Source organism: Rhea pennata, chromosome Z, assembly GCF_028389875.1.
Source record: "Rhea pennata isolate bPtePen1 chromosome Z, bPtePen1.pri, whole genome shotgun sequence".
NCBI classification, from domain to species: domain Eukaryota; kingdom Metazoa; phylum Chordata; class Aves; order Rheiformes; family Rheidae; genus Rhea; species Rhea pennata.
The window spans coordinates 78,936,453-79,224,810 of NC_084702.1; the positions used below are offsets into that span (position 1 = coordinate 78,936,453).

A 288,358-nucleotide genomic window follows, 5' to 3' on the forward strand; every position below is an offset into this window, starting at 1 on the left:
GTTGCACATAGCTATCAGTTGCACGGCTGTTATGGACCACGATGGAAATGTTAGTAGAGTCTATTGAAAAATCAACTCCCCCCATCCAACGAAACAACAACAAATCAAACACATAAAGTAATTACAGGGCTGGGACCCCGGGATTTGCAGCATTATGCATCTATGCAAGATCGCTTGAGATACTTGGGTACTCATGGTACAAATTTTTAAGGCTAGCTAGCTAAGGCAGCTGAGGACCTGCTAACGGGCGAAGACTAGAAAGGATTTGCAGTGGCCAGGCAACTACGGAAGTGAAGTCATGGAAAAATGTCTGGTCTTCAAGTATATAGGCAGGGGTTTTCTCAATGGAGACCAGCTGATCAGGAGACAGTGTGGAGTTAACTTCAGCGTGGCCAGTCCTAATCCCTTAGATAGCTGGATCGTACAATACAGGGAAGAGTAAAACTCAACTTCTCAGCAGAAGAGCTTGTACCCAAAACTTCAGAGTTTGCAGAAAGGCGAGGGGTGGGGGGATATTTGCTGCTGCCTTTCCCATTTAACTTGTCAATCAACAATCTACGTTGACAACAGTGTGTTCTGTTCCTATAGTTTGTCTAAAATCCTCTTCTCTTTTAGACTAGTAGGATCTCCCCCCACCCACCATATCCTCAAATCTGGAAGAGTTTTGGACTGCTTTTACCCAAGTTGAGGACACCTGACTCGTCTGTAAGAAAGCAAGGGGGGAAAAAAAGTCACAGCTTGCAACCAACTGCTTCATTTTAAGGGGAAGACGGGAGCGTCTCTCAGCTCACGGAGCAAGGACAACCTCTCCCTCCTCAGGAACCAAGAGGTTTCTCATGTCCAAAAGCAGGTCTCCACTTTATCAGTTTACGTGGTAACTTGGCTTCCCGCCCGCTCTCCGCCTGGATGTTTCAGCCCCACAGAAGCGACGGTCCTCCGCACTACCACAGGGCAGACCTGGCTTTCCCTCCCTACCCCACAGCAATAGATTTTCTTTTCTAACGTGGCTCAGGAAGCCTGAGCAGAGGTATCGCAGCTCTAGGAGCAGGAATACGGGGACAATTCGGCTATTGCGATGGTGGAAGCTGCGGCGCGAGCTGGCAAGAGCCCTCCGTTAGGTGGGAACTAGCACACTGCTGCGGCATGACGCATCCCTCCTTTCACCGCGCGCGGATTTAAACTGCTTGGTAAATCGAACGCGGGTTCTCCTTGCCGCAGAGCCCTGCGAAGGCGCACAGCCTCACGCACGCTGGGTCCGACAAGCGCCGAGACCGGCTGGCCAAACGTCACCGCGCAGCGGCCATCACGCGACACCACCACCACCACTACAGCCTGCAGTTACTGGTTGAATTTTTTTTTTTCCTTTTTATTAGGCATAATAAATCTTTCACATAAAGTAATGAAAAGGATCCCTAAGGTGATACTTTACAGATCTGAAGGAAAACAGAGTATCTGTGAACATGCCAGACTGCAGACTTCAGGACACGGCCAGACCTATATAACGCTCAGACTCCTCCAAGAGCCAATCAGACCGGCACGGCTTCGCGCATAAATCTTGGTCTGGCTCTGCTGCTGCAACTTTGGCTTGCAGCTCCAGCTGTTCCAAGCCAGCCGGGCTCCGTAAGCATTGCATATTAATTAAACGCACGAGGAAATTATGCAATTGCAACAAACCTGTTCCTCTGCGCTTCAGTGTCATTGGAACGAGAGAACGGCCAGAAATGACTCACTGTGCGACTCCTGCCCTGATCCAGCAGCCGGTTTGACCTATCTTTTCAGACTGCTGCTTCACATACCCTTTTCACTAGAAAAAGCCTTTTTGGAGAAAGTCAGGTTCGCTCCAGTTTGGCACCCTGATGCTCTAAGCATCTGCTCCATCCGAGCCCTCTTTTACCAAGGCTTCTCCTGAAGCCCGCGGGATGGAGGGTGGTCGTTACGGGGCAGAGGGTGGTCGTTACGGGGTGGGCAGGCCCGATGGAAATGCAGCTGACCCAGGAGCCTCGGACTCCACAGTACGAAAGTGCATCTTCAGAGCGACCTTCTCAAAGCTCTGCTGACTCACAAACGCTCTGAAGTCTTTTATTAAAAGAGAAAATTACAAATCACTGCAGTAACCAGGAAGAGTCATTCCCCTCTGACGTTTGCTTGGAGCCAAAGGAAAAAAAAAAAGAAAGAAAGAAAAATCCTAAACAGAGCACAAACATATGTGCAGCTCAGGCACGGTCAATCATTTCTTGTGTTTTACTAAGAAAAAACTGCAGCTCCAGTTACTATTGCCTCTTCTCAAAAGCTTGTGCCATTTTAAAGTCCTAAATGCTCCTGTGCTGTTCATGTCTCTTTGTAGTTACATTTAAATAAATATGGAAAGCTTCTTTTTTTTTTCCCTAAGTCAGCATTTCCATGGACTTCCACCTTTAAATTAGCAGATAAAAGTAATATCTAGTGTATCCTTCAGGGAAAAAGAATGCAAATAATTCTATTTAAAGCCACCCAGAGGACTGTCTGGAAGCGAGTGCACCCTATTCTTCAGCTCAGCAAGCACGACACGCTGGGGTAGGCAGCCAGCAGAGGGGTTCGCCAGGTCGCTCTAGGAACCGACTCCCTGCTCTTCATGCTTTTGGCATGCAATGCCCTGGTGACAGTCCTGCACACAGCAGCGCCGGGATTACAACAGCGTCTGCGTCCACGTGCGAGTGAGCACTGCCAGGAGCCTCCCCAGAGACGGGAAAAAAGGAAAAAAAAAAAAAAATAAAAGCCATTTTGAAAAATGAGATGTTCCTTCAAAATCAGGTCAGTCCATTTCCATTTCTTTTGTTTGTCCAGCCGCAGAGGCAGGTTTTGGATTATTTGTATTAAGCCAGGTATATCAGGAAAGGACACTTCCAAAAACAAAATAAGTTTTCTACATTCAGATAAATTTATACTTCTGCCATAAACCCTGCAATAGCAAACAGGGGATTTTCAATACAGAATTTTGCCAGGGGATCCCTGCTACACACTGCCACCACTACACACATTTTCACAGGACATTGGTCTATTTTACAATCTTCTATCTATTTTCTTTGGACATTCGTTCACACATTCAATTTCCCAAAGTACAGCAAAGCAGGTCTGTAAGGGGCTTCCCTCGGAAAGCTGGTGTTTCTAGCTCTCTAAAGAATGTTTGTTGAACCAGAAAAGACTTGCTATTGAAAATCCTCCCACCGACATTTTCAGACTAAAATCAAGTGTTTCGGATGTGTCTGTAGAGCCAATTTAATATGCTGCTTGCTAGCTCACTTGCATGACAAGGGAGACACCGATTTAGAGACCGCAGCTGTGACAGTGCCATCAAAATAAAAGGGCAGTGAGGGAAAGTGTGGTACCGAGGCTGGAGCAACCCACCACAGAACCCAGCAGACCACGGAAAGCTTGACCCCAAGAAGCTGCCTTGCTTTCAAGAAAGGAAAATACAAATGCTACTTCCAAATCACAGCCCATCTCCTTTCTCATTTACCCCGGTGAAGTTAAAGGAACAATCAGTTTCGTGGTCGGTAGTAACATCACACCCCATGTGTAAGGCCTCATTTTCATCAAACAAGCTCTAGGTTATAGGACTATAAATACAAGGTTGCCTACAAGGTGCCAGTTCCTCGCACCGCAGGCCGTTGCCAGAGCATCCACGGTGACGGGCTTCCAAGGTGCCGAAGTTGGACTGTACACGAGCGGCGAGCTTGGCTCTCTGTAAGCTTTGGGGTTGGAGGGGGCACACTGGAAGGGGCCAGGTACTAACACGCAGTGCAGAGTTGGGTTTTCCGCAGCAAGACAGAGTCGAGCTGGCGTGGCTGCGGCACCCGCTCCTTCAGCCTGAGTCCATGGTGAAGAGCTGGATGTCGCGTGGGTTCCAGTACAGGGCCACCGCCGAATTGTAAACTAAGGACCAAACGTACGGGATGAAGAACTCCTCTGGCTGCTCCTCCTCCACGTACTTGAACTTCAGCTCAGGAAACTTCTGCAACAAGAAACAAAAGCCCATTGAGGGAAGGTTTGCAAACACGCAGCCCACACAGACACTGAAGAAAGAGATCTGGTGAAAAGAAAAATAATGCAAGGAACTAAACTATTAGACTTCAGGAAAATATTTACCACAAAGGATAAAGAGATGATTTATAATTCTGCCTTTGAGCTGAACACACACTGCATTTCACCCTTTTGCTGCTAATCATACTTCTTACCACCGGAATTGTACTCAATTTGTCTGTGAACAAAGACTAAAAACACGAATCCTTTGCACAATACAAAGGTCTTAAAGAAAACTTATTTACAGCAGCCCCACCACGGCCTTCTCACTTGTTTATGTACAAACCTGCTTATTTTCAGTCTTCTCTAAAAAGGATTCTGCTATTAATTGTACTCAGCTTCCTAGGAGGAGACTCCTTTGGAAAGGTCCTAAACATACATGCAGTTTGTGATGTGTTTTCAGGAACACAGAACATTATAGTAAACTGAATGTTTTCTCCTAATTGATAGATTTTCTCAATATAGAAGTTTCCAGGACAGAAATGCTCTTTTCCCAGGAAGCCCAGTGGGAGGGAGGAAGCGTGGCTAGACTCCGTGGGCAGATCCCTGCAGTCCTAGATGCTATTTCCAGTTTTGCTTACAGGTTCCTCTCTAGTCTCGGGTAAGTCATTACTTGCTGTGTCTGGGCTTTCCCACTGCTGAAGAGCGTGCAAAACGACTCTAGTGGCACTGCTACGACAATTACACTACACGGAAAATCGTGCAAGCTCCTCAGCTGAGATGCATTATGCATCTATTCCACTTCTCCACCTCAGCTTCTCAAGCTGAAGCCACACTAAGCCACAGGCCTTACTGGCATCCACGCAGATACCTCCACCTCCTGGAAACTGCAGGCTAGACAATACCGTTTCCACAAAGGCTGCTGTTTTCCAGGGCCAGCTTTGAGCAAAGGACTTGCAGAATCAACACACGTCGGCTGGGCCAGCCCAGGTGGTCCCGACGGGATAGGCACGCCGCACCCTCAGCTCTCCAGCCCCTTCTCCTTTCTTCCCTCCCACAGCGGTGCGGACACTGAGGCAGTTCACTGCAACCCCACCGTGTTCGTGCATGTGCTTTGGGGCAGAGCTGAGCCTATTTTTATATCGTGCTATTCAATCGTATTGTCTGCTTCTAAATGTTGCCTGTGTCAAGGGCTTGGCAGAGTCTCAGAGAAAAGCCGCATTACAATGATCACTGGGGTAAGATAAAACATGACCCATTTTATTATTTATAAGGCTGTGGCTAAGACTAAGAATAAACTCGATGGTGTGACATGATCAGAACAAGCACGGCAATGGCTGGGAAGCCTCTTTGCCCATTAATAATGGAGGGATACCCTATCATCTTTCCTGAGCTCACAGGGTACTGTTTCCTTGTGCTGGGGTACCAGACTCTTCTGGCTGGAACACTCTCCTTTGAAGGGGCATTTCTTGGCCACTTGGCTTTCAGGGTTATTCATTTAACTTTTACACATCCAGCCTATTTGTATTCTTGGGAGTCACAAAACATGGAAAGTATTCCACTCTTTCCTTATATACTGCTGTTATTACAGCAGTTTGGTGCAAACACGGAGCATCTGCAATTACACCCAGCCTCAAAGCTTCCTCCTGCATTACGCTTTATGAGGAACACATCTTGACGGGCAGCTTTTTTAGCTTTGGCTTACAGCATCTCTTCTCCTACGTCCACAGGGACGCTGGTGGCACCCTGTAGCATGCTCCAACCAACAGTGTGGAGTTGTGGTGGCTCAGTTTATGTTGAGGTCAGGCCACTCACCCCAACTCTAGTTAGTTTGATGCCAATACTAGCATAGAAAGGATCGTTCGGAGCCATTATTGCACTTGACTTCAGAAGCTGTGGGGAGCTCATCCTTATAACAACTCAGGGAGGGAGGAAGGACAGTATTTTCTCCAATGCTATCATCTCCGTTAAGGATCTGAAGCAGTAGGACACGACTAAGGCACTTAGGCATTCAACTCCTGTTGAGTTCAAAGTGTAGAACCTCAAAGGTACGTCAGCAAGTTTCATTTCCCCAGTGTGACATACAAAGTTTGCAGCACAGAAGTTCTCCCATAACCCTTTTGTGTCCCCAAGCAATTCTCCTCTACCACCTCTCTCCTTTGGGCTGTTCTGACCATCCTGTTTAACTTTCCACATCGTTTTGTTTCCTCAGTCCTAGTCCACACTGCCAAATCCACCCCCAATTCTAATTTCCTGTCTCCTAGTCTACTCCCTTCCCCAACGCTACCCCTCTATCTCCATGGTCTCTCTTTATCACATCTTCTATTTTGCACTCACTCACATTTTCTTTTTCTCATCCTCTACATGCAAAATTCTTCCCAGTTCCTCCCCTTCCATTTCACCTTTCTTTTCTCAGTGTTAAACACCCTCTCTTTTACCCATTATGTCTCCGTTGTCATTGCCCTTGCTCACCCCATGCTGCGTTTGTTCTTAAGCCATCCTCCTGGGGAAACCACTTTGAAGATCCACACAGGTATTTTGCCACTTACTTCAGCTCTCCTCACCATCTCATCTTGAGGTTTCTGCTAGGACTCCTCTGACCACCGGCACCTCACGTTCCCCTAGAAACTCTGCTGTGCTCTGTCACCATCAGTGTCATCTTTCCAATCCTTTCCAGAACAGCATGGCTTTTCAGCCTTGTGAGATCCTCTTTACTAGTATCCTCTGTTCCTTTCCCTTTTGGCTTCCCTATCCTCAAGCCTGTCCTGCCTTAGTCCTTTGCCACCCCACTCCTCCTCTCAGGACACTGGGATTCCTTTGGCAAGTTCAGCCTCACCCAGTCAAGGCCTTGTGCATTTTTTTTTAACTGATATCCTACCTTGCTTATCCGCAATGTAATCTTCCCCGCTTCCCTCCTAAACGCTTCCTGCCTTGTGGTCAGTGTAGACAGGAACGTGTTCCGTTTAGCATTGCATCAGCAGAATGAATGGTTAAACCTCATGATTAAACCACCATAACATTTCCTAGCAGAGAAAAGCCCTTACACAGCTGTCACTCTTTGCCCCAAAGGTGGCTGCACGCCAGTGATGCAGCATGTAGTAGTCCCTCTCGGACAGAAGGGAAAGAAGTGATTAAAGATGCTAATTTCAGAGGAATTGGACATAGATAACTGTTTTTCCATCTTCACAGCCACAGATTATAACTACGGGTTTTGCAGGCACTCATGGCACTAGTCTGGAGCCATTTTGGACTCTTACACAGCTCGATGTGCTCTTCAGCTTTAAAACATAAGTAAAATTGTTGTATTAGAGATTCCAGTAGCTACATCTGAGATGCTCAGCTCTTACTATGCCATCATCTCTCTGCTAGAAGGACTGCATAAAATAAACTATATAGCTGTAGTATTTTCAGGCAATGACTGTCTTGTATTGATTTTGTTATTACGGCTTTCTTCAGGCTGATCGATGTTGCTATCTACTGTGATCGTACTGTAGCAATTTAATAATCAACTTCCAATTAAAGACTGTAACTCCACCGCAACCACCTTGGATTCTATCACACTCAACATATGTCTTGAACATTCTGCAGGTTGGAAATGTACATAAGGATAATGAGATTTTAAGGAGAGAGATAACATTTTGCGTCAGTGACTATATATGTTGCCATTGCATATACTTTATTTCAAGTATATCTTTATAAAAAGAAGATAAATGATGACAGAAATGATTGGTTTTTTGCTGTCCACCTGGACGCAGAATAGCTCCATGTGTTGTTAAGGAGACACGGAGCTTTTGACTTCCATGTCAGTAATTCAAATCCAACTTTGTTAGGTCACTGCCATGATCCATGGCCATGTGGTGGCCTATGTCAAACCAGCTGGTTTGTTCATTGAAAACAAAACCTCTTAACATTAAAATCATCACATTCAAATCACCTCAAAATGTTTCTGACTTACAAGACTGACTTTGAAACACTTTAGACCAGCAAGCATTAAATACCATGCGAAAAGTTTGACCAATGACATAAAGCTTTAAGATTTTTGACATATGGTAGGTCAAGGAAAGTTCAAATCCAGCTCTGTGCCATTTATCTTTTGCATGTACTGCTTCCAAATGAATGAACTGAAGCCTTTGCCTGTGCTGCAGACATACAGGAGATGACACTACATGAATGTTTCAGCAGAGCTGTGAAACAACCAGGTCACAGAACTCTTACAGCATTCCTGCAAACACAAAAGACAGTGCTGGTGAAGTTTTTTTTCCCCCCTTGCTAAATACCACAGCTAACAAAATTCCCCAAATTGCAAGTCAAAGCAGCAATAAATGGGTCCAGTGGAGCCATTATTTGCATTTTGATTCAGTCACTACCAGAGCAGAGATACCTCCGGCTAGTTTTAAACAAACCTACCGGAGACATTTGCTCGCTTTAAATTTCAGAGCCCAAGGTAACACTAAGATTGAGCGGCAGACTTTAAATAGACAACACTTATCAGCGCTGGTGCATCAATCTACCACAGCAACCTATCTTGTTTTCTTCCGCCAGACAAAGCAGAAGTCAGATTTAGTGGTTGGGATGGGGGTATAAAACTAGACAGACCAAAACCTTTGCAGACTGTCTGAGCTGTCAATCATATGATTCGATGAAAAACCACAGGAAGTCCGATGAACAGATGTAGAACTGAGCTGCAATAACTCTGCTACCACAAAAGTTCAACAACAACATTTTTTTTTCCTTTTTTTTTGCAGTTAATGATTAGGAAGATAGCATCACGACCAGCCAACAACACCTGGCACGACTCCAGGCAGCCCGGTGGCATTGAAGCTAGACTACTTTAGCCAAACATTGAAAAAAAAAAAAACCCTTTCCCTTCACAAATTAAACATCGGAGCTGCTGGGAGGCTGCAATGTCATGTCAATGGACGATCTCCAGTCCATGAGAACACATAAGCAATGGAGATGGAGTTGCTTTAAGAGACATGGAGTTCATCTACGTCTTTGCTTTTCAGTGACCTAGATACTTTAGTGGATGGAAACAGGCCTAATTAAAGAAAGGGGACAGTCAGTGTGGAAATTAAAGAAACCAAGTGATTGGATTAACAAGAAACTGGAGAATCCTCTTTTCCTCAAGTACTCTGTAAGAAATTCTTGTTTCTGAAACAGCAAGCCAATGTAAGGTAATATGAATCGTTGAGGAGAAAAGTACCACTTCCAAAAGAGTCTTACGCATTTCAGAGTCAAATTCTCATTAACTTGCCATGAACTGAAAGCATCAAAGTCTTCCTGAAAATGTGATTTGTGTGCATTTGAAAACCTTACCATGAGCCTTATTTGATACCCTAATGACTCACTGACAAATTATGTATTTCATACATCTTTAGCTAAATAGTAGTAGTGCCTAGGGAGAATCTGCAGGTTTGGACCTCATTAGGAATATACATACATTGGCCAAAAAAAAAAAAAAACCAAAAAAAAAAACACCGACAAAAGACCCCCCAAAACAGGGCTAAGATTCAGCACAGTAACAAGTCTTTGGTATAGGTGCCCTAAGCAGTATTTATCCTCGAGCTGGCAATTATCGTACAGGAAGGCTTAGTTCTGCAACCTGCCCGAGTATACCAGCCTGTAAGGAGTTTGGGCAGAGAACAAACATCTACATTTGTGTGCAAAATCCACAGTGCCACTTTCAGATTTTGTACCCCACATCCTAATCTGTGTCAGATTAATGGCCAACAGCCTTGGAAACAATTCAGCCTCAGATCTTGTACCTTGCTCCTGACACATACACGTACCTATGGAAACATTTACATATATATGTTCATACCTATATATATAGAGATAGATAAGCATACATAAGCATTTAAGTGCTCTGACAGCGTCCAGTTTCCCACAATTTCTGGAAGAACATTTGTGACTACTTGTTCCAAGATACGGACAGATTAAAATTTTGCAATTATTTAATTCTGGGTTTTTTTGCAATTATTCAATGCTTTTTCATCTTTCTCTGGTTCTATCTGCATTTACGCTGCTTCTCTTGGACTTGTGACAGAAAGTCGATACAATTTTGGTGAAGCATGTGTATGAGCTACACTACACCTGCCTGATACCATCTTCGTATCTCTTTTAGGCTTAAAGACTAGACAGCGCGGTGGAAGATTACACTGGGGAGACAAAGGAAGCAAACAGGAAATCTTCTAGACTAAGCAAGAGCTGCAAACTGTACTCAAAGCGTTGCATAAGGGATAGGTTCAAATTTTGAAAGACTGAGAGCAACAACCTGGAGCAAGTCAGGAGATTTTGAAGAAAAAATAGAAAACTCAAGAAGGTAAAAAGACACTCAAAAATGTATGCACAGGCTGAACGTCCTGCACAGTTTAAGCAATTACACAGGCTGTAGCAGAAGGGGATGTTCTTCCCAGGGAGTAAAATTCAGTAAACAGATAACCCATACTCATCTAATGAGATACGACCTACTTTTTCTGCAGAGACACAAATGTTTCAGCAAGTTTGGATCATTGATGTGCTGCTTCCATTTCCAGACCACGAGGAGTAAAGGTTTGCACAACCACAGCAGCACCAAAACAAATGCGCACGGCGTGAGCAGTGAATTTACACCCTAGGGCTTGAAAGGGCAGAGAAGCAAGCACGTCTCTGCTGAGAGTTCAGCAATTTGTTACCGAATACCGAGAAGCCAGGTCAGATTGGGAAAATCAATGCAGCAGCTGTGCCCAGATGCTTATTGGTAAAGGCATAGCAATTTAAGAAAGTGAAATATTTGCAGCAACCTTGCAAGACAGCAAAGCTTTCTGGAGCATCAAATTGCTAAAAAGAAAAGAATGCATTTATTTCCAGGATAGATTTGCAAACACTGACAGCTTGAAAGTCCATCTAGAGAGTCAGGGATGCACACAAATACAGGCTTGCTTCTTATTTTCTTCTTACAGCTAGGAAATATTGCTGATAAACTTTCGTGAATCTCAATCACGTTGCAGAAATTGTTTTGCCTTCACATCGCATCTTTAATCTGTAAGCTCTCCAACAGCTCTGCACGAACGCACGTGACAGCACGCGGCACTGGCACCCCCTGCTTTCTACAAGGAAAGGCTCAAAGTGAGGGTGACCTTGGTTCAAAGGAGGGGAACCCAGCGCTGACTTGCATGGCATTACAAAAGCACAGGAGAGGTTGGAAACCGCACGTGGGTGCTTACAAACCGTACACACAGCGTCCCGCTGCAGGCACAGGGCTCCAAGACTCTCAGGAGGAGCCAGCTCCCCAGTTCAGGCTGCCCTGCGCCCATCTCAGCAAGACGCAATTCTGGGTTGCTTCTCGACAGGGTATTAGAGAAATTGGAGCCTTGGTCAGAAGCTTGTTCAGCAAACCCAGCTGGACTACCCCGACTTGTACCATGCGAACGGCTGCTGATGCACAGAAAATCCCTAAATGGTTTATTGGAGGGAACAGGGTGATCCCTACTCGTCTTTGGAGATACTCTGTCCACCCGGAGAAATTTCAGAGCGAGGAGAAAAGTTTCAGAAGAGATGGAATTGCACATTACGCACTGCTGATTTCTGCCTAACACTGCATGTGTCACGGGAATATAGTCACAGCCGTATGGGAAGATTTCTATACAGTCACAACCATACGGGACTACTTCTAGCATAAGGAATCCATGAGTGGCTTATACTTGTGGGAACTGACAAGATTATTGTTATAATTATGATTTTCTCACCAGAGTAGGCTTGTGCTGTACACCATGTTGTCTAGCTGGATACCCATCTCTAGAGACCATTTCCAAGGTGACAGCTCAAAAGAACTGCAACAGGAACACTACACAGCTGTTTGCAACACTGCAGGAAATAAAACATAAGTTGGCTTTGCCACAAAGTACAAAAAAAAAAAAAAAAAAAAAAAAAAAAAAAAAAGCCTAGAAACTGATATACACAATTCCACCTTGAATTGGAAGGCATGATGTGTAGATGAAGCACTATAAAAAAAGGGGGCGGGGGGGAAGGCAACTTTCCTCCACTTCAGGACTAGTCTAAGACAACAAAAATTCCTTGGAAATACAGAAAGGTCTTTTGGAGGAAGGACCCCAGGCATGGTATCTGAGTCAAAAAAAAAATAAAATAATCTCAAAATTATTCAAATTTGAAAAAAAAAAACACTAAAAAAAAAGATTAAACACATGTAATGAAGAAAGCCTATGGCAAAAATGGTTCTAGTGCCTGATTTTGCTGGAGCACTGTGATCCCGTTATGCAAGCAAAGCAGCTACTCAGATAAATAAGTGAAAATCTTTGTGTGCTTTTGAATTTAGGGAATTAAAGTCTGGAAACCAGTGTAACCCCTGGAATTCTCACCAGCCTTCAAAGGCCCCACTGCAAACTCTCAGTCCTGCTCGTGCACAGAGGGAGAGGAGCCCGTCGGCTGCGAGAAGACACTTCCACGCTTCCTGCTTTTCACCCACAACCCGGCCTCCTCCGAAACACGGCGCAAAGCTTTACGCGGCGGTGCAAACCAGCACGCTTGCGGCAAATGTTCTCATTAAAGCCTGATTTCATTTTGAAATCCCACGTTTGCTGCCAGCCGCATATAGAAGGTTTGAATAGTTGCTAAGCAAAGACGGCTTCTAGGTTACAAAATCAGAGTAGATTTGGGGCAGTTTATTCAGATGCACCTGACAATTAAGCGAACAAAACCTTATCAGCTCACTCAAAGAAGGGCTCTTGGCTACCCACTAATTCCGTAAGCCTCAAACCCACAGCTCGCAAGCTTAAAAAGACTCCAGAATAAACAACCCCCTAAAATAAACAAAACCCCAGTCTCCTGCAAACAAAACAGATCCAAGGCTGAATTACATCTTTCCAGCATTTTATGAATGAGACACTTGAAAATCTGCCACCTTCCAAGTATGCTACATGTCAACTTTAACCAACACAATTCACTCTGGTAACGCAGTTGGGAACTTTGCACTTTCGCAGTCGTGTAAAAGGAGAGAGAGAGAGAGAGAGAAAAACAACTCTTTGAAGGCCTTGAATAGGGCAAAAATTTAAGTGCTCCTAAATCTGTATGTGCAATGTTCAGATCTCTCTGCCAAAAGCAGAAAATATTAAGTTTGGCAAGCAAGTGCAAGGCAGGAGAGAGGGACTGTGCACAGCCAAGAGAAGCAGGAGGAGCCGAGATGTTTGGCTCCACGGGAAAAGGCCACGTGCCTCTGGGGTCCCAGCTCCACCTGGGCAGCAGGAAATCCTAATGGGTAGCTAATGGGCTTGTATAAAACAAAAAAAAGGCCTTTTACGGTTCAGGCCCTGCCAAAGATCTGCTGAAGATATTGCAGCTGACAAGGGAAGCCTGCTAGGTGAAGACATTGCAGAAAAGAATTAACTCGTGTATCCAGGTTACAAAGTCTGTTCAGGCTGCCGGATAAAATTACAGCTCTGTGTTCCCTTTATCAGCCTTTTCCTAAAGCAAGAACAACACTATAAACGTCAACCAATATTCCAGCTGTCACATCGGAGACAACTATATTCTAATTATTTTCAGGAAAGGGAATTGCACGCTTTTAGTCTAGTTGATATGATTTACAAAGCTTTCACAATGAAACAAAACTCGCTGGAATGAAGTTTTAAAAGGGCATACAAATATGAACACGGAAAGGTTTGGAGAAAAAAAATCCAGCTGGATGAGAGTCTCTCCCCAGCAGTTGTGCAGACAACGTTCTGCCTTGCTCTGCACCAGTGATGGGCAACCAAGAATGCAAAAAGCCTGCTATTTACGACAGTTGTAGCCATCAAGGAAAGAACTAAGCTTCAAGACCATGACCCACCATTTCATGTTTTGGTGATACAGCCGAACGAGCACTTGGCTTCGCTGCAAGAGGCACTACTTGCCCCCGGCGTCCCGTCTGGAAGACGTGCAAGTTCTGACCCAGCTTTCTACAGCCAGTGCGATGCCGCGGCATCATCCTGCCAAGCCCGGGAGAACATTTCTTTGGACAACTGGGACCAAGCGTCTCTCCGCTATCACTGCGCAGGGGTTCAAAGCGGCACGTGGAGTTGGGATTTGAAACCAAGCCCGGACACAGAGCCCCGTCTGCCCTCGCCTGCGCGGTTTAACACGCCGCTTTCATTTCTCTCGTTGCTGCTTTCTCGCTAAGATCTGCTTATGCAACGGGCTCCTCGCAGCTCGCCTTGCAAAGTCGCGCTTTTACGTAGCAGCGGCCGCAAAGCCGGCGCCGCCGTCCTCCGGTCCCTCCCCCGAGGATGTGGCTCCGCGCGGCGCCCCAAGCCCACCACATCCTCGCTCGCATCCAGCTCGCAGCTGAGCGGCGGCCGCCCGGGCAGCGCTGCAGGGAGACGGCCCTTTGATCCAGTTCGTTTGAATCTGCGAGCGTCGGACCTGTAAATCTTACGGACCAGCAGTGATGACTTTAGCTCAGAGAGGGACTTGCTAATGAGCAAGAGCTGAAAACGGGCCCCAAGTGAACTGCTCTTTCCTTCTTGCAATAACGCAGGAAAATCTCACGAGTTTTCTGTTTTACCATAATTTAGAAGGAATATCTCCGTATCTGCTTGTTTTCAGTGAATTTACAATATTAAGACCTCCTGCTCTGTTCAAGATGGTCTTTAAAACATGAAGAAAACAGTTCTAGAATTTTTAAATTCATTTATCTGTAAATACTGTTACGTCCCTCCGGTGTTCAACATCTCTGCCCCCTTTCTCAGGTCTGGAGCGTTCACCCTGGCGGTAACACATGGTCTTTGCTGGTCTCGGCTCAGAAGAACCGAGCTTGGCCAAACATGGTGGAAAAGATAAGCCAGAGGAATTCAAAGGCAGTTTTGCTGTCTGATCTACGCTCAGAGTTGGAGGTGCTGCTTGAACACCGCAGCAAAGGAAGGGAAATGCTCTTCCTGAAGCTGCTGGAGGAGGTCACGGCGTTACTGAGCTGCAAGCCACCCAGGGAAGTATTCTCCCCATCTTCCAGACTGTAGGAGCCTACGGTGGCTGGAAACGCCTGCCCGGAGAGCTAGTACGGTCAGGAAGTGTGACAAGAAAAGCTCCACCATCTGCCTTGTAAACTCCAACAGCAGAGACCTCCTTAAGGACGCTGCTCGCCGAGACGGCGATCTCCCACCCGGCTCCCTGCAGCGGCAATCGCTCGGCAGATCGACTCCATAAAAGCGCTGCAACTTGCACCAAGGGTCGCGACCAAACTTCCGCGCGGCGCCGCGGCTGAAAGAGCCCTCAGCTGACGGATTGCGCGTCCTCCTCGCTCTCGCTGCTCGGGGCCGTTACTGCAAACGTCTCAGACGTAGCTCTGATTTACGCATTTTTAATTAAAAGGTATCTGTAAGATTCACGCTGTTTACATTTAACCCAACGCTGCAAGGAAAGCTGTAACTGTGTCTGGGATTTACACGCTGTACTTAAATTTATTTTGACTCCTTAAACATAGAAGTGAAAACGTCTCAAAGCACAAAAGTGGGAAAGATTATATTCCATTACCTAGTTCACCTGTCAACCAATGTTCTGAAGAATATTTTTCTCTATCCACCACATGTCAAGGAAGCTTAATTTAAATGACTAATTCAGAGAAGAGACCTAAACCTTAAAAGTGGAAGAGCAAAAGGACCAGCATAATCGAAACTTGGCTGCACCACGTTTTCTTTCCTTACCTTCTTTTCAGTGGCTTATAACTCTCCAAATCTTGCACCTTCTGGGATTAAATTTTTAGAATTTGACCTCAGTCATTATCTTACATTGGAGGGGGGAAAAAAAGGAATGAGGAAAAATTCATATTAAAAATAGTATTAAATTAATAAATCCATTTTAAAATGGATTGTTTTTTCTTTTTAGCTGCCTTGCCTGCTCTGCAGGTTTGAAGTAGCAAACACATGAGTTGGAAATAGCTCTCAACTGAGGAGGAAAAACTGTCAGAGCATCCCAGTGTAATTTTACTTTGCTTTGACCAAAGTTGCAAGATATTTGGAAACAACACGTCATACACATGCAGTGCATTTGGCACCGGCCTTTTCATTATACTAACAACATATGCAGCTAAGTAAGGAAGGCTGCACAACACATGCAAAGCAGATAGAGACACAGTGAAAAATGTCGTAAAAATACAGAGTACGTAGGGTGGCTTTCTACAGGATGGAGGAGGAAGGCAACTGGGGAAATGGTGCTGTGCTTGAGCAAATGAGGAGCTCCTGAAGTTGCCTGCCTTATATATTTTCTCCTTCTTTTAGTAGCTTCCTTAAAGCAATGTCTCATGAAATCACCCAGTTCAATGTGGCTGGTGACAAACAACTAGATACCCAGAAATGGACTGTTTCATGCTACATTTTGTCCGTGTAAAGTTTAAACTTTTCTGCTCAAAGTCTCTACACATGCCCTTCATTCCCATATTCATGAAGTAAGAGAATGACCCTGGCTCTGTATGTGCCACTGAAGAAATTAAATCTAACGAATATGGTGTATATCTATATGGTATATATATATTTAAGGAATGACATACATTTTTTTTTAAATTCCACAGCCAAATGAATGCCAGGTAACGTAAGTGCCTTTGCATGGTATGCAGCATCTCAAGAACTTCCACATAAAAATCAGATTTGGCTGCTATATTCATTTTCAACTTTGTTGGATATTTCACAGTGCAATGAAGGGTCGAGACTAGATGTCAGACTCTGTGTGAAGAAATATTTGATTCTTCTCTTTTAGTAGTTCATGCTGCTGTCAGTGATTGGAGTTTGTATGTCATCTCCTGAGTCTTCCCTCCACCACGTTTGCAGAGCACCAGGCCCTGCATTTCTCAGTACAGGTCCAGCCGTGGCTTTGGCAAGGACCTTCTGCCACCATGGGAGCAGCAGCAAGGAAAACATCCTTCATCCTGGAGGACATCAGGAAAATGCCACCACTTACCTCTTTTCCTCCCTCCAAACCATGCTGCTAACTCATTGCTTTTGTTTGCAATTGCAACTATTGCTGATTGCTGCTCATCACTGCTGCAAAACCTCCTTCTGGATGACAACTGCTTGGGGCATCTTTTACAGCCTGCCCAGGACCTGACGTGCAAGACACCACACAAGCACACATCTGATTCAACGATGGAGGAAACCCTTGCAACGGACTTCCCTTATGACAGGATACAGAAATATTTTTCTGCTCCCTACAGGATACACAAAGAACTGCACATTCAATTTTCTAAAACCCACATTTTGATATCTGGATATTTCCGTACAACACCAATATTGTATTTTGCACGTTGGCTGTTCTGTTCTGTTGCAGGAGAAAAGTCAAGTGTTAACTATGAATTAAGAGGCAACCAGCCTCCATGAGGCTACCACTGCTGCTTGCTCATTCTGGTTTATTATACTTTTTTATTATACTGTTCGCTAAACTATTCTTAGTTTTTATTACTGGTTGAGAAAAGATGCTAACTATACTATTAGCATTTGCTGAACAGCAAATCCTATGTTCCTATCAGTGCTTGTCTTTCCTAGGCTACCTGTTGAACAGCTCTTTCACCCAAATTTTTATGTAGTTATGAATTTCAGTCACAAACTTGAACAAACAACTTTCTTATTTCCTAGCCAACCGATGCATTTGGAAAACCCGATAACTGACCCTCCACCTTCTCCCTGTTCTGCTCAGAGCCCAGCTTTGCTCCTATTCAGGTTCAAAGGAATTCTTAAGTTTACAACATCCATAGTTTCTTGATGGTCTAATCCTGGGTCAGCAAGAAAAAAAAAACTTTAATAACTGTTGTTACAGGACACTATTCCACCTTCTAAAACCTCTGCATGTAACTGCACGAATTCTCATCTGTTGCTTTAATGGGAAGCAGTTAATTATAATCCACAAGCTGCCACAGGCAAGGCTGAAGCATTAATCAGCTCTGCTGGTTCCAGGACTCTAACTGGAGTTAAAGTTCTGCATTGCAGTCAGTGGACTAAAACCAGGTGACTGCAGAGCTGAGACCATCGCAGCAGAAACACGTGGGGGAAGAGCTGCACATGGCAAAAAAAGCTCTTGCACTGCTGCGGATTTTATTCCTCCTAGAGTGGTTTATTTTGCTTTTTACATTTTTCTTGGTTTGAAGAATTAGCCCAAGAACCCGCATTTCTCCTGACTGAGTAGAGTGTACCTTGTCATCTGAACGTTTTAGCTTTTTCCTCAAAACTGGTTTTGGATAACCACAACACTGTGCAGTCTTCTGTGGAAAGCTGACCTGCGTAGCTGTATCGTTGAATATCTCTTCTGAAGTAGCTATTGTAACTGCAGGAGAAGGTGATTTCATTCCAGCATAATTATGCTGTTTTGTGAAGAAGGCAATTACTCTGGAATGAAGTGACTGAACCCAGAAAGCAGTTTCCAGAAGGGAACTGGAAGATTTTCGAGGGGCGGTGGGGGCAGATATTAAGCCTCCACGTATGTATTAGTCTCCATGTCAAAGAGCAGCTTGGGAATAGGAGTGTCCTGTGCTAGCCCACCCTTCGTCTTCCTCTTGGCCAATGCAGCTCATTCCTGAGCTGCAGGATCACTGTTACTGAAGTCACTCACCCGACGCGCAGCCCTCCCGAGCAGCCTCGGCCGGTTGTGCAATACCCCGTTTTGTTCCATGCCTTCACTGTTGGACGAAAGCCGCTTCTCTGGATTCCAGAAAGATGTGCAAAGTCCTATGTACGAGCAGCAAGCATATTCCCTGGAAGCAGATTCCCTAGAGAACTTGGATCGAATTACTGGTAGGATGTAAAGGAGACAATCATAAGATATAAAACTCCAGATTTTCAGAAAAAACACCAGCATAGCACTGAAGTCAATGAAAGCCTTATCAGTGCTTCTGAAAACCCTACATGTAAGGCTTGCACACACCATATTTGTAGTTATACAATTAAATTATTATCAGATGTTTCCTCAATTTAGTCCATCGTCAGCCAGTTGTTTATCTTCTAGGCATTAAGGGATACGAAGATCTTGTGCAAGGCCTGAAGGGAGAAACAGGATGAAACCGTACAGAGCTTCACCTGACAGTAGTAATGGTCTTCTGGAGACCATGACAGGCTCACTGTTTTGTCCACGTGTAAAGCAAGTTTGAATTTGAACGCTGATACCTATAGGTGGCACTTCTTGGGCCCTGATCATCAGTAGCTTCTCATTTATAGACGTGAAGGATCTCGCGCTCAAGCACGCCCAGCCTTTATCAGCTTACTGACTTCTCGAGTTCACAGAGAAAGGAACCATGTCCTACCGGAGGTTCGCAGCAGGATACATGGTATGCTAGTTAGGAATGCCTGTTTTTTTAAGGAACATCATGCTTATATTATGCAAAATTTTAAAAAGCGAGGAATACTAAATCTGTAATATTTTAAAATTTACGCTAGCTCCAGTCACAACTTGGAAAGCCTCTGATTTTTATGATTCTCAGCTATGTCAGCATGGAGGCCAAGTCATCTATTTATCTTCTTTTGAAATGGCTTCGCCTCGCAGGATCCGCGCTATGAACAGGGTCCCAAGGTGGCATCAGCCCTGGGCTGCTCTGGGGACCGCAGGCGAGTCTCACGGAGGGGCAGGCGAGCCTGGCATGCCTCTTCCATAGGTTGCAGACTATCTGTTTTCAGTAACTTCTTGTTAAGGGACAAAGGATCCAAAATGATAACGAAGTTAAGTGAGCTCGGGGGCTCTAAACATTTTTATAGTGATTCATTTTTCATAAAAAGGAGAAAGAGCTCTGATAATAAGAGTGCAAAAATTCTATTTACAGGATCTTCATATAAGAAACAGTGAAATCAAGGCTGCAACTTGCTACTGCTATCAATTAACACAGCAGCCACTTCCAGACGTAATAATTGCCATATGTGCACAGAGCTTTACCCCTGGGTTTATTAATTTTATACGCAGGAGGATACAATTATCGATTGCGATAAAACATATCGATATGTTACAACAGAAAAGCTCCCACCGCAACGTGTTGTTGCACAAACCGAAGTGACCGGAGTGGTGCAGAAACAGCGGTCTGCACCCATCATCAGGCAACCGGCTACCGGTCATTTCTCCATCCGCGCTTAAGCGCACAACTGCAGTATTGCAACAGGAGAATGACAGCAGCTAGCTCTAGCTGGCGAGGGGCAAAACAGGTGCAAAATCATTAGAAAAATGCAAAATCACCCTATGCATATATATATATATATATATATGTATATATGCATATGTATAACAATTTTTTTTAATACATGGCTCTTCTTTCTCACTAGCATCTGCCACACTGAGAATTTGCTCCTGGCAGGAATGACTCGCATCCAGAACTACTCTGCAAACTTCAGAGCAATCAATCTGAAGTTCAGCGCATCTCTGAAAAATATGCATTTGAACTCCTGTCATTCATTTTCAGGATTTTTAAAAGTGCGTTTGACTTTTGACGTTTGCTGAAAACTAAATACATACTGAAAAATAATAGCGTCTATATACTAACTAAAAGAAATAGTGGCTGTTTTGCTCCCGCTCCAGTGTGGCATAGGAAGATTGGGTTTCTAAGTTCTTGCAAACACAATAATATATTCAGAAAAAAATTGCACCCTATTTGCACCTTGGCTTTGTTGTCAGCTCATCTGCAAACTTAAAAATACACATCTCTCTCTTTGATTCTGGTTAAGGTTCTGCAAGTTGAACAATCTACTTGAAAACCTCCCTGTAAACAACAAAGCATTATTTCTACCTTTAAATAAATCTTAATTTTCCCTCTTCTAGTTTAGCCAATGCATTTCAAATAAGAAGTTATTAAATCCTTGTAACATAGGAATGTTTATAGGGATACTTAGGAATCATTTAAACCGTGCTTGCAACAGCGGTGCAAAGAAACACCTCGAACAAACTTATCGTGCTCACTGCATTAGGAATGCCACAGCGAGAGCGCGCTTGTGATCTGGGGAGAAGTCAGAAAAGGCACGGGTGCTTTCCAGAGCACAGCCGCGGCGCGACGACCGAGCCGAAACAGTTAATCCGTCCTTCCTCCTCCCGCGACGAGCGGCGCGGCACATTTCGTCAGCGAGGTTTGGCAACGCGAGAGATCCTGTAACCAATTTCATTTCCCGATAAGCGAGCGCTCCGCGGGGGAAAAGTCAGCCAGAGGCTGCCGGAGCCGTCAAGCGCCCCGGCGGGCCGGCGAGGCTCCCGCGAGGAGCCAGCCTGTCTCCAGCTTATCGCCGCCGCGCCGGGCGGCACCAGGCGAGCGCCGGCGCTGCCGGGCTCCTCCGAGGCCAGAGCATCCCCCCAAAACCCCGCCAGCTCCAGCACCCTGCTCCGTGCTGTGCTTTAAGCGACCGAGCTGCAAGCGCACGAACACGAAGGACTCTCCTGGATATGCAACTTTGAACTGTCTTTATGCGTTTTAAAGCCAAGGGCTAAGGGAGACTTTGTATTGAGGCGTTTAAAATCTCCTCCCGCTCCCACCGTCCTTTCAACAGAGAAAATCCAAATACAGAAGAACGAACCATTTGTGTATGGGTATGCTTTGGCAAGAGCGAGACGAGGAGGGACGTATGTTCACGAGGACCCGGAGGCTGCCCTGCTTGCAAAGTTGAACACCATAATTCGAAGATTTCTGCTTTTAAACTAAGAGATTTTTAAGAAAGTTATCTTCATAAACACATTTGCTAATTTTACTGAATGGTAACAGCCAATATCAGGTCTAATTGCAAAATGGTAGATATGCCTCAGTGCAGGTTCAGCTGCTATTTCCTCGTGCATTTAAATGCCATCTTTTAATACAGAATTAATCTGTTTGTTCCCTTTTGTATCATTACAAATTGATTCACAACTCAAATGTTTTCACAGGAAATTCAAGTAGCTTGACACACAGAGATTTGAACTTTTAAAAGTCTAAAGTTTGAGCTTGTCAAAAAAAAAAAAAAAAAAATACTGCCAGTCTGATGACCCCTGCAGGGAAGATAAAAGGAGAAAATAGCTCAAATAATAACTTTAGGCCCCTCATTACAAAAATCCTGGGTAACTTTTCAAGTGGCTTGCAGGCTTATAATAGCAATGGCACCTGCAGTTGATTAGCTACACCCGCACGCCCAGATGTCACACTGCTGGTTTGAGACTTTACGGGAAAACAGAACATAACTGCACCGAAAAACAAAATTGCAAAAAATGAAGTTGGGGAAGCTGAAGAAATATTAAGCTTGTCCTCCACCTGAGTGGCTGAATTCATTTTTAGGGCATCTTCTGCTTTGCTGGCAAGCCTGGGCATCTTAAGCATTTTCTTAAGGAAAATGCTGCTCACTTGACTCACTGTCCTGTACCACAGTACAACCACTCATGGCTTTGACAGGATCTTACAGGCATCATGCTCAGGACTTAAACTGTGGCAAACACAAGCTAGGAACATCAAAAAAAAAGTTCTTTATGTTAACTATTTACCTAGATTTGCAAACAAGAACCGCAGCCTTGGAGGACTACACCAGAGCTCCATTTGAGACATGGTCTAAACTTAGAATACACAAATTCTAGGAGCCCAAGCCCAGTTGCTCCATCTATGCTTCACACATGCTATTTAATGAACACTTTAGACCTCCAAATTATACAACATGAGAAATAACGAGAATACCTGAACTGGACATGGAGAGGGATCAGTTATACTTCCAGAGTTTTTCCATATTAACAATGCTGCTATCTTTGAAAGTATCATTCATATTTCTGAGCTACTGCTATGTATTTACCAACTTCTGTGATGATTCCTCACATACAATCGCAGAGCAAGCAAGAAACACTATGGCAGAAAAACAAGAAATCTATTTTCTTCTCTCTTCAGGGCACAGCATTAAAATGAAGAGCGATACTGCAGGGTTATGGTATACCACCAACTGGTTGACATAAGTGAAAACCAGCTCAGCTGCATTAATTCTTATGTACTACGTCTAAGATGAGAACCTACATGAGCTGAATAGAAGAGGATGTGGGTAATTAAGACTCGTTGCTCCTTGAGACCAAGAGTTCATCAATTAAAGGGCATTAACTCCATCTCTTCTGCTCCTTCAGCTGCTTGCTGTCAAGCCATGGTACTCTACTGAGCACCTAGAAGTGAAAACAAGCTGTCTGTAGCTTCAGAGTTCACCCCAGAGCACTGGGTTTAAAAAGAGTTGGCCATACCTCAGAGCTGCATGTGAATAACTAGGTTGAATGGGCTGGGACACCTTTGAACTTCGGTACCAAACAACAGCATTTCAGTTGCAAGGAGGCATAAAGCCAGAGCAGACCAATGAACATCGTCAACAAGGAATCTCAACCAGCCAGCTGACCACTGAGGGCATGACTGTCCTGCAAAGGCATGGACAGCTTAGACTGGCAGCCCATCAAACCCCTGCAGATTCAGGGGATTAGACTGGTCTCCTCACACCTTCAAAGACACAATGCAAAGGCCAATCCTATGCCGGCTTATAAAGCAACAAAAAGGAGACACAACATCCGTCTTTCTAACTTCCTGGGCTACTGCTAAATCAATTTCACTTCCATAAAACAGAAGTAAAGAGGAACGATGGAGGAAGGAAATGGAGAAAAGTGGAGCGTAGACGCTCTCCATCCCTAATTGGTACTCATCAATATGAGCCACATATTCCCCAGCATGAGATATGCAAAGTTCTAGGCAGCTAATGAGCCTCCTGCTCAGATCAGGTCTGGTATCATCTCCGAAGCATGAAGATATGTCTGGAAATCTTTAGTCTATTAAGGCCAACAGCAAAACTCTCAAATTCCGGGGAAACGTGGATTTTTCCCACGGATCTCTGAAATGCTAGGATATAGCAATGAATGTTTCAGGGACGAGGAAGAAAACAAGGTTAAGTGCTCCATTCAGTCTTGGTCTACAAAGGAAAATTCTATGGAGTGCTCTTTCCAAGTTGAAAGCACGATTATTAATTTCTGCTGGAAAGGATTTTGGCTCATTTACAGTAAGAAACTGATACTACATGAGAAATAGTTTAAAGATCAGGCATTCAAGAGCTTGCTAATGCATATTTTCCTATGATGCTGCTGCAATGATGTTTATATTAGTTCTCGATAGGGAGGTGTCAGAAAAGTATTAGTGTATTTTTAACTGTGTGCCAGGAAGACAAGTAAAATAAAATAGCTGTTTCTTTCTCATCCTAGTCAACAATGCCAAAAGTTGCTGTTTATTTTTTTCCACTCCCATGGAAGAATTTATAACCACTGAAGTAAACTAAAGTTAAAATACTGTTTTAATTACAAAATTGACTGACAGCTGCTATGTCAAAGCAAACCTAAGTTGTCTGGGTTCTCAGGAGCATTTCACCTTGGAAAAAGGAGTTTCCTGGAGCTGCTTGAGGTGTCCCCCCCCCCCCATAATGCTATTAAAACAATTAAATAAAAATGTGGTCCTGTAGAAGTTTCATATCCAGAAGACACCTGGCAAGAGGTGGAGAGCACATCCCCTTTTCAAATCGCCTTGGGAACAGCATATAAGTACTGTATCAGTTACATCAGCTAACTCTCTTTGGGAGCTCCAAGAGACGGCTGCGGACATCATGGTAAACACCACTGCCGTCAGACCTGGCCCTGTGCAAACACACGATATACTCAACTCAGACCCTATGGGCAAAAGGACTTGTCCATACGGACAAAGAAATCCAAATCTTGACAGGTACAACTTTCAAAATGCACGCAAACATTTACTGGAAAGACAACAATATCAAGAGTTTTGGTTCCTTTTTAGTTAAGGATTTTAAAACATATCCTTAATAAATAAATAAATATGCCTCATAAGTGACTCACCAGACCATGTCGACATTTTTGAAGTCTTGCGTTCAGCAATATGAACTTTCATGGTTTTTCATTAACTTTAAGTTTCAAGTTAAACTTTGTTCTAAAGGGCTACGGAATAAATTTATTTTGCTTTCCCAAAAGTTTCCAAGTTGCATGATTTCTGCTGCTTTTATTAGGGATACTTCTGAAAATGGAGTTCTGTTAGTATTTAATCCAGCTCATCAGCAGTATTTGCATTATACGTAGCTACAAACAAGTTTCTCTGAAGACTGATGAAATACATTTTCACGTATGGAAATTCCCCCAAAAGAGTCAACAAATTTCAAAGATTCTGAATGCACAGATGTTAAAACTAATTTACTTTGGCACTTGGCTTCTGCAGCATTAAAAAGAGAAAGTAATCAAGCATATAAATAAAAGTTTAAACAAGTTTAAGGGTTGCAATTTTGTTAATAAGTATACGTGGACCTTATTGCAAAACTTTTTTACTATGCTCTGTTTAGTTAATGTATTCTTACTAGCTACTCAAGTCCTACTAAGGTAGCATTTCTGTGGATTATCATATTTATGTTTAAAAATGACTGTCCGTGGCATTTTTCTCTGAACTACACCCAAGATGGTCTGTGCTTTGGTCCTCAAGATTCTTATTTCTGGGATTATGGAATTAAGAGTGGCTGCTGTGTTATCTTTCTTGATATAAACCTCCAAAATACAACACAAATCAAGAGCATCAATATGATGAAGCCTTTTGGAACTTTAAGCATGTTAATAGTCACATTTTCTCAGTAACATTATTCATATATTTAAGTTAGATCTTGTCTACGCACAAGTTTGCACCATTTAACTACACAGATTAAAACAATATAAATGTGTAAAGTAGTGTCATTTGGTTTAGTTTAAACTCCTTGTCAACAACTCAAGCAGCTGGGCTTGTACTAAAATAAGAGCACCTGCATAAGGCTTTGCCCTGGTTCAGACAGACAAGTTTATAATCCCTGTTGAAGATTAACTAGTGTCATCTGAGTGCAGACGTCTTTGCCTGCCTGCTCACGGCTCCACGAGTTCTTTACTGAGCACGAGGCCCAAAACAACTTCCTAGATTGTTTTTCCTGGAATCGTGATTACCTGCAATCATATTTCTCAAGGGATGGGGAGTATATTCTTCTCTACCCAAGGTTTCTGAGAAGCTGATTTCTAAAAGCAACGCCTTCAAGTGCAATGTAAGTCATTACTCATCCCTTGTTGGGCAGCTCACGGAAGCAGGCAAGTTTGACATCCCAGTTCAGGATATAAGTTGCCAGAAGGAAACACACAATCTGTAAATATTATTCTTAGCAAAGGTTTGGGGTTGTGGAAAGGCCCACAAAGCACTTTGTTTAAAACGTTTCCTACACTTCTATTAATCTGGTTGTCTTCATGTGAAGGCTTAATGGCAGCTGAGGGTCAGTGAAGGGAAGCCTACACCATAGATGCCTGCCTCATGGCAGCCCCGAGGACATATTAGACGCAATCAGCTCCCACTAGAACAAGATCCTTGACCCTTCAGTCAGAAAAAACATAAATATCAGGAAGAACATTGATGAAGAATTTACTTTTAGGAAGTTTTCTGTCTCTCTTGCTTAACTGTACACCCCAGAGCACTGTAGCGGAGCTCATTCCCCCGCACACCTTTATGTCACGCAGAGTTGTGAGTTCCTCTCTCTGCCTAAAGTCCAGGCGAGTGAAGCAGTGCTATAACAGTTAAACAAGTGCAAGAAAGATCTGTACGTAGCTGAAAAGCTACAGATCTGCCATGATGTTTTATTTAGATTATTGAAGACCGCTATTTTGGATTCTGAAGCCTGCCAGCTCCGGCCAAACAATCACGGGGAACCAGTAACAAAATTGCTGCTACTGCAATCAGGAGCAATTGTAACAGAAGACGGGGCAAAGGACGATCTCTCAGGAAACTGTGTTTCATGGTATGAAATGCTTTTGATATCTTAATCACCACTGAACTGGACCTGAAACACAGGTGACCAGTATGGAGTAAAGGCATAATATACCTAGAAGTGTGACTCTGGACCAGGAGTTAAATTCTTTAAAGCAGTAAACCTGGAATGTCTCAGCTGTGTACTGCAGTGACAATTTGCAGGTAGGAAGGACAACTACGACACCAGCAGCATCCAAAGCGAGGGTGAAACACCTTTAACCAAGCCTAGACCAAAAAATGTTTCATGCGCTATTCCAGTCTCGGAGAACACCAGTGTGGTGATGGGCAATGTTCCTATCAAAAACACATCCCAAGAGACACAGTTTTGAGGAGCACCACCACATTAGGTAGTACACGTGCATATAAAATACTAGTGGTTTTCTTTGCAGTCTGGAGTACTGCTCCGAATGCTACCCCCTCACCTGCCACCGCACAGGCCATGACAAAGGAGTCAGGAGCAGCACGGGCTGCAGAGCAGGCCCGTATTTCTGCTGAGGAGAAGCCTAGCCGTGTTGTGGCCAAGTCTCTATTTCTGCACCACCAACTCAAGGGAAAAGCACAACAGCATTTAAAGCTGGGGGGTTTATCTATGGCCAGGAGGTGGTTAGGAGCAACGCTCAACTTTGCAGCGAAGAGCAGCCATACAAATCAGCAGCCAGGACCTGGACACACAACTTTGTTGCCACCTCAGCTGACAACCATGTGATTTTTATGGCATTTTGGGGAGCAGAACTCTGGTTGCTGGTGCTGCTCCCCCAGGAGCTGGGTGACGTGCCCAAGACACAAGGCTCTCCTGGACCAGCTGGCAGGCGGTACCTAACAGCAGTCACCGGGACAATTTACTGTTTTCCCCTGCTTGCTGGTGCCTTGACGAGCAGGGGCTTCTTTCCTGCAAAATACATGGAAGCTGAATAAGTTGGAAGTACCTCATTAATAAAAGGGAAATCTCCGAGAACTGCTTTTCAATCTCCAGGAAAGCTTTTTTGCGTCAAGAGACTGAAGGCTTTTATCCCTGCTGCTTTTACATATTCTGTAAAATTTTAATGCTCATGAAACTAGAATGCACTTGGATAAATATTAAATTTAGTACTATAGCAAAGAGGTACAAGCTGATAGCATAATGGCATGTCTGCCTAACACAAGAACATATGACAAAATGCACCCAGATGACAAAATCCTAATTGACAGAGAGAAAGAAAAAAAAACAGGAAAAGACTAAATGTAGTTCCAAATATGTTCATGGAAATGAAATATTTTTGCATTAAGTGGCTTAGCTGATGGAATGTTTTCTTCTGAAACATTAAATGTGGCCTCTTAAGCCTGATCAGTCCATGAACCCAAATGTCAGCTTCCAGTCAATAGCTGGTATTCAAAACAAGTTTTCCCACTTCTTGTAAAAGAGCAGTTATCTGCTGGCTAACTCCTCTTGGAAGTCCCAGATAACTCTCAGGCTCCAGACGCAGTCTCACTTCTCTCATGCTCCTAATCCCAACAGCACAGATAGTTCACCAAAGGGAACAAGGACAGCTTGTGAATTTTTAAAAAATAAAAATAAGGAAAGAATGAGGCCAATTTTCACCTATCACTACAATCTCTAAATTGCTTTTAATAAGCTTCTGCAATAAAAAAGGGAGCCTGGATCGCGGGCTGCTTGTCTGCAACAGAGACAGCTCTATCTCCAAATTGTGGCTTCTGCCTCCATCCCAGGCATATTAACTTCATTTATCTCCTCCCACAGACTGCAGGAGCAATCAGCAGCTCTCGATTTCAGCACCTGCCCTTTATCTCGCTGTTTATGCAGAAGTCTTCTAAAAGCCTCATTACTCAGCTCGGACTCTTCCTGCCTTCCACGGCACATGGTTAAAAGCATAGGGTTAAAATAACGTTAATTATGTTGTTCATCTTGGATGGCAACAGGCTGCTTCAGGACTCTAAGGAAAATATGAATTAGAGCTTGTGTTTCCCAACATTTATTCGCTAAGTGGATGCAGGATCTCTTTCCTCGCAGGTATGATAATTTCAAGAGAGCTGCTCCCAGCACCCGTGCTCGCTCTCAGCTGCGCGGCGCTTCCCACACCGAAAGGGAGCAGAAGTACCAGGGAGCGCTACCAAACTGATAAGCCGCGCTATGCAGATCAGGATCGTGGCGCTAAGTGCTGTTATTTTTAGTTTACGTGTATTCACATTTGAACCATGGTCTGAGCGACAGGCTCGAGATCTGAATAAATGCAATGCCTCTTGAATGCTCACTTCCTCCGCAAAGGCCAAGATAAGTAACTTGAAAACATTCCCTGTATTTAGCTGTGCATACATTACGTACTTACACATAAGGAAGAAAACCCACTTGTCTGGGTTGTGTGGAGGCAAGAGAGTAAAAGCACTGCTTCAGTTCTCATTCTTCCCACATCGTAACCTCTTTATGTTTCAACCATCTCCTTCAAGGTGCTTAAGTTGAAGATGGCAATTTTTAGGAGGTGGGAGCAGTTTCTCTGCATGGTTTATCATACTTTGGGGCTCTGCAGCATGCAGAAATGAATTAACAATTAATTGTAAAGCCAATCTATACATGCTCAGAATTAAACTTCACAGATTTTCATGTTTTAATTACAAATAGGTCATGTCAATCCAGATGCAACAGACTCGTGATTCTGCCACACATTCTCCAGGCTGCTCAGGCACAACCCAACTGCTATCCAAAAGTCACGTATCCGAATTGGCTGTGCCCAAGCTAATATGTATTTAAAATTTGTCCTTTCAGTAGGATATATGAGTTGGTCTATGCAGCTAGAGGGCTTCCAGCTCAGAGGTTTGAGCTTAGTGATGTGAACATCCTCCGACCTTATCGTGCAGGCAAAGCGAACGTGAGTAGGGCTGCTCCCACCCATCCAGACATGCCCAAGAGAGTGTGCATTAAAGCATTTTCCTTTATTTAGCTGCTGAAATTGCTTGCTATTGCAACATACTGCGTTAACTGTATCTTCCATCTGACCTTAATATGATTTTTTTTCAAACTTTAGAATAGCTTTCACTGAAAACTTCAGAGACTGAAGTGGCAAGACCTGAGAAACAGTAAGAATTGCGAGACTTGGACTCTGAGACAAGTGCAAGGACAGAGGGCCAGAAGACTTGCAGGGAAATTTCTTCTGAAGAGAATCACTTGTGCTACTCATTGTCACTGTCTTTGCAAAGAAAGGGAGTTATGAGCATTTACAAATTAATATGTGACATTACAGATACCTAGGTCAGTGTCACCAACTTTCTGCCATGCAGGAGAGTAACCTGCTCTGACCAAACTGTGGTTCAGCAAAAAGGTTTTGAAAAAATGATAAAATCCAGTAGGTGAAAGTGGGTAATATAAAGGAATTACATGCCAGAATGTCCATATTCACTAGGTAACCCTGCCCCTAAACTCATGTATTTTGGAGGAAAAGTAAGTGCCCCTAGTCACACCTTCAGCCTCCTTAAACTGGAAAGTACTCTACTGCTTGGTAAGGACTTAGAGAGCTTAACACTTTTCAAAACATCTTGATCTGCTGACTTAAGCTGCAATATAAACATGTCGTTTTGAACACCATATATCATTAATGCACGAAAAGTAAACCTGATGAGATTTCACTCTAGAAACAAGATTTCTTTAAATTGTGGTCCAACAGGTAAGTCAGCCTGGCACACTAAGTACGAGATAAATATTCATTTTTTGTAAGAAACACTTTTTTTTCCCCCTCTCCTTTTTTTTTTTTTTTTTTTAACTGATGGCTCTATGTAAGGAAGGAACTACTGCCGTCTCTCAGCATAAAGAGTTTTTAGCCATCTGCATTCATGAATGAACTGTCACAGAAAAAACAGCCTCTGAGAAGGAAATGCAGACTATACGGTGTTTGTCTGTACCCTGGTTTTGCACACATTCCTACTGACTATTCACAACAGCGTCACATAGCAAGAACACAAGCTGAAGGGCTGAGTGCAGGATTTGGATCCAACAACTCCTCTGTTATTATTTGGGTTATTTTTGTACTGCTGTTCAGAACTCAGGCTCTAGAGCAATCTGTTCCCAAGTACTTAAGTCTGATTGACTTGCTACATGTACTAGCTCCGACAGGGAGGATAGAGGGAACAGTAGGAAAGACATTAGTATATGCAGCCGGCTAGACAGCACCCACTGGGTGTTTCAAAATTGCCATGGTATAAATAAATCACCAGCTGTCACCACCACCACCAATGGCCACGTTTATCCAGTATGCCTTATCAGATGGCAATTTCCTAAAGTTACAGCAAAAGAAAAGGGTCTTGAGAAGAAGCTCCCTCTCACCAAGGAGAAGAACAAAAATGATTCTGCAGAAAGCAGATGATATTTAAAATACACTTGGCATAGTGGAGAAAGGAAAATGGGGGAGTGCTTAAAAAATCCCATGCAACTCCCATGTATTTACTTAGGTACTTGCACAGCATTCAGTATTGAAACATCACATAGCCATTAATGAATTTTGGCTTCATAAAACCTGTCAAGTTGGTAAATGCCTCATGAGATTTGAGACATTCTCCAAAGAGAACAGAGGGCTCTGCTGAGGATTAGCTAGAAAGCTCACGGGCATGCTGACTAGACTTACAGGTCCTGGATTAATTTTCACTATGTTGGTTTATTCTTAACTCAGGACCAAAGCCACAAAAAAATTTATCTTTGTAGCATTTTATATAGACCTAGATGGAGGTCTGGAACACCACAGAAAGAATATGATAATTCAAAAAAAGGGAGTGATGAAAGCCAGTACCTTAACTGTATGAAAAATGCAAACAGAGATGAGACTTCATCTTAGAGACATGATAAAAAAAAAGCCTCAGCCTCAGCTAATTTTATTTCCTCCAACATGCTGCAACTTAACAAGTAAAGAAAACTCACCCAAATGTTTAGTACAAATTAGGAATTTAAATTAAAATACACCCACATTGCAATCCACATTTCAATCCCTTATCACCTGCTATTGATGAGGAAACAATTTTTTCACATTATATATGTAAAGGGCACGTATGTAACTGATTGAACACTACGCTCTGAGTAGGTCTCGCCACACTTACTCTCAGCCTGTCTTTGGGCAAAGCAACGGCTCCTTGTTTGATGATTTCCAGAACTCGCTCCACTGACAACTCAGCTCCAGCTTGCTCTAATCGTGAACTGAAGAAGCTGATCACCTGGAATGAAAAAAAAAAAAAAAAAAATCACAGCACATAAGCAAATAGAAAGAAAAGAAATCTTTTCATCAATTTACGTATGAAGCTGTCATCGTCTTCCCCTGGATCAATATAGCTGCGCTTCTCAAAGAATAATCACGTTATTGCTTGTGCTGCAATCAGGACGACTTTGTTAGTGACAAGTTATACTCACAGTTGTAACTATTAATAATATATAAAAAAAATGCCTCTCCTACTAAAATGCTTCAAAAACTAGGTCGGGAAGAGCACTAGAAAATTCTAAATTTTTTTATCTTTAATTCTATAATTTGCATACTGATTTCAGCGAAAAAATAGATTAATATTACAATCAGTTGGACAACACAAAAATATATCAAAAAGCCTGGTCACAACAATCAGCGATCAAATTAAACATTTAGAAAAGTTGGCAGCAATCTTGTCATAATCTGTCGCCAGATTTAGACACAATTGCTCTAGTCAGATTCAGATCTTGTCCACGCAACTGTGGTGCTGCTAATCTTGGCAAAATTGGGACCGGCAGAGAAGAATCAGTGTATATGCACCCACCCTAGCTGAATGAGATCCAAAGAGAGGGATTTTACTGACGTAAAAGAAAATAAATAGATCCAAACCAAGGAACGTTCAAAGGCAAAGGTTTGAGTCTGTTTTAAAAAGGGAGGGTTGAACAGTGTGGGACACATGGACCAGGGACTACTGCTCACATCACGACTCCTGGTAATAGCATCAAATTCAAGTCTCAAACACATTTGCACTTCTTATCTCATGCTTTGAGATTCTTGAGCCTGTCAGGTCTGCCTTTTGTAGCTTGGTCCTGAATTTACTTTTGTTTTCAAGAATTAAACTGATCCTTATATTGTTAGTGATGCCGGGACAGAGGGCTTTAAGATGACCACAACATACTGTGATGCAGTTAACATCAGTTGGCTGGGGTAAAAAGGCACAGCAATTTAAAAAATGAGCAAAGTTCCTTTTCTCCTCAAATTAACCACCCACCCCAACCCTCCCACGGACCGTGCCCACCATAGGTTCCAAGCACAGGAGCCTGTACATTCTCTCTCAATACTCTTATTCTCCATGCATCTCCCTGGTGAGGCCAGGCTGATTTTCACCATATTTTTCCCCTTCTCTCTTTTGTGGCCCACTGGGCCTTGTTAGCTAGCACACAGTTAGGACAGGCTTCAATTTTCATCCCTCTCTAAGCTCAATAGGTCACAACAGAAGCAGACATCCCAGTATCAGTTCTCCACGTGGGACATCAGATAATCTCTTCTGTGGCTCCTCTCATCCCCTTAAAGAACACATTTTGCAAATGACAACCCCTGTCCCAGAGGAACTTAGCACACAGGGAATCGAAAATTTCGGAGAAGGGCATATGAAGAGTATGGGACAAAATTTCAAGGCCCACTTAGTGTCCTTTGGATGATCAGAGCCCTCTTCCCAGAGTGAGGCCTGCAGAGATACCTGAGCTATTCACTGTGCACACTTCTGGCTTCCCAGACTTCTCATGTGCTTTGGACATGCTCTTCTTTGAAAAGTGAAAATGCCCACTTGTATCTGAGTCACAAACTCCAGCACACTGAGTAATCTTTGTTAATTCTCCCCAAGCAGAAGGGGAGAAAGTGTATTGCATTATAAAATCTCTGCAGAGCACTCTTCATTCTGGAGGGAGACACAGCTGGAGCCAGAAACCATTAGCCTAATTACACCTCACAGATCAGCTGCTGTTAATAAAACAAAGATAGCTGATGGCTTGATTACCCTGGGATTCAAATTTGTTGCTCCTCTCTTGTGATCCTAGAAACTCAGGCCCTTGTTTCGAGCAGGTAGATCTACCAGATTGCAGAGCAATTTTCTCTAGAAACTAGGAAGCACCAGACAAGTGAGATACAGACAAATTACAGTTGCTAGAAACTGCTTCTAGGGTTTGGGGGCTTATTTTTTTTTTCTTCAAACAAAAGTGTGGAAACTGGTCAAGTGAGAATTCAGGTTTAGCTTTCCATAAAGTCCTTACAATAACCTCCCAACTAGAATGAGAGAAGAGGACTTGACCGCCTCTGTGGACATCGCTGGTAAGTCTCACGCTCTTACGGATAAGGACACTGCAGTGCTATGATCTCTGACCCATGAAAGAAAGGAGGAGAAAGATGAGCTGAGATCATCAGCCAAGGTGCTGGAGAAAGAAACCAGAAACTACACAGCAAAGGGGCAAGAAACAGCTTGAGCAAAGTGCATGAGGCACTCGGCAGGAGACTGCCACAGATTTGGCACAGGGTCTGGGACAAAATGCTGGTAGAGGATATGCAATTCGTAAAGGGACGAGAGAGTTGCCCACAGACTTAGAAAGAAAAAGGAGTTTCCCGTGTTTCAACATTCCTCTGTTGTCAGTAATCACCAGCAAAACCTACCCTCAGCCAGGCAGGCTGGTACAGAGACTGCATCCCACTGGTGTTCCCTTCCTAGCTCAAGTTCTGCTAAAGCACAACAAAAACAAAATTTAATATTAGGCTTTTAATCAGAAGGATAAAATACTATCATAACGCATAATGTAATATTAGGCCTTTAATCCAAAGGATACAATGCTGTCATATAATGCAAGCATAAAAACCGAAAGAAGCTTGCAGATACTACCTGAATTCTGGCATTTCCTACTTTGTAAAGTCAAACCCCCCAATCTTAACCTGCTTTTGAAAGCTTTTTCTATAAAACAAACATGTTTTTTGTGGTAAGCCAATCTTTGTTGGGTTGTATTTCAGATACAATAGAAGCGAGATACCCTGAAAATATTGGCAGCCTATGTCAGTGGTTTGCAGAGATTTGAACGGGTATTTTTGGTATGCAGGTGAAAACTGAAATTAAAAAAAAATCTACTGAAATAACAATATGTATCTCTAAGTGTTATCTGTCTTCCTGTGTCAGACAAAATGGGACTGGAGTAATTCTCATCCTAACCCAATCAGTACAGCATCTCAGTAAGGTACTCATCATACAAAGAAAAAGAGAGGAGTTATACAGAGGATGCACTAGAAAGAGGTATTTGCTTTTTACCATTCTCTCAGTAAAAAAACTGAAAAGCACATAGCATTTACTCCCCACTGCCCCAGTTCCCTTCTCCTCTGTAGCCAAAGGACAAACATTTTACCTAGTTATCTGCCCAAAAATAAAAGATGCAAATGAAAGCTTAACGATATCTTAAGAATAGCTCTTTCCTTTGAAAGTGCTTTAAGTGTTTTCACTAAAGAAGTAACAGAGCTACATTTAGAACGAGCAGATTTCAACTCCTTGCCCACTTAAAAGGAAAATAATGCAGAAAAGGCAAACTGGCTGGATAATATTAAATGAGTTTCAAGTTTTAGCAGCTGCTTTAAAATGCAACACTGAGCACACTACCGTAACGTATAGAAAAAAGCAGATCTCGGGGCAAAGAAAAAGCAGGCCGAGAGATGGACACATCATTGGTTTCTTGTGGTATCTTTTTGGGGTATTCTGAAAGTTGTTATTTTCACTAATGGTTTGGGCAGCTGATGTAAGAAAACAGAAAAAACCCTGCGAAGTTTGCAGCAAGCAGCTTGACCAGTCTCTGCGAATCACCCGCACCCAGGTCACGGTGTGCGTCCAAAGGCCCTCTCTGCAAAAGCAACCTTAAAAAGTTCTCTCCACTGCGGCTTCCGTTTTAACAGAGATTGAAAGGCAATGTTAATGTTGGACCAGACAGCCCCTCATCAGGAATACCTTACCAGTATATAGAGAAAACGGAGTATTGACAGCGCACAGTGCCTTGCCCTGTTTTGAGGGACCACCGCCGGCTGCGAGAGCTACGTAACCGCACGGCGCTACACGTGCGCAGCTACCGAGGTGGCTTGGCTGCCACAAACTCGGTCATCTCCACGCTCTGTTGCACAGCGTAGACACGCCGCACGGTTTTGTGCCATTCATACACTGAAGACCTCTTAATGAAACCTGTTCTCCGTAGTGATTTCCAAAATTGTTCCTCATAATGCATTTCCACTTAGGAAGTCAAGTTTCATAACCAATAAATTTAGATAATATTTCCAAAGATGAAAAATGTTACAAGGAAGCTAGAGTGATGTAGATGGATTTTAAAAGAGGCATTTTAGGTATCTCTTTTTTTTTTTTTTTTTTTTTTTTTTTAGTTTCTGAGGGAATATCCACAGCATCTATTATTTTGCCCATCTATTGTTTCCAATAGTGACACTCTGAAGTAAAGAAACATTCATTTGTATTTACCACAGCATCCACCGAGCAGCAGAGCTATCAAGGACAAGATGTTTTCTCCACTTGGATCCTTTCAGTGTAAACTGAAGTGCTTGGGAGTCCCAACCCATGCACAGTGCCGTACCGCTGCCTAACTGGCACTACAGCTCTTAACTCTCTCTTGTCGCTAAAAATAACAGTACAATTCACTGCTGTCTCTTCTGCCCACAGTTTTCAAGGCTAACTCTGCAGAAAGAGAAGAATAACTTGGCAGCAAATGAAAAAGTTTGGATTCCTTTGTCTGTCTGTCTTCTTTGTAAAGCGATGAAAAGAGAAAGACGCTTACATATTTTGACGTACGCTATTTTACATTTCCAGCCTTGTCCACCACTGATAGAGTAACATGCTGTATTCAGTGAAAGGAGGGGGAAGGAGGGGAAAAAAAAAAGAGACAGAGAGAAAACAAACCTCTTGTCATAAAGTACTACAGGATTAGCACTTCATCTAAGCAGATTCCTTAGGAAACCATAAATCACAGCAAGGATCGGTGGCCAGCAGTCACACCCACTGTCTCTGAGCAAAAGCGAGGCAAAGATGACCCTCGCTGGAGCTTCAGAGGGAAAGAAACTGCTCCGGGTGGGTCAATAACAAGAGAAATGCAAATTGTCAGCAAACTGAAAGTACTTGGGGGGTGGGGGAAACCATAGGTTCATCTCAAAACAAGAATATGTTCAAAGACCTGTCAAACTTTCAAGCTCCTCCACTGCCATGCTCCCATTTTCAAGCAGTATCTTTTCAGAAGGGAGTTGGTAGAGTTTGGGGGTGGGTGGGGAAATCACTAAAAGGGCTTAAGCCAGGCTCTAGCAATTAGTAGGATCAAGGCTCTTCTATCAGCATTTTAAAGAAAGTCAGGAAAGATTAGTTATAATGTTCACTGCAAGTCCTGCAGGGCTCGAAACAAAAGTTGCTATAGTAGAGCCAAGCCAGCTCCACTGATCTTAAAATCTAGCAAGGAAATACCTTTGGAGACTTAAATTCCTTGTGGGAAACTGCATCAATCTGATCCTTTAAATCATTAAACTATCGCTTGCAACCTCCTGATTTCTATCAGACTATTTTGCCAACAAAATTCCAGCAGCTCCTCGCTAAGCCTCTTTAACGACACTGTATCTACCACTAGCTCCTAGAGGTCTTAGGAAATATGAAAGTAATGAAAGCCAATGAGTTCTCATCATGGTCACGAAACATGTTCATCTCTAGTAATTACCAGCGAGGAGTTTCTGCCAAATTCCTGACTCATCTGAGATTGGTGACCAAATTACAGACCACCTCTGAAACAGAGGCATATAGATAGTTTACAGCTGAGACATTTCTGCAGTAGATCAGCACAGGAACGATAGCGTTCCTTTTTGTTCATCATGCAGGGGAAGCACATCCCATTTAGCTAAACAAGATGCCCAGTATCCTATTAAGATGACTTTCTAAAATGAAAAGTAAATTAATAGGAAACAGAAGGCATTTTGATTTCAGTTTCTTCTGCACAGCATTAACTGCACCCATATGTTCTCAATCAGCTGGCGATGGTGATTTTTAGCTTATTTATAAAAACCTAGAGGCAGATGAAAAAAGTAGTTTTCAGTGGAAGTAATATTCTAGCTAGTGATGACCTGTAAACATTCATCAGTTTTTCCTCTACTATGAAGCGCACAGAGGTTACGTGTAATCTCCAATATTACCTCTGTAAAGCTGCCTGAACAGTGGAAACCCTGACAGTGCTTCACTATTATTAACATGAGAAAGGCTTTTATTAAACCCACCTGCAAATCTTCCTCACCACATTTTACACCAGTCATGTCCTATATGCCACAAGCATGAAGAACAGGTTATTCCCCTTCCCTTTACAGGGGTCTTTTATTGGAATACCACCACACTGCTCTTAGTCTTCCTTTGTTTGGCTAATCAGCACCGGTTCTATTCTTTTCCTTAGAGGTCACGTTTTCTATGGCTCTTGATTCTCCCCAGAATTTCTGCTGTTGGCCCACATCTTTCTGCATGGTGCCTAAAACCAGACAGAGTAAGCTGGCCACCACATCACTAGCAGGAGTAGGCTGAAAGGACACCTCTAGACTATGCTTCTTTTCTGTACCCACGTGGGATCACGGCAGATGCATCTTTCCATTTGCACAGTTAACTACTAGTTACTATTTTCTCCCTACATTTTTCAACCAATTTTACATCCACCTTTTAGTATTTTTACTTCTTCTATGCTTCCCTATTTGGTTTATGAGAACACTGTATGCAACAGAGTTAAAAAAAATATTACTGAAGTCAAGATATGTCATATCTACTTTATACATTCCTGACAAAGCAACTGGCAAGTTTTTTTATGTTGCAGAATCATTAGAGATTGCACAAATCCTCCATTTCAGTCAGCTATCTCCAAAAGAGAACATTAACATACTATATGGCAGCATTTCTATATGAAATACAAATCTGGACTACAGTTCAGGGTAAGAAATTTTTATGCCCAGTGTTAAGAAGGCTTTTGCTGAAGGCTTCCCACCTCCAAGGCTTGATTCTGCCAGAGCACTAGAAGGGGGCACAGTAGAGCACAGAGGGATGCACAATGTTTCTGCAGCTAGGGATGCCTAGCAGCATCTGATGATGAAATCATGCTCACATTTCTACTCAAGGGTGGAGGCAATCCAAATGCTCTTTAGCTGTGCAGCGACCAGAAAAAGTAACAAGGGATGAGATCCACATGCACCACAACCGAGCACAGGTGCTTTGGGGCTTCAGAAAGGTGGCTTCTCCTCTCCCCTTCCCACCCATTACCCAAGGCAGCAACCTTTTACACCTACTAGCTGCAAGCTTTGGGATCATCCCTGGGCAAGAGAGGCAACTTCACAGCTTTACGTTGACTGCAATGACCTGAAACCCAACAGAGCTCCCTGATGCATGGGAAACTGGCTAATCCATTCCCTTTTGAGCAGCCAGCCTTGGTCAGACCAAAAGCCTGGTTAGCTTCCTATTCCATCGCTGACCATAGGCTGGGGTGAATGTTTAAAGAAGAATGTAAGAAGAGGTCAAGAATAGCAAAATCTTCTCCAGGAGTAAGTATAACCTCGCACCTTCCACCAACATACAATTTAGGAACTTCTTGAGCCAGAGAGCATAGGCACATTTTTGCACTTTAGTCTTTAAAAGACTTTATTTTTTTTCCCTCTATGAGTTGCTGACCCCTCCCGGAGCACACTTACGCTTTAGACGTTCACAATATCGTGGGTGGCCATGAGGGTGGAACTTGCATGCCATCATTGTAGAGAAAAGCTTGAGCAAAGTTTGGAAAACAGGAACTCTTTTTGGTTCTTTTCAGACATTTACTGCTCACGTGGTCCTAGACAAGTCCCCCTCCACCCCATGCAGAGCAAGGCTAACATGATTTGTCACTCTTTCGGGTGGGAGGAAGACCAGGTAAAATGCTACGGCTTTACCACATACAAGAAAATGGCTGGCTCTGTACAGGATGGTGGTAGTGCTGATAGCACGTAAGAACTAGGGGACGTGACAAGGTAGAAGAGGAATCAGCTGAATCTCATCTTTTATTCAGCTCTGCAAGCCTGACAGCTCTCACCACTTGCCAGCTGGTGACAGGTACATTTTTAAGATTTTTTTTTGACATCCTCACTTCTCAAACAAAGGAGCTATTTAAAAATTCAAAATGCTCCCTTAGAAAGCTTTAAATAGTTTCAGAATGTAACTGGCATTATGCTGTAACCCAATATTAAGCAGCTTTGGGGAGGAACTGTTTAAATTGTCAAGGAAAACCTCCATTTAACTGTTACAAAGAAAAGGACACATTGCCTTCTGTGGGAGGCGTGGGACTGTCAGGCAGAAGTACCTGGCCACCACCAGTTTTCCTCATTTTGGCCAAGGAAAGTTGAAAATTTCCCCGTCTCAGACAGGAATGAAGAACATTGTCATCTTGACTGCAGCATGTTCCCTCTTTACACAACTTGAAGATAACTCGTCCCAGTCATCCAGGCAGTGTCGTACTGCCTGTGCTCTGCAGCTGCCAAAAGCTTGAGAGCTTTGAGCTGGAATCCTCCTTGCTTCAAGCTCTTGCAGGACCAGAAAAGATGAAGTGAGAACAGAAGAGGAAGGGATAGGGATGAAGAGGATTGCAGTCAAACATTTTTGTGAGGAGTACAAATTATTTCCTTTTATGGAGCATCAGAAATCTGTCAATTTTCTGTAATATTTTTACATGAAAGCCCATAAAAACAGAGAACCTCTGCAGATTTGTATTCACGTGGAAGAGATGAGCTATTCACTGCAGCAAGATATTTAGCACCCTGTTCAGCTTGCACTTCCAATATCTTGCATCCAGTGGTCAAGACACGACCTCAAGGGTTGCTCAGCTCTGCAAATACTGATTAGAGGACTGAGAAATATTTGTTGCACTTAAGATCTCTTATTTTCTGAGTTTCTTAAAATGAATATTAAAGCCAGTATTAGATGGAGCAGAAATTACTTAGGAACTGTTTTCAAAAGTCACGCTCCAATATGCTGTTGGTTGAGAGCCACATGGATCGCAGGTTCTGACCCACAGTTATTTCCTTTTGTTTTCTGCTAAAATGTTTACCTACCAAAGGGATTGCAGACTGCTGTACACAGATACTTTGGAGGTGAAAGTAACTTAAAATTCAGATACAACCCAGAGAATGAGGCAGTTGCGTGCCTGCTCTTAGCTCTTTAAGCAAATCCCCTATAATTGTTCATAGTCTGGTGAAAGGAGTAAGAAAAAAGATTATTTGATGACGATGCCCTGCTTCTTCTGTCCAGAGAGGGAAGCTTTCACAAAGAGACGTTAAGAGAAGCTGACACCGTCCTTCCTTAGGGGCATGAAAGTTTTGACACGGGGCAGGAACTCCTTACCAAAATCCTTACCTCGAACAAGTCCCGGGTCTGCTCAGTAAAGATGTTGCCCAGATTAAGTCACAGATGGCCCAGAAAACAGGAGAGGGAAACTCAACATTTTAATAAATTCTAAAAGAAAATGCTAAGAGCTGATGAACATCTTCCACCTCTTGAAAGGATAAAGTGATCAAATAACAAAGTGTAAGCACCCTTTAAATAACGTATTACTTACCAGATCTACGTTTTGCATTATGTCCTGGAAGGAAGGGTGAGTTCGAAATTGCTCAAACAGATCCCGCTTGTAAAGCAGCGCGTACACCAAGTTGGGGTTGTGGTGTAGGGAATTTGTCAAGCAGGAGTTGATGATCTCCAGCATCATTCGGATCACTTCCTCGATGACGTTCAGGTCCTGTGCCTTTAAGAAAGGAATAAAAGGTTAGCGTGCCCTTTTCTGTTGTAAAATATATTAGGTAATAAAGACGGTGCACAGGTAATTATTACTAATGGAGCTATTAGCTGGCTAATGTCTCAGTGGTGAACAAATCTGGCATTCCTGAATGTCTGGGAGGAGTTGTGTTTGCTCCTGTACCAACCAGACTTGAAACCAGAATGCAATGCATCCATTTACCTCTTAGCTTGATTCTCTCAACAGGAGCCATCTTGTCCAAAAGAGCATTAACATACTGTAGGCAGCCAAATTCACTAAAGGTTATGGGAATTTAGTCTTTTCAGCCCTTCCTATGCTAAGTAAAAGCAGTTCAGCCTATGTTTAATTTACCACATTTTCAGCTTGGCCCTTTCGGAGGGCCTCGATAGAGGTCCTCCCCTAGGCACAGGAAAAAAAGTCAGATCTACTTTGTTCATATTGCTAGATACCTCAGACGTGCCAAATGCTGGATTGTGAGAACAAGAAGAATCCTACCAAAAGCTTTTCAGGTTAGTATGAACTGAAAGCAGTGGTGCTTCCTTTTGCCTACTGCCTACAAAGCAGTTCTGCATTCTCGTAGGGCACTTAAGTACTTCGTGACGAGGCTCATGCTTGCAACACAATTTTGTTGGCCTGTCATCCAGTCCATACATAGTGGAGTCTGAAACGTCTAACCAACAAAATCCTTTTCTGCCATTTTGCTCTCTCTCGGCGCGGGGCAGGTGATGCCAGTCCTGCTCACAGTGCTGCCGAAATGCAGCAGCGCTGTCACCCTCCCGGTTACCCCGACAGCCTGTCTTCGGCGTGCACGCTGGAGACGGGAGTGATGAAAGCCTCCTGATGTGCTCGCTTCAAGAAGAATATTCTGTAAGCACATCTTATTCTTCAGCGACGATGTCTGACTGACTGTGGAGGTTCGGGATTTTTTTCTGAATGTGAGGATCTCCTCCTCTTTTTAATTTTTTTTATTTTTCTTAAATGACCACCTCAACCATCTGAATTACCTTTACAGTGCAGCTAACAGTGTTGGCAGAAACCCTTGCAAAATGGATCACTGCAGCTGTTTAATCTGCTGATGGCAGAAGGCGCAATCCTTACATTCAAAACGCTGGTGGATCCTCTACCTGGAGCCTCCCAGTTGGCATGGCACAAAATAACATGCCAGCTAGACACAGTGAAATGCAAACAATACAAAAATACAAGACAAAATACAAGACAAAACTGGAAATAATTGCTTCATCTGGAATCTAAGGAAAAATTCAGACCTGGCTAATGCATTTGCAGAGTGATACTGGCCTACCAGCTTGGATTGATTTTCAAATGTGGCATAATAAGGTGGCTTTTAAAAGGTCTTCAGCTACTTAGGCACCATGTAAGCATTTGAAAAGAGATGCGCTTCCTGTTCTCTACAACTTTATTCTGGGAAGGTAACTACCACAACTGCAAGGAACCAGTGAAGTGCCATCCACATGGGCTAAGCAGGCGACGCAGGAGGGCAAAGGCAATCACCAAACCGGCAGCTCCTCCGGCATCCCAAACAGCCGACAGAGTGCAAGGACGGGGTCTGCCAACCTCCAGGCAAAAGCAGTTCTTCTATCCTAAAGCCTGCTCAGAAACACTGGGAACCCGACTCAGATGAGATCGGCCCAGTTACCAGAAACACAGTGACCCACACGATGGCTTTTCAAATATTAATTGCTTTTTAATAAAGTACGTTTGCCTTAAGATAGGGGAATACAGCTAGTTCAGGCAGAGCACCTTGCTAACCATATTAGCATCTGTAAACACATTCTTTCAAGGGGAGTCAGACCCTGCTATCGGTCACCTTCAAACAGTTCAAACTTAACTAGAGGCTATTTTTCAGAAAATAAAGTTAGTTTATAACCTGGTGGCCGGAATGAACCGCCTGGTTTTGCCTTCCAGCGGCAGCTCCTGGTGAAGAGTCTGGAATCCCAGTGAAGAAATTAGGTGGCTACGCTGCAGATTTTCACCTGCAGCTGAGTACGCTAAAAACAGCGTTTAAATGAAGAATGAACTCTATGAAAGCAAGCGATGTGGGAATCCTGGCATTGCGTGCATATAATCTGGAGAGCTGTATGCGCCTATAGTCAGCTATTGAAAGCATTTGTAAAAGCTTAAAAAAACTTTTCAAAACAGGAACAAACAAACGGAAAGCCAAGGACAAGGTTTGGATGGGCCAACGGAGAAATGCCGTAAGTGCTGATAAACCGCTGTGCGCTTTGGTTGCTCTATGTCACCAGTATCCAGCTACAGCACCTCCGCATCGAGGCACGGCGTCAAGGCAGATATAAGTAAGGTTACAAAAACATTCACAGCTAAGGCAAAGGGGTTTATCACCCTGTGTAATAACTTCCAGACCGGCTGAACGCAGTTGCAACCCAGAGCACGTACGACCAAGACGGCAACACCAACCATGGCAGCGTTGTAAAAATATTTTCTGGACTGGATTGGCTCTGGAAGGGGATGGGAGGGTGGCAAGACATTGATTTTAGGGGACAGGTAGAACTAAACAGTACTTTCAGATGAGATTTTTAGCCAGAAGCAACGACATTTTCCTCTTGCCTAAGACTGATGAGCTCCACATGCTTTGCCCCTTTTAATTTGTTACAATATTCCTTTACAAAATATTGCCCATATAATGCCAATCCTGATGAACACCATTCAAGGTCAGGCAGAGCACTAACATTACTGTAGGTAACCGTACATGCCTCACGTTTCCTCGTCAGGATAGGAATTAAATGTGCTAAGTGTTTGAAAATATTTTCATTTTTAAACAGAAAGAGCCGGGCAATGGGCCAGATGCCTGGTGACGTTCTGGTCACCCAAGGACCAAACCAGGCAAGGACACATGCAGAAGACCCAGGTATCATCCAGGGGAGTCTGTGCCCCTTTTGTCAAAAGCAAAAGGGGCAGACAAGTGGCAACACCACAGAAAAGAGAACGAAAAGAAGCTGAGTGGCTGCGTAGGAAAACATGGCGAGCGCAGAAATGGGAACGTTCGCCACAGGAAAATAATTCAAGTTTGATAAATGCAAACACGTGATTTGGAGGTGCAAAAGCATAGGCAAACCGGGGGCAGAGCTGCATGCGCTGGTCTCCGGCCTTCACGAAGGCCGGCTGGTTGTTTTTTCTTTCTTTTTTAAACTGAAATATAATTAATAATTAGCATGACACCCTGCTGGGCACAGCATTTCAGAGCCTTCAATAACGACGTGCTGCTAAAAGACCACAACGCACTGCTGTGCAAAACCAGGTCGGAGCACGCGGCACCAGGGAGGTAAAGCAGCCTGAACCCCGGGACGCAGCTGGGGGCCTGCCGCTGGCGCCTCTCCCCCAAGGGCAGGGGATCGCTCCCTGCCGGGGGGGCTGCAAGAACTCAGCGTCACTGAAAACCCACCCAATTCATGGTACCCTTCGGTTCTCACCACTTCAACGTCGTGAGCGCTCTTCCTCTTAATTTGACGTTAAATTCAGTTTGATTTTTATAACAACGGAGAGCTGGTTTTAAAAGCCGTATCATGAATGAATGCAAATCTCCAGCCTCTAAACAGTAACAATTCCCAAGAGAATAAAAGGCTTCTCCAAGCGCGTTCTGCGGTTTTGACCGTTTACCCAGGAAGGTGGAAAAGCTCCGTTGCAGCTCTCGGAGGAAGCGGTCACGGCGTATCGCAGGGTGCCGCTCTGCGACAGAACGCGACCACATGGATAAAAATTTTACATAAAACCAAGGTGAGAGTGCAAGCTGCAGAGGCAGCCTTAATTATGGCCTTTCCTAAGTTCTGAGCACTCATCTGTGATACCTCCCGGCAATTCTTCACGTGCCAAAATTCACTGAGATTTGTTTCCTCTCCCAAAATAAGGATTTGTAAACATATTATATAAAAATGCATAATCACAATCAACTGCTTTGTCCGTGAAATAGAGACAGCTTGAAAGGCAGTTCTGTGAACACTGGAAAGCACAAGGATACCCATAGCATGTACTTAACGCACCTCAGAAAGACCCAGCCAGCCGAGTTAACCCCAAACACAGAGCCATCTCCATTCTCCTTTTCACGAGGGATGAGTAAGGAGGAAAGATGGGGTAAACTGCTGCTCCAGATCCACCAGCTGCATCCCCAGAAAGTCCAGAGGAACGGACAGCCTCACTTAATTTTCCACAACCTTTTTTTTCAGCTAGTTGCACAGATACTAAGGACTACTATTTTTGGATGTTCAGTGGTTCCCTCTTCCATGCCTGCTTGTAAAGCAGCTCTTATGAACTCCCGTGTAATGCAGTATTTACTGCGGAACAGACAAGTTGGCACTCCAGGGAATTTCACCTTGATAACATAATTTAACAGCATCCAAACTTACAATTATGTAAACTTCCCTTTCCCCTTTAGAGGGGAATTTCTACAGTTAAATAGTTTCAAATAATTTACTTTATTTTTAGTTACTTTAAGAGAAGCATATGCATCTTGTTTGTATTAGCTTTGGGGAGCTTCCAAGAGAGCTGTCTGAATTTCCTGCATTTTCAGCAGAAAATAAAACCTTCAACAAAATAAACTTGCTTTGCCAACGGGGTGGAAAAACAGAGGGTGGGGGGAAAGAAGGAAACGCACAAGAAAGCTGTTCTTATACTTAATGCGCAAATGAACTTCAAAGCCAATCATTTGGTGACAGAAATCTTATCGCTGTACAGCTATTTTACTGGCATACATGCAGCATAATACACTCTGGCTGTCGTATGTCCAACTCAGTTAACTTTTGGCCATGATGTTAAATTGTGGGGAAGTAGGTATTAAGTGAAAAATTGCAGGGCTTACATTGACTATAACCTCAGAACTAACCCAGTCATCTCTGATTACTGCTTAGGACCAAAAGTAGAGCTGTCACATTGGGGCAAAGTTTGTTGCTAGACATTTTGTTAAATAAACCTACCGTCATGACACCCACTGCCATTGCCTTCCTGAAGAACTGAGCAAGTAGACAGCACTCTCAGGATCTTCTCACACCAGCCCTACCTGGTAATCGAACGTTCCCCAAGAGAAACGCGTGATTTTATCCTGAATCACAGTGAAAAACTCCTCCTTTGCAACAAGGCTGCACTAGAGGCAATATCACAGAGTCACGGAGGGGCTGAGGCTGGAAGGGACCTCTGGGGACCATCTAGTCCAACCCCCCTGCTCAAGCAGGTTCATCTAAAGCAGGTTCATCTAAAGCAGGTTGCCCAGTACCCTGTCCAGATGGCTTTGAGTATCTCCAAGGATGGAGAGCCCTCAGCCTCTCTGGGCAGTGGCGGTGCATCCTCTGCCAGTGGAAACAGCCTGGGAGCACTCTGGTCCAAGGAAAACAAGCAGCACAGCACCTGCTCAGGCAACAAGCCCAACTACTTTCACACTCTGAGGACCTGTTTGCCACAGAGTTTGACTTCAATAGCCCCCGACAAAGAAAAGAGAAGAGCTGTTTATGAGGACGTGTACATTTGAGTGAAAGTACAATTCTACGAACATAGTCAAATGCTTTTACCTTTACTTCTCAGGTAATTTTACTGTACCATGTTTACTATGTGGCCAATCTAAAAAGTTAATCCACAAGGAAAGAATGACCAGTCGTTCAGATCCCACAGGATGACCACGGTGCCTATGTGCAGGACAGAGATTCAGACTTTGGCATTTTTCTGAGATGCAGATTTGGTACCATGGCTGCAGAAGGTGCTCAATTCCAGAGAACAGGATTTCAGATAGTTCCGCCGCTTCTGCATTTCATCCAGCTCAGAGCTCTGTTTTTTCCAACTCTGTTCTTGGGAGCCTCTTCCCTTGTTCTGTACCATAAATTTAGGCATCTAATTCATGTATGGAATTCCACTTTGGAAGGGAAATGGGTGACAAGTCTCTTCCCCCAATAATTTCCAAAAGCAGCAAAATGACAAATCAAACATAAACATCAAACAAAGCATAAATGATTTTCATCCCTGTGGGCTTAGGAAAAGTAAATGACTAGGGAAGGCATTTACCCAAGGTCAAGCTTAAGAGGCTGGTCTAAGCACATCAGAAGTTCCCGCGTGAGGGGACCCACCACAATGCTCAGAAAACCCGACAGGCACCAGCTATGGACTCAGCGCTAGGCAAACTATTCAAGAACACGGTATTTCCAAGCCACAAGCAACTTTACAACAAAAAGCAAGCACTATGTAGTAGAACTAGACTAGTCATCTTACAGGGTATCACAAAACCTGGGAGGCAACTGTTGCTAGGGAAAATGTTAATGATATTATTCGTCCTCAGAAAGTTGAAGCTGAAACTTTGCGAATCTGTATTTTTCTCAAATCATGTGTGAAATATTAATGGAGGTTTCTTGATGCCGACAGGAGACTCTCTACAGACTCACTATTTCTCACTGAAATTAAGCAGTATTCCCTAAAGGTATGTGAAGTTTTTTTTTTTTTTTTTAGTTTGACTGGTTTAACAGGAAAGGACAAGTTTCACATTCAACCTTAACTTTACCATATAAAGATAAATAGATCATTACGATATAGTTTTTAATTAACAGAACCTGTCTACCTATACTAGACTTCGAGAACTTTAGAGATGCTACTCAAGCAAAAACATTTCTGATTCAAGCACAACACATATAACTTAGCTGTAAAAGGTCACCAGCAAAATTGTTAGGTGGTGTTATGTAATAGTTACTGCTACATGAACTGAAACTTCTACCTTTCCTAATTCATTTTTTAAAATTACATAGCAGGTCTTACATAACTTTCACATAGGGTTTCACATTTTTTGCATTGAATATGTAAGCGCTACTTAATGAAATCTCTTAAGCAAATGAGTCTCCAAACAGGAATACCGGACATCTTTTGAAGGCAGCTACAGCTGATAACAAAACTTCAGATGTTTGTGTTTAGTATGTATTAGAAGTCCAGATTTAAGAGCCATTATCATATCAATCCTTATTATATCATACCCATTTACAGAGGATTGTCATTCTTCTTACCCCATGTGATATCTGAGTATAGGAGCCCATATTTCCATCAGGAAGAAGAAATAAGCCTAGCGTGATTGCTCAAAAATATTATGTTGTGCAAAAAGAAAGCAAAAAGACCATTTAAACCAAACAGCATCAATCAAAGTAACAACAGTACCAAGGGTGGCACTCTCAGGTTCCCCTGAGAAACTAGCTGTCTAAGAAACGAGCTGAGAAAGTATCAAAACCAACCGAATAAATGCCTCTCTCTAACTAAAGCTGTCAGCTGCCCCAAATCAGGATTCAGAAATTCTGTGCTGGTGCCTCACTGGTTATACAAAGCTGTTCAGCATCTTTGCCGTGACGTCCAAAAACTTCACTGGCTTGACCCTGCTTGTGTCCTACTGAAAATACCATTATTATCCATTTGAGCTGTATTGAGGGAAAGGAACATCCTGACTGAGACTATGGAATCCAAGTCCTCAATAATAAACATGGACCGCACCAAAATTTCCATTATTTCTGTACTAATCTAATCAGAGAAATACTTATTTCTTTGCCTATTTTTTCCTGAAATGAGCCACTTGGAGCACACAGAAGTCACTTCTCCTCACCCCTCTCGCAAAGCCTTTCTTCTAAGCTTTTATGCTTCTGCCCTTAGGGCAAAAACTGCTTTTGCAATTTCTGTGTGAGGTACAAGAAAGCGAGGAGGAGTTTGTCGAGCAGACATTTCAAGTCATTACAAATTGGGAAAATGTCAAAAAAGAAAAAAAACTAAACCCAAGCAAAGTGGTGTTACTGCAGAGGCCATCTAGCACTCCCCTGACGAGCTGTCAGTGCAAGAACACTGATTTGCTCAAACACGAAAAAGTTCCTGCAAAAGTAAACTAAGTGGAATAAGACATTAATAGAAAGTCACCATGAAATACAAGGAAGAAAACTGGAAAGGCTTGGTCTCGCATTTTTTTTCACAAGCAATTAAAAAAAACTGTAATACAGTATGCAGGAGAAAGCAATTATTTGCTCTTGAGCTTTGTTCCTGAGGATTAATTTGGTAAATTATTAGGTAACTGGTGGCATAAAACCCCCCACAGGTGCCGTCTCACCAGTCTCTCTCTTTTCTTCTTCCCCACTACAAAGCTGCAAGGGATAAAATGAAGTGCTAGAAATCAATGAAGTGACATTACCCAGTGATAAACAACCTCCGGACAATATTAGACGAGATTAAAAACAAACAAATGAATACAGTTGTTTTGGCTGGCTGCTACTCACGCAGAAGGGAAAAGCGTGTACGCAGACAACTCTTGATGCACTCCTTAAATACCAGCTGTGCAGGATAAGAGCTTCAGGCTTCAGACAATAAGACACTTGATAGGGATGATGATACAAGATTCCCAAACTGTTAAGAGCAGGAATATGCTACTTCACAGCCATTATTTTACACGTTTTAATTCTTCTGATAACCTAGCGCATGACAGCATGGTTAGAAAACTAACTCAGACACGCAACTCTCTCTGAGACCAGATGGCATACATACTACACCTATCTGAATTCTTTAAAGGCTATTAAATATTTTGAAAATTCAGGAGGATAGACAAACAAGGATGTCAGAAAGCTATCATAGTCAAACGAAAAATGAGATTATTGGTCTTCTGAAGTCACTTACATCTAAAAGACCCCTAAGAAAACCCTTTCGAAAGGCGTAATGATGTGTTTTTATTTGTTTTCTCTTACCTTACCACCTCTTCAGAACTGATCACTGCTACTAGTACTATCTTTTATTCTACTAAGCCTAGGACTGGTCTGAAAAATCACCAGCACTGAATTTCAAGACCCATTCTCCGAGGTTAAAGAAAAAGCAAATAGGAAGGAGATGAGCAGCAGACTTTTCAGAGCTGGCTGCAGGCAAAGCACATGAATGGAGAAACTTTGAGATTAAATGTTGTCTTTACTACATTCCAGTTATTTTTAAAGTGCATTCCCCAGGATACTGATAAGGGTCCTGCATCTATTCTGATAAACACTGAAGCTGATGACACTGCTCAACTTCCTGTCTAATGGTTGGGAAGGACACAGCCATAGCATTAAATAATGCCAAAAAATGAAGATTTAACTGAGATTAAAAAAATAGAGAGAGATTCTTAAAGTCTCTGTACATAGGTACACAGCCCAAAATGAAAAAAAGAGATATTTATAATCAATCCTTTTATAATAAAGACTTCAATAGATGTTTCACATATTAAAGCAAAACACTCTTCATAGAAAGATGGATAAAAACTGCATTGCTAACTAAATGTAGTAAAATTTCCTGAAACTTTTATGAAGATTCACCTACTTTGGGACTAAGCTTATTTTGCATAGCTGGTTCACAAAGCGTAGCAGTGACACTCGCAGGCAAGGTGTCAGACCACGGCGCTCGAAGAGAAAAGCACTTGTGCATCTCCGTTGTACATCCAGCATGGAGTCGGACAACTCTTCTGTAGCAAAATCCTGTCAGTGCTTATGATTATTTACCTACAAACTAGGCTAAGTTTTCTAATTAATTCTAATTAAGAGTCAAAGGTGAAGTGAGATGGCTAATTTATTGCAAAAAATACTGTTATGTTTTAGGAAAACTTAATAAAACTTCTTCCCAGGGCAATGTGAAAAGAGCCTTCCTATGGTTTTGATATATCAAAATCTAAAAGATTAGCGTGGGAACAGGAAAACTTGGAATTATTTGTTCAGGCAACAATTTGCCTTTTTCCTTCGGGTTGAGTAAGCACCTGATTTCTTCTTAAGTGCTGTGGATAAATTGCTAGTAAGGAGCTTAAAGACTTGCCCTTAGGAACTGCAGCATGCATTTACTCTTTCACTTTTAGCAAGAGTGAACACACATAATTATTAAGACTTTATGTTGCAATTAAAAATATATATATAACTTGCAATGTTGCAATTCATCCTTTTTTTTTTTTAAGAGAATAGGATGGGTTTTTTTGTTATTCGTGAAGAGTTTGAAGGGTTTCTTTAAGACCTCGTGCATGGGTTAAGCAGCACACAATTGCTCAAGCAGAGCAGGCTCTGTACACACCGCACCAACTTCGTATCCCGAAAAATGCAGCAGAATACAGAGTCCTTGAAACAGTCACAGGCTTCAGGAGCAGGCTGCAGCTCACACCATCAGCTACACTGACTGCAGCCAGCCCGTCAACCCCATCCGTCTCCCAGCTGCACAGGAGGTAATAACAGAGCAGGATTAAGTAAAGGTAGCAGATCACAGCCTTTTTCTTTAAGAAGGCTTTAAAAGATAGTTCCCTGAATTGGGATATTTGGTATTTTACTGGCAGAAATCTAGTGCAGAGAATGACCAAAACACTTATTTATTTCCTCTGTTAAAAAGTAAGATGATATTATGTTGGCTTTTACATAAATCTCAAGGAAAAAAAAAAAGAGAGAGAATTTGTGTGTTAATGTAAACCCCTCTCTTGCTTTTCTTTAAAACTAAAGTTGTAGGTTAAACCCTCAAAAGCCAGACACCATCTTAAAGATTGAAAACATCCCCCTATCCTAATGGGCGTATGTGTTTTAAGATACAATTTAATTACAAGTTCACATAAATGACTATGTGATGACAGTTAACTGTCATGTCTTCATCTCATTCATAACATGTTAACAGGTGTTACTTTTTGTCCAATTTTGGGGTTATTGATCCTGGAGCTAATTAACTCTGCAAAAGAATTCATATTTACAAAACCTGCTATGAAAGCAATGTCTTCCTCTACCTCTTTTAGCTCCTAAACCACAAAGAAAGGAGAAACCTAAAAGAAATCACTAATTACATGAAAGGGAAATAGAAGTTTCTCTTTCCAATTATGTCTGTGAAAAACCTTAGGGTGACTTTACGGAATTCAACACATGTGAAAAATAGAGACTCTTCCTAAAGTTCTCCTCCTGCACACTCCAAATTTTGACAGGTTTCCCCCCAAAGCTGGTCCACAAAGGACAAGAATCCATCGCTTTCCATAGGGATCAATAAAATAAAAATTATCTAGTCTCCATTTCTTTAATACTTCTCTTTAGGCTAGGTGATTTGATCATCCACTAGAGGAAATTTAAGTGTCTTATTTTCCTTCGTGTGATGTTCTCCATGAGCAGCAGGAGAGGAACCAGCCCTTGCAGGGTATTTTGGGCTTTGAATTCCTGCCTGTTTCAATTATTCTGCTTAGTGAAACCTTTTTATTCCTCACTTCATTGACAGACAGTCTTTCAAACTTATTTGACTCATCTTTTTAAAGACTTCTACTTTCCTCCATCCCATCAGCGGGTCCCTCGGCCACCCACACTCCCAATTAACAGCAGTTAGCTTGCCTGATAGCGTAGGTGGACATCCATTAACGATGGACATTAGTGCAAGAACTGCCCTCGCCTTGATGAGACACTGAAGTATGCTGTTCAGAGGGCTAATATCTCCAAGATAACAAATTGTAAGTCGAGGTGCCTGCGTTTCTGTAAACCGGACACAGCTGGAATACATGTAGCTCTGCACAGGTCAAAAACGGTCACTTTTTCCACTTTGGTCTGTTCCAGATCAGACAGATTTGAGCAGAAATTTGACAGGTGAATGCTTTTATACTGATTCATCCACAGCCTGAAGCACGCTACCTTCCTCATATTCTTTTTTTTAAAGTCACTAACTCTTGTTTTACCTGCAGTTCTCTCATTTTCCTCTTCTAGCTGTCTTTTTAAAGATGGATTTCTCAAATTCCAAGTGATTGATCCCTGAAAAGGTCTGTAATGCTATTTTTTTATACCTATATAGTGCCTTTTGATATAAATGGGTTTTTTTTTTAAGACAACATCTGAATGAAAGATTTCCAAAACCTCACTGCTTAGTCCTTGCTGTAAAATATGAAGAGAAGTAGTCTGAAATAAAAGGCAACACAGCAAAATTTTTAATGTTTCACAAACAGCTCATGCAGGAAAAGTAACAGGAAAACTAAATATTTGGTATAAAGCACAGCCTAAAATGGGTTGAACACATTTTCTTCTGTGTCCATTTCCTTTTCTTTACATGGCTCTACGTTTAAAGAAAAGACCTACTGAGATGTTTATAACATATGGTAACATACTTCTGGTTCTCAAGCGTTATAATTCTCCATCGAAGCCTTGCTTTAGGAACACTAAAAAGTTGCTTTACCACCTCGTCAAAATACACAGAAAAGTACAAAAATAAATCTCACTCTTTTCACAAATGCTCCATGCTGGAGAGCTATTGTATTGAATTTTTGTGTTTGTCTGGAGGTTTGACAAACGCCAACCACATGCAATTAGGAACTTTTCCTGAAAAGTTAACTGAACAACCCACCCACAGGAAGGAAGACGATGCACACACATGCAAAGCCTGCTAAAGACAAACCCAAAAAGGAAAGACGCTTTTGAAGATCAATCCTGTCACTTTTTTCATCCAGACACTTCAAAATTCTCCATTAATCAAACGTTGTTGGCTTACAAGGTAATAATAAATAGTATTTATGGAGAGGACTCTTGATGGTGATATGCTCTGTCTACAGTTTATGCTGAACCACACTTCAGGTTCTTCCAAAATCAATACCTTGCATCAATTTTCTCAAATGCAAGACAAGCAGACGCACAGTATTAAATCAATGCACAAAATTCCATCATTACATCTGGGGATAAGTCTCATTCATTTTAAAGCAAACTCTCACAACTTGTTTACTTGTAATCACCTTCCCTTTCTAACTCCTATCAGAAGTCTTATCCAAAACACTTCTTCTGTGTATAAAGATGCAAACAAGTGCCAATTATACTCTATTCAGCAAATTATTGATAACACGTCCTATAACTATGTAACTATTAGAAAAAGAAAATAAGAAAATAAAATAAAATAAACCCTTGAAGTTAACATTTAGTTTTCTTCAGCTGTGCAGAATGACCAAAATAATTGGCTTTTTACAAGATGTTAGTAGCCGTTTGTATTGTGCAGGGATGGCACATTCTCATGTACTGATCTCCCTGTTAATGTCAGAGGTTTTTCCACTTCTAGAAATTTATTTCCATGCATTGTTAATTTAAAGAATCAAAATTTTTAAAGCAAATTGCCCTAAAATCATCTGCTGCAACACTGAATATTCTAAAATAAACTGCAGATAGTAAACGTGGTACTTTCCCAAGCAAAGAGAATTTATAAGAGAAATAAGGTTTAATACAATTTGTACAATGTAACACACAAGACAGGAGACCAACGAGACTTTTGTGGAACTTCTGTACGGTAAATAAAGAACATTTTTGTGGATTTGCAAACTACAACATATTTGTCCAAAAATCCTTTGACCACAAGCATATTAGCATAGAGACAACAACTCAAAGACCAACTGCAAAAATCATTAGTCCTCCATACTAATATTCAAGAGTTTAAACAGACCGAACTCCACCAGTATCTTTGCTGCAGAATTTTAGGATAGTTTGTTCTTTCTGTTCAAGGATAATTTATGCAGACTCTTCTCAGGAAAGTTCCCAACTGATTTCAAGGGAAGAACTGATTAAAAATTTAGACAGAACTGAAAAATTTTGCTATTACTAAATAAAAGCGCTTGCTTTAGATTTGGGTTAGATTGGTTATTTGAGTCTATTCTGAAAATACCATCTTTTGATAATATAAAAATAGGGGGATTAGGTAGGAGTAATATTCTGTGAACTAAAATATAATTCATCTGGAGGTGGGAATGACTAATACTTAGCAAATGTATTTATAGGCCTCTGGCTCAATACTGGAGTAGAGATAGACATACCCAAGAATAACCTGATACTGAAAATACCATTTCTGCTCAAAAGTCATCAACTCAGGGTAATCAGAAAGATGGGAAGTTAGCACAAAACAAGGCAACCTTCTTATTGAGTGCAACCTAAATTGCCAGAATCCACACACCTTAAGAAAACCATTACAAATATCACCATACACCACCTCCCAACAAAAAACATCCTAAAAAAGCATTTTCTTTATAATTGTATTTGAAGAAGTTTGTTAAAGTAGCCAACAAAAGGATCTAAAAATGTGGAAAAATGTGGAACCTCTAAGTCAGCCTGCTAACTGTGCAAGGCTAATACAATCAAAAAACCCCATCCCTAATTTCTTAGTTACATACAAAAATGGAAGAAAAGGTACAGAAAAGTAAGATTGAAATGCTTTTTTAAAGACTACGTGGCTTGTGAATTTTGAAGAAACGTTATGATAAAATAAATGACCTCAGCTTTTCTTGTCAGTATTTGTCAAATACGGACATCTGTCAATAAGGAGTCTTAATGCAATTTGGTAAAAGTTCCTCGTTCTGCCAATGGTCTATTCAACTGCAGCAAAAGATCTCACACACACTTAGTATGCTCAGCACAACTACTGATAAGCAGTATTTTTTACAGACTACCAGCTAAACAATATTAATGACGTCCCACTAACTCACTCAATGTCTAACCAGTTTATTTGGAAGTTCATTTAATTTTATTTCTGCATCATTAGTACAGTTGTTGGATGACCCTGGAGAAGACTATTTCTGAACATTATAACTATAGCACACATTTAACATTATCATTGGAAAATTAATTAACATTAAAAAACATTAACATTAGGAAAACTTTATCTTTGGTGGCAGAGGTCTGCATCTGCATTTCTTCAGACAATTAAAAAAAATAAGGTAGAGCTGCAGCATATCTATGTAAACACATAATGTGTTTTAGGACACCAAAACACTACACAGCTCTTATTTACTGTTTGAATATTGTTCATATTGATGGTGAATGAAATACTTGTTTGTTACATGCTGCATAGGCTAAAATCATTAACTCTTGGCACGTATGCCATCCATCCTCTGTGAAAATATGTCCGCATCAGAAGACCCCATAACCTTGCCTGAAAGATCAAACTATTACATGGAAAAAGACGACTCAGTGCCCTGAAGGGGACAGAAGAGGATTTATATATTTACAATTTATATATTTAGAATGCAATGGTAGACAAATATCATGGGTAGATGATTTTAGTACAATGTTGTTAATATTAGACGTTTCCAGAACATTAACTTTGCTTTAGTCGTTTAGCAAAGCCATGACTAATTGCACATACTGAAAATAAGGCTTACTTCATTCTTTTGGATGTATGGTACTGTCATCTTTCATCTACTGTATTATAACTGAATGCCCCAAATTTATAGGTTTTAGATTTGTTTCATCATGTTTAAAAGATGCCTAATATTCCAGTTCACAGATATTTCAACTACTCTATAGCAATCCCAAATTTACAAGATAAATACGTAGACCTTACTTACAAAAGATATTACTTTCTAGAGAATAAATGAAATATGAGAACCATTCAACATCTACCCACGTATAGCAGAGGTTAGTTTGGTTCTGTGTTGGAGAAACTGGAATGAAGAACCATTTATGAAAATACTTGCAGCTTTGAATATAATCAACTGTAATAACAAGATAAAAGTTACAAAAAAAAAAGAAAAATCTGTTTTTTGAAATCACTTTTGTAATACTGCTTTTTAATAACCCTCATAATGGCCGAATTAGAAGGACCCCAACTGAAGTCATTCATCCCACATAAAACAAACATTGCTTTTTCTTCTTAGCTTTGTTTTACAAGCTACATTATTTCCAGATGACGCTTGAGGGGCCTCAAAAGTTTCAAGAATTAGATGCTTAAACAGACAGCTGCTTTCTATTTGCCATATAAATCAAGGATAAAAATCAAAGAAGAATCTAAATATTGGACTTCATTTAGCCCACTATGGAGCACTAAACTGCGAAAGAAAAGAGAGGAAGAAGAAACGCGGAAGTCCGATCGCACAAATACAAAATGCAGTTCCGTGTATTAATACGAGAGACGAATTCATTGCTGCCTGTTGAACCCCAGGCCTTCCCGGAGCGTTAGCCCCGCGCAGCAGGTACGCTTGGCAGGATCGGGAAGGAGGCAGGAAAAGAGGAGCTGGCTCTGATCAGCAGCGCTCAAACCCCACCCCGCTCCGCTGCTGCAGACTTCTACACTCAGCTCCCTGCATCCACCAGCCCTTAACATCTCCCTTCAAATCACCAGCGGGCACTCATTTCTAGCTCTCGAGTAACCCAGAAAGAGCCGATTCTGGACAGCAGTTTAAAAGATGGCTCTTCATATATTCAAAGGAGAAGCGTTTTCTAAACAAAAAGCGTGCCTATGCTGCGTTGTTTCCACCACTGACAAAGTTCCTCCATCGTTCAAGTGCTCAGGTGACAGTCCTGTATAGGAAGTAATTGTAGGTCTCAGCACTAAATGGGATTTTATTTAAAATCTTTCTTGTTTAAGCCGTATTTGGAATGAAAACTACATTTGATTTTTATAGCCAGTATTTAGGAAGCAAAACAAAAAGTTAAACAGAAATGAATTTGACAAATTTTCCTATGTGGCTAGCAATCAAGCTTATCTAAGCTATTTTCAATCCATACTATTTCATTAACCAACAACGAGCTGCAGGTAAAATCCCAATGAACGTTAGTTAGCTAACCTAAAATAAAGACCTAGGATTTGGGATCTCTCAGCAGACAGCAGCGCCTGGGTGCTCCAAACTGTGAACCTTATCGTGGGTGGTGAATGAGTCTGCAAGTATGCTCCCAAGAGTCTTCATTCAACAAAGTCCTCAAGTCTACTGCCAAGAAAACAAGGTCGAGCTCCTACTGCCATAAAATCCCCTGTCCGTATTGCATGAAATTATGTTGAAATAAATTCAGAAAACAAATCTGAGTTACGTAGCCAAATATATATTGAAGACCCAGGTGATAACGCTTGTCAAATCATTAGAATACAAAACCATTCCTACATTTGATTTTTTTCCTCAAGTTTTACATAAAAGAAATTTCTACATTAAACCTGGGAGAGAATTCTGAACCCTTGCCATAAGCTTGCTAAAATACAAAATACCTCCCTCCCTCCCTCCCAAGAAATAGTTAAGGAGGATTCCTTTCGCCAGCTGTGGTACACCAAGTGCTGAAGTGCTCGAAACTCATATCCAATGCTATGAAATTCTTAAAAAGAAATAGTTTGGGCATATTGCAACTCCAAAAACAGGTCTATGTACTGCTTTCTGCGGGAAGTCAGCGTGCCTCTGGTTATGTTGCTACATACTTACAATTTCACAAATTACATTAGGATGTAAGAAAAATATCAAAGATTTGATATATTTACTTCAGTATTTTTTTTTATTTGGACTGAAAAACTCACAATTCTCAATTATTTTAATTACAGGCTATCTTGCTCATTAAAAGCTTCAGCAAATGTGCTTTCACCGAACGTAAGAAAGCTATAAACAATCTAATTAGATTTTTCACATTTCTTCAAGTCTGGAGATACTTGTGGCCGGGGACAATCTGCCAGAAGTGTGCTATTTCAAAACAGGTAATTGCTCCCACGAAAATATTGCCTATTAAGAAACTTATTAAACGACTAGTAAGCAAAGTTCCGGCACGACGTAGACTGAGAAGTAGTCTAACCAAGTAGCCTGTGTCTCAGGATGGGATTTATTTGATGACGCAGCTTTTTGGCAGCAACACCAGCATGTGGGATTCCCCTCGCCTCCCCTCTTGCTGCCTCTGAGTGCATCTTCCTACGCCTGTGTCGTGTCCCCGTCCCCATCAGGCCACCTCCCTTCACTACCTTCTATTGACTACACTGTCGAGGCTTTGCTGTGCACTGGACAAGGGACCCGATCTAGCTTCAATAAGCAGGAACACCCCATGTCCATTACCCTTTTCTTTTTTTGAAGTCCCCAAAACGTGCACAGGCGCACTGTATCGCAGTATATTAACCCACTGGACCTCTGCCTCACATGATGTGCAAAATGCACAGGGCTCAGTTAAAGAATACACACGTTGATTTTTCCCTCCCATTTCCTTCATGGCCCTATGAAAGGACATATGCTATTTACCACAACTAATTTTCAAAGCCTAGTACTCACAAATGAGTAGAAAGATATGCAAAGGAAGATGAGAACATAAGCAACATATAAAACAGTTTCACGTACGATTTACTCCTGTGTGTGCTTTGTACCATGCAAATTCACTTTCGGATTAGAGAACACAGCAAGAAAAAGTCCTGTATGAAAGTGAATTAAAAATAATGAGAATTGCATATTTAAAACGTATGTAGGACTGGTCTGATTTAAACCTCTGGATATAAATCTAGGGTAGAGAAAGCAGTCACAGCATCATCTTTTTTTTTTTTTTTTTATTTCCATGCTGGTAGACAGTGGTGGAACAGAGAGATGGAAAATGAAAATCCTTCTTCACTCATTACAAGTTTATGGACTTCAGATTTGGTTGTTTCTGTATCTCTGTTTCTAGAATCTTCAATCCTTAAACTTCCTGGGGCATTCTTGCACCGATCTAACACACTTTCAGATAACATACAGTATGAAGGTGGATTTTCAAAAGCAGACTACGCTTGTGATACTTGAGCTAAGTAAATAAAACCTTGCCTCAACTTTTATCAATTGAGTATGCCTCAGACTGAGTTGGAACCTGAGTAACTGTGGAATAAAAGCCATGCAGAAAAGTACATATTCTTCTTTCAAAATACAGGCAATGAACTTCAGCTATTCTATTCTTCCCTAAAAATAGCTGCTGTCCTTCTCCTGACAAATGTCATCCTAACAATAAAAAGCAATAAATTCAGCGAAGTATCTAACTATCTAACCATCGACCCAAGAACGCTTCACAATCTTCAGTTCTCAGTGGCCACCACCTGTAAGGAGATGCCTCCATGCCTGCTCCCCACAGCACCCTGGCTTCTCTCCTTGGTTGCACTGTTGGCATCCAAGTATGCAAAAGAGTCCAAGATCTATTATAAAATATAGTTTTCAAAGACTAAATTTTTATATGCAAACAAATACGTATTTGTATACACAAACATATATGCACACACACCTGCAAATATATATGCACATGCATGTATGCATTTGTGTGTGTGCACATACATGAATATATTATGTACACATCATGCTGTTTTCTTTCCTCTGAACTTTGGGATGGTAACTTGTTTCCTTAGGTGAGCAAATCTAAGGGTCTCTTTTCATAAAACCAATATCCTCCCTCAGGCAATGGGCCACATATAACTAGTCCCTGCATCGGGAATAGAAATCAGTGTTAAAAATATTGGCCCTACTGTCTGACTTAGGCCCCACAACGTCTCAGCATACATTGAAGCATCATCACTTTGGCATGGAAGTCAACTGAAACACCATGACTGTCCAAGACAGATCAATGAAGGACCAGGAGATCAAAGGAGGAAGGTGAATATGTAGCGATGCCAATGCCTGAGTCAGGACGTGACGTGACATTGCGCTTAATCACCGCTAAGAAATACAGCCCAAGTGCCTTACCAATCAAAACAGTCAGAAATGCTTAACGCAGCCAGAATATGGGAGTCCTCACAAGAGCGCTGCTACATCATCAGGGTATACTGAAGGAGAACTGAACCCAAGGAGAAGGGCCATTTGCCACGTCAAATGCTCTGCAAGGTATCCGAAGGCTACGGGCCATGGGGTAGTTCATGTCCATGCCAGTGAAAGAGCTTAAAGACAGCTTGGGTATCACCTCACAAGCCAAACAGAAGCAGTACCTCTCCTCCTCCTCTTTAAATAGAGGCAACTGTGAGGAGCATCTTTCTGGAACATCTGGGATTTCCAAAGCAGCTAAGAAATTAAAGGTGAGATAGCACCTTCTGAGAGACATATCAGAGGCCCTAAAATCACAGGTGTTGTAAGGAACTTACTATGATTTAAGACATGGTAAGGTAGCAAGGATATATAGGAAAAAGCTGCAAGCAATTTATAAATCAGCCTGTCTCTGAACTGCAGAATGCCTCTAGTTTCTATGGTGCGTGCCAACAATAATAACTAAGAGATGCAGGTTAAGAAACCCTGTTAGATGAATTAAATTAATGTTATTAAACTATTATATAAAATTAATCTTTTTTTTTTTTTCAGAACTTCTATACTTAATGCTAGAGTATTATAATATGTAAAGTCTCAGACAGGTGTGTCCAGGAACATGTATTAACTCCCAAAATAGGGGTTACATTTTTATCCTCAAAAATTCAGAGCAACCAAAAAAAAAAAAAAAAAAATCAAGATAACTTTTTTACACAATAGTATATGAAAGTTCAAATGAGTATAAACCAAAGACACTTAAGTAGTACAAAGATGTTATTTAAGTCCTTATAAGTCTCTGCCTTGTAATGAAGCTAGAGATTTTCCAACAACCATGCAATTAAATTACAAAATCATGGACTATGTGTGGGTAGTGGCTTAGCAGACTAGTGTTAAGAGCTGTTTGTACATAAAAATGTTCAGAATATGCCAATTTGATCTATGACTGCAGTGCTCCTTCAAAGCCTCACTGGGAATTGTTTTCAGTCATAAGTAGGCATTTTAACATACTGCAAATGCCTGCAAAGTCCTGTTCTTAAAAATACTGTTTTTAACTGCATAGTACAAATATCTTGAAATGCAAATGTCTTGGAAACTGCAAGTTTACAGCGTACAGTAAGTTTCTTAGCTATGAATAGTTGCAGTTTTGCCATTTGTAAATGTAATTTTTTTTTTAAACAAAGTTTCAGACATGATGGCATTCATAGACGTTCCTGTATTTTGGTGCTGGTTGTTGCTTAGTTGTCACACATCTGATAAATCTTTGCAGATTTAGGGATGTATCACTTCCTGAAGTATCACCTTCTGAAGCACCTACTAGAACATTTAAGCTCAATACTCACGTAATCGGGAAGTGGAGAGTCACTCGAACTGAGGGATCCTCTTAAAGATTGTGTGGCTTGCTCCAAAACTTTGTTGTGTTTTTTGGATAACAAAGAAAACAAACTGTGGAAAAAAAAACAGAAAAATATTCACAGTTATACTTTCAGATAGACAACCCAGTCAGAAAAGGTACTTCATTATATACGTAAACTTAAATAAAGAGATTTTTAGAAATGCAATGCAATGTACAACAGTTACGTAGTTTTTATTTTATTTTATTTTTAACACCTGGGATAAACAATAGCTGAATTTGAATTATAGAGATACTCTATACAATAAATGATGAGAAGGATATCATATTTTCATAGCTAAGTACTTAAAAGTCAAACTATAACAGAATTAATGGTATGCATGCATTTTTAATTCATAACCAATATATATTCATTAAAGTGCAATTGTTAAGTTCAGAGCTCATACAATATAGTTATTTTCCTTCCTTATCATTAGTAATTTTTGCTTCGGTGACCTCACTGCTTAGTATAGAAAGAATCAAAGTATAAGACACAATGTTTGGGTATTTGGGGGTTGAGTTTACGCATTTTACTATAATGCGTGCTTCTCAAATTTATTTTTGACCCTGCTTGAGCAGGGAGGTTGGACTAGATGATCTCCAGAGGTCCCTTCCAACCTTACCCATTCTGGGATTCTGAGATTTTAGCTCAGGTCAACAAAGTATCATGTTAGTTTTACAAATAATCTGTAAAGTCAGAGATCCACACATATATAAAGAAAAAAACATTTTTTCATGCATTATGAAAAGACCATCTCAATGACTTTCTTTCTTAATTCCACTAATTTGAGGAAATCAGCAATCCTCCATCATTAAAAAATCCTACCGTAATTCTTCTGTGTCAGTCATTCAGATAACAGCATCACCAGATGCTGCACGTAAGAGCTGTAACTGTAGACTTCACAAGATCGTACCAAATATTCAAACCCAAAGATGTGCAGGGCTTCACAAATACAACCAAAGACAGACCTTTTTTGCAATAATTTTAGGATTTAAAGTGAGCTTGGGAGAGATGATAGTTGTATTTGGAAAACAATAGAGCTGAGCAGAGCCTATAATATTCCCAGCACAGGAAAACTGGTGGAAGTTATGGGGCTTGATGGATAGATTTGCAGGAGGACAGACAGCAGCATGATGTGGAATCAAGGATGTCACTCCTTGCAGAGCCACACACATGAAGGATGGTATCACTTGATACATAAGGAGTATGTACCTTGAGTGCAAAGGCACAAGGGAAGACCTGAAGCAAATAGTAGCAGTGGCTAAAGGACTATTGCTAGTGCTTGGTAGTTTCCAATGACCAGATGTTTCCATAAAGCTCCTGGATACAAAAATCAGGGATTTCAGTCAGCAGATAACACATAGAGATAGTCACTGAAGCAGAGGGAACTGACTGGTACCTTCAGAAAGGGGAAGGGTACAAGCAGGACATTTAAATACTACATAGAGAGGTACAATAGAATAAGCCAAGTAAAATGCAGAGAACAATTTGCATGAAATCATATTAAATCTGAAATCTGCTTTCTCCAAAATGGTCCACAATTCCAGAGCATGGATTTGTGAAGTTTCCCGATGTTCCTTCTTCTGGCTTCTTCTGAGACTTTGGATCAAGTGGATACTACTGGCTGGCTGAATAGCCCAGGCTGGTTTCCAGCCTAATTTGTACGCTTGATTACAAAATTCTTTTTCATGTGTTTAGAGATCCAGATATAGTATTTGCAAAAATACTCCCCCCAACCTTGGTATAAGGTTGTTGCTTTAAGGCTTTCTCCATTTAAAATATTCTTCTGGCTTCTTTTTGGAGCCAGAGATTCCTAGCATAACTGGAATGGTCCTTAAAGGGTAAGAAGGTTGTCTTGACAAATAAACACCAACAAAATCCACTATTGCTTAAGTGTGTCGCTCTTTGGATTCAGTTATGCATGCTGTGGGGACAAGGAGCCACTGCAGGCTCCTCATTCGTCAGACTCAGTTAGAAAAGATTGACGCCAGTTTAATAATTGAAAAAATAAGTGGCAGTATTATATTATAGATAGCCTATATTTCTTGGAATTGGGACAAATTTAGTACTCTGAGGAATGTGCTTGGAAAGCTTTTCTGCCTAAAGAAATGTTGCTCAGAATTTGAGGAAGTTGCCTTTATTTTTTTACTTCCTTAAAACGTAACATTGCTATCATAGCCTTCGCAGCACGTAGGAGTAGGTTCCTCAGAGCAGCAGGGATTTGTCCCCTTATTGTTAGTCAAGAGTCTCAGGAAAAGGCAACAGCTTTTCCAACACGTTTCGCAACTAAGAAAATAGTTATGTTTCTTAAGACCAAATCTTAGCTCTCAAGAGCCAAGTCAAGAAATTCTATCATTCTCCAGCACCTCTTCAGTTGGATTTCTCTTAGATTAGCAGCTTACGTTTGAGGACAACCTTTGCTGTACTGAAGTCATCCAATTAACCCACACAAAAGCCCACTGAGGTATGCTGCACCATCCTCAAGTTTCAGCTGGAGAATTCAAATTTGACAGACCCAGCAACGCGCTCAAGCCCAGGCAGCCAAACCGAGGATGATAGCTTGGTTGCCAGCGTCCCAGCCACACGAGGATGCCGTCAGCAAGGTGGTGATCATCTCGGTTGGGCTAATGTGGCCCAGACATCAGGGAAAACTCCAAAATGATTATTCTCTCTGATGGTTTTAAGAGCTGAGAAACATTCAGGGTTTTCAGGATTACACAACATGCCTGACAATGTTATGAACACCTTTTGCTTAAAAGAGTAAGCAAGACCAGAGGAAATCTGCTTTGTCCCAGCATCGGGAATCTTCTGTTTTTCTTTGTGTTATCAGATAGAACCACGCACAGCCTTGACACAATATAATTCCTGGGAACAAATGTCAACCTCCCACTAATTCACAGCTATTCATCAAAAAAACTGAGAACATTCCCTGTTAAAAGGGGAAGAGGTAACAAAGAAATAAAATATATTAATAGACTTTCCATCCTTTTCCTTCCCATAATCAGCTATTGTATTTGCAGAGTGAAATTTTTTGTACAAATCAAAATTTTGATTTGAAAACTGGTCATTCACCTGAAATAGCAGCACTACTTTTAGAAGCACTGGTATTTTTGAAGACTCGCAGTTCGGAGATGCTGCCATCAGCACCATCTAGTGCTGCGGAGACAGAATAATCAGCTAGCACCGACCTAGTGATGTCTACAGTGGGGCAGAAGCAACAGGTTACACGTAGCATCAGTCTGCTCCAGAAAATACAGTTTATTTCATGAAGAGGAAAAAGACCAAAAAAGGACTTCGAACCTTTTTTTCCAAAACACATAGTGTTTTGGCTATAAAGGAAATTTAAGTATAAAACAAAAGAATTGGGGATAGGATTTTGAAATATGCACTTACTCAATACATGTGAAGAGGAAAATGCACATATATTACTATTCTTGCATGGAATTGGAATACCATAGAGCAAATTATTTTCTCTGGCAAAAATGGAGAGAATGGGGAAAAAGAAGGAGAAAGGAAATGGAAGGAAGAACATTCCTTCTTTATATCTCATTTTTGCTTCCTTAGAGTAATTTAGAAGTGTAATGTAACCAAACTAGAGCGCTTGAATATGGCATAACCAAGCTCTTCGTGGTTGATTTCCATTTCTAAAGTGGCAACGAGGAGGTAAGTCTTACTATACGTTGACTTTGGCACTGCTGCTTTCCGCTGCAAAGTTTTGCTTTCCTGCCACAGTTCATCGACTTTGCACCTGTGCTAGAACACTCGTTTGTGGGACCGTAGCCCAGAACACCAATATTCAGGTTAAAAAAGCCCCAATCCTCTCCTTCCCCTATCAGTTATCCTTTCCAGACAGCAGTCCCTGAGATCAGTCACACTGACACAGCAGGATGAGGGCAGCAACATGCAGCCAGGAACTTTTCACACCAAGAATGAAAACAGCTCATGGAATTACAGCCAGAAAGCAAGAGAAAAATCTCCCAAAGGAAACGGTTTAAACTTCTCCACCAAATAATTCATTTATTATGTCCTCTATCTCTAGCTCTGAAAACCACCTTGTGAAATACCTGTTTCACTTGTAGAATATTAGAATGGATTTAGTTACAATCCTCAAAAGGCATTTCATGAAATTTAATTCATACAGCTCTTTCATCATCAATAAACACTGCCTGCTAAAGGACATACTAGATTTTACAGTAGTCACATCTCCACTGTCTGCCAGGGATATATATATATATATATATATATACATATGTATATATGTGTATATATATATATATATATATAAAAAAAATTTTATATATATAAAATATATATATTTTATATTTATATAAAATTTTATATAAAATTTTTTATATATATATATATATATATAAAATAAAAATATAAGTGTGCACACACACATATATATACATACACACACACACCCCTGGTAAGATCAGATATGCATATGTGTGTATACATATACATATATAGGGAGAGAGAGAGAGAGAGAATATAAAATATAATAGAAGTCACACTTTTACTTTTGCCCTGCTAAAACTGGGCTGAAAATATCAAATTGAAAATTAAATATTTGACATGGTCATGGAGGACAGCCCGCTCAGGTTGACAATAACATGGGGTTTTCTACCAGTATACTTGTCCTTTTCTAAGCTTTTTTCTATTGACAGCCATCAGACAGGGTATGGAGCTACATGACCCTTTGATCTTACTGATTATGGACAGTCTATAATAATAACAAATTATGTTCAGAACAATTAAAATGTATTAGTACATCAATCCAGCCCTCAGTCACAGAATTACTTATGGATCAATGTTTAGCAAGCAAAATAACAGGCTGGAATAACAGCTAGATGAAATAACAGCTGGCATCTATTATGGCTCATCAAATCACGCTATGGATGCACTAAACTGACAAGGAAGACACAAGTCTGAATGATAAACTCAAAGTCTCATATTTCTGATTTTTAGAAAATATGAAGGCACTGGCTTCTTAACTCCCTCAATACAGAGGAAACTTTATTTTATTTTTTTTAATTTAACACCAGGCTGAACCCCGATCAATAAAGCAATGATTACAGACTAAAGAGCAATGGTTGCTTAAGTGATTTGATTATATAGTTTAGGGACACAAAATAAAATTCTAACCAGGAACGTACAAACTTAATGCTTTCAAAAAGCCGAGTCTGCAAAGCCTGGGGTGAGGGAAGTGAAAATGCCCATAATGGGAAGTCATTTAACTACTTTCTTCCTGATCCACCAAAAATGACAACTGAGGGAAAAAAACAAAAATGTGCTATTCTGCAGAAGGTCTAGTTTACAGCAGAGATTAAAAGTTCGTAAAGCACCACTCTCCCATACAAGAAATAAATCCAATAAATGGAAATTTCTAAAAAAAAAAAAAATAAATAAATAAAAGATGAAGGAATTAAAATTAGAAGGTAAAAGTAAAACCATAATTTAGAAAATTAGAAATTGCTGTAAATTACCAAGAGGAAAAAAAAGGAAAAACATGAAAAAAATTGTGGCCAGACTTAAAGATGCAGTGAGAAGGAAAGGCATTGTTGTACCTTATTTTAAGAAAGTAAATGCAATGACCCAGGATAATCACACGTCAGTTAGTCTGAGGCAAACCTGAGCATAATAATGCAACCTGTATTCCGAGATTCATTCAAAGGAGGCCACCATCAGAATAGAAAAACAGACCTTATCAAGCTCAAACCATTTTTTTAAATGAGACTACAAAGAAAATCAGGCAAGCGAGTATCACTCTTGTAACAGACTTCTGCATGTCATTTATATATTTGTTCCATGCAGAATTTTTTTTATTAAGAAACCAGAATGATAAAAAGCAACATGACGTGTTAAATGGATTGAAGAATGGGCATCTGACCAGTTCAAAAAAATCTACCTGTAACCACACAATTTTCAGATCAGTCTTTCTAGCAGGGTCCAACAGGAAGATATTCTTGGCCCTTCTAAAGGGCAACAGCTATTTAACTGAAGCTACTGAAATACCTTCAATGATATAGAAATGACATGGAAGATGATATACATCACTGATACACATCAATGATACACAACAAAGTAGAACTGTTACGGTTGAGGTTCGCAAATGGCACATTCATTATTTCTCATAAACAGAAAAGGACAATCTTGTTAATGTTGTCTTTATCTTTCAAGAAATAAGGCAAAAAGTAAACCTGTGATTTAATGCAGTCAAAATCTTAGGCATAAAATTAGCAACAAAGAACCCAAGCTGTTGTCAAGCCTGATGGATCTTGTCCTTGGGCAGCAACTAAAAAAGACTAGATCAACCAGACAGAGACTTTTCCTAAGCACATCCAGGTTATACGCCAAAAGACAACTGGGAATTACCAAGAACGTACATTCAGGCCGAGTTCGGGTAACAAGAGGGACTCCTAGGTCTTGGGGACGACCCTTGACTTCCTGCTGCTCCTGGTGTCATCTAGCTCAAGTAAGAACAGACATGTCCATTCACAGTACAATATGGCTTTAACAGGGAAGGTAGATAACTGCTGGAATAACTTGGCAAAGGTTGTGACAGTAACAACTTCCATCAAAGATTGGAGGTTTTAAACATTCTAGTTCAACCACAGAAATTTCAGCCTGGAGGAAGGAACTGATTGAGCGAAGTCCCTATGGTCCAGGTTATGTTGGAGATCATATGATCTCCAATGGAAAGATCTCCAGCATAAGATCATATGATCAAAGTGGTCTATTCCAGTCCTAAAAACACATGCATTTAGGTAACGCTCGACGCATACTGCATCAAAAGACATGGCAGGAATTTTGCAGCATAACTTGCACAAATTTGTACTTGTTTTTATTTTCCTTTATAATACATAATCTGAAGAAAGATACAGACAACAAAATCCTCCTGAGAGACTTCTCAGTTCACAGCAATTGTGGGTTTAGTTGCTTTAAGGAAACCACTGTCATTAGGATTGGTAAAATTGGAAAGGTATCTTCAAAGTGAAATTCTTTAATTAATAGGCTGGCACATCTCTCAATGGCTTTTGTAATTAAGACAGTAATGATTCAATAAAATACTAAATTTCATAGGCCTTTATGAAGATTTGGAGAGGTTTAGCTGTCTATTCAGATAGAAGGAAAGTGATATTTGTTTGAAAATGAAGTTAATGAAACAGGAAGATTTGTGTCAGAGACACTCCAAATGTCCCTTTTTCCAGAAATGTCAGATCTCTATCTGAACCAAAACCAAGGAAGGTCTAAAAGCCACACCATGTCAAAGGATTATTTCAAACACAATATTTTAAATATCTTGTAAAGAAATAATTTGGAAGAGCTGAAGACTAAAAACAGGTGGAAATGCTCAACTGAGGAAAGACACAACTTTTTAAGATGTAAAAATCAAAAGGAATCAGTCACTAGGCTGGGGATGCAGGGGATGAAGAGGGACAGAGGAGAACCACAAAAGAATCTGGAGATTGCCTAGATACATAAAGCATAAAAAGAAAAAAAAAACTGCAATAAACTTGAATAGGACATTGACATTAGCAGCAATTACAAAGAATAGCAGGAGAGAGATCTGGGAGAAAAGAAGCAAATCTTGGTATTCTCTCTGCGTATGAAGTTAAGCTTAGTCTAATGCTAAGATGTAAAGAAAGAGATGGAAAACTGAAAGAAAAGGACACTTCCAGGGCGTGGAAGGTGACTCAGCAGACAGTTACATGATGTTTTATGATGGAGTTATATGACAGAGAAAAGGAATAAGGATTGCATCCTTCCCAATTCTGACTCACTATTGAGATTCTCAAGGAGAAAAATTTTCAGTTATCTGAGTGTTTAAAAATATTCTACATGCTCTGAATACAAGACTAATGGAGATCTAAAGCCCTGTTCAAAGTAATTTATGCAAAGCCTGAAGATTCAAACGATCTCAATCTTTCCTGCTCACTCTCCCAGCTCAGAAGCACACTGTAGCAAAATGAACGGCAGATAAAGCACAAACACTATTTGTTGATGGAAAAACAGTTTCAAGGATCAAAAATCTGATGATGAAAATTCTCAAACATTTCAGCCATACTCTGGGTCGTTCCTACTCTCCACACTCATACACATGCCATATGTATTATTGTTCTAAATTTTAAAGAATTAAATGTAAGCCATAAACACTAAAACCCCATGTTACACAAAAGTTCCTTATACAACAGGATTTTACAGCTCACATGTGAACATTGCAATTGTATTACAAGACAACCCCTTCATAGAGGCCAGATCTGAAAATACCTTACGTTCAAAACCTGAAGTCTTAAAGTTTAAACTATACCTTAATTCCTCTATATTTTAGCAACACTTCCTTGTTTTGACCTATTGCTTAAGTTATTACAGCAAAAAAAAAAGTGTGTTATGGAAGGAGAATTCTACTCGCATCCTCACACAGACAACTCCACATAGAAGCTCTCTGAACTGCTCATAGGCTTTAATAATAGTTTCTAGTCTCTTCAGAAAGTTGGTAACGCACAAGAGGTCACACCAGAATAAATGCACAGGGCTGCTTCATACGCAATTTAATAAGTAAAGTCCTTCACGCCTGGAATGGTGCCGAGTAAGCACAAAGCAGCCAGTTCACCAGGCTTTTTACGGACAACACAGAAGCTATCCCTAAGCACCTAAGGAACAAGGCCATGGGAAAAAAAAAAGCCATTTAGGACAAAGAGTGGAGAAAAACCTCAAAGTCCATGAAAGCCCAGTCCATTGAAGAGCTCTTGTGACATTTTACAACTTGCAAAATAAAAATGTAATGTCACATAAATGGAAATAATGTGAGAGAGAAGCTGCTTCGGACTCTGAAAGCTCTCCAGTGCAGGATAGGTGCTAAGAGAGGAAATGGACTCAGAAGTGGACGAAGCAATCGAAAGAAGAGGGAAGAACTGCTCTCCACTGCCTGGGAGACATTCAGGCTCCCAGGTAAGAGGAGTGAACCAATTAGGATATCAAACCACTAAGCAGAAAATAACAACATACTTTGTATCTTTCTTTCTAATCTCGTAAAGAGAAGACATTAATTTCTGCTGAATAAATCTTTGTTACATTTACCATTAGGACCATCCAGTTTGTGGAGATAACGTGAAACCAAAAAACCTAGGGTGTGCAATCTCCACAAAGGTAACGTATGCAAATAAAACGGTTTGTCCAAGCATCCCTGATGGATTTATTCATTAAGTAGTACTTAAAGGACTAGGGAATGAAAATGGCTTCTCCCAGGAGGCGAAGGGCTTGGTATTGCTAGGTTCTTTTCCTGTCAGTGACCAGACATATTCTTCTGATTTTTCTTCGCTGGTACCTTCTCCAAAATGTAAGTTTGTGTCCCCTTGGAAATAGCAAGCAGCTGAGACACACAATCTATTCCTGGGCAAACCCCAAAGCATCACAAAAGACTACAATATGATGCTGGGTAGCTAAGTGATTTCTATCCCATCTTCCTGTTGAACAACAGGTATTAAAGACCATTCTTTTAATTCTACAGTCCTGAACTTTGTCATAATACACTGAAACATAGAAAATTCTGCTTGAACATAAGAAAACTCTTCTTTACTGTAAGGGTGGTTGGACACTGGAACAGGCTGCCCAGAGAGGTGGTGGAGTCTCCATTGCTGGAGATATTCAAAGCCTGACTGGACAGGGTCCTGGGAAACCTGCTCTAGGTGACCCTGCTTGATCTCCAGAGGTGTCTCCCAACTCCAGTTGTTCTGTGATTCTGCGGTTCAAGACATCTTCATTTTGTTACAGAAATTCATGATTTATTTTAAAGAGTATTCTTCTGTCTTATTACATGTGAACTGAGATCAACAACCAATGTGCTATGAAAGACATTCTATAGTATAGCCTCCCATCAAAGAAATTGTTATTAATAATTAAAAAATACCTGTTCACCATATATCTGTGGTATAAAGCATACAAGCAAATTCAGAAGCAACTTATAAAAATTAACGGAGGCTTTGCATTAGCAAACAGGATTTCCTGTTAAAATGGAATGAAGGAGACAAAGAGACTAGAAAAAATATGGAAATAAGGAATCTGATCTGGTGAGGCAAAAGTAAATATTTACACAAGTTAGTCTAGAGTTTAATTTGCAGAGAGTGGGAAATGTATTCTTCATCTGAAGGCATAAATTGTTGTGTAGCTTCTGGACAGTTTCCAGTGAATGTTGGAAAACTGATGCTCCTATTGCTAGCAAAGTAAAAACAACAAAAAAGCAGTAAAATCCTTCCCCTGTATATTGCTACAGATAATCTCATTCCTCTTTTGTCCTGCATGCCAAATAAGATCCTTGTAACTCTACTTAGAGGATACAGTCAGGCAAGGATAAGAAATACTACACAGAAACAACAACTTCATAGCTCCAAGTTACATTAAAGTATGAACTCAATAACCAGAGTGCAAACTGCTACAGAGGAAAATCCCCCAGGGAAACCCCCCAGAAGCAGCAGATTCGGACAAAGCACTTAGCGCTATTTCTCTGCTGTATTCCTCTGTATTTTTGCAAGCGGCAAACTCCATTAGGAAGGCTTAAAGCTATGGGGAAAAACGTATGCAGTTCAGTATAAACAGAACGCGTGTTTTTAAAACTCAGGAAGGGTCAGGCTAATTATAAGGTTCATTCTGAGCTAAACAGCCATGAATCTGCCTTAGGAGTCTCAAGGCATGAACGTAATTCCTTTCAATAGTCCCTGTGCTTGCCCTGTTAACATTTTATATAAAAACTGAATGGGCAACAGGTCCACAATATTTCCAGCTCATCCATTTGCAGCTAATTCAACAGAGCCAATGTTTCATAGCTGCCGAGAGAAGACATTTGCCTTGAATTAGGACAAAACTCTGTGGGTGAGAAGCAGAGGAAATTGCTGGAGAGAGCAGTCTGAGCACAACTCCCACCCAGAAAAACAAAGACGGACTCTGAACAACAAAACAACAACAAGAAAATTAAAAAGACACCGCTGCCATGCAACTGAAGGACCAGCTCCTTACCTTTGAGCAGCTCCTGTTTAATGTAGGCTTGTTTAAAAGCCAAAAATGTATACAAACACATGTACGCATACACACAATTGCCTCAAGGAAAGAGATATTTGTTGGAAATACTACTTCTGTGCAAATAATGCTGACATGCAAATATGCATACTTTGAAATAGGCAGAAATGTTTAAAAATTTTCTGAGGCACACAGAAGTGCCTCTGCCAGACTCCTTGAAAAAAGAGAAAAAAAATGCAAGAAAAACAAAGAAAAATTAATGTAATATATTAAATACTTTTCAATACTAAGACCAAGATTAAGTTTAATCTCTATTACTAAATATTTCCTGTAAAAGCATAACAACAATGTACTTGAAAAAAATAAATATCACAAGTAAAAACCGTCCATCTCCTTCACTGTAATATTAACACTGATGTTGAATTTCTGTGGATTTATGTACCCAGCTATAGACTTTGAAAATGGAGCCAGTCATAAACAAACCTCTTCCAAAGGAAAATTCACATTAAAATAGATAGGAAATAAAGAATAGGTATTTTCAGCCTGAAAAATACCCATGTCGTCGAAAGGAAACATTTACTAAGCGCACACATTCACGAGGGAAAGTGTTTTGCAATAGCACCCAGCATGCCCACGCCAGGGCTGCGAGCACTACGCCATCAAATACTTTGCATGTTGTTGCTGTGCTACTTACAGAAAGTACAGGTACATGAGGATATAAACGATGCTATCAGCCAGAAACAAAAACATGTATTTCTGTGATGTGTACGTCCACAGTGACCAAACACAAAACAGGAATGCAACTGTGAAGCTCTTTTTTTCCTTTTTCAAGGGATGTTAATACCCAGGCAGAACCCGTTGCAGTATACACCGTGTAAAATAACAGGTATTTTGTGAGAGCTCAATTTATCACGGAAAGAGCTAAGGTTCATAATCTGTACAGAGGTTAATTGGGATTTAAGAAGCTCAAGCCTAGCCTTGCTCAACTGAGTAGAAGTGCTGTGTCAACCTTGTAGCAAACAAGCTGATGGCATCCTCTTAATTCATTATTTAATGTTTTTCTTTGCAAGACTTCCACATAGATATGGCTCCTCAGGAGCACGCATGCCCATTTCTACCTATTAGAAATAGCTACAGTACCTTTCAGCTGCTTCTTTTTCTATGCATCTTTATTACAAATAGTAATGTTCACCTTCCCCACATTCATGTCAGTTGAAAGCTGTGATAAATTTGGAGAGTTCAGGGATTTTTTTCTCCCCTTTCTTCTATGGCGCTTAAAGAACATAAAAGAAAAAACCATCTGTGTGGTGGAACGTGCTCTAGGCGACCCTGCTTGAGCAGATCTCCAGATGATCTCCAGAGGTCCCTTCCAACCTCAACCCTTCTGTGAATCTGTGATTTCCAGAGCGTGGGCCTGGCCCAGTTACAGCTGCAAATCCTGCACATTCCTCCGATACGCGACACACGTATCAGGAACGCAACGCAATCTTTAGCATCTTCCAAACGGTTTTAGAAATACATTACGGGTTGAAAAGGACTAAAATATTCATCATGGCAGTTACAGAGCAGGTCTCCTGGAAGCCTTCAAGGACAAAAAACGTTTGCAATACCGAGTTTGCAAAGCCACCGCCTCGGCCAGCAGCGCGACTCCTCCCAACAGCACAAGCGTGCGAGAGCACGCTCGCTGCGGCATGCAGCGGCAGCAGCATCCCCGCAAGAGCTCCGGGTCTGACCTTCCCTTCGGCATTTTGTAAAAATACCTTTCCCTAATCAGCAAAACGCATCTTACCCGTGTCTCATACGGCACCCTTGGCAGAGCTAAATTGAGCTCTTACATGTAGTCTGCATTTTAGGTTTCTCCATTTTGTTCTTCAGTTAAGGAGGAGTTACTACTAAGGGCCAGAAATGGTACGTGAACTGCTATTACACAACAGAAAACGGGTTTTATTTTAGGTAATGTTTCAAAGTTATTATTCATTACTTTTTCAGGAGAAAAAGTTTCTCTTTCCCACGTATGCCGTCATCCTAAATTATCTTTTTCACTACCACACTTGTCATGCTGAAGAAAGGTTATTTTATTGACTTTAGGCAAATACACACCAACCTCACGTTTGCTGGGAAAAATGATACAGATTTGATTTAATGATTCATGCTAGCATACTTGCAGTTGTGCAATATTTTTACATCTTCAAAACCAACATGATATATTTTTCTAAAGTCCCAATTCCTCAAGTCGCACAGTAATTAAATTTACATTGTCTTCAATTTATTTGGAAATTAACCTCATTTCCATAGAGAGAAGAGGTTGTGCTTTACCTCCTACTGAGTTTTATACATCTTACTGCCTTGTGCGATTCTCTCTGCCTCTATCAAATCAGAAATTCCTGAAAAATGCACCCAAAGATGTACTTTCAATAGACCAATTCTATCATGTTCCAGGTCACGCTGTGTTTTCTCCAAAGCAAAGAACATTTCCAAGAACAAAATGAGCATGATGATAAAGCAAACATCAACAGTTTGTCTTTCTAAATAGTACAAAAAGAAAGTGCAACCTTCCTGGATTCTTTGGGAGGTTGATGCTCTTTCTCCTTGGGAAATAAATGGAGACAGTTGGATCATGGGGGCAAATACAACCTGTATTACAACGGGATATACAAACTGCTGCACAGAATAGACACAACACAGCTTTTTAGACACGTACAAATACACCTGTGAAGTTAAATTCACCTAGGCGACAATAAAAGGCATATAAAGACTAGCTTCTACAAGCCTGCTGGGGTAAGCTGGATTAATCTGTGGCCAAAATTATTCTGGACACTAAACCGAACTGCAAAAGGTGATCAACTATACAAGTAGTATAATGGCTCTCAAATGAACAACCGAAATATTTATAATGCTTTCAAACTCAGCCAAGGTGTACATACTTGGATTATAGACAGACATAATTATGGGAAAGGCATTCACCAGAAATTAAAACTAAACCCAAATATACCTAAGATCACCAGAGCTAAGCATGTCTCAGCCAGAAAGTCTCCTACCAAGCCACTCCAGTCCTCTAAGTAAAACACTGTCTTCCGTAACATCCTCATAGACAAATAGATGAAGTACAGGCTAGATAAATGGACAGTGAGATGGACTGAGAACTTATTTTGTTATAAATCAAAATGCAACAAGTATTATCTATTGGAAACTGAAAACAAATCAATGTACGAATGTCTTCTGCGAAGCCCAAACTGTACCACGGAGCACTTTTGCAATGACGTTGAATTGTCTTAAAAATAAAACTGTTCTGCAAAACCGGATAGCAATCACAGCAGAGCTCAGTAAATTCCTGTTTAAAAAGGCTCAGTTCTTTGTAGGACCATACGCTATTAAATTCATGCCAGAGCTTTAGAGTGTACAATTCCCAGGACGGTCAATCTTCACCTTTCTGAGCTCACTGGCTGGAGGAAGACCACTCAACTAGACTGGACTTCAATCTATTTAAGTTGATAAAATTTAGGATCTGGATTTAAACCAGTGGGGAGTCAAAAAAAAAAAAAACCCTACCACTCTATTCCTGACAGAATCAGTCCCACGGGTCACTTCCCTTAGATGTCCCTCAGTTTATTCTATCCGCAAAACTGGGTCTTTCCTCCTTTATAAAATGTTTTGATAACTAACATAGAGCACAGTTGTGATGTGGCACTGCATGGCACTCACCTATACATATTTCAAATAACAACGTACATTAGGTAGGAACAATAAATGCAAACTTTAAAATCTTCTTTCATTAATGCACAAGTATTAAGCTAGTTTTCAGCTAGGCTGGTGCCCCAGAAAACATTTCCAGCATTTAGAAAAGCTAAATGTTAATTGCTGTCCCAGAGGTTACACTGGGGCTGCAGGATTAGTCATCTTTGGAAACCAGTCGTGGTTGTTCTTATTTTCCTCTCCCACTGCTTTTTCTGATCTGCGGCTGATGCAGGGGGAGCATTTGCAATATTTTCTCATAAATTCAGCTTACAAACACGAAAGAACAAAAACACTTAAGAATGGCTCACAGCTCTCAACTCCTACAACCTGCTGTATAGTAGGGATCCAAGGCCTCCTTAGACAACTTAAATCAATCCTTTAGAGGATTAGGATGAAAAAGCTGACTATTTTTCCCTCTTTTTTCCTCCACCTCTGCATTTCTCGGTCAAATACACTGTGGTTAGAAATGGAGACACCAGACTGCAAGAAAAATTATGGTTCTCATAATTTGATGATCTAATTAGAAGCTGGGAAAAGAAAAAGAACATAAGAAACAATTCTTACAATGATTTACTAATTCTGTAAATTTGGACTGTTTGGGATAATTTAGGTATGTATGAATGAATCTGGATGCCAGGTCCCAAATCAGTAAGTTATCCTTTGCTTAAACAAATTGGCAATGTTTCACGGGTGCTCATGAAGCTCCTCTGCTCCCCGCTCTGCTCCATGCAGCCTCCTCGGCCTCACCGGAGAGCTGGGGCAGCACGGCAGAGCGCTGAGCCGGGGGTCGCTCCCATGGCCTCGCTCCGGGCAGTTGCAAACCGAACATGAGATCTGAACAGCTGAAAGACCACCAAGAGCTGCTCTGGAAGGAGAGCCACAAGGATGGCTTCTAATCGCTTATTGAGTCAAGCAAGTATTAAACACTGAAGAATGGACATTTCCACACTTGTGCTCTTTGGAGCTGTGATTACTTAGGAAAATGAAAGCTCTCAGGTATTGTCAGTAGGCAGCTCCATTCTGTTCCTCCCGTATAGTACCTATCACGACATCTGCTTTGAGAAAATCTGGGCTTACTGAAAAAAAAACCCTGTGTTTTACTATATAAGGTCTCTTTTGGATACAGACAGACAATATCAAACTAGCACACCATCAAGCATTAATCAACCCCATACAAGCAAGCAACTCAGCCACACAAAACCCCATTAACTAAATTGCATTTTAAATGGAAGCCACCTATGATGTTAACATACCTGGTGTTGTTGGTGGTTGCTTAAGCTGCGCTATTCATTGTTGAGTTTATTGATTAAAAATTACTGCTCCACTGAGACTTCAAGCATTTTATGGAGTGGGATACTTTGAATGCAACCTTACAAACCAATGTTGTCTCCTTCATGAACAACATAAAACTCAGAGCAGAGCCTTCTTGAAAGTCTTTTGATAAAAGTTCATTCATCACCACTATTCATATGCACAATTTGAATCCTTTAATCATCTGCTCATTCTCCAAGAGGAGACTGCATTTTCTGGCAAGGTATTTGAAGCTCCCCTCTTCCAGGGTCCTCATCAATCATTTGCTTCTCAGGTTTGCGAGATTTTTTGAAATATTTCAATACTTAAGCTACCATCCAATTACAGGTGGATACCCAACTCTCTCTCTTGACACCCATATGCATGAGCAAACATTTAATTCTCAATATTCCTGGAAGATGTAGGTATTCCATACTATTTAAAAGGTAAAATAGGTATACATTTTGATACTTAAACTTGATGCATTCTGGTTGGAACACCTTAATCACAATTATTAATATATATTCTACCAGCAACCAATACTTCCCACTAGTTACACCAGCACATAGTAAGACCTGCAATCACAGCTATAACCAGTCAATGTGCAACCTGGCATGATGAAGAGGACTTCTGTATAAGCCACAATGTGGCTTGGTGAGAATCTGTCCTAACAAATTGTAAGACGTTTTGAATCAGTAGCATATGTTTGCTATTTTCTAAGTGAACATTCTTCTATATTTAGACAACAATTATACAGTTTGCTAAGTCACCTTCACTAATCAAAGTTCATACAGCACTGTCTGGTAAACTGAAACAGGTAAAAGTGCACATCTAGGTGGGCAAGATAAAGAGTACTCACACCGCAGCCTACATTGCCTGCTACCATGACATATCAGAGCTGAACTACTAAATGCAATACTTGAGTAACGTTTTTGGTGTCTAAGCAGAAGAGTGGCTCATATGACCATAAATGCTTTCTGATTTCAGAAATCTACTAAATTATATTCAATCTCACATTAAGTTTATTAGCATTCTCCCAAACTCTTCAGGCAAGCTTTAGAACGTTTCTCTTTTTAGTCTCACAATAATGGCTTATTTACATGTTTACAGAAGAATAAGACCCCCCCTCCCTCCCAGTCCTGATTAATTGCCAGACATTACGTAGGAACACAACCTCCCCGTGGTCTCTGAACAAACTGCTACAATGGAAATGTGTGAAAGTAGTTTTGTTCCAATTTCATGTCTATAAGTATCTGAAGGGAGGGTGCCAGGGGGACAGGGACAAACTCTCTTCAGTTGTCCCGTGTGACAGGACAAGAGGCAACGGGCAGAAACTGAAGCACAGGAAGCTCCGCCTGACCGTGAGGGGGAATTTCCTTCCCTGTGAGAGTGACGGAGCACTGGACCAGGCTGCCCAGAGAGGTTGTGGAGTCTCCTTCTCTGGAGATCTTCAAGGCCCTCCTGGATGCAACCCTGTCTACCACGCTGTAGGTGACCCTGCTGAGCAGGGAGGTTGGACTAGATGATCTCCAGAGGTCCCTGCCAACCTTACTGATTCTATGATTCATCTCATGGGAATGCAGGCTCATAAACATTCAATTAAAAATAATTTTGTCAGATCAGGACGTGTTGTAGTTTCATATGCTAATGTGGCAGAATGTGCCTAGATCATGTCTGTGATAATTTTTTTTTAACCAGGGTGGGAAGAATAAAGAATAAATTTCTATTACATAGAAAGAACATAGCTCTTGCAATTTCTTCCAAATTATTATTATTATTATTATTATTATTATTTGGCATGAGAGTGTGGTGTTTTGATGTTTTGACAGCCTGCGTGCTTTTGCTCTATTTGGGTCAGATCACCTGGGGGATAGTGCCTGGGAAGATAATATTTGGATTAATTCTAACCCAAAACGTCTTTTAAAGAAATCTGTAAGGCAAACAAAACAAACAAGCACTCCATGGCAATCTGCCTGTGACACCGATTTTTAAAGCCAGAAAGAGCCACTTCTATCAGCCAGGTTCACACAAGCCATAGGAATTCCCTCAACTCCTTCCTCCTGCAAGTCCAACAGCTGTGGCCACACTTGGCCATAATCTTTTAGGGAAATATGTAACCTCAATTTAAAAATTCTAGTCTTGGGAAATGCAGAACCTTGTTAAACTATTCCAATGATTAATCATGTACCATGTCAAAAGCAGCAATTAGTTTGCACTGGTTTTGCTTCAGTTTCCAGCTACTGGAATGCATTAGGCCTTTGCATGTTGAACTGAAGTGCCCCTTCCTAGAGAACGTCTTTACCTTCAGCTTCTTGCAACATTTCAGAAAAAATTCCTTGGAGTGCCCAGGACTACTTCCAAGTCCTTTTCAGAGTAAACGCTACTTAAATATCTTACGACAAGAGCGTGACCTACACGGACGGATATTCTCTTTGGCTCTGGGAAAATATACCTTGCTCGCTTGCATCATGCTTTGATTGCTACTTTTTGGTATCAGCAATCCTTCCTCTTCATTCCTTATTGCTTCCCCCAAGACTGCTCTCAAGACATATTTTAAATGGGGTAAGAGTTAAGAACCAGTCTCTAAGGGTTTCCACTAGACATATCGCTCCTCCCTTTGGTGATCATCCAGTCATACTGTATTTTGAGACCTACCAGCTAGATAATTTTTCACCCACTGAATACCCAGAGCATTGATTTTGATCTCACTGGTTTCATGATCAATATGCTATGCAATATGGAGACAAATAATTTGTAATAGAACTACTTACAAATAATTCCTCCCTGTCAAGTCACTCAGCGTTGAGCATAAAATGATCGTCGCTTAATTAAGGAAAATGCTTCAACGAAATTACCAAGAGTTGACTAAAAATTACAAACAAAAAGCAATAAAACATTAAGCTGTAGTAATTTATCAGGCCTCTGACAAAAACCTTTTTTTTTTTTTTTTTTTATGAAGTCAATGATAAGAGAGCTGGATTTCAGAGAAGCATTGGTGCACACCGTGGCCCATGAAATAGCCTCATCTGCTGACCTGCAATGCAAGGTCAGGATGTGAGCCCACACAAAACCTCCTGAAAGGAAGCTCAGCAGAAAGAGCTTGCATATAAAATTACAGTCTGCTCTACAGAAATCCCAGCACACTGATACTATCAAACAAGCCTGCACCCTCAAAGAGGTATCAGCATAGCTTACCACCCTCTCTTTCTCTTTGTCCATTTTTGCTTATCATTATTTTTATTTTAGTAAATTAGATTCTGCCAGTAGTTCCACAGTCTACCTATGACACAAATTTAAAACACACAAATCATAAGCACTGAAATCAATGAACGTCACAGCAACGAGTAGCACACTTCGCATTGAAAGGAGGAAGTAAAATAATGAATATTAATTTCTTTAGGAAAAAAGACCATTTTTGAGTCTTTAGGTGAAACATCAGTAATTTGAGTGGTTGAAAGCTGAAGTCTGCATCCAGGTGACCATGTTAAGAATTAACATAAGGCTTAAGCTGGAGGTGTAAGCGGCATACAGGAATTGGCTCATCTCTCTGCTCCAGATGAACCTCCTCCTGTGTATCCCCCAGTCCTTCTCAGCACATAATAGGCATCCACATGGTTCAAGCCTCTTACTGCATTGCAGCATACACAAGGTGACTCTTAATAATAAAAAGAATAAAAAGGAGCGTTGGCTCCGAGCTTTCCGTGCAAAAAGATTTTGCTAATTGTCACAAGAATGCAGGATCTCCAACTTCTTCATCAAAAGTTGGATGAGTAACAACATCTGTTTCGATAAAAAGGAAATTTTCCTAACTAACCCCTAATTATAACCTGTGATAGTGCCATGATAGTGTAATTCCTGAACTGGCAGCCTTCTCCTCAGCCTTCTGGCTTGGCACAACGCAGAGCAGAGCGTGCCGAATGCTGCTGGCGGTGCTCCGCGGGGCACGGGAAGGAAAGGGCTCTGCGGCAGCCCGCCCCGGCACCAGGCTCTTTTGGCAGATGCCAATTTTAGAGACAAGGTAGAGAACCTTACTAAACTGTTCTGCACAGAGCAAAAAAACCCCCAAACAACCCCACTTATACCGATATTTGCTAAAAAAGAAAGTTAAGTTCATTTATTTTAGGGAGATGCTTAAATCTACCAATATTTTTAGACCTTTGCATTGGAGAAATATCAATTTAGGGTTGGAAAAAAAGATTCAATTTTTAACTGTTACCTATCACTCCAAAAATAGTTTTATTCAGTGATATATGAAGCTATTTCTCTATTGTAAGTGGCTCAGACTCTGCCATATTCCTTATTCTACCTCTATCCTATGGCATAACTAAGGTTATTAATAAAATTTGAAAAAAGAGCAAATCATGGGTCGGAATATAAAAACTTTAAAGCCTTTTAAATAAGGTCTAGCTACTATATCACAAATTATTTTGCTTCTCTAACAGATATTTCCTGAATTATCCATCAACGAAGCAAGGATTTCAATAGTTCCCATATCTGGGGAGCCTAGAGTTTCATCTTCAAAAGTGGTTCAGCCACAGAGTAAACAGGACATAGGCACTTAAGGCATAATTTTCCTACAAAAGGAAGATTTTTGCCACTTTTAGACATTATCTCAATCCTCTTGTATCTGCCCACATCCGTTCAATGTAAAGTTTTTGTTTTCACACCTAACTTTGGATGAAAGTCTGCTTACCCTGACCCTGTTCTATCCTGCAGATATGGTGGCAAAACCAGCCACGTTTACTGAAGGTCTGCTATAAAATAGAGACCTTTGCATTTAAATATGTCCATTCACGTTAAAATAATGTTGCTCATCTTCTTGATTCCTACCAGCCCTCTTACAGCAGAACACAGCTGTGTTTACATGTTGTCCCACGTACTAGATGGTTATAATATGGCCAATATTTGGAAGTTTTATGAGAATGCTAAAATGAGCAGTAATATTTACTATTTCCTACTTAAATATCACAGACAAGTACCAACCGTTTTTGAGCAACAAGTAACCTTGAATGCTTAAACTGGCGATGGAGAGGGACCAGTTCTCCGGAGGCTGAAGGATATCTTGAAGACAACACCTTGGTCCTTGTAGTTTCCAGACTAAGCTATTACCCATGAGAAGCTGATATATTGACAGAACTTATTTTATTTGCACTAACTTAAGGCAAGACTTTTACATTAACTGCCTACAAACTGAATCCAAAGAAATGCTCACACTGCTGCAGAGAAAACAGAGCATTCACCCCAGACAAAATCCATTCTAGGTGATCCTAAGCAACTGAGGTGCTTTCCCGTTCACAAATCCACGCAAAATTCATTTAATGTTCAATGATAACTACCTCTGCTTTGTGTTTCTCCCTTCATTCCCTTCAGAGACTGATGCCAAAAATATGAGTCAGATCTGCAAATATTTTAGCTATTTTTGATGACAACGCTCGGACACCTTTCCTGCCTGCGCTCAAGGCCAGGCCAGCAATTGGTACCCCACACAGGACGTTATTAAGCAATAGCGGAGAGGCAGAATGGGTCATCAGTGCAGATTTGACATCATGTTCCTTTGCCTTTCTTCCTGGGGTGAAAAGCGTAATTCAAATGAAGCCATACAATTTTTCTTTTTACTCTCCTACTCCATGAACATGTTTACTCAATTTACCAGGCTCAGCGAAACCATATTTCCTGCTTTCAGGTACCCAGTGTCAAGCTGGCTGTGAAAATAAAACTGTCCTTAATTTGTTCAGCATCCTAAAACAAACAGCGGCTTCTTAGCTTTTTTTTTTTTTTTCCCCTTTTTTTTTTTTTTTTAATTGATTCACTTCAATATGTGCTGTTCAGTAAGGGTGATACCAGGCACGGCTGCAGATCTAACAGGGCATTGCTATCTACACAAATCAAAGGCAGCTTGAAAATCAGCAGTGCTGCCCAGCCATCAGCATATCTCTATTTTTAGAAATGCTTTAATAGAGAAAGATGGTTATTAATCATTATGTTTTTTGTAAGTGCCATCGTTCCATAGACTTCTTTTTCCCCCCTCTTTAATTTCCTTTTTCTCTCCTTTTTTTTTTTTTTTTTTCTTTTCTCCAAACAATTTAAAGCCACATCTTTTCCTGGTCACACACAACACATACAAACATACTACTGAAAAACCCAAATTCTGTGGGACCTCTAAAGAGAGAAATAGGGTTCAGGAGAATCAAGCCAAGGGCCCTGTGATGGGAGCGTAGCGATTCGAAAACCCACTGCTTTCCAAGGAGCAATGGCATGCATAAATTACTAGGCATGTTGTTCATGGCATAAAATAGCGCTGCAGTTAATACAGGGTGGATATTCAGATGTATACACAAAACTACTTTTTTTTTTTTTTTTAATGTCATCTCCATTTATGCTACTATATTAGACCACCTAGACTTAGGTAGGGAAGTTTGTTGAGCACACTGGAAGGCGTTTCACTTCCCTAAGCATACATTTCCAGAACAAACCAAAACCTTCTATTAAAAACTGCTACCTGTATATTTTCCTGCACAGCAATTTCCATTTCAAATACCCTGTGTGTAATAACCTTCTTTTATCTCATAAATGCATAGCTTTTAATGAAAACCAGATATTTAGAAATCTCCCAGGCTGAAATATTTTAATACATCTCAAGTGATGCACAACTCACGTTTCAGAGAGTAATAGCAATAAATTATGTCTCCATCAGAGAAAAAAAAAAAATCTGTGCACTATACTTAGTCAGCAGAGCTATTTTTCTCACTATCTTCGTTTTTGCTTGTAAATTAATTGTAAACCATTTCAAGTTCTAAGTTGCTGACACAGATTTGTATTTATTTTGAAGAGTATTAATTTTTCAGGGAATTATGTAATTCCCTGTACAAATTTTGTAAGTTAAAAAGTTACAAAAGCCTCCCTGCAAAGGATAATTCAAAAATGCAATTACAAAATTCAGTCATCACTTAATGTTTGAAAAAAGAACCTGACTGTGCTGAATGCCAGTTTAATAGTATTTTCTATTCCTTGCATGTTTTTACAGCGTGACGGTAAAACCTTATTGCACGCATGCTCAGCACCTTCTGCCACCTAGATGTCCATCAAATCTAGCAAAATAATCTAGAGCAATTAGGGGGATTCTGAAAACACCCTTGTTGTATGGGGTGTAGCAAAGCTTTGCAGCAAGAGGTAGGAAATACTCCTCTAGGGAGCAAAAGTTCCTTTTTCCAGCGGTTCCTTGCCACCGCCGGTATGAGACATGGTCCATGGCACTCACACTAGTGGCTGCATCGCCAGTCTTTTTGCAAGATGCAACATCCCTGCAGTATCCCAAGGATGATTTTGCCAACTAATTTTGTAGTGCTTCTGTCGTAGAGAATTACCTAAACTGTATGTAAACAAGCTGGAATAATAATAATAACCGTTTCCTTTGCATTTTCAGGATATCATTCCTACATATATAACATTCTATCTTAAGTGCAATTTCTGTGTCTATAGCCTTCATTATTATTATTCTCTCTTAAATAACGTCTTTGAAATTTTAGGTTTGTGCTTGCTTTAATGCTGTACCCCTGCTTCAGAAAACGCCTCTGTGACAGCTAGATTTTCATCTCCTGTTGAGATCCTGCAGTGTAACTCTCCATCCTCAGGCACTACTATAAAATTTCTTTGGTACCAAAAGAGCTAGTTCAGCTTGCATGTCATATTTTCTTCCCCCAACAATCAAGCTGGTTTTACTTAGGTTTACTGTGTGGTCTGTTGCTATTGAATGCTGGCTTCACTGGGAAGCTACATTCCCACTCTGGATGCTTTCCATCTTCTGGTCAATTTTGTCATGCAATTTTCCCCTTGTTTTCCTAAAATTTTTAGCATCTTGATTAATACATTAAATTATCGACAACATCAACAGTGAAATAATAAAACTTGCATTTTTACTTAGAGTAAATGTCTTAGAGAAAATATTTGGGTATTATAAGTCAAATTTCTTGTTAAATCCCTGCTATTTTACACTTTCTGTGCAGCACCTTTAATTCTGCATCAGGAACAATGATTTTATAGTGCCATTTTGCACTCACGGATTCTCACCGTTATTCTGTGTAATCAGAACTGATATGGCATGTCAAAAAAAGCATTTTTCTAATTTGTCATTAAATGCCATGTCCGTTTACTGGATTTGAGGGAAAACTTCTATCGTTCCCATTCTTGAAAAGCGACGAACACACAGCATTACTGAAACAACGGGTGTCAGGGAAGCACTAGAAGCTGACACGTAAGGCAACGTATAGCTCCGCACCAATTCCAAATAAACTGCGCAAGCATATGCGAGTTTTGCGAATACTACTGCACAGTTCATACATCACAGCTTTGGGAAAGGATTAAAATATTTTCATCCTAATGCAGAAGGCATTTTAAACTTCCAAAGTCCACGCATTAACTCCAGAAGTTGTGCTCAAGCTGAGACAAAGTATGCCAAATCCAATCAAAAAAAAAAAAAAAAAAAAAAAAAGGAAAAAAATAAAGATTAAATCATCATTTCTACCGCGTTTTTTAGGACACATAGCACGGATGCCATCCAGACACAAACCGTCCCTTTAGCCATTTCACGGTTTCCGTCTGTTGACTCAAGGCATGCAGCGAGCAGTCCCGGAGCATGCAGCATGCAGTAAAGGGAGAGCAGAGGTTAATAACCTGGAAGCATAGGATCTGAGAATGTGAGAGCAAGTTAAAGACAAGAGCTCCTCTCCACTGTCACTGAGGCTCGAGAAGCAATGCTGCAGCGTCGAGCAGTGCGAGGGGGGGAAATACAGTTTGTCCAAGACATAGACATATCTCCGCAAGTGGCGGCAGGTATAACTGAAAGACAAGTAAGGGTAAAGGGAGAAAAAACAGAGAGAGAGAGAGGTATTTTCCTTTAGGAAAGCTAATGCAATCGAACGTCCGCAGCGGTTTTTGCGCTGAGAGTCAACGGGAGATGCCTAAGTAAGCAACGCAGCAGTTCGACATGAAATAAAAATTTCAAAAGACAGCAAGGACTGGTGACTGTACGCTGACTCGGTCAGGGCTGCAAAGGGATTTTGCCAAGCCTCACACATTAGACACACAAGTAATTGGTTTCTTTTTGTTGTTGATGGTATTTAGAAGCATTTTTACCTCCCTCAGTTTACCAGGAAAACATGAATACATGAGTCTGGAACTGGTTTACAAAATTTCCCATTAAAAATTGGGAATATTCACAAAATTGAACTGACTCATGGAAATCAGACACTTCATTTCAGGGGAAAAGAAAAAAATCAAATGGAATTAGTGATTACTGTGAAATGCTCTGCATCCTACAATTCCACTAGCAAACTGTTCCAGCAATTAATTCCAGTTCTTAAAACAACATGCTTAATCACAACAGAGTTGCACACTTAAGGCCTGGTCAGCTCTTTCAGGACAAAGCTTTTGCAATCATTTTCATGGAAAAAACATGGAGTAAGCATAAAGACATTTAACTTTCATACTAACTAACACCGAATGCTCTTGAGTAAGACACTATACTGCCTCTGTGTGCCACTGACACACAGGATATCCTCTCATGCACAATGCGATAGAGAATAAATTAATCAGAGCAATTAACAGTTAAGCAGCAATGCAGTTTATCACAGGCAAAGCACAAACATCATATAACCCCCAAAATATATTATTACAGGTTCATCATAGAAAATACTTCACTGCATTATAAAGTAATGTACAGTACACGTGTGTGATAGCTCAGTTCACACGAGGAACTTTGCCCAGGGTACAGGAGGAGTAGCAAATCCTCCAGAAAGTACCTTAAGCAGCCAAATATTTCTGCTAAAAAGCAATCAGTGACGAAATTCCATTTAAACAGGAAAGCTTTCAAAATTTGGTGCATCACAAACATTGAGTGGCACTCCACATGCTTGGTAGAAGCTTGCTTATTGAACTACTTTCATTGTCATTTAACAGATTATGATTTAAATCTTCGTCTCCTAGGGAAAAGGAGCCACTCTTGGATCCTCCCTTTCCAGGGTATCTCAAATTTAGAGTACACTTTCCGAAAAAAACGTAGGGCAGGACAACTACCACAGAAACAAGGCACCAGAGATGCTCTTGGCAGAGAGGTTGCTTCAGAAATCAGTTTTATACCTTGGGCAAAGAATAGAACAGCAGTGTCTCACTATGGCTTCATCCTGGGTGCAATCAGTGAAGCTCTAAACCCAAGACTTTATCACAACCATTGCCTTTGCTTGCTTTACCTCAAGTAGCTTTCACTCCAGGGTTAACATAATTACTTACCTTTGCTCAGAAACTTGAGAAACACACAGTGCTTTTTGGCAGCTCATTTACTACTCTTCAGAAGGGGAAGCAGATGCAAAGAGGCAATTTCTGAAGCCACCAGGCCTTTTCTGAATGCAACTGTAAAGATTTTCAGCAGGCTGTGAGCCAGGTAGGCTGCCCCTTCGCTCCATGGGCCATGTACGAAGGGGATCAATGATGGCATTTACAGATGCCTGAACTGGGGGCAACTGTCGACAAATGAGTCTGCTCTTCCAGCTACTCACGGAGGCTGCAGCATTTTATCCAAATTCAGATTAAAGAGCATCTTTTAGAACGATGCTGCTTTGAAGATGCAGACAAGCCCACTGCCAGCATTAGAAAGTGGTTCTAACGTCCTACCTTGCTACCACCTTCCTTGCTAGAAAATCACACCGTATTCCACGTTTGAACAGGTCTCCTTCCAGCCACTTGATCTTGCCAGGCTCTTGTCAAACTGAAATAACTCTCATCATTTATTTATCTAAAAAACACTTATCATTTATCTTTTCCATATATAAACATTTATGCTTAATTGATCTTCTCAATCATCTCACAGATATAAAGTCTAAGAAGCAGACTCGATCCTGGGCCCACAAGGATGATGATGGGGAGGGTACCTGACGGGAGGAGAAGGCACCCAGAAGTGTCGCGATGGGCCAGCTCGGGGAAGGCCGGCGGCACTGCCTGCCCCCGCCGCCACCTCCCTTCCATGGCTTCAAGTAAAGAGGGCAAGGCCAGCCCTATATTTAGAGTTGAACTTGTTTACTCAAAGGTGCGATTTTAAACTGATGCCAACAGCAACCCAATCCCCGAAACCTGTCTTTACTGTCTCGCACCATGGCCACGTGACCAGGATAGCTTACCTCGAATTACAGAGGGAGCGTCTCCACTATTAAATATCCCAGGCTAAATCTGAATAAAAACAAGGCTTCTCTCTCTCAGGAGACATGTACATTGAGTTAATCATGGATCTTGAGTTTGAAACGAGACATTTTGTTTGTCAGGAATTAATGTTCTGGCAGCTATTACAGCTGTAGTAAATCTTACTGAAATTTTTGTTTCCATTATGTTTCACTGGGTATATTACTTTTCCTTTAGAGCAAAAGGCAATCTCTAATTACAACACAGTACCAAAGAATTTGGAAAGAACAGATTACAGAAAATTAAGATGACAGATTGTGTGTGAGCATGTGTGTGTGTATGTATGTGTGTATATATATACATGCATGTGCACACATATATATACATATATATATGATTTATACTTTTTATTTACCGTGAGGACAAAACTTCAGGGTATATTTTAAAAGAACACTACTCCAGAAAAAGAATAGATTTTTCCTTCTTACCAGGAATAAAAATATCTGACCAATATTTTGAGTTTTGATAATGAAACAGCAAAACCTACATAGAAAATGCTCATTCGTGAACTGCACAGAAGGAATGTTATCTGAATAAAAACAAACCTAAAATAATTTCATACAGTAAAAGGCAGTACAGAGAACCTGAGGTTCATGGACAGACCTGTAAACTACCTGTCAAATGCTTACTAATGTCATCTTTCTACTCAAGTTTCTGGTAACTGTGAAAATACTTTCTCCCCAATGCTGGCATTTTGTAATCTTGCCTGGAAGCAAGGAGACAGCAGGGAGCAGGCGTCAATACTGCTGGGCAAACGTGGCAAAAATGGGGACAGACACAAGATAACAGATACTTCTATTCCTTAGAAACCCTCAGCATGGTTTTCAAGCTAAACAGAAGCATCTCCAGACTATATTAAAAAAAATCTATGAGATTTTTATATATGTGTGTGTATATATATATATATTTACACACACACAACACACGTATGTATGTTTGTACACTCATACCCTCAATATACCTGTATTTTATTTTTAATTTATTGTAGCTTTGATAAAGGCCAAGAGGAGTTTCCCTTTCATAGAGTCACTCCAATCAGTGAAGTTATTTTGGCGACAGCAATTAAGCAAGGGCATTGAAGAAACACTTTAAAAAGAAATCAATTGGAGGTAGGCATCTAAAGAACTCAGGGAGCCGAAGCTTAGCTCCAACCTGACCTGCTGCCCCTAGGACAGCAGAGCCCCATCGTGCCTGAACCGGTGGCTTCCTGCAGCTTTCCTGGCTCTACCAGAGGGTCCTCAGAGGACCATGCATGAAACGCACAGGACTTTAGCCTTGCTCTGAGAACCACCTCCTAAGTCTGAAACGAGTTCAAGTTTAACTCCTTTCAGTGTTGACTGAGATACATTTCTCCTAAATAAGATAACAGCACCAAGGTACAAAATCACTTGCATCCCTACTCACTTAAACCAAAAAGTAGATACTTTCTGTACTCTAGTGAACTGAAGTTCTAATATTAAATATATCAAAGACAAACAAACGGAACCAAGCTAACACCTTTTCTAATGCAGAAATAAAGCAAATTGAATACGGTATAGAAGAGCAGTCAGTTAATACATGGTATCCACTAACCCCTTAGTAAATACAATATACTCTGAAGGAACATATGCAGGATTCAGAAGAAAATTCCCAATGCTAATATTTAAGTAACTGCTATTCATAATCTCCCAGGGCATACCAGATTTTAAGAAGGCAATAAATCTTTAACATTGTTCAGAAAAAGTAAGGTCTTCAGGACATACACGCCACATGTATTATCTCAGAGAAACCAGATTAATCTGCAGCCATAAAAAAGCCAATTTTGCTAAGCCTGATTAAATATTTAGGTCATATAGTTTCTGCAGCAGAACTTGAAAAATACACAATGTATTTTGCTACATGAAGAGGTTGAGGGAATTATGCTGCAACATGACTCTACGGGAAAGTCAGCACAAGATCTTTTTTGTAAAATAAACAATGGAAGTTTAAGCTAATAAACTTTAGTATGTGTTAGTCAGCATCCAAACTACCTGTATACACGCAGGGAGATTAGGACTTGCACTTGATGATACCTAAAGATCAGAACGGCTAATTTACTCTCCGGCTAAAATGTGACCTCCTATTAAGGCTGTTTTATATTGTACAAACAGCACAAAGGCAAATACATCTGCCTTCTTGACAACAGCAAAACATGGCATAATAAATCAGAAGTTCAGCCAAAAGTTTTCATTTGTTTAGTACTCTTCCATTTACAAGGTAATAAAATGTGGTACTGATGAACCACAACAGAAAGAACCCTATAAAAGCTTGCTTATTTATTTATTTAGGACCAAGAATACTACGAAAAATTGACAACCATGCATCAACATCAAGGTGGACTGGAGGGTGGGAAAGAGGTGAGGAAGGGGTGTTGCCACTCTCTTCTCACTTGTGCTAAGAGAGTGGCAACATCCCTTCCTCACCTCTTTTCTACCCCCTAAAAAACCCAATCCACCTTTCTGTTGATGCAGAGACCCTTAGGGCTGTTTCAGCAGATTTGTTCCCAACTAGGCAGTTCCACCCCTACTGTTACAAGCAGCATTTCCAGCCCAGGGGCAGCACTTGGCATTTGTCTCTGTTGACCTTCACCAGCCTCGGCCCTTCCAAAAAATGGCTCTGCCCTCCAGGATATCACCTGCTCTTCTAGAATTTGAGGTCACCCACAAACGCAACAAAGGTGTGCTCTGTCTCCTCCTCCAGGTCACCCAAAAGACACTGGATGGGACAGCTTCCAGTATGGATCCCTGAGGAACTCCACTTGTAACCCACGTTCAGATGGAATATGAACCATTAATGACCACTCTCTGAACCTCTGATTGATCCTACTTCACTACTGGTAGTTTTCATCCTCCTTGATCCTCACTTAACTTTCCTAACTTTAAAAGTGCAACTTAACTTTCTGAAAAAGCAAAAGTTTCCTTGTTTTTAGGCCTACTTTTCAGATGCAAGTGAAATAATCAATGAATTCATATCTTATAGCATAGAGTGATGACAGAATTTTTAACTACATTATTGTGAAACAGCAGTGTAGAGGTCAGAGGGTTAAAGGTGCCATAACAGTACAGAACGGGGAAGTATGGAAATTATTTAAATACTTAGGAAGCAATTATTTGTGATAATGCGTCACAGACCACGTTCCCATGCCCTGAAGAAGCACTCTGTCACAGCACTGGCCAAATGTACACAAAAGACTTATGAGAAGAATATTATCTTTATGCATAAAAATATTTATTGTGAAGGGCAGCAAGGAAATGAAAAATAAACAAACTTTGGAGATACCCTGACATATTTGCTTGATTGAAAGTCAAATGATAGATATATGAGATTCTTTATATAGAGAGGCCAAATTATCTCCGCACAAATGAAGTCCTGTCAAAAAGAACAAAAGTTTGTATACTAGAACCAGACACAAGGAATTGAAGACCCATTCGAGTAAAGATACAAAGAGCTAGGAAGAAGGGCTGATACAGTGACAAAGTCTGAGATAAAGAATGAAGGCTTTGATCATGCGGACGCACCAGTTTCTGGAAGGCGCGTATCCCTGGCAGCTTAAGAAATACTACTACGGGAAAGCTGCTTTTGAAACGTTCTGGCATAATGGCAAGAATCTACCGCGGAGTACGGGAGATGCCCACTACCCCGGTTTTCATACATTTGCATTTCTGCACAAGCGACAGGTTTGCAGCCTCTATGAACCCAAAGGTCCTCCATCAGGACACCAACAACGACCGGCGAGAGGGGGCTCTCCGGCTGTCAGCTGACAACCGCTCGCATTGGCTTGTCTGAGCTGTCTTGCGTTTCGCAACGTTGTTCTAATCCGAGCCCGATGTAAATTGTGGTACTTGAAGAAAGACCCATTTGTGGACCCAAGAGCACAATTAATGAGTTATAGAAACATGCCTCTACACAACTTCACAGCAAATTTATTTATTCATTGCGGAACTAAGTGTATTTACTTTACCTAAAAGCCTGTTCTTCCCTAAACTTGCTGAAGGCCATTACCATTTAAAAAGTTGAGTCATTCAACAGTCACAAAAACTTGATGCACATTAAGGTTGTTAAATCCTGATTTTTTTTTTCCTGGTGCCTATAGTTTCACCCTCCATTAGAAGTGCCAGATGTTTTAAAGCACAATATTCTTCCCATGAGCCATGCAAATTACAGTGAAAGAATATGGTGGTGGGAAATGCTTTGGCTCAAATTCTTATGGATACAGAAATTTTATATACAGTTATTCTGTTCTCCTAAACGCAGTTAGGAAGCTTATTTGAAAATCCCTACTGAAGTGTGGGGTCTAAATTCAAGATTTGCACATGTGGTAGAAGGAAGCTTTCAAAAAGCACTTTGAAGGGAGCTGCTCTCTGGAAGGGACTGATGCAGTTCGTATGGATTTGTTATCTGGTTTATTTTCTTCAGCAGTTACTTCCTCGCTCGTATTTATGCTGTTTATACACACCTAGAGGTAGAAATCAGTTCAGTGAACTACAAAGCTGTGAAGGCATCAGATATATACAAATGACGGCATCAGTTAAATCAGAAATAAGCAGCAGTCTTACAAGAAAGAAACAAACATGATTTATAATCAATGATATATTTTGTTTCATGCTAATCTTTACTTGCAGCAATAATAGAATTATAGCTTGTCAAAGATAAATCCCTGTGACATTATTCATGCATTTATTTAGATCATATATCAAAACTTTCTCCAAAGAGAAAATTTCTAAAAAGGAATCAGTGCATGTTGTATCTGCATAAAACAGTTAAGGAGCCAAATAGCCTGCAACGGAAGACAAAAGACAGGTTCAAGCAAGTCATTACCTTGAGTCACTTTATTTCTGTTACAGAACACCATCCTATAAATACACCTCATTCAAAACAAACAGAGAAGACAAGACTGCAGATTCTAACTTCTATCAGAACAACAAACAATAGTTTCTAAACGACTACTTAAATTCTTTATTTCCCCTTGCTTTTTTTTTTTCCTTCTAAATCTCAGAAAATCCGATGCATGGCAATTTACTACTGCAGAACACACTTTTTAGAATGCAAAACCTGTAACATTCAGATACAAAAAAAATTAGAAGACACCAAATGAAAAGAGCAGGTGCAAGCTTCATGACAAGCCCGTAGCAAATGCTGCTGGAGAGCAGCTTCCAGGTTGAACTGGACGTTGGTCTAATCAAACGGGAAGAAAAACTGTTTTATTTCCTTGGAAATACGGAAAAAGAATGATGTAAATTTACATACCAGCTTTTCTTCTAGAACTTACTAAAGTCATATAGCGGCTCCCAGAAACACCACATTTTGCCACAGATGAGCTTCCTTTCATAAATATATCACACTTTTGATGGCCAGATTATTTTGAACATCACGGCACATTACCAAAGGTCAATTTGTAAACGGTGGAAAAAAGAAAATGAAACCAAAAATCCCAAGTACAATTCCATGGATATTATTTTTCCTTTAAATATTCAGCTGTTTCCAAATAACTGAAAATTTATAAAACTTAAAATGATCTCAGGTAAACTAGACATGGGAAACTCCTAAACCACGTGGGATTTGAGACTGGAGGTAGCCTTGCTTTAGACTTCAAATAAGAAACGCATAAATGCTCTCTTCCCTCTACGTACAAATTATTTCAAATACAGTCTGCATCCCATTTGCACTAGGAAACCTTATCTGAGCTTTTGCTTTGCAGATTTCACAAACAAAAGTTTTTATAATGCATGACGGTTTCCCTTATTGGAACTTACTTAAGCAAATACCAAGACAACCCAATATCTGCATGCTTTACCATCTTCACTGATTCCGACTCCGAGCAGCGGGAGCGCCTGCGTCGCGGAAACCCGCCGCCTGGCCGAGAAGGGGCAGAAGCTGCAACAACACACGAACCTTTCGAGCATCTAGCACGAATCCGAGCAACCACGTCTCCTCCCTTTAACTCTCAAGAAACAACGCAGGAACGAGCAACGTCCTCCTAAAGCAATTACTTGGCAATTCGCAACGCTGCAGTTTGTGGCTGGCGCGCAGGACGCTCTCGGGGCCCGCTGCGCACTCTGCAGAGGGGACGGTACCAGCGCCAGGGGCGAGTCTAGCTCTGAACACCAGGCATCTACGAAAAACTGACAAGCTCAATTTACTCGGCAAATTCATCTGTAAAACAACACCGGAAGGGAAGCCGCAGGAATAATCAGTTCACCCGGTATTTCTGCCCAAATTTAACAGAGAACAGCAGCAGTAGTTCAAGACTGCGGGCAAATCTAAAATGCGTTACAGGAGATAACGATGGCCAAAACGCTACAGGTGACACGCAGTTGTGACAGGCAAAGGGCAAGGCAGAGCTGGGCTGGCAGAGCAGCCTGTCAAGACAAATGGCAGATGGACAGTGTTATGGAAGGCTTTCCCCAAATATTGCTTCCTCTCCATAGCAACGGATGTGCGAGATAAACAATTTTAAAAGCTCTGAAGTTTCACCAAAAAAAAAGAAAACGTTTACTTTCCCAATTTGAAGACTATTATCAAACTGCACTATTTCCAGAGAGCTTATGGGGAGCATTAACTGTGCATTAAGGTGGGACAAGCAGACTTTCCCCCCCAAACAGCGGCTTTTAGTTGCATACAAGAATCTATTTGATGCTCTAAGTTGCCCTGAAAGAGATACCAAGACTTGCATTTACCTCAGTCCTCAGGCCAGGATTTTTTGTTAATTCGAATTACGTTCGTTAGAGTCCACATTCTGCCTCGTGGTGGCTAACAGCTTGTAACGCACCGAAGTACAGCACTATTTTGCAGAAAATAACCTTTGCCAAAGCAAAACAATTACTACAAAGGCTCCATCTTACAAGTCAGGAGAGACACACAAATTGGTCAGGGATGACAGAAAGTATATTGTCCAAAGTTGAGTTTTTAGCACAGTACACGCACCTCCACTCTTCACACAAAAAGCAACAGTCTGCTCAAGCGTCCTCTGCAACCTGCTGCAGAAGCAGACATGGGAAACAGACATTGTAATGAGCCTACGAGGCTCCAACACTTCTAAATCCCATCCCAAAACAACTTCCATCCCAACCTCAAATCACATCCTCCTCAGGTTGAGAGGAACTTCAGAAGCTAGGCACTAGTGTTTCACACAGGTCCAACCTATCTCAAAATAAAGCTGTGCCGGGCTCAGAGCACCTCTAATGGTATGCGGCCTTCGGCTGCTTACACCAGATGGACAGCGAGGGTATTAATGTCCTACCAAGTGCCCACTAAGAACCCCCAGCAGGTTCAACCAGGCTTAAACCGAGTTCAATGATTTTTCCATGTTAGAAACAGCTGATATCAGCCTAAAACCTCACCTCCATATGTCACCACACAGGCAAAGAGGCCAAGTGCATGGAGCACTCGCTCCTCTTTCTGTTGCTAGAGCTAGAACAGCACGGAACGGTATTTTATTATTTCTGAGTGCAACTACACTCAATGCACAGTAATAAAGAATGCTTCATTCATTTCCAAAATTAACTCAATTACATTTCTACTTTGCTAAGCCATAGCAATGGGAGGACATTTACTACTAATACTCCTTTTTTCCCTTACCTTAACAATTCTCTCCTCATTTTGTCACAGCCTTTTCTACTAATTGCAATGACACTTCCCAATTTTGGAATGGCTGATCAGCTTATAAACTTCCCCACAGCTAATCTAGGTCAGCAAGCTACTAATAAGGCCAGCATATGTTTCTTTTATTTAACACCCTTGATGTCTTTGTATATTGTTTCTATATCCCAACAAAAGCCTCTCCAGAGATTTGGGAAACTATATATGAACTATCAAGTGAAAGAGCAGACAATAAAAAGCATGAAAAGCAACTGCAAATAGAGCAGTGTGTCTGTGCCAGTGCACAGCTCATGAGAGAACAAGCCAAAATTACCAAAAAGCTGAGGCTGAACAGTCGATGCAAAAATCTCTTCAAGTATCCTGCCGGGCACACAACTTCTACTCCTAACAGTCTGCAGAGAAAAATCAAGTTTAGACCCAGTGGCTTGGAACTGTTTAATCTTCCATTCCCAAAGTATCTGCTTTCAAACACTGCTCGAACATGGCAATATCATGAGGGTCCTTTTCCAAAAAGTCATTTCTAAAACATCTCTTGGAACATCCAGTAAAACTAAGATTTTCATTTTTGTAACATGTTGCACTCGAGGCAGGGAAGGACAACAAAAACATTCTCCTCCTGCAGTAGCTCTCCTAAATAGAATATCATTTTATACCCAGGTTAGATATAAATGGGCTCTCTTTTAAGCTAAAATGCTCCAAGGGCTATTCCAAACTCAAGAAGTGTTAAAAGTGAAACATCTTTGAGGATTTTAATTCTTATTTTTGAGGCTATGTCAGCCAATCAGTTCTGTGGCCATCTATACTGAAGAGATTTTGGAAATAAATCTTTCTTTCCAAAAATCTCAGGCGTATAGCACAGGGCAGAGGTCACGAAAGCAAAGACAGACACACATGAGCTAGTTGGGGGGAAAAATCAACACACAAATGCTTCAGAGTTATGTAAATTCATCAGGTATATTACAGAGCAACGGAAGTTTGCTGGGAGGAATGGTCTTTCTCCTCTGCTTTTAGGCAAATGTAGAAAATCAAATAGATCAGTTGTGTGGCACATAAAACATGAAGTTGAGAGAACAGAAAGATGCTTTTCTTGTGGTCAGAAAAGAACCCAGTCTTACTATTGCTCTTACTTTCATTAACGGTATTTCCTTCTAGCACAAGTACAGTTTGCATAAGATGCAAAAGAAAAGGAGAGGAAATAATTACCTATTACTTTTGAATAGCCCAGAGCAAAGATATTTACATTTCATCTTCAGAAGCCAGGATTTGCAACGATGCCCCTCACAGTATCTACAGAGGCAGATACCGCTCCTTTAGTGAAACAACTGATTACCCTCCATTTCTTCTTCCTTTTCTTTTGTTATTAAAAAAAAAAAATAAAAAAAAATAAAAAAGCTTAATCTTTTATTATTACATAATTTGACTCCTTAAGAGTCTCTTGACACACACTGGTATGAAATCAACAGCAGATCCTTTTCTCCAGGGTTTTTTATTATGGACACTTTGTTATGCAGAAGCGATAAGTAAGCTGAGATTTAATTTAATGGTCCAATTAAGATTTGAACCTAGGATATAAAAGATTTGTCTATTGGTCTTTCTTACAGAATTAAAAAGATGCTTTGAATGCCCAGGTTCCTGGTGTGCCTGGTATTACGCCGACTTACACGTTTCAAAGCATCCTCAAGGCCGCACAGCTCTAAGCAACTCAAGTACCTTGTTACAGCATTGCCAACAGAGAACTGCTAAAGGAAGCAGGAAAGAGTTTCCACCTTATGTGCTGATAAATCTACAGGTTGGGTGATTCCATTATAGCTCTGTCACTGACACCTTAATTATGTTGCTCTTTGATTATTAAAAACTGAAAGCTGACATTTCTGAAATAAGAGTTTTCAATTAAGCTTTCAGAGAGTGAAAGAGTTCCACCTAACTTCAAAATGATTAATAGGAAAATTCATACTTAAAAAAATTACTCTTTCCAATTTAATGCCATTCATTCCTCTGCTGTAAGAAAGAAGCCATAAAGATATGTTTAAGAAAAGTACTACATATGCCGTTCACTGAATTTTCTTTTCCTCGGGTCACACATCTCATTTAACGTTTCTAAGCGTCTCCTATTCAGAAATCCTATCATTCCTTTGGAAATGAGAATCCAGCATCAGAAGCAAATTCTTTCTTCCTACTCTCACATTTTTAAACGAGAACTAAATTAGAAATCAAACGGCTCGGAAGCATCCATGCAGCAACCTGGTATTTTTTTCCCCCTCAAGTTTTGCTCCTAGGAAGTGCTTTCGGTCTGGGTAACTGTTTATGAGTTTTCTGCATCAACTGTCCTACTGCTGTTTGCAAATGCAACAGGAAGCAATATTTTAAAGAGCTTCTCTACTGCACTGTGGACATTGAGGGGGGAGCAGGGAGAGAGTCGGGAAAGCCAGAATGCTCGCATAGCGTAAAGCAATGTGGGAGAGCAATTTATCTTCCTGTGTGAGCAGCCTAACAAATTTCAAGCCAGCAATTACATGCCGTTGTTGTCACCGCTAAGAAATTATATTAAGCATTTGCAAAATTTTAATCACACCACATTCACGCGCTAATAATTTCAGAATTTTCAGTTCAGTGTGGCCCCTGATATGCAGGTCAGATCACATGCCTTCCTCTTGCATAGATGGTTTTCTCACCTTTCTTTTACTGGACTATTTGAATAAGTAAATGCCTGGACAGCTCAAAATGTTTTCTGCTTTTACGAGGTCCTTTTTGAAGAAAGTTTAGGTTTGGAGTAAAAAAAAAAAAAACAAAAAACAAAACTAACAACAACAACAACAGCACAGCCAACCTCCAAACCACATTGCTGCAACTCACCTCTCAGAACGTGATGATGGACATGAAACTACTGAAATTATTTGTTTTGCTTTCAAACTCAAGCTTGTGAAGCAGGGACCTCTCCAAAGCCATAAGAAATGAAAGCTCCACGTGCATACCTGAATGGGGCCTTAACACTAACAATTTCCAAAAACTACTTAAAAAAAAAAAAAAAAGTGATTTCAAACTTACAAGCCAGGGATAGAAACCTGTTTCTCAAGCACTGCTCTCTTCTTTGGTGTTCAGTTTCAGGAAGTTGAGCTACCTCGCTTAAGTGTTTTTAAAAAATGCCACTGATAGAAAATTTTAATCAACTGCCTTTTTTTAAATAAAAAAATTCAAGGTCAGGGAAAAAGAAAAAAAAGGCCTTGATACCAGACCTAATTAAGACATGCATTTCAGAGTCATCATCACTAACACACATGGGGTCACGTGAAAAATCTGATTGATTTCCTCCTTGTCCCTAATTTATAAAAGCAACAAAAGTAGGGGAAAACACAGGCAAGTAATATGCTTTCTTCATTCAAGAATATGACAATATAACACAATTTGCTTAAGCAGAGCCTATAAAAAGGTAGACGTAAAGTATATCCAAACTGAAAGGTCAAGCATTCCAACAAATAATTTGGGGAATGTTGCAAAGACATATGATTCTATAAAGATGACTGAAGAAGGAAAAGAGAAATAAAAACATATCTATTCTTTTTAAAAGGGACACTGTGAATTAACATTCAAATTCACAAACTCAATAGATATTTATACTGTCGGCTAAAATCATTCTTGGATAAGCACTGAACTCTAAAGCTGTGAGATGGAGACTGCTAATGAGCTAGTTCTCGCGTGTGCAAGCCCAGGCACTCAGGCATTGTATCAATGCCTAAGAAAGAGGCACACGTTTAAATTATAAAACTTATGTGCCTAACTAGAACAAATTTGTATTGAAAAAACATTTTCATAATTCACTTTTCAACACAAATGTTTGTACAAAACTTTTGACAATCTTATTTAGGGAAGTTAGGGCCATCATTGGAAAAAAAAAGTAGATAAACTTGAAATCATTACATTGACATCTCTCTGGATGCACATTCCTCCATATTTTAATAGACTAGCTACATGGTTTCATTCACAGAATCATCATATACACATGTAAATCAAAATCCAAAACCTTATTTAGGAAAAAGCCAAATTAAACTATCAGTGCTATGTAAAATATATTTTGCCCCCATGGCATATGTATTTTTCACACTTTGTGCATTATCTACAGTAAGCTTTCATTTCTCATCTAGCATGAAATTCGCTGATCGATGCTTCTTGCAGCTGCTAAGTACTTAATTATTAATAAATGTGTTGCATGAATGTTCATAACTGAGGATAAAAAATAAGAACTAGTGAAAATGTAATTTTCAGAGCAAAATTGTTAAAAGAACAAAAGGGAACGGGAAGGAAAGAAGTGTTTTCTTTGGATTAAAGATGTTTTTAAAAAAAGGCATTGTCTATTCAAACAGAATAGTGATAACCTGCAGTTGCTTGTCTATGCCATTCCTATCAAAACAGCAATGAAGATCATGCCTTGCAGTTGTTTCAGCACTGCTCAAACTTCATATTCTGAAAAAGCATCTCATAAAATCATAAAAATTCACAGAAATTCTCACATTTCAATATTCAGCTTACAAAACAGTTGATACTATAAAATGATAAAGATGAATTATAGAATCATTGGGGTTGGAAATGAACCTCTTGAGATCATCTAGCCCCAAGCCCCTGCTCAAGGAGGGTCAGCTAGACTATGTCCAGTTGGGGTCTGAATATCTCCAAGGATGGAAACACCACAACCTCTCTGGGCAACCTGGTCCAGTGTTCAATCACTCTCACAGTAAAGCATTTTCTTATGTTCAAGTGGAATATCCTGTGTGTTCCAGTTTGTGCCCTCTTGTCCTGTCACTGGGCACCACTGAAGAGAGTCTGGCTCTGTCTCCTTAATGCTCCCTCTTCCCTCTCCCAATCAGATATTCATGAATATTGGTAAGGTCCTTCTTGAGCTTTTTCTTCTCCAAGCTAAACAGTCCAAGATCTCTCAGCCTCTCCTCATATGTCAGATGCTCCAAGTCCTAAAGATCCTTGGGGCCTTTGCTGAACTTCCTCCAGTATATCTATGTCTGTCTTTGAACTAGGAAGCCCGGCACTGGACACAGTAATCCAGGTGTGGCTTCACCAGTGCTGAATAGAGGGGTAAGATCACCTCTCTCGACCTGCTGGCAATGCTCTTCCTAATGCAGTCCAGGATACCACTGGTCGCCTTTGCTGGCTCATGGCCAGCTTGTCGTCTATTGGGACTCCCAGGACTTTCTCTGCAGAGCTGGTCTCCAGCTGGTTGGCCCCCAGTCAATACTGGTGCACGGGGTTATTCCTCTCCAGGTGCTGGGCTTTTGTGTTTCCCTTTGCTGAACTACATGAGGTTCCTCTCCGCCCATCTCTCCAGCCTGTCAAGGCACCTCTGAATGGCAGCACAATCCTCTACTATCAGCCGCACCTCCCAGTTTTGTATGGCTCAGGGTGCACTCAGTCCCATAATCCAGGTCACAAATAAATATTTTAAATAGGATTGGACCCGTTATTGTCCCCTGGTGTATATTACCTGCAACTGAACTCCAGCTAGACTTCATGATGCTGATCACAACCCTCTAATCCCAGCAGTTCAACCAGTTTTCAGTTCACTTCACCAGCCACTTATCTAGCCCATACTTCATCAGTTTGTCTACAAGGATGTAGTGGGAGATGGTGTAGAAAGCCTTACTAAATTTGATATAAACAACATTCAGCACTCTCCCTTCATCTACCAAGCCAATCCTCTTATCATAGAAGGCTATCAGGTTGGTTAAGTACAATTTCCCTCTTGTAAATCTATGCTGACTACTCCTAATCACCTTGCCCTTCATGTATCTGGAAGTGGTTTCCAGGATTAGTTGCTCCATAACGTTTCCAGGAATCCAAGACTCAGCCTGTAGTTCCTTAGATCCTCCTTCTTGAAGACTGGAGTGACATTGCCCTCTTTCAGTCCTCAGGAACCTCTCCCAAACTCCACGACCTCTCAAAGACAATCAAGGGCAGCCTTGCAACATGGGTGTTGGTAAGTCTTCCTTGCTTGAGACTTTTCCTCTGGTCCTAGGGACCTGAGATTCCTGAAGGCCAGTCTCACCAGTAAAGACTGAGATGAAGAAGGCATTAAGTACCTCAGCCTTTTCCATGTCCTTTGTCACCGGGTCCCCTGACCCATTTAGCAGCAGGCCAATACTCTTCTTAGCCTTCCTTTAGTTGCTTATGTACTTGTAGAAGCTGTATGTGCACAGTTATAGATGGTGAAGAGAAAGAAAGGTTTCTACCCCTTCTCAGATGACAAAAATAAGACTTACGGAACCACAGAGATGTAATCATCCTTTACTATTGAAGTATGGGTATTTAAGGACATTCCTCGAAACTCTATTAGAAAAAAAGTAACACCGAGCTAGCATGAAACCCAGCATCATGCTCTAGGATCTATTCCATCCCACAGCTCCATCAGTTTCAAGGCTATCAGTGAAAAATAGGGTTAGGATCTCTGCTGCTTACAGTAACTCAACACAATCAGTATGGCTGGTTCCACATAACTCACTCTTCACTCTCATAACAGAGGTACAGCAGGGTTAGGATGACACTCAGGTAAAACATATTACACGCTCATGATCCAACATCGCAAGTCAAAGTCATCACTGATCTGCCAAAATGCAATCCCTTTTAAGAAAGTCTGTTTTTCCTTATTCTACCTAACTTCAATGAGCATTAGGAGAATGATAAAAAAATCTCTTATTTCATCTCTTCCTCCAACTCCCATTTAACTCTCTAGGATAGCCAAAGGAATCAGGAAAACATTACACTGTTATGATTATGTGATATCTTTTGACATTTCTCTTAAACTCCTACTTTTCTGTCATCTAATGGGGAGAAGTACAACTGATATAATGCTGCTACCAGTTCACACAGCCATGCATGTGAACAGCTGTGGTGATGGAGTAGAAAAAAGGGAAAAATGATGTTTCCAGCTCTATAAATTTAATGTTAAACGTGTGTGTTTTTAATTAGTGAGGTATATGGCAACCTCTAGTGGTATACACCTGCTTAGAAAACAGCAAGCATCACACTGTATGAAGCTATAAAACATTCACATTAAGAAAGCAGTCTTCTTTAAGTCATTAATTTTATTAAAATGACAGAATGATGAGATGTCATCACAGAGCTGTTTAGGGAAAGGCCTTTTCTCAATTTTCAAGGGTGTCACACTACAGGAGGCAGCTTATATCACAAAAATCACAAATATCACAAAAGCCATTTTCAAACAGGTTAGAGGAATTAATGCCAACTGAGATGGGGCTTTAAGCAATACACTGAATTCTTGCACTACTTAAGTGTGTAGTTTTACTTTTTAGTGATTGTGTTGGTAGACTATGGCCGGGCAAATGAAGCCAATACAGGTAAACAAGTAAAAGTTGACCTGTCTAATAAACCAAGCAAAGGAAAATCCTATCCTCAGTGCTAGTGTGTAACACCTCACCTGTTGTGGTTTGCTACTTAGATACTATCTGGCTCTGCTAGACTACTAGACTCCTCTGGTAGTCTATTCCAGAGTGACAAAACCAACGTCTCTGCAGATATTTTTATAACAGTCTACCAGTATTATCTAAAGATACTACAGGTGTCAGCACTTTACAAATAGGAGAGACAGTGCAGTGCAGGTAATATTCTCGGCACTATGCTGATTAAATAGCGTCTGCATAATTAAAAGCCAACCCTCCCACAACTAATAAGACAACAGAAGACAGAGGGGAAGGCTCTCTCTCTATATATACACAAAGTCAGGGCAGTCTACGATACAGGACATTCAGCATTAAATGCATCCTGCACTGTATCTGATTATAAAACATCTTCTACATCTATTTTTATTTCCAGCAGCTGCTTGTGATAAAAAGACTTAAATCTGTCAATTTTTTTGCCTGCTGGAATGTGATATAAATTACCCAATGTTATAAAGTTGTATTTTAGCAAGATTCTAGGTAGGCTCCATTGACTACTGTCAGCAAATTCTTTTATAGAAAATAGTCTTCGTAATTTATAACAACTGGCAGTCTCTGCTCAGAACAGGATAAGGAAAAAAAGCTTGCGTGGAAACGGAAATACTTCTCACATTACGGAAGGAATCACTAGAGCATCTGGTAAGGTCTGAAGTATGACCATCTACTCACTTGTATTGCTAAGCAGATTTTAAGTGAAGTGCTTCACAGCTATTATAATTTAAAAAACTATACCCCTAAAATACTTAGTAATAAAGTCCTGTTGTCCCATTTTCTTTTTAGGCTTTTCCTTTAGAGAAAACACTTTTTCATTATGAATACTGTGCTTTATTCCCTCACAGAGATGCTTGAATTCTGATGACAGAACCAAAATTTAAGTATAAATATTCTGCTTTGGGACCATGGAGCAACTTAGGTCCATCCGTGATGGCCAAATTTAATAACAGTAACTAACAGACTCCATAAGCTAGGAGAAGGAAGAACAAAGTATCTCTTATGAAATACATGTGCTCATAAATATTTATTCCTATTGCTTTTCTTGATAATCAAGACTTTATAAAGAAACTATTCATCTTGAGAGGAAATCAGTTTTAAAATACTTCCGTTATGGTGCTTAAGCCTGCCTGGGAACCCCAGGCTGTAAAGCTCCCAAGAAGAAAATTCTACTTTATTAGCAGTAAAACCTTACAGGAGAAAGACTCCTCTGGAGCTTATACCTCCCTCTAGCCTACTCGTGTCATAGTTCCATTGGGCATTTTACTGCAGAATTTAATACATTTTTTATAGTAGGGCCTTCGGATTTATAAGCAATCACAATTATAGTGACAAATTAAATAACAACTTTGGTGGCCAGTTTTGAGTCCGTTGTCCAGATGTACAACTTCTAACCACAGGATAAGATTATGGGACAATAAGACATATTTAAAAAAAAAACGATATATTCCTTAATCTTCCTCTTGTTTTTCTGGTTCTGTTTCAAATTTAAAGCCACCTTCTTTCATTACAACTTCTACTATACAGTAATAAAGAGTAGCTGGTTACAAAATGGCAGTCGTTTAAAAATGTTAGGGTGGCATATCTTTAGACTATATAAAAATATCGTATTCTATATGATATAATACAGATGATATTGCCCTTTTGTTTGCAACTCCTTTGACTTGATAGGCATGCCCATTTTCTGTGTCTATCTTTACATTATTTCCACGCAGAAAAATATGACTCCAACCCTGACAGCACCCAATGGTTGGCATAACCAGCACCCTGTCCAGAGAACTCGCCCCTCAGACTAGTCTCTACATTTTTTTCAAATGCTGCAGGGTCACAAACTACATTATCTTCTATCTGCCACCAAAGATTACTGAAGAGTTAGCCCCAAGCACAGTCTCACTCTCTGAATAAAGACAAGACAGAGCAATTCTCAATGCATTTGAACCTTTGTTAAATGTTAGCTGTAACGAGGCATTGCCTCCAACCCATGTTAAGTCTCTGCTAAGTGCTGTACAGAATTCAATCACGGTAGCTACTAACAGCTTGCATTTTTTGAAGAACTACGAATTTTGAATAAGCCACAACTGTTTTCTTTGCTCTAACATCTCTATTTCTATTTGGCATTATATTTCAAATGTGGCTTTATTAGTTCTTTATACAATAAAAGAGCAGCCTCCAAGATTACTGATTGCTCTTCCACCCCTTCTCACATGCCAGCACACTGTATGCTTACTCATTCCATAATCCACTTGAACCATAGCTTTAAATTTTGAATAGTAGGTGCCCATTAACTCAGAGGAGCTTGATGAAAATCAAGCCACATAGAAACACACATGCCGTTATGCTACATGACTACTAAATAGCTGATTGATGACAAAAGCCAGCTATATCAGGACTAGCAGGGTAAATTCTTCAGGGCTAAAATATATAATCAGAAGAACATATCTCACATGGGTCTGAGAAAAATGCAGTAGAATAAAATGGAAGAAAATCAGAAACATAGGAAAAAACTCCAAAGCTGGCAATGAAGTATCACATAAAGAACAGGAGTGAGTTTGTGAGCATCGGGGTAGCATATCTTACACAAGCCAGGGATCTGTGACTTCACTTCAGAAGTCAAACACCAGTAAAGGCTTGGAAAGCCAAAACGAAATGTACCTATACTGCAAACTTGTGATGTGAGAAATGAGAAGCACAGGTGTTTGAGACATTATCAGAGACAGGTAGCAGAAAAAAAGCCCAAATTCAAATTCTGAATGCCCATTAACAGTGCCAGGGTAGTAGAAGATTGTGTGTCAAGCAGGGAGAAGGTAATAAAAGGATTTATTCATGCTAGTTAGTAGTTAATATGAGGGGAAGCAAGCATTTCCAGAACACAAGGGGCAAGGAAAGAATTAAATCCTGAACACCAGTCATTTACAAACAAAACGTATTTCTTGTTAACCTAGTCCTTTACAAAGTATACATGCAACCATTTACTTATTTTTGGCACCCAGTTTGTAATTGCCAAGCACTATGGAGGTTTACTCCAAATTGCATTGGTTTCCTTTAGGGTGTGCAGCAGGTTGGCTGCCAGGATGAGATTGGTACCTGCTGCACAATTACATACCTTTATACAGTGATCTATAGCACAGAAGGAAAAATGAGAAGGACCAACTGCAATATCTACTTCTGCAAAGTTATGGCTCTGCTTTTGGAACCAGAGTAGATATTGATTATCTTACCACTATAAACAATCATTTGAAAACTACAGGTGTAGGGTCTACAGCCCATATTTACAAGACTATTACAAAATAATCATTATATTTGTCTGATTTAACAGATAAAGCTTTTGCCAAATGTACAGGAAGAACTGAACCAAGCTGAAAATCCAGTGTGTGCAATATGTAAGAACCACCTCACAGGGCATCTTTGTAATAACTTGATACAGGACTAAAAAAGCATAGCTCCTAGAAATCACTGCAAATCTTTCAGTTTAAAAGGAGCCGCTGAGCTATACTGTTAAGAGAACAGTCAGAAGTTTCTCAGAGAGAGAAACTAGTACTGCTTGTGCATTCTGAACAGAACCAGGCTCTAGAAGCAAGTCAGATTTATTCAGTTAACTGAGTTCCAGTTTCAGTTACTTAGTTCATCAGCCTCTATTAAGGCATATAAAATTCAAGCTCATCTACTCCTGACTTTCAGCAAAGAAAAATGAGTTTAAATAGAGCTCTGTTTCAGACGTCTTTTATTTACCTGATGATCCTCTGAGCAGCATATTGATGAAGTGAGCGAAACTGTGCCGACATATTTGCTAAGGCTGCCAGACAATTTGTGTGGAGGTACTTGTCCTGTTGGGAAAAAAATAGGGAGGAGAAAATCATATCAAACGCTCCTGTTTATATACAGTGATACCTGCTAAAAGAAACCACTCAAAAGACTGATAAGTATCTGTTGCCTTATAGGAAGCGGTCAAAGAGGTATAACAGAACTGCTGATTGCATACTTGGGAATGTTCTAAAAACATTTTCTATAAGGCTTATAGGAGTGATTTCATACAGATTTTAGTGTGTGTGCAGCAGGCATGCACGTACATATGTATGTGTGTGTGCCCTTATATCTTTAGCAATGTTGATTTACAACATCATGGTTGTAACAAATACTGAAAGACATTTTCCTACCCTGCCTTTTACAATCTTATCCTAAATGATCTGCTCTTGATCCTCCTAAAAATTCCTTCTAAACAGTCTCAGCATCCCACCTCCCCAGAGCTATTACTCTATGATACTCCAGAGTTCTGCTCTCCTTGTTAGCAGCTCTGACACCATTTGACCAGACAGGCATATGAGTGACGACACTATCAAAGCGAAGGTTTTTCACAGACACAACAAACTTCAGAAGTCATAGCCATATGGGAGTCTTCAGTATCAACTAATCTTGGTCATGGACAAGTAAACATGGATGGGACTACTGCTCAAAAGGGAAAAAAGAATTAATCTTAAATCGTCGTACTGACTTATTGTGATAACACTAAAAACAACAGGGTTTCCTACTGTACATTCAGCTGTTGCAAGAAACAGCTATGTGATTTCCAGACTTTACTTCATCAGGGGTGTGACCAGTCACTATGCATCAATGTTTAATTATTTCTACAAGTAAAGGATTTCTTCTCTCTAAGCAGATCTAAAATACACATTTATACCTGAGCATAACAAATTCAAAATTCTATAAATATATGCCAAAAATCTTTTCTTCTAGCTGGTACCATCATAAATGTTAAATGCTTATGTTCTTCAATCAAAACATATTTGATCAATTTTTGCATCATTTTTATGTAAAAAGTATTAATTGTTATTGTTAAAAGTATTTTAAAGTGCCTGATACCATTGTTACATGTTTGATATAAGGTTTAGAATCGTACACTTCAAAAATTCACAAAAAAAAAAAATCTATTAGGTTATGAAGTTGAAGCAGTTTTAAGTTCTTTGGCAGAACTCAAAAAGGTCTTATCTAATCACTGTACTATTTCACTGAAAAGAAAAAAAAAAATCTAACAACAGCTGAAATTTCCACTTCTGAGTAACTTCATACAAGTTTAAAAAAAACAAAACAAAACAAATCTGCAAGCCTTTACGTGGTATTTTTTCTTCTCATCTGAACTCTGTTTCTTTCAAGAATTACATCTCTAGTTTTGTACTTAGACTATGGATTTTAGAGAATTTTATCTGACGAATTGAATGATAATGCAGAAATTGTGTTACAAGTTCAGAAGCACTTACTATTGTGATTAGTTAATATGGCTGATCTTCCCTCCCTTCTATAGCTTCAGATGTCTACTGGTTGCAGCAAAAGCGAGAAAAATCTCATATCCTGTTTGAAATTGAATTTGTTGTGCGGATTTCTAACTTCAACAGTATGTACATAAGTGTTAAATTAATTCCTTACCCTTGTCCGTGTCATGTTGTACTGGATGGTTCTTATCACGACCAGTATCAGAAGACTCCCAAGTGAGATCTCTGTTAAAACACGTTCAGCATACCAAGTGATATTTTTCAATATCTGAAAAAAAAAAGAATAGAAGGTTCTTCAGTACTTAAGTCTACCCTGAATAAGAACCCAGTAAATTGTCTGGATTCTCACATGCCTTTACAATACCAATGGCATTGTAAAGCTAAAAATAAACAGAAATGACTTTGCAATATCATCATCTGATAGATCTCATCGAGTTCTTTTACACATGTAAGCCTAGAAAGATGATTAAAACAAGCTATTTCACAATTTCTAATACTCTATGCCACTGTTCTCTTATATTCTTCCTGATCTTATCCTTCACATGTCAGAAAGTCTCCAGGCCCGCGCTAGCCACCTGCACAGTGTTTCCAATTCCTTCTTGTTTTCCCTTATGTCAAGCTGGGCAAGAGGCAGCATGTGCAAGCTCCGACCAAGCAGCCAGCACATGCACGCCAAAGGACGCCCAGCCGATGAGTGGGGGGTAAAAACAAGAATTTGCTATCAAGGACTATTTCAGGCAAAGCTATCACACTACCATTTTTTTCATTAATATATGAGGCACATTTCAGTGAAATGTCATTAATTAACCTCTTCTCTCAAGAAGTCACATGAAAACATCATCTTCTGATTATAGCCCTTCTTCCCACCCCTTCTTTGATGAGTAAAAAGGCTTCTTGTCATTCAATTTTCATTATTTTTGCCTTCAGGATTTCCACTTCCTCCCACTGACCAATGGCCCACTTAGCAAAGCCCCTACCTTCTGTAAGAGAGGGGATGAATAAGTAGTAACTCTGAATGACTTGCAGAAGACAAAGAAAAAAGGAATATTGCAAACTACTGCAAGCTGCTGCTGGTTTTACACTATTTACTACTTGTCTGAGATGAAGAGGTTCAACTCTATACATTTATATAGATCTTTCATATATTTATTTGGTGAAATTCCAGAATATTTTTAAAGAATAGCAATTAAAGATGCTTTCAGAATCTAAAGCCTTGTACAGCTCCCCAAAGCCAGATAATCCACGAGATGCTATCTGCACAGTGTTCTCAAAGAACGTAACCCTAAATGTTGCAAAGTCAACACTACTGGTGGCAAGCTCCAGACCCAACGCTCAGGCATCTGTTGATAAGAAGCGTTACACCGTAGCACCCCTCTCTTTGGCAATACAGGAATCTTCCACTGGAATTCAACATTGCCAAAGAGCAAATGACTCCACAGCTGAGAACAAGAAAATTGGTTGTGCTCACACATTCATTTAAGATGTGGGCATGAGCTAACCTGGAAAAATGTACAAACAACAGGAATGTAGAGCTCTGGATTCACTTGTTAAAGGTGCAAAACACCCACTCTTCTCAGTAATGGAAATGGAAGAGAGTTACTCAGTTTGACTGATACTCAGGTGTTTACTTCTCAACAGAAATTGAAAGTCATGCTTTAAATGATGCAATCACTTGGTTGCTAATCACTAAAAAAGCACTGTACTGGAATCCTAAAAGGTCACCCCATATTTTCAGTTTCCATAGAATTAAATGTCATTTAAAAATCTGTATGTTATATATTTAACGAAATAAATAATTATATTAATACTTACTGTTCTACACAATCACAGATCACAGACACTCCACACAGCTATTCTCTCTCTAATGTTTCTTAAGATCTTAAATACTTTATATTAGAATAACTTCAATGTCAAACATTTAAATCATATTTAATTAAGAAATAAAGAATTGTTAGGCCACATGAAGTGCCTACCGGCCAGTTTCATAATTCAGTATACTATGCCAACTTTTATTTATCTCTGCACAAGAGTACTGTGGAAATATATACTGTACAGATTACACAGATCTTACAACAAAAGATTACTCTTTTTCCTCCTCATTTTGCCTCTGCCCCAATTTGCCACTACCACCATCTAAACCCTGTGGAAAGAGCAGCCAGTCTGCCCTTCCTCTGGCTGCTGACTGAAGACCTTAAGTTCACATATTGGCAGATTACTATGTTTTGATGAGAAACAAAAAAAAAAGCAAAAATATTTTGCAACTGAAGTGAAGACAAACTTGAGCTTACAAACAGAAAGTACTACAGAAACTCTAAAACCTGTATCATTGGACATTAAAGCTGGATTTTGTTTCCCCAGAGCTTTATACACACTGAACACATTCAAAAACTAAATTGGGTTGTTTTTAGAATGGTTATGGAAATTATGAATCACTGTATTGTATTGGAATCGGAAAGAAACGAGTTCTCCCATCACATTGCCAGAATAGGACTGTTCTTTAGGATCCATACTCAAAACTCTTGTTCAATCTTGTTTTAAATGACTCAAGCAATCAAGTTTCCACTTGGTAAACTATTTCAGAGCTCAAAAACCTCAATACTAGGATTTTTTCCCCTGGTTTTCAGTCTACTTTTCCATCTTTGCCTATTTTTATCCCACTGCTGGTTTATAATACTCCACCAGATCATCATAAGCACTTCCTCTCCCTTAAGATTTACATGTTAGGCTTACCACGTTCTTCCATTTAATGTCATTTGGGGGCACCACGCAATAAAAACTTACATTTGTATTTAAGTTTTCCAGTTGCGAAATCAAAGGCTTTTTTAAATTACGTGCTGCGGCTGCAGACCTTCCGCAAATATCCCAATTTCACTATCTACAGACATCAAAATTGCACTGATTTCTGAACCACTACCAAAAATTCAAAGATAGACTCAGTCTACAAGTAACTCTCTCTACATTAATAAGCAAACTCTTTAATAACAAAAACCAAAGTTGAAGCTTAATGTACTGCACTTAACAACCCTTAAGCATATCTTTTTATTTTGTTACTCTCGTGAAAGCAAGACTATAGAATTGCCAGAAGCCCTGATTTAACAGAGACTGTCCCCATAATAAAACCTCTCTCTCTCTAAAACAAGGTCATATTTACAATCTGCATCTCTATTAGAAGTTAAATGACTAATTTACCCAGCACAAAGTATTTTAGTTGATGTGTCTAATAGTATACTCCAGATTCAGTGCCTAACCTGATAATCACAACCACATGCTACATTTAAAAACAAAACCAAAACAAAATAAAAAAAAATACAAACCTTTAACCATCAGAGCACCAACTGCTATCACTAGAGTTGGTTACTAATCATCTCCTGCCACTCAAAAGCAACAAGCCCAAAGCACGCCCTGAGAGGTTTTACGCACAATTCAAAGTTTTCAATTTATTAATTTTTGAATTATTGAGTCCATGATAGTCTTCATGCAGTGGAATATGAGTAGGCTATATAAGAGTCCTATAAGAATATTAGGAGAGCAGAAATCATTGCAGATGACAACTTGTTTTAAAGGAGAACACATTTCTTCAGAAAATTAAAAGTTGTATTTCAAAACAAACACTTCAACAGTGTTGAAGATTTTTAATCACCTTCCTGATCCTTGTTTTTCTTTCATCAATTAGCTGCAGCACTAAATTTTCCCCATGTTTCCTGCAGTTGTGTTTGGAGTATCACTAATGTAATTGGGAGGCAGAACGCTCTTTAACAACCCTTTGGAATATGATCTGCAGCAAAGCAGCTTTTTGCTTCAAAATGGACGTATTTTATAACACGCTGCTGAATTTCTTGTCCAGTTAGCGGCCTTCACTGTTGAAGTACGCTCAACGCGCGCTCACGCAGTGCATACCTTCCACGAAGCCCCATCATGCTACAACCTGTGACGCATCTAAGATTTTATGTATTATGCTTTTTTTGAGGACCCAAGAAGCCCTCAAATGCCACAGAAATGGGAGTAACATTAGGGCTGAGGATGAAGAGACTAGACCCTAATTGCTTTATGTCACCGACTCTCTGGAATGGTCAAAAAGAACAAAACCTACATGTAATTCTGCTGCTGTATGTCAGCTTCTGCCCTTAAGTCTCAAGCAAAAAGAACATCACAGGCTCTCTTTGCTTTAAAGGTTTCTTTTCATTATCAGTTGGGCTAAAGTCCTCCCTGCCTTCTGCAGAACAATCCACCTACACCCTTAAAAAGCATTTTTGCCAGCTCCAAAACACGAAGGAAAGCAAGACCTATCCTCAGAAAGCCAAATGAAAGCACCACAACAAAGACTCCAAGCAACATATTCCAACAGTCCATCCCCCAGCAAACTTTCCAGTAATGATAGAACCATTTGCGATTAGTCAGGAACATTCAAAACAGCTGAATTAAAAGAGAAATAACCTTTTTAAAGGTAGCAGCGTCCTAATGCAATTTCTCCTTTGGGGCAAGTTTGCACAGTGTTTGTGGTCTGAGGATTGCTAGCAAAATCTATTTTGTTTAACACAAAGCTCTGGGAGATTTTTATTTCCCCTCATTGCACTGTAGGATCCCACTGAAAGCAATGCGAAATACTCGAGAAATAATTGCATGTACATTTTAGCAAAATTCAAGCGTCAATAGATTCTAAAGAAAAACCCAAGTGCAAAAAGAAAGCTATGAACTTTATTCCAGACAGAGGCAATGCTTTGCAAGTTCTGTCTTTAAACATTTATCCAACAATCTTCTAAGCTCTGCTAATTACAACTCACATTTCTTCCATTTACTTCCCACCCTTCTTCACACTGTAACTCCTTCTATGTCTCCTGAATCTTTTTCATGGTACAGGAGACATTTGAAATAACATTCTAATTATGATCCAGACTTTCTCTCATACTTTATTTCTTCAGTAGGACGGAAGCCTCCTGAAGCCGTTCTTTCGTGGAGTATTTCAATGAAGATCGCATTTCTTCAAATAACCATGTTTTGCATTTGCCTATGCTGAAAAGACTAGGTATTTTTCAGCTTAATCTCCAAAAAAACAGGATTCACATCCATTCAGCACATTCATGCTTTGAAAAAAGTATGCACGAAGGCCCACAGAACAAGAGCAACATCCCAAATATCACCAAAGACTAGAGGACTAAAATGAAAAAGTGAAAAAAAGATGCAGCCACTGAACAATACTTGGTGGGCTCAGGAAACTCATCTTAGGGGCTCAACTAATGCAGTCAGAGATGCACAGAATCACTTCTGCACCACATACGAAGAGACAAAGTAAGGGTAATAATGATTAAAAAAATATATACCCATTGTCATAAGCTACATATTGGAAAGGTTAAAAAACTGTTAGTTGCTAGTTGTCTGACAGAGGCTGAATCTTCAAGCTATGGTAAGTATTAAAAGCCATGGCTGCCTCATGGAGAAACCCCCGTAAGTGTAGCCAGGGTATAAAGCTAAGTGTGAAATGGTCATCAAAAGATCTACAGCAGCTCACCAAAGAAAAGGCGCACAAGAAACAAGGGCTTGAGACTTGCAGTAAGAAAAGTTTTATATGTTTTTAAATTTGCTTTACAAAGAGGAAAGTGTGGTTTGTCAAACCAGAAGGAGAAAACTAAGAGAATACTGCTCAGAAAAACTGAATAGGACTCAGAATTTTGAAAACCTCTTGTGACCGGCAGAGCTGGACACAAAAACAAATAAGGAATGAGGTAGTGGTTAAAAGTAGACAATTTCTGTCAGCACCTTCCAATTTCCCACAGTGGAGCTGAAGCAAAGCAAATGGCTATAACGTATAGTTGGGAAAAATATTTTCCATCATATTGTTTCACAGTACTGCAGCGCTGGCGAGGGTGAAAAATGTCACCAGTTAACATGCTAAAGCATGAAAATTTCTGGTAAGCATCTTTTGCTAGAAAAATAAGAAATTGGAACAAGAAGGAAAGACTCAAGACATATTTAAGGGAGGAACACTCAAGCCTGAGGGACAAATAGGAAATGTGAAATCACTACAGAGTTGGTTTTCCAGATAGCGCAGACTACAAGGGCAGGAGAAAAAAGGTTGACTTTCTGGTCACAGCAAGTCACTAATGTTATTTCAAGACAAACTGATGAGGATATAAAATGAAAGTAAGTCATAGAAGGAGTTTTAGTAATCAAGGACAACTAGTCAGGACTGATAACCTATAGGATTACAAGGAATAGCCTAAAAGAGGAAAAGAGTCATGCAATATTTTCATGAAGCAGGCAACTGAAAAGTCAAAAAGTTAAGTCGGTTGGGTAATTAACAGGCTAAATATATGAGCATTTCTGCAAAAAAGATACGCTGCTAAAAGGGAAGTCACTGAACATCCTGTTGCTGTTGAGGAGAAACCTATGATCAGACACAGTAAGTTAAAGAGCTGTCGCAAGTTATGGCTGCGATAAATGCTAGTGTGCATATTCTAGCCTGTCTCAGCTGCAAAAGGACTGGCTTGAAGATGTTGCAAGAGAAATTTTTTATTATTATTTCACAGTTCTAAAGTGCTAAAATAAGCATACACAGTCTAAAAAGTGCTAAAATAAGCATACACACTCAGGGTGCAGTTACTAGGCTGTGATTTCTTAACAAGAGCTAATTTGTAACTAGGTAAATATATAAGTTTTCACGAGAAGTTTTTATACAAAGGGATAGATGAGCTGCCTTGATCATGAAAAATTGGATCCAAAGTTGACTACTGCACACACTTGAAAGCTCCAGAAGAAAAATGTATTGTTATATGAAGAACCACATATGATAATTAAGTAAAACAGTCACCAACGGTAGTATATACATACTACGGGGGTAAGTCGCAGTTGCATGTTTCAGTTGCTGACTTCTGAATGCTTAGAGTACTGAAAATTTAACATTTTTAAACAAAATACAACTGTGAAAATGAGTAGTAAAAACATTATTTGTTTTGACATCATGCACAGTGTAAAACCAAGCCAATATTACATAGAGGAAATATTTCCAGATGCTTATTGAAAACTTACAGAAGCACGCTCTAAAATGATACCCAAGAATTGCATTTTTTTTCCTCCTCCTCTCTGCGATAAAGTAGACTTATCCTGGGAAACACCAGTTCCTTTATTTACATTATGATCTGCTACTCAGGAGCTGGAATTCACCTAGAACCAGGCTCTTACTCTATACGACTGTATTTGCCAGAAAGCAGACATTGCAGTAACAATTCAAAGCTGACAGCTCCAGAATTTTTGCATATGGCAACTTATTAATTTATAACAATGCATCTAATGCAATACTTTCTAAACGCAACTTTTCTGCTTGTAATCTCCTAGGTGTTTTTCAAATAGCAAACAAACCTCTCTCCCTCCCAACCTCTCATAAACAGTCCTAGCCTTTAGCTTTGGAACTGCCACAAAAAGGCACATACTTGAGAAAAATGGAGAAGGTGATGATAGCACATGTCATCCTTGCACAGATAAGCCCCGAAAAAGGGAAGACATGCTCTGCTACAGACTGACAGCAGAAGAGCACAGGACCTTGGGAGTCTCAGCTCCCAGTCCATGCCCCCACCAGAGAGGCTGTCCCCACAGGACAACAGGAGTTGGTCTGGGACAAGTTACGTAGGCTAAAGGAAGACCTGGAGTCCTCCCACTCCTCCCATTGCATCATTTTCATCCACTGGTAATTCTTTGGGTCATGTCCAAGCCTTCATCCACCTCGTTCTCACTCTCTGCAGTCCGTTCCCCGCTCCTCGACCAGTTGAACCATTCCTTCTTAGATCGCTCTCTTCCTGGCCTCCCTTTCCCTCACTTGCCCTTCCCTGTTCCAGTCTCCTCATCTAAATGCAGTCTGACTTCACCTTCTCTAGCATTTTGTTGCTGTGCTCCTATCCTCCCTCTTTTCTCATTTCTTGCCTCAGCACTCCCAATTCTCACCTGTTTCTTGACATTTTTTTTTTCTCTTTCTCTCTCTGTCCACTTGTATCCATCCCATGTTCCTTGGGAAACAGCCACTCCTAACCACAGTCTCTTTCTCCTAATGCTTGTCACATCAGACATTTCTGTTCCTAAATGCTCCTTTCTTCATTTCCCCTGCATCAAATCATGCAGCTCCAATCAATGCTGTCCGAGGAGTAACAAGTCACCGTTCAGAGTGCAGCCCCGTCCCAAAGGAGCAGGAAGCAGCAGTTGCACAAGTTTCAGCTGGTCCCTACATATCTGAATTGACACACACTCAGCCCATCGGCAGGGAAGGATGCAAACAGTCCAGTTGGCTCCAGGAGCTGCGAGAAGCAAATACGCAATAACCCCCGGCGCCGGGCTGCTACATGCTACGTCTGCTGTGCAGAGGGAAACAGCCTGCTCCTCTTTGTCCCGGGATTTACGATTTGTTCAAATTTAGTCATATTATCACCGGCAAAACAAGACATATCCACTAGCACAAAGACCACTTGCCAAACTGAAAATTCCTAATGCAAAACATCCAGTCACCAGAGCTGCTCAGAGAACGTGCTGACAGTTTTAAACATGGACGAGACATGTCCTGCCCTGATGTCACTCCAGAAACGGCAAATGGTTCTGACAGAAGTATTGACTAAGTGTGATATAACCAACAACAGTTAATTCATTGAAATTAGATTTGAAAAGTAGTCCACCAAAATATATTCAAGTATGTATAACTGTAATAACTTAAGAAGTGATAGTTTTTCTATTCTCATTGGAGACAGACCAAAAAGTAACACTGCTAGTTGCAAATGGGCCTGGGTCAAAAAACAGAATTTTGTTTCACAGAAGACTTCAGGTTTTTACAATTTGTCTTTATCCCAAAGTGGGTGGAAAAGCAAAAAAGAGATCTTTTGATCCCCACATCCCCAAGAGACACTTAATATTTATTCAAGATTCATCCAAAACTCATTCAAGAAAGCCCAATGCCCTGGAAAAACGTAAATCGAAATCCATTCCTTCATTCAGAAAGTAGGGAAACTCAGCTGTAGACTTCCTCATATCATGGTAACCGGCCTAATTACTCAAAAATATTATTGGCCATCTGGAGTTTTACTGCAGGTCTCCTCGGAGATTAGCTCCAGATTTGTCTTGCAGCTAAGCAACTTCTCATACAAGAGGAATCCTTTTGCAAAAAGGGTATCTTACTGAGTCACCACTGCTGAGACCACCAGGTCTGATTGCTGTCATGCCCTGAATTAGTCAACTATTCTTTTTTAGTCAAAATTTCTTTTTTTATTTTTTTTTAGCATAATGAAAGTAAAAACATTATGATTTCCATAGTCTGTCACCATTTACTACAACCATTTACTACTACAGTAGTATTACAAGTAACTAATTCATAAAGTACTATAGAGTTAAATTGAGATCTCATCTCTCTTTTTCTTAAAATAAAGTTTCATAAATCAAAGAAGAAAAAACACCAATATTTGTCTATTTAAGGAACTCTTGCATTGACTAGTTTACCCTGTTGTTGTTGTTAATAGTGAAAGAATTCGAGCTCTGCATGGTTACAGTGCCATCTTGCATTAAGGCAATTGCAGGAATAGGACCTATGTTTTTGATCATACTTTCCAGGCAGTTAGGACATTTATTTTAAACAAAAACGCTTCAGCAGTCAAAAAGAGTTTCTGTGGTTTCCTGAGCTCTTTACCAGTTGCTATAATCACAAGATTTACAAAACTGTGCTTACTAAAATTAATCAAAAAAATCAATAAATAAATGTGGGTGTGATACCACAAAGCAAAATAGCCCATAAATGGATTGTACAGTCATGCTTCTTATAAGAACATTACACAGGATACAGAGCAGAGAGAGAAAAACAGGTTGACTTAAAATACATCAAATCCTTATTTTTCTTCATACTTCAGCCAAGTGATGGAGGAAAAAAAAAATCCTACCGCAGTTGCTAAAATGTGATAAATACTTGTAGTGAAGAGTTCAACTATAGTTGTGCAGCCGATGCTAGATGGCCACATTTTACACAGTTACATATATAGTTTTACCAACTTTGATCATAATATTGTGCCTCCTTATGACATCCTCTCAGTCTCTAGGAGTTACGTACTTAATATTTAAGAAAGTATGAGACTAATTCCTTATTTTATATGGTGTTGTTTAAAAGGTAAGTCTGTCCTTCATATGAGGGCACCTTCGTGTGATCGTTCAAAAGGATGGGTGTGGGGAAATCACATACCAGTACAATTTTCTATCTCTTTTACTCTCAAAGAAAAATTGGGACAGTAATTATATTTCTTCCCCATCCTAGCTCCACAGGATCCCATCACCAGCAGATCCAGCTGGTGGCGTTCCCCAGCCAGGATGCAATGCTCACTTTTGCGTTTGGATATTCACAGCCCTCTGTACGGTTCAGCTATGTTGCAGATCACGAAGGCAACTTTTTCTTTTTGGACAGATCACACATTTTATTGAAATAACACAGTCACTGACCCTGTTGTCTATGCTGTAGTTTATTCAAGTGTCTTTCAAGGTACAAAGTTGAAATTTTGCACAAGAAGAGGACCTACTCTCCTCCTTCATCACGCCAATCTGTTCCAGTGGCACTGAGGCTAGAGTATGGGATAAGAAAAAGGCTTCAAATTCAACTGGAAATGCACAGCAAAGGTTAAAAAAAAGGGTGTTAAAAAGATTCCTTTTTTTGGGGGGGGGGGGGGGCGGTGAGGGGGGACGACATGAAGTATGCTCTCTCCTTACACCTGGAACATGCCCAGCTCATACAAGAATGGAGAAAAGGATAAAAGAATGTTAAGGAACAAAGGAAAATAGGAGAGAGAAAGACTAGCGTATTCCAAACCTGTCTTCTGTAAGTGCCATTATGCTCCTTTAGCTGTTGATGGTCAAAGATCATTTTTGGATCTTTTTCCACAGCAGGGTGACAGGAGTAGTTCACAACCCCAGGCCTAGAGACTCAGGGCCTCCCAACTACCTCCCTCTATCCAGTTGAGGGACAAAACTAGCAAAGCCCTGGCCACACGCTGCCACCAAAGGATGGTCCTCACGAGGCACACACTGTGAGTAGCTAACAGGAGGCAGAACAAAGATCAAGATGGGAAGAAAATGACAGAAATGAAGGCAGAACTGAGAAAAATCAGCGCAGGGTAAGAGGAACAAAATACTTTTTTTTTTTTTTTTTTTTTTAATTGGAACAATAATATCCATATTACTCAAAGCACTACAACTACACTGGCAGGGAGAGCTGCAAAGGCAAGAACAAACTGGACAAGGAAACTTGATTTATGTTTTCATTCCACAGCTGGACTCTCATTAACAATTTTAAGGAAATCTTCCACTTTTACTTATCCATCAAGGAATTTGTTGAAAGACCACGTGTACCGCCTTCAAAGTGAATGAAGAAAAATGAGGGAAGAGACTATGAGGTAGGAGTGGAACTTGTGGGCTATATCCCTCAACAAGTTCAATATACGATCCAAGTTAAATAATTTGGTGATATGGGATCCAAATATACACACTACATTCATGTAGTACATAGTACACAATTAGGTTCAAGATATGAAGGTGGTGCAGAAGGAAGTTTTCAGAAAAATGTTATTTCAATCACCTGCAAACCTACTGTAGGAGTTCTTCCTAAAAGGTGCTCCTAAAAAATATTCATTTAAATGCCAACTCTTCTTACTTTCTACATATAGAGCTATACAGAATAATCTGAGATTTCAGAAATTAAATACTGCACACCTCTTATTTGTCACCACAGAAAAATGTCACATTCCCTCTCAAACTGGCTCCAGTCTGGATTTTACCTGATAAAATAATTCTGTTTATATACCCAAATATTCTGCTTCCAGCTTTTCACATTTCATTACTTGCACATAATCCTGAAATAGAGTTTCCATGTCCCAGCCAAAAAAACAAATAAAATCAGCGCAGACATCATCTGCATTATGGAAGCTTTAGGAGCTGGGAAACTAGAACATAATTATCCAAGGTACTCTCCAGCACAGATGGTCAAGGGCCAAAGCTAGTCAAAATTTGAATCATATTATATGGACAATATAAAAGAGATATTAATCTAGCAGAAAGACAGAAAAGAGATGCCAAGTGAGGAAGTAGCATTCAGTTTGGAAAATAAAACTCCAGCTAAAAACTCCTCCCCTCAGCTGAATCTAAGTGGTTGAGCAAATTCTTTTTTCTTTTTTTTTTCCCAAAGAGAAATTAAAAAAGTTGTCCCCATCACTTCCATGGCAAACATTCATCATCTTTGGGCAGCACACCTGCCTATTATTGTGCTAATGTGCAACAGGAAACACTGGGAAGAGGAAAAAGAACATATATATACAAATAGTATCTCCTTTACAAGAGGCAAAGTGTTTGTTCACTTCACTAGGAAAGTTTGGAAAGGCCACTTGTAACTTTGGTTTAATCAGTCTTCACAGAAAAAAACAAGTATATGCCATCAAATCCAGAAGAGCATACATGGTCTCTAAACCAACTCTGCTGAGGAACTAGTCAGCCAGATATACAGAGGCATTTTTAAGGAAATACGCATTTAAATGATTATTAGGTTCTGAAGAATTATTTACCAAAACAGCAACTCACCACTTCATGAATGGATCGATTGAAGCCATCGTCCTCTGTAAGGATCAAGAGAATTATAAGAGCCATGTAAACATGGTGTGAATTCCTTTCTTCCACATGATACAGGATTTCGAGAATTGGCAAAACCTTTAGGGAAAGAAAAAAAATGTATATATTTAGGTTTTCAAGTATCTCAGGTAGTAAAAAGAGGAGATTAGAAACCTCCCCTGCATCACTCTGCCCTTCGATGGTAGCATAGCAATCACTCCCTCTTCAAATAACCAACCCTGAACACTGACGTAAACCCTTCATATACCTTCCATCTGTTTTCTTCCGTCTCCACCAGAGAGTCTAAACAAATTCTTTCTTGAGGTGAGACCTGGAATTTCAATTCCTAATAAATGAGATTTCCAGCCATATCAGTTACCAGAGACGTGCAAAGTTTTGCTTCCCCTCTGAACTATGGGGGGTAAGAAAACACAATTATTAAGCAAGAGTTTCACTAGTTTAAGCAGGGAAATGGTTGTTTCTGACTATTTTTGTTAACGCAAGTGTGGTCTGAAATAACTATCCTCATCAAATATGGCCAGGTGCAGGAGACCTGATGTGCACAGAGTTATTTTAAGACCTGAAGCTCAACTCTCAATTTGGTATGTGGAGATAACTCTAGAAAGGAATCAGTTTGGGTTGAGTTTAAAACTAGACAAGGCCTGTTTTTCTAATACAAGATAATATGCAGCCAAGGAGAACTGACATTATTACGAGAGTTCAGCCCAAGGTCTTGCAACAGTTCCACCAGGATGAACAGTTTCAGCCAAAGTCTTGCAATAATAATGAAAATGAGATTTCATTACCACAGCAAGCATACCTGAATACTAGTCTAAACTTATTCCAGATGACTGTCTATTTACCAATAGAAAATTAGCTTTCCACTGGCCCAGTATGGTGTGGCTTCCCCAAGCTGCAGAAATAGGCCTAAATCACAAACTACACTGGAAAAAAAAAAGGAACTTGGAGAGGAAAAAAACTCCTCTTAATTCCAAGATAGTGAATGAGACACCAAATTCATTCCAAGAAATTTGAGCCACCTAAAGAGTTGCTGTTTTTAAAAACAATCCAAGAGAAGCAAGATGAATCATGTGAAACCTATTCTGGGGCTAGGCCAAGACTCTCAAGTGCATCGCGAGTCTCTAAAATGGTCAAAGTGTTCTGTTAAAATCAACAATTTCCAAGGCAGTTGGACCACTGTGAACACACTTTGCACAGTTTCTGTTCTAACCAATGAGGCTGATCTAAATGCTGCAGGCAAATGCTGTTGACGATGCTTCACCCAGGGTCAAGGCAATATCACAAAAAACAGAAAAAAGTAGTTGCGTCTCCCTCCCAAATATCTTTCCTTTGTAGTTTCAAAGGATTCTTAGGAAAGTTCTCTCTTCTGCTAAAATCAGGGTTGATATTTTTGTGATTTGTAAATATAAATCTTGATAACAAAGGCAAAAAAACCACACACTGCTTTTGCAGAATATCTACGTAGCACATAGCAAAAATAGTCATCCTTTTCCTTGATTTGGGGAAAAGGACGTTTCTCTGTAACCTTGCACAGATAACTTCCAATTTCTACCTTCTTCTACAGGGTAGACTCTGCTATGCTGGTTGAAGGAGCAGTTATTTCCAGGGGAAGTTACACCATTGGAGTTCTTTGGTAAAGTGCTAGGAGAGTCTACATGTCACGCGACTTAGCACAAAATCCCCCCGGAGTAAAGCTAGCCAGCCTTACGCCAACTCTCCAAATCACTGCGTTCAGGCTTCCTTCCCTGCACGTGTCTTCAGGATTTTTGAGAACTCTTCCTACTGCCACTTATCCTTGCTTTTCTTTCTACTTCTGTTTCAGACTTTGCTCATTCTGCCTATTGGATCAAACTTACAGGGGCAAATGGCAGTTTAACAGCTATCACCCCACCCCTCATATATGAAAATTGGATCAATCTATAGAGTTCCTTTATCTTTTTCTTTGCACATGGACTGCTGTGTTAGAAAATGAGCTATCCAGACCTCTGGTTATGCCTAGAAGATATTTAACACCTAAGTATTGCTACTACCAGAAGAAAAATTATTCAACCAGCCAGCATTTAAAAAGCAGAGTCAGGATATAAAATAGAATTCTAATTATGCTAAAACTTATATAGACTTCTAATTGCAATGCATTTCTACAGCAAATCATATTATACACACACAGCAAAATTTGGAGATCTCTCAGGGAACTGGCATGGAGTAGCCAGGCGCTGGGCAGGGGGCAGCCCCTCTGCATTAGTCACACTTGGTGCAGTGCACACACTCACACTTGCAGCAAGCAGAATTTCTCCATCCCATTTTTCCACTCATCTGAGCGCCATGTCCAGGAAGACTCATGCAAATAAGTGTCCTGGTTATAAGAAAAATTACCATGATACAACTCTTCATTCAAAAGCTTTGGCACATCCGACTGCCCAGACAGGCTCTCCAATAAGCATTTCATTCTCTGCTTTCAGAAACTACAAAAAACATGCAATAACCACCTCCTTGGTGGTTGCAGGCTCCCTTGAATTGCAGATTCATGTGCTAATTCTCATTAAACTGAAAATCATTCGACTACTACTAACACTCTTCCATCAGGATCAGCTTTTAATGCTAACGTTTTATTAAGCACAGTTACCAGTAAAAAGTTACTTTTAATCCTCAAAGCAAGGGGCAGGTAAAAACCAACACTGGCAATTACAGGTGCTATATTCAGTCCAAGGTCAAGAACAGCTTCCCCAGCAAAGAGTTTTAAAATAGCTTGTCTGCAGCCTATGATACAACACAAGATAGTTCAGGAGCAATGGGCTTAACCCAAACTTACGACACTGGAAAAAATATTGCCATACCATCAGTTGATATAAACGCATCATCCTATACATCATTTTGATCTAATCATGTTGGGTAGCAACAAAACATAGAGCAACAAACAGAGCAGCACTGCACAGCTCAGCCGCCAAAGCAAAAAACGTTCAGCTGGAAGCTCTTCTCCCTCACAGGTAGATATCCCACTAGCATTTTTATCCAAAATAGTGGCATTAACTGCTTCTACAAAAAGAAAATGACTTGATGTTTTCCCGTCCACAAGCCATAACACCACACCGAGGAAAGCGTTTGCTAACTGCCCCCTACTTCACGAGTCCCACTACTTCCTGGAGAACCTTTGTGAGGACTCTCACTAACACAGCCGAAGTGCAGCCAGGAACATCCCTGAAAGCACCACATATTTAGACCAATTATTTTATAAAATTGTGCAAAGAGACACACTAAGTTAGGTAAGACACATCAAATCCAATTAATTCTACTAGGCAGACTTATTACAAGGAGAAAAAAGATGTTGCATTATTAATGATAAAGCAATATATAGAATAATTGAAGCTGTTTGTGTACAACTCAGCAGTAGATTCCATACACAAATTAGGAAGCAAGTTGAGACAAGCCTTATTATAATCTGTTAAACAATCCACATTGAATCAATTTACAAATTAAATTAAAATTACAAAAAGAGCAAATACACATATCTCAAAAAAGCCAGGAAATGCCACAGAACATCTACTAGTGATGCTTCCTGGGCCTCAAAACCAGAAGGTATTAAAAAGGGGGGGGGACGACAAGACTGCCTTGAGTGAAGCAAATTAGCAACACCCTGCAAACCCCCTGAAACTTTAAGATGAGAACTCGGCTCGACTGCTGACCTGGTCTCTCATGTATCACAGACCTTTATCCCAGCACCCTGCCTCGCTGCATGAACAGCCCACACCTTAGCACTCAAGTGCTAATGTTCCTCCAAAACGTCATCCATCCTTGTTTGGAGATATCCTTGGAGAGCACTGCTCTGTCAGCACTTTCCTGCAATGAGCTAATTGCCTTAACTGCTTTGTTCCCGTACCGCTTAGGGCATGGAATTCGCCTTCCAGCCTCCAGTCCTTGTCGTGCCTTTCCCTGCAAGTCTGGAGAGACCTTTCTGCTCAGTGTTTTCACCCAGAAAGGTGCTTACACATCCAGACACTTCTCAAACTTCTTTCAGACAAACTGGACAGTTAGCTTTCCAAGCTTCTCGCAGTAAACCTTCACAGTTGTTGGGTGTTTTTTTTTTTTTTTTTGTTTTTTTTTTTTTTGGGGGGGGGGGGGGTAAAAAGTTGTTTCTCTACACTATCTTCATTTTTCAATAGTCTGTAAATACTTTATGGAATATGTTAGTGCAACACCAGAATAGCACATAGTATGTTAGCACCAGTCTTGCAGTTGCCATATACGGAAACAGAAAAGCAGCTCCATACTCCTGCCCAGTTGTCTTATTTACAAATTCAAGACTGTATCAGCCACTTTTAGCACAGTGTTGTAACAAGGAGATCGTGATTTCTTTGTCCAGTAAATTCCCCTTGCTCATTTTCATTTCCTTCAGGATGCACTCCAGTCTTTTTGTTCCTAAGAAAAAAACTACTTTTGGCTGGAATAAAATACACTTTCTGAAGTGCCCAGCCCAAGTTACAAAGCAAGTCAAACTGCTCTTCGTCATTGTTTGCTGCTCATCCTTATCTACCATCCTGCTAGAGGCGAGCAGACTGTATAAAGATGCCAGCAACGATCACAAAGACTAACAATACGCATGAAAAGTAAAACAAAAGAAGGGGTAACAATATGAGACAGAGCTAATGGTTTCATGTTTTGGTATTAAGACAAATACATTGTTAATTTTGCAGTAATCCTTTTCTCAATTTTCTTGGCTTTTCCCAGAAAGCCAGCTTTTTAGTGTTGCGTGCTACTTCTGGGATTGCTAAAAGGTTTTTGCTTTTTTTTTTTTCTTTTGAGAGTGGGAGGAAAGACAGGTGATAATATATGATAATATCCGCCATGGCACAATGCCTAAGTATCTGCTTCTGGAACTGTTTTGACATACACACCTTGTGCTTTTTCTGGAAGCTTTACAATATATGAAATACCATAATTATAAAACAACACACACACAGACCCCTAACCTTTATTTTCCCAGAGAGAGTGTAAATTGGTAAGTTTAGCAGCTGTGACACATGTCATACCACATACCAACAGCCCAGAAAAGTAAATGTGACAATTTGTCCACAGAATTCTTCCAAAATGACTCAGCCCTGGCTTCGATAATCTGCAGTGGACCACACAGGAGTTCAGTCTTGAATCATCAGTTCAATATCAACCATCTTAGCTGAGTTTGCCAACAGTGGTGTCTATCAATTCCGATTTTAGCAATGTATCTATCTGCTAGAACTTGGACTAGGACCAAATTCATTCCGTAGCTGCCACCAAACAGGCATGGGATCTAATTATCTGGCAGGATTTCAAATATTAAAATGGAAAAGGTTCTCTGTTCCGTAACCAATTCCCGTAGACAGCCATTATCTTATTAAAGGAATGCTTTTTAATAAGTAAGATTTGTTAAAGTGGTTTGTGACATTACTAAACATAGGAGGCAAAAGCTGATTTATAAGCTACAAAAAACTGTACCAGGTGGCTGTTATGTTGGCTATTAACCACAATCTTATCTCAAAGCAGCTAAATTTCCAGTTGCATCTCTTAAAAAAGAGTCAACCACTCCTTGAGGAGTTGCAGTCTCAGACACTTGCATAGGTCAACTTTGTAGGACACTTGTCACACTAATGAAGTTACAGCTTATATTGTTAACTACTATGCACGTATACATACAGGAAGCTTGCCTAGGTTTTTGGTCTAAACATCTAAAAAAATGAAAAACAAAGTAATGAACAGAGGAGTGTCTGCAACCAGTTTCTTACAGCATGCCCAGAAGTCAGCAGCTTTTACCAGGATCAGATTGGTAATGGCATTAGGCACAGACAGTCTGATAGCCTTACAAGTGTTAGCTTAATGGTAGTCGCACGATCCGCATAATACTCCTGAGATGATATAATGAAGGTGAATAAGTTGATTGGAGTTGGCACTTCCATAGAACAGGGAACATGAGCAGCCAGTCACACAAAAGCTACTCCAGACCAGCCCCTCCGGAGTACTAGAGGAACAGAACAATACTTACAAGGTTTTCTATGTCCGTGCGTGCCAACACGTATGTCCGCACGTTGCTGTTTTGATGCAGAAGCATGTATAAAAGAAGAGTTGCTTGATCAGATTTCTGTTGCTCACACAAAGCTGTGTATAAACTGTTAAAATTTATCTGGAAAGCATGTGGGTTCGATGAAGAGAAAGCAGTGTTATCTGAAATAAAGAAATCAAAAATCACATTTAACAAAAATATTTACCATGCAGGTACATGTTTATTTTATAAAATCTTCAGGCAAAATATTTTCTATTACCACAGTAAGAAAAGGAGGGTTGGTGGGGAGAAAAACCACTTAAGACTCTACTGTCACCAGTAGTCATAAACCTCAGGGTCTAAGAAACTTCAATTGTGTCCAAAATCCGGGGCCATGCTCTCTCATATAAGAATCCTTTAAAATAAAAGTGCTCAGATCTTCTAGATAGCTTCTACTATTAAAAAAGAAAACAATCCCATGAATTGCCGCAAAGGCAGCAGCTACCAGACCTTCACTGTAACTGGTGACGGACTGACCACTGCATTTTCAAACCTTGTAACCAAAACTTTCAAGTTTAGTTTACTTGCACTGAGGTGGCCTCTTTCCTCTGAATTTGTCTGCATGGAGGGCAGATGCATATGATTCACTGTAAATCAACTGATAGGCTTGAACTGTAAGTATTGCATGACTTTAAAAGTTATAGGGTACTTTTTTAATGCGTTAATTAAAATGATTTAAAACATCATGTCACAAGGCCTAACAACACTCAAAGTAACAGTAGCTGGTTCATGTGTACAATATAATCTGTGGCACAGCTGGAAGTGAAATAAAACAGAAGGGATTTCTGTTCACAGAACCTTTTTGCAGTACCGTACAGCAATCTCTTCTGAGAATGCAAACAAGCTAAGCACATGGAAAAATTACAGCAATGTCATGGCAAGAAGATATTGTGGAGACAGCAGCAGTTTGGGTGCTCAAGTATGCTATAGGTCTGGACTTGAAAAAAAAAAAAATCTCTATTTCTATACACAAGGTGCCCAAAGTTGAAGAAATTAACTAAAACTCCTTAGACCCCACAGAGTGGGAATTTCTGAATTCTTTACTTTCTTTAAGGAAAAAAAGTGTAACCAAGGAAAGTTTTGCTGTAGAAAACAGCATGGCAGAAGTACCTTCTGCACAGTAATTTGTGGGCAGAGAGGAATGTAAGGAGAGTGAGAAAAGACTCAAAAAACAACTCAAATTTTTACTACCCATTAAACTTGTATTATGATAGCAGGCATGCTAGGCAGTAATATCGCACTGCATTTGAGCCTTTCCCAAAGCCCCAAAGACTTCTCAGATATTATGCCTGTATCACCACAGAAAACAGTGTGAGCATTCTCACCACGTACATGCCCGTGGACGGGAACTGCGAGCCAACACAAATACGGCTCTCTAATGCACGGCTCCATGGTTTCCCACCAAACTGTTCTACTGTTCCAGATGAATCTCTACGCTGGTAGAGGTAAACACCACCTACACCCACCGAAACATGTACCTGCCACTTTTCCCCCTCTTTTCAGGATATATTGCTAGTAAAGTTTCCAAATAGCTAGTGGGCACTGAACTTGGGGCAGTTAAACTGGGATGTATGTGGCAGTTGCCACTTACTTTGAACAATATCCCCAATCTTTTGGGGAGGAAAAACTGTTGTAATTGGAATGGCTGTTGGAAATCCAGGAGAGCCACAGCTCCCGGTGGGTTTCTGGGAGTCCAGTGGAGACGGCTTGTGCAGGAGTGACTGCTTCTCCAGAGGCAGCCTCTTGGCCTCCGCACGGGGCAACTGCTCCGGACATTCATCTGGACTCAGTAGGAGACACTGATGCAAGATGTTCTCCTTCCTGCAGGAGTTTCCAGCTCACCAAGGGTCAGGAGACACTGCCTCATGTACAGGCTAGATACAGCCCATCAGCTGGCAGCAGCTCCTAGCTCTGTGAGGCTGATTTGGCAGGGATGGAAATCGTGCCTCTCCTGGACGCTCCATACCAAAAGGAGTTTGGTTGAGAGAAAAATTTCCTTTTTTTCTCCCAAACTACCATTTCTTCCCCGCCACTTCAAACACTGGTTGTCCTCATGGACTGACTGCTTGAAAAAAGCTTGTATTTCAAGCAAATACTCTTCTTTACCAGGTAAAATTTTGATGTAGACAGTAAAATCAGATCAGTGCTTTATTAAGGATGCTGATGCCACGGTTCATTAGCTGAGGAGAGTCCACTGACCTTCAAGCTCCTCTTAAGTGAATTCTTACACTGTATCATCATAGCACTTCACTATCTATTTTATTAAAGATTTAACAACCAGTAAGATTTTTTTTAAACATTATTTAAAAAGCTTATAGAATCCAGTAACAGCAGTAAATCATGTATTATTCTACAGAATATTAAAGCAACCAACAAAAAAGTTAAAATATTCTTGAGCATGTAGAATAAAGGATAACTATCTCAAATTTCATTAGTTCTGTCTCAATTAAACTATATAAATTATTTTTAAAAGCCAGTTTCCTATTATACTCCTATACTATAGATCATTATGACTGTAACCAGCCTCTCTTTTTCATACTATTCTCCTTCTTCCAGACGCTCAGAATGTTCACAGGAATGAAATATAAGCTCGGTTATATGAACACTGTTAGTGAAAACAAGTTTCAGCCCATTCAATAAGTGATTCTATAAACATATACATTTAGGGAATATATGGCTTTGCAAGTTATTTTGACAAGAATAGGTTTTAAAAATTTTATAATGGTTAGGGCCATGTTAGGACACAAATGAGCTTAGAGCTCAGCCTGCTCAATGCTTACAGGTTAAGAAATATAAAAACTTAATGTGTCCCAAACAAAGCAAAAAACACAATCACAGTTATGTGGCTGCACAGGTTATCATGCAGCAGCAGAACTGTGTTGCGTAGCCATGCGCACACTGTTAACCTGCACACAGCCAAAAAAAAGGAAAATCCAACGACTAAAACTTGAAGCGATATAACTATATGGATATGGGCAGACAAAAAGCAGCACACACCATCTTAATGCTGAGCTGCCCAGACACAAGGCAAGCCAGGCTGAGCTGTGTTAGTGTATTACTGCATCCAGCTAAAGAGCTCTGTAGCAGGACTTTATAATTCAGTGAAATATTGTGCTTGTGGTTATATGACATACGGACTTGAACTGGCCTTTCCAAAAACAAGATATGTGAAGAAGTCTGAAATCTTCCATGTAGACATATCCCGTGAAAGTGTACATTAACCAAATTCTCCTCACATTTCCAATACAAGGAGGTACACACCAGTTAGCTTGACTCAGCTGATGTGACAATTCAATTGCTTATCTTAACTCTAACTTGGTGCCTGTTAACTACAATTTCCTCAAGTCCGAGCAAGTTCCAGGGGACCTCTGCAGATTTCTGAATAACAAACTTACTGCCATACTTCCCATTTTCATTTATATCTTATGAAATTATGAAGCTTTCAAAAAGTTTATCAATTCAGACGGAAGCATCTCATTCTCCCTCTGCCCCTTCAAGTAAGCTCCAGCAGCTGAGAAGCTCCACCACAAAATTCCCAGAACGAAATATTATTACCACCCCTCTCATGGCCTTACTGAAGAGAAAACAAGTTTTGGAAAGAAAATATCTAAACAGTCACAAAAATACAATGCCTCATTTTCGTCAGTTCATGCTTAAAAGCAAGAACGGACACAAACCTTGTGTGTTCTTGAAAGACATAATAGCTTGTCTGTAGGGGTTCGGTGTATCTGGAGCGTCAGTCAGGTTGGCCAAGACAAGCAGAAGCAGCAGGCTCTGATTAGCTAGAGGGGAGCACTGTTCCAGCTGCGGTGTTGGTTTGCTCCCCACTCCCCCTAATGTGAAGACTGTCCACAGGCCAGCTAGAGGAAAAAAAAAAATTACCTTAGAAAACATTAAGCACATTCACATTTTAAAGAACAAAGCTCCATCAGAGATAAAGATGCTGTCTCAGGGAAAAACAGCTTAAACCTGCTCAACAAGACAACAAGCCTTGATTTCACAAAATGGAAATTTCAGGAGTAACACAGTAGTGAGCACAGACAGATGGGAACTGAGAGATTATTGAAAATTCAATAAAATTAATAAGAAGATATGAAAAGGAACTAAGAAGAGAGATGAAACACCACACATATTTGAAGGGGAGATGACAAACCCCCAAAACAGATGACAAACCAGTCAAAGGCTTCATGAAGAGACCCTGATAATGCTAAGACAGGAAAAAGAGTTTGCACATTGCCTTTTTAATAAAACAAACTTGGTCTGTCTTGCACCTTTTTTCTTACATATTCTAATTTTAATAACTTCATTATATTTTAGACAGAGCACAGTAACAAATGCTAACACTGCTTAAATTCGAACATCCAGATTTAGAGTCCTGTAGAGAACATCATTGCCCATTATTTGTGGGTAGACATCTTAACACCAAACAATAAACTTATTGGGGGAAAAATACCCAGGATTAACAGCAATTAAAATTCAAGCTTTATGCTATTATTAAGGCCAGTCTTTTGTTTTTACATTCATACAAAAGATGAAGTAACTTGAAGCAGCACAATACTTCAGTTGAGAGTACTTACACTGCTCTGAAATTCCATGGTTACAGATTGCATATACGATATAAAGGTATGGAAGTACAAATTGCTTACAATAGCCTGAAGTTAAAAATATAATTAAAAAGAAATAAAAGCTTGAGTATACAAATCACTAGTGATACTGCCAGAAGCTGGTCAGTCTGATTGATTCCTCTTGGAAAAGTGACAGTTTTTGTTTTCTCACAACTGCCTCTAAAATACTCATATAGCAAAACACAAAAACTGCATTAATTTTATATCCACAGAAAGGTGAAACACCACAAAGAGCTAATTGTTCCACACCAACTCCTAGTTATTTGCTCACTAACTACACTAAGATTGCATGCTAGAATACATCTTTACCTTATATACGGTGTATATATACCTTATATTTACCTTATATATGACGTATATACAGCTCCTGAAGACTGCTTGCTAAAACTGTAATTATCCTCTTTAAACTGTGATGTTTGGGTCCAATATGCAAGCTGAGTGATTTTCAAATTTTATACATACAGCATTAAAAAATTAACTCCAATACTATAACACTGCATTTGAAGTTCCTGTTTCTAATTACAGCCCCGTTAGCGAAGCAAGCTGACCAGCTCCGTGCCCTGTTACAGAGTGACAGGGGGATGGGATGGGATGGGGAGGAGGCAGCGGTGGAGGACGTGAAGGTTCTCCTCAGTCCTCTCCAGCAGACCCATAAATCCTCCTTTCCTTGCCACCACTCACGATGCTGTATTACACTGGGGGAAAGATGAAGAGAAGAACCAGAACTGAAGCAGATTCAGGATTACTGCGGAGAAAGCGTAAGAGGAGAAAGACTAAAACCTACCCCCATGGCTGTGGGTGGGACACAGCAACTTCAGTGTCACCGGGGCTCTACCCTTACCCGGGCTCTTGCTGCATGCCCAGATTTTGAGGCCGCCCTTCCCAGTCTCCCTAGGCCATACTCACCCTCAAAGACTTTGTACCTTATATGTTTCTGAGTAAATCCTGGAATTTTATGGCAGAGATTGACCCTTTCATCAAGAGCTTTTACAGATCAGCAAGGTTTAAAACTATACGGAGTACAGATAAGAAAATCTCAATGTTACGAGGCCCCTAAAATTCTTGTACTCTCGGCCCTACCAAACTTTAAACCAGCCAAACCGTATTTTCCTTCAAACATATAGTTAGATTCTGTAACAAACTAACAGTTCCTTCCTGGATGCAGTGGCAAGGTAATTATTGCCATGTCAAAGGCAAGGGAAACATTGGCCTTCAGGCCAATCCGACAGGAAATACAAATTGCAAAAGCTTTCCTAAAGCTTTCTGTGTCTCTGGGAAGCAGTAAGGATGAGCTGCAACTCCCAAACAGCAGCGGCCCTCTCCGTTCTGGTGTTTCAGATGCTACTAAGTTTTTTTGCTGAAGTACTTGCTACGGCCTCAACAACCCAACAAGATCAGCTCTTTGGGGGGTTTTTACAGCCCCTGAAATCCCAGCAGAGTTGTTTCAATTCCTGCCTTTACAGATCACCGAGAATCGCAACCACACAAATTGAAGCGACATTTCCATATGGTTTCTACTGTAATAAATTTAAAGCTCTTTTAAAAAGCAAGGTACCTTTGCTGCAGTGCAGATTTGGAGGTCTTTTTTATAAGAGGGCTGCAAATAGTGCTTGTAGCCATGAAAACAAACACAGGATTTTAATCTAGTCTGACAGCCTGTGGAACAACGCTTAATGAGTGAAATTAAAATTATGACACAATCACCAAAAAAAGGACTTTCTTTCACTAGTCTACTATTTAATACAAACAGAATCCTACAGCAATCTCAAACTAATTGTCTGATCTCCGTTATGCACTAACAAGAAGATACGAAGGAGGTTCATGCCTGTGCCTATCTGGGGAACAGTTCAAATATACTTATTTATACTTTCACATGATTAAACAGCTTGATTTCAAAAAACCTTAAAACTGAAAGACAGGTAGAACAGAGGCTGCTTTAAAAATTTACTCAGTATAAAGCATTTCTGTTTATAGCCAGTCTACCATCTAGCACTGCATATTCCATAATTTTAAAAGTTAGCATACCAGTGAACTCTCAGTGCTACTGAATTTGTGTGATATTTATTAAACTAGTTGTAATTCAAGTATCTTACTCGCTTTCCAACCTTTAGTGGACATGCCTGTAAGATAAGCCATCCGAGCCCTCTTCCAGGAAGAGCCATCAATTAACACCAGTTTCCTCCGTGTTACTTATTTCAAGGTACCTTACTGGGAAAAGGATTTTTTTTTCTTTTTCTATTGTTGCAAAAATGCAATCATATTCCAACATCTACCAGGATGGTTCAGATTCATAAGTAAACTTCACGAAGTCTTCCTTGAACTGTTGATCCTTCATAAAGTTTTAGCACACACACTATGTTTGAATTAATGCTGGCACAACTTTTTTGCAGGTGCTCATTTCTCTAATCGCTGGAGCCTGATAACACAGCAGATCCATTTCTCTTTCCCAACACACACACACACCCCAAATCCTAATCATGTATCATTATCATCCTGGCACCGAGTTTTATTGGTTTGGAAATTATTTTGCTCAGTGCCAACTTTGAGCCATAAAGACTTCTCTAGTGTGATCCCAGGAGTAGCCTTGCATGCTCCAGATTAACGTGGCAGTCCCAGGCTACTTTTGAGATTGAAAATAAAGAAAGAAGAGTTTTGGTAGAAGTGAAGTTTCTAAAAGAAATCTTGATCTCTTACTGTCATTTTACCATTTCAAACAGCAACACTAACGGAAAGAACAAGAAATGTAAGTAAACAAGGCTTAAGCTTGTAAGTAGACAAGGCTTAGGCTTGAGTAGTAAGTTTAAAAAAATACATACATACATACATACATATATATATATATATATATATATATATAAATCAGTCAGACAAAAATCCCCAAAAAACAGTAAACAAACAGAATAAAACTGTATTTCAGCCTATATTTCTACTCTAATCAAGTTCTAGCTCCATACTGTGTTTTCCCAATTTATAAAGCTTTGAGCATACCAAAGACCGTTTAATGTCCTAAGCATATTTAAGATAGCAGCAAACATAGATTATGAAGAACTAAAGCAAAAGTCATTCTTCACATTCTTCAAGATAGCTGATACTATTGTGGGGTTCTTCCAGCAAAGGCAGCAAATAACATTTTTCAAAAACATGGTTAGTATTTTATTTTTCTTATGTCCAAGCAACATCTCTGGGAAGCTGAAGGGGTCTTTTTGAATTTGTTTAATGCTTACTGTATGTGTCACATTTCTTAAGTCAGTTCAATGGCTCTCACACTGTGGTCTGATGAACACTTTCTGGTGGCCCATGGAGAGCTGGCAGTTCATGTTGTGCTGGCTCTTGGCCTTCTTTCCAGTTGCTACATTGTGTTAGAAGAAAGCTAAAAATACATACTTTCCCACTTTACTTTTCCATGTAAGCAATTTCTCGAGTTGCCGCAGGCATGATATGTGATAATGAACGGGAGAAGAAAAAGCGGTCCATGGAATCACAAATGAAATGGGCGAGGCAGGATCAGCAAGGCAACTCCTGTATCAAGATGCTGCTCTCAATCGTTCAAGTCAAAGAAATTTTATACTTCATAAGCACTTCCTTAAGCTTCTTGGGTCTTTATTTAAGAAGCTTAAAACTGTTACTTGGGAGGAGCAGCAGGTACATTGGCTTAAACGACTAAAAGAACAGCCACAACATTAAATTTAGAAAAGGTCCATTGCAAGTTTTTGAAAGATTCAGAAAGAGACCAGCAAAGCTGAAATATTGGAAATATGGAATAATTTTTTTAAGGTTAATGAATTTGTATGTTAAGTATTTCAACCTCCCACTATATCAGACTCACAACAGGTGTTAACACATACTACAGCGATGAATTCCACCATCGAAATACAGTAACTAATGGTAATGCAATAAAAGTTCAGATTGAAAAGAGGTATCTATTTGCAGGATAGATATTTAGGTAGGGTAGTTATAGAATATATGGCTTAAAGCCATTATTTACTTTTTTTACATTATTTACTTACTGTTACTATATTGCAATATAACTTTTTTCTGACATCAACTGACACAAGTTTTTGTAAATAATGGATTTTTGAAACCTACTGACACGACAACACAAATGACAGTAGCAAAAGTTTTGTGTTTTCAGCAGTATTTTTCATGCTCTCCACTGTCTGGCATTAGACTAACAGAATTAACCAAAGTGCGCTTGCAACATAGAAGGAAAGACATTTTAAAACTAACTATGAATGAATAGTTCTAGGCGACACACAGTCTGGCAAAATAAATTCACATTTCAAATACTGGTAGACTAGCTTATTTTCAAGCCATTAGCAGACTACAACAAGAATTCACATGTGGGAGATGCTTACTTTTAAAAAAGCGCGTGCAGCACAGCAAGCACTTTGAGACAACAGCCAAGCTGGAGGCCGCTGTTATTGTTTGGGGTCCAGGAACTGCGGAAGCGTGCAGTCACAGCAAACATATGCTCGGTCAAAACAGCACTATCGTAGAATCATAGAATCAGTAAGGCTGGAAGGGACCTCTGGAGATCATCTAGTCCAACCTCCCTGCTCAAGCACAGTCACCTACAGCATGGTAGACAGGGTTGCAACCAGGCAGGCCTTGAAGATCTCCAGAGAAGGAGACTCCACCACCTCTCTGGGCAACCTGGTCCAGTGCTCTGTCACTCTCACAGGGAAGAAATTCCCCCTCACGCTCAGGCAGAACTTCCTGTGCTTCAATTTCTGCCCATTGCCTCTTGTCCTGTCGCATGGGACAACTGAAAAGAGTTTGTCCCCGTCCCCTTGACACCCTCCCTTCAGGGACTTGTACACAGTGATCAGATCCCCCCTCAGCCTTCTCTTCCCCAGGCTGAAGAGGCCCAGCTCTCGCAGCCGTTCCTCACAGGGCAGGTGCTCCAGCCCTCTGATCATCTTTGTAGCCCTACACTGGACTCTCTCCAGTAGCTCCATGTCTCTCTTGTCCTGGGGAGCCCACAGCTGGACACAGGACTCCAGATGAGGACTCCCCATGGCTGAGTAGAGGGACAGAATCACCTCCCTTGACCTGCTGGCAACACTCTTCCTAATGCACCCCAGGAGACCATTGGCCTTCTTGGCCACAAGGGCACATTGCTGGCTCATGATCAACTTGTCATCCACCAGCACTCCCAGGCCTTTCTCTGTAGAGCTGCTCTCCAGAAGGTCAGCCCCCAGCTTGTACTGGTGCCTAGGGTTATTTTTCCCTAGGTGCAGGACTCAGCACTTGCCCTTGTTGAACCTCAGGAGGTTCCTCTCCGCCCAGCTCTCCAGCCTGGCCAGGGCTCTCTGTATGGCAGCACAGCCCTCTGGTGTATCAGCCACTCCTCCCAGATTGGTGTCATCAGCAAACTTGCTGAGGAGGCACTCTGTGCCCTCATCCAGGTCATTGATGAAGAAGGTGAACAGGATGGGACCCAGTACAGAGCCCTGGGGGACACCACTAGCCACAGGCCTCCAACTAGACTCCACGCCACTGATGACGACCCTCTGAGCTCTGCCTTTCAGCCAGTTCTCAAGCCACCTCACTGTCCACTCATCTAACCCACACTTCCTGAAGTTCTCTAGGAGGATGTTACGGGAGACAGTGTCAAAAGCCTTGCTGAAGTCAAGGTAGACAACATCTAGGCTTACAAACCTGTTAAACTACCCCTTAGTCCTAGGTCCCAAGTGCCTGTGCAAGATCAGTCACATGCCTTCCCACTTTTTAAATAGGAAAATTCTCATGACTTATATTGCAAGTGGCATGAAAATCCTAAACACTTCAAAAAAGTGTACTGCAATGAAAAGATTAAAAATGCAATGTCTTTTTAAAAGATACATTCTATAAAAGACATGCTTTTTAAAAAACAAGTTATTCCCTTCTCATGAAATCAGTATAACAGAACCACTAAGAATGGCTCATTCAAACACAAAATTGATGACAGAGCTTGTGGGTTATTTGTTAGAGGTTTTTCCACACCTAATAGAGAAATTCTGAAGGAGACAAGTACCTCTTCCTACTTGCCAAGGAAAGCAGAATGTCCCACTATCTTGTTTAAGCCAACAAGCTCTGAAAGGCAAACTGTGCCACTTGCCACACTCCTGATCACAGTGGTCCAGAAAAGCTCAGGTTTTCAGTGCATGGTTACATTTGGGTGTTGCTTTTTTTCTTTTCCTTTTTTTTTTTTTTAATGCTCCCTCTCTCCATCAATAGCTGAAGCCAGCGAATTTAACCTAACTGTACCGACGACTTGCCAGAGAATCTTGCATAACTGCCTTTTGCAATCTGCAAACAAATGAGATTGAAAGTGGCATTACCAAGAAATACAAATGGGTCAGAGGGGGCCGAGGCCGTGATGTCATTAACACATTCTGGAAGCAGTTTTTCAGGAAATGAATCATGGAAGCAAATGAAATGCAAAGGCATATTAGGTAACTGTGTTCATCCCCTACCCAGGCAAAAGTGTTCCCTCCAGTACATTTTGTTATTCTATCCAGCCTAATTTTAAGGGACTAGTAATGGAGCTTGGACCACATCCTTTGGGAAAAGTGTTCCATAATCTAATAAACCTCAATGTTAAGATTTTTTTCCTAATATTCAGCCTAAATTTTTACTTTGTTCAATTGCATCCATTTATTCCTATAAGTGGTTCTCTCTATGCAACAACCATAAAATATTTCTTCCCCAGTTCAGTGTTTACACCCTTTAAATAAAAGGTGTAGTCATCGGTCTCCTTTGTTGCCCAGCCAAATCATACAGACAGATTTTTCTTTCATTTCTTTAAAAGTCTTTTCCACTTTGCTTCCTGCAATTAATCCCAATGCTTTGTGCGACTTCTCAAACACCACTGCAGTGAAAAAAAAAAAGTTACAAATACGAAACTCTATAGCTAAAACAAACATCCATCTTCCTCATTTACCAAAAAATAGCATTTACATCATTTCATCTATTTATCCTCTTTTTTTTTTTGTCACTGGATCTCAGGAGGTCCCTTATCGTGACACCTCAAACAAGATCAGCTTTATGATGACATAAACTCTACCTCTGTTATTACGTTACCTAAGTCCTTTTTGCAGTTGAACTGCAAGCTAAAGAGAAGGCTACCTTCTCCCTGGCACTTGAAGCTCCATTACAGGGGTGTATTCCCATCACAGCTTTTGACACTATGCCTATATCAGGCCTTAAAATGCTGATTTCATCTCAAAAATTCTAAGGAAACATTTATAAACTAAGTCAACATTTTAAAATTGTCCTAGCAAAGTTGTGTATGTAACACATTAACGTTTTCAGATGTGCTGCTCTTCTCTTATCAACACCCTGAAGCAGGAGATAGCTTTGTTAGCTGGAAACACCTGGATACGCTTTTGGTATCTGGATCATGAATCTGAGTAGTGGACATACATGAGGATGGAGACACAGAAGAATTAAGTTAAGAAAATTACACACCAAATTCCTGAAAAAGCTACAAAGTTGCCAAATAAAGCTGAAAATAATGCTAATAAAACATTAATTCCTTTCAACCAATATATCCAAAAGAACTACAGAAGGAGAAAGACTTGAATGAGAATAAAATCTTCACACACTTTTGTTAGCTCCACTGAACTAGGAGTTTAACTTCTTTCAAGTCCTATTTGCTTTTCAGCCGTGACAGCATGAAGTGCTCACAGCAGAGAGCCGGGACGCCACAGCCGCCGCTTACGGCACTGCCGACCCGCTCGGCCCCTTGGCTGCAACCATCTATTTTGACCCCTCTGGACACAAGCTGTGATTTCTGGGATGGAACAGGATTTCTGCTACGCAACTGAAGACCATCTGGTGTAAAAAAGAGCCGTGAATGTGACCTCAATAAAAAAAAAAAAAAAAGTTTTACTGGATTATATAAGAACACCATACCACAGCATTGTGACTATTTGAAAGCTGGGAAATTAAACCCAAGTTAGAAAAGGAGAGGAAGAGCAAAGAGAGGCAAATGTCTGAGAAATGTGGGAAACTGCAACCTACTCGGGGTTGAATTCAGCTGTACAGCAACTGTCTGACTCAATCAGCCATCAGCCACGGAACAGCAAACTTCAAGCCAACGAGAAAGCCACACTGTGAGAAATTAAAAAAAAAAGTTTTTTTCTTTTTTAAATGGAAATTTCTCTGGCTTTTGCCCAGTGTACTACCCTGGTACGATATTGTTGCAGTGGTTTGGACAGAGAGGGGGGAGAGTACTGTGAAAGTATGTAATTGCACTGACAAATCGGTAACATTTTTTTGTCAACATAATCTGACAAAATTGGGCACAGAAACTAACACAGAAATATGCTCAAAAGTAACTCTGGCAAAACAAGAGTGACATTTGTTTGCAGCATTGGTTTTGACAACAAAATGATCGTGTTAGTCCACTGAAGAAGAATAGTGCCAGGACCAAACTTATGCCTCAGAGAAACCAGACTAAGAGGGTGGAAAAGACAGAAGTTTAGTAGAAAGGAAAAACTATTTTTTCTGAGCATATTCTCAAAGGATGAATGAGGCTGGAAAGGATGTCAGAAGGTCCTAAGCCCACCTGCCTGCTCCAAGCAGGGGCAGCTATGGGGTCGCAGCAGCTTGCTCAGAGCTTTTCCCAGTTGGGTCCCTGGGCAACTGCTCCACTGCCAGACTGTCCTCATGGCCCCTACACATAAATACATAATTAGGTAAGATATTTCTGTAAGATTTAGAATTTCTTTTCAAACAGATTCTGCATTTATAAAATAGCAAAAGTTTCTCTCTTCCAATCTTACACATGCATTTAGAAAAGAATTAAATTTTTGGAAAGAAAAATTGGACATAGTCACACTTGTATTTATTATACTACATAAGAGTTAAGAATGATTAATGATCAACTTAGTGTAATCGATCAAGGTTAATTTATGATATCGGCACAGCTAAAAGCAGCTTGAATATTTTGACAAAGACAGTAATCAAATTGAAGTGTGATTTTCCTTATGAAAAAAACACAGTGATCACAGTTACACTATCAACAACACCTACGCAGCCATGTCAAAAGTAGACAGAAAAGCAACATATTAGGAGCAATCAACGTTGTATGTTTGGAAATGACATAACATTAAGGCAACATTTTGAATTTAACACAAGTCCAGAAAATGAAAAGTGAAAAGTCTTCCAAGGGTCTGGTGTCCAAAAGTGCTCCATACACCAGATACGGCTATTTTCAGAGGGACTCTCCCCTTTATACCCTGCAGGGGAGATGAGATTTTCAAGCACTGAGCTTGACAGAACATAGAGCACACGCCATAGGAACAACTGGAGCCGCTGACTGTCAGACATTTCTGGAAGTCTGACTGCTATTTATTGCAGAGTTGCAGCCAAAAGTATTAAAATAGCTCCTAGCATATTGCAGAATAGTCTGGATTTATCCTGATAACCTTGTCCTCAAATTATTTTTGGTATAATGTGCACTCACAGAATTGCAAGTATTTGATAGCACACATTTACTCACGCCTTGATTAACCTCCCTTGCGGAGACCGAAGGGACACCTTTTAAAGGTCACTTAACAGACAGGTTTGATTGATTCTAGGACAGCACTGCCAGCATGAATCCACATGCTCCACAACAAAAAAGCCAAATATTACATGTATGGTTTTAAATTCTGTTTTCTTTTACATACACTATATATACACATATGTAAAATAATGTATGTAAATTAATATTATTTTTATGTTAAATATGTTTTATAATGTAAAAAAGCAGAACCATGAATTATTTCTATTTAGAAATACACACTTGTAACATATGCAATTTTTTAAAGGATGAATTTTGGAGAAGTATGCCTACAAACAGAAGTTATAACTGAATTCACTGATAATTCAGGATTTCTGAAAAATGGAAAAGGCAGGAGCTGCCATTGACTCCACTAAGTGTAAAGTACTATTGTTAACCATTAGCCCTAAGAAATGTTACTGAAACGAGCAGCAAGGACTGAATTTTATGCTTCCCATTTTGCTCCCACTGCAACGCTCACCTGTTCCTACCACGACCCAAAAGATACATAGAAGCAGCTCCTACGGTAAGCAAAAGAAATATTCACAATTTTAGGAAATTGCAAAAGTTAAGGCTACCCATGATGTACTTTAATTCCACTCTCTTGTTTATGCATACAATACAAATACTTAATCACGGACATCTTTGTTTTTTACGTCCTAGACTATCCTACCATGCGTGCAAGCACTCAAATTTTCCTTTTTACTGTCAATCTTATTCACACATGTCATATTTCCTGGATACCAGTATTATTTATAAATAGTGCTAATCATAGTACCGGATGCTAATTACTGCTTTTGAAGCCGTACCATCAGAAGAACTTCATCCCTATGTACAGGAGAAAGGGAGGAGGAGAAATTCAGACTGCTATTGATAAAGCAACCTGTAATTTTGCTAGACAGATTAAGGCACCTAACAACTGATTTCTCTAGAGAAGTTAGGGTTTTACATCACTTTGCAAGTTCAGTGCACTGCTCCTATTGACTTGCTACAATTGCAGGCACACCTTCAAAATGGACCACAGCTTCCCAAATGAGTCACTAGGAAATGGGGAGCGTACGGTGAGCAGCTCTGGGCAAAGTTTCCGTTTAAACCGACTTGCCTAGCACCTAGCGTCCTAAAAAACGCATAGGAGAGACAAAGGAGAACACAGTTTTGCATCTCGGGGCCTAAAATGAGATTGTTTCTATCTTCCTGTTGCTGTACTTCACTGACTGTATGAAGACATACACAGGAGGAGGCAAAACCATATGATTATGATAGAACAAGGTGAGGTAAGAGGTGAATTCACTGGGTGAACTGCAGCTGGACTGATCAGCAGACCTGCTAGACCTGGCTCCAGATGGATGCATGCACTACCTTCTCCTCCACAGCCTTCAGGCCAGCATGTAAAAGCAACTACACAAGACTCCACATATCACGAGTACAGTTAGCAAGCTCAGTCCTGAACAGTTTGGGAGTGCTGCCATGCAGCAGCTCATCCTTATTTCTAAACAGGTTTGCTCCAAGCTCCTGGGACCTGCCACCTCTCCCCAACGCACGCAAGCTGCGGGCATACCGTTTTTCAAATCCACCCCAGCCTGTCCCTATTTTCACTCTACAACGTAACATTTTGTAATGCAATTAAGTAACTTCCTCCTCCATAGGACCTGCAGGACCGAGGAGAGTCTCCTAGCGTTAATCCTGCTGCTTCAACCTGGCATTGGCCACCAACTGGCTGAAGCAAGGGCAGGGCAAGTCCCACCGAGCCCCCGCGGCCGGGAAGGCGCTCGCAGGACTCATTAGGGGCTCAGCCTCCGAAGCGGTGCTGGCACGTTGCTCCGTGCAATACGCTTTGTGAAAGTTCGGTTTTGCTGTCGGTTTTTCTGCTTAACGTATGCAAAAGGCAAATTGCCGAACCTTCAACGTAGCCAGATTTAGTAAACTTTAATGGCGATTGCGAATGGCACATCCTTGCCCACAGTTTCAGTCCCTGGTCCCCCCTCCGCCAAATCTCGAGAGCTTGTTCCAAGGCATGAAGGCTCTAAAACTCCCTAGTAAAACAGATGTAAGAATTCAGCTTTGGTAAAATAACATTTTTCCCTAACCTCAATCTCAGAAACAGAAGGCCTGTTTTTAATTAAAGCAGTTAAAAAAAAAAAAGGAAAAAAATAAAGGAAAGAAAATCAGCCCAAGGAAGATACTCAGCATGAAAAGTTTCATCACAACGCAACACAACCAAGTCTGAAAAAATTATGAGCAATTTAAAATTGGATTTCACTGCAGAAAGGGCTATGTAGCCTTACCAACGTGCGTCAAAACCAGCTCCAACCATACAAAACCTGTATTAAAAGGGTATTTTTAATAAGAAACCTTCTCTTGAGAAAAACAGCAGCTCTGGAGACTGCAGTCCTATCCCTAGGACAAGTGTACCAAAGACAAACCACGGCAACATTTTGCACCATCTCGACCAGCAGAGAACGCCCCTTAAACTGAAAGAATTTGCTCTCTCTGCTCCCTCCGAAAGGCAGCACATAAATTACTGGCGACGGCGATGAGCTGTTTTATGTTAGCACCTGCCCTTTGGCTTGCTTCTCTGAACCCGTATCAACTCCAGACGTAGCGGCCAGCAACAAGGTTTTGGTCACCAGACACCGTGGCGGGACTCAGCCCAGCGAAACAGAGCTGCGACACATGCTATCCTGTTTCAAACCCGCTGGCACATCTAACCCCGCTACGTCGCTCGTCTTTTGAGTAGACGGCCGGCGGCGAGGGAACAGCGTTGGGAAAGGTTTGGATGTATCAAATTTGCTGGCTACATGGATACAACGCTACCGGGGGAATAAGAAGGCTGACTTTAAGTATTACTAACTCTGCATGCATACATATAAATGCTTTCTTTTAATAAAGAGCTTTTTTCCAACAAAAAATAATGTTTAGCATTAAACGTATACAGAAACATGTGCCAGCACTCATCAACTTTAGCAATAGAGTCTAAAAGCAGATAAAATGTATTATGAAAAATTTGTTCCTGGATAGTGATCTGCCAGTTGTTAATAATTTATTGTATGGCATTAATTATGTAAAAGATTTGCATTTGGCCCAATACAAGAAACTACACTTCAAGGTGTTTTATTTTGTTTTCAGTATGTATGTTCCGTTCCAAAACGTTTCACCTTCCCCTCAGCACCCTGAAGCATTGACCACAGGGGGAGGGACTCCTTCAGGTTTTCCCTGTTCCTAAAGTCCGCACTTTGGGAAGTGGAGGCTGTTAGCTTAGCACAATTGCTGCTCCGCATGCGACTACGCAGGCTTTAAAAATACTGATTTGAGCAGTGTTACTGTCTTTATGGGTGACATACTACACACAGGCTCCAGAGCTACTACGCTGATTTTTGAACAAGTTCAGGGCTTCAGATTTTCACTTAGTTCTCTCTTCTGCCAGAAGTATTTGGCAAGCCTACATAATTGAGCCAACTCTTAGGTTACACACTAGCTCTGCAGGCCTTCAGTACCTGCAGCCGCCACTTCTGCAGAGCATTCTCTTCTAAGGCTACCTACTTTTGATAATTTACTTGGAATAGTTTTGTGATTTTTCTGAAAAGGTTTCTGCTATCTCCAACACTCGCTCAATACTTACACAACTATTTGTTTAAATTATATCTAGGCAACATAACAAGCTGGCACTGTTGCTAAGCTGTTTGGTACACCCCTTCTTGAGCTGGTGGACAACAAGTTGATCACGAGCCAGCACGGTGCCCTTCTGGCACATTGGTATCCTGGGATGCATTAGGCAGAGCATCACCAGCAGGTCAAAGGGGGTGATCCTTCTCCTCTACTCAGCCCTAGTGAGGCCACACCTGGAGCACCAGGTTCAGCTCTGGGCTCCCCAGTGCAAGACAGACATGGAGCTACTGGAGCAGGTTCAGCAGAGGACTACTAAGATTATGAATGGACTGGAGCATCTCTCATATGAGGAAAAGCTGTGAGAGCTGGGCCTGTGGAGCCTGGAGAAGAGAAGACTAAGAGGGCTCTTACCAATGTGTATAAGTGTCTGAAGGGAGGGTGTCAAGAGGATGGGGCAAGACTCTTTTCAGCGGTGCCCAGCAACAGGACGAGAGGCAATGGGCGCGAACTGAAACACAGCAAGTTCCATCTGAAGATGGGGAAAATCCTCTTTACTGTGCAGGTGACTGAGCACTGGAACAGGTTGCCCAGGAGGTTTTAGAGTCGCCATCCTTACAGACATTCAAAAGCCATCTGGACAGGGTCTTATGCAATGTGCTCTGAGTGACCCTGCTTGAGCAGGTGGGTTGGACTAGATGATCTCCAGAGGTCCCTTCCAACCTCAAATATTCTGCGATTCTCTGTTTCACAAGCTATATCCAGCTTCAGCACAGAGAACTGACAGGGTGAGTTAAGACAGCAGGATCTTGTGACCGAATCCTGTATATCACTGGCACCAGAGAGACTAGACCAAGGCTCCAAGCACTGAGCCTTGGCAGGATGACTTCCTGACAGCCTGGACACCCATCCAAAACCTTCAAGCTCTTCTTTCATCTGCTCTCTTGCCTGGCTAGACTCTTACCTCCTATAATCACAGTTATTGAGGTTTGTTGATTATACAGTCGCTTTTAACACACAGTTGCAGGCTCCATGAACTTAAATACCCATCTACTGAAATATTCAATGGCACTTGTATCTATTAAAATTATAATTGATCTGATTGCCTTTTACCTTAATTACTTTATTACAGGGGTTCTCCAAGACTACTGACAGCACATTCCCTGGGTGGGGAAAAATTGATACTGATTGCCTATGTCTTAAACTCCACTTAACAAAACAAAATAATTACTATTAGAAAGATTAGACAGAGACATGCATATATAACATATCTTATAAAATCATGTGAAACTGTTTTTGTTAAGCAGGACTCTTGCACAAGTTATCACAAGCAAAGAGTAGTGCATTTTAACCTTGAAACAAGGCCTAGGAATTTAATCAGGAGGATAGAGATCAGGAGAGTGAAATTTTATTCCTCATTCTAGTATCAATTCATTGTATAATTTCAGTCAAACAGCAAGCATTTTATTTCTTTTATTTCCTCATCTGTAAAAATGAGAAATTTTGACCTAAGAGTGTTTACTTATATATGTCCTTGGACTGAACGTGCTGTTTGGTCTTGTTAAATCACAGGACAACACCCATTAATCACCTTCTCTGCAAACCTAACTTAGCAACGTACTTGAGCACAAGAACAATTTCACTGGCTTTACCAGAACAACCTTCATAATTTAAGTTTCCCATTGAAGTAGGGAGTGAAATAGTATTTGCGGAAACAATCCTTAGATATATAGAGTAATTCCTGAATTTGGACTAAAGAAAAATAGCAGCAAGTAGTTAGCTACCCAGTTTCCTGAATACTTCAGGAAATAAAAACAGAATGTCAGACTAGTAGAAATCAGGTATGAGACTGACTGTACTGCAGCTACAGTGAAAATTCAGGGTTAAGATAACAACTGCCTAAGAAACTACCAACTCACTAAAGAGAGTCAGAATAGCTTATTTAGGGATAAAAAGCTTTCTATGATAGGATTCTGAGACAACTCCTAGGAAAATGGAAGAAAAAAAATAGAGAAAGACAAATCACACACTGACAGACATAGTCCGAGAGCCCCAACTGCATGGAGAAGCAGTTCCATGAATTTAAAATACTGGCGTTCAATTTAGAAGTCAATGAATTATGTGAATAACACTGAAGCCAAGACTGGAATTATGCAAGCAAGTTTTGCCAACAACATTAAAATTATGTTTCTAATATATACATTTTACTTTTTTTGTATATTTGTGTATTTTCATATTAAATTTATATATAAATTGTGTAATTACTTATATTTGTGTGTGTGTGTGTATATATATATACAGTAAGTACTAGAGACAGTAAATATGAAACAACCAATAGTCAACTGCTGCGATGCCTAGAAACATGTTCCAATCTTAACAGAATTATTTTGACCTAGATTTTCCTTCCAGCCAACAGCAAACTCTACTAAATGCTCCCATAATTCTGCTTTTCTTTCTCTTTCAGACACAGAAAACCTTCACTCAAGGTCATGACTTATTTTCTTCCTAACAAACAAAAACTCCACCAACTTCCTACATACACACCTATTTATACAAGTATTCCTAAAATCAATCAGCTATAAAATACGGGGAGGATTTCTCCAGTTCTGAAGCATCTCATCAAAATGGATTTTTTTAATACTTTGCAAGTTCATCATTGACATTGTGCATATCCAGAAGATTAAGAAATATGTAAGAACTGCATGTAAATGACAGCAAGACCATTTAAAGTCACTGCATTAAGGGCTCAAAGTAGATGCATATCATCTATTAGAGGTCTCTAAAAGAACAAAGAAGTACCATCATTCAACGGCAGAAGAAAGAGGCCATTAAAAAGATGTTTAAGTCTTTTCTAAATTAGGAAAGGAAAAGGTATACGAACTTTGGCAAGTTAAATGCTACAGCATAATAAGGTAGGCCAAAAAGTAATTCAGGAGCAGCTTGCTAGAGATACAAAAATTAACTGGAGAAGTTTTTGAACAATCTTATACAGACAGCTCCTCAGAGAGGCCAAAAGACAACTGAGGTAGGTGTTAAGGCAGCACTGAGAAAGATAAGGCTATAGCAAAAGAGCTAAATGAAGTATTTTCATCATTAGCAAGAAGCTTCAGGCATTTTTCACAGAGCAGGCTGAGGGGGCAATTCCACGTCACCACTAATGACTGGTTGTTAGGTTCATTTTCCAACACATTGTAGCTCCATGATCACCAGCTCTGATGCAGTAGAAGTGGAAGGAGCAGTTGGTATGGTGTCCCTGCTCTGGCCTCTTTCAGTGACAGTCCATCTTCAGTTAGATTAGGCTCAGTCCTCAAGTGACATTTTAGTAGAAAATTTAGGAAAAAACGCAGGACAGCCACAAGTCATCAAGACCAAAGTGCTCACCTAGTAGCACTTAAGTAAACTACTATAAAATCCTTCAGCTGAATCAGTCCATTATTACAGAATTGTAAGCTGGTAACATCACTTTGTAATGGGCTTCTTTAGATGCAGGATGCTATGCTTCTGTGCCTTCATTGTAGGCAATGTATAAGTATAGCTGCACTCCTGTTTATACAGTCCCGCACGCTGTTGGCCTTTCAGGTCATCAGGACACACAGCTCCTGCTCAGCTTGCCCTCTACAGAGATCACCAAGGCCATTTCAGCACAGCTGCCCCACCATTACAAGCAGCATTTCCAGCCCAGGGGCAGCACTTGGCGTTTGTCCCTCTCAACCTTCACGAGCTTCCTGTCACCCCTGTTCAAGGTCCTTCTGAGCGATGACCCTGACCTCCAGCACATCACCTGCTCCCCTAGAGTTTGGAGTCACCCACAAAAGCAGTGAAGGTGCTCTCTGTCTCCTCCTCAGGTTACCCATAAAGATACTGGACAGACAGCTTCCAGTACAGATCCCTGAGGAACTCCACTTGTAATCTACATTCAGGTGGAGTACGAACCAGCAGCAATAACTCTTCAAACCTGATGATCCAGCAAGTTTTCCACCCATCTAGTTATTCAACCCATCTAGTAGTTCAGCCATCTAGACTGTAACATCCCATTCAAAGATGCTGAGGGAGACTGTTGTCAAAAGTCTTACTACAGCCAAGGTAAACAATTTCCACCACTCTTCCCTTATAGACAGACCTTGTCAGTTGACCGCTGCAAAGGCAAGCAGGTTGGTCAAGCAGAGTTTACTTTTGATCCAGCTGTTAAGACTGCTTTAACTAAACCAGCATCATTTACACAGCTAGCCAGCCCAGCTGCAATAGTATGCCAGACAAAGATTTCTAACCTTGTAACTTCGTTGCTAAACCTACGGCCTCTTTAGACTGTCCCACACTGAATTGCCACATTAAGTTCTGATTCTAAGCATTTGTCCGTACATGAACGGCAGAGTTTGCACTGTACAACTAAAGCAATGCCTACTGTTATTTTTTACTGTTCATATTTCAGGCCTGGAAATCCCCATCATCAATGTAATTATAGCTGTATAGCTTGGCTTCTCTTGACTGAGTTTCCGCGCTTACAGAAAGTATAAGCAGCTATAGAAGGCACGTGCCTCCGCAGCATGGAACGCCCGAAGTAGCTACTGCGCTAGCAAGCCTAGGTCCTAACAGAAATGATGAAAATCAGCACAAAGTTGTGTAAACATGCCTTGCATACTCAAGCAGTCTATAGACCTCATCAACTGTTTTTCAATCATCATCAGGTTCAAAGCTAGAAGGAAAAAACCCACCACACTGTAGTGTTTAATTAATACTCTCTAATCAAACACAGCATTTCTATCTTAAAGGAAGATGTGAATTAAAGGACTCTGTAATACATTCAGGACAAATTTTAAAAGACACGTACAATATATCAAGTATTATGTCCCAAGCTTTTACTACCTCCCACACTTCTCACACAGACATAAGAGCTTAATGATAAGACACCCACATGCATGCATGATTATAATTTATGGAGAGTGGACCGCATTCAATTCTAGTTAAAAGCATTTGGCATTCTAACAGATTATAAAATCCCCTCCTACGCCTGAGAAAGGATACAATGATTTCCATAACGGACACCACACTTCATAAGGAATTATGTCTAGCCTGACACCCACACTACCAGAGAGCACTAAAAATTAATTTATACAGTCATTATTTCTTTACAAAGTCTGCCTCCGAAGGGAGATAAAGTGACAGCAAAAACGTCAGTTCTACACAACAAAGGAATTAATTTGTACATAAGGTGCAATAATTACAAGTATTTCAGGTTTCCATCTTCAGTAGTTGCCTTGTGCTTGTTTAAAGTATGCGCCAAGCCACAAATAAAATTTCATCTAAAATTAACTAACTGTAGGCTTCTAAATATATGCCGAAGTAAACTATCACACAGTTCACATGCTCTGTGAATTGAATACTGCAATTTGCAAATATGCCAGCTCTTGACATATTGATAAGATGCTGAAAGCAACTTAAACTCATGTCTTGCTCTGATATTTTTAGAGGCTGACAGAGTAAAAAGAGAAAAGGAAAGGAGAGAGGGTACAAGAATACAGAGTTAAAAAAGATGCTATCAAAAAGACAAAGGCTGTAACAGTGATTGAGAACAAATTATTCTGTACTACACCGACTGCAAAAGTGCACAGCATTTCTTTTTTCTTCTTCTAGTAAAAATATTATGAAGTCAAATGACAAAGTTTTCTCTTTGGCAAGAATAAAAATTTTTGAAGAAGCTACAAAATACGCGACAATGTGTTAACTTGACCAGACATGCCACATCAGACTATGTTTAAAGCAGATTTTAAAGCAACTGATCTACAAATTACTGATCAGATTTTATTTTCTACATATTGTTCAAAATAAATTTACTTAAATTATCTTTTAAAAAGAGACTTTTACAAGTAGACAGTGTGCACCAAGATAACAGAAAAACAATGAAGAAGGAGACAAGAAGCTTAGTCTGCTACTTTTTTTGGTTCAATCAGTTGATGTACCTTTTTAGTAAACTTACAGAGTCCCAAGAGAGCCTCTATTGAACATATTTTAAATTCATGAAATGGCATTAGCATAAATGATAAATGCACTCAGATTAGCCATACAATGGTTTTCCCTACATTTGTTCATCATTTTAACGCTGCAAATTAAATCATGCAGTTGCATCAACTGCTGTCACCAGGACTTTCTTTTCTGATTGCTACAGAAGCTAAAAATGTTTGATTGGAAAACAGAACAATTTTTACAAAGCTTCAGAGTGGTTTAGAACTCCAGGTAGGGAGAGTAAATACATCTCAAAAAGGGAAAAACCATATATGTCTTCATGAATAAGTAATTGTTACAGCCACTGTAACAGAAAAAAACATTAAATTGCAGTGCTTTCTGTCATGACAAAGTTTACAGAAAAAAATAAAAAGAACGTTAGATGAGAATATGCACAAAGCTAACAAGCACATTTTCCATCTACGCTAAGACTGCTTCAAAACAGCTTAATTGCAAAAATGTAAAACAGCGCACTTTCAATTGCATAAAGTCTATTCATAATAAGCAGTTGTGTAACCTAGATTACATGTAATTCCTGCCCAAGAATCGCTGCTACAAATTCAAAGGCCCTTTATTTTCCACTTTATCTCCCAGATTGGTCGGAACTAGAAACAATGAACAAGATAGGGAGTGAAGACTATATTGTACAGCAAATGTAAAATTTAACCTTTAACAGAAATGACAGCACCAACAACGTTCAACCTGAAAACCAGAAGGGAGGAGGAAATGCTTCCAACCAGCTGCTTGTCTTCATCTCACACTATTGGGAATTTTTTTTTTTTTTAAGATTGCAGGTGACAGCATTGCAAGCAGCAGCTTCACTTAAGTCTGTTCAACTGAATGAAATGTGTGTTTGGGAACAACTCCTCCTACTGTAATTGCTTATTTCCACACTGAAACATAACAGCTCCCTAGCAAATCCTCTGGATATTAAGAGAGGATGTTCTTTAGATTGCTTTAGATTTTCAGTAACTACTTTTTCTACAAGGAGACATTTTCCAACCTAAAGAAATCTTTATTATCTAGTACAGATGTTATTTTCAGTTAGATACACGCAGTCAGCAGATCACTGTTTGGAATTCGTACCCGGTAGCCTCCAGGCTCGGCAGCATGATGCCAAACTGCACTGAACAGAGCCGTCTAGCATATTCTAGCTGCTGGCCCTGATTACTACACTCCCCACAAGATGAATAACCACTTTACTAACATATCCTACCAAGTACCCTTTAAGAATTCTGTTGTCTATCTCATTCATTTTGAAAATTGATTTTTCTAGACTTTTTAATAGCAATTATGATGATTCAGAACTTTAAAAAATTTAGAAGAATAGTTTCTTGTACAGGTAACTTGTTATGCGTGTCACCGTATTATGCTTAATGGTGCACTACAGAAACCCAGAGTTCCAAAACTTTTAGTTCAAGAGAAGAATAATTATGTCCTCTGTTTAGTAAAACTGTTTTCTTTAGATATATTTTATTACATTTTCCATGTTTCTCTAAATGAAACAGCAATTAACATGAAAGAACCAAGCGTTAACCACTAACTCCAGAGATACAAGTTCTTTGCAGTGTTATTTAATTATCTAGATATTAAGTGGTTTAAAATGTCACAGCTTAATATGAAACATATATTGAGGTTGAGACAAATGTTTATAATGGATGTGGAGGAGGACCAGAAGAGGAAGCAAAGTTTGGGAGAAACACATTTGGGAGAAAAATACTTCCGTCCCAGTCATTTGGATCAAGCGAGAAAACAAGTGTTTCACAAACATTATATCAAAATCCTCCATAAATATAACAACTGCAACTCTGGATACATTTTATCCACATCTACATTTAATCGTACAGTAACCAAAGATAATCATCGATCATATATAAAAATCAACTATTTTACTTCATTAGAGTTTCTACTGTTGTTCTGCTGTTGTGTGGCAGAGTGATGGCTTCAAGGCACAGAACTACATTGAACCTGTTCATCCACTACAGTTACAATTGCAGTTATAAATAATCTGCTATACTAAGGAAAAAATAAATGCACCTTTATTTCCCTAATCACTACAAATTACAGAGGAGGATCAAGAAGTGTCTTTTTTGTGCTCAACTTTTTTCCTACAAGGACTCAGTACCTTTACCAAAGCCAAAGGGTTGAAAGCTTAGACATGATCTCAAAAAAAGGAAAAGAAAAAGAAAGAAAGAAAGAAGAGAGACAACAGCTCCATGCGTAACCACACTCAGCATCACGGCCCTATTCTGCTTTAAAGCCATAAATATATAGTCTGTGTCTATAGTCTGTGTGGAGCACGTGGAAGGGATGTATCCCACACCCCAGAATTGCCATCGTCATCTATGATTAATGACAATTTTCAGGGTCTGTTCTCTTTACAGTAAGAACTGTATAGCTTCTGATATGTTTATACAAAAACTTCAAAAGTAAAGTATTTAGAGAGTAACGTAAGACCAGCTTATACAGCTGGAAAAGAGACAAGCCTTCAGGCATGCAGTCCCTAGTTAAAATTCTGTTTAAAGAAATGACATGTTCTTTTGCCAGTCTAAAATAAAAGCCTGATAACTGTAATAGAAGATTTTCCTTGAGAATACAGGGGAAAAATATAACTAAAATGCTGTCAGCAAATGATTCACTTCTCAAATATTCTATTGGCTAATCCTTTGCTCCCTTGCTTTCAAACCCGCTTCACAAAGCGGCGTATTTGGGGAGAGCGCACATGGCCGGTACAGTAAGAACCAGTTGTGAGAGGCATTTCTCGTCTGCACAGTCCTGTTCATTTAAGCCCTAATTCAGATCTGCTGAATAGTTTGTTCTAAATGGTTAAAAGAATTTATAAACCATCCCCTTCCGAACTGCTCAGACCTAGCGCAAGACAGACATCACCAGGTTTCTAATGTTCAAATTTTTCTACTGTAAAACCAGGCCTTGCATACTGGTAGCACACCAGTATGGCAAAGACTAAAGCCAATTCAGTTTTCTCCTCCTTAATTCTCTAAAAGGAGGAGAAAAGGAAAACAAAAATCATAAAATCAAAAGTGAAAGACCCTATGTTTGCCCTCCTCCTAATATCCTTTGGCCCTAGCACTAGCTGTGAGCATCCACCAGGCCATCTCACTTGTCTAGATGACGCCTGGCACAGTCAGAAATCACACAGGGCAGAGACTAGATGGTCCTACAGTAGAAGGAAAAATATCTGCTCCAGACTGCCCTCTTGACAACCGTGGGCATCCCATTACCATCACCATGTGTTCTGGGAGTGTGGTTTCTGATTAATGACAATGTATTTTAGGTAATCTGTCTATATATTTTAGGTATATTCTTCACAAGGTATGAAGCACAAAAAATAAATCTGGGAAGCTAGCCTTAAATACCTTCTGAAGCCGTATTAAAAAAGCGCCAAGCTGATTTATGAAAGTCTACTGATAGAAGCTCTCTCATCCCCAAGCATCCTAAAGACTTGTACATAGCCCCTCGACACCTATTAAAACATATCAAAGTCTTGTAATTACAACTATTTTATACAAAACTAACACTCACTTATGTTCAAGGCAGAAATAAGTGACTTTAAATGGTTTTGAATGTTAATAACTGCAGCATAAAACTATCTCACTTACTGGATTAGCTAACTAATGTCATTTTTTGTGAATTAAGACCATTGGGAAAGTGAACATTTTCAGTTCATTCAGACTAAGACTATAGGTCTAGATATTTACCATTTACAGATCCTCATCATGCTGAACAAAACTTTAGAATATCAACAGAGATGATCAGAAATTTAGTCTTTCAGCAATTACTAGGAATTACTCCAGAATTAGGCTCATTCTGCAATTTTTCACTCAGAAGGAAAACCTTGGCTTGCTCCTGACCACAATTCACTTACTTACAAAATTTAGTTTCCAAATTTATTACCTACACTATTCAGAAGAAAAGTGACAAGGTCTCAACTCTGTCATTATTAATATTCATAACAGGAAGACAAGGTTTGGATCTCTGCCGAGGAAAAAGTCTGTCCATTGAACTTCAGCAGTTCCATGATAGCAGTCCACCGCAAGCCTCACAAAATGCTCCAAAATCAGTGGGAAAGAGGGTGACACTTGGCACGAGGGAAGAAGTAACATCCAGAGACCTATCTAGAAAGTCCAAATATGAAAGTTTCATTTAAAATAACACAAAGCAAAAATAACATGCAAGAATTTGTTAGACCAAAATCCTTGGCATTTTGCGTAAACAAGCCCCTAATGAAACTCCAACAAAGGATGTTTGTTTTTCAGTAACAGCAGAGCTTCAAGACCAATTTCTTTATACATACACTCACACCAGGAATGTTTTTACGTCCACAACATTCATTTACATGTAGGCAAAAGCTTTCGTGTCAGCGAACCAAACCATAGCTGAGTTAAGAGGATATGAGGGAGCTATCCCCGCTCTCTACATCCATATTTTGTCTTCACCAGGTCCATGCTTGTCCATTCTTTCCATCTTACAGGACAGAAACCAAAAATGGATAGGACAAGATGATAATGTGGGACATTCATGCAACCAGGAATTTGCTTCCACGCGTTCTGCTCCAGCCTCTCATCTACTTAGTCCTCTTCTCACATCCCACTGTGAAGGGTTACAGCTATAAATTTACATGCTTACTTTGCTTAGAATATTTGTCGATTAAAGATTAAACAAAGTTGTATTCCAGCTATGGTGAAAAAATTTACATTTTAGGACCCCAGTACCGATCCCAGTGAAACAGCAGACAATCTTCATCTTGGGTTTCAATGGGAAAACATTTGAGCCTTCTAATATGATCAATTCATAGTAGCTGTGCCATCTGAAGACAGTTTAGTCACAACATGTACGGTTTTATACTTTGCATACATCTTTGTTACTCCAACTGCAGTTAAGTGCTCCAGTAAAAGATACTGCCTCTCCCTACAAACCTTGCCTGCTTAGATGATCATGACTGTAACAACATCCGGACAGCTTTAAAGCTGTTTTCGTAAGACCCAAAGGCCTTCTTCCATGGAAAGCTTTGGGCATGTAATTATATCATATTACCATCAGCAAAGCATTCTTTGAACACCTAAATGAAACTCAAATTACTGATAATCAAGCAAAAATTCACATTTTCCTGTAAAGATAATTATCAAATTTCCATGTAATACAGCAATTTATTTTTCAATACTGGAAACTCATTCTTTTCACCAGGATGTCTATTCCTAGGTGTCACATTCTTTTCTACTTAATAGTATTTTTCTTTCCCCAAAATGAGTCACTCTGGAAAACGCCACTTGAAAGAAAAATTGACAAACAAACACAGATGTCATAAAAAAATAACTCACTGCCATATACCATAGCTACCACATACCAATAACAAACTTCAATCAGAAAAAAAGTCCCAAATCTAGACAACAATAGTTACTGACATTAGGAGAAGAAAATAAAATTTGATCTGCAATTGTTAAAAATAGTTCCTACTAATACACTGCTAAGCACATGATCTCTCTTTGGCTTTTCTGTAATTTGGCTGGGAAGTCTTTCACAGAAAAAAGGAAAATGTTTCTGATGGCTTGTTAAAAAGGAAAAATAGCCATTTATCAGGTTATGTAAAAATCTCATAGTTGTGTTGGAAACTGCAGTTTGGCAGAACACATTTAGTTACGGCTAGCTCTTTTAGAACATCAAGTAAAAATAACTATGTTATAATCATATTAGGGTTTGTCAGTTTAAGACAAAGATTTTAGTCAAAGGCATCATTAAATCTTTGATTATTCTTTACAGAGCTCAGTTCCTCCATGGGTCTACAACACAAGGAAGTACAGGTACAATCCACACAAGTAAAAATAAAAAAGACTGAAAGACCTCCTGGTAGACGGAAATGGAAAGTCTGTTAGGCTCAAGTGCAAAGAACATTTTCTCACACAAAAACCTGTAATTAGAAATAGTTGCTGAAATGAAATTTTTCTCCAAAATCAACCCCCAAAAGCAGAAACAATCATTTCAGTCCATGCACATAGTACCACAAATACATACTCTTCAGTACATATACAACAGGACTCAAGAGAGAATATGCTATGAGCCACATCCAGCTGGAATAAATTCCAGAATTCCTGAGTCTATAAGAAGAATGAGGCACCTCTGAAGAATGAGCAGAAAGTTTTAAATTTGACATTGAGTGGAAGGTTCCTCAGAGCCACTAAATACAGTGATTTCACACAGAATTTGTGTCATCTGAATACATCTCCATTGCACATACAAAGAGCACCAGCAAGACTGCATCATTACAAAATTACAAAATTCACTACACTTAAAATGCTCGTAGTATGTTCACTTACTAACCAAAGTCATTTTGCCTCATAGTGTGCAAATACACTTCACATATTGCCCGCAATTATAAAAGCACATTAAATAATTGCATTGAAAACAGTTAGCATAACAAAATATAAAAAATACAAATTTACGGTCCTAGTATAGGCTGAGAGTTTCTGTATCAATCTGCAAGATCACACAATTTTGAAATATGGATTTTCTAAGGCAGGCAAATATTTTCCTTACAGGTTAAACGGATGCAAGGGTTTATCTGATTTTGAGTTCTGGCCTCAGTGAAAGTTTTGCTTCAGTATTAAACTTGCATTTTGAGTCAGTCTCAGGATACAAGTACAACAACTCAAAGTGAACGTAATCTTTCCTTTTTATATTCAACAGCTGGGATGGCATCTTTTCACTTGCAGTAGTATCTTTTTTCCCAAGTCCAAATTAATTAGTTATCTCTCTCCTTCTAGAGAGATCCCAAGAGTCAATAAGACAGCTATCACTTTCTGCAAGGAATGCTCTTGTTTTATAAGTGTATCAGTACTAAACATCGGCAAACTCCTTACGTAAACTATTCTTTATATTTAAATGCTGCGATTGAGTAAGCCAACAGCTCGGATTAAGGCTATATTCATATACCAAATTCATATACTAGATCTGATCTCCTATGTATCTGTAGAATTTCTACTACTACTTAGCAAGCCGTAAGCACTGCTGAATCTGCATACTTAAGTTCTCCTGTATTAATGATAGAGATTTAATGCAATTAATAAATAAGCAAAGTCATTGCTCCTCTTGTCCACTTCAAGTGACACATTGCATCTCCCATCTCTCAGCCTTATACGATTATGTCCCTAGCTGTGAACACTTGCTCTTTATTTATTTATTTATTAAGTTGCATGCCCTTTCCCAGGCGGAGGCTGCTTTAAGTTTTTCTAGGCTTTGTAGTCATGTGTCCTCTGCCCCAACAAAATCACTTGCAAGGCTATTTCAGAACTTGAACTAATTTGATCATGATCCATTTCTTGCACAACTTATTTGTATTGCTCCTATCAACAGTTACTTCTGGGCCTAATGTTACAACATCATACGGATAAACTCTTCCTTTTTCACCTTGTACATGTTAAAAAAAAAAAAGACTTAAGGAACTAAGTATTAGTTTTTATTTTGGGAAGGGGTTAAAATAGAAATATTTTCACTTCACTGCAGATACACTAAAAAAATTCATCATCACTTATTTTGGGGGAAAGAAGCAGGAAGCTATGGTGAAAGGGGCAGAAAACACATAACAACACTTCAGCTTCCACAAGCTTCAACTATAATATAATGAGTTCCACTGCAGCAGCGATCAGATTTGTCAAAAGAGGTTTTCATTTCAAAATGAAACTGCCTTCCAAATCTTTATTAAAGGCAGTTTTCTTCAACTCCTGGAGAACTGTCATCTGGACTACCACTCCATCCAGAGTAAGATAAAAGTTTCAAACTGAAGTCAAACTTCTACACAAAAGGAAATACCATGTTGATCGTGTTCTCAGAAAATTGCTAGAAGACATTCACAAGTTTGCATGAAGCAAAACACAAGTAGAAAAAGATATATTTTGGTATAAAGAACTCTTCATGAAGAGTTAGAGCCTAAAATTATAAAGACAAAATGCAAAATAAAGTGGCAGCTCTAAAGAACTGGTACTACAATAGCCTACCTAAGGAGAAAAAAAAATCATTTTATACACACATGTACATATATAGATATATATATACAGATAGATATATCTATACACATACATACAGACAGGAAAATGGTGCTAGCTAACCAGTATTTCTAGTTAGTCAGTCCACAGTGTAGTTTTTGCACTTCTTCAGACTTTAAAGATATGACCAGTAGCAGAGAAGCAAAATTCAGCAACCATAAGGTGTTAAAGTAGAAGTGTACATGCCAGTGAGAAGGCAAAACAACCATCTTGCTATACTGAACTTGGCAACAGTTTATCCAAATAATCTGATGTTTGGACCTTCCCATCCCCAAAAGGAGTTAGAGAAAGTAGTAGTATAGCAGAAGAATGACGGGAAACTGCTTAACATGTAATTTAGCAACAGCTGTAGCTTCAGATGAAATTAATCCATTAGCAGATCTGAAGACTGAATTTTGACACAGAACAATCAATCAATCAATAAATAAATAAAAGAATTTATTAATGTTCCTCAGCCCTGGCCAGAAAAGCAGTTCAATTTCTCCTGTCCATTCACTCCAGAACCCCTCTAAAGAACCTGCCGATAAGCAGGTATCAACTGTAAAACCATCTGTAAAACAGATGCATCTGAAACCAAATACTGCATTTTTCCTGGACTACTGAACCACTTTCAATCCAAAACGTGAAGCAGGAGAACACATGTGAGGGGTACACTGATAAAATATTCAAAGTTATCAAGAATAACTGCCTTAGAGAGCTATATATCTCCAGCTATGTTATTTCAATATCCTGTATTAGTACAAAAAAATCCTTTTGGTCACACACTAACCCTACCTATTCTGTTATCTGCAATCCAGAAAGGTGACTCAAAACATTTAAGCTCTGACAACACTTAACGAGAAGCTCTGTGACCTACTGGAAGAAGGCAGTGAACCAAAGTCAAAAGACTTCAGTTTAACACTCAAATCTGGGTCTGCTTCTTGGATGACACGGCCATCCTACTTTATCACTTTGCAATTTCTTCAAAAGCAAATTAAAAATAACAGTATTTACAGTCTTTTTAAAGTATTTGCAGATTTATTGCTCAAACTTGCTACGTAGGAGGTCGGTACCCCTGCTGATACTAGGTTTTAAGGTGAAGAGGCACAAACAGCTCCTCAAAGGCCATCCCCAAAATATGAAAATCCCCTGAAATACAAAAGACTTTTAGAAAAGATCAAACTTAAAATTTCAACAGTTAGATACAAAACAACTTTTGTACTTTTTTTTTTTTTTAATCTCTATTTCAATTTATCTGAAATTCTCTAGAGTTAAGAGAACAGTCCCAAAAGCAGGAACTCTTTTCAAGAATATAAAATTCTTTTCTTATGGCCCTTACGTTTGCAAGGTAAGAAAATTTTAAAATTTTCAATGTTACAATACCTCAACCTCATCCTTCTTTTCCTCTAACTAGCAGTTTCCCCCAGAGAAATTAAGAAGAAAAATCAGTTTTGAGGTAATAGGGTTTGCTGTTATTTGTGTTGTTTTATATAATCATAGTATCATAGAATCAGTAAGGTTGGAAGGGACCTCTGGAGATCAACTAGTCCAACCTCCCCCCCGCTCAGCAGGGTCACCTAGAGCATGGAAGACAGGGGCTGCATCCAGGCGGGCCTTGAATATCTCCAGAGAAGGAGACTCCACAACCTCTCCAGGCGACCTGTGCCAGTGCTCTGTCACTTTACTTGAAACTGCTTAGGGTTTTGGAAATGTCAAGGAGATAAATTACCAACACACTTTGTGAATCTTGCTGCAGAGCACTGAGTTAAGACGACAGCACATACGGTTCCAGTTATGATTTGTATTACCACAGAAGTCAGTAGCTCTAGTCACGAACCACAACCTCACCGTGCTATGTCCTGTCCATACTGAATGATGGTCCCTATCTCAAGCAGCTTACACTCCACATATAAGACAAGAAACAAAATGGATTAACATAGACAGACTAGAAAAAGAAAAGAGACAGCATTAGTCAACATAATCAGCAGTGTTCTCAGCACACCGGAAACCTAGATACTTTCAGGTAGATATGACAAGGCTTTAAAGAGGACCTCAAAAATAAAAACATGTAAGCTTTGAGAATGTTAAAAACAAACTTTTTTTGAGAATTTAACAGTTGGGCTCTGAAAGGATGGAATTTGTAGCAGTATTCTGAATGTGTTTCAAGTTTATCCAGTTTGTCATGGTCAGTGAGAAGGTAGAGCTTGTTCTTATGTTCTCATCCAGGTTGTAACAAAGATGGGTCTAATCCAGTGTTCTTCCTACAACAGCTGTCACCGTTCCAATGGTGGAGTCATGGCAGCCAAGGCCTCCCTCTCCCCAGTGTTGTCCAGCAATTTACAGGAAAGAAAATACCTACACCCCCCGCCAAAGTGGAAACAGTCTCATTGGAGTGAACTGAAGATTTCCAAGAACAGCCAAGCTCAGTAGACCAGTATGAACAGTATATATGGTTCTTCTAGGAAGGGAATGCTGTGCTATCATTGCCAAAGTCTATGTAAAGAGTGGTGATCCTACAGCAAAATCTGTCCATCTATTTTTAAAGCACTGGTGGCTTAGTATCTAAAGTACACTGGTGAAGCTTACAAGAACAAGATCAAGATTTCTTAAATCATTACAACTTTTCCAGTTGCCAGATCTTTGCCAGTGACAGCCCAGGAAGTTTGGTGGACATGGCGTCTAGGCATGCTATCAGAAGTTTTATTGCTGTCCTATTCTCCTGTATCATTGAAAAACATGAAGATAAATTTGATTAAAAAAAACAAAGAGGAGAGAAAAACAACACTGCATACGTCAAAGAAACTGCGTAAAGAGCTTGATAGCTAATATATCTCTGGCCTCCAGAGATTTATGCCAGAGGCAATGCCTTTTTAAGCTACTGTAATTAAGACAGAAGATGAGTTTTATCTGTGAAAAAAAGGCAACGAAGAATCTCAAAGGTGACATTTACACTCCAGGCTGACAGTAGTTCAGTCTAACATTAAACCAGCTCCCCTGATACTCACAGCACCATAGGTTATGTGGCATAGATTTTGGTCAGGATCTAGCTGCTCTCAAATTTACTCAGCTTCCTAGGCAGATTTTGCAGCTCAAACTAATACTCAGCTACTTAATTTCAAAGAGCATGCGTTTGACCTCCAGTCATAGGTTTTGCTGTAGTTCAGATCCACTTTTGGAGAAATTAAAAAAAAAAAAAAGTTAAAAACCTGGACATTGATTCAGGTGTAATCAAAGATGCCATGATTACTATGACAACAGGATGGTGCCATTATGGACTATAAGAAGTAGTAAGACTAACAACAGAATTGGAAGAGATGTTTAAGGTCTACATTTTCATGATGATGAGCATGAGCAGACAATTAAACATTCATGACTAAGCAGCAGGGACACGGACAAAATTTTAATTTATGTAGCAGACTGTATGATAGATCTGTGAAGCATCACAAAAAAAGTTCTGGAAGGTAGAAACATCCAGCCTGAAATACATGTAAGTTGAAGAAAAGTTTGGTAAAATAGTAAGAAATGGCAGATAAACATTGGTAAAAGTAGTTCTATGTCTTCCTAGGTTGATATGTTTTAATCTAGATATTAGCTACATAATACCTTTTCCCTTTTTTTTTTTTTTTAAGAGATAACACACTAAATAGAAATAACTAGCTTTCTTGTAATGCTAACGATAACCATGCAAGTCTTCCTATTAACTAGGATGTACTACAAAAAAAAAAGAGGAGGAATAAATTAGAGTATATGTAATCGCAGAGGTACAAAACAGGTAGTCAGACTCATACAAGTACACTAATGCTGAATGATGCAACGCAGACCAAAGTGTACACTTACGTGATGGCAAGTCTTTAACAGTCAGGAACGTTTGCCAGCCAAAGAGAACAAAGAGTTGTTGATATTTGTACACTAAATTCTGCAATTTATATTAATGCGACAATAGTACATTTGTGGGCCAGATTAATTATGAAAAATCAATCAGGTGACTAAAGTCAAATCAGGTACAGCTTTTCATGATTTTTACATGTCCAACATTCTGCCCATTTCATCTACAGGTATCTAAACTGCACAAATGAAGTGAATGTAACTACTGCTGCAGTAACTCCTAAATACTTCAAGATGCATTAATGTATTAATTTTTTTTTTGTAAATAGAAAAGCATAAACTGGACCAGTTATTTCAAGTGAAAACACTTAAATTGACTTTTTTTAAAAAAAAATGTTTTCTTTAAGCATCACTAACATTTTCCTGCCTTAGCCTATCGTCTGTTTGGTAGTTCCTCACTGTAATATGAGTTTTGTTTTGCAAGAAACAAAATGGTTGATTAAAAATATTGTTTGCCCACAAAGAGTTTTTTCAGTTTGGTTAACTGTGGACCATGAATTTGCAAGAATTAATAATAGTCTAAAAAAGGAAGAAGAGATTTTAAACCAGGGGTGGGTGGAGAATCTTTAAAGTTTACTTGATTCAATGTACCTTCTAAACCCAGAAAAATGAATTTCTGTTTTCTAATATAAATAAGTGGTCTAATCTTTCCTGCCATATACTGATAGGTCATTTATGCCTTCACAACACAACAATAAAATACAGCTGGACCTAGTAGCACTTTACAATTTTTTTGCACATCTATAAAAAGACTGCAAAGATATGGAGTAGACTGAAAGCCAAAGACATTGTATTTAAGAACGTCATCTATGAAGTTAAAAAGCTAGAACAGCATTATTTCCCCTGTTACTCCAAAACCACAATTGTTTATTGAACTACTGGATGATAACATACCGGGAACACAATTCTAATCAAGTTATTTTATATACAAGATGGAGAAATGTACTTCCGCACACAGATAACTCGCACACAATCAGAGGCCAAAGCAAGAAGCAGAAGTCATTGGTGCGAGGACGTAGGTTGCACACTTTCAGCATTAAGGAGGCTAACGAGAGAAAAGGAAAGTGGCTACGAGGGATGAGAAGCAGGAGGGGGTTAACAGTACGAAGGGAGACCACAGGGTAAACGTCTCATAGTGCATATAATTATCACTCCTGCTGAATCACCAGGAAGGCTGGGGGCAGGAGAAGAATTGAAAATATAGTGCTTATAAAATTTTGTTGATCTGCTGCTGCCATGCAAGTGACTATAAAATATGTGTATCATCATATATGGTATGGTGGCTGACTGTGAGGTATCAAGATATCTTGGTATCAAGAGGCATCAAGAGCAAGTAATTCAGACACCAAAAAATATTAGCTAACCATTTGGGCACAGAGAAATATTTCAGTTTTCTAGCAGAATGGTAACATTTATTTTTTCCCCTTTCCTGCGTGGGTCAGTAGAAAGCTCTTTTTAAAGGCATGTTCTATATAAAGCTTTGAATAAAGATACCTAATTCACCAGAAGATGATATGCCACTTCAGGTACTCATGAAAGAAGCAACAAAATAAGTATAGGAGTACGCCAAGGGAGTTGTTAAGAGAATGGTTCAAGAGGAGTGAAGGGGGTGGAAGTGTAGAAAGAGACTAGAACAGTCATAGGTAGAAACCTTAAGAGAAATGCAAGCTGGATACACAAGAAAAAAGTCAAAAAGTCACGTAAGGATATGATATCAGAGTAGCTGCAGAGGAAGAGTGGTGCCAATTACAAACTACACAGTTACCGGCATTCCCAAACAGCACGAATGCAGTGCATTTCCCTGCTGTTCTACTTCTGCGTGTATCTGCCTGGTCGCTGTAGGACTACCCCCCTTAAGAACTATTTAACACAGAAATTTCCAAACTGTGATCTACAGCATTTTGGGAGTTTTGGACTAACACTACAGATCCATGAAAAACAATGAAGAAAAACAATTGGAGCTGGCAGGGTTTCATTCTGCATGCCGTTTGCATCTGCACTGAAAATCCAAAAGACTGAAACCCGCTGATTTAGGAACATTTTTTCACAACAGCTTCGCCCAGACCTTGATCTTTTCTCCTAGAAAAGATGCCCTGAATTAGCTTTTCCTGAGCTATTACAGCCTGTGAACACAGTTCAGTCTTGCCTATTGTGGGAGACAGAAAAACAGGGCTCAAAACATTGAAGTGTCATAATTCTGCAGGCCTGAGACTGCTTTCCAGTAAGTTTCTGTCTTGGACAGAGTAAGGCATGGGTAGTGACTAGTCTCCTACATAAACCTGAAAATGAACAACCTGGAAACATGAAGGGTTAAAAACAGAGTATTGCTGAATACAACTTGCGCCAAGTGAGCAAACAAGCAGGGGAAAAAAAGTATTTTGTGTATGGCAGCACTAACATAGAAACATACTGAGGCATGACTAGAGAGATTAGAACTAAGATGAATAAATACATAATGTAATTACAGGTTTCAGCATAATGTGCAGTGAAAACTACTCTCCAGTCCTAAGTAAAAGTACAAACCACATATTGAAAACTGCTTTGGAAAAACAATTTAAGACAAATTTTCTCTGGCAACCGAAAAGGAGGAAGAGAAGGTACCTGTTGGGACTCTCAGAATAAAATGGTAGTAGCGAACAATTTGACTAATTTCCCTTCTATTTTTTAACAAATCGCAAAAACACCCAACTGTTTTTCTAGCATGCCATGGACACAACCCAAGTATTGCAGTGTCCTACACCTTTGTGAGGGCAAACTGGACACCAGAAGGGAGCTGTGTGCAACTTCATCTTGCACAGAAGCAGCAATGGGTTTAGGGATATGCACCCAGTTAAAGACATGCTCTTTTACTGCCTCCATGAGGAGATACAGATGCATCGTCACAGGCTGTAAAACACTTCCTGGCAGACTACTCGGGGCCTGAACTTCAATATCCCCGGGGGATGCAGTCAGTGAAGGGATTTCACGAGAGTTCGGAATACATAGCATACGTTCCAATAGTAACCAGCTTGCAAAATGTTATTTAGTTTATCAGAAAAAAGGGAAAAAATGTTTATCATGGCTTTTCTCAACATAATATATTTTATTATTATACAGTAAAAAAAATCCTTTATGGAGAACTCTTGTGTGTAATACATACAATAATAATGTGTGTCTTCTGTGGGGAAGAGAGCAACCACCAACCAGAACAGTGCTGTATAACAAACATGAGAAACCTTTTTCTTACCAAAAAATAGCATCAGGTCTTGACTATTCTTCAGCAGATGTCCAAACTATCAATAGCAAATGGTCCAGTCACAAAAGACCATAAGCTAATCAAGCCAGTCATGAAAAAAATTAGTCAACCTACCAAGATAGGTATACACTACAATATCTTTTTTAAAAAAAATCGTATCTAGGCCACTTCCACTTCCATATATCAATTGAATAATTATGAAGAATGAAATATGTACATTTCCCTGAAAACATTCATAGGTCTTGAACAACAGAGGCTTCAAAGAGTATTTATTTCAACATTTTAAATAACTGGATGTAATTTGTCAAATGGGGTAAAGTAACTTTTTTTAAACTAACCTATTAACAACAACAACAAAAAAAGATGAAAAAAGTGTATCCAGAGCTACTTCTACCATGTGCTCTCCTGCAAGAATGACATCTATGCAGATATAATTGCTTCAGATTCTAACACATCTATAGGTGGAGACTATAATATTACAATTCAGAGTTGGCCTGTGGACAGCTTTTCCAATACCGAGCAGACACACTGATACCACTGTTTGAAAAAGAAATGGAATACAGGTGTGTTTATAAGAGAGTTCACACAGGAGGCAATATACCTCACCAGATTTGAAAGACTGTTTATAGAAAATAAGACTCACTTGCCACTCCAGAGGCAATTCCATAAAGTAGTCCTCCTCCATCTGTTTGCTGCTGAAAGACATGGGTTCCTGGAGGCGGGCTTCTTTCTTGTCTAATGAAATTATATAGTAAAGTTTTCACAAGTCTGCTGGTATACGGGAGACTGAAAAGAAAAAGAAAACAGCCTTAGTCAACTCAAAAGTTGCAAAATTTGGCTCAGCTACAAAGTCAATGCTATGCACCCTTTTGTTCTCTGGAACTAGGCTATGTTTAGTGTTTGTTTTGTTTTGTTTTATGGCTGATCACTTTTTCCATCTAAGGGATAACAGATACTTGTTATCTCACCTGGGAGCCAAGTATTTGACAAACTATAAAACAAAGTCCAGACAAGTTGCAAAAGCTGATATTTGGCATTAAACACAGACAGTAACTCTCACAGCATTGAGCAGTCTACCTTCTTTCAGGTTGGAAAGGGAAAGAATGACAAGATTTTGCCCATGCAAAGTTGTACTGACTTTAGAGGGACACCATGAGATAACATTCAAGAGCAGGATCATGGAAACATTTTTTTATTTTCAGCTTTCAATACTGCTTGTAAATCAACCATTTAATATGTGGAATTCATTGTATTCTTTTACTCCAAGACACAAAGGGAAAAATATTTATGCAGGGGAAAAATATGGTTGGTATTCATTTGGTTTTCCTCCTATGTTTTGGTTATATAAAGCAGGTAACAAAGCATTCCTCTACCTCCACAATATTTTTGTCTGTGTGTGTGGCTGGGGCCAATTTGCAAGGAGCAGTGAAACATCTGATTTCACTTCAGTGATTCTGACAGGTGTACACAAAATCTGTTGGATATAAATATGAGGCTAAAATATTTCTAAAACAGAAGAGAATTTTATGGAAACAGTTGGTTCCCATCTCCAGTGATGATCTCTAATCTTTAACCCGTGCACTTTGAACTCTTCACATTACCCTTGATTCCCCACCTGCAAATCTCCAAGCCTCTCTACCCAGAGGCCTGGTACTGACTTCTCCCAGCTTAGACCTACACATAGCACTATTTCTCCTAAGTATTCCTCAGTCTAGTTCTCTAGATTGTAATAATACTGGAAAAGGCCCATAGCTGAATAAAAAAAAAAAGGAAAAAAAAAAGAAAGAAAGAAAGAAAGAAAGAAAAAAAATCCTGAAACAAGGAAAGCTGATTTAAGTAGTCAATGACTACTTAAATACATACATACATAAAGTTTTTAGCCTAAAAAAACCAAAGACAACAACAAAAAAAACCCCACACCTGCTTCCAAAATAGTTCTACTGAAATCAGGTCTATGAGATTTAAGCCTGAAACATTCCAAAAACCTTTAAAGATTCATTTGTTCCAGTGTTTTGTTTTCTTTTGAACAAAAGAAACTGCAAATCAAAATGCATTTCGCCGCCTTTGTTTTCAAGAACAGAGTCTAAACAAGCCATCAGAAGGATTTGCTTTGCCGTTAGCTACAGTCCCAGAACATGACATACCATCGACCATGCATCAGGTATTTATGAATGATGCTCTCTCGCAGAATTTCCTTGTGAAATAATTGGCAGGAAAGGAAGACAAGAAGCGTTGTCACAGCCTCCAAGGAAATGCTGTATGTTATATCTCTGCAGAAAAAGAGGAATATTTACAAAGGTTAATCTACTACTTTTGGTTACAAACTGACTTTATCATAGAAACATGCAGTAGGTTCACATGTGGTTATACACTGTTCAGCACAGCGAGTCTCAACTGGGAACACAGAAATAACAAGTTCAAAAAACCCACCTGTTAAAAACAAGAATCACTTCTTACGGACAATGGATTATTTTTCTTAGATATAAGCATTTTTATGACATGCCAAAGGACAAAACAATATAAAAAAGACTGAGATTACTCAGAACACTGCAATTTCAATTTTCAGACTATACGCATTCTAGTAATAATAAAGATATCTCAGAATATTAACAGGACAAAAAACTATCCTGTTAAACACAATTGTCACAAAACCATCATTCCAGGTCAGAGAAAGGTCCAGCTAGCCGAACATTGCTTTATCTGGCAGTAAAAGTGGATCTCTAAGAAAGGGATAACATACAAACAGCAGCTTAAGTGCAAGAAATGCTTAGGGTATCAAGATACTGCATACACAGTTGTTCAAATGTTAAATGGTATTTGCAAGGCAATGGTGAAATATAAAATTTCAGGATATTGCTGATTTCTACTGCCAGTTCCAAAGAATGTATTGTAATGATTAAACATTAACTGCACATAGTTTAGCAAAGCTCATTAAGTTGAACAAGTTAATTAGGAAAAGCTGTGCAGCAAACAGGATGGGAGATAGATCTGCTATTTTGGACATCTTGTAGTTTCTGTTGCTAACTCTGCCTAAAGTAGTCTTACTACATAGCATATCTTTAAAAAGAGGAGAAAGTAAAATGGTATTTGCCTTCTTAAACAGTAAAAAGAAAATTACAAATTGCACAAAAGCTTTTAAAATACAGTGGTTCACTCAAATGTGCGCCAGTATTATTTTTGCTTTTGACCAATATAGACTTCTTTTTCCCCCTCCAAATGGAAAGGGATGTCTCATCAAGTGCACCAATAACCTCTAATCCATTGTAAAGATTGTTATTAAGCATTTTTAAAGTTTCCTCTGCTGATGCTATCTATTTTCACAGTGTGCTTCATGAACTAATAATATTATGCTAGGTATAACAAGTGTAAGAGGCCAATTATCAAGTTATTTTGACATTTTCCCAGGAGCTTATAGAAATTCAAAGATCTGCTTATATTTCCCAAATTCAAAGATTTTATAGTACCTGTATTAAAAAAAAAAAAATCCAGCAATGTGTGTTAAAGTGGCCATGTTAAATCTATTTGCTGTGTTACAATGCCAACAGTTTTCCAATAGTTTTATTCTTAACAGTTAAAGCAAGTGTAAACACAAAACCAAGGTGCTTTTTCAAACAATGACAGCTTAAACTGATTTCTTCTAAAGAAAAAGCCTGTCCTTTTTTGTAAGGTCTACAACAGTTCTAATCCTGAGACTAAGAGTAGCAATTTCATTCCAGCTAGTCTTTTCTATTAGAGATTGCACTACAGTTTAATTTTTAGCACACAATTATTTTCATACTCTCAAGTGTGTTACTAGAAATACTGTAAATAACTTGCATGACTGTAGAACATACAGAACAGTTTCACGCATTATAACAAATAGATGTTTAATTAAAACACTTCTGTCCTAGCTTGAGGCCAGAGTTTCTTGGAAAATACCGTGTTAGTTATTCGCTCCAAGTCAACAGCAAACGGGAGTCACAATTTCCTGGATCATAGTCCTATGCACAAGTCCACTGAGCCACACTACCTCTGATACAAAAATGTTTTTGAAAGAGAAGGTTATGCAAACTCACTGTTTTTATTCTCTCTCTCATAATTTAAGTATTTGAATCCATAACATTTTAAGTTATATGTCAGGAAAAAGACTTACTGCTTCAACAACATTCTTCCTGAAAGTCATGAAGAGCATTTTAATTAGCTTTAGTTCTTGTGATTTACCTGACTTTTTGCCCACTCCTCGGAAAGCCAGCCAGTGTAAATGTTGATAATTAGATCAGGCCAGAGGTTACACTGTGATCTGGTTCCACTGCAAATTCATCTGAGCCAGGAACCAGACCGAGCTAGGAACGGTTCCCAGCTCCATGCTAAACTGTGATACATTGCCATCGACTACATAGGGCGATCCCAATCAAAGCATGGAAGAGCTATGGAGTGATTATTAGACGGTTAGCCATCAGGTGAATTTGTAAATACATATATATATAAAAATATAAATAAATAAATATGAAAATAAAGTAAGAGTTTGGAAGAAATATTTTTAGTTCTAGGAAAAAAAAAAATTAGAAGCTTGTCATTACAAAGGCCAGGAGTATAACAGGAACGACTCCCCGCTTCTAAGTTTAACCTGGCCTGATGAATGAAAGGCTGACTTCATGACATGCTGCAACATCTGAAATACCTCAGTCACACGTTGCTCAGAGGAAACAAATTTCACAAGGTCTAGTATGCTGTTTCTCCATATCAGTCATTCATTTAGTTACTTTTCTGACAAACCACACAAGTGGAAATGCAAATCTAAGGGGATACTGCAATATTCTTTTCCATTTTTATAAGATTCAGTGTAAAGAAATAAGCAATGAAGCTACTGTAACTTTCAAAAATAATCTGCTTTCAGTACCCTTACAAAACTCTGAAGAAAAAAAAAAAAAAGTTAAATTCATGTAACTCCAGTTAGTGAGTTATTCTCTTTTGCTTTCTATTCAAAATCCAACTAAATAACATTTAACTGCAGATCCATTCCACTCAACCTGTGGAAGCAGTTGCTCAAATTAAACCTGCTCTCATATAAATGCAATTAGAGTCCTAATATCTGGGGTAACCCCTAAAATAGAGTTATCCTTAATCTAGCAGCACAAGGATAATCTTCAGAGCAAAATCCTTTTCTCTGCTAAAGGTCAAACATACAGTTTTCTGAAACACAAGCATTTTTAAAGGGTTACAAAAACTACCAGGAACCTCTTCCAACTTCAAAGAAAATACTGTTTATTTATATTGAGAGACTATAGAAAAAGAGGGTTTTGTTTTGGGTTTCTTTTTTATGCTATCGTTCATATAGAATGACTTTACACAGAATTTATGCTGATGTCTGACTTCCTCTTAAAATTGTTTGCTTGTAGATAAGGAGGAAACTAGAAATAATGAACTCATGTATCAATTACACGTCAGAATTCTTTATCTATTTATTTCAGAAAACCAGAAGAAGAGTAAGATGGTTTGAGTTTCTGTACATTTTTTTTTCCCTTTCCCAAATACCTTACCAAAAAGACCATCTGCAGATGCCAGATAAAGCTCATGATGATTCTAAGTCCCAGGTAAATACACTTTATAGAGCAATGTACCATAGTATACACAGCTCTCCTTTTTTCTTTATTATCTAGTTTGGAGGTTTCAATATTTATTCTAGTTTAATTTTTTTCTTCTGTTTCCCCCCTCTCTTTCCCATTAGAGAATACATTCCCAGATCAAGTAGACAATATAAATATAATTTAACCAAACCATCTGCTTCCTCCATTCAAAACTAAGTGGATGTGGACAACCTTCTACCAGCACGATCTAGCAAGAACTTAAACCATCTACCCAAGTGCCATCGCCCTGCAGCTGCCGGCCTCTCTCTAAGTCAAGACAACGCTCAGAACTGCTTTCTGCGCTCATCCACGTCATCCAGTTTTGTTCCTGCCTGGGAGAGAGGACTCCGAAGAAGAAACCAAGATTAAGCATAGAGGAAACAAATCCCAGCTAAGAACTCCAGTTACTCCTCAAATCCCATGCGTTTGCAAACACATTTATTGCTCAATGAAATGCAGCTATTTCTACACCTTAGCAAATGGAGGCTGAGAGCTTATAAATGATTTCGCACACACAAAGAGCAAACAGGCTCAACAGTCAGAAACAAAACTATTTCAATTCATACCATCACACAGACCATGAGACCAAACCCCCTCCCTGTTTAAATATTTTCGTGAACTTTCACCCAGCCAGAGCTGTCTACTCTAAGCATTAAAAGGTTAAAAGGCAACTCATTTTCTAATTTCGGAGAGTTGCCAAAAGGGCTGATTCATACAAAAAGCCTCAAATCATACAGGAACCAGGTTTCATTTCCCTGCTTCCTGAGGGCCCACCAGAAAGGTGAAAGAGGAGTCACCACAGAGAATAGGAGCAGGTTTGAAAGTTGAAAAGCAAGTAGAATATCTGGTTATCAGTCTCAGGATACAAGTACAACAACTCAAAATGAACGTAATCTTTCCTCTTGGAATCATTCCTAATTTTACACCCACTAGTGGCAAATACACACTGTGGTGGCCACTAACACACTACGCTCATTACAGCTGACTCCAAACATTTGTGAGATGTCCCAAACAGCTACTCAAGCAATACCAGCCAAGAGCAGAGGGCACCTCTGACCTCTCCTGTTGTATCTTCTCACCACTGGGCTTTCCTAACTGGGAGACAGAACGAAAAATTGAGAAAATAACCTAACAAAGTTGGAAATATTCTGAAGTGACTGATTAAAACAATTGCGGGTTTTGAGACCTTTTATTCCCAGGTCTATTCCTAAAACATCCCAGATCACGAGGCTGAATACATTTTCAGCAATCTGGAACTCAGATTGGAACTCTGGAACTTTTTCCCCTCTCCAGATTGAAAATATTATAAAGTATTTAGGAATTTTTAATTGTTGCACTGATCTATGTTCTTCTATACTTACCTTTGATATGAGCAAGTCTTGGAAATATTATCCACTAAATCTAAGACTTTACCCTTAGAACAAGAGATGACATGAAAATAGTCCAAACACCCATAAAAACAGGCAGCTCAAATTACTTTAGCTTTCAAGTCTAAGGTAAAAGGCAGCAGCAGAAGCATGACCCACGTGCTGAAAAAGCTACTACAAAAACACTGCAGAGAACTGGACAATGCCAGATCCGTATGAATCACATCAGGTCTTCCAGCAGCGTGGCTTAGGTGAAAAGAAGACCTGCTCCAGCGCAGGTGGAGGAAAGTCTCTCAGTAACACCACTTCTCCTTCATCTCACTCACTCAGATATGAACCACAGATTTCAAGACAGAGTCAACTCAAGGTAGCGGCACTCAGTGGCAACAACAACCTGTTTTGACCTAATACACGTTTAGGCAATGGAAAAAACAGGCTAGTGCCTGTTAGTCTGCTAGCTGTCACCGATTTTAAACAGTCTGCAAACTCCTGAGGCATCAAGAGATCTACTTGACTTCAGTGCCTATGTATCTTGGCTACTCAAAGCACAGATTGCACGCAAATATTTGCAAGCAAGAGTTTTTCAAGATGTATTCGATATCTGTTGTGACAAAAAGGGCTGAAAGCTATGACGAGAAAGTACATTATTAGGAGCATGATTATACAGCAGGATGAATGATCAAACAGTCCAGAGCTTTGGTATTAGATCCTGAGATCACAAAATCGTTACAAGATAAATACAAGATTGTTACAAGCTGAATATAAGTTAGAGCTAGCCTGCTGAGAAGGCAGGTCATAGAGAAACATTAGTTTGAAATAAAAACTAAATTAGAGTAAAATTAGAACAGAAGATGGAGAATATGCAACACAGCTAAAGGTTCTCCAGTGACTTTTAGACACTAAAAAGGCCACTCATGCCTTCACGAAATATAAAAGGATAAAGGACTGATTAAGAAAAATCTTCAAACAAAAACTAAAAAAATCCTCAAACCCACTGATCTACTCATCAAAAATGGCACTGTTTGCACACTACAATGATTCTGTAGAGCTTTATATTCAATTATATTTCCCTTCTTTCTTCTATATTCAACTATTAAACTCCCAGAAAATATAGCGATCATCCTTAAATGAGTTATATATTAACATGATTCCAGTCTTTCACTTTCAAATTTATCTTCAAAGAAAGACTGCAGCCCAAAACAATTTTAACTATACAAAATAACAGAATGTAATGGAAATATCAACTAACTTCTAGTGGCACCACAGGGTGCTACTTAACAATGATTTAACTGGATCACAGTATTTCATTTTTCCTCCATATGCATTTACAGTTTTTAAATGAAGTGAAAATGTACTGATAACAACCAGATGTTCAGTTATGCATACCAGTCCTTAACAAGCTGCTGAAAGAAGCCTTTATAATTTAAAACTTTGAGAGCTCAATCTTACAACAAAATGTTAGTGATAGTTTCTATGCAAAACAGATATGATTAAATATCGAAGTTGTATCTTTTTTGCTGACTCTGAAGTTTTGATTGTAAATGTACACTCTTGGGTGCTAACATTAACAAGACCAAAGAAAAAGCAGAGTATCCATAACACCCAAAGGAGCCATAAATCAAAGATCAACATACTGTAACTCAAGCCTTACAAGGGACTGCACAGGTCTGATTCTTAAAAAGCAATAATGTAATTTAAATCAAAATTCTTAAATGTCAATAGGTGAAACTTTTCCCTTTGGCATTTTGTGCAATGCAGCAGAGTTTGCTTTGCAAAGGGGTAATTAATCTAAGGTCTTTTTAATAAGTCTCAGATAGAGGGCTATAAAGCTGTTGAGTCCCATGGTCCTTACTATAACCTGCTTTAACTATGCTGAAGGCAACATCCATAACATGCTTTCGTCCTTCGCAATACAAACACTAACTCAGAAGAATAGCTTTTTCCATTCCTGATAGATAATTCTGAGATGTTCTTTCCAGCTATGCATCACTGTACATCTCTGGAACTTTTCCAAACAAAAATCAACACACTTCGATTCTTCTCTTATACCTCACAGGAAGAGATACAGAGAACTGAGTTACAGACTTGTAACTTGTCTTTCTCTTCATCTCCAACACCTTGGTTATTAGTTTCAAGCTTGACTGCCCAGCTTCATTTTCCAAATGCCTCTACACATTATTTTGTAGGCAGACGTGAGCTCATTTCGCCAAGACTCGGGGTGAAGCAAGCTTAGAGCTGAGCAGGCTCTGCTCAGGCTGAGGGAAGGCTCGATCCTTCGTGAGTTTGGTTAGCACAGTGCCATTCCAAGCCCACAGGCTTGCTTCTGGCCAGTCTGGAACTCAGGCCAAGATTAGGCCACACCACACAAAAGTGCCCTAAAACTCTCCTCCCAACAGTAGTCCTCATCTTGTATGCATACAACTTCTCAAGGGGATATTCAAGACAAAGTAATGATATCATCCTTCTATCTTATAATCTAATTTCTCTCCACTCCATAACACAATCTACACAGCCTCATCCAGCAATGCTGTCTGCTATTCAGTCCATTCAGACAACCTATTCCTTCCCAAAACTCCCATATTAGACTTGAAATTTTCTTGATCTATTCCAGTTAAGGTGAAAAAAATTAACTACTTCCTTGACAGAAAGATGGGAAAGAATTGAGCATAAATCTGATCAGAGAGGCAGGGAAGCTAAGAGTCAAATTACTGCCAAAACAAGTTTGATCATTCTGAAAAAGAAAAATTATTATTACATTAAACAAAAATGCCTCAACTTCATACCCTCTTTATGAAAAGCAACAGAGCTCATTTCCCTCCTCCTGCAGGAGACTGTAGTCCTTTTGTCTTCTGACTTAAAATATAGTTACTTTTGATCTACAATACAGCTACTAAGAAGGCAACCTTCAGCAACAAGTGAGATCAACCCAAACAAACTCCCAGCAGAAACCATTTTTTTGATTGTGTATTACAGCAAGCAAATTTTTCCCTACCTTTCCCCTACCCTGCTTTCAATGAGCTGGAGAAAAAAAAATATTGCTAAGGTATTATTAAATTGTTAAATATACTACATTGCTAAACAATACATTATACACTTTTACAAGCATTACTACCTCACTTAACCCTGTCCAAATTAAAAATGCAGTAGCATACTATTTCAGGAAAAATCCAGCCAAGAAAACTTGTTTGGAAAAAAAATCTTTCCACATCTAACACTTACGAGAACAGTGAATATGATTCCAATATAGCTGAACATTAAAGATTATATAGCAGCTATGTAACTTTGAGTGAACCATTATTATTACTATATCATATTGTAAAGTAAGAGCTTTCAACACCTATTTCCATTCCCAGCAACTACATTCAAGCTGAATGGAGATGCTGACAGGTTCAACTGTTGAAAAGGGTTAAGAATAATTATGCCTGTAGAATGTTTTCTGCCAGAAAGACAGAATAAATGATACTGGGCTGTATATAGCCATTGGGAATTGTCCATATATTTCAGTCCTTTCACCTCTTTATACTTTTACTAATCTGCTCCAAACAAAAAGTGTATCTGTTCCAGGATGTACTGACAAGCTTTGGAGAAAGACACACTAAATCATATTGCTAATTCATTACACAGTGACTACCCAAAACCCTCATGTAATGCTGACAGCACTGTATTTAATGAGAGCAATGTTTCAAGAACTGTTGTATCTTTGTCAGCTTTCCAACCAAAAGAGCAATCAGCAGTATGAAAACTAAACCATCAGAGATATGTACTACATTATAACAGATAATCTGTGGAACTCTTTCAAAGCAGTGATGTTTTCATTGCAACGGCATGTATTTTAGGTACAGCTTATGACGCAATATTAAACACAACAGCTACTGCTAACACTATCTTTGGTAAAGTTTATCTTGTAAAGAAATGGTAAAACCAAAAAGCACAGGTGTGAAAGAAATATTTTTATTCAAAAAAGAGAAAAAGTAAGTTCTCCCTTTAATACTATGGGCTGCAAATAAGAAAAGTGAGGGAAGTTTCATGGCACCTGTCCCAATGGAACGTGGAATCAACACATCTCAAGCAAGACAGCTGCAAGTTTGCTGATGATCCCAAGCTGGGAGGAGGGGCTGACACACCTGAGGGCTGTGCTGCCATTCAGAGAGACCTGGACAGGCTGGAGAGCTGGGCAGAGAGGAACCTCCTGAGGTTCAACAAGGGCAAGTGCCGAGTCCTGCACCTAGGGAAAAATAACCCTAGGTACCAGTACAAGCTGGGGGCTGACCTGCTGGAGAGCAGCTCTGCAGAGAAGGATCTGGGAGTGCTGGTGGATGACAAGTTGACCGTGAGCCAGCAATGTGCCCTTGTGGCCAAGAAAGCCAGTGGTCTCCTGGGGTGCATTAGGAAGAGTGTTGCCAGCAGGTTAAGGGAGGTGATCCTGCCCCGCTACTCAGCCCTGGGGAGGCCTCATCTCGAGTACTGTATCCAGTTCTGGGCTCCCCAGGACAAGAGAGACATGGAGCTACTGGAGAGACTCCAGTGTAGGGTACAAAGATGATCAGAGGGCTGGAGCACCTGCCCTGTGAGAAACGGCTGCGAGAGCTGGGCCTCTTCAGCCTGGGGAAGAGAAGACTGAGGGGGGATCTGATCAATGTGTACAAGTACCTGACGGGAAGGTGTCAAGGGCATGGGGACAAACTCTTTTCAGTTGTCCCACGTGACAGGACAAGAGGCAATGGGCAGAAACTGAACCACAGAAAGTTCTGCCTGACCGTGCGGGCGAATTTCTTCCCTGTGAGAGTGTCGGAGCACTGGCACAGGTTGCCCAGAGAGGTGGTGGAGTCTCCTTGTCTGGAGATCTTCAAGGCCTAGCTGGATGCAACCCTGTCTAACATGCTCTAGGTGACTGTGCTTGAGCAGGGAGGTTGGACTAGATGATCTCCAGAGGTCCCTTCCAACCTTACTAATTCTATGATTCTATGATTTTATAAATAAAGCAATGTAAACAAATCAATTTTGCACTGGAGATCTACAGAAACATTCTACTTAGTCATGTCTCTCCTTCAGATATCAATTCACTGGTATTTCAAAAATGAACATTAAATGAAAACAAGCCACATGACTAAAGTTCAAAAGACCACATAAGCACAGAGCAGGAACTTTTGTTTGCATCTTGCTGGGTGCCCTAGAGATGGAGTGACAACAACTCTGATGTACCTTCCCTGTAAAAACAACACACCTGTTTCCAACCAAAAGTTGGTGGTAACTTTCTGTGCATTGACAGAGGTACCTGAAACAAACAACAGCATCTACAAAATAATATGGGATAACTCCTGCTCATGGTTTGAGCAGAGTATGAGATGCTGACCATTATTCCTTCAAAAAAAAAAAAAAAAAAAAAAAAAAAAAAATCAGGGCTGGTACTGGCAGCAGTTTATCATTATCAGTACATCAGTACTTTACAATTACCAGAGTATTCAAATTCAGATTTTTTTTAAACATTATGACTCCTATGATTTTAAGTTTTATATTTGTTCAAATGCTTGATTTATAGAAAGAGGCTGCAAAGAAACCAAACTTACAAGAGGGGAATTTCAACAATGAGCTGGATGAGGCAAAAAAGCAGCTCTTCTATGAGATCTTCACATTCTGTTCCTGAAAGGAAGCACATGAAAGGTCTTCTGAATTTTCAAATACACACAAAAAAAAGCATAGATTTAAACACCTAGATCCTGGTAATCAACACTTATGAGCGCACAAACACTAGATTTCATCTGAAATTTCATCTGTTTATGAAGATGGCATTCTACTCAAAGCAACCACTTGAAATTATTACTGGAGGGAATGGTGCTAGTAGGTCTTTTACATATAAATCAAATAACGACAAATGCATAAACTAAATGGGAGGTTGGTATTGTAGGAGGTATGCTAATATTGAGCACACCAAGCCTTTCCCATATCTACAAGCTTTACTCCATAACTAAGCTTGTATTAAACGCTGTTATTATTAACAGTTTGGCTGATTGATCTCTAGGGACTCCTAACAGGTCCACAGTTCAAAATTCCCTGCATTCCATACATATTTCCCTCCACCCCCTTTTTTACCCCAAGGGTAAGTAGAGACAAATATAGAAAGCTTATAATTTCATTTCTCTAATGTACACAATATTCCAAATTGTGATCCTTCCAATGAAGGCAGCCTATAGTGCATTCATGGTAGGCTACCCTTAAGCAATCCAGTCTTTGCAACTTGTTTTGCATGAATGCACATTTATCTAGTGAAGACATTTCACACAGTTCAATCACAAGCAGAGTCATAATTTTCCAAGCATAAGTGTTCAAAAATTATCCTTAATTCATACAAACAATGTGACAAAACATGTGACAAAGTTATTTTTAAAAAGGCTAGGAAATTCAAATCAGTAAAACCAGTAGTTTTACATGAGTATTGCAATTTTCAAAAGCAACAAGAACAGAAGATTTACTGAGAAAACCATCAAATCGTCAGTTGTTGTCATTTAATATCAAAAATTAGAAGACACATCCCTTGGACCATCAAGTTTTTTTCTGCTTACAAAACAAAATTATAGAAAGACAGACAAATATAAGAAAAAAGAAAAGGATTTTACAGTGCAGAATGACCTTAAAGTAAGCACATTTTTCCCCTTTGCCTCACCAGATAGGCATCACACGACCACACCACAACTACCCAAATGTCTGTTTATTTTGCACTTCCAGATAGATAGGTCTTGCAATAAATACAATTAGAGTCAAGTCATGGCATTGTTATTCTACTTAACCTAAGTTTGTTCTTAATTCCAGGGCTCAATTTTAAGCAGCACACCAGAGGGAATATTCACAATAAAGCAAAATCATTTCTTTCCACAATCAGTTTATTAAAAACGCATTAAAAATTGTCACCTAGTGAACCATGTATTCTAAAGGAAATCAGGTTTTTATCACAGAAACAGAGTTTCCTTTATATAGAATCCCCCATGAGTAAACACAACGTAGATCCTGCTAGCACAAAACTAGAACCGCTAACAGTATTTAATCTTAGACTGAAATTATGGCCAATAATAAAGTCCAGGTAACAGATTGTACAGCAATTTGAAAGTGAGCCTTCTAAAATTTTATGAACCTAGAATATGCTTGTAGAGTGAGACTTCTATAAGTCTGCAAAAGGTATCTAATGTTTTCCTCTTAATAGTTGAGGAAAAGGGGGAGAGGAAAGGGGAGAAGATATTTATATGAGAATACTGTTTCCACCACACTATATACACAATTTGTTTAGGGAGAGAACGTTATTTGAATATGAAGTGAGGCTTTTCCTTGCAATTTAGATTAAAAATAAAGCAAGACAATTGGTTAGCACAACGATGTAGAATGGAAGATATTAGTCTTTCCTGCTCTGTCCTCAAACTTTTTTCTCTTTTTTTTCTTTCTTTCTTTTTTTTTTTTTTTTAACTTAATTGCTGTAATCACTGTCATTCAGCTAAAATAATTAATGTATCCTTTTCCCCATTGGGACACAGGCATTCTTGTTTAATTCTCATCTTGCCAAGACAATGAAGCGGATGCATGCCAAATCTATAACGTGAGAGAGAGCTATAAACATGGAACACTACGTGTTCGCATAAACAATGTCTTTTTTCAACAGCAGGATAAAGACAATACATACAATACTCATTCACATTAATAGATCACATACTTGGATTAAAGACACATGTAAACCCCTGGGGCAAATAAGTAAAGGGTGAATCTGTTCAGATAAGATTAGAGCAGACTTGCACAGAGACAAATCATAGGTACCATCTACTAAACCCTATTACAATGCAAACATAACCGCAAACACACACACAGTTAAAAAGAAATCCAGTTACACAGAAATCCAGTTTTCAACCACCATATTTGAGGCCTCGAGTAGGTAGATTACTTGCATGATTTTGCTACTTAAATAATACCACCTTGCTTTTAACATTTTCAAAGTTACCCACACTACAGACCCTGGATTAGCAGGCATTACATAGGCAAAACGACTTATCCAAAGCAAACTAGCAGCACCCTTAGACACCCCTTCTGCTAAAAGCAACATAGCACCACCAACGCTCATAATATGGAGTCTAATACAGATAATACAAGACAGTCTTGCTTGCCAAGTGGCCAACTAAACATTGTCAAGACCTGATCTGAGCTGCTGTAGAAGCTGCACGGGCCTAATATCAGTAAGATGTTTAGACGTAGCAAGGAATAGCCTCACCCTAGATGCCACCTGCTTTTTCTGCCCTGTTGCTCCTGTGCTCCCATAGATAAAAACCTGGACATCAGTGAAGAAATAATTCACGTTACCTGTAGATGAGTACTTAAAGCCCCAGCCATACAATTAACAAGCAGACTTCAGGAAATCAAGCTTTCGGGGGTTTTGTGGTTAGATCTTCAGCTCCCAGGCTTCTCAAAAACTTCCACTTTACCTTAAAAGTGTTAGCAAAGAGTATATAAACTAATTGCCATCCTTAATTTCCTTTATGTGATAACTGAAAGCTCCTGTAATCATTTAAGGGCTGCAATAAGCATCTCATCACTTATTCTCTCCTCTGTCCCCATTCTCCTAAACTGTTAGGAAAAAAAACAAAAATGCAATGTGCTTTCTAAAAGACCAGGTGTGTTCTCAGAGAATTCGTACCTTTTAATGATTTTCTGAGTCTCACCCATTCTACAAGCACTTTGGGGTTCCTTTGCATCTGTATAACGCAACAAATGTAGTCCCTAGCAACATTGTGATTAAAATATTCTTTGTACAGAATGAATAAAATTTCCTGCTATAGGTCCAAGAATAAGCTAAAGGAGCTGACAATCTGACCGAGAATACAGAACATGCTGACCACTCTTATGCTCCTGAATCACAACACAGTTAAAGACTGCAAGAAATAATATGATATAGAGATCATATCTCTCTAAATACATAAGATTTGTTAGCAAAGACTTAGCTCCAGCTTCAAATCTGCATTTGTCAAGTCCTTAGTTCCCCTACTAGAACTGGCCAACAGAAGTCTAAACAGAATAAAAAACTGAGATACAAACTCCTCTCTGTGAGGAGCTGATAGGAGCCAACTTACTTTACTCAGAATGCTGTCGCTATTTCAGAATATTTGCATTAGGTGTTGAGCAGAAGCAGGCTAAACACAGTGGTTGAAGATTGTCTGGCTTTGCAGCCTAACTGGAACCAAGTTATTCCCTTATGGAACAGGAGGTCACTTTGCCATTCAAAGAATCATGCAGTTTCCACAAAATATTTAATTCCAAGTACTCTACAAGAATTAACCTAAATGTCAAGATAATAATAAGTCATGGAAGATGACACTAATTTAGAATTTATTAATATCAGGAATTTTTGGCTGAATCTTAAAACACACAGTTTATTATGCAAGTCTGTGTAAGACTTTTCCTACAATCAAAAAAGTACAATATCAAAGTTATATGCAAATTCCCAATAACAGACTAGGAGGCAAAAGCTTCTAACTCCTATGCTAAAGAACCACCTGAAAAGAGCCAGAGGTGGTGAACTCTGTTTATGGGTCAACTACCCTGGGAGGAAATCAATGAAGAGCATTGTAGTAGGAACTCCAGTTTTTCTCCTTCACTTGATTTCACGCAGTTTCATAGAATCACAGAATCAGTAAGGTTGGAAGGGACCTCCGGAGATCATCTAGTCCAACCTCCCTGCTCAAGCACAGTCACCTACAGCATGGTAGACAGGGTTGCATCCAGCTAGGCCTTGAAGATCTCCAGACAAGGAGACTCCACAGCCTCTCTGGGCAGCCTGTGCCAGTGCTCCGACACGCTCACAGGGAAGAAATTCGCCCGCACGGTCAGGCAGAACTTTCTGTGGTTCAGTTTCTGCCCATTGCCTCTTGTCCTGTCACGTGGGACAACTGAAAAGAGTTTGTCCCCATGCCCTTGACACCCTCCCTTCAGGGACTTGTACACAGTGATCAGATCCCCCCTCAGTCTTCTCTTCCCCAGGCTGAAGAGGCCCAGCTCTCGCAGCCGTTCCTCCCAGGGCAGGTGCTCCAGCCCTCTGGTCATCGTAGCCCTATGCTGGACTCTCTCCAGTAGCTCCACGTCTCTCTTGTCCTGGGGAGCCCAGAACCGGACACAGGACTCGAGATGAGGCCTCCCCAGGGCTGAGTAGAGGGGCAGGATCACCTCCCTTAACCTGCTGGCAGCACTCTTCCTAATGCACCCAAGGAGACCATTGGCCTTCTTGGCCACAGGGGCACATTGCTGGCTCATGGTCAATCTGTTCACTAGAACTTTAGTTTAGCATTTATAATAATAGGCTAACTTTAAGGCAACTTAACCTTTCACTCATCCTTTTTGCAAATAATCGATAATCACTTTGTATGATCTGAAGCACAATAGCACACCTTTCTTCTGAACTTAAAACACGGTCTAGAAAGGAAAAGCACAAACTGCACATTCAGAAGGAGTGGAAGTATATAAATTGCAAGATCTGGGAGGTGAATTCTTTCAGACGAAGCAGTTGCTATTAAAAAATATTAAGTAAACAACACTATGTCATATATTAGCTGTCAAAAAACAAGATATATTGCTGAGTAGTGAGTGGCAAGAATATTTTCCACACATCATTACTATCATACACTGTACGTTTCTGCCTAAAATACCAAATAATACACAGCAGGTGCCAATGTTCTGACCGACTGTGGCATGAGCAGACCGACGTGCTGATACTGCACTCTCAAGTCACAAGATGCTATATTTAAACTAAAGAACACGGTGCTGGAATACATGCTCAGGCTAGAAGGGGCAGGGAGGGAAGTGATGCTCATAATTTAAACACGGAATCATGGAGAAATAGTCTCTAGAATAGTGAACACAATATCCAGCTCTGGTAAATGAGAAAACAGCAAGGACAATCAAGAACAGCTTAATTTTTTAAAAAACATGTTCACTAAGGACAGAATCAGGCACACAGAACAGTTATACAGAAAATGCTAATAAACCTAGTGTGATCTGCAGAGTACCAAGGGCATTCTAGTGATGGGAGGGTGGTAGAAAGCTACACTTGACAATTACTGAAGTAGAATAAAAAAATCAGGTATTTTCTTCTCACTTTAAATAAGCCCTAATATAGAAGCATTTTTACTATACTCTTCTGATGACACTTCACTTTTCCTATATCTCAGCATAAAAACTACAGAGAGGCATCATATTAACCTTACACTAAAAAAAACACACATAAGTGAAGCATTTGTTAGCAACTTCAAGCAATGGATATGTCCACGTAGCATGATATGAATCTCAATATCTTGACGAGGATCACAAGAATGATCTCCAAATGGAAAGTCAAGTCAAAAGAAGAAATTGGCCCAAGTCCACAGCTGAGCAGTGAGAGCTGACAAGGAACTTGTCTCTTTTTCAGTCCCTTCTTTTAACCAACAGACCACACGCAATTACTTTCTTAATCAAGAACATCCAGCTAACAATCTGCTCAAAGATAATTGCTCGGTACATTTGCCATCAATATGCCCAAAATTATCACTAATAAACGTCACTGTGAATTACAGTCAAGCACTACTAAACATTGCTTAAATATGGATCTAGCCCGGTGACAACAGTCACTTTTCGTATTATGCTGTGAGAAACTCTCAACATAAGGAATAAAGATTGCTACGGTTCAAACTGACAAAATCTTCCAGCATTCCCATCTGTTTTACTGTGCTACAGTATACAGTTTAAGCAAGGGGGGGGGGCTTTTTTTTTTAAAACAGGTAGAATCCCATAGGCAGTCTGCAATGATACCTTATTATAAGCAGGCACTGCTTTTTAATGTATCAGTTAGCTGACCTCATTCTTGGAGATTACTCATCAAAGTTTAAGTACATTAAACCATTTCAACATGTAGCACTTAATCTTTTGGCACCAGAAGTCTGATTTCCCCAGAGCAATGGCAGGCGCCGAGGAGTTAACCAGATTTTAATGAACCGTTTTCACTGTTCAGTGAGCAAACAGCTATTAGGCATTCTCAACACATGTCCTTGCCTGGCTTGACTCTTCGGGGAAATCCACTTTGGTAATAAAGTGCAAGTGGGTTATGCAAGAACAACCAAAAGTATCTCATTCGGATCCCAGTCGTTTTGGCAAGACAATTTTTGGTTTTATGCAATAAACAACAAACACCCAAACTCAATGGTAACTTTACAATGAAGTGGAAGAAATTTATAATCAAGATTCTCATGCCAGCATTATGCTTCATGTGTTCTGTAACAGTGTCACAATATGGTGTGGCATGAAAGATCTGTGGCAGAGATGATTTTTTTTTTATACTGTAATCAGATTAATTTTGAACACATACTTTCACATTCAAAAAGCATGACTTCTGTTTTGTTTTTTAAAAACACAAGATAGCAGGGAAGACGCTTAAGTAATACAGCCATTCCTGCTATCATCTTGTGCAACACATTCTCCATTTCCTTGAACTGCACTTACTTTTGAACATTCTGCCTAAATTCACTTTTCTGTAATTCTTGTTCGAGATAGACTTTGTGGTACGATCTATTGCCTACTAATTAAATGTCAGCAATTTCCTTTTTTAATGGATTAATTGTAATCATAGCCTTGTTTTCTTTCCTCAGTAGTTTTCTAAAAGTTGCTTTTATTTCACTCCCGGCTGCTGCTGGTTTATGAAACACAAGTGAAAAGAAAAACCAAAGGGTATATTATAATTCCTTTCTCCTGAGGTATGGCTAAACATCCTACAGGCAATTAGAACTAACAACATTAGAACATGCAAATCATGTTCTCTAAGAGACACCTTTCTTTGTTCTCCACCATTAGGAGAAGGAGAACCACACAATACTACTACTCATCTTTTCCTTGCACAGCGCATTTCAGCCCTCCTTTTATAGGCAAGGAAACAGACTCAGAGACAGGAAGTGACTTGTACCCAGCACCGCATGTAGCAAGCAAATTGAGTTGTCTTCTGTTCGTAGTTCTGCAAGTCCCAGTCAGGGAGGGAAAAAAACACAGCATTAATCTCTTGATGTCACTGAAAAAGGTGAATAATTTCAATAAGTGAAACAACTGCCTCCAATCTCCTTAAATACCAAGGATTCAGCTCCCTAAATAATTGCAACATCATCATTCCCATAGTGGTAACACGACAGTTTTGCCCCAATCATATTTTGTTCTTCCCATCTTCTTAGAGGCCAAAAGCAATGTTTCTCCATGTTCTCCTGTGTTCCTCCATTCAAGCTCTCACTTTCCTTACTAGAACTGCAGGCCTGTTCTCTGAACAGGCCGATCAGAGAAGGGATTATGTTCAGACGAGATCCTCAGGGAACAGAAAAGGAAAGCTCTGCGTACTCCTTCCTGTGCAGACTCCATTACACCTCATGCAATGGAGCACCTCACACAAAAAAAAAGAGGCTTCAGAATATGAAGGCACGTTCTGGAGAGGGCCATTATTACATTTTAAATTGTATTAAAATTACTGAAACTAAGTTAGTTATTCAGAACTGACACCGTAGACTTGTTTAAAAATACCAAATGAAGTTTGTAAAAAGATGATCATGTTAAGTTTAAAAATAAATCTTTAAATAAAAATAAACCAAACAACTTAAATTCATCTTTGGAAGAGGTCTATTTTGTTATGAGAACCTGTAACATGCCAGAAGGTTGTTAACAGACCGTTATTTCCAGCAGAGGAAAAAAAAAAAAAAAACAGTCAACAAGTTACTAAAAGCCCTCAGCACATTCTGTAGATGTTCTTTAAATGTCAGATACAAAGGAAGATGTCTTACATTGGATTACGTCATGCCCCAAAGTAGTCAGGTTTATTACTGACTACATACATTCAATCTCACAGGTCGTCCCAAACAATAAAGCATGTTGTTTGTAACATCATTACAGCTTCAGTTCTTGTTTTAAAACAAAGTTTGGGATTCTTATATAAACAGAACTTCAGAGCTCATTACCTTCTTGGGATATTAGTTTCATTAGCAACAGCATATACCTACCATATGAGCCTGGTGTTTTCTCTTCATAAGTAAAATGAAGTTGTAGTTCCTCTTCTGACATTCGACTGATGAATACTTTCAGCAAACAGCAGATAATAAACAATGCATTGTGAGCCTGCCAAATAAAGAGGTGACTAGAAAGGAAACAAAAGCAAACAAGAATCAGTAACAATTTGCAAATACATGAGTAAAAAAAAATCACAACAAGATATATGCCAGAATAGACAAAAGGGTTCTTGCAGTTGAAGCAAGCAAGGAAAAGTCAAAGTGCTCTGAAGTGTCAGCTGAAGATTCTCTGCTACATCAAATAAATTAGAAGTATATTTATATACAGTATTTTTTTCTAAGAGGATACAGTTTTATTTCCAATTGTAAATTGGTATTGTTAAAAACATCATAGTTGCCAGAAGTGCCACTGTCTTCAAAGAGCTTACTAGATGGTTTAATATACTTCTAAAGGTTTCTAGACCCTATCAGAGCTCAAATCCACCCAAACAGCTGAAATTTTTCCACAGCTTCAATATGAAAGCTATTCTGACTCCTCAAACCTTAGCACCTCTCCTGATCTAATATTTCTCAGATGACTGTATGCACCTATGAACTTCAGGAGCACAACAAAGCAAAAGCATCTATGCCTCTTAAGATTTTTCCCAGCTTTCTGAATGCAAGGAGAACACAGCTTCACAACATTTTCTTGAATGTCAATAAGCAACTGTTGGGAAGCCCGTACAAGAGCACATAGTCAAGCTCTTGTTTGAAACTATGTCATCAAGGTATTTCTGAGCTAAAGAACCAGGAACCATCCCTGTGGAAATAACTTTTCTCAGATAGAAGCTAGAAGGTTGAGGGTAATTCTAGGAGGAAGAGGACACTCAAGAAAATGTCTGTCTTTTTGAAGCTCTGCGTCTGAGGAGATTTATACATTTGTCATGGGGTACAGGGGAACAGTTACAGAAAGCCTCCCGGGAAAAATACATAGTGCTGTACATGTAACTTCCTGGATTTCTTTCCTACTGCTGAAATAGGGAAGTAAAAATAATGACAGTTGTGTGACATGACTTGAAAGAAATAACTTTTTATATAAAAGTTCCAGTTCAAATCCAATCCAATTTGAAAATATTCCTGAGATAAAATATTTTAATTTATAAATTTATAAATCAAAAGTTTAGATAAAAATGTCAGGGGATTTTTAAATAGCTCAAAACCTAGCACTTAAGATTAAAATAATGTTTGCTTTGAAGAATCAAGCATTCATTTACCTGAACCATTATATCCATTATTTAGGTATTAAAAAAAAACCCTTCAAACATTACTGGCTAGTCAGTCTTCCTCTTATACGTTATTTATGCTCCAAGGGGTTCTGAGTGCTATACTACCAACCTAGTACTGGAGAATTTGGGCTGCATGTGTACTACATGTGGGGTATAGAGAAAATTAAGACAGCAACACCTAAGGACTGCATAACAGGGAAGGCAGAAATCAGCACACAGTTACACATTTGGATCCAGTCAAACAAACAATGGTTTATGTAGTACACAGGAGAAGGCAAACATGTCTTTTTCCTTGCTGCAATTTGTTTATCTATTATTCCATTCTTGAAAATATACTAGAGATATCTTTCTTTAGACTTCTCTTACATGTTCAGTTCAAACTTTGGACCGCAAATACGTTAACTAGCAGAGTAAAACTTCAAACACTAGGAACAAAAGAACATTTAAAAAGTGAAATGGCACACACAGCTCTTCTCCATCTACTTACTTCTGACATTCTGCTGAAATCTTTAATTCTTTGGTTCTAGAAAGAAAGACTTTAATCAACGACCCAAGGTTTCCTGTTCGAGGATTCTTCTCAACTAGATGAGGGATTGCAAAGATATGATTATATAGCATTTGTAATTTGATACTATTTAGTTCAAATAAGATACAGAATGAAAACAAATATTGCTGCCTTAGATACTTCTGCATACAGTACGCTACAACTGTTGTTCAGCTTTTAAGATTCTCCAGTGAATGCTTTACTACTCTGTAACTGTTCTCCAAATACGCTTTTCAGCCTAGATTGAAACATCCCAACTGTGGCACTCAACCTGCTTCCTTTTCATAACTTCTTTACACCATAAGTGTTTCCTATCAGAAAACAGGACTAGTTTTCACAGCTTTTACCTTGTAACATCACTTCCACAGTTATATTCTCTCCTTGTTATATCCTCCAATTACTTCTTCCCCTTTCCTAACCAGCTTAGAGGGCAAAGGAGAAAGGGGAAGGAGGGAAGGAGTTGTTCTAATCCTTTCAGTCATTTCACTTTATATAAATAGTTAATGCTGGAAGTTAAGTTTCTAAAAGTTTAGGATATATAGATAAACATACTCTTATGGATACTATTTTAATCTTACTAGAAGATCACAGAGTTCCACTAGATATAGAAGTGCACATGAATGGTGTTTCTTAACTTTTCTGATAAACCACATGGAAAAAAAATAAGATGTCATTTCTCACCTAAAGACTTGCAGATTGAGATGGTGACTTCTTCCAATAGCTTTAAGTCAGCACTAGAGGGAAGAGGGGAAGGAAAAAAAACATCACCACGGTTACATAAGCAAATGGAGTTCCTGAGACTGAAGTGAGAATTCCTAACAAAACAGCAGAAAAAAAGAAATCTATGAAGCACTTAATTTCAGCAATCCATTAGCTAGTTTATATAAATACCAAGCAGCACAAGATGTATTTGAAATACAGTAATTATAAAACAGGAAATGAATACTCAGAAGTAAAATGTCTGTCAAAGTGAGGAGAAGTCAGCACAGCATTTGTGTTACTGCCACACTTGATTTGGTCACTGAAAGTAGCATAGAACCACAGCCTTTAAACAGAACTTTTTTTGTACTAGAACTATCATGAAGTAACACCTTTTCTAAGAGCATAAATTAAAGAATCCTCAACCCGACATTTAAACCTCAAGTTGAGCACCACTTTCGGTTATCTAACGTTATATTACTGCAACAGTCACTTGCCACACATACCAAGTACCTAACTTCACTAATTGCCAGCTGATGTCCTCCACCAAAAAAAACTTCAGCTTAAAAGAACAACAAAACACTAAAGCAGAACCAACAACAACCATTGAAAAGTAAACATCAGCTGTGTCAGCTGCATACGAATAAATTTACATACTTCCGCTACGAAACTGCAAGTACAAACTGATCCTCAAAAACAGAGCAGAACAACACATGGTAAGTAGATAAAGCACATTCTTTGTTAATAGATGGGAAAAAGAGATAAATAATAAATCAGGTATTTTGCCCCATGTCACAGTAAGCAATCTGAAGGTGTCCCAACAATAATACTTAAAGAGCTAATCTCCTGTCAATGCATATTAAAAGTAATACAAGAACGCAAGCTTATTCTCTTCAAACTTGATGCTCTTAAAATGACAAGTCACCACTGACACTTACTAATGTACAATATAAAGACTGTTAATGTTGTGCTTCTTTGGATTTCTCATTCTAGTTTACTTGCTAGGAAGTAAACGTTACTAAGGTTAAGAGTTTGGAGTCTAATAATTTCCATTTTCCACACTCACGCTTTACAGCAGCTAAAAGCTAACACATTCTCCCGGAACACCGAAACCTGCATGCAACAACATACTACTTCATCAAAAAATTATTATGTGAGACCAGGTACATGAATAGACTCAGACTGTTCTATCGCCATCTCAGAAGAAGAAAATAGCTGCCAAAAGCAGGATCTCTCTGAACATTAGAGAGAGAGCAGGTAAATGCATCAGTCAGATAGTGCATGAGCACGGCAGTGACAAAACAGGGGACAGCACTTATTCTGCTATTTGATAAGCTGCTTAACCTCTCAAGGGCAAATTCACTTTCATTTAAGCAGAGAGGCATCCTTTCCACTTCTCCTCTAATGGAGAGAACCGTGCACGTATCGGCCTGGGTAGAAAGCAGTTTACAAGATAACACAGGGAGCAATCAGGCATTGAGCAGAGGGGTGTGGATAGCTTTCAGGCTTTCTTCCCACCACCACCTCCACCACCCCCTCAAGAGCTGCTGCTTTAGTTTCTTGGGACATCTTTTCAAGCCCACTGCAACGACGAGGGCTGTGGCACATGCATTTCACAGCCATGTTACCTCCCGACTCTTCCATTCATCCCCACTTAGTTCTTTCTTGCAGAGCTTCTCTTAGCATTTTCCTTTCCCATGCTCCAACCAGCTGTGGACTACAGACTCCCTCTACCACACCATTAAAGCACAGGCCCACAAGAGTTGGCAGAGTGATCAGTGAAGTGGATTCAAACATCTCCTGCAAATGCAAGCATGCTGTTAGACCTCAGCAGCGTTAACGCCTTTGCTCCTGCTCGTTCCGTACAGTGTTTTGAGGACCCTGGATGGAAAGTGTTACAGAACTGTAAAGTGGCTGCTTTTAATAATTTATTTCAGTTCACTTTGTAGTAGCATAGTAGATAGAGAAAAAAAAATCAGCATTTAGCAGGTCTGAAAACTGTTCTTTCCCCATTCCCCCCCTCCAACCTGTCATCAGAAATTCCCTGCAGCTAAAGAGTGTTTCATCTCCTGTGGAAAGGGGTCAAGGAATCTGATGGGAGCTCCCTCACTTGTGAGATGCTTTGCCCTATATGCTCTTCCCCCTGCTCAGCTTGTGTACCCATACAGTGATTACTGATCATCCCACACGCTCTCGTTAAGTATTAAAAGAGTACATCAAATCCTTATTGAAAATTCAGGAGATGCCCGCAAAAGCAAAACTTCTCCATGAGGTAAAATACGGAATAGCCAAATTCCCTGGCTGATTCTCCTGCTCACCCTCAACTTAGAGATGAGGGCTGTGGCCCACCTAGGCCAATACAAAATTTCCAAGAGTTGCCAAAACAAGACACCTCTTCGGAAAAAATCTGCATCTGGAAGTGACATTACACTAAGGATGACCAGGATGCGAGAGAGAGTTTCACAGTCTCTGTACAAACTCCATTAACATACAGCCTGATCTACAGTAATGGTAGTTACTTCAAGAAGTCCTTCAGAAGCTCCCAAAATTAAAAATTCAATTTTGAAGAAAAGTTTAATGCTTTAACATGCAATGCAACATAACTCAGGTTGAGCAATTTCAGAGCTCATCTGGCTATATCCTCATAATTAAAGGTATGAAAGGCACCATATTCGGAAAAAATAGGAAGCAGCAACACAGTGAAACCCAAATAGTAACTAAGACCATAAGAGGCCAGTTTTCAAACTTTTCAAACACTCCTTGCATATAAAAATATTGCAAAATTTAATATTACTATTTATTATTGCCAGAGCTGCTGTTGCTTCTTAAGCATTTGTTTAAATTTTCCAGTGAGTAACCTCGTTTATATGAAAACAGAAGCTGAAGACAAAAAAAGGTGTGATCCCACACACACTTCCTTCTGTGAAACAGCTGGACAGGAATTTTAAATCTCACTTGCTCAACCCTATCTTAGCAACTACAGCTGTGCCAGTGAAATTTTAAAAGACAGTAGTTGGGGAAAACAATCCTCTTTCCATTTTTTAAGTTAGTTTGTAATCCAGTTTACAGTACAGTCCCAAAACTAACTGCATCAGCTTTAAAGAGAGACAAATTGTGGTCCTGAGTGGGAATCCATAGACCAGCTCCAGTGCTGAATACTCATGTGAAATTTTGCTATTAAAAATTATCTGAGATGTTGTCTTAAAAGAGTTTGTCTTAGATGTTCTCATACTCTGGAGGACTAGAAGAAGAGGTAAGGGTATTGGTAGGAACAGCAACCAAAAGAATTATTTCAAAGCTTTCCATAGGAAATGCTTCAAGGTAGAGACAAACAGATTAAATTAAGGTGCCTGCAAGTTATACTGTGTATCATACTAATTTACTGTATAAGTGAACTGAGGGCATTTCACATGAGAGCGCACTTTACCTACAGTCTAACATCCTACAATAATTTCAGATTATGCAGATGAGTTCTTTGAATATCAAGTATCAGCATTCTTTCCCCCTTTATAAATTACCTTGAAACATACGTTTCAGAAAGCACAAACTGCACTTTGATATATACTTAAAAAAATTAAAATTAGTCTTAAAGGTGGTCTCCTGTTTCAGTGCTAAAAGCAAGCAGAGTCATTCAAAACAAAAGGGATAAAACTAGAACAGCACATCAACAGCTCCAGACAACACAATCTAGGTCTGAATGAAATAAGGACTTCTTGGTGTCCCCCCTCTCCCCTTTTCTTTTCTTTTTTTTTTTTTTTTTTGTTCTTTTTTTGTTTGTTTGTTTTGTTTCAAATTTCTAAATTTGTCCAGCCAGCTGCTTGCCATCAGGATGTATTCCTTCCCGATAGTTCACAGGCTGGGAGAATATTATATTGGACCCCAATGCACTATAGAGTTCTAAGTTACTGCACAATCTTAATCCAACAAAAAGCAATCCTCCTCCTGCAATCTAAAGATACTGGGGACTTCTGATTTGTATACAGAAAAAAAAAAAAAAAAAAAAAAAACAAAAAAAAAACCACACATTTCCAGGTACTAGGAGCAAAGCTTAAGAGTAGCTTTCTTTCCTTAACTTGGCTAGGGAACAAAGGTGAGAGACGTGGAAATAGCTGCCTTAGTATTTTTGTGCTGCAAAGACAGAAGACATACTATGCTAACGCTTATGAAGAAAATGGCAGAGCCGAGATTCATAACGAGATTCGTAACGTGGCACAAACGAAACACTAGAACCAGCTATGGTATTGACTTTGCTCTATAGCCCCTGGGGAGATGACATTTGCTTAATGAATAAATATGAAAACGGAAAGCCAACACCAGAACATCCATCCCTTCATTAACTCACAGAGCTGCACTGCTAGTAGTCAAATTTTTCAGCACTAACAAGAAGATCAATTATTAGTGGAGCGAAGCTCCTTGTAAAAACATGTGCCCAGACATGCAGACATACACATGTATGTTTACTTATATATATATTTTAGGAGCTCGCTATTGAGGACAGGAAGGTCTAAAATATATTTAAATTCATTTCATTCAACATATTGCACTTAATTAGAAGGAAGCAACTGTGGAAAGATCCAGGGGAAGGGGGGGTTATGTGGAGGGAGTAACGTTTCAGAAAGGAAAAGGAAAAATCCCACACATTTTTCACTCTGCAATTTCATCTTTCAAAAACTGGGAAAAGAAAAATCACACTTTTTCCAAAACTTAATGGAAGCTTCTGAAAGAAAATATTCCATAGAACAGAGAAATACAGAAGCAATTCATTAGGGATAGAAGAGCAAAATATAATCTGGTCTATGAGCACCTTCGTACATTGTCAACAGGCTTCTCAAAGATTACCAGTTTTTAGCAATAAACAAGTAGCAAGATCAGTTAACACCGCCTTACAGCACTGCTACCCATTCCTAGGAGAAGCCCAGACATCCCAGTTCCATCCAGTAAGCCCAGTTGTACAAGAGACACCAGTTTGGAGGAGGTTCCCATGCATGGGGCAACAACCTCTGCCTTAGGGTCACAGATCTTCAGCTAACGTAACCACAACCTGACAACTAATATTACATGAATTTCGTACACGTAATCATACATTTCAAGTGGCTCTACCTAAAATAAGTCATTTGGTTTTATGAAAGTACTAGGACTCCAATTATATTCAGCAGCGCTACATTTTTTCCGAACATGAAGCAAAAAGGGGTTGCTTTGCACACAAACCTTAGCCTCAAGTTAGTTTGGGGTTTTTAGTAAGTTCTGAGCTTGGATGCAGGGAAAAGAATTCAAAAGTATACTTAACCACACATACTTGACCAGCTCATTTAGATCCAACTGAATGTCTGAGGTGCAAACTTCACCCCCATACACTTCAGGGGGAAAATAAAAACAAACAAACAAACATCAGAGTTTCATAGGAATTCCTGCTTCATCCTGTGATCTGGTGGCCAGCATTTTCAAAATCCTTTGTAAAAGCAAAAAATCACATTATTTGCTCTTTTATATGGAGGGAAATCCCACAGACTTCAGTTAAACTGTATTTAAAGACTGAAATTTGCTTCTTGACAGCATAGACTTCTTTAAAGAAAAGGACTTTATCAACTTTTATTCTAAAGGCATCAAAATATGACAGGCTTTAGAGTGGCATTGATCACTGTTATAAAAACTTCTCAACACTGCAATATAGAATATTTTGTATACAAATTGCTCATTGCAAACACATTTATATACAGCAAGCAACTGCATGACACTAAACATCACACATCAGTGACAAGTAAACAGCAATAAAGGCTTCCTTCTACAGGACACACAACAGCACAGAAAGTCACATATTAAGGACTCCATAGTAGGGACGGGAGAGGAGAAATCAAAATTAAGTTTAAACTTGCCTGTTTGTACCAAATCATCATACCTCTTTTCCCTGATACAAAAGCTCAGACCCTCAAAACTATATTATCCTGAAAATGCTATTTTGATGTACACAAAGACAGTCAAACACATGTGATATTAACACAAGCCAAAGTTGCCCCCTTTTATTTTTCATAAGTGAAAGTACTGCAAAGACAAAACAAAAATTATGAGTTATCAAACATATGTGCAGTGAATATTGACCAAGTAAAATATATTACTGAAACAGTGTTTAGACAGTACAAATTTTATTTTGACTTGCCCAAATGGTTCTCATAACATTCAGTAATTGATCGTATGTCAATGTTTTAATTTTCTTGGCATTTAATCACTTTGTACCTGCAGTTACTGCTCATAGTACAAGGAGTTTCTTCATCAGTGAGTTAGTTTTCTGTAAGAAATCATCTTTGCAGTAAAGGTGGGAAGAATGGTAAATTGAGCAGTCTATTGCTCTAAAACATTGATGGTTTTTATTCACTGTAAATTTTTATTTTTGGCTTCACACTACCAGAAAGCCGGATTCTGTGGTTAGCTATTCTGGCATATATTGAGAAAAAAAAATATTACTTCCAAAAAGAAAAAGGAAAAAAAAAAAAAAAAAAACAGTGGAGTTAATTTAGAGTAGCTGAATTTGTTTCAGTTGCCTTATTTTGGATTTAGATCAGAGTAAGCAACAATCCATCCCACAGACTTCAGGAAAACTGTAATTAATAAAAGAAGTGAAAGTTGCTTCCTGATAGCAAAGTCTTCTTTGAAGACAGTGTTTTTATCTGCTTTTATTTTAAAGCCATCATGATATAAGAGGTTTTAGAGTGGCATGATACTGTTTTTAAAAGATATGGCATTGCAAGCAGTAAGAGTACTTTGGATACAAGTTGTCATTAAAAAACATCCCTACAAAGTAGATGGCACCTCCCTTAACACGGTAAGAATAAGGTCCAAACTGTACTAGACACCCACCTGCTCTGAAAGAGGAGAAAAGAAAAAGGAGCTTTCCTGTTAGTTTTTGCCTTCGACTAAGCAAAGCTTTTTTCCTTGCCACTGAACACAAAACAGAAGAATTGGCACATTCAGTGGGAATGCTCACTTTAATGGACTATTCAGAGCAAAGATGTCAAAGAATAAGAAGTTGCACGTAATTTATTGTAGTAATTTTTAAAAGTACCATATAAAGGCAACATAAAAGTTGTTCATTTTTATGTCTTTCCATTAAAGAATCATGCACACTATTCTTCAACCAGCCACTCATTAAAAACTCCAGGGAAGGAACAAAATGGAACAGCAAATATTAAGCATATGATTTTCAGCAAGTTCTGTGTTAGTTAACTCTGTTTTAGGTTTTCCATCATGAAAGTATCATAACTAACAACACTGCAAGGAGGAGGCTGCATTCTCTGTAGCAACTCATACGAGAGCCAAATGCACTGGTCTGCCTAAATCAAGAGCAAAGACTCCAAAGTAAACCTCACAGCTCATGTTTATAACAGTAAACAAAGTCAACCAGAAGAGAAGTGCGGGTTTGTTTTTTTTTTTAATATCCAAACACTATTCAGACTGATATTTCAACTGTGTGGCATTTAGGAAGTGGTAGATTTAAAGGGATTTATATGATCTTAAATCAGCACTCCCCACCACTACCAGAAGCCTATTCTGTGTAACAAATACAGAATCATGAATAAAAAAATGAAATAGTGGGAGTGTGAAGTTGCAGGTACCTGAAGACTGAAAACAGGAATTCCTCAGAAGACACTTCTTTTGTCCAAGGGCATTTTACCCACCCAGTATCCGTGACAGGTTACAAGCAGTTGTTAGAGCTTCTCAAAAGACAAGGTCACAATGCACTTTTCACAGTGAAAATAGTATAGGGCAATGTATAATAAAATTGCTGGTAGCTTCACCATTTAACACCACATCAGCATATATTACTTATCTTCCCTATCACTCCTAAATTCTGCAAGGCTCCAGTGACTTTACCTGCCAAATACCAGAGATTTGCTCCGGCTGTTACCATCTATCACTCATGCCAGGGGGAGTTTTGGGCAGTGAGTATGGATTCACCCTCAGCTCCTCATTTCTCTCATTCTTAGAGGCTGATTCATAATCAAGGTTTGCAAAAACCCAGACCAGATTTATTCCCACTTCCTCACTTCTTAATAGTCCCTCTTAATACTAGCAACACTAGGAGGTGCGATGGGGCCCAGGAAAGCAAGATATTACACTCCTAGAAGATAGTTCTGTTCTGACTATGTGCTTACAAATCCATTTTTTTTGGATGGTGTGTCCCATTTTTCCACCCAGCTGTCTGCCATGATTCCAAATCACTCCATTGTACCAGCAGAATTGGTTTGTGGTGCTATGCTATGATTAACACGGCTGAAAAAATAATCTTTTCTTTTTGCTAGGTTACTCTTCAGGTAGATCAGTTCCTGATGAAGTTCATAGTAGATCCCCATAAACAGCAGAAGGGATACTGCAAGGGCAAGAGTATCTTACATCATACTGCTGACAGAGACCGTAACACAGGGACCTAACAACCTTGCAGTCAGAAGTACAGATACTTGGCCAAGTATCTTCCCACCTACAAACTAGCTTCTGTTCTTCACAGAAAGAGATCAAAAATTGACTAGACTGAAAAATACACCCAGTAAAGAAGACGGAACAGAAAAGAAAAAAAGTACAAAGTGCTAAGAAAAGGAAAGAATACGAAAATGAAGAAAAACGGAAGAGCACAGAAAGTAGCACTGTTAATAGATCACATAGATATCATTCCTTCATCCCCCTCAGAGGAGAAACCTGGTAATTCACCAGCTCTCATAACCCAGACCCTGGGCTTCCAAATTTGGGGATTAAACCAGCATGGTTCCTCAAAAGGTCCATTTCAGTTTGGCAACTCAAAATATCTTGCATTGCAAGCTGTTATCAGCAGGTACCTGGACTAATTCAGAACAGCACTTAAAGCAGAAGTGCTGTTCAAATATTCACTGTTAGAGACAAAGCACCTACAGAAGTGTGTTGAAACAACATGAACTTTACTTACACATACCCTGAGTCAAGTTTCTTGTCCTTGCAGATACTGTTTCTGTACTATGAGTGAGGTTTTGTGAATGAGGCTGAGGTAGCAGTCAACTGTTGCCAAAAGCAGGCGCAACTTACTACGGCCTTCTCCCACATGCTGTTGCCATTTTGTGCTTCCCAGACAGTTAAATAAGCAAAAAAGCATGCCAGTTGTTCCTTCTACAGCCTCTCCTCTTTGCCAAGCCCAGACAATCAGAAAAGAGGGAGAAAAACTAGGTCCTACACAGTAAATAAGTACTGAATCTAACACGGCAGATACTCATCATATCAAAGAGCAGAGGAACAAATAATTTGAAAGCAACCACCTACCAGACACAAACTAATTTTGCAACAGATTAATGGGAAAAAAGTATAATTTGAAAGAAGAAAAGAACCTTAAATTCCATCTTGTTTGACAAGTGAAATTTGGCTCCTTTCCACAATAATCAAAAACTACCATCTTGCTTCTGTCAGAAGCATGACCTACACTCAAGTCTCATTGTAACAAAACAGAGCTGGCATGATATTTCATAATCTTTCAGTCTCCAAAATGAACATTGAACTCCGGTGCTCTGTTCCTGCAGGCAAGGCCATCTGATTTAGACAATAGCTGATGAGGGTGTTATGCAGCCAACAGTCTTTGACCCCATCTGTCAAATGGTTTTCTCCCAGGTAGATGCAACTTAATGGGAAATTTCTGTTTCCTCCCAATTAAGTTGCACAGAAGACGGAGCTAGGCTTCTAAAAATATTTCTCTTCTAGCTGCCAGGCAAGAGCACCATCTGGTGTTCAGCTAATTAAACTTTCAACCTACTCTTGGATCAGTTTTGCTTTATAATATTTTTAAACAAACTTAGTATACACTGGGTCTGACTCCACAAAATATGCACAAAAAAAGCTGTAAAGCAACCTATGAAACACTCATTCACTTTGGAGGGTGTGAGGAACTGGGGTGCAACAGAACAACTGAAAGAAATTGCTGCTTTTTGATATATGACTATTTCCCCCCTAAAAAAGCCCCAATGAAATATTACATGACTTCTTAAAATACTTTCCATCTTATTAGTCATGAATAGACTGTAAGCAAGAACTTAAATAAAAAAGACTGCCGTCTCCTGCAATGCCAAATATTCCTTCACAAGAAGCCCCCTCCACAATACTGTAACTTCTTGCTACCTCCTGACTATTCTCCTTGCGCAAAAGCCAAAAATCTTTCCTCTTCCTCCCTCTTTAAAAAAAGAAAGCAAGCTTAGTAAATGTCTCAGTTGTTTACCTTAACCATTTTCACTCCTTGTTATCTGAATTTTCAGTTACTAATAAGCATATTAGTACAAGCAAGATAGACTCTTTACTTGACCTGCTCCTAAATGTTGCGAGAATAGGTCTTTTTCAGCCTTTCAGAAGCTGCTGTGAATAGCATCTAAGACATAATACGATGGTAATTTGTATAACTGGTAAGAAATATCTCATTAGAAATCGTTATTAAATAGCTATTTTAAAGAGTCAGTTAACTGAAGTCGCAAGTGCTCACATTTTGTATTTCTGGAGACGTACTATGAATCTTTGCAGAAATATTAATTCTGCTTCTATCTATGTTGTTTGCTAGACTGAAAACACGAGTGGAACCAATGTGACGAGGTCACACTTCAGTTTAGCTATCTGCAACAATATATTTTTCTGGAAGTATTGTGAACCACATCATCACAAAGTTTATTACCTTGAAGTTAGCACAAAAATTTTGGATACTTAAAAAATATTTTTTTTCAGCGACAACATATGAAACTATCTTTTAAAAGATAAAAGCAGGAAAAAAATAATTACGGTCATATAGATGAAACAACTCAACAGCTAACCTACAATTACCTCATGGGAGATGCTCAACGCAATAAAAGTTTGAGGTGTCAAGGCCAGAAGGATTAGGCCTGTAACCTATCACTACTCGAACTTATTAGTGCATAAAACAATAAATATTTCAGAGGAAAGACAAAATGGAAGTTTATTCAAAAACAAAACAAAAAAATACGCACATGAGAACATAACAGACCTACTTCTGATCTTTTCTAGCTACTGCAAGAATAAACAGCAATTACAGCTATTATGAGGAGGAGAGGAACCCAAAGGAATGGAAGATGTCGTGGAAAGAGATTCCAAAATTAGAAATAACGGTTCATTTTGCACAGGCATTTATTCTCCTGCTATCTAAAACAGAAATAGAGACAAAAACACTTTTTTTCCCTAGACCTGTGATTTTTATAAATATATTGCCAGGGTTTACTCATCACTAAGCATCATCTTACCTGTTTGTTGGAGTGGTAAAGCTAAAAGATAGCAGCTGATTCCAGAAGGGGTCATTCTCAGAGATCTGCTCTGCTCCTGATAATTTCTTTAAGTACTCATTTTCTGGAAGTTCGCTGATGCTGCTGCTATTTGCTCCCATCTTCTTTATTTGGCAAATCCTTTTCTAAACTTTCATTTCTTCAAAGGGAAAAAAAGGAAAAAAAAAAAGATAAACATTTTAAGTCTTTCAGACCAATAAGGAATATACAAAGTCTATTAAATCAGTGATCAGCAAGGCTTTAATTCACTATCTGGAATAACTATTGAAAAGTAGAAAACCAAGGCATATAGGAAGGCATTCAAAAGACTGTCAACAAATTTAGGACACCAACACCCTCATCCAAGGAAGTTAAAAGTTTCTGTGCTATACTCCAGTCCTTAGCTCACTTAGGTTTTCATAAATCTCACTCAGGGGGAACATACCATTGCAGTTATACCAACATCAAGACTGTTGCCAATGGCGGAAGCTACAGGGAGTTCACAGTTTAAACACAGACATTAAGTTGACATACTGTTCAAAAATACATTTTCCAACTGCACACGCACAGATACCCAGGCCTACGACTGCTTTTGACAAGGAAGAGTCATGCAGCTAAACCTCTCTGTGCCATCAGCCTACGGACCATCCACTCCTTGGAGCTGCTGTAGGCACAGCTGTTACCACTACCACATAGCTAACCTGAACCAAGTGAGCAAAGATACTACCACGTACTAATGTGCCGACCTTCATAAAATAACATGTCTGGTTCTAGATAACTATGTGGGGGAGGGAAGAAGCCTAGAAAAGGAACACATACAAAAGCAACTGCTTTTTTGCAGCAATTCCTGCAGAAGTTGACACAGAGACATTCTAAAACCCCTTCAGATTATTAATCACGTTGTACTTGTTTTTTGCAAAGAACAAGAAGACTTCAGTTTTCCATGCTGCTTATCAGAACTTTTCACCTTTCTAAAAAAAATTGATTAAAAAAAACCCCACTGAGACAGCAATAACTACGTCCCAAGAATGCTACTAAACATGTGACATCTTTCCAGGACATCAGCTTCAATAACCTTCCATCTTTTGAGAAGAAACAAATAATTGTGTGACTAATTTAAAAAAAAAAAAAAAAAAAAAAAAAAAGCTTCACACAATGTATTACAATGTAACCTAATTACTCTTGAGCTGGCATTAGTGGTTAAAACACAGGTGTAAGGACAGATACAGCTATATTGGAAAATAAAAACCACTACCCAGAAGCCACTCTTAAATCACCCCTGACAAAGCTGTAATATCTGTTTCAAAGTGACTGTTCAAGAACTCCTTTAACAGTGACCCACTCCGCCTCCACGACCAATGCAAACACTGCAGCTTTTGGCTGCAGGAACGAAAAGGGACCTAAGCAAAAGGTAGAAGCTTGCAAGTTCACAAAGAGGTGCTGCCTCCCAACAACAGCTTGGGCTGCAGCATTCCCCTGCCATAAGTGCCAAAATGTTCATGAATTCCAAGAGTACACGATTTGATAGGCAGAAGAAAAAAAATCTGAGGGCACCAAATTCAAAGATGCCAACTCTAACTCAAAAAAAAAAAATCAAAAGTTATTTGAGGCTGGAAAAATACCACTGTACACTCCCTTCAGTCTAGTACTCTTCTCTCCATAGTACTATTGGCTATGGCTGAAGACAGAATACCGCATTACATGAAACTTCAGACTGACTCAGTGCATCTACTCTTAAAAATAACTCTGCACAACTGTAGCTCTGCCATCATGCACCCAGGGAGCTCTGCTCTTATGCATCAGCCTGGCTCCTACTGCCTCTCTCTGTATCCGATCAAAGGAGAGAGAGATAATATCATCAAATACGTCTCATTTAGCAAAAGTTCTGAAGTCGCTGGCTACAGCATTTGGAGAGGCCGTTTTGTCACGTGGACCACCAACAGGAAGAGGGATTCAAAAGCAGTCTAAGAGTTTAAATGGAAGTTTGTGCCAGGGGATTCTGTGGAGAAGTATTAAAGGACTGCAAGACGCAGCTAGTTTAAGAGGACTTCCAAAATTTTGGCTGAATGTTCGTAAAACAGAACGAGTGCAGCTTACTTGAATATAAATTCTGCCACTTCAAAGAAAAAGCACAGGATTCAGCGTACTACTTTTGAAGTAGAGCTGCTGAATACTAAAGCCAAAAAAAAATTTTTTTGTATCTGATATGGGAACACTAGATCATCATTGAAAGACAGAAGAATTAAGGTTTAGCTTGTACACAGACACCTCAGCAGTTCCTGGTTTACACGTGCCTTATTACAGAAGCCAGCTGCAAAGCTTTTGGCCTTGGGCCCATATTTTGACTCAAGTTCCCACCTTGAATCTTTAAGTAACATAATGCATTTAAACTGCTGTTTCTTAGAGTTCAAGCAGTTTAAGTCTGTCTGCTTCAAGTTTCTTCCCTCTACTCGCGCAGCCAAGCTCATACAAGGAGCGCAAAGAGGGGCTCACTCGAAGACAAACATGTGCCCCTCAACCCAGGGCAGAAGCGAAGTCAAGGGGGAACTGGAGTCCTGCCTTTGAATCCCACTAACTTACTGTGTTCCTCCCCCGAGCAACCCGCGCCAGCCCTCTGACAGCACCCTAAATCCTTAGCCCTTCCTCCTCACGTGAGTCACTCCACTCTCTCTTCCATCCAAGCAATTCTCCCACCTCGCTGTAGTCCCAAAGGCCCCCCCCCCCATTTAACCCACTTTTACAGAAATGTGAGAGTGATGGGACTGTCAAAAGAACTCAAGTATTTGTAAAATGAGTTAGTAAGACATTTCAACAAAAGTAACAGGATTCACCCCAATGTTTTAACTTACATGATTATATTCTGTAGAGGACCTCCAGAACATTTTCAAGACAGGTGCTATTCTCCACTTACCACCCTAAATCATTTTCAAAGGTACTCTTAAGCAGCAAATATTTCTTCGAGAAATTACTGCCCTTTAGGTGAAATGATCACTAAAACAAAACATGTATCCACTTAAATTTACAAATGGCTCTTCAGATGCACTACTGTAAAATGTATGCTTGTTAAGACTGTACAAGTTCAAATCCTTAAAAAACATGCAATGCTGGGCCAGTATTTGGAACACTATCATATCACAGCATTTTTTTTATTTGTATCTAATCTTCACTTCCCCATGACCTTCTCTAAACTTGACTTTCATAGCAGAAATCATTGTACAGAAAGATGTTATAGTGGATCTTGGTTCCAAAGTCACTTCAGAATGAAAAGTAAAACAGATTCCAGTTTCTCTCAGTTGTAAGTATGACAGTCACGAGAATCACCAAAGAGCAAGAAATCTTACTGCTAACAGCAAACAAGTTAGTTCCAACCATGCCAATAAATTACTGATGAAATTTAAATTTTGACTTCTTCAAATACATTTAAAAATGCATGGTTCACTGCAAAAAAAAATATATTAGGCTTCTCTTAAAAAGTAATTACTCTTATTGCTTGCTCAAAAAAAAAAGAAACAATTTATTACAGGTCATTTAGTTTAATGCAGTACTATCACCACTAACAATCACATGAAAGAACACAATGTTTGTCACTTCATGATTTTAACTATTTTTTCCTCTAATAAGCTCAAAACACCTCCGAAGAATCACAACCTGGTCTACAAGCATCATGCTTTATTAAATCTAACATCTATCTAGTCACAGAACATGGCTCCAAGATATGGAAGCAGATGCTTCAAAGCAATGCAAGGAGTTTGTCTTGCACATCAGGACTTACTCCAATCTCAAAAAGGTTGATTCAGTTCTGAGTTTACTATCCCTTCTAAAAGCTTTTAATATTACTTATTATCAGTGTGTAGAAGAAAATATTTTTTTCCTCTTCAGGTTAAAAGCCATTCTACAATATATACACTATCTTTGCACAACTTTGTACATAGTGATCTTCCTAATAAGAGGAATGTGCATGCTGGAGCTTAGAGTTGGAACAGCCTGACAGAATATCCATCCAGCAGTATACCTTCAGGGTGGTTTTTGTTGTTGTTTTTTTGTTGGTGGTGGTTTTTTGATTTTTTTTTTTTTTTTGTTTTTAAAGATAAAAATTGTATTAAGGATTTTTATATTCCCTCATCTTTGGTGTTCATCCAAACACATCCACAGCTCTATTCATGTCCTTTACTTTTCTCCTTTCACATATGCATAAGTACTGCTGTTATCGAATCAGAAAAATACATGAGCTCAACCACAACAGTAACTTATAAACATGACTCAAGGTACCGTATGGGTACATGCAAACATAGAGATAGACTTGTCACACACTGTAAGCCTTTAATTTACCTAATTTTAGAGAAGTACTTAAAGTTCCATTGAGGATTAACTCTTCTGCTTCACAACTTCATTGCTGAAGCTGACCGATTTGTCCCATCAAACTGGCTCATAGAAAAGCATTTCCCCCTTCCAAAGCTATCTTTGGCAAGACTGTCTGACTGAGCCTGCAGACAACCTGAGTTTAAAAATGCATTTTTTTCTAATGAATATTTTATAACTTAAGAATTTGAAACTGTCACTCAGACAATTTTATCATGAAGTCCGAGATCTATTGTCTATTTTAATATAGTTGTGTTAAAGACCTGAATTAAAATTATGAACTGATATTATGCATCTGAAAACCTAACAGAATTTAAAATCCCAATATAGTTCCGCATGTACTTCGCTTACTTTCAAAATTAACTGCTTTCTCAACTAAAACAAACGGACACTGCTTTCCTTTCAAGCAAAACAGACAATATCATTACAAAGATGAGAAGGTACAAGATGTAGTGCTGTTTAGTTAAGTATCAGTGAAACTGCTATATTCAGGTTTCGGTTGATTCCTATTTGCGTCAAAAATGACTGCATGTTTCAGACCACACTTCACTAGTGAGACATTAGAAAGTCCCACATAAACCTAACAAAGATTTCCATACAGTTATTACACTACTGTAATACATAAAATTCTCCATGCATCGTAAGATCTGGAAGACTTTGAAGATATTTTTCAACTCCAATATTTGAATTTTCCTCTCCACAGAGTATAATTAAATACTCTCTTCTTATTTGTACTACAGTAATATTTATGTCTAGGATCAGATGTCTTGTGGGCTAAGTACCATACTCAACACTTACCTATGAAACTTATGAACAGAGATTGCATTCTCAGATAAAGAAAAGTCTAAACAAAACTAGTTGTATCTGATAGATGCAGATTCACATGCAGGATCAGAACCTACAGATTTTTGTTGCCTACTGAAAGCATCATGTTTAATTTCCAAAATCTTTAAAATCATTCTTTTGGATATTGTCTCATCTCAAGGCAATCTAATCTCTCAGTATATGCTCTAAAAGTTGATCACAATCCACAGCAAATTCCCAAGCCTGAAACATTTGATTTAAAGTATTTTCTACAAAACTGCATGTGAGTATCTCAAAGGCTGCCTGTCTAGTACCACACCACAGTCTCAATGGCCTGTCATCACCTACTCCCAAATACAAGATGTCCTTGTTTTCCAAGTAACACAAAAAAAATCTCAAAATGTTTCATTTCCTTGGGCCATTAAACGGGAGACAAACCAAAAGCAGTAAATCAAGTAGGTCCCAGGCAATCTGAGCAAGTGTGTGTATGTATTTGCTTTAATCCTCACCCTTCTGTATCTCAAGTTTTCTAGGCGCATGCCGCATTTCATCAGACACATGAAGGACTGAAGAACCTTCAGGACATAAGACATATTACTTCTGCTCTTCACTAAACAACCACACACACTTTGGGAGAGAAATTTTCTGAATAAAAACTTACATCTAAAGAAACTAGATGGCTGCTTCCTACTCTTTCTAGAAATTGGAATCTCTGTACTGACTAACTTTAGGCCTCTGCCAGAAATACCTGTAGTGCCTATACAGAACAATTTTCCAGGCAGGCACATTCAAGAGGAAAGGGAATTGGGTACCAGAGCTTCAGAGGCACAGGAAATAGGACAGACAGACGTCAGCTCACAGAAATAAACACTGACCCCGTAAAACCAAAAAGGATGGGTTTGAATTTCGGCAGCTGAACTACACTTTCCTCTCTTACCTACATAGCTCCTAGCTATTTTCTGCCCACTTGCAGACAAAAAATAAAAAAGCTAACAGTAACTAGAACTGACAATTCAGATGACAGTTAAGTTAGTTCTTCAAATCACTTATTTTAATATTTAAAAAGCAAGTGACATCAAGGTGATAAAGCTCCCTTCATAAGCATGGCTTTGCAGCTTGTCTGGCATTTTAAATGCTTGTTAAACTGCACTACTTACAGAATCATTTGGGGAAACTTTTGGTGGTAGTAACAAGACTGAAAAACCCCAAGAAATGCGCTGTGAAACTATCTTAGCCCTGAAGTAGGTAGATGGTCACTTTAGAAAATAGCTTTATACGTTCCATCTGATGCATAGCGCTCTTCAGTATTGTATCTATGCAATAACATTTTTGCAGCACAAAATGTTTTATTTTTTACTGTGATTAGAACTAAACTAGTACTGATGAGATATGTATTATAAATGCTACTACATAGTTAAAATAAAAAGCAGTAATATACACATTTTACCAATACCAAGAGACTATTAATAGACTTCATATATTCCAAAATAAGGAACAAAGGCATATAAATATTGTCTTTGCCAACTAAATTGGGCAAGGATCCCTGTTAGATTCTTGACTAATGTAGCAGAAATACTGTAATGAGAATTTATGTCTCTAAAAGTAATCTTACAGAAGAATCTTTACAACACTTTGAACTTAAAATAGTTTGCTATTTTTAATCAGAAAAGTGCTGATTTTTTTTTAATTTGTATTAAGGAGTCAAAATATCAGCCACGACTTAATGCCTGGTGATCATAAAATGCAGTCAAACCACTGGCATGAATTCATGTTCCCATACATATCTCAGTTACTTATAACCAAGTGGCAGGAGAGATATCAGAATGGACTAAATGTATCCTTTACTACTACTAATCAAAACAAAGTGTTTTGTGCAATTTTGTAGGAAAAAGGGATTGTTTCTGTTCATATTACTGTCTCATTGTGTTGATTTAGAATTTTCTTCCCATGTTGTAAAGGATTCTCTATAGCAATGTCTGTCTCTTATATCTGACCCTACTAGGGAAAGTATTCAAATATGTAGCAGCAGCACAAAACAAACAAACAAACAAGCATATCTTTCTTTTTGTGAAAGATAAAATGAATGGGCTCTTTCAGAGGGTTTCAAAGGGTTCTGCCTTTGCACTCAGAGGTGAATAACATCTTTCACAGCTGCTTTGTGGTGGCCAAATTCTCCATTTCTCCTTCTCTGCCCACTCTTTTTCAGGCCCTGTCAAGCTGATGGCTACTGTCTGGGTCATGAAAGCCTCTACTTTACCTACAGTTCTTCAAAACATTTTTGCAGTAGCACAGTAACCACTCACCAGGTAAGAAAGTATGCTTTCTGTAAAGCTTGATACTTTGGGAAGGATGTACTTTAGAACAGCAGTAAGAAAGACAATACAATTGTAAAGTGGTTCAGGTAGTGCTTAACCATGTTAAAAACAAAGACAAAAACACCTTTAAGTTTATCCTAAGAGCTACCTAAAAAATAGTGTGGATAAATACACCATCTTTTCTGTTCCTTTACTGTAATTTGTTCTAGTCCCTTCCTCTTTTGTAGGAAGTGCCTGGAGGGGAAAAGAAGAAAAAAAAAAAAAAAAAAAAAAAAAAAAGCAGTACTGAAGTGGTATTTGTACCGTACTTACCAGTTTCACTGAAAGCTAAAGGATCCCAAATAGCAATAGCAAAAGTGGTTAATTTTGACAGTTATTGCAGGCAACGGAGGCCCTCATAGGGAAGCTGCTGAAAAGCTAGTGATGATACTGTATCTTTTGCTCCAGTTCCTTTTTCACACATGTTTTATGTAGGAGTCAGTCTTCAAAGAAAGCCTAATTCTGAGGAGCCCAATCTGCTTGCTTCACTCCCACCTACAACACAGTTGTTCACAACTGAAGAATGTGTTTTTCAAGACCTTCTTGGTTAGGTAGCATATTTTCAGCAGAGAAAAAATCAGATGCAGGTGACCAAGTCCAGGCATTGAGGTCACTGACCAAAATGCTCAATGAGAGATGCGGTGAATCGCCCCGTCCTTGCATTTTAATCTTATGGTTATCGCAGACTTTGCTGATTTTTAATAAAATATTCTCAAGAAGAGATGCCAGCAAAAAGAAAACCTAAATTCTAACAATTAGATTAAGATGTATGGCTTACACAATTTCCCAGTGCCATTTGAGGAACATAACACACATTTTCTTTCATTCTTCATAGCAACATATAAGCACTAATCAAGAGGGCCCATAATCCTAAACAAGAAAAAATAACAATTGGAAAAAAAAATAATAAAAAAGTAGCAGTAGTATCAGTTAGTAATCATTAATTATCCGAAGTATACAAGACAGAAGCATATCATCAAAATAATACATATAACCTAAAAGAGTCGCTGAAAGAAATTATGACAACTGTGAGGGACATTTAGAAAAAAGAAAAAAAGAAATAAAGAGATATATACAACAGAGTAAGGTGATCACAGCCAATAGCCTCTCACTTCCAGCAGGCTTCAATCCCAAGCTGGAGGACTCAAATCACTATGACTGTGAAGGAAGTTGCTTCCGCTCTTATCTACTCCTTTAGTCAAATCTACTAATTTTGATCACTATGGAGACACCCATCCATTACAGTTTCAAAATAGCTTATTCCACATGAATTACCAGCTACCTTCACTATTTGGCTTTCCTGAATTAGAATTATTGATTCATAGGTAAAATACTTTGGTAAATCTGCCTTCCTCAGATCAAAAGACTTTACATAAAAACACTACGCCTTCTTGTTGTGCCAAGCTTTTGCCTCAAAAGAAAAACATTTGATACACAAAGTGTCATGAAAAAATATGAAACTATTACACAGTGGCTCTTGACAGCAGTAGCAAATACATGTTTCAGACAAATGAGGCATCTTTAAAGCAGCATACCTTATATAATTTTTCCACTGTTTCTCTTTAGGTAATAAGACCTAAAAAGCAAGTCTATCATATTTCCATCAGTCAGGTATCAGCCCATGATAAGCTTAATATAAACTAGTCGTTTCATGTTATTTGCCCCCTCTCCCCTGAGTTGCAGTGTTTTGTTAGAAGCAAGACAGCGAGTACATGCTAAGTCTCTTGAAGCAGCTTTTGCTAACAGGGAGTGAATCCCACAAACACCTTTCTGTTGGTAAGCTGATGTCACTTCAAAGTACTTCCATTTAGCTTCTCCAGCTAAGTAAGCACTTCCAGATCTCAAGTATTCCTTGCCCAATTCACACACTTGTAATGAAATCTCTCTAGTTTATTAGTATAAATTCCACAAGACATATTAGGGATTCTTTAATTCTGTCATTTTTTAATGCTTCCAGTTATACTCCCACACTAGAAACATGTTATGTGCTGCTAAACCTCCTTGAAGGCTCAAAAGCCTTTAAAATTTGTCATGAACTAACAAAATGTAAAGCAAAAAGGAACACAGAGATCCCTCTTCTGACCTTCTACTTAATTCCAATCCTAGCATTTTACTACATAATTACTGCATCAAGCCTACTAGTTTGATGGAAGAACAACAGCATCAGTTTTAGAAATACATCCTATCACAGGTGGAAAGGGCAGCAAGGATTCAAAAAGTTACCTCTGTCCTGACTCTTACATTCACATCTCTCAAGTAAAAGGCAGATTTCAAACCCAACAAGTGTTTCCTGGAATGCATGCAGAAATAATTTTTTCAAGGTGATTAAGAAAACACCATTAGAATGGAGGGAGTTTGTGTCAAGTTTCAAACACTGCTCACGCTTCTGTGTAAAACCTGGCTCCATCAGTTAAATACTGCTATGGGTACACAGGACATTTTCCAAAAGTTTCCAGAACTGGAAATTCAAATACTAGTTCTACTCTTTATACTGAATAGATTTTTCTTTACAGGTTTTGTTTGCCCTTATCAGTGAGATTCTTGATGTTTTCAGGAGAACTGTATTGGAACTATAAAATCAGAAGAACAAATCTTCCAGTGCAGGAAGAAGACCATACTGTTATCACAAATACAGTAACAGTTTTCAAAAGCGCAAGTACACGCCAGCTAGCTGATAATCTATGACTGATTATAGTGCTGGAAATGTTGTTCAACATTAAAACATCTCTTCTTTTTTCTACTCAACATAACCACCTAGAAATCAATTTACAGTAATTCACTCAGCTACTACTGCAATTAAAATGGGCTATGGGATATGACACAAACCATGCTAAACCTAACATGCTTTGGTAATTCAAATTACCACTAACTTCCTACAGCTATCTCTTTATGAAGGGACATTAATATTACAGCTACACGCATTTAATTTCCCTATTTCCCTCTCAGATATAAATAAAATTTGTCTAATAACCAAAGTGCTGTTTCAAAAAGAAAAATTCAAATCCTTTTTAATCTTGAGAAAGATGCTTAGATGTTAAATTTACAGATCTGTGTTGTTTTTTAAATTCTGATATCTTCTGGTGTATCTCAAAGGTTATACAATTATTTTGGCATGCATTCTCTTCCCACAATTGGGTATTATGCAGTCTTTACAATAGAGCTATTTGTCTTGGTTTTAAATGTTTACCACAACTAGAAATTTATCTACAGCATTAGGAAAACGCATACTGCACAGAAGGCCGAATGTGTTTTGAATGTATAATCTGATCTTATACTATGCATCATGATCTATATCATCTTTCTCCAGGGTCTATTATAAATGAAACTATGCTTGCTAAATTGTGTAATTACTATAAGGTACAACAGACTTCCCATTTTAAAGACTATATTTTGAAGAATTATCATAATCATCTTCATCCACCTTCTTTGACAACAGTTCATCAGCCACCAAACAGGATTTCTTACTCTACATATCTTCTTCAAATAAAAGGACAAGGCTTCTTATGAGGCTTAACAAACTTGCAAGCTCAACTGTCAGTCATTAGTGTGTTAATAACATGCTAGGGTGTTTTTCTACTCAGCTCATAAAATAATCAGAGGCATCAAAACCATCTAAGTTTCATGTTAACTTGCTATAAATATTTTTCTATTGAACTAATCACAAAACGTTGAGCACTAGACACTGTATGAATGAAACACAAGCACCGGACTGGAAGAGAAGGACAGAGCTGATGCACTGCATTAGCCACGTGAGGATGCAGTGCAGAATTTAACTCCCCAAGGCTGTCCGTGTGCTTCTCCTCCTGGAAGCAGCAGCAAGGCAAAAGAAAACAGCCCCCCCCCCCAGAGCACAGAATGAGGCCTTCTTAAAAGAGTTCCTTCCAATTTAAGGCACAATAAGGATTTTTAAAGGTACTCAACAGGAGGGACTTCATTGTTTTTAAATGGGAGCCTGGTAAAACTAGGGATTGCATAAGGTGATGTCCACGCATTAGGAGCCTGGACCCAATGACCCAGGAGACTCTTTCCATACCCATGCACTTAAAAAGTGCCTTTTGTAGAAAATACTAACAATCTACTTACTTCTACTAGTACCTCAAATAATTAATACTACAGCCCAGCATGTTATCCCTCATTACACACAGCGAAAGAAAATCAGATTACAGTCCCAAGAACTCACTACACTCATCACAAATGATTAAAATAAATAAGCGAACAAAGAAACAGTATGCGGCCTGAAAAGCATACAAGATGAAAACATGATGCCCACTAAGGTAGATTTAAATGATCTTTTAAATCAAAAGATCTCCCATCCTTGCTGAATATGATGCTTCACAAGTTCGAAACGCAAAGCGACTTGTGAATACAGCTGACAGCGATCAGACTGGCTACGCTGCAGGAGCTGCGCTGCTGCGAGCTCACTGAGCACTACGAACCACCTCTGCTTCCCCAGGGCAAGAAGGATAATGCGCAACGTTCGGTCTTTTGATTAATAAGAAGCACCGTTAAAACACACACAAAAAAAAAGAAACACACACCCCTCTCTCTCTTTTTCTGGTTTCAGTTACACGTGAAAGGGCAGCAGATGCAACTCTGCGCCCTGGGAAGACTCCCTCCGACTCGGACAAGGTGCATTTAGAGAAACCTCCTGGACACTATTCTCAGGGCAACTCGCTGATGACAGAAGAGCCTCAGGACACACCGCCCGGCTGACACGCTTAAACACAACCACAGCACCGCTGTCAGCGCGCTGAACGCCCCTGTCCCCCCCGCCCCAGGTCCGCGGGGGGGCTGAAGCCCCCTCCCCGGAGCGGGGGCAGGCTAACAAACCCGACCGAATTCACAGCGGCCTGGGGAACTCTCCACGGGGACAGGGCTGCGAGCGACCGCGGCGCATCCTCCTTCCCGCCGCAGCGACGCGGGCCTGGGCCTCCACACCGCGCGGCAAGAGCGGCCGTTACCGAAGCGCGGCCGTCGGCGAGCGGCGGCCGCCGGCTAGCGCCCGGCGTCGCGGGGTCCCGGCTGCTTCCTGGCTCCACGCAATACATAAATAAATAAAAACACACAACAAAATAAAAATAAATACAGAATAAAGTGAGGCGAAATGCTCCCGCCGCTGGAGCCGGCACCCGAAGGCAACTCCCCGTTTCACCAGCGGCCGCCTCGGCCTACCGGCACCTCAGAGGGGAGGAGCGCGCCGCCGCCGCCCGGCCCGGCCCGGCAGCTCTCCGGGGAAACGAGCATCTCGGCAAGCCGAGCCGCGAGGCCCCTCCCGCGCCGCCGCCGCCCGGAGCCGCGGCGCGGAGCCGGCCGAGCCCCGCCGGCCCCCACAGTACCTCCGCGGCGCTGGGACGGGGCCCGCCCGCCGCGGGCTCCCCTCGCGCACCGGGACCCCGCGCGGGGGGGGGGGGGGGGTAAGGGGGGGGGGGGCGCTGCCCAACGGCCCCTGCCTCGCGCACGCGCACGCGCACCCACCGCTCCCGGCCGCCTCCATCTTTCCACGTCGCCAACGGCGGCGGCGGCGGCCCGCGCCGGCCGGGGGAGGGCGGGGAAAAGGGGCGGGGCGCGCAGCTGGCCACGCCCCCTCCCCCGCCCGGCGCCGCCGCGGGGCACGCCGGGAAGTGTAGGCGCGCCCGCAGGGAGACGGCAGGCGGGCAGGGCAGGGGGCGGGGCGCGCAGGTGGCCACGCCCCTTCCGCCCGGCGCCGCCATTAATAAGAGCGCGGAAGAGGTAGCGCTGTAGGCACAAAAAAGGAGGAATTCAAAAGCAGTCCTCATAATGAGTCAAAATACACACGCTGCTAGGTCTGTCTACGTGCGAAACATATCCGCGTTTCAAATAATTTGCATTTCAGGTAAGACAATGAAAGGAAAGATAAAGTGGTACAACCTAAAAATCGTTTATAAAAATAAGGGAATCATCATTAGCAAACGCGGTCTTTACTTGTGCAGCCAGATTCGCTGAAAAGCAAAAGCAAAGACAGGCTGCAAAAACCCAGATACGATTTGGTTACTCAAACGTATTCTGATAATCAGAAAACTGCAAAAGGAAGATCATCTCTCCATTCATGTATTAAGTAGTTTAATGAAAAAGAATTAGTTCATCTTAAAAGCATATTTAGTTAATCTAAATTAAATTTCTATTAATTTCCTTTAGCTGCAGTCTCTGAAAAAATTGTCCTTGTGGCAATAACCTCCTGAACTGTACAGAAGTCAGGACTTTGTACTGTGGTGCGTAAAAATGTCTATTCTGCAATTTTCTACAGGTCCAGTATAAATTAAGCTACTGCCTTGCTCTACTTAATTCTGGTGGATGTCTACTTACAATCTTCAGGTGTCTAAAGCCTTTCATAAACCTAGCTTCTAGTGAATAACAAACATTAAGTAATTCTCTCACTTAAATCCCATATTTCTCTTTCTTTTAGGTATTTTGTTCTCTCATGGCAATTACCTGTTTTTCTTCTGCTTAAACATGAATCTGTTCAGTTCCGTGCATCCCAGCAGATGGTCTCCTGCACCCCTGCCCAGGGGCTCAGGCAGTAGAAACAGGCACTTGCTGTTTTCATTTGTTTTTTAAATTATTTTTTGCCTATCTGTTCACAACACAGGTACTGGAACAGAACAGAAGCAACACAAATCTCCTGCCAGGAGATGCAGATTACTCACATTAATGTTTAACTGCAGCTAGTGAAAGTAGTGAAACACCACTTCAGAAAGCAGACTGTGTAATTTTACAAGCAAAATGACATATTTGCATGATCTGCATGTTTCGCTTTTTGTGGTCATTTCAGCAGTTGTGTCTAGTATTTAAATATGGTGCTGGTACATGGCCAGTAGTCTAGATCAGACTGCAATATGATCAACTATATGATTTCTTTTCCATATTACCCATGCGTGTGCTTGAATAATAATATTCCAAATAACTCTACACATATAAATTCCAAATAATTCTATACATATAAACGGACTGCTTACATTTGCTTTATTTGTGAATGACTGAAAATAGATGAAGCAGGCAAAGGCCATTGTGGAGCACAGAGATAGCAACAGTTTGCTGGAGCTCCTTCTGGATGCTTACTGGAGAGGTGAGCCCATCGCTCTGGCGGGCTGTCTGCACGTCAGCCACTTGCAGCTCGCCATCACCGCCCAGCAATATTGTTACACCATCCAAAGAAGCAAAGTACTGAGACTTTTCTTGTCATGTGTAGAGCAAGAAACCGGTGTTTTCAAGCAGGTGTTTCACCTCAGAATGTCATTTCAGTGGTAGGAAAAAAGGCATTCATGAATTAGGGAACAAGACATCTCAGAATAGAGCCCCTTATTGCAAATGTTAAAGCCCAAGCACAGCTCTTGGTCTACCCTTTATGCCATGTTCGTGGCTTTTAGAGGTAAGTATCTTACTCCAAAGTTTTGGCACATTTATGAAATGCCCAGACATTTCAAAAGAATGGTTAAGATCACCTGCTCCAGCCCAGGAAGCACAGCTGAAAGGACATCTTTTTCAAAAAATGCTTAAAGCATAAGAAAACATGTTTATGCTCAGCTGCACAACTGTGATGAGCCTTAGTTTCTGTACTCGTTCAAAAGACTACGTATGGCCTTGCCCTCCCTTCTTAGTGTATGGCCTCAATCCTGCAGAGGGAATTTCTCAGCCTTTTTACTCTTCATTCATTACAAAGAAAAAGGTGATTTCAGACCCGCAAAGTTCTTGCAATGAACTTTGAAAACAGTCGTAGGAAAATAATTTATTGTTTAGGAAGGGGAAAGCAGCCGACTGGTTTGGAAAACATAATCTGTCACAAGGAAGACAGCATCTACCTTTTACCAGTTTGAGTTCTGATGAACAGGGTGTGATCCACTGCAACAATCTTGGGTGAAACATCCAAAAATAGGGAGGATACAAACAACAAGAAGACAGTGTAACTTCTTTCATAGAATCATAGAATCAGTAAGGTTGGCAGGGACCTCTGGAGATCATCTAGTCCAACCTCCCTGCTCAAGCACAGTCACCTAGAGCATGTTAGACAGGGTTGCATCCAGGAGGGCCTTGAAGATCTCCAGAGAAGGAGACGCCACAACCTCTCCGGGCAACCTGGTCCAGTGCTCCGTCACTCTCACAGGGAAGAAATTCCCCCTCACGCTCAGGCAGAACTTCCTGTGGTTCAGTTTCTGCCCATTGCCTCTTGTCCTGTCACATGGGACAACTGAGAAGAGTTTGTCCCTGTCCCCCTGACACCTCCCTTCAGGTACTTGTACACATTGATCAGATCCCCCCTCAGCCTTCTCTTCCCCAGGCTGAAGAGGCCCAGCTCTCACAGCCGTTCCTCATAGGGCAGATGTCTTTCCCTACCTCCCATTTCCAGCCCACTCTTTTCTACTATACAAAGCTTGTGAGAAGTGACAAGAACACACAGAGTTAGTTTGTTGATCTGTCATTGCATGAGTTACACCACGTGGGCATGCTCAGAATCACAGAATCCAATTTTATTATCGCAAACAGTACTTCACCGGTCTAGGAGAAAGCTACATCTGTGGTATACTGATCAGATGGGGGCTTACGATGATGCAAAAGCTGGTTAAACAGTAATGCAAAATTCACTTCCCAACAGACTGACTCTCTAAGGGAAAGGAAGGAGTGTTAGGTAACACCTTACCAGAAGTTTTCTGTAATTCGACCCATTACAAGAGTAACGAAGAAACAGTGGTCCAATATCCACCTGTAAACATTGTATACCAATTCATATAAGGCCTGGAGGAAAAAATAAAAAAAGAAGGGGGGGGTAATAGTAGGAAACAATACACCTCACCAGAGGCACCAGACAGGCATCAAGCCAAATATCAAGAATATTTCTCTAGAAAGAAAAAACATGCTTGCAAGAAAGACTAGACCTCAGCAACAGTTCAAGGACTGCAAGGTGTCTCCTGTCATTCTGGCAGGCAACATTTTAACGTGTAAAGGGACTGTGAATGAACCCAAACATTTATCAGCCTATCTTGCTGCCAGTTTTATCATAATATCCTCTAGAGACTATCCCTGAAACACCTATATACATACATACACACATACAGTGTAAGGTGTACCCATAGGACTTCCTTAATAGCAATCCATAATTGTTGGAATGCTTTTGTTTTTAATATTTTTAAAAATTCTCCAGTTTGGTGTAGGGACAAAACAGGGATTACCAGTTCTATTCCCTATTATAGAGTGGCATCTAAAAATGCTTCACAATTGCACTACCAAGGTGGAATGAAAGTCAGTGAAAGAATATTTCTTCCCAGCATGAGGAAAAGCTGCACTTGCCAAGTTTACTTTGTCACAAAATTTCAAAAAAAGAAATAGTTTTATGATCTCCCTCCTTGTGGCTTGGGCTCATCCACGTTTTCAAACCTGTACATTACTACTACAGATTTTCATTATTCAGAAGGCTAAAAACTATTAAATGAAGCAACTTATTTTTAAATAAATTCCTGGTTTATTATAATTCAAGTTATGCCACCATGTTAACAAGATTTTAGCTTTTTTTCTTTTTTTTTAAGACACAGAATTGCACCATTTTAAGCCACTGCAACAAAACACAAAGCAAAAATTTTCTTGTATCATGCCCTTGCACCTCCTCTTTAGGAAAGAAAGGCACAATATTTCAAGGAGAAAATGATGAATGGTAATATCAGATCAAGATTTCCTGCTTGTAGTAAGCTAAGTAAATTGTGCATATAGCATAACTCGATTTCACATGATCTACACTCTTCATAATTTGACTATAATACTTCTCTTGACATAATGCAATTCATAATTCTTTAGCAAGGGCAGGAATAGCTACAGTTCTTAAGGTGAAAGCCTGAAGTACTGCACTAGCAGTCAGTGAAACTAAGCAGCAACACATTTACCTCCCCAAGCTAAATTTATTAATAAATTATATAACCTAAACTCTAATCATGCCAATCAGGTTACAGAGGTTTCCAGTGAGGAAAACAAAGAGCAATTCAAGACAGTTTTCAAACATTTTAAATAATAAAAATGTTAGTTGCCATTTTAGTGGCAGAAGAAATCCTCTTCTGTAAGTGATAAGGGTTTCCATTAAGTAAAATGTGCAAAGAAAAAAATTCTCTAAGTGAGAGAAATGTCACCAGTTCATATTGGACGCATGGGGATAAAATCCTTATAAATAAATTTCTTTAATCTGTTTTCTTATCAGAAACTTCTGTGCCTCTCTTTGCAGCAATTCCGTTTGCAATTCCATTGCTTTCAAACTGCAAATAAAAGACAGTATCATTAATGGACTGTCAAAAAAAGAACTTCACACTAAGAAAGATAACATTTAGTTTGTAACAAAAGTGACTTCTAGAATCAAGGCCAGAGATCTATAAAGAAATTTGCACTAAGAATCAAAGTGATGATTTTTTTTTGATTTACACATAATTCTTATTTCAGGAGAAGGGGGGAAATGAAGACAGAGACAACATATACAAATCTCTGAAAATAAACCACATTTTGTTAGAAGACATACATAGTATCTGCACAATTTGAATGCTTTAAACATTTTGCCCCATTAGTAGCTGCAGAGCTAGCTGAAGAGCTTTCCCCCCCCATTCTGTTTCATGCAACTATTGTGATTTATCAGTTACCTAACTTCTCACTTCTCTGAAATAGTCTATATATATATATATATACACACACACACATATATATATGTCTATATTTTACATATACATAAAATCAAGCTGTTTTAGAAAACAGATACAATTCGTATCTAAGACCTCCCAGAAGCCATCTTGACAGAAATGCTCTTCCCAGTTAGATCAGTACTGATAACCCTCTTTCATAAGAAAATAGCCACAAATCTTCCATAAACACCCAGCTATGTACACCTTCGCAATGCCCAGCCTGAACTATTGTTGGGTCTTTTATCTGAGACTTGCTAGGTTAGCGAAATGCATTAATCTTACTTTGTAATTTCCAGACTCATCCTCCTGATCTCTTTTAGCAGCTGAAGGTGCCCGTGGATTTCCAAAATCTTGACCTTGTTTCATGGCTGTTGTTTCTTGCACAGCTTTCTTGGGCCACACACGCTTTATGAAAGGTGCAATAACAGGATAGATATACGGTTCAAGGAATTTCTTATAGACCCAAAGGAGAACTGGAATGACAATACAAGGAATGCACACCATGGCCTGCTTTTGTTGTATGACGAAGCTATTGAAGAAAGAGGGGAAAGAAAATAATAACCCAACTTAGAATGATAGATTTTGCATACCATGAGCTCAAAAAACCAAAACTTTCAATAATTAATAAGGAGCCTAGTTGATATTTAAATATAGCTGATTCTTTAATGACAGATTGTTAACATTTCAATACTGCTGACATTCCCCCTTGAAAACAGCTTTATGTTGCCATGCCATAAAGTCCTCAGCAATATTAAGGGCAGCATTTTTGAGATTTTAATAACTTTCTCCAAGTAAAGCTCGCTATTATTTCGTCATCCATGCAGCTAGAACTGAGAAAACAACATCCAGGAAATAGAAGGCTTTTTGCTTTAATCACATAAGTTCTAAACATTGAACTGCAGATATTAAGGCTGTTCTTAATATAATATAACAGAGCTTGAAAAGATCATTTTCCCCATTTTATTTCTGTTTAGGGTGAAGTTAAACGAGATGGCTTAAGTCAATCTAATGGCTTGCTACTGCTGAAAGGCAGGTTATGGACAAGGTAGGGTGGAGGAAATCCTATTCTCCTTTTCCTCACATTCTGGGTATGTGCTGCTTCCTTGCCCCTGCACACAATTTGGAAACACTTGGTCCTGCAGTGATCCATTTCAACTGGTTAAACCTCAGAAAAGGAGCTCATCTCTCTCTCTCAGAAACAGAAAATCATTTCCAAAATATCAGCCTGACATCTGCTGTCAGAGAAGCAGAGAGAGCACCACTGCAGGAACAGAAACACAGAGCCGGGAGCAGAGCCAGAACTGTCCTTTTCAGTGGTGATGAGCTATCTGATATGCTCTGCTGCACTGTGCAACTTTGCCCTTCATCTTCCTCCTTTCTAGGCCCCTGATATCTGAATTCTTACATAAAGAAGCAAAACAAAAGCTTTCCAGGATCCCTCCATGGAGACTGAAGAGGAAGATGTGTATACTTCATTTGGGATTATTGTTTAGCTTTATTTAAATGGTCTTTGAGTCTTGCAGCCCCAGGCCCTGCTGAAATGCAGAATACCAAATTCGAGCTGACTACATCAAATGTACTTTTGGTTCTTTCAAACATAGCTTTACAGGAATCAGTAGTCTCTGAAGTCAGAGAAGAATCTTAATCTGGGAATATATGAATGAGGCAAACCCATTAAAGCCATTGGAAAAAGATGATAAAATGAACTCCCTTGGCCAAAACTTCCCGGACACCAACTTTTCAACAAGATGTTGAGCATTCACTCGCTGGCTAAAGAAATGCTCCTGAAGAGCAACACAAGCTGTCATTCTGAGACTACAGCCAATGTTTCTGCAGTATGCTTCATTCCAAGATTGTAGACCGAAAAATAAGTCAAATTTCAGCCCAAAACTGATGCAAACCACTCAGAACAGCACAAGAATTTTAACATATATAGCTCTTGCTCTCAAGTTTTTCCTGTGATCGGGAGATATTTTCTTTTTTTTTCTCCATGCTTGCTTCCCCCCCACTAAAAACTAATTGCCTGTTAATTTTATGGGGGGGGGGGAAGAAGCAAGCATGGAAAGGCAAACGGTCACGTTTTAATAGCAAGCTTACTCCTCGGTGACAGAAGCTTTTATTTCTGTAGAAGTCCGTGGCTGAGAGTCAGCAGAGGGGACGGGCGTGACGCTGCACGTTGGCCTTTGTCTCCACGTTTAACCCGCAGCCACCAGAAAACTATTATTACAGAACAGTGGCGGGGGGGGGGCTATACACACAAAAAGGCTTTTTATCCCGTTTCATAAAGGCTGAACGGGTCTAGAAGGGGAGGCGCGCAGGGCGCCCCGCTGCCGCACGGCCCGCAGGCCGCCGCGTTCCCCGGGAGCCACGTCAACCCGCCCGCCGCGTCCAAGGGCGAGACGCCGCCGCCAGCGGCATCGCCTCCCCGCCCCGCCGGGCGGCCGCGGCACGAAAGCTGCCGAAAGGCGACTCTGAGCAGCAGGAAGAGCCGCCGCTCCAGCGGGCCGCGAGCCTCGGCGCGCCCCGGCCCCGGCCCCGGCCCCGGCCCACCTCAGGCGGCGGCGGCGGCGGCGGCGGCGGCGGCGGCGGCTCCGTTAACGGCTGCTCCAGCTCGCTCCGCCGCACCGGAAGCCTCCCTCACGCTTCCGGTCGGCGCGCACCTCTACGTCACCACGACGGCGACCCGGCGCCAATCGGAGAAGGCGATGAGCGCGCCACGTGACTCGCGCCCCGCTCCACCCCCCTCCCTCCCCCCCCCCGCCGCCATGGCTGGAGGCGCCGGCCGGGCGCTCCCGGCAGCGCGCGGCCCCTCTTGCCCCGAGGGGTAAAACGAGGGCGCGGGAGCGTCGCGGCCCCGCCGAGCCCTTCGCCTTCATCTCCGTCGTGCCCCCGGCTGCGGCCCGGCACAGCGGGAGAAGATGGAGCCCCTGGCGCTCTCCTTTCGGAAAGGAGTCACTGCCTTACAAAGCTGCTGCTGCTGCCCACAAGTCTCACTCCTCTCCTCCTTTAAACCAGCGTGCAAACTTTTCTCACCGGCATTCACAGAAAAGCTGTTTTCAGGCTGGCACAGCAGGGGACAGCATAAAGTACTTCTCCAGTAGCTCCTGTAATGCCCTGCGCCACGGACTCTAATGCAACTTCCCAAGAGCACACTGGAAAACTGCCTGGGATATGAACAGTAACACTTCTGGGAGACCCCAAAGTAGCGGGCCGGTACTGAAAGACTGAGTGGACTTACTAGCACTGCAGAAGCCTCAAAAAAAAGCAGAGAAGCACGCACAATAAATCTTTTTTATTTATGTACACCTGCTGTATCAGATTTACTCCCGAGCCATGAGCTTTTGCTTCTTCAGCTTCTTTTGGGATATCTGAAAAACAAAAAGCAACAGTGAAAGTCTGCACCTACAAAAAAACTTGTTGTAGAATTTCTTTTGTAAGGTAACAACCTTAAAACAACGTGGTATGTACTGAAAAGCATACCTAAATTTTAGCAAAACACGTCAAATTAAAATGTGTCAGCTGAATGATCTAAACATGCTATGGTCTTTCAACAGTAAGGTCTCTAAAAGGCACCATTCTTTGTTTTCATCTACATTTTGCAGCATTAACTGGGAATGCAATAACTACTCCAGGGAGTAAACAGAAAATGCAAATACATCATATTGGAGTATCTACACACACAGTGTAGATCCTGAACAGATAACCAGGCATTGTTCCAGGCACAGAGAAGCACTAAGCTCACAGCCTGAGAAGCACAGCAAGCCATCTTTGCAGCATAAATCTCTGACAAAAACTTTTTCAATTTCTCAATGTTGTATTAATATTGAGGTTGCTCAGAAACACATCTTTTTTTTTCATGGGCATTCCAAAGGTGTCCTAAGATAGTCATCATAGCAACCCCTTTGTCTGAAAAAGGCAAAGTATTAAAATTCAGGTTTCTTGACAATGACATGTTAAGAAACAAGAGGAAAAAAAAAACACTATGATACTTCCTACCTTTTTCTTTTGAGCAACTTCTTCTTCTGGTTTAGGAACAATCTGCTCTTTCTCAGTGAGGATCATCTCAATATGGCAGGGGGAGCTCATATAGGGGTTGATCCTACCATGAGCTCTGTAGGTACGCCTGCGCATTTTGGGAGCCTTGTTGACCTGGATGTGCTCAATTACCAGAGAATCCACATCAAGACCCTAGGGGGAAAAATGCAGAACTGTGGCTACATTCTTCTATAAATAAATAATCTCTGTAGCAAAAACATGAATGATCATCATGCCACACATGTCACTGCTGGCAAATATCTGACAGCTTAACTTGGCAGTATCACAAAACAATTCATTTATTAAACAAAGCATCAAGTAAAGCCAGGAGGAAAATAAAGTATCTTTCTAGATATCACAAGGAATTGTTAAGCTGATGGCTCAGAACGAAGATTTTATTTCACAGTTATTCCAAAGGTGTCCTAAGATAGCCATAACCGCCATCAAAATTGCCAAGTTTAAACACTGAGTACATTACCAAAACATAAATTAACCAGAAGTGCACAGGAGATTTTGCGCACTTAAGAGATATGGCACATACTTAAATTAAGTAGCTGATAACAGAATGCATGAACTAGCTATCATTTAAAAATTATCCCTCGTGTTTTATTTTGAAGAATGCATGCAACATCATCTAAACAAATAGCAAACCAAATCCTCAGACCCTGACTGTACAACCCAGAACATCATCTACAACATCATCTACTCAGCAGGCCCTGTCTGGCCTTTGATTCTTGAGCCAGAGTTCAGGCCTACTGACACAGAGAACTACATGAACAATTTGCATTTGATAATGCCTAGTTAACCTACCTTGAGCTCAGCATTGCTCTCTGCATTTTTGAGCATGTGCAGTAAGAACTCTGCACTTTTCTTGGGCCAGCGTCCCTGTGTCCAGCCCCACTGCTTGGCCTAGAAGAAGAGAGTTTTGTTTTCACCCTGACTACAACACAACTATTACATGTTGTTATTACTAAGATTGCTCAGAAAATAAATTCCTTTTCATGTTTAATCCAAAGGTGTCCTAAGAAAGTCATCACAGCAACCAAAATTAGCAATTCAACTTCTCACACAATACTATGAATATTCCTTTTTAGCTGACATATGAAAACAATACATTTAAACGATTACCTAATGCCTTTCACACAAAACAACAAACATGAAACATTGCAGCACGACAGTTTGCAATACAGGTATTCTCCCATTAATGTTTTAATGTGACATTTTTCACACTGACAGAATATTCCCAATGCAGTCTCAACTCATCTTTTCTCTCTTCTTTAATGAACCATACCCAAGCCTCCTTCCCGTTTTCACCTCAAACCTCACCTGCGCACATCTACCAACTCCGCCATTGTAACGACGGAAGGGAACGCACTGCTTCTTCAGGGTCACATCCTTCAAGTACTTGGTGGCCTTTCGGATATGCATGCCCTTGATAGCTTGGGCAGTTTCACGAGTGTTCTAACAAAACAAAGCACAGAAAAAGCTTCTCTCAACAATTCTTTCCAAGTAACAAAGAAAAACCACTTGTCCCTCTTTTCCCCAAAAGTCTCCCCCCCACCATCTACCTGTATAATCTTAGCATTTCTCTCTTTACTACTGATTTTGTTACTCTGACATGTTTTTGTTGATGTTTTAACAAATGGCTAGATCATTCCAGATAGCAAAACTAAACCCATGTACTTTTAAAATACATACACACTTATGGTAAGTTCTCCCACCCAAAGCCTGAAGGATAAATTCCTGCTAGAACGTCACACATGGCCCTCACTGAAAATAAACAGAAAACAGACAAGCTACGCTAATTTAAAATCCATGTGAGACAACTATGAAGAGGAGAGAGAAAACGGCTTGGAAATGAAAATCAGGTGTAAGGTATCACTGCTGAGGACATTACGCTAAATGCAAATTCAAAGAGTAACTTTAACCATGAACACAGTAAAAAGGCAAGCCAAAATAAATTAAACCTCTTGAGATGCTTTCACCTGCGTTATATTTTGCACTTTGCAGAAAAGTATCTGCTCAAAATGCAGCTTTGTGCGATTAACTCAAAAGTGTCCTAAATTCACTGCTGCAACTAAGTGTTTTTCAGAGAAATGTATTCACTCATATGCAGTCCTCCTGCTGAACACGAGAAGTCTTTTGTGCCATACTTCTTGACCAGCAGGATGATCAGATTAGACAGATCTTTCCAAACAACCAAAAATGAAAAATAAGACAGATGAAACAAACCACTAATCTGATGCTAGTCCAATTCCTACTGCTATAGCCATTGCAATTAACTGTGTTTCCTCACTGTAATATATTATCTATGTTTGACTGCAGGCTTCTTAAGACATACCACCTATTTCTTATTGCCACGGATAAAAACCTTACAAGCAGTTTAATCAAGCATAAGCTGTATCCTACGCTTCCACGCTCCAACAGCTGCAACACAGTGACACGGCAGAGCAAAAGACCACTCTCTCTGCAAACTGAATTTGTTTCTTTCCTATTATTCACAAGCTGCATACCTTGAAGTGGACTCGCAGATTGGATCCCCTGGACTTGCATGCTGTGGACAGAAAACACAGACGTTTTAAACGAGAACCTCAACGGTTTTGCTAAGGTCCCACAAGAACACGCACGAAGAGCAACTCACATTTCGTGGGGTTCTCCGGGTCCAGGGAGTAGCGGACCATTTTCGGACTTCAACTGTGGAAAAGCAGCGAAGAAAAGCGTATTAAACGCCAAAGGTGCAGGTTCAAAACCACGATTATGTCACTGCAGACGGCTAAGGAAAGGAGCTGCTCAGAAATTGTTATTTTTTTTCACAGTTTAATCCAAAGGTGTCCTAAGAAACGCATCACCGCAGCCACGGCCGCTCCCCAGGGCCTGCTTCCACCTCACCGCCCCGACAGCGATCCCGCCACAGCGCCATCCCAACCTCCGTCCCCGTCCATCCTCCCGCCGCGCCAGCCCCGCAAATACCGACGGCGGACGGCGGGGCGGCCAGGCCCCTCGGCCCCCCGCCGCCTCCCCGGGGCTCCCGCGGCGGGATGGGGCCGCGGGAGGCCGGATAGGAGCCGCGCCCGCAGCCGCCATGGCGCCCTCACCTCGGGGCCGCGGCGGCGGAAGAGGGAGCGCAGGGGCTGCCGGGAGGCGGCGTCAGGCCGCTCAGTATCGCGAGACGGGGCGGGGCGGCGCGAGACATCGCGGGGGCGGGCGGGGAGGGGGAGGGGAGGCGTCGCGGCGGCGGCGGGGCGAGACGAGGCGGCCTCCGCGGGGGCGGACGGGCGGGCGGGCGGGCCCAGGAGGTGTAAAAGCAAAGCGTCCGCGTGTAAGTATGTACGCGCGTGGGTATGGATACACGTGCGCGCGTGTCTGCGGCGGGCTGGTGCCCGTGCGGTGTTGCCACCCCCCCCCCGCCCGGCTGAGGCGCGGCCCCCTCAAAATGGCGCCGGGCCGTTCTGCGTGAGGAGAAGGGCGCGCGCCTGAGAGCAGGCGCCAGCGCCGCCGGCCGCCTGCGGAACCGGGGTCGTCCCGGCCGCCTGCGGCCCTGTTCCCGCCGCTGCGTGTTTCTAGCTCTCCTTCCTTTGAGCGAGCTCCTGTCTCGAGCCTTCCCGGTCGCTTCGGGAGCTGCTCCAGGGGGGCTCGCCCCGCGCTCGCCTTCGTGCCTTCGGGGGGTGGCCGAGATCCGAGGGGGCCCGTTCATCCCTGCGCAGGGCTTGTGGGCGAAACCGCGGCGAGCAGCCCGGTCTGTTCCGGGAGGGTTGTTCGGGGGCCGGAGGAGGCTTTCTGCCTCCTTCGCCGCCGTGTGGCAGGGCCTGTCCTGGACTTCAGCAGCTCATCTGGCACTTCTGAGAAGCACCGTAGGCGTTGCAAACGCATTTGTACAGCACTTCGCTAGGGGTACCCCCAGTACTCTGAAACTGCCTGCCCTGCCCCCGTGCTCTGGACCGGGGGAGGTGTGTTGCAGCTCTGCACAGAGCACCGCACACCGCAGAGTGGGTATCTCTGAGACATGAGGGACTGGCAGTCTTTTCACAGGGTGGCTAGTGATCTAAGGAGCATCCTGTGTCCACATATTACCTTCAGCACGGTGCAGAGTGTGAAGCAGTTGCTGATTGTTAAATTGGCAGTTTTAACAGCAATCCTTTTTATACCAATGGAAAAGGTGCCACACGGTAGAGCATTACCTACTTATAATTGCTGTTCCATTAGATGTCCCTCAGACATGTACAATAAATTTCTGTGCTTTGGATAAATACATACATAATAAGTTGTGGAATAGAGAAATGTTTTTCCAAAACTTTTTTGTCCCTATGAAGAATAATTCAACATGACCTGACCTGTAGGAAGTGCATGCGTATATGATTTGTGCATCAGTTTTCAATAGGAACGCATGTACCAGACAGGTGTTATGTCAAATTTAGAGTATATTGAGGTTTGTGCATTCCTGGGTCTCTCTGCAAATATAACTTCCCCTCTACTTTTTCCAGTCCTTGCCACAGTGGAGATACAGAGAACACAAATAGTCTTTTTCTCGTCACTCTCCCCAGATAATGCTAGCTAAGTCAACAAGAATGTTTTTCTCTTGGCATAATTGCCTCTATTTTAGGGTTTTGGCATTCTGGCTGTGCTGACTAAAGAGTGGTTTTTTGGTTGTTAGTTAACACAGATGAACTGGAAAGCTTATAGTCTAGACAGGGCCTTGGAGAGGTCATGGCATAGCACAGGCTATCTCTAAATAGATTTGTTTGTTGCTGAAGACATCTCATAAATTTAAGATGTGATTAAACCCAGTGGCTAATTAAGGTATGTCAGTTGATTACATCAGTACATTTGCACCAGATGTGTAACTGAATGAACACTAAAATAGCCTTGGCAGAATCCTTGCTATGCAGGGAAGACACCTGTTTTATTCAGGATAGACTTCTTATTGGAGGAAAGACATGGTCAAGCCAATTTTATTAATCTCCAATTCAATGCTGTTCACAAATCGGTTCAGTGAGACTAGAGTAAGGAGCAAGTCCAAGAGTTACAGCTAGATGGCAGTTTAGGATGAGAGTAGAGGGAAGGAAAAGCACAGTAGCATGAAAAAAAGTGTACTGAGAGATTGAACCAAAAGGATTAATATTTATGAGCTGCAGCTGATACTTATTGCAGCATTATTAAAAAAAAAAACAAAACAAAAACAGAATTACTTATTACTAGAAAACATTTTTCTGTTTTAGGCCGTATTTGAAACTAGAGATGCTTTGGAAATTAACAAAACAGCAGTTCAGTAAACTGAAAAACTTCTTGGAAGTAGTACCCAGTTACAGGAGAACATTCATCAAGAAAGGCCTGACAAAATGAGATCTTCCTGAATGGCCAATAGTCTGGTGGCCAGGTACTTCCCTGGCACAAGAGAGGTCGAGGTTCAGCTGTGGGCTTAGAAATAAGCAAGAACTCACTGGCCATGTAAATGCTCTGACCACTGGGCTGTTTTTGGATCTCTTGTTTAGCACTGAAAAACCCCAAAGGTTTGAGGCTATGATTTCACCCTGATGGAAAGAGGAAAATATTTGAACTATCACGAATATTTACATTGCTGGAAATTGCAGAGCTCTGATTTTGACTGCAGCTCTCTCTCCACCTGTCTTAAAAGGTGCCTTTTGCAATGGTTTCAAGGAGAAGCTTTCTGCAAAGTCTCCAGCCTGTAAGCACAGATCTCAAAGCAGTGAAACCCTGTAGCACTGCTGAGTTTTGCACAAATACTATTTTCCATTTTACACATGAAGTCCCTATGAAAAGGGTTTGGAAGCCATGTTCTGAAGAACATACGCTAGTTTTTGGTTGTGGCTGCTTACCTCGAGATACTCAAAGTCCACTTTTCCACCAATTAAGCACTTCTATCTCCTATCATCTTCCATAGAATTAAAAGGACAAGCAGCTATCTCTGAATAGTGATAATGTGAAGAAGGGTCTGTACTACCAGAATACACACATAGCAGCCTTTCCATGCCAAGCATGACTAGAGAAAAATAAATGAAAAAATGTTTCTTCTGGGCTCTCATGACTTCAAGGAAGAATACATTTGTAAGCAAAAGATCTCAGAGATAACTTCCAAAGCATCATTTGGGTCTCTTAATGTTTTATTTCCCTCTTCTGTGAAATGAGAACAGTAATGTTTCCAGGTGTGATAAATTAAAACTAGCAAAAGCCATTTTGAGAGCCTCAAGCACTACTGTAACCAGGCTCACCATACTGTAAGCATCACCCCTCACAGCTCATGAGAATTCAGTCCTCCCTTTCTGATTTCTGTTTTCTCCTCCTCACCTGATTGCATGCACTGCCAGAGAAGTAAACCAGTATTTCCATGGGAAGCACCTTTAAATGCAGCTTTTTCTTGGCTACAGAGCACAGGAGCAACAAGATACTCAGAGAAACACAGAGCAGAGCTATTAAGCATAATGGTTGATGCATGATGGGAATTATCACCATGTTGTTGTCTATCAGCTGAATGAAAAGCAAAGATTTTTTTTCACTTACATTTTCTGTTTCCTTGACAAGCAGTAACTGTTCAGGATGAGCTGAGGGCTTGCACTGATGGAAGTGTAGAGTTTGAGTTCTGCAGGTGGACTGCTTGGGTGTAGCAAGCTAGGTGTCAGGAAATGAGAGGCATATTTTCATCTATGTTGGAGAGTTTAACAACTACTCTCAGAGGCAGCCTAGCACATATTTTGTGCTAAGATCATGGCTGAGGCAGCTGAGTGTGTGCCTTTATTGAGGTTTACCCAGATTATTCCCCCAGTGCACCAGCTGCCTTGAATATTTAGCTTACGTGAGCTGACTCAGAAAAAATATTTGGATCTTAGGCAGAAAATTTAAGCACATAAGTCCAAAATCACGTTCTTGAAAACTCCTGCATAGTAGGCAGCTGCCTCCTAATCCTACTGGAATCTCAACTCCATAGGCTTTTGCTTTAAACTCCCCTGGCGCAATCTCTCCACACTCCTCTGCCCGTATCACCACCCCTGGTGATTCAGCCCAGTTTTGTATGTGTGTGCCTAGGAACTGCCTCACTCCTGAGAGCTCAGCAGGTGTTTAAAATGAAGATCCAACCCATATTTGGATCGGAACTGTACTTCTACTTTGTCCTTTGGACACTCTCTCTGGTAGCAGCCTCCTGGGATGGGCTCCATCACACGCAAAGGACACTGATGGTTTTTACTTTCTCCTGTGATGCAGCTGCAGCAAGTGGTATTGCCCATCTTAACACAGTGGCCCAATGACCACAGCACACTCTCAGAATGTGGGAGACCCACTTTCAATTCCTTTCCTTTGAGAGGATTCGAAGCCACATCCTGACCACAACGCTAGAGGCTATTCTGCGGCAAAGCTGTTTCCACCCTTTCTGCTCCGGCTCTTCTGCTGCACCGTGAAACAACCTGCAGTTCATTTGCTTCATGCCTCTCCATAGAGGTGCTTCCAGGAGCTGAGGTAAACAAGTGAGATGAGCACGGCTCGCTGGCTGCATGCTCTAGCCTACACTGGAAGATCCCAGCAGGCAGTGTATGGGATATCACCTAAGTCCTTTTGTGGATTTAGCTGTAAATAAACAAGCAGCTTTATCAGTTCTACTAGAATTGCCAAATTAAATGTTATCCTAAGTGACAGAGTCAACTCCCCTGATAGCCACCTTCCTTCCTGACCAGAGACATGACAAGCAAACACATGCCCAGTCCTCTGCTGCCTGCTTTACTGATATATTGCTTTGAGCCTTTGCTCTTCAGCAGCTTGGCAGCTCAGGCAGCTGATGGACAAGTGCATTGGCCTCTGCAGCACCTTCCCAAAGGGCAGTGACTTCCAGTGGAGCAACAACAGGTCCATGCGGAAGTGCCCGTAGCAGATGGTAAGTCTGTTGGGGCTCACTGACCATGTTGAAAACTGGTGTGCTAAAATACACATCTGCTCTTTTGTATGAGACTTTTTTACAGTGATCTTTTCTTTGCACAGAGAAAGGAACCAATTCTTCCAGCTTTTTGTTAGTTTCTTAGTGTTTACAGCCCCAGTTCTTGAAGTCTAGGGGTTATGTGGGGATATCAACTGTCATTCACAAAACTGCATACAAACAAGTTGCTCCACCTAATGGTTAATCAGAAAAAACTTGAAGATAACAGAACCCAGTGTTTGTTTTAAACTTAAACCTAATCCATGGTGCTTGAATACTGGCGGTTGGAGATATTGAAAGCTTTCCAGCCTTCAGACAGCTCCCCAGACTCCTCATCCTGCCAAATGTGCTGCTCCTCCAGAGGTGCAGCCAGCTCCAGTTGTCAGCTATGTCCTCCTACAGTCAGCAAGGCATTTGGGCACATGGTTCTCCAGCTATGCCCTCTTAACAACAACATCCTAAAATCTGCTAGTCCTGGCAGGAGCATCTGTTGGCCTGCAGAAGGAGAAGGTGTATCTCCAGTACGTGGAGTGACCAAGCTCAGCAGGACAGCACATGAAGACTTCACTCTGTGTAAGTAGCTCTGTCCTGCCCTCTTGAACAGCTAGATTATAAATTCCTTCCTGAGACTTTAAAGAGGACAGATGCTTCCACAAGGGGTCAAAAGTCTCTTACTTAACCATATATATATGTGTGTATATATATGTCATAAAGTGTATCATCTAAAAAACATGAATGACAAGAATGCTTTTGATTCCCTAAGGAGTCCTCCTAAAACCCAGGCAAGTCTCGGCAAGGTTAGCTCTTCTGCTGTGTATGTGCTGTACCCAGTCCAGCAGTGAGGAAACGGTCGAGGGAGCTCAGCTTCATCACTGCTGAATTCCAGTCTTTACGGTCACTACTGCTCGAGGGTGACATAGCAGGCACAGCACCTTCCCCACCCTGCTGATGACCAGCCAGCCAGCCAGGAGCATGGACAAGAAGCACAGAACAACAAATGGTGAGATTGCCTTAATACTCAATGATTTTGGCACACTGTCCTACAGCAACGGGTTCATCCACCCCCTCTACGCCCAGCTAGGAGGGAATTACCAGTTAAATAAACCTCCTATGTGATTGATAACCTTGTAGCTGAAGTTTGTATTTATTCAGTTTATTCTCTGCCAGCAAACCATTTACGCAGGTTGTGTGGGTCTATGACTGCTTGGTCATGGCTTTAATTGCCAGCTATATATCAGCCAGTCATGGTGGTAAGAAAGCAAGTTGATAAAGACATGTGAATGTGGGATAATAAACACTATTTGGGATAAATTAAGTCCTGGGCTTACACTTGCTTAAACCTGTCAGGGTCCTAACCAAGAAATACTTCTCGAAATGTTCTTTTGGTTAAAGATACCGGAAATGCCCACAATTTGAGCACAGATTGAAATACAAGTAGTTTTATTTAAACATAAGAAAAAATCTTTTTACTGTGAGGGTGGTTGGACACTGGAACAGGTTGCCCAGAGAGGTTGTGGAATCTTCGTCCTTGGAGATATTCAAAACACAACTGGACCCAGTTCTGGGCAACGTGCTCACATGACCCTGCTTGAGCAGGAGGGTTGGACTGGGTGATCTGCAGAGGTCCCTGCCAGCCCAGCTATTCTGTGAGTCCCATTCAACACTGCTTCTAAAGCTAAGTGCACTCTGTACCATGAACCACAGCCTCAACCTTCATCCATTTGTTACACTCTATGTCCTAACCAAAATGGATCAAAGAAGCCTCCTCCTCTCCTGTGTTATCGTCTGCTCTGTCTTCTTATAGCTCCGCTGTTTAACAGCTCCTCTGGGGCTGCTGATAAACCACAATCAAGCCTATTCTCCTTCTCGAGGGAAACCAGAGGGCTTGTGCTTGCACTCCTCTGCAGGCAGGCAGTGCAATACCACTGAGAATGAGGGACAGCCTGGGGGCAGCAGCAGGAATGTTACCAGCAGGCAGGACCTGGCTGTTGTCACTACAAACCAAGGCAGAGATCTGCTCAGATCCTGGAAAATGAGCTGCTAAGGCCACATATGGAAAAGGGTCAGTGTGAGACAGGTTGCTGTTTATGGCTGGGAAGCACCAATATATGCTGCCCAAAAAGCTGTGGTCAGGAATACCTGGTCCCTTCTTCCAAAGCTCTGGTGATGTCTGTAGCAACCCTTCTAGCACCTTTGCTGGTCATTACAGTATGTGGTTTGTTCTTTTCTTTCCAATCTTATTGTCAGTGATTTTCCTCAGCTTTCTGCTCTCTCCCGCTCTGGTGATTGCAGTATTTTCCTCTCCAAAATATGCAGACTGCCCCCACTTTGATCCTAAATGTCACCTCTGAGGTCATGCCTCCTTCCTTGCTTACTCACTCCTCCCCCCTCAGATTGCCTAGCTGCCTCCCCGCTTGCAATGTGTGATACAAGCACCCTCCTTCAAACCTTTCTGTGTCAGCCCGTTCTCACTAATCCCTTCCAGCCGAGCTGCTCCACTTTTAAAGCACAGTCTTTCCCAGTGCACAGGTCCGGTCACATGCTGGTGCTCACAGAGATCATATGCTGTGTGGGGACAGCAGGACCAGGCTGCAGCTGGCATCCCCTGGCCATGGGGCCTCAAGGTATCCACCTCCCACTGTGGATTTCCCTCCGGCACTGGCAGAGCTGTGGAGGAACGGGTGCGAGTCCTTCTGTGCTGCTTGTCGTGCCCCAGCTGGATGGTGCCCCTTCCGAGCACTGCTTGCTCCCATGTGATATCCTGCTGCAAGGAAAACGCTGCTTGGCAAAGCACATAACCAGTTTGTACAGAAAATCCCTCTCGCTTCTCTTGCTCCCTGAACCTGTCCGCCTTTGGACTGGGAGTCCTGGCGTGAACATTGCCAATGGCTGGAAATAGTGGGCAGGAACACAAGTACAAAGAAATGCCCCAGGCTTTTCTTAATTAACTGCAGGGCAATTGACTCTTCCTAATAAGAGCCACACGCTCAACCAGCACAACAAATGGGGGAAGTTAAGCACTTAGAAATAAATGGCCAGAGCGTGAGCCAGAGCCCAGTGGGGGACCAGCACTCCCAGAGATGTCCTCATTCCTGCTCAGACACGTAACCAGAGTCGTGTTGCACTCGCTGCTGATGCAGGTGACGGATTTTCTTAACTTTGCTTGAGACGCCGAGGAATCAGCCAGGATGGGATGACTAATGGGAGAAAATGAGATGGATAGTAAGGTGGGTGTAAGAAATGCTGATGTCCAAGTTGGTTAGTAGCATTGCTCTGCTCAGAGTTGAGAAGGGGAACGTCTGAAAGGAGAAGGGAGAGGAGAAGCAGGAAGCTGGACAGACAGCATTGCCCTGGCCTGGATGATGCGCAGCACAGGCTTGTGCTGCTCATTTCTGTGCCCCAAAAAACAAAAGATACTGCGTAAAGCCTGCATTTGTGGTTTAAAACGCCATCATTCCCCTTTAATATGGCTTGCAGTAAAACACTGCTAAAGGCTCTCCCAAGCATCAGCCAAATTAGCAGTCAGGCCCACATGTGTGAGTTTTCTAAGCCGACACAGCATGCAAAACCAGGGATTTACAACAGGAAGCTAGCAGCAACGATGAGAACTAACACTATCTGCTTCTGTAGGGCTTCGCTAATAATCAGTTTTAATAACTCCTTTTCCTTCTGGCAACTAGGAAGTTGCCAAATTCCCTGCCTCCCCCCCCTGCAAGATCTTTAGCTGCTGCTTTCCAGAAGATGAAAGCGGAGCAGGGCTCATGCCTCAGTCCACTGCTACACACCGGTGTTGATGCCACTTGGGTGCAAACCAGGTGCTCCGGGCAGAGGCGTGGGAAGAGGGAAAGCAGCAGTGAGTGCCCAGCGGCTGATACCCTCGTCTTCAGGGCACCTGGAGCCGGCCGCCAACGAGGGACGTGCCGCGGGACGGCCTGGGAGCGGCAGGTCCTCGCGCCCGGAGGCAGGTACCAGCGGCAGCGATGCTCCCTGGCTGACAGCGCCGGCGGGAATTAGCCTTGCGTGGCAACACGGGGATTTGCACAGGTGGAGCGCGCGCTCTGTAACAACCCGGGGCCGAATGCCAAGGGATTTCACGCGGGACGGGAGGCCCAGCACGGTCCCAAGCCGAGGCATTCCCGGCAGGATTACCCGCTGGGGACGCGGCAGCAGAGCACATTTGCATCCAATGGGACCGTGAACAGGCAGGTTGGTTGGCGGGCGCTCCGGCTGCCGTTTTGTTCTCTGCATCGTTTTTTGTTACCTTGAAATCCCGGGGCATATTGGAATTGAGTGATACAGCCGAAGAAATCAGCTTAGGTTTTATAACTGAAAAAAAAACCCTAAACTGTTTTGTAACTTAAAAAAAAAAATACTGAGCACAAGCCCTCTCTCTCCCCTCCTCCTCCTCTCCTGCAAAACCTACTCCCTCTTCCGTGGGAAAAAGGGATGAAAATAGAGGAAAAAGAAGGACGGAGGAGCGGCGTGTGCGCGTGCAAGAGGCCTGGGAGTTTCCACGGGTGGAATTTAAAAAACCGGCGCGTTAGCGGTGATCGCTTTGACGGATCCTCGCGTTTCCCTCACCGCGTGGCTCGTCCGCCGCGCTGCTCGCTCGCGCTGCCTGCTGCGGCCGCAGCAAGCCGAGCAGGTGGCCGCAGGCAGGTTTAAACGGAGGAGAAGCGAAGGCGAATTTGCGTTGCGAGGGACAGCTCCCACGCGGGACAGCTCCCACGCAGGGCGGCCCCCGCCCGCGCGCCGCGCGTGTGTCCCTCCTCCCCCCCCCCCCCCCCCGCGGCGGCTCGTGGCCCTTCCATTGAGATTTTCGCTCGGCTCGCTCTGACGTCACGGAGGGCGTGACCAATGGGAGCGCCGCTCGGGGCCGGCGCCGCCAGGGCCGGCCCCATCGGGCCACGAGCGCCGCCCCGCGCGGGCCCTTAAAGCGCGCGCGCCGCCCGCGCCCGCGCCGCTGCGTCGAGCCGAGCCGAGCCGAGCCGAGCCGAGCCGAGCCGAGCCGAGCCGAGCCGAGCCGAGCCGAGCCGAGCCATGGGGTGGCTCGCCCTCCTGCTCTGCACCGGCGTCACCTGTTGCATCGCGGTGGGGGCCGCCGAGGCGGCGCTGCTGGGAGAAGGTGGGTAAAGCCGAGCGTGCGCGGGGCGCGCAGCCGGCGCGCAAAGCGGCGCGGCTGGAGGCAGCAGGGCCGCGGAGGAAAGAGGGGGGGAGGAGAGGGCGAACACGCGGGTGGCGCGGGCTCGGCGATGGCGCTGCCAGCGGGAGCCGTCGGGGCCGCCCCTCACCGTGCCTCGCGCCGCTCGCAGGTGACCCTCTGGCCGAGCTGCTGGAGGCGGCCGAGGAGCCTCGTCCCGCTGCCACGCTGCAAGTGCGGTTCAACCTGCGCTCCTCGCCCGACGCCGAGCACGAAGGCTGCTACCTCGCAGTGGGCGAGGCCGCGCGCCTGCGGGAGTGCAACTTCAACGTGACGGCTAAAACCTTCCTCATCATCCACGGCTGGACGGTGAGTCCGGGGCGGCCCAGGCAGCGCGCGGGGCTGGCGCGCGCCACTCGCGCCGCCACGGAAGCGTGACTGCATCCCGCGCACGCGCAGCCTCCTCGCAGCTCCGCTTGGAGCATTTGCCACAAAGCAATGTTGCTCATCCTCGAAACTCCTGACTCATTTGCAGCCTTTCAGGATCACTTTGGGTCCCTAATTGGAACTGAGTAAGGGGAACTTGAGCATTTTCCCTAAAAATGCAACTAAGTCACTACTATGGCCATGATGCTTGACTTAAAATATATATATATATATATATATACACACATACACACACACCCCTAGACTTTCTAATCATAGCTACGCGCCCACAGTCCTTACTTTTGCAACCTGGACTCCTCTCTAAAGAAACAGAGGCACAAACAGTTTGCCAGCTGTGTTTTATGTAACCCAGTGTGTAGCATTATTGGACTTGTCAGCTCTGCCTATGCTTATGCAAACCGAAATGCCAGGCCTGGAAAATAATTTTGCAATCCCTCAGAATTTCTGAAACTCTTGAGGACAGGGCAATAAGGTGGCAGGTAGCAGTGCCTCTCCCTCCTTCCTTAAAAGGCAAGGAAGCTCACTGCTTCTAGTCTGTCAAAACCTGTTTTTCTTACACTGCTAGTGAGCTGCTGAGAGGTGCTGGGCTTTGCAGAGAAGCATGTATCCAGAGTAAATACGTAACCTGCAAACGAGCACCTGAGGGCAGCCCTGTGGATGTGCAGCCCCGATCCTGCCATCGGGAAACCTAACGCTTAGGTCTCCTCGCAGATGAGCGGCATGTTCGAAACCTGGCTGGACAGCCTGGTCTCGGCCCTGCAGCAGAGAGAGAAGGATGCGAACGTGGTGGTGGTGGACTGGCTGGCGCTCGCCCACGAGCTCTATACGAACGCTGTGAACAACACGCAGGTCGTCGGGAAAAGCATAGCCGAACTGTTGAACTGGTTACAGGTAAAACCTGTGAGATCGGCCTCTGTTGTACTGTTTGATGAAGTATGGTTGCACAAGGGGACAGAATATGTGCCACCTCTAACACAAAGGCATTGGTGTAACGCAAAACCCCAAGGCTTGGTGCAACAATGGCTCCCTAGCTAAGTAAGGGAAGGAGACCATCCTCCTGCATCTCTTCAGGTTGACTTGGAGGTACATGGCCCTCAGGAGCCCGAGCCATGCCAGTGTGGGAGGTGGGCACTCAAAGTTGGCATCCATTTGGCAAGAGGAGTGGAAAGGGGAAGGGACATGCTCATGATGCTGAACTTGAAACTTGAGTGCCCAGGAACCGTCCCTGGCCAGTACAAACGTTGATCCCTGCTGCCAGGTCTCTGGGGGAAGAGTGTCCCTAAAGAGTATCCTAACTGGAATTAAAAACTGGTCCCACAGTTGGGACAGAAAACAAGTGCTATGCAAACATGCATCGTGCATGTCTGGAGGAAACATGGATTGAAAACACGTTTGTCTCCCCTGCTCCCTCCTGTCTAGTCTTAGAACTGGACTTCGGAGTCCTGCAGAAAGGAGCTGTGCAGGTGGTCTAAGAAACATGAACAAACTTCTTTTTTTTCCTTGCAGGAGAACCCACTCTTCCAACTTCAAAATGTTCACTTGATTGGATACAGCCTTGGGGCCCATGTTGCTGGCTTTGCTGGTAACCATGTCCAGGGGACGATAGGCAGAATTACAGGTAAGTGGCTTTTTCAGTGGTCTGCTACCTTTTAGTAGTGTTGTCTCCCTGCAGTGTTTCCAGAAAGGCTTACTTCCAGCACTGGTGTGTTGCTGCAGGCTTGCATCCTACCTGTGGAGGTAGTGAGGAGCATCGCTCTCTCCACACGAGAGGAAAGCTGCTTGATGTAGGATACCAGACATAGGGAGGCTCATAAAAAGCCTCTTTCTGAGGAAAGCCTGGTCTTGAGATGGTAACTATGGGTTCAAAAGTCCAGTTTTGGCCAAAGCCTCCTTTGAGGAGATACTGTATCCATATGTATAGCTCAGATTAATGGAAGTGTTAGCTATTGGGTACAGTTTGTCCCATGAGATGTTTGGCCAAAATCCTCTCTATTTTATTAGAGGGTATGTTGAACAGAGTGCCTCTCTTTCTGGAGGGAAAGATCTCAAATGTGGCCCTGGCTGCTTGGCGACTCTGCAGTGCTAGACCTCTTTTAGTGTACAATCATCTGCCACCTCTTGAAGTGCCTCAAAGCCTTGTTGCTTCCTGCAGGCAACATGAAGCCGTCATTGTACCCAGAGCAGACCAGTGCTAATACCGGGGTGTATCACACCTTAAGTGTAGGAGGCATCTTCACCTCCTCCTTCAGTGAGCTCACAGTGAAAAGATGTGGGCATGGTATCCACAACGAGGCAGGGAATATCCATGTAGCACATGGGCACAAGGGCTCCTGGCAGCAGGCTCTTGGCTGTTGTGTATAAAATAACTCAAGTTCTTACCTGATATCTTCTGTGCTGTCTCTAATTCTAGGCTTGGATCCGGCTGGCCCTATGTTTGAAGGAGTGGACCCTAGCAAGCGCCTCTCCCCTGATGATGCTAGCTTTGTGGATGTCCTGCATACTTATACCAGGGAAACACTAGGTGTTAGCATTGGGATCCAGATGCCTGTAGGCCATGTTGACATCTACCCCAATGGGGGAGACTTCCAGCCTGGCTGTGGACTAAGTGATGTCTTAGGAGCAATTGCCTATGGGAGTAAGTTCTCGTTACTTGTTTTGCCTCTGGTCAGTGTAGACTCCTCACACGTAGACCGGGGTTGATGCTGGGGAAAGATCCTATTTATGAGAGCAGAGAAAACTACTTTTCCTTCTAAACTGCCTATTCTGCTGGAGATAGTTACTAGAACCTAGACCTGCTTTTAACTCTGAAGTAGCATGTTTTCACCCTAACACCTGATCAAAACCTCTGGTCCTCTCATGCTGGCTCTGGAATCCTCTTTAAAGCTGACTTCGCGATAGAGACTCAATCCTCTTCAAGTGTCTTGTGCTAACCTTTTTGAATTGCTACTGTTTGAAAAATGTCAAGTCTAGCCAAACTCACCTCCTGTTGGGCTACAAAAAGCTCAGCTCGCTGTATCTTATGGCTGCCGAGGTGACAAATGCTTAAACAAAATGTATCCCTTGCAACTCTGCTCCTCTAGCTATTGGTGAAGTTGTTAAATGTGAGCACGAGCGGTCTGTGCACCTCTTTGTGGACTCCCTTGTGAACCAAGATAAACAAAGCTTCGCCTTTCAATGTACTGATTCCAGTCGCTTCAAGAAGGGAATCTGCCTGAGCTGTAGGAAGAACCGCTGCAATGGCATTGGTTACAACGCCAGGAAAACTAGGAACAAAAGAAACAGCAAGATGTACTTAAAAACAAGAGCTGACATGCCATTCAAAGGTATGCTTTTTCTCTTAAAGAGCATAGTTTGATCTCTAAGAATGGAGTGATCCTTATATTCAAATGACAATTGAGACAAACGTGGAAGAGCAGCATCACCTCCAAGCAGGGTAGCAACAGGCAGCAGAGCCTGCTGCTGTTACCTGGCTTCATTACTGCTCTGCAGCGTCACTGCTCCTCCCTTCATGTAGGATAAGGAGAGCTCTGGCCATAAGGACATGCTGACTTCTAAGCAGGACATGCTCCCTGCTTGCAAGCCCACCCGCAGCTCAGTGCGATGTGAGGTTTGGAGAGCGCTGCTCAGCAAGGGTGGAAGGGGTTCTGCAGCCCCATCTGTTGCTGGGAAAATGTCGACTTTGTAATCAGAGGCAGAGCAGGAAAAACAACTGATCCGTGATGTCTTGATATGGATATCTGTATGATGATAGAGCTCTTTAGAAAGGGTCTAACCCTTGCCTGCCAACACTCTCTATTTAATGAAGACCCGTGCTTAACAATGCTGGCTCTTTGCAAACTTGGCTCCATCTATGCTGTCCTTGTCTCCCTGCAGTCTACCATTATCAGATGAAAATGCATGTCTTCAGCTACCAAAGCTTGGGAAAGGCTGACCCCACCTTCTCTGTTACCCTTCATGGCACCAATGGAGACTCTCAACCCCTTCCTTTAGAAACGTAAGTAAACTGACCTATTGTGTTCACTTAAGAAAGGAGATAACTGGCACTAGACAAGGACAAGGTGACATAATTCCTTTTCTTCCAGTAGCACTGGCATTACAACTGAGTCTAGCAGCCTCACTTCATTGCCATTCAAAACTTTTCATCAAGTAACTTGATTAAAACTTATTGCTGCAAAAGCAATTTGATGTGCCCAGTCCTCTACACATTAGTCTTTATGGCTCAGTGTTGAAGTTTTTTTGCCCTCCTCCCCCATTTGGATGTAGTCTGAGGCACCTCTACCTCTGGAGCAGGTGCTGACCTCTTTTAGCCTGTCCCAGAGGAAACCCAAGATATGGAATTTATCTTTAAGCCACAGAAGGATGGCTGAGCCAAATAATTGATGCCTCTTATTATACTGGTTATCCAAGCTCACTTTTTTTTAATGCTATCCGTAATTAACTAGTGGCAGTTGAACACAAAGCACTTGATAAGCTGCAAAGGGCTGTCTTAAATGCCTTGTGTTCAATGACAGTGTTTCTGGCAGTTTTCCATAAGGAAAAAATGTTGAGTCTCTGCTTATCTTACAGGCTTGAGCAAATTGGCCTTAACGCCACCAACACCTTCCTGGTCTATACTGAAGAGGACATGGGTGACCTCTTAAAAATAAAGCTCACCTGGGAGGGAACTTCTCAGTCTTGGTACGATCTGTGGAAGACGCTTAAGAGTTTCTGGTATCGGTCTTCAAAGTCTACACATCAGGAACTACACATCAGACGTATACGGGTGAAATCTGGGGAAACACAGCAGAGGTAAGTAGCTGGGTTAATATACTGGTGAACTGACTTGAAGCTTCAAAAAGGAGCAATATTCAGAATCCAGGAGGAACAGTGTGTGTGTGTGGTGGTGGGGGGGCTACCTTACCTGGTAGCCTGAATGGTCTTTCATGTTTAGCGTTACCAGATGATGCTTTCTTGTGGGGTAGGAGAGTGGGTTACTTGCCAACGTGAGGTTACAGACTAGGTTTTAAGCAAAGCTAGCCACCAGATCTGACATGCTCTGTTGCTTTATTTAAATATTTTAACACTGTCTCTTGCCCTTGGAGATTGAATTAATTTATTTTTAGATGTTTAGATCATACCTGAAAGGTTAAAATAACTACAGTGCTGAGAACAAATATTAAAACACACACCAGCATGGCTATTTTTGTTGCCTGCATAAGGCACTGGCTTGGCAGAATGAGCTGGATTTAGTAAACTAAAACTGGTAGCACGGTAGCATCAGCCACGTAAGTGTTATGTTGCTCCTTCTGAGATCTAACTGGAAAGCAACCTGAGGCTGCTCACTGGCAACCAACAAGTAGAGGTGCCAAGCATGTAACAGGTCCCAGATCCTACGTTAAAGTGGTTCTGAAGGTAAGCCAGATCTGCCAAATAAGAGCAGTTGCTTTGACACTTTTCCTGTGTTTCTCAGCTTTAAATAACCATCTCCTGTCATTTGCAAGGCAGTATACATCCTATTTTCTGAAACCTATGAAGCACAAGGGTAGCAGAAGCAAAGATCCCCATGTAAAATATGAAACTAGGAAAGAAAATACTGCACCAGCTACTCAATACAGTGATAGTGTATCAAGATGCTTCCTATAGAAAAGTATCAAACCAGACAACTCATCCGAGGATGAGCATGTCATATGGATTACAGCAATGTGTCACTCATGCGGACAACTGGTAACTTCTCTTGACTTCTGATTCTTCCTCCTAGGTTTGCTTTCTGCGTGGAGGATTCCCAGCTGACTAGCATATCTCCTGGTAAAGAGCTCTGGTTTGTGAAATGTGCAGATGACTGGCAAAAAAGGTAGGTGGAAAACCAGCCAGGAAAAATCCTGTCTGATGCATGTGGCTAGGCTGGCATGAGTGGAGTCTTCCTTCAGAAGACTACTAGAACCTCCTTTATTTAAACAACAGTGGATAAGTTCCAGCCTGATTCCCAGATATCAGACTTAATGATAGCTAATGCATACATGAAAATTAGCTAGGTAGCTAATTAGTGAATTAGAAGCTATACTAATTTCTGATCTCAATTTGACTTCTGGTACCTTTGGGTGCTACCAAAACTTAAGATCCTTGCAAGAGTAGAAAGCTAATTAGAGTCCCCTCACCAGAGCATATTAATCCTGTTTATCTCTGCAGTAAACCTCTTCCAGACACCTAGCATCAGTCCTTAAACTTTGAGGCTGGTGCCAGCAGGGACAACTTGTTTGCTTCAACATGCCTCAAGCGATGCTTCAGATACATCCCAGTTAAATTGCGTGGATGACAGTCTCCTTTAGACTAGGCCCAGCCTCTTGGCCTCTCTTAAATCTCAATTTATATGCTTAGGGCTTTGGCACTCCTAATCAGGAGACAAAACGCTCCTCAGGCTTGGAAAGCCCCATGGAAGCCATGTTTTGCACAACCTTCTTGGAAAGCAGAATTTGACTCAAATGTGAGCTGATACCGTTCCAGGCTTGGCAGGAACTAGCAGGCCGTTATATGTACGGTAGCGAACAGTTTAATGACTGAGACCCCTATGCAAAAACCTGCCGCTCTGCTGTAAGTACTGCAAGATCAAGCAAACGTCCCTGCAGGTACAATAAAGGGTGATTTTGATATGCTTCTCGGCAACCCCCATAAAACAGGAATTGCTGGCCAATGTGCTATTCCCGCTCGCTGGCAGAGCGCAGCTTTTGCAGGAGGCAGCTCCAAGCAGCTGGATTTCCAGGAAACAATCCTTCCGCCCTGAGCTTGTGAGCGATGACTGCTGTTGGACTGTCCATTCCTGCCAAGTCCCTGAGATTATAGTTCCCTGCTTGGAGACTGTTTGTAAACATCTGTCTGCCCTTGAACGGCTCTGGATAGGCAGACTCTCTCAGGACCTGGAACTTCTATTTGCAGCTGTCTGCCTACTTGTGTGCATAGCTTCACATTTCCACTGAGAAGCTATTGGGCAAAGCTTTTTCGACAGAATAAAATATCACCCTGCACTGTCTAAACCCGTTTCTAACGTCCCAGTGTTTCTTACAAAGTCTTTGCTCTTAACTTCTGTGTTTAACCAGGTATTTTTTTTCTCTCTGCTTTTCTTAGGTCTGTCTCAAATTTGCTCTGAGGACTTCCCTGAAGACTTGCAACTGAACAGCCTAGATGCATGAAGACCACACGAGTAGGGTGATACTTTGGCAAAAATCTGGCTTGGTAGCACTTACAACAGCTAGCACTTTGGAACAAAACACCTTGGAATAGATGCAAGAAACGGCGAAGCAATGGATGGACTGTGGTGCTAGACCTAGAATAACGAAAACTATGGTCCCCTTTTGTAGGGAGCCTGGCTTGTGCATTTAACCTTCTCTTCCTTCCTGCTCCATGAACCAAACTAAAGATGAAACCTTCAGACCTAGACCTCCATAATGATCTACTGGTCTGCCTGCCAGTGGAGTTGAGAAGATAACCATGTCAGCTGACCATCAAACTGTTGGTGACAAAGCTGCCAAGAATAAGCTAGTGTCTAGCACAGGGATTATTGTGAATCCAATAGTACTAAGGACTGTGGGGAGAAAAGACCACCAAATGTGTAAAGTTTGTTTTTTTTGGGGGGGGTTAATTTTAGGGGAGGGAGTGGGGAGTAAGCACAATGCCACTTATCTTGAAGCTGTCCTTTGCTTACCCTAAAAATCAGTTACTGTATCTGGCTGATACTGAAATCTCTATAGGTCACCTTGTGGAGGAGCTCCATCCTCCCTGTATCTAGGGCAGAACAAGATCCAGATATTAACTGATGGCGCTGGCAGCTGCCCCAGTGGGTGTCTGAACCAAGCGGGTGCATTACTATCGACTGCACCTTTTTATAAAAGGCAAATACCAGCTGCTCATCTACTGACTATAGAGGAAGGTAATGAACTCTCCTGTTTCAGGAGAACTTTGCATTGGTCCTCTTAACTACTGAGAACATGTTTGTCTCTGTTCAAATGCTGCTGTAGTACCAGAGCATAATTAAGACCTCATTTTAGGCAAAGTATTTAACTGAGCCAAACAGACAACAGTCTGTCGTTGCTGTGATGTCCTAGCTGGAGTCCCTGGTTCCCCGTGAACTTGGCTTTGTTAGAGTTGGACAGATGCTCTGCAGCTGTCATAGTTGCTACAGCAGACTGGACCTTGTCAGAGGTGAACTAGCTTTTCTGGGGGGGAAGGAAGAGGGGAAGGAGACTTGGTGCAACAGCTGAGATTGTCTTTCTGTATAGCAAAGTGCAAGAGTAATCTCAAGCTGCGGTGCTGCCACATGCTGGACTGAGCTCTGAAGACTCAGCAAGTCATTTGAGGCCTATGGTTGTCTGAGTTTTTTGTAGACCTTCAATCTGAGCAAAGCGAGCACATTTGGAGATTTTTCCATGATTTTATACAAAGGCTTCAATAACTGAAGCCTTTGGTAAGTATCTGTGACTTGTCATCATGCTATACTTAAAAGTGGTTTCAAAGCCCTATTTGTATATTGTGGTTTTCTATGACTTAAACATTATTTATTTTTCATGCTGTACATATGTAAAGTTTTAAACATTTTGGTTTTTGAGTAACAGTTTTTATAAGCCTTGAGGGGGCAAAAAAAAAAAAAAATAAAGGGCTTTGTAAGAATCAGTTAAGTCTTGTTATTAAGATATCTCCCATGCTTTACCAGAAGAGCAGTATATGGCCACGTCATCCCTCCCCTGCAGGCTGCAGAGCCCAGCAGAAAGAGGACATGAAGGCACAGCAGCAGCTGGGTGGGTGCAGACCAGCTGGTGCTCTTATCTGGCAACATCTTTCCAAATCTCCTCTAAGCAGTGCTGCCCAGGGGGGCTTGCTCTGCCCTCACCCCGATGCTGAGGGTCTAGGAGTGGAGCTGCTGCCGCTGCTTTTGGCCAGGGGCTCTGTGGTCCTTGCTGGGTGATGCTGCCACCTCAGTGCTGCCCAGCCGTGAGCGCACTGAACTCCAACGGTGGTGTTGCTCTTCTGGCAGGCTAGCCAAAATGAGTTGGGACAGATTGCCTCTGCTTCTCCCTGTCCTTTGACTTCCTGCACTTTTTTTTTTTTTTTTTTTTTTGTGTGGCATTTCCCCCCCCCCCCCCCCGCCCCCAAATTTCACTTTTTTTCCCCCCAAGGTATCTAACTTTTGCTTGACTTCAATGGCTAGCCTATGGGTGACTACTTTAAGAAAACTTACCCAAAGCTGAGCAGTGGCTTAGTTTTCCCCAGTGGATAGATTTCCCTGTCCACTGCAGCAGCCACACTGTCACCTCTGAGGAAACATCTCATGGTGATACACGCCTATCTGTGACAAGCTGGGGGCACTGATCCAGCAGCAGCAGGACTTTGCAAACTACATAAATACCCCTGAGCTGTGGAAGATCTTCATTGCATTACTTAACCCTTTCCTGCGAAAAGCCAAGCAATGGCTGACTGCAAAGAAAACTGCAGCTTTGGTTGGTATTGGCGTTTGATATGTTTAGCCCCCTTCTCACCCCCTTCCCCACCAAATTACTCTGTGTGCCTGAGATCAAGCTTTGTCATGCTGCGCATGTGCAGGGACAGGCCACTTATCAAGTCAACAGCCTCACTGATACCAGCACCAGAAGTTGTTCCCACGCACTGCAGCTTATTTTGCTGCAAGATCCCCTCCCGGAGCAGTGACAGCCTCATTGCACCTGCAGTGCTGCTGCTAGGGATAAATTCCCGGCCAAGGCAGACAAGCAGCGCGCCTAGACCGCTGGGACTGGGTTTTTGCAGGCTCTACCCCCGGATGCAGCTGCTGTGAGCGGCTGCCTCCCTGCACTGCAAAGGACAGGCTGGGTCCTCCCGAGCGAGGCAGCGAGTCCTACACCCATCCACAAACCCAGCGGTGAAAGAATCGCTCATACTGCCGGGTCAGGCAGCCCACCACCCCCTCCCCCAGGTTTACGGGGAATAGCTTTTCCCCAGAGCCCCCATTCAGACACACGCATCGGGTTGCGCCGAAGGTCAGGCTGTCTCCGGAGGAACAACGCGCCCCGCGCGGGGAATGCCTGGCAGCCGCTCCGCGTCCCCTCCGGGGGCCGCGCCGCCTCCCGGCGTCCCTCCGGCCGAGCTCGCCCTGCTCGCGGGGACACGGCCGCAATCAGTGCGTGGCACTCCGAAGAGCGGCACGCTTTACCGGCATGCTTTTTCGGGAGCTAGTCTGGATCGGGGTGGTGGGTTGGGTCTGAGTTGGGTTGGCCACCCTTGCCTGGGTGAACACCCCTTCAGCAGATACCATAAGCCCCAAGTGTGACTCAGCCAAGTCCCTGCTCAAGAGGTGCCACCTGTCTCCAAGATATCTTCTAAGGTACCAAAAAAAAAAAAAAAAAAAAAACCCCAAACCAAAAAACTTTGTAGAAAAAAAACTCAACACAGCTGTTTGGGACAAGAAGAAGAGCCAATTCTTTCGAGAACAAGAATTGCACATTTTTGAAGCAGCTCTCAATGCCAAAATAACATGGCAATCCCACTCCACCAGGTAAAGCTGGTCCCCAAAGGCAGCCTCACCAAAACGCTCCTGCGACTGCCCAAGAAACCCGAGTGTCTGCTCTGCAGACAGCAATGGTAATGAGTTGTAATTTTACGCCTGTTCAAATGCTGACATTCCAACATAAATTGTACAGCTCAGTGACTTCCAGGCAATGCTAGCTAGCCCGGCGGCAAACACAAAGACTGGCAACTTCTTAAAATCCGTGCAAAAGTATCGGGCAGCTCTGTACTGCTCAGCGGGATGGGTAAAGCAGCTCGACCCAGAAGTGACCCAAATTTAAAACTAAGACCACTTTATTGCTCAATTACTATACAGACATACACATATATGCTGCTTAAACTTCAGGATTTTAATGGCAAATCATCATAGAAGACACAGAGTGCAAACTCTCTGAATCCTTTTCGTCTGACATGATCTGTAATGAGATCAGAAAAGGAGGAAAAGGGACCAATAAAGCCAATAAAGTAAGGCCACGCTGCTCCACCTCTCCCAGCCAGCTGTCCTAATTATTGCAAACAGCCAAACCAGCTCAGAGTAAGAAATGACACAAGACTTGGACCAAACCTTAAGGCAAATCTGGTTGCTTTTTTCTCTCATTTCCATATGGCTTTCCATGTCCTGTTTTTGGCTGAAAACAGATGTATCCTACCAAATTATTGAGAGAATGGCCACGTTCAGCTTAGCTGGAACTAAGCAGCTTACTGAAACAGTCTTCCTCCTATGCCATAAAAGCTGCAGACATTAATGAGAAGACCCTTGTCTTGCCATGCTGTATGAAACAGTGAGATTTATCAGTTCTTTGAATAACCCATTAGAAACACCTATGGAAAAGCTGGATTATATATTATCCATGCATTGCAGTGGAGGGAACTTGCAAGGGCAGATCTCAAAATATCAGTTTGATAATAATGCTTGAAATTTCTCTCTCAGTTTCAGAAGTGTGGAGCTACCCGCTTTGTGGATGAGTAAGTTTATGCAGAAAGTTTGCTGGTCTCTATAAACAGAGTTTATTAGTGTTGATTACTGTGGAGGAACACGCATCCACACTGTGAAAGGCACCACTGCGAGCATCACTAACCTGCACTGCTGTGGATAATTATCTCCAAGCACAAGCGAAGGACAGAGCAGGTCTGCGGATGGGTTTGAGGTCCAGGACAACCTGGTGGCTACCTGGGCTGGGAGGACACTTGGGACCAAGCGTAGCAGGAGAGGCCCAATCCTCAACACGTTAATATGAAAATAACTCAAAATTAAAACTCATACACAACAAAATCAGCCGGTGGCACATCAAGATTAATGGCTTGGCCTTAAGAGTGCTCACCCTGTCGGTAGCGGAGACAAAATCCAGGTGTCTCAACCCAGGACGACTGCTCAACGTGCACCCTAGACGAGCGCCAGCATGTGGTCTTTTCCTCCAAGCAGCTTTTGCTTGTTAAAGAGTTTCTTTTGCTTATTGAAGCTTTCTTCTGCTCATTCAGCCTGGTCTAATGTGATCTACAACCCTCCCTGATAATGTGCCAGAAGGTGAAAGAAACTAAAAACTAGGGATGTAACTAAAGTGTGTAAAGGGAGGAAGGGTTACTCAGCATTGCTGAGGATCATCATGGCAAAAGGCTATTATTCAGGAAAGAAGCAGTGCTTTTACGTATTATATATACTTTCCTTCATGATTTCAGTAAGTAAAGCCAAAGCAGGGACGTTAGCTTTTCTGTGACTAACATCTGCAAAGCTCCCCACGTGCTGAGAAGACAGTTGCTCCTCATCCCTTGCCATGCATCCTGCACAAGGTCAGGTTTATCTGCAGGAACGCTGCTCAAAGTTAAGCACAGGCACAGGTCTTCTCAGGCTGGGAATGCGAGGGCCCAGCTGGAGTCCCTTTGAAATCAGCAGGAGTTTCTACTCCAGCTTCAGCAGAGGTTCAATGGGTTTTAACACACAGAGGTGCTGGGCGAGGAGGGAGTAGAAGGTGAGCAGAAACGCCTGGCTGAAGGCACACACTGCACTTTGCACAACCAGTTGCAAAATCCTTTAGAAAAAGTTAATTTTCTAAAGGATTAACTTTAGAAAATTAAAGCTTCATATATTTTTCCCCTGTTTCTTCTTCCCATCAGCCTCAGTTACTGGCCTAAATTCCTGTCTTAAGTCCAAGCCACACACTGTCTCCAAGCCAGCTCCAGTAACAACATCAAAGTGCTGACCTAGACTGATTTAGCCTTCTGGCCAACAGCTACTTAACAGGACACGATGAACTTTATATCTAGTGTATCTTTTCAAAATTCAGCCAAAAGAAACTCTGTTTTTTCAATTTGATCCAAAGATCTCCAGTTAACTTTTGCCGTTCCGGAGGGGGGTTTTATAGTATTCCTTAAAATTGTTCCTCCTTTCCCATTGGAAGACCATGGGAAATAGCCATGGAAAACCTGTCAGATACTTGGGAGAAGCAATGAAAATTCTTGTATAAATGAACTGCTGTCCAATGGACAAAGAAGGAAATAGGGGGAAAAAAAAACCACAGAGGAGCATCTATGTCTTCTGGTAGTCATTTCAAAAGTTATTAAGTAGTGGGAGGAAGAAAGGGGGAGGGTAAAAAAAAAAAAAAAAAAAAAAAAAAAAACAGGTAGACTTAAGATAATGGTTGCTAATACTAAAAATAATTGTGACAGGAAGAGTATGCAGAAAGTTTTTCCACTTAAACCAGAATTGTGTATTTCAAAAGAAATGATGAAGACTGTGTTAATCCAGATCACATCCTGTCCAGGACATTGGAGCCAAAGCCAAACTGCTGTATAACGCTGATTTCTCAAAATGGTAGAGAAGACTTTGCCTTTCTGTTAATTCTATGCAACTAAAACTCCCCATATCTCACATCTCGTGAGAAGCTACCTACAGCTATGTTTCTGCAGATGTTTCTCCTGCTGCCTGGCTGTGATTTGGGGGTGTTTGGGTGCCCTTGGCCCCTTTGGCAAGACACAGATTTTCTGGTAGAGCAGTAGAGCCTTGTAGATAGCCTCCCAACCCTCAGCCCAGTTATTGAGCTATGGGAGGGGGACCCAGACCAGAATAAGTAGGCCCAGACTAGGCTGGGTTGGAGATAATTGCTGGGTTGGAGAATTAAAACCCTCAGTGGTCTGAAGTCCAAGCTGCAGCTCCAGTGGCAGAGCCAGGGCCTGCTGGTGCCCTCACTGTGGCTCACCCCCGTGGGCAGAGCTCCGCCACCACCCAGAGCTACTCCCCAGCCTGTCCCACAGCCCTGCTCTCCTAAATGAAGGTCTGAAACACCTCACTACCAATGGGTGCAGGACAAAAAGACAATGTCCCTACTCTCCCAAGCCCAGCTCTTTTCTTCTTTCATGCTGCAGTCTCTTCCACCCCCATTTGCTTTCTCCCCTGCTACCTGGGCTGTTTACTCCTCTTTGCCACTAAACTATGCTCTATTCAGTTGACTCAGCCCAACTATTCCCAGCCAAACTGCCAATATGTTATTATACAAGATGTTCTTCCTACCACCATTACTGAGGACCAACCTTAGGGGAGAGAGCTTGGCTGAAGACATCACATATTTCACCTTGCTCAAAAGTTCACCTAACAACCTGAGCTAGCTATCATCTTCTTCCCACACACTCATTCCTGCAAACTTAACTTCAGGAAGATTTAGGGCCCCTTCTGCCTGAGAAACAGCCTGCTACAGAAGCAAATCCAAACTTTGCAACAGTTCTTTACCTGCAGCTGAATCTGGTGAAGCAGATATGACCAGTGATGGAGGAGATATGCTTGCAGGTGCTCAGGTGACCTCCCTGTGAGGAGCACAGGATGAGGAACAAAACACCCTCACTTTTCTTTCCTACTTATTTCAATGCTGGTGTGAGGTTATGACTTACAGGTGGACATGTTACATCCCCATTACCAAAGCCCTGAGCACACCATCATGTACTGCTGTAGAATGGACCACTGGGAAGATTCAAATGAGGACAGAAACCACGGTCAGCTGAGTTGAGGGCTTGATGGCCTAAGGATGATACACCTGAGGAGGCACTGCTCCCACCACAGAGCAGACAGAGCAGAAACCACACTTGTCCTGCTCATGTGCTGCAAACGTGCAGAGTGACTGAGCAGTAACCTACTTCACCTGGTGGAGGTGTTACATGGTCCCTCTGTGGCCTTGTGTTTCCAGAGCCAACTCACATAAGCAGCTAAGATCAGGGCTTTTGTAAGATTTGTCAGTAAAGAGTGATTAAAGGCAGACTGCTTGGTGTCAGACCAGCCTCCGCTCCCTGCAGTAACCCCTAGGTGAGCCTGGAGGTGGCAGAGGGCCATGTGGCCACAGGTGGTCTTAGTCACCTTGCAAGGCCAATGCAATATGTGGGTGCAAGTACCACTACCAGCAGGCAAAGGGAGCCTAGGCTGGACATGCTGAGCCCATGGCAGGACACTGCTTTTACCCCATTTCAATGCCTTCCTCCTCCATATCTTTAAGGATCATGGCTTGAGCATCTTGAAAAAAAAAACCACTACTATTCACAACAAGAATAGTGTTTCCCAAGAAATCCCCACAAATTAGCTGGTGTTATAGTGCTATATAGCAGCACCTTTGGAAGGACATGTGAGATGAGAGGTCACCTCCCGCATGCTTCTAGATGATCGTCAGGTGGCAACCAAATCCCAGCATTACCCAAACCATGCTCAAGGCCAGTTTGACAACTGAAGGTGAAGCCAAACTCCCTGCCTTGTGTGTGGGGTCTGCAGTTGTTGCACAGCAGCAGTGTGTTGCTCCCTGTTCACTCCATTGATTTGGCTCATCAAGCAGGATAAAGCATCCTGCAGGATCCCACCGGCTTTATGCCCGCTCAAGCCACAGCCCAGGGAGTTGAAACAGCTGCTCCTTGTCAGGGGCAAGCCAGGGCTGATTTACTGCCCTCCAAGATGGGTGCGTGAGCAAGCTTGTTTATTGGTAAACTGAGGATGATTTATTCCTCCTATTAATTCAGTATCCTTCAGCAGGCATGATATGTCTGTGCCATTCAACAGCCTCTTTATTTATTATTTTATTCCTGGATGCTCTGTGCTTTGAACAAAGATGTGCATTGTTCTACTCTCTGGCTGTTTTTTAAACACTGTTTTTTTAAAATTCCTGCTGAGTTGTTTTCTCCTGGTTGTGCTGAATCAGCTTCTAACTTCCATTAAAAAGCTTTTCATTAAAAAAAGAGCAAAATCTATTTTTCCAATCCCACCGATTTTCCTCCTTAAATAGCTTCAACAGCCTTTTTGTTGCTCCAACAGACCAGGATGCAGTTTGTGCCAGACAACCCGGACTGCTCTGCCTATAGCGTACCATTCCCAAGCTTTACAGCGACTGAGGTCAATAAACAAAATGCAAAACCAAGCCTGTGCTCGGGCATGTACTGACGCAGCTTCTTCAGGAAACCAGCTTTCAGGAAAAAAGATCTCAGCACGCATTGCACTTAGAACTGACCCATTGCAAAACAGACATCAAGCATCTCTCTTCTGGGTACTAGACTCCTGTTGCCTATCCAGAATCTCAGGAGATTACACTGAAGCAATAGCAGATAATATTTTGACTGGGCTGGCTGACCACGAAAAGGGTCTCGGGTTATAACAGAGAACAGCAAAGTAGATCCAAGGTTGGTTGTCAACAGCAATACTTAAGGACAACCTTGAGGTCACAGTCTAACCCAGACATACCACGGGTATCATAATCCCCTTGGCAAGCTGCTGAAACCAGACTCTGAAGCTGCTCGTCCCTGTTTCTACAGCTTGAAGCTTATCCAGGGATCCAGAAGATCCTCTGGGAGTGCTGGTGGATGACAAGTTGATCATGAGCCAGCAATGTGCCCTTGTGGCCAAGAAAGCTGATGGTATCCTGGGGTGCATTAGGAAGAGTGTTGTCAGCAGGGGAGGTGATTCTGCCCCGCTACTCAGCCCTGGGGAGGCCTCATCTTGAGTACTGTCTCCAGTTCTGGGCTCCCCAGTACAAGAGAGACGTGGAGCTACTGGAGAGAGTCCAGCGCAGGGCTACAAAGATGATCAGAGGGCTGGAGCACCTGCCCTAGGAGGAACGGCTGCGAGAGCTGGGCCTCTTCAGCCTGGGGACGAGAAGGCTGAGGGGGGATCTGATCAGTGTGTACAAGTACCTGAAGGGAGGGTGTCAAGGGGATGGGGACAAACTTTTTCCAGTTGTCCCGTGTGACAGGACAAGAGGCAATGGGCAGAAATTGAAGCACAGGAAGTTCTGCCTGAGCGTGAGGGGGAATTTCCTTCCCTGTGAGAGTGACGGAGCACTGGACCAGGCTGCCCAGAGAGGTTGTGGAGTCTCCTTCTCTGGAGATCTTCAAGGCCCTCCTGGATGCAACCCTGTCTACCATGCTCTAGGTGACCCTGCTGAGCAGGGAGGTTGGACTAGATGATCTCCAGAGGTCCCTGCCAACCTTACTGATTCTGTGATTCTATGATCCTAGGCATCCTCTGCCTGAGCAGAGGAAACACCTCCATAGCAGTCCCATAATGGCCTCTTTGAGCTGCACCTACTGCTGACAGTTACTGGTGAAACTGCTTCAGGACTGGACACGTGTGGCGTGTAGATGTTCAGCAGGTGGGAAAGGCTGTTACCAGCAACCTAGACCTGCTGAAAGTTATCTTCAAGGGTGAAACAGAAAAAAAATCCACTTAAACAGACAGCTATTTATGCTGGCCCCAGACCAAGCTTGTGGTTTCTCTTTTTGAGCTGCAAGTCTGATGGCTTACAACAATTATACTGCAGAACCGCAGCAAATGCAAGATGATGTCGCGGCGCGTGTGACGGCTACCGAGGGAGAGCGCCCATGTGCCGAGTGTGACCCAAGTGACCAGTGTGGCAATCGTGGGCACAGCTGTGTGTATGCACAAGTTACCGTAAACTGAAAGACGCACAGTCCCTCTCTGCCCGCCGTGTGACATCAACGGCCTTGGGGTACCATCAGCACTGGCCGAGCATGAAAAAATTACATGCTTTTTTGGCATCTACAGACATTGCTGAACTCTGGTATCAGGCATCCTTCTTCATCTTAGTCTGAAGAAAAAAATAGTCCCTGACATTGGGTCACTGAGCGATAGATCTGAATTCCTTGCCTCTGGGATACAATCTGGTCTCCAGCATGTTATTTACACCCTCAAATGAACACGCCAGAAAAGGCGCACTATTAATTTGGATAGCTAGGATCCCTTACTAATTCTGCAAAGCTCCAGGACAACTTCCCACCAGTTATTGAGGTAAAACCAACTTGCTCCCCTGATACGTGCCCAGCACTCTTGGGCAACAGCTGGGAGAAGCAGTCCCCAAGCATCTCCTTAGGAGCAGTGCTGAGGCTGGAGCTCATCACATCAAAGGGGTCATTTGCTGTCAGACTACAGGCCCAAGCTTATGAAAGGGGCTAATAAAAGAGAATGAGGAAAAATACTAGCCAAAGCCAGTGGTCGTCAATGCTTAGAGTGACTGTTTCAAATCCTACGCGATTGCAAAAGTTCTTGATGTCAAAAAGCAAGTGGTCTCAAAAGCTACAGCATTTTGTTTTGCTTATCAACTCTGGCAGCAGAAGTTTTGTCACCTGGAGAACTCTAGAAAGGAAAGTATTACATTTTAGTGCTTATGTAATATAAATCAAACTGGAAGCAAAGGGAAGAGGTGACAGGTTGTGACTAGTGAGTAATTTTCTGTAGACAGTTGGCATCCCTGGACCATTTTCTGAGAATAGTTGGGATTGCAAAATAAGTGAGGAAGAGTTAGGAAGACTGATTTCATTCTTTATCTTAATCGCTTGTTTTCCAGCTGGGCAGAAAGCCCATGGAGGCCAAAGACACAAGAGAAAGCCTGTAAGAATAACAGAAGAACTTGCAGGAAGAGCACAGATAAAACATTTTTCTCTACCTGTGACAATACATCTTGTCTTATTCATATTGTCCTTCTACAGGCCAGGCCTGAGTCCTAAGATAACTCAAAATTTCTAAGGCGTGTATTTTCAAGGTGTTCAGGTGCCAAAAGAAATAGGTGGGAACAGAGTGCAATCTCCAAAAGTGCTGCCTTCAAAGGATGCTTCCAGTGTTGTGGAGGGTGTGACCCCTCAAGAATCTGCTCCTCGATGAAGGACATTGGCTGAACTCCCCTTTATACTCATCCATCTGCCATTATTGTGGATGTTACTCTTCAAAACAGCCAGACACTGCATCTAAGATGGTAATACTCATGCCTAGAAGCCCTTTCTTGAGGCAGAAGTGACCACAACTAAACCTGCAGCCTCAGACCAGTTCTCCAGCATGTTTGTGAACATTCCCACCAGAATGCCACATTTTATGGGCATTGTGGTTGATTCTTTCACTCATCAAGGTTTCACTCATCACTCAGGAAACACAGGTTTTTAACAGGAGTTTCTAAATACACGGGAATTCGTAGTTGAGCACTCAAGAATTCTAGAAGTTTAGATTAAAAAAAAAAAAAATTCTCAAGTCTACACTCACAGAACTTTGTGTCAATCCTCCCCTGACCTCTTTCTCCTACCTTCTGGCAAAGCTGGTCCTGTAAAGTGAAAGGACACTAGAGTAAACCTTGAAGTGCAATAAGCTCTGGTTGCCTTTGCTGTGAAACTCAGTGTGTTGTTCCATTTATTAAAAGAGCTCTTCCAAGAGTAAAAAATGAAGGAGGTAGCTGAGTCATCTGCATGGCAAGCTTGACAGGTGGATTCCTTGGAAGCAAACCATACCTGGTTCTCACACTGGGAGTTACTGGCACTTCCCAGGCAGAAATACACCTGCCTGCAGCACGAGGGATGTACCCAATCTTCCGTGCATGAGCTGTATGAAGAACCATGAATGCACGTAACATGGAAAATGTGCAACTGTAAGATGTGCGTGACTAATTAAAAATGGAAGTAAAGTCTAAAAGTGGCGGAAGAAAGAAAGGGAGCAAACAACTGAATGAAAGTAGAGAAGTAGAAAATTGAAAATTGGCCTTTGAGGAATGTATGTATGAGTCAGAAAGCCTCTCTGTGCCGAGTCTGTGTGCGCTCTGTGCAAGCTTTCAAGCTGATGAATCGTTTCTTTGGTGTCTTTTGGCTGGGACCAGGCACGAGGCATACGGCACATACGATGTGCCCATCCTGAAAGATAACACGTAGAGTGATTTCTGCTGTATCCAGGGGCCGAATTCCAAACTCCCAATCCCTCTGACCAGGCTGAAGGATGGAGGTGACAGCGTTTGCGGTAAATATATTCATGTGGCTGGGGAGGAATGAAGGCCTGAGCAGCTCTGCTCTTTGCTGATGTTTTTTCCTCCAACTGGCTCCCAGGCTGCTTCCGCTACAGAGCCGGTAATTCATGCTCTGTGCAACGTCTGCAAACTCGAGAAGGTGGCGTTGCCAATTTCAAGAGAAGAAAAATAATTATTAATAAATAGATATAGTGCCCAGTGGGGCAAATGACAGAAAGGAAGGCTTCATTTAGTAACACTGGCAAGGCCTTTTTCAAAAACAGCTCTTCAGAGCACTCTGTTTAGACGTAGCAATGCACAGGATGTGCATTAACATGCCTAAGTGAGAGATTTTTGCTCATTGCCTATTGCAATAAAAATCAAGGTATCTTTTACATGAAGCCAAGTGGAAGAAGTTAGTTGAGCAGAACTAACACATGTGCCTCAAGGCTAGTGTAGCTTTTAGGGCCTTGTTTAAGAAAAGCTCCTTTTATTATGTTGACGATACAGGATATGTCCCCAAATATGCTTACCTAGCCAATTCAGAAATATGTCTTCTGTTGCCAGAGATACCATTTTCCAGTCAGATCAGGCATGTTCTTCCCATGTTAAATAAGTTTCTGTTGTTTGTTTGCTCTGAAAAATAAGGTAAGATAAACGTTAAGAAGAAAAGTTTGCTGTCCACAGTCAAGCTATTCCTTGTGTAATGATAAGCTTATCTGACCTCATCTGTATCACAAATAAAATATTTTCATCTGCTTAAGCTCAGTGCCTTGACAAATTCAAATTTAGAAAGACTTTCTTACTTCTCGACAAAGAGACAGAGCACCCATCATTTCCTGTGGCGCTCTGTCCTAAGAGTTAAACACCCAATTACTTTCAATTTGCATTATATATCTCGGCAACCACTAGTAGAATTTTGCACTCTTTTTTCCCTAGATTAAAGCTGTATTTACTAATTAGAACTTACTCTTGTGAAAACATTCACTTACATAGACAAATCCCCCCTTAACCATCTTTCTGATTCAATAAATAGACCAACCTCTTTAAACACAGCACAGTGATGTATTTTCCCACTCCTTTTCTGTTGTCTCAACCCAACCCAACTTCTGTGTACTCTCTCCTGCACCTTGCCTAATTTGTCAACATCCTTTGGAGTATCAGGTCAAAGGAGCTGAAATACGGGTCTAACTGTTGCTATGTACAACGAGGAAGCAATTATCCCTGGTAACTCCTCCACAATTTTGACATTGAGATCCTTTTCCCTTTTTTCCTAAAATGATCACAACAAATTCTTCAGCTCTGATGACAGCCGAGGTTTAGATCCAAGTTAAATACCTGAAATTGAAATGTGCAACAATATCTGATTTGCTGGCATGTATTCTGCTAGGCTCCTCCAGCTCACTTGCTCTATAGCCCACTTAAAATCTTCTTTATGGATACAGGAAATAGCACTGAAATCTGTAGCAGTTTCCACAGGGTACAAAGATGCCTTAACAAAGTCAAGGTGTCTTCCATCTATGTATCTTTATCAACCAAAAGTCATAATTTCCTCAAGGAAATACAGTCATTTTGATAAAAATCCACTTCCCACAAACAAGGAAGCTGGTGTTAGAGCTATAATCAAACTGCTAACCCAGGTTCATCCCTCCCACTGAAGCTACGGGACATTCTGCCAGGGGGCAGAAAACATTCTCCCATGGAAGTTTTTCTGACCCAAATACCCAAACATTCACTGAAATACAAAACTGAACTCAGACCAGAGCTTCCCAATAGTGACGTTTTTCCTCTCTGGGCCAAAAGAGCAACTAATTCCAGAAAGTGCTACAGAGAAAGATTTACTTCGGACCACTCTGCATTAAGGAGCTGGATATCCAAGATTAAATCATTGCTCTGAATTATGGATAAAATAAATTTGAACCTGAGCTCCAGCTGGACATGGTAAGCTTTGGGCTACCAAATATAATAGAAAGAAGACAGAAGGAACCAATTTCCTGTGAAAAATGGCTGATTTGGATTCAGTGCCACCTGCAGAGCAGCTGCAGAGGTGTGACCCCTGAAGGTCCAGTCATGTCTCCCTGCAGCCCCAGGCCCAGGCACCCTTCTGATTGCAAGGGGAGAAGTGGAGGCAATGCTGCTTGGTCTTCTTGGGGGAGCTGCACTGCAAGAACATGACATGGACCTCAAAGGCCCATAGTTGGATGCAAGGTTAGCCCACAATGGGACAGGATGAGGAGAAAAGGGAGCAGACCTCAAAGAGTCTACGCACACATGTGCACCTCCAGGGTAACAAACCCAAGAGATTCAATCGAGGTCATCAGGCTGGCAAGTGCAAAGTTTCTGCTCCTTGGCCAAGGCTGTCAGCTGATTTACTTTTGCATTGTGAACATCAGAGCAAAAGCGAATTGCAGCTGTCCCAGGTGTTGCTGAAGTCCAGTCTCCACCGCTTTTTCCCAAGATCCCTCCGGGCCGATTTCCAGTGGGACTCTGAAATACTCTGCATTAAACCCTTGGTGACTGGTGACCCAGCACCTCTTCACAGGGCCGGCCCCGGGCTCCTGAAACCCTTAGCAGTTAAAATCCCCAAATCCTTTTTGGGCATTTTAACATGGGAAACATTCCCAGCATCTCAGTCACGATCTAGCATGCATCTAGATGCTTGGTTTAGTTTAAGTGTCAAGAGAAAACAAGAGTGCTTAGCCAATTCACACACTGGTGTTTGCTCAGCACTCGCCATCTGCAAATACAATTAGCTCTAAACCAGTGAATCAGTCTACATTTGTAAAAGAGTCTGAATGACTCAGTACAGCAGCACAAAACGTACTGGTTTTCCACATTTTAAACAGGGGAGGAAAAAACATGACGTTAGTAATTAAAATTGTCATTGCTATGTGGTACCAAAGAGAGAGAGAAGACGGCTCTTCTCAGAGCCACACACCCTGCATGTTTCTGTGCCACCTCCATGCTGGCTTCTCAGCAACAAGCCAAAAATCAACATTTGTACCCCAAAAGGCTGAGGGACCCTCCTTGGGGCAGGAAGGGCAGAGTGGGGAGGAGACGGCGCAGAGCCAGGACAGCCCTGCGGCAACGTGAGTGTACTCGGCCAGGAGAGCAGATCCTTTTGCAGGTCGGGCACCATAATCCCTTGGGAAGAAATTGCCTCGCAAGTGATGGCATTTGAACCCTATTTGCTATCAATGAAAACGAGATAAAACAGATTTTTCTTTGTCCTTTGTAAATTGCTTTTTCTTACAATGGGTTTCCAGAGTCTAGTTCTTCAGTATGCTATTTTTCTTCAATGCGATGAAGGGTAATCCAGTTCGCTCTCATCTGGAAACACCTTACAAACAGCACATGCTGCATTTATGGAGCACCTTTAATCTTGCCTGAAGTGTTTATGGACCATGGCTCTAATTTCACTTTCAGCTGCGCCTGTGCAAGCCTGCGCGGGTTGCAAGAGAGCTGAATTAAAGGAGGGCTGAAATCCCTGCAGTGTACAACAGACCACAAGGAATTAACTCCATACGAAGCCCATTTGGTGATGGCAGGGCCTATTTGTTTTCTGTCCATTTTTCTTAATTCCTGGCTATTCCTGCTCCTCAATGCAAAAAGAAAATAAGGAGGAGGCTGTAGCTCAGCTAACATAACAAAGCAGGGAAAACAAATGCTCCAGGGGGACTCGGCTGGCATGGGAGAGATGTCAGACCTTGGAGACCTCAGTTCAGATCAAGTCCCATTTTACCAGGTGCCATACAGGTACCCAGAAAGCTCATTGCAGAAGAAACAATATGAAGGGTGGAAAGAGTATTAAAAGTGCAGATAAATGAGGTGAGTCAGCCAGGCCACAAAAGCCATCGATTGCTCCCAGTTCCTTGCGGTACCTGCTAAACACCTGTGCACGTATGCAGATTACATTACTTAACCTGATGCCCTCCAAATGGTCTCCAGAGTTTGGGATCTGCTCAGGGGCAGTGTCCTAAGGTAATGGAGAGCTGACCCTAATACAACACACAACCTTCCTGAAACACCCAGCAAGATGCCCAAGACTTTTGCAAATATTTGGAAAACCTCCTTCCAGGTTTAAGCACCAGGCCGCGGGGAGGCTTACCGCTCTGCCGGCGTGCGCCGCGCACCGCGGGGTAGCGTTTGCTGCAAAGCCCTAGCGACAAATGCTGGGGCTGAGCGTGTGCTTGATCACAGTTCGCCACCAGCCACCGGGTTTCTCCTTGTTTAATGGTCCGTTCTGCGGAGGGCTACGGAAGCTGGACGTCTGCTAGGGTGCTGATGTGGAGGGGCAGAGATGGTGGCTTCTTTCCTCCAGAGTTCTCCCCAGTGCACTTGCAGACAGACACCGGGAGGAATCTCTACTGAATTTAGGGAAAATACAAGAAATTGGGCACACTAAGCGATTCTTACCTTAAAAAAAGGCCCCTGACACTTTCACTAATCCAGTGCCTTTCTCCTCTCAGCTCAATCAAGGAGCTCGTTTCTTCTCTGAAACATCCACTGTGGGAGTTGCTGAAGTTTCCAACGCCTTTCTCGCATGACAAGGATTGTGCTGGGTGCCGAGGTCTGGGATGAGATAAATCCACGCTCATGACACACAGTGGGCGACGGTACAAGCCTCTCTCGCTCTCATTAACACTCTAATCCCAGGGTCCTTTTTGGTGGCTCCCAGCCCACAGGAGAGGAAGAAAGGACTTGTTTTGTCTGAAGGGCTTAGGAGAAAAGCTGCCAGGTGGAACCCGGCCAAGAGGCGACAGACTGTGACAGACGGACCCACGCCGTGTAGACAGCAGCAATTACTCGCGGGAAGAAGCTGGCCAAGAAGGGCAAAACATGCACACAGCCGTCCATCCACAGGCACGCTCATGGGCTGGCCCGTTCCTGCAGGAGGTCAAAGTCCAGCGAGGTGTTTTACCATGCCTTTGAGTTGTGTCTGGCTTTCAGGGAAGCACAGTGGTGGTGCGGGCACATGAACCTGCACCTTCCTGAGCAACAATTTGCATTTGAAGCAGTTTGCCGAGCCCATTCCCAGGAGGTTTGCTTGATGCATGGCTTAGCAGGAGGGGCGGTTTGGTTTTATTTGCCGCGGGACTTGGCACGCGCTGACTGCTCCGTATTCACTGCTGGCTCCAGAGACATCGGCCCCGCAAGCCACCTCTAATTTTCCAAGACCGCATAGAAAGCCTGTGGCTGCAGTTTGGCACAGGAGTGCTGGCTCTTCCAGCTCCAGGGCACAGGCTTGACCACCTCCTTCTCTTTAATTAACATTTTGAAGAGCTGAAACCTTTTCTGCACAGTTTTGTTACTCTGGGTAGAAGTGATGTTCTGGTCCTCCCTAATCATTTCTAAGAGAGCACTCTGTTAAAAGTAAATATACTGTTTGTGCTGCAATTTGCTCATCATAAAGTCTGGGCATTTGGGTATGAACTCTGCTGGCTTTGTGCTATTAGAAGAGGAAGGCTGTGCTACACGGCGCTACAAGATCAGTTTCTCCTCAATAAGTCATCAGGCCCGACCTTGATCTTTTAGCATTAGCACCAGGCATCATGTCCAAAAAAAAATAGATTTTCAGATTTCCAAAAAACAAAAATTCCAGTTTCTAAAGAGTGGAGGGTTGCCCCACACTTGATTAAGAACAAAAAGTGTGTGGCATGCATGCAAAAGGAAATAATGTCTTATACTGATGTGACAAAATATCACAATGACCAAAGGACGACCTAGATGGGACTTGTACTCATTCATCTTATCAGCTGTTAAGCAGTAAGAGCTTTCACAAACTTAAAAAGCAAAGTGCCTGCACCACAGAGCTCCTAATCCAGAAACAAGTATAAAATCCTTTTATATTAGCGAGATTTGAAAGCTGGAACAGGTATTGGATAGATCGCTGTCCTTAGACCTGTGAACTCAGATGGCACAGTACTGTGAAGGTGATTATCACAATATCCTTGTTCTGCTACGATAGCACGCTTAAGATGTCCATATATTTAAAGACATTTTAAGAATACTCTCAGGACTGTAAAGTTTTCATGGGCTGGTTCCTTTGTTACATCTCAGCTTCCAAGTACTGGTGGAGCATCTTCATGCTGCATTTAATTTTCCGTCTTGCAGAACAAAGTGAGAGGAACAACAACCTCAGCATCTCAGCAGCTTGTAGGCACAGTCTCCTAGTCACCATGTTTGTCCATATAAGGCACTGAAAACTCGAGCAAATAAAACAAAAAGTTTACCAGGGATTTTGGAAGGAGTGGGCACCACAAAACCAGTTTCAGATCTACAGGGAATTCTTTGGGTCACTGGTGCACCTCACTGAAAAGTTTTACAAAATCCTACACCTTTAAATAAATAGCAACTGTCGATGAACTAGCTACTAAAGATTTCATTCCAGAGAGCTGAGAAAGAAACTGTCCACCAGGGTTCAGGTGAAAAGCAAGGAAAGCACGTTAAAATCAAGTAAGAATTAGAGATTACTGCAATCTTCTATTTTTAGGCCTGTTATTTATGCATTTATGAACTGCAGGCTTCATTACTGAAATAAAACTTTCTGCACTTTGGAAGAAGATGGTGGTTAAACCTCTTCCCCCTCCAAGTGTCGTGGCGGTTCAGTTTTTGAACAACATAAACCACCAGACATGCATGACTGCTCAGATGGCAAAGTCAGAGTAAAGCAATTTCAATCCCTCCTCTTTGAGGGCACCCACAGAAATGGTCTGAGCTCCTTTAAAGTTAGGTTAATTTTCCAAAGTGATATCGTCTGTGGCATCCACACTGCATTAAAACGTGCTAAGCATCAGTCAAAAGGGACAAAACAACTTGATTTGAACCTGCTGAAAGGGCACTGGTGGCCTCCGTTACTCAGCAAAGATAAGGAAAGAGAAGAGCAGAGTTTGGAGAAGTTGAGGTGGAGCAGAAGAGGCAAAGTGGCAGACTGTACAGAAACCAGGGTTAATCCCCCTGCCAAATACAGCGAATCAAGAAAGGCCAGGGAAGATATAAATAACCAGGAAAGTCAGTCCAGCAGAAAGCAAGTAAGCAGTAGGAAATAAGATGATGCCTTGAATCTCGGTTCAGCAATATCAGCCTCAGCCAGAGGAATGGAGCTGAGCAGCAAAGGATTCTGGAATGGGGCAATCTCAAGCGGAGCCCCAGGGAGACGCGGCCCAGAGGTTGGCCAAGGACAGGGGTAGAAGCTGGATGTGGGAGACACGCATGAGAAACCTCAACAACAACAGGGAGTGCGGCAAGGGAGCGAGTGAGAGGATTTCAAAATAAAGCTGTATCAGCCTCCTAAATATATTTGTGCTGACTCAGATGGGCCCTCGCACCAGTCTCCCGCATGATGGAAGTGAGTCAAGTGCAGTCAAACGGCTGAGATGGTCAGCTGGGCTGGATGTGACAGGCAATATGCAGAAATACAAAACAGTTGTTTCAGAGGACAAAGTGTTGCTGCTTCATGGCGTGCTCAGGCACAAAAGCAGCACGTGGAAAAGTTAACGCTGACAGCTACAGACAACATCGTTCAGGCACTGGATTTCGAGACAAATTAAAATCTCTCCCAATTTGCAGCTGAAGACTCCAGCCCTGACTTCTCTAAGACCGTGGCAGTGTCACAGGAGGAAGGACTTCTCCTCCCTGGCCTGGAAATAATGTAGGCAGAAACCTGATACATCCAATGACTGCAAAGAAATGCAAGGAGACCACTCTCCTGAGCTTAAAAAAGAAACCCTCTTTTTTTCGGTAGACTTTCTAGCATTCATTTAGTATGTTATCAATTGCACGTGTTTGGAGGAGTCTAGTCATTTAATATCCATCTGCTCAGATGTCTCACGTGCCTCCTCGCTAGGATGTCCATCTCATTGCTTCTTTTGGATCCTCACTGCACTGTCTAGGACGTGGTCCTGGGAGCCGCTGCCCCACATCAGCTCATGCCTCTGCACAACCGACACTGTTCCCCTGCAGTGGAGCACCCCGTTCTGCACTGGCTGCGTCCCAAAAGCTGCTGTCTCTATACAGCTAAAGTACCTAAAAGTGCTTTTCCCAAATCCAGCACTCGTTGGATAACCTGAGCATCTGAAAAATGTTGCCCGAGGGCTCAGGAATTCATCCCGGAGTGACCGCATCGTAAAGCGTGGATAGGCACCGAGCATCTTGCTGCTCAAAATGTCATGAACCCGCAAACCGGGCAAGAGAACAGGCTCTCCGTGTTACTGGTATTTTCCAATTTTGCTCTGACTGGGGCCACCTTGCACCAGTATAAATGTGCCACCCCAAAGCCTGTTATCTGCAGTCTGCGCTTGGGACTCGGGTTACACCAGACCCAGGGGGATTCATGGTTGAAGTTGGCCTTTTCATCTGGCCACGTCTTTAGTTTAAGCACCTGGAATATGCGTATTCAGAAAGTCTTGGAAAAAGTATAATAAGAAGGGCTGGGGAGATAAGGGAAAACAATCAAAAAATTTTTTTTTAAAATTAAAAAACCCATCAAAACAGTTGTTTGAGATCCTATCAAAAGGCTAGGCCATGTCAGGAACCGAGCAAGAAATAGCTTTCCTGCCTGAAGGACACCAAAGTGAGTGTGTGTGTTGGTGAAAGATAAAATCATGATGACTGTGTGAGGGGAAAGTGGAAAAATAGTGTGGATTAATAAAAACATTTTGTTTCAAATACAGCTGCCTTCAACTACAAAATCTTTGCTAAAGGGAACTTGACAATAATTAGCAGATGTTGACTGCTAGCTAGTGCTGTGGCTTGCAGTGTAATTGCACTTTTTTGGCACTCCCAATCTGCCTGTTATCTTTTTCCTTATATTTAGACTGCAGGTTTTGGGGACGGAGACTCGTTTTCTGGTGTATAGAAGACTTGGCCCAATGGGACTCTATTTCAGCACTGAGCCTCCTACGGACAGTAATAATAATAAAGGCAACTTAACCCTGAAGAAGTGATTTTTGGCAATCTGGAAGCACAGACAAGAGACTCATACTTTCCTGCCAAAAATTTAGCTTTTCCTGAATTATGGTTTGACAGCATACGCAGGGACACTACCTTCCCTTTATAGGAAACCTACAGAAATCCACAGTGTCGAAACGGTGGCACTTGATCCTTCTCCATCCTATTTCCATGAAGCACCATTGCAAACATGTCTTGCTGATGGCCACTCATTACGTTTTCATCATTCTGGAACTGCTGCAGGTATGTTTGAGTCAGGTTAACCGGGCATTTCTGCTTTACCCTGCTTCACTGCTCTTGAATTTTTTATGGATTGCATAACGAGCAGACAGACATAAATAGTCCTTATGAATATCTAATTGTTAAAGCGCATCTGTGTTTATGTCATGATGGGCCTTCCCTGCTAGGATCCTATTTATCTAGCCTCATATCTCATGTATATGTTTTACTCCATCCACTTCAGCCCCCAACTGAGAATCTACATCAAATCCTCTGAAAGCTCTCAGAAAGTTTAAATTTAGATCAGAGCTCCATGGGTGGTGCCTACTTCCCTGGTGCATCACATCCAAACACGAGACGGAACTGCAAACAGTTTGGAGGCTTCTCTCCATGGAGTCACCCTTGAACGGTGGCCAAAACCTTGCATTTGCCCAAAGCACAACTCCCAGAAATGCATCCAGTCTGGAATCAAAGAACTGGAGAAACGGAGAATTGCTGCTGGAGTCTCAGTCCTCCTCACCGCTAATACATCATAATAATTTCCTGATGGCAAACACACCAACAGAAACTTACCTATTATTTGTTGTTCTTTTAATCACTTCGGGTTCTAGAACTTTTTCTTAAAAAATGGTTCTTCAGACTTAACAAAGCTGGTGACGAACACACATGTGGAAGGGACTGGGGCTATCTCCCATCCTCCGCAGGGACGAAGCCTCAGGATAGAGACCAACAAGAACCAGGAGTGCATGTGTGTGGGGGGTGACCAGAGGAAGGACAAGACTGCATGCACTAAGCCAGTGTGTTACACTTGCATCACAGCAGCTGCTAATTTGACCAAGAGGAGCTCCATGAAATCAACAGTTACACAGTGGATGCATGTCTGCCTATCAGTCATAAATGAGTATTTTCATAAGAATAATCAGGCCCTTTTAGACACTTCTTCCATATTATTTGTGCCAAATATGGGTCTCTGAAAGGGCTGGTTCTTCAAAGAGCAAGGCTGTGTCTCCCTATACGTTTGCAGAGCATCTAACACAATAAAGCTCTGATTCTGATCAAGGCCTCCAGACAAACAATACCAAAAATAAGTATTGATGTTGTTGAAATGTAGCAGTTTTATTGCTTAGTTCAACAAGAAAATTCATCAAAAAAGACTAGAAATATTTTTTAGTAGAAGTGCCCAGGTAGTCAAAATGCAGACATAATACAGATCTTCCTTTCCGATTTCTCAAGAATAAAAGGCTCATTGTAGGAGAGAAGTTCAGCTGAGACGTTTCAGCTACAGAAGGGATTTGGTGAAATACTTCTTAGCGCTTCTGAGGATGGACTGACTCGCTCTGGGGGAATGTGACAGGACCTCAGCTATCCCACCAGCTCAGTCAAAATTTCTGTCTACTCCCCCAAACTTACCTGGAAAATCTTTTGCATTCCTTTTTGCACCACAGAGATTCATTGCCAGATCATACACACTGGCATCTGGCAGGACTCCACCATCCATCAGGCTATATCTACGGGCAAGAACGAACACCCCGTATGTGCCCTGAAGTAATGACACCAATACATGCAAGGCTCAAGGGGTAAGTAAGAAACTGCTCCAAGCCCTTCTCTCGATTCCCCAAAGTGTTAATGATCTTAGCGCCTCTTACCCAAAGCATGGCCTCTGCGGCGAGACAATGCATGAGTTTCGTTCTCTTGCATCAATGAGAACATCTGGATCCCACAAGGACCTGGGAAGTCAGGAGAGCACTAAGACGTTTGCCCTTCCTATGTCTCTATTACACCATTGCAGCCATTAATAATGGAGGTGAAAAAGTTGTTTTCCAAAGTGATTCATCAAAAGTGAAGTTGAGTGACACTTGCTTTTGTTACAGCAAATAAAAGCGGGGAAGCTGAGGTCGGCCCCCTACACGGTACCTACAGGCAGAAATTCAGCCCAAGGGCTCTTGACGCAGGCTCCCTGCTGCGATAAACAATGTGGTGAGATGTATTGGGCTAATGGAAAGGATTTACCTGGCTGACACAGGTCTGACAGAAATGAGAAAAGCCAGAAGACCATGCTCACTCATAAAGCAGAGTGGCACACTGATTTCAGTCTTGTTTGAAGAGCCTGACCTGGCAGGAGATGGATTTTAGAGGGTCACTTCAAGGCACTCCAAAAACCCCAGTTCATGATTTGCAGTGAGAAAGCCTGTGAGTCTGTCCTCAGCACCTCCAGAGGTGCCTAAGGTCTTCCAGGCAGCCACATGTGACCAAGGAGAGGAGACATGGGACATGGGCTGCTCCCACATTCAGCTTTGCAAAGGTAGAAGACTTTGCTAGGGAGCCCTCATTACCCTGCCCCATCTTTGCCTCTCTACCCAGCACTGCTCACCTTTTCTTGCTCTACCTGAGCCTTCAGATGACCTAGTCAGCCACAGGATGGATAGTGCCTTTGGCTTCTAAATCATGAGATGGAAAAAAGAGGTAAATTGTTTTCTTTTCCCAAGTTTTGGGGTTTTCCGATTTCTGGGTTATGCTCTGGTCATGTTTTTCAAGACTTTTTTTTCTTTTTTCCTACTGTCAAGTCGGCCAGAAGCTTTGCTTATTTACTTAATGAAAGCTGAGATTCTTGCAAATCCAAGAAATCAGGCTTTAGAAAAGCATCACAGCAAATTGCAGGACTTGTGAAAGAAACCCATGACCTGGCAACACTACAATTATATACAGGAGTTCTTAGATTTAAGAAATCAGTTTTTCAGAAAACACATGTACTAAGTACTGCGCTGGAGAGCCAACTTCAAATCCAACATGAAGCCAGCTGGTAGTGCAGCTGAACTCCTAAATCTCATTATTTTTGGCTTTCACCTTCACTCCATAAAACATTTGGAGGAATTAAATGCAAGACCTTAGCACTGAATCACAGTTACTGAGTTCTTCATGGCTGAGCAGTCCCAGAAGTTGGATGTTTTTCCTGCATTTTAACTGGTATACAGGCTGATTTAAATTGAAAATATAAACTTGTTGAAATCTCTCATGGTATTCCTAGCTATTTTGTGGAAACATTGGCTTTTCTTTTGGAAAGCTGGGAGATGTGTGGCACATTCAGCATCTTAAAGGGCTTCAGTGTGTGATACTTTTGAAGTTCTGAGAAACTGAAACTCCAGATTATTTGGGTTAGCTAAAGCAAAATTCAGGCAAACCCCAAGATTTTTCTAGTTCAAAGGCAAAGAATCTCCATATTCATTGGGTGTTATAAATCAGAATGGCTTAATTTTAGAAAAAAACAATTTAAGGAGTACTTTGGCATTCTTGACCTTACTTTGTTGTTGTGTGGTTTTGCAACATGACAAAAAGCAGAGTGATTACTTTTCTTTCCTAATATGTTTTGGGGAAACCAAACCTCTCTGTGTTTTCAGTTGTCTTTGATTTGAAGGTTTGTGAAATACAAAGTCTATGGGAAAATACACATAAAAAAGAATTGATGTGCCCTGCTCAAGAATTCAGTTTATAAAATTCATAGTTCATATCAGGTATTTATCTCCCAGGAAAGAAATGACAAAATCCGGGGAACAAAGTCATCCAAAATCCTGACTGTGCCTTGCTTGTCCAAAGTAATGTGAATCAACAAGTAATAAATACACCTGTGAGGTTCTTGATGGGGACTTTAATTCCCATTAAGCTCCACGCACACCAGCTAACCTGGACTTCTCTTAACATTTCACGGCTTTTGCCAAACCTTGCCGCTGTTATCATCAGCTCTGCACCTTGCTAAAGTAGGCAACATAGCCCCTGCTCACACTGGGTTTGAATTTTCCCTGTCACGACCACTCCAGGTTCAAACAAAGCCTCAAAGCTGCACTCCAAACTTTCTGCATCTACTGTATGTCTCAGACGTAAGAAAACTTTGTGCCTGCCTGAGGCTCTTAACTCCATTTGGATGGAGTTAAGTTCAAGATAAGGATGAAGCTCGCAGATGCGGGTGGTTTGAGCTGGGTCAAGCCTTGCTGTAGAAAAACATGCTACTTAATCTGGACACCGGTTTTAGAGGAAAACCAGGAAGTACCAGATTGCATGGAGGATTGCATGGCTGCTGGCAGACTACAGAAAGCAAGGAGACTGCCTTCAAAGAAGGCTGCCAGAGCTATGCCCAGAAGTACAAGTCTATACATAGTTAGTATCAGTATGTAACTAGTAGGTGCTGATCCATGAGGAAAAACTCAGGTGCCACTGCCTATTTTTGTGCTCCACTAGAAAGACTATGATGGACACCATTCTGACACCCGGGCTGCCTCTCTACCCCGCTCCTGCAGCCCAAATGAAGGAGGGCAACGAATGAGATCTCCAGGCAGAAGTTTCAAAGCCGGCACCAGGAAGATCCTTTTTCATCCAGTGCCTGCTGAAACTGGGAAGACCATGAACATAATGGTGCAGGTGTCAATGGCACGAGGGGAAACAGGTCAAAAGACGGATTAGACACCTCTAAGGCAGCGAAGTCCATCCTAGCTGTGGCTACGGTCTCTAGCTCAAGAAGTCCCTACGGGGCAGCCTGATATCCCTGCCGGCATTGGCTTCGTCACCCCTGCTCTCCCAAAACTGTCCATGGTGGCCACCCCCACTTCATTGCCTGCAGCAGAAACACTCGTGCAGGTGGCCACCGCCTGCCACATGGCCGTGCCTGCACGGGGCAGGGCGGCCACACGCAGCGGACAAGCAGCACAAATCATAGCTGTCCACTGCAGGCCGCCTCTGCCGGCACCTTCCCCGCTGCTCACAGCTGCGGCGTCGCTGGAAAGCCTCCAGGGAAGTGCCGAAGGGGCCGGCCCCGCGGGAACCTGTTGTCTTTCTAACGCTCGCCCTGATGCCGGCTGAGAAGACCAACGCAAAACAGGGCAATAGAGACAATAAAATATATTAGTCCCCCCCCCCCCTTTCTTTTTTTTTGCCTGCTGATGAGCAGAGCTGGGCCACCGGGAGCAAGCGACATTCGAACCAGCTTTGGGTCTGTTCCCACAGCCTCCGTCGCTGCGAGAAGCCCGATGGCCCACGGCTCAGCTGCTGGGCTGGTATCTCGCTCCAGCTTGTTTAGTCTATTTCTGTGCTCTCTCTAGTTTGGAAGACGAAAATAACCCGGCCTGTTTGAAGTGACTCTCCAAAGGATTTCACACGCAAGGACAGCGTCGTTGTCAGCACCGATGAGAATGCAATTAATTCAGCTGCAAGCCAAACCTGCTCCCCCCTCCCAAATTGCTGAAGACTGCCTTCTTGCCTGTTTTGATCCCGCATGCAGCATCACCACAGGTGGGGAGGAGCAGCATTTACAGTCTGGAAGGGATTTCAAATCATTTTAGAGGAAAGCCCCAAGAATGTTTGCAGGGAAATGAACCAACTGGGCTTAGCAAACTCGAGGGCGGACAAGGAAGGACCCGGGGAGCTCAGCGGGGTACCAGTGGCCCCCTCCCTCGCTGCATCCTATCTATATCCTAAGAAATCAAATGAGCAGGTAGTTTGCTCAAGCACTGAATCAATTGTAATCTGCACTACTGAACTATTAGTATGCTTCCTGGCATGTTTTTTTCTGTCTAGAAAATCCAGAATCAGAACATTTCTAACTGGAGCTCAGGAGCTCTCCATTCAAGCTTCCTCATCCAGGTTTGACGTTGGGTCCTCCACCTTCTACCAGTATCTCCTGCCAAAGTAGCTTTGGTTTATATAAACAATTATGGCATAATTATAGCTTGAAGAAGAGAGTGCAACCTCAGTATCTCAGGTGAGCAATCTCTCCACTGGACTGATATCCCCTGAGACAAGCTTCGTTAGGCTTTCATAGATCCCACCACCACCCTGCTGTAAGTGCATCTCCCAGAACAGAGAGAAATGCTTATTTACCTTCAAAAGGCCAGATTTCAGCTTCCCCGTACTTGGCAGGTGCTGCCCCCACTCTTGGGCATCACTCCTGCGTGTCTCCCCAACCCTGGGTGGGGTGGAGAGCCCCTTCTGCAACAGCAGCAGAATCTCTTACAGGCCTCTCTGGGTTGTCACAGGAGGTACCAGATGATTGACAGCAGCTCCAAGAATCCCTTTTCTAGCAAGTAGCACAGCTGGGAGAAAGGAAAATCACAGTAGCTGAAAGAGAAAGACAAAATTCCCCTTTTCTGTTTGTCCGGCATGCCCATCGATGGTCCGAGCACGTGCCCCGTTCCCACCAGCTCTGCAGACTGCCCAAGCAAGCGACTGCAGTGTGCGGGAAGCTGCTCTTGGGAAACGCGGCGCCAGACGAAAGCGCCCGCCTGAAATCTGCAAAATGCGTTCACACTGATTTCTATAAAAAATTACTACCCTTGCAGTTAATTAAATCCTTTACATGTGCTGGTGTGATACATGGGAGACAGAAGATTCATTGGCTGTTGCATGATGTCAGGACAAAGTAAGGATGACAGAAAGCCTGTAATATTTTTCCCCTTCTTTCACAAAAAAAAGAGGAGAGGAGAGAGGAAAAAAAAAGAGGGGAAAAAAAAAGAGAGGGAGAACACACCAGAGTGAGCCATGCCTACTGCTTTTTCTGGAATCATGAACCTATTTCCCTGAGTCAGGGCAACTTCAGAAAAAAAGCATTCTAATTTAAGAATATTTTGCAGGTAGAGTCATAAATCAGTCTCAAACCCTGATTTCTTGGCATCCCCTTTTCACAAGCACGGCCAAGATTCCTGCTTTGACTTGACTGCTGAATTTGTGAGGCGGTACCGACCGCTCCTCAGGTGTGCAGAGATGCCAAGGGTGCGCTCGCTTCTTGGGGAAGAGCATTTATGAGCTTACTGGCCTGCTCCATTCCCGACATAACATGTTTTTTATTACTGTGGGCTAGACCAAATGCAGTATGGTTCGGAACAATAACAAAAGACTTAAAAATAAAAATCCCTTTCCTGTGTTTATAATGCAGTCGTATTTTTCTGTCAGAATGCCCGTCCCAAAATGTGCTTTAATAATATTAATGCGTAAAGCTGGCTTTTCACTTCACAGCAACCAAGCTTAAAAGCAATTCTTGAGCTGCCCATGAAATCCACTTCATCCCTGTGCTGAAATGCAGCTATTTCCTGATGATATAAGGCACCTGTTTAACAGGGCACGACACAACCACAAGGCTTCAGAGCAGCAAAATGGCATATTCCAGCCAAAACTGACAGAGCAACTTTTGGAATATTGAACTGAATTTCTCAGTAAGTCAAGAAGGACAGATTTGGGGTTAATGCTGCACTTGTGAGCGAGCTCCAAAGGGAGAACAGTGATAAGACGGGCTTGAGAAGGGCCAAGACATGGTCTAGGACCTGGGAGATTGGCACGCAGCTCCTGGCTTCGCTGGCAGCTCCCTGTGTGATTTTGGGGAAATCATTTAGGACTCATCTTACAAGCAGACTTTGTCTTGAGCCTCACTCAACCACAGCAAATGCCTGGGAATTTGGCCAGCACATGGGAAATTTGTACAGCACATTTGCAGTCAGGAAGGAGCAGGCGCTCGCACCAACACAGGTGGACGTTTTGCTATCAGAAATCTGGCCTGGAAGGATCATTATTAGCCAGAATCACAATTTCTACAAAAATTCTTCCATCATGAAAGTATCTCAGTGACTTCCTGGCCAGAGCTGAGTCAGAAAGGAGAGGAGACCTGGCTGAAGCACTAGGATGTTTCTTGCAGAGCCGAGCTCTATGCCATGCACCCAAACACGTACGTGGTCTGCATGACCACCTCTCACCACAACTAGAGAGGACTCCTGTTCAGCCAGTATGGCTACAGGCTAAGCAGTTATTACCACAAGTGTGATGTTTGGAAGAGAAAAGATGATTTAAAGATTGGCCGTGCAATTAAGCAAGTCAACGTACTAGCTTGCGGAAGATGCTGAGACCCTTTGATCAGATATCACTGTAAAGCAGGAGATGCTGCTTAGCTTCTCTTCTAACAAGACGTAAGAAACGTCACTGAAATGTCTTCAGAGAGGACCATAGCTTGAGACGATGTGGGGCAAATTGCTGGCAGAGACTGAGGGATCTCTTCTCCCTCATTTGCATAATGTGAATTAATAGGTTTTATCCAGATTTGGTTCCTAGCTGTGGCTGATGGTAGAAAGGTCATAAAATTAGTCATATTCACAGAGTAAAATTTAAGCAACTTCTTGCCTTCTTGGTTTCCAAACATGACATGGTCTGTTACGCATGACCTCCAGCTGCTAATGGGTTAATAACCCATAGAGCTGGTACTGCCAACACTGGCAGCATCATTCAGCAAGTACACTAGGACCGTGTTTAATTTGCGAAATGCTCCCAGCTCCCATATAACAAGAGCTAAGACAACCCTGAAAACACCAAGTGAGTCATACTGGCAAGCAGCTGCGCTGCCAAAACCTGCAAAGGACATCTCCAATGAGCCAAAGTGCATGGAAGGGACGACCCAAACACAGCTTGGATCAGACAAAAAGCTTGGAACGTGAGCCATGAACGCGCCCGGACGCCTCGGCGGCAAACGCAGCCGGGGAGAAGGCTCAGCCTGTTGAAGGAGAGGGACCAGACCTCTCGGAGGCAGTCAAAGAAAAACAGCCGAGGCATCTGCCTGCAGCCCAGGCACGCCAGGCTCCTGCGAAGGACAGAGCTTAAGAAGTGGCTGTGAATGTCCTTGACTGTCTGGATTTTGTTTCTGTGCTATTGCATATGCAGTGCCAACACGCAAAGATGAATAAAAGAAGGAAAAAAAAATAATAACCCAAACTGTGAACAGACGGAGAAGAGGTTTGTTAATCCCAGGCATTTGAGAAGCATGAGTCAGGCACTATAAAATATCGCAAAATTAAAAAATAAAAACTGTTCCCTTGTGACATGTAAGCACTTAGGCTACTGTTGCTTTGTGTTTTTCAGCATATTCTTCCTCCACTGCGAGGACCAGCCACCTTCTAAAACTAAAAGCTGGAGTCTTGACACTATTACCAAAACCCAACACATTAGACCTTGGGAAAGAAAATCCCCCATACATTACAAAAGCAGAGCAAACGGCAGGACCGAGGGAGGCTGCTGTGATACTGGTACCAGCCTTTGCAGCAGGCAAAGGGCTGCAAGGATGTAGCCCTTTGGGTGCAGCTGCTGTACGCCACAGGGGCCTGCAGCAGGGCTTGCATTTTTTACAGCCTCATTTCATGCTCTGTTCGATGTCAGTGGAGGCACGGAATAATTTAGGCTTTTTAGAGTATTTCATTTTTAGATTTCTTATGGCTGAACAAAAGGCAAATGCCCATCTTCTGTTTACTGGGCTCAGATAGTTTTCACTGTAGGTTTTTACACTGGTCACTTCACTGTTATGTCTTTGAGCATGCTAAGAGGTGAGTGACATCCACTATATACACCTCACCCTTTTTCTGATCCTCTTCTTGAGCAGGAGTTATACTTGCACATGCGCTATTTTGATAGCATTTACCAAAAAAAAAAAATCAAATGCTGAAGGGGGAGGATGAAGAAATGTAGCTGCTGCTTGTAGCAAGATTCTTAGCTACTGCACAAGGTGGTCCCACAATTGCATGAAAACATCATCAGCTGTCCACAGGATTTCACCACGATGCCATCGCTATGCAACGTGATGGCTGGGAGTCATGTTGCATCAGGCCTAAGGCTGCCCTAAAGTCATTTTTTTCAAAAGAGGAGGACGTGAAGTGCCTTTTGCAGAAGGGCACATCTGCAGTAACACAGCTCTGATGTTCCAGACTAGGCACAGCGCCAGGTTTCACCAGCTTTAGTCCCTGGATCAACAGTTTGCAGAATGTTCTCCCTCTAATCTGTATATTGCAGCTCATATCTAAGTGAAGCCAAAACAACACAAATTAAAGAAGAAAAGCTTGGTGAACAGAGCTGGCTGTGAAAGTTCTCACTGCCACTCTTGGAGACAGATAGAGTTTTCCATTTAAAGTCAAATTTTGAGGGGAGAGGGAGAATGCTAACTAAAAGCCGGTTACCATGCAGTTTTTGATTTACAGGCAGGTTCTTTTAATTCCTCTGTTTCCCCGAATCTGTCTCATCTTTGACTCAAAATCACATTTTTTATCTCCCTCCTACCTCACAAGTGCTTCTGTTCTCATTTACTGGCTCTGACAAAAAAGAGCTTTTCAGGTTTCATTTTCTTAGAAAAGCTAAAAATGCCTATAGAGCTTCTGCTTAAAGCTATACAGCCATTTGCTGTGGCCCATGCAGAGAAGAAAGGTGCCCCTGGTCTGGTGACCAAGCACCAACCGAGGTGGACATTCAAACCCATCTGAAGATGTACAAGGGGGACGTGGGAGCAGACAAAGCAACCATGAAACAGGACAGCACTGAAAGAATCCGCTTAGTAGTCTACTAAAGGAAAAGACGAGCCGTTGCTATTGTTTTTCTCCAGGTTTTGTTGTTCTTCCTTTTTTTGGCTTGTCTTGGTGGTGGCATCCAAACTCCTTCGTCCCATGAAGTCCATTCCCGCTGCTCCTGATCACTTTGCCTGGGGCAGTTAGATGTTTTTTAACCTTTGCCTGTGTCCCTAAGCCCCTTTTCTTCTTGTTGTGGCAATCCAAACCGAAGAGATTTGTTAGAAACGTTTGTGCCAGAAATGGATCTGCTATTATGGGTATAAACACTGATGAGTCATTTTAAGGGAAGAAAGGACGCAATGTTTACTGTTGCTGAGCAGTAGGATAGCTAAATACAAGTGTTTGCAAACGTATTCAGCTAAGTCCTACTAGAGGCACTCGCACTGGTAGAGCAAAAAACCTTCCCAGACCAAATATCTCTGGCTTTTCTCATGTGGTGCCACTTGTGCACTTCCAGTTCCATGGGGAACAACTTTCAATGGGACTAAAAAAAGACAATTTAGGCCCATTATAATTCAATCTATCATTTTTGGAGTGAAGCTGCTAACAGTTGTCAAGGAAAGTGAGTTTCAGTGATACTGGTCCTCTGTCCAGCAGGAACTGGGAGAGCCCATCCCATCTCCATCCCATTAGCAGCCTGGTGGTGGGCTCTGACAACTAGAAACATGCCCTGAATTTCTACCAATTGCTTACAAATACACATTTTCAAGCAAAATGGCTTCCTAGAGGTTTCATGTGACAGACGCTCGACCTCAGGCTTATGCAGGAAATTATCTTGTATCTAGAAGAAAAAAGAGAAGTCTTGCTAGCCCTGTGAGCGAGCTATCTGCGGAATGTGAACTGCTGCCCTGGCGTAACGCGACTTTATCACCGCTCGCAGTGGCAAGTGCTTTTCGACGGTTTGTACGGTGCGGACACCCTCGTGTTTCATAAAAGCAATCTCGCGCTGTAAATGAACAAGCTTTCCAGGAAATGTGGCAAAAACCCACACAGTGGTTTTGACCTGAGTTCGGCCACAAAGCCCATCAGAAGGGGAAGTTTTCTTCGTTAATAAAAGAAACTAAAATCCTGAGTTTCTCTATAGATGTTTGAGGAGTAAGGTCACCTTATGGCACGTGGTGGTGGCACTGCAACACGAGAAGGTGCTTTGGGAAGAGTTGACAGAAGCGGGGGGTGAACAGGGATTTACTCCAGCCTCTGAAGCAAATGGGAAACTCCTACCAACCCTAATGATATTAGGCCAGATATTAGTACCTTAGTAACTAATTAAGTCTTGCATTATCAGCTCTGCAGCCCTAGCTGCAGAAGCAGAAGCTCTTTTCCAACAGGAACGACAATTTGCCCTGTGTTTCTTATGAAAGGCTTGGACGTGGATAACGCTTCTGCTGTTAAGCAAACCCTGTGGCCAAGAACACGTCACAAAATTGCATTTCTGCTCTCTCGTCTCCCTTAAAATTTACAAGGATGGCTTGTTAAGGACGACACCCTGTCCCTCGTGCACCGAGAGCGGCACATAACCTTTAATTCCAGGCAATTCCAGCAATTGGAAACACGAGGGAGAGAAGATGCAAATATCCCTCCCCCCTTGCACGTTTGCGTCGATGCCGAGTATAACCTGGGCGCGCAGGGAGACAGGACTGACTTCCCCCGGCCGAGCCACCCTTGGGAAAAGCAGCCGAGGAGGGGCACAGCGCGAGCTCTGTGTCGTCTCGGGTACATAACAGGGCTCCTGGTAGCCAAGCAGCTTCTTTTAAGGTGCTTTACTCCAAAGAACGGCACAGTCTGGTAAAACATAACTCCGCGTTTTGAGCAGCCGAAAGGATTTCATCGATTAAGGATTCCGGCAGCAAATTTATTTTTTTTTCCCCTACAATTATAGGCAAAGCATGCAGTGATTTTTTTAATACTGGTTTTATCTGCAAAGCTCTTTTACTTCCTGTTGCATGTGCTCCATAGCTTGGGACTTTCTGCAATGTCACAAATTGGCAACAGTCTCCAGCTATAGCGCTGGGGGGGTCATCAAGGAAATCCCACTTACTGACAGATTTTACTGTACTTTGTGGCAGCATGAGCCTCGCTCAGGCTTTCTTTATCCTCTGTTGCCACATGGAGACACGTTCTTTTTCCCTGGAGGCAAACCCTTGCGGCAGAAGCCATGTGCACCTCTGCTACAAGTGCCGCAGGTTCAAAGCCCAGCAGCGAGTGGCCCCAGAGATCTACCACTGCCTCTTAAAAAAGAAAAAAAAAAAGGCAAAAAAACACCTTTGCCAAACAATAAAAATGTGCATAACGAAATCAGGAAACCACAAGTGCTGTCAGCCCTGGCGACTGGTGTGGTTCGAAAATGACACTTGGTTATGTTTTCTGAGGGCCTCTTTCCTTCCTGGACATTTGCTGCCTCCTGCAATGCTTCAAGGCATCTTGCTGCTCTTCAGGGTAGCACCATGTCAGCACTCAACTAATAAATTTACTCATTGCATTTTTTTTAATTGAAAAACCCCATCCTGGAAGCTAACCTCCACCCAAGTAGCAGTGCTAATAAGACCACAGAGGGGGCACTTCTACATGGCCTTTTTTTCTGAGGGAATTCGGACTGGTCATGCCGGGAAGAGACCTGGAAACTCTGAAGACAGCACAGCACCCCAGAGGACCAAACAGCTCATCCATTTGTGGGGACAACTTGTTTTGCTCCCATGGCCTGCTCTCAACTCATCCCTGTACTCAATGTCCATCCTTGCCCTCTGTAGCACTTGGTCTACCAGCCACCACTCATCAAGATAGCATGGGAAAGTCACAGAATCATGGAACTGTTGAGGTTGGAAGGGACCTTTGGAGATCATCTAGTCCAACCCCCCTGCTCAAACAGGGTCATGTAGAGCACATTGCCCAGGATTGTGTCCAGATGACTCTTGAATCTCTGTAAGGAAGGAGACTCCAAAACTCCCCTGGGAAACCTGTTCCAGTCTTCTGTTATCCTCAAAGTAAAGAAGATTTTTCTCATGTTCAGCCAGAAAGTAGTTCAGTATAAGGAAGCTTGATTTTTATAATGGAATTGAACAAACAAGCAAGCCTCCTCCTGCAACCCCAGCTCAAATTGTCCCCAAAGAGGGACTTTCCAAAAGCCAAAGAGGATCCCCTGAAGAGGGAGCTTCTGCTTCCTCATGAACACAAAGCCAGGGCACGACATGCCTATTCAGATGGAATTTAATGGAGAAAATCACTGGGTTTTAGGTGTCTGTCCTGCTTCCTTTCCCAGGTCTCACTCACATCACATCATAGGTCACGCAACCCTCTCTCTCCCCATGGAAATCATTGAGTGACCACACAAATGTGCTGGAGGGCATCTTTCTGTGAGGGAAGCAGTTTATCATCCCTCACCACGCTGGCAGGACTTACTTACCAACCCACCGCCAGCTCCCTTGTTAGCCACTATTTACGCAAACAGTACTGCTCAACCTCAAGTCATGCTTACGCATAAAAGGATTAAATAAAAATAATGAGAAAGCACCAGGCCAGGTGCCTGCATAAAACTGCTGGGTCTCTCCTCTGCCTGGTGGCACTTCATTTCATGCCATTTCACAAGGTGACCCCGGAGGTTTATCCGTGCTGCTCACATGCACGTGTTAGTTTACAGCTTTCTAAGCTCATTCTTCAGACAGGCTGCAGGGCTGAAGGAGCAATAGCTATGCAAGCACAGGCAAGATGAAACCTTTGCCTCGGGGGGGTGGTGAAGGGGGAAGACAACCCCCCAAGGCAGGCAAAAGCATTCCCATAGCCCTTCATGCTACTGCGGATTCACGGCAGGGCACAGACAGCTCCCATCCCTTTCCCCAGGGCTCTGGGGTTTTGCCTTGGGTTACTGAAGGCTGGTGGCCTCCAGAAGTGTGGGCGTCCAGGGAATGAGGGCATCCCATGGCCATGCAGAGGCCAGCAGCCACCATGTGAATGGTTCTCACGCTGCATCCCACAGAGGGGTAACATGGGTGTCCTCCTGGAGGAGGGGACTTCGGTCCAAATTCTGCTGTACTTTAAAAGAGGGAAACTAAAAGGCTTTGTAATTTCTAAAACTAGAAGGGGAAATCAGAAATAGAGGTAGAAGTATCCTTGGAGAAAAGCACTTTGGGATCTCTAGGAATCACAAGAAGTTCAAGTTTGCATCTCATCAGGAAAAAGAAGGATCTAAGCAGCCACAGATGGTACTGTCACATGGGGAGATTTTGATTTGTGTTTTGTTTCAGTAATACCTCTCTCCCTCTTCCAAAGGGGGAGGGAAACCCACTAGTCAGGAAAGCCTTAAAAAAGTTGAGGATTATATGTTTTCAATACCATTCTATCTTTCTTTTATCTACAGTTCAACTGGAATAGGGGTTCAAAAGATAGGGGCACATCCATCCTCAGAGATGGCCAAAGCAGCAAGACAAGGCCTGAGCTACCTGACCTAACTCTGAAGCTAGAGCTGCTCGGAGAAATGGGGTGAATAAGGTGTTCTCCAGTGGGGCTCGCCAACCAAAATTATCAGTGATATACTTCACTGTAGGATCTCAAACACCCTTATGAAGTTCTACCATTAACTCTTTGTACTGATGGAAAAAAGAGAGAAAGGGTTATCAAAGACTTCTCAAACTTAAATTAAGCATTACACCAGCATTAAGAGACCTAAACAAAATTGTCCTGATTGGCAGAGGCATGAAAACTCCATAATTTTCAGCAGAAACTCCAGCTAACTCATTTTCTGTATGGATTTAAGTCAACACTATTTTTAGCTGGCATGACTTCTAGCACTGCAGAGGGAGCCAGGAACATGGTACGAGGAGATCATCCTCGGAGGCCCCTCCTGACTGCTGCTCTGAGCGTTTCATTATGGAGCTCACCTTCATCCCTAAGGTGCTGCCCCTTCCTTTGTCATCACCTCCTTCTGCCCCAAGACAACGCACATGAAAAATGGAAAACACAAGCTATCTGACAGGATGAGCATGTTGGAAGAAGTCAGTCTAGCAGCAGGTGTGGAGTTTCAGATATAGATGTTCTGGTCTGGAGAGGATGTTCTGGTGGGAAGTGTTGTTTCGTCCAGCTCCAGCCATCTAAACATTAAGCATCCAGTCCACAGCCAGCAGGAGGAGAGAGGTATTTCCAGAGAAGGGGCTTGTCCCAACAGAAAAATCAGCACGTAGGAAGATAAACGGGCCCATCAGTCCGAGGAGAGGGTTCATTCTAGCATAAAAATCAGCACACAGGGAGATAAATGGGCTGATCACATCCTAAAGCTGTCCCTCTCTAGTCCCCCTCCGGCTACGCAGAGGGTCTGGATGACTAGCTTATGCTAAACTCTTACCTCTTTCAGCAGCTAGCCAAGGGAGATGCATGTCACCTCCACAATAAAGAACAGATCAAAGATTAATTTTGTCGTAAATACAATTTATATCTAACAATGCATCACCATGAAGCAGGAAAAAAAATGCAAATGATTTCATTTAAGGGTGTTCCTTAATTCCCCAAATACCTAGAGATGAACTGTTTGAATGTAGGATGCTGTACACTGAGACATTAGTAATATACAGTGCTTCTGGGACCGTGAATTAGGAAATGAGCTAATGCTTAATCTGCAGAATCCCAGCTCATCAATTTTGTAAAACTTCTGAAATTTATTGTCTTCATTCCTAGCCCAGTGAAAAGAGATTTCTCCTTTCACAAATGTTTTTAGATGGAAAAACCTCCTAAATTATGATTTTATGAAAGCTGAGGTTCAAATGAATGTTAATTTCAGTGGTACGCACACAGGATAATATGAATCGATTTCAAAATCAGAGCTGCATATACTTTCTATATTCTGAATGTATTTGGATTGGCAGTAAGTATTGTTTTAAATGATAAAGTGAAACTGTCAGTTGAATCATGTTTGAAGATAATAGAAGTATTCATACTATATTGATGGGAATTAATTTCCCTTCAAAATTTATTTAAAATTAAGAACTGCCCCTATTTTTCAAGTAACTCTTCCTTGCTTCCAAGAAATACAGTCATACTGTATTATCTGAGAAAAACAGCATAACATTTTAGAAAAGCTATTAGAATAGAAAAGGCAAACAATAAAAATAAAAATGCAGGATGTGAGTGATTCATGACAACTTCTTTTCCTGAACATTATGCGTTCCACTTCCATTACCATTCCAGCAGTTATGTTGGACACCTTTAGACCGGAAACTTTTCTCAAATGAGTCTGGTAACCGAGCACAAGAGTGGCTTCAAAAAGGAGAATTGCCTAGTTTGTTCCTCAAGAAGAAGCACACCAAAGTCTCTAAAACTTGGAAAATATCTCTACTCTCGAGTTTGCCATCACAGTCTATCAGAAACCGATGACATGAGAGAAACCCTAATTAATACAGTTAGGGATTAGCTGTAGGAGTTTATTTCCCCTTGGCCAAGGCCTTTTGAGGAACTGTTTGCCAAGACACCACCACCATGACCACCCGCCCTGCGGTCTGCATTTCAAGGACTTCTCAAACCACTGGACTCCTGCAATTTGTTGCACCATGAGGATGAAATGGAAAGGAAGAAGAAAAACAAAGCACAAGAGGTTGAACATGGGGCTGTGGTTTTACTGCAAGTTTAGCTTTGCCTTCCTTTTTCCATCTGTGCGACTGAGCTCTGGGAGAAAAAGCAGCTCAACACACTGTTTTGTATCTGGTGAATTCAGTGATGTTTCTGCACAACTTAGAATCATAGAATCAGTAAGGTTGGAAGGGACCTCTGGAGATCATCTAGTCCAACCCCCCTGCAACAAGGCCTTTTTTTTTAAGTTTCTTTGATGGCATTTGGATTTCTGCATTTGGGGATTTTGGAAACAAAGATCCACATCCTCTGCTTAAAGAGGGACTTCTCACTTGGAAGACTCTTTGGTAATTAATTGCATATTTTTTTTTAGAGGCAATCATTATTTTCCCCTACAGGTAAGTTGCTTCTTTCTTGAGTCTGAAAATGTTCTCAGAAGAACACCTGCAGTAGACTAGGCTGAAGAGAGAGGAGAGATAGCTTATATAGAGATGGGAGTTAATCTCATTACTGTGGAGCTGAATGAGGGAAGCAGCAGTGATTTATGGATTGGTGAGACTCTACTGATTACTGTCAGTTTAGAGAGTTCCAGAAATTGGTGACGGAGCAATTACTTCTGCATTTCCTCGTATGGCCACATTCTCCCAAGTACGTGCAGCAGCTTCATCAGGGTTGCATAACGATGAGGAAATTTAGCTTCTAGGTGGAAGTGAAAGTTCTGACTAATTCCTCAGCGATAATTGATAACTGAGATAATCTACCTGGAACAAACTATTAGTCGGCTTCCTGTGGCCATTAGGAAAACTTAATTAAAAAAAAAAAAAAAACATCTCCATGAAAATAAGAAAATAGGATAGGATGGGTTGTTGAGCCCATCCCTCCAGCCAAAGTCTGGACAAATAGTGTCTAAAGCCATGGTTCAATTTTGCTCTGGTGTAAATTTTTGTGACAGCTGAGGAGAGTGAAAGAGGCTACTTCATGTCTTGCATCCCTACATTCTCCGCTAGGCAACGTGGTATGATGCTAGCTGCTTTGGCAGGAGAAAATTTAGAAGGTTTTTGCTTATCAATTCATTTCTGAAAAGCTCCTGGAAGTTCAGGACACTTCCTCACATTGAAATATGCTCTTCTTCCCTCCTGATTTTTCAAACACAGATCAGCCCATGCTCAGTGCGTTTTTAACCATATGGACAGTGCAAAGAACAACTGGACTCTGGAGAGCTGGTACTCCCATGGTCTGCTTTGTGGGCCAGTGACAAATCCTCCCTCATCTTCACAGAGTTCCTGCTGCGTAGTAAAAACCGTGCCCACACTCCATGCTTGAAAGCAAAATGAGCTTTCTGTTCAGAAAAAAATATTTCCACAGATTCTGCGACTAATGACATGCATGAAACTCAGCTTCCAATGTGCCCTCCAAATTTGGCCCTATGCTTTGCCCCCTTCAAAGGCCAGTTATGCTCACACAGAAAACTTAAGCACTTAGGCAGAAAATGCTTTACTGCAAAAAACAGAGCTACATTACACTGCAGTCAACAAAACTTAAGCACGTACTTGAAACACATACTATGTAGAGGTGGGATCTGAATGATTTTTATGGTGTGTATAATATGCCAACCTACCAAAAAATGTGAGATGAGAGTGGAATAAAAGCTTCTACTTTGGGAAGGGTAATTATGTCACTTAAATTTACTCTTTTTCCATGCTACATCTGTCGTGTGCTTCTAATCAACCTCTCCACAAGGCAGAGATGGTTGAGGTGACATTAGAGATACACACTGACCTTACTTTTGTTAGATTTTTGTTATTGCTTGCATTAAAATTGAGGAAAAAATGTGAATTTTATCTGGTTCTGGAGAAGCACAGAGGCTTTGTCTGCTCTTTGCTGGCACAGAGAGGGATTGGGAAGAGCACGGAACAAGCTGACACTAAACTTCAGAAGTACTTCAAGTTCTTGCAAAGGCAGAGGATCATTCGCATTTGACAGCAATGAACTAAAACCAACTTTGTTTCAGACTTTATTTAAAGTGGATTCAATGGCAATCCTGTGGAATGAAAATGGAAGTATGATTCCAAATCCTTTAGGTATAAAGATATAAATCATTCTTCCAACATAGTACAATTTGTGAAGAGGCTTTAGAAACAATTGAGAGTTTATTTTGCAGAGGAAACTATGAAGATGTAATGTGACTACAAGGAATAGTTTGAGGAAAGTAAATAATTTGTAATTCATGAATAAATTAATCTAATAAAAAAAAAGTGTCAAATACAACTAGCCTGTACAGCTCATTGTTGCAGATTCTGCTAGAGCCAAATATTTTCTGCATTGCTCTAAAAGATGTGATGTTTTAATGGTCAGTGAGAACATCCTGTGCTCTCCCACCATGTCAAGAAATAAAGTAAAATGTACAGCACTTTGGAAGGGCACAAGCTGAGAGAATAGCTTATTCTCTACAAGAGTTACTCCCTAAAACCTAGCTTTCTCATTTAGGATTCCTGGTACTTTCCTCAGAGACATCCAGTGCAGAAGTGCTGGAGGTAAGCTGGAGCACAACTTTGAATCCGACAACAGAATTTCCCTGTCCATGTTAACTAACGTCAGATAAAAATGTCTGTATGAATGTGTGTTCCTCAAAATCTCCAGTATACCTTTATTTTGAAGGAAAAAATTAACATCATTTCACCTGTCAGAATCGTGTCCCTTTCTGCTCGGAGGGTTTGTCAGGACAGCCACCACGTTAACACGGCACAGCTTTAGCGTCTGCAGCCTCCCCTGCTGCGAGCTCACCGCCAAGGGGTCTGAACCTGGGTTTTAAGTTTTATGACTATACAGGTGGTCCTCATAACTGTTCTTGGGAAGAGTAGAAGAAGTGTCCTGTGCATTTTTGGTAAATAATGGTCAGCAGGACGTAAGGCCTGAATATGAGCAGCATCAAGTTTTTATTTTTCCATCTGCTGGCTGTGATTCAGCCCAAGATTAGAGACACCTGAACTGAGGTGCCTGCATGTGCGCTAGACATCTAAGTTCCCATCAGACTCATCTGAGATCTGGTCAATACAGGATGATGAAGGCTGGAGAGTGTGTTGGCTCAACCCAAGCCAGACACAGGTGCTGGTCCTTCTCTGGACTCCTACTGAACGGATGAGATTTCCACTGGCTGTGATGGGGACTCAGACACCTACTACACATGGAGATGCTGGTCTTCATCTAAATTTGAGCACTGACAGTCTGGACCTGAATCTCACCCACTGTGTCCTTCTTAGTAACTTGCCCAGAACAGGAATCCTCACCAGTGCCAGGGTACAGGATCAGGTCTACTACATACGATCCTACCTCCTTGGATTCCCCCAAACTATTTTCTGCTTTTCATTGGTATCTTTCTTGTTTGAATGATATGACTGGAACACTTGAGGGTAAAGAACGGTTTTCCAGCAGGAGTCAATGAAAGTCCTATTTTTTTTTCTCTGTAAGCCAATAACTGCTATTCTTACCCTCTTCCTCTCTTGCCTTGTCGATGTGCCTTGACATCTACTGTCTGGGAACTCTGGACCAAGACACCTCCTTGGAGATGAGAGCTGAGGGCAGAAAGGTGACTGTCTCCAAGGTACCATTCATGCTTTCACTTCACTGGAAGATGCCCAGGAATATGCATTGCATAATAGCACTTGCCCATTCTGAGGATATTTCTTAATGCTGCAGAAAAAATGTACTCAGCCGTTACCCTACACTGCAAGCACCTGCAATATCTTTCTCCAGACAGCGTGTCAAAGTCCTTGGCAAGCCTCTATTTCCCAAAGGCCCATCCTGATTTGTCTGCTGTCTCTCCTAGTGCCAAGAACTGAGGTGTTATGTAGTAGATAAAATAACACACGTATTTGGGGCACATTAACTTAAGTCACCTGAGATGCACAGTGCATTTTCAGGTCAGCTCTCCTCTCTGTTGTCTGTGCACAAATCCAGGTTTATCCTAGCATGTGTTTTGTTCTGTAACTGTGATGACTGAATTTCACTCAAGCAGGGAGTGTGTCCACACTATATGCTTTTCCTCCCTGAGACCAGAAGTTTGCAACTAAATAAGGAGATTATCCACTCCAATCAAATTTCTGAAGCTCAGAAGTCTGCTCTGTGGACAGCTGCCCTCTTATTTTTACAGTATTTGCCTTCCACAGTGAGGAATGACATCAGGCAGAGATGGGTCACCATGCATCAGTACTGTGTCTAACAGAAGGCTTTGCCTGCTCTACACTGTGGGAAAATATATGACACTTTCTCATCTCATAATCCTTCATTTTCACTCTGTAACCTCTCATGAACCCACTTTGAGTCAGCTGGACTTGCCTCTTAAGGGAAGATTGATGAATGGCTTTGGAGCACATGAAGTATGTTCCCAGCTCAGGCAGGAGGCATTTCTGCAGTGTTCGCCTTTCCTGCTTGCATCCCAGTACTCCAGAGAGGGGAGAGAGTAAGTTTAGGACCCGAACTAAGATGCTCCAGATGCTGCTGCCTCGCTGACCC

At 41.3% G+C, this 288,358-nt stretch overlaps 4 protein-coding genes, 1 long non-coding RNA gene and 4 other non-coding genes across 12 annotated transcripts; 2 read left to right on the plus strand and 7 right to left on the minus strand.

Moving 5' to 3' along the window:
* Positions 1 to 1,345: 1,345 nt before the first annotated feature.
* On the minus strand, positions 1,346 to 215,370 carry DYM (dymeclin). Of its 3 annotated transcripts, none has more exons than XM_062599520.1 (17): positions 215,295 to 215,370; positions 202,285 to 202,462; positions 191,024 to 191,076; positions 190,286 to 190,379; positions 188,528 to 188,661; positions 180,071 to 180,143; positions 169,675 to 169,800; positions 168,174 to 168,316; positions 132,292 to 132,474; positions 128,558 to 128,736; positions 122,500 to 122,625; positions 110,081 to 110,194; positions 108,392 to 108,486; positions 62,280 to 62,382; positions 41,322 to 41,504; positions 31,823 to 31,936; positions 1,346 to 3,991 (listed from the first exon to the last, which is right to left on the minus strand). In XM_062599520.1, exons 2-17 carry the CDS (start codon positions 202,422 to 202,424, stop codon positions 3,842 to 3,844), a joined length of 2,010 nt encoding a protein of 669 aa, XP_062455504.1. In that variant the 5' UTR covers positions 202,425 to 202,462; positions 215,295 to 215,370; the 3' UTR covers positions 1,346 to 3,841. The 3 variants fall into 3 exon arrangements, with proteins under 3 accessions (XP_062455504.1, XP_062455503.1, XP_062455505.1); XM_062599519.1 differs by having other exon boundaries at positions 215,291 to 215,324; XM_062599521.1 differs by lacking the exon at positions 215,295 to 215,370 and adding an exon at positions 215,156 to 215,214.
* Positions 215,371 to 218,281: 2,911 nt separating this feature from the next.
* Positions 218,282 to 223,124, minus strand: CZH18orf32 (chromosome Z C18orf32 homolog). Of its 2 annotated transcripts, none has more exons than XM_062599354.1 (3): positions 223,034 to 223,124; positions 220,766 to 221,012; positions 218,282 to 220,069 (listed from the first exon to the last, which is right to left on the minus strand). In XM_062599354.1, exons 2-3 carry the CDS (start codon positions 220,985 to 220,987, stop codon positions 219,995 to 219,997), a joined length of 297 nt encoding a protein of 98 aa, XP_062455338.1. In that variant the 5' UTR covers positions 220,988 to 221,012; positions 223,034 to 223,124; the 3' UTR covers positions 218,282 to 219,994. The 2 variants fall into 2 exon arrangements, with proteins under 2 accessions (XP_062455338.1, XP_062455339.1); XM_062599355.1 differs by lacking the exon at positions 223,034 to 223,124 and adding an exon at positions 222,581 to 222,707.
* A 636-nt stretch (positions 223,125 to 223,760) lies between these two features.
* RPL17 (ribosomal protein L17) lies at positions 223,761 to 227,638 on the minus strand. The gene is made up of 7 exons (XM_062599353.1): positions 227,614 to 227,638; positions 227,160 to 227,212; positions 227,032 to 227,072; positions 225,845 to 225,979; positions 225,329 to 225,427; positions 224,480 to 224,671; positions 223,761 to 223,851 (listed from the first exon to the last, which is right to left on the minus strand). Exons 2-7 carry the CDS (start codon positions 227,197 to 227,199, stop codon positions 223,804 to 223,806), a joined length of 555 nt encoding a protein of 184 aa, XP_062455337.1. The 5' UTR covers positions 227,200 to 227,212; positions 227,614 to 227,638; the 3' UTR covers positions 223,761 to 223,803.
* Positions 224,312 to 224,380, minus strand: LOC134154036 (small nucleolar RNA SNORD58). Its single transcript, XR_009961321.1, has one exon. It is a non-coding gene; the product is annotated as a small nucleolar RNA SNORD58 (small nucleolar RNA).
* LOC134154022 (small nucleolar RNA SNORD58) lies at positions 224,895 to 224,961 on the minus strand. The gene has a single exon (XR_009961306.1). It is a non-coding gene; the product is annotated as a small nucleolar RNA SNORD58 (small nucleolar RNA).
* On the minus strand, positions 225,494 to 225,560 carry LOC134154035 (small nucleolar RNA SNORD58). Its single transcript, XR_009961320.1, has one exon. It is a non-coding gene; the product is annotated as a small nucleolar RNA SNORD58 (small nucleolar RNA).
* LOC134154037 (small nucleolar RNA SNORD58) lies at positions 227,304 to 227,372 on the minus strand. The gene has a single exon (XR_009961322.1). It is a non-coding gene; the product is annotated as a small nucleolar RNA SNORD58 (small nucleolar RNA).
* A 156-nt stretch (positions 227,639 to 227,794) lies between the features above and the next one.
* Positions 227,795 to 233,559, plus strand: LOC134153829 (uncharacterized). Its single transcript, XR_009961237.1, has 2 exons — positions 227,795 to 227,837; positions 231,734 to 233,559. It is a non-coding gene; the product is annotated as an uncharacterized LOC134153829 (long non-coding RNA).
* A 3,852-nt stretch (positions 233,560 to 237,411) lies between these two features.
* LIPG (lipase G, endothelial type) lies at positions 237,412 to 246,634 on the plus strand. The gene is made up of 10 exons (XM_062599275.1): positions 237,412 to 237,561; positions 237,749 to 237,945; positions 238,735 to 238,914; positions 239,530 to 239,641; positions 240,434 to 240,658; positions 241,104 to 241,346; positions 241,897 to 242,017; positions 242,590 to 242,811; positions 243,761 to 243,853; positions 245,122 to 246,634. The coding sequence occupies exons 1-10, from the start codon at positions 237,477 to 237,479 to the stop codon at positions 245,141 to 245,143; spliced, it is 1,500 nt and encodes a 499-aa protein (XP_062455259.1). The 5' UTR covers positions 237,412 to 237,476; the 3' UTR covers positions 245,144 to 246,634.
* The last annotated feature ends 41,724 nt before the right edge of the window (positions 246,635 to 288,358 follow it).

Excerpts from the sequence above, each read along its gene's own strand:
- DYM (XM_062599520.1), bottom strand. The coding sequence starts at position 202,424 with ATGGGAGCAAATAGCAGCAGCATCAGCGAACTTCCAGAAAATGAGTAC. Across the intron at positions 190,380-191,023 it reads CTCAATCTGCAAGTCTTTAG|TTGAGAAGAATCCTCGAACA; the intron begins GTGAGAAATGAC and ends TCCCTCATCTAG. Across the intron at positions 108,487-110,080 it reads ACAACATGACACGGACAAGG|GACAAGTACCTCCACACAAA; the intron begins GTAAGGAATTAA and ends TTTTCCCAACAG.
- CZH18orf32 (XM_062599354.1), bottom strand. The coding sequence starts at position 220,987 with ATGGTGTGCATTCCTTGTATTGTCATTCCAGTTCTCCTTTGGGTCTAT. Across the intron at positions 220,070-220,765 it reads ATGAGTCTGGAAATTACAAA|TTTGAAAGCAATGGAATTGC; the intron begins GTAAGATTAATG and ends TTTTATTTGCAG.
- RPL17 (XM_062599353.1), bottom strand. The coding sequence starts at position 227,199 with ATGGTCCGCTACTCCCTGGACCCGGAGAACCCCACGAAAT. Across the intron at positions 225,980-227,031 it reads ATCTGCGAGTCCACTTCAAG|AACACTCGTGAAACTGCCCA; the intron begins GTATGCAGCTTG and ends TTGTTTTGTTAG. Across the intron at positions 224,672-225,328 it reads AGAGCAATGCTGAGCTCAAG|GGTCTTGATGTGGATTCTCT; the intron begins GTAGGTTAACTA and ends TTTTCCCCCTAG.
- LIPG (XM_062599275.1), top strand. The coding sequence starts at position 237,477 with ATGGGGTGGCTCGCCCTCCTGCTCTGCACCGGCGTCACCTGTTGCATC. Across the intron at positions 240,659-241,103 it reads AGGAGCAATTGCCTATGGGA|CTATTGGTGAAGTTGTTAAA; the intron begins GTAAGTTCTCGT and ends CTGCTCCTCTAG. Across the intron at positions 242,812-243,760 it reads TCTGGGGAAACACAGCAGAG|GTTTGCTTTCTGCGTGGAGG; the intron begins GTAAGTAGCTGG and ends TCTTCCTCCTAG.